Consider the following 227,413-nt stretch of genomic DNA (forward strand, 5'->3'; position numbering starts at 1 on the left):
TAAATCACCTCTCCACTGACACAGGCTATAGGAGCACACCTTGTCTCTTTCAGGGAAAGCCAACAGGCTCGTGTAATGCCTCTCACCCAGAGCATACAGTTCACAGGCCACTTAAAAGCTGTTCCTTTCTGTTTCTCAGCTGCAGGTTAACACCTTCCAGCTGAGACCCAGTAACTGACTGTGTAAGCACTTCTAGTCTGTTCTAGGGCAAAGTCAAACAAGTTGGTTCAAACCACTGCCAGATGGTGATGGCTCAGCTAACTTGTTTGATTTTGTCCTGGAAGAGTCAAAAGTGCTCACAGGTCAGGAAGAGTTGAGAGAGCTCCAGACTCCTGGATTAATGGATCTAAGTGACACTGTAGGCATTAGCCCCTTTCAAGGCAGAACTAAGGCTAGGTTAGGCACCACTGACTTTCCCTTGACACAATCAGTTATCAGGGAGAGTATCAAAAAGATAAGAGGCAGCAGTCTGCTGCATCGTGTCTCAGTGGGAAGTGTTTGGACTAGCAGCCCTGAGGTTTCCTCTGGCAGTTGACATACGCCCTGCAAGAAGGCAGCTGCCCTGCGTGCAAGCCCACAACACACTGACACACACCCTCACAGACACAGCTCGCTCTCTCAGTGGCATACTATATCAAATTGTGCTTTGTAGATATACCCAGAAGGATTATTATCTTTTTTTAAGACTACGTTAACCCAAACCCACGTCAATGACACTTTTACTTCAATAGTTAGTTTAATTTTAATACTCCCACAGTAATTTTAATTTCAAGCTTAGAGGCCAGACTTTGAGAAACGACTACTTAAAATCATCAGCACGGGTACACTTGTGATCACTTTGGCCTTAAAATACTGAGTTACAGGACCAGAGTGCCATCTACCGGGCTTCTCAGAGGATGACAGGCGTGCACAGACTCGAGTCACGGTTTTCGTGTCCGATGAGGATGGAATTTGTGTTAGTGAGCAAAGGGAAGGGTGGACACGAACTACCTACCTTTAGAAAGTAGAGCCTTCAACTCTGCCCAAAGTGTTATGTTCATAAGCAAGATAATAAGAGATAAGAGCCAAGTGATAATTGTAAGTTACATGTGAAACTAGTTTAAAAAAAAAAAAAAAGCCCTCTCAGTTTTTATGCACAATGTACTGACAAACAGCAAAGAAATTTCGAGGTAAGTCCCCTAGAATCTATCCAGGGACAAATATTATTTATTTTGAGTGACCAGAGATCAATAATTTTTGGGTGCACCAAGCAGAGAGCAACTGAACTGAAAGAAGAAACATGGAATGTAATTCTGGATAGTCTCAACTAATATGGAGATATCATAGGACAATTATATTCAACTGATGGACTGGTCCAAGAAGAACCAAAGGATCTAGCACACAGATGCAGTATAGGGAGGGACAGGGTAAGTAGCAACATAGAGGGAAAAGAACATGGTGGGACTTTTCCTTCTGAAAAGGAAGCGAAACACGTCATGGTTAACCTCAAACCAAAAACCTGAGTCAACAGCACAACACTTGAAGTGTCACTTGGAAGAAATGCAGGTGACTATACCAACCCAGTTAGCCGTTGCAATGCATTAGCTTCAATCCTATGTCCAGTTTAAGCCACCATCTTCAGAAATTGAAGCCAGTCCAGATGAAAGCAGTAAGAACAGGGTTTCTAAATTTTTCTAAGAAAAAAAAAAAAAAAGATAAACTAAAGCATGCTGCTACAGAAAATGAGTCAATTTCCCACTGATCACCAAGGAAGAAAAAATAGAATTATGTTAATTACAAAGAAAAAATAAATTGATGATTGAGAAAAGCTTTTTAGTCATTACAGTCAAAATACTACCGTGCTGTTAGAGATCTTTTTAAAAAAATCAGAAAACAAATGTTTGGTCCGAAATTGATCATCCTCTCAAGTCCCCTACACGACTGCACCCCCATGCACTCCAGCGCATGCCAACTGTATGAGCGCTCAACTGAAAGCAGGTTCTTTCAATAACCCTGGCTCTGGAAACCTAATTCATCAACAACCTACAAACAACTCTTTACATAATCTCCTTACACTCATCTACTTACGAGCCATCATGAAATGTCTTTCAAGCAGTGATATAATTTAACATACAATGGCCCATTTTATACAGCTGGAAATTTAGAAATACAAAGTTTTGACACAGATAGCTAGGTGTCCGGCAGTTCGCTCTTGATGAATAATTTACCTAAACGACAACAAACATTCCAGTTACCAGAATCTAAGGGTGAAAGCCTGCTGCTCAAAGTGAGCTGATTTTTCGGTACATTACTGTCTTTTGCAGAGTCTTTGGGGGGAGTTATTAATGCTAGGTAAACCTCCACTGAGTACAGTCACATCCCTCCTATAGGAGCTCAAAACACAGTGATACGGCCTGAAGAATCTCCTGAACTTTCTAAATCACTGGATTCAAGTTCCCAGATATTGCAGAGGACCACAAAAGAATGAAACCAGTCAGCACAGTCAGCCTTACCAACTAAGCTGTTCCCAACACCCAAATGATGCAACACCTTGCAGAATTCAGAAGAGAGCTTCACAGAAGACCCATTTCTCAGCTTACTTTTCTGATCATCTCATCCAGACCTCCATTCAGCAAGCCTGGAACACACTCTTAAGGTTCAACCCACTCAAAAGCCCCTGTTGTAAGCCTGAAGACCATGTACTCGCTAACTCCAGCTCTTGGTGACAATCCTGGCCCTTACTGAAGGGTATGTGACTAGTCTCAGAAACTTCAGACGAGAGGAGACAATCAAATGCTTGATTACATGCAGAGACCTCCCACTGCCTGCATGCCAGAAGACCTTTTTGGCTAACTATGGTTGCTAGATTCCCATGTATAGCTCTGTGTTCTCAGTACCCACACTAACCCTTATGGAGCAGAGAACTCCACTTCTTGGCACACCACATTTGAACTGTTCTGAAGCCCAAGGGCAGGGCAGTGTCTGGCGTGAAGAATCTTCATACTTCTTGGTAAAGAATGCTCCCCACATCCTGGTTACTCAGCCCTCACTTAATCATTTAGGAAGTTACAAAAGTAAAAGGATGTTTCTTTTTTATAAATAAAATTTGTAATGATACGAAATTTGCAACAATCAAGCAAACACGGCAAACCTTACTTTCAAGTTTATTAGCAATTAAGATTCACTTTACAATCCCATTGCTCCCCAAATTGCCTTTTGCTAAACCAGTCAGCCTACTGCTTTGTTTAAAGATGCACTACAAGATACTTTATCCTTCCAGGTAACTATTTCACAGCTACTGTTTATGGTGACCCCATTAAATTGGAAATTGAACAACAATTTTCAGCAACAGTCGCAGTATGTTTCAATTTTGGACAGCTGGATATCTTTTAAGAAAAAAGAAATTTGTTTAGAAGGATACACCAAAAAAAAAAAAAAGAAGTCAGATTGGGAAGAGTATAATCTCATAGACAATCTGTGCACTTCTTTAACCTAGCTCTCTTCTAATATGCTTCACGTACATTAAAGACTATATTCATTTGAAAACTCAGAGCATCCCTTCTTCGCTGTCATATTAAATTCCCTTATTATTTCTTCCCAAAATACAAACACCAAAATGGCAATGTTTGCCCCTGCTTTTTCTTTTTTTTCTTTTTTTTCTTTTTTTTTTTAAGAGTATAAGTAGCAATGAATGAAGTGACTGGTTCCAACAACTTTAATAATTTCTGTACATTTCAGAACATTGAGAAAAGGAGGACCAAAATAGCAACAAAAGAACGCATGCAAGCTTCATTGCATCCTCTCTGTGCAGTTGCTATGCAGCAATTGCCTTCCTACAAAGAACTTTGGCTTTTTTGCTTACTAACATTTCGTCATTCAAGTAGATACAGTACGTTCAGATCCAAAACAATTTAAAAGAAGTTTTTGCACTGAAAGCTGTCTCAGGTAACTACTAATTAGAACATACATGCCCTCTGACTTGCTTATTTTGGAACAATATTAGCCATAGGACAGAATGCACAACTTAAATAAGCAGCCAATACTACCACAAAAAGTGACGAGCAAAATCCTCTCTTCACCCTCAAGCAGAAAACACAGTGAAATAGGCAAGCACTCAGCCTAAATAAATAAATAAATAACTCTTTTTTGGTGGCTAATGAGGGCAACCTTTGTCATTGCTGTCTTTTCCAACAGGTTTCTGGCCCACTGCTGTTTTACACTCCTGTGTTTTGCTATGGATATTGGCTTATCGAATGCTCATGTCGTAAACTGCCACCTGCTTTCTCCTTCAGCAACAGCAAAACACTTAAACTTTAAAAAGGGAAGTCATTTCTTATGCAGACACTGGGAAAAGAAACAGTAAATCGAAGTTCTTTATATGGATTTAGGTAAAGAATTTATCCTCTTTCCAAAGAGGGAGGAGAAAATGAAGTAGTATACAAGGATCCAAGGCTACACTCCTAAATTAAATTACCCAGATGGGTTTCCTGGCTGTATCCCCTTTTCTATAACCACTTTCCCATACACCATGTACTCAGCCTCAAATGGCGTAGAGAGACTGCGCCGCTATCAGCCTCCATCACTGGCACAGCTGCATCCAACCTTGTTTGCCTACCCTGTTCATTACCCCCACGACCGGGTAATTAGGCTAAGCTTCTTACAAGATTATTGTCTGCAGTAGGAAGTACATTCTGGCAGACATCACAAATAAGCACTTACCAAAAAATCCTGTGCATATTGAGAAAAGGACTATCGTATACCGTTATCTGTGCAGGTCTCTTCAAATGGATGTTCGTAAGATCCTTCCTTGGGCGGGCAGCTGAGGGTTTAGGTCTTTCCCATAGGAGGCTCAGAGAGAGCAGCTGCCCCAGGAGCCCACACTGCCCAGCAGCCAAAGGCTTCCTGGTCCTTTTGGGAAGAGCCCCACACAAATGCAGGGGAGGGATGCTGCCCTCAAGCCTGGAACTCCCAAAACAGGATCTGGTGCTGAACCTGCAAGGTATAGTCCATGACTTCCTTGCCTTGCTGAGCCACTATCAGATGTGCCCGTTCATCAGTGTTTCTGCTGCAAAGTCTTCCTGGCATGGAGATGAGATTCCACCCTGTGGTTCTCCTGTGCCAACACTGTTCTTTTAGCCTCGTTCAAAATGCACCCAATGTGAAATTGAATGGGAAGAAAGAATGTTCTGAAGGCTCCTCCTCTGCTTTTTTGAGTTTTAATGTTTTGTTGCATGCCTCTCCTAAGGAGACTCTCCCAGTGCTTTTCTGTTAGGTTTTTCCATATTTAATACTAGTAAAATACTTAAAAACATATGAATCAAATCACAGAGATGTGTCTCGTGTCTTTCAACAAGGAGGAACAGTTATGGAACAAGATATTCTTATCAATAAGCAGAGCGTACACGTGTATGATTGTTTAATATTTTTATTTTCCTTGGCGGAGTCCCCTAAATTGGTCAGAATATTAAAGGGTAAGGGTGAGGGGAGTCATAAAAAAATACACAAAGAACTAAGAACTGCAGCTACTGCACAGTAGAGTTGGAGAAGATTATTAGAGTTAATTGAATTCTAGTATTTGTTTTCATCATCTCACAGCCAGCGCACACTGTTTCTTGCAAATCAGCGTAAGAGGGCTGACTGGGATTTTTATCTTCCGCACAAAACCACAAAGATTATGCACGTATTTCAGAGCAAACCAACATTTCTACCACAGCAAAAGAAACTGAGTGCAGTGTTATCCTTCTAAGTGGTCATTCACTTAACAGATTTTGTGGTTGATCTGTAAAGGTTAAATGGTCTTAAACTTCATCATCAGGCTCTTAGAACTCAGTAATACAGTTAGTAACAGTTAACAACAGATTCATTCTTTATTTCTTGATTTTTGTACTTTGATGAAGTTCTATCCATTTCTCTTTAGCTTGAACAAACAATAGACTGTCACAGATAAATTTGCACTGAGTTAATTATAATACCTATATAAGATTAGCAAGTAGAGACTTTCAGAGGTACTAGAAATAACTTCAGTTGCTACCAGTGAAAAGCATAGCTCTGAAATGATCGTTTAAACCACTTAGGAGAAATACGTAAAAGATCAGGTTGCTTTTGAGCATCTGAACTTTCATTTGTAGCCTTCACATTTCCCCGTCTTTAAAATGAGAACAGTAGTACCATTTATGTAGTTCAGAAAGCAAATCTTCCTGTAAAATGCTTCCTTACAAAAAGTACATAGTAATTCAATAAAAGAGCATTTTAGAAGTAGTTAGTGAGGCAATTCGTTTAGAAACAACAATTCTATGGAGTGATAGATCAATTTACGAAACAAGTCTCAGCCTCTGAAAAATCAATAACTCTTTCTATAAGAGCGGCAGCATAAAGCAGCCTTATGAAGTAAAATCACTTACGATTATCAGCTTTGTGAGAACAGTCCACTGATTCCCTCAAACGACTCACCAGCTTCCAGGCCATACTTTTCATTCTAAAGTCAAACAAAATCAGACCGATATCAGCACAGAAACTTCCCACCTTTCTTTGCCAATGTCTTACAATCCCAGACCTTCCTCCTCCCGTTTACACCAGTGCCCCATGACCAATTTCCATCTCTGTCTTGGCCACTCCACTGGCCCATGCCTACCTTCTTCCTACATCTCCTGGACACCAGATTTTCTTGTGAGGAAATTTTTCTGCCTCTGCACTTCCAGAATAGGTCATCCACAGGGGGATCCTCTCTCAGGTGAGGAGGGCCCATACGATGAATGCAAAAGTGCTCTCAGGGTGGCATTTACCTTGGCTTATATGCAAGGAGCAGGAATTTCCCTCAGTAAACCCTGGGCTATCACAGCTTGAACAAGAAGAGCTCTCAACCTAGGGTTTAACTTTCTGACTTCATCTGAGAGCACAGAAAACATGAGCCGCTGTCACTCTGTGAAGCAGCTTGTTCAGGGAGTGATGTGAGTTACTAGGGGACGTTATCTCCCCTACATTTACCTCAGCATTAATTGCTGTCTGAGGGCAGGGCAGCCGCAGGTGAGCCCCCAGGACCGAGGCGGTATGGACAGCGGCACACACGGAGCTGCTGTACGGGGCTTTTTGTGCGCTTTTTCCCCTCAGCCCAGAGACTGGGAGGGCAAATAAAGGCAGAAACACTTCGCACCTCCTGCCACCGCCTCAGTGATGTTACCGATGTCTGCCTGCCCACAGCGCACCGGTGCGGGTCGGGGCGGCTTTTTCCTTTAAATCATAGCACTGTGCGACCGAAGGAAGGCGGCGGGATAGCGGCCTAGCCGGGGGTGCCCCCTACCTCCCGCTGCCTGCCGCTAACGCCTCGCCCCGCACCAGCCCCAGCGCCCTGCCCTCAGCCCCCCTCAGCGTCCCCTCGGCGCCCCCTCAGCGGGGGCGGCGCATGCGCGGCGCGGGGCCGAGCGGGGCAGCGCAGCGCGGCGCGGCGCGGGGCAGCGATGGCGGGCGGGGAGCAGCGCGGGGAGCGGCCCGGCGGCCCGGCGCGGGTGGCGCTGCAGAAGGAGATCGGGCTGGGCAGCGCCTGTGCCATCATCATCGGTAAGGGCGGGGCTGCCTGCTCGGTGAGCCCCCGGAGCCCCGCCGCTGGGTGCCCGGAGCGGCGGGACGGCTCGCCCCCCGGCACCGGTGGCTGCACCCGGCGGGGTCGCCGCTGAGCGGAGCGGGAGGGAAGGGGAGGCTGGCTTAGGGGTCTTGAGGTATAAGGCTGACTTAGGCGGCTCGCAGGTTTTCTGCACGGTAAAGGTAGCTCGGGGAGGGCTGCACAGCGGGCTCGGGCACGGCGGCAGCCCCGGGTTCCCAGCCAGCCCCTGTCCCCGCGTCTGGGGCAAAACCCTTTTCCCTTCTAGGGTTTAATTATCGAAGCCCGGCGTGTCCCATGGCAAAGGCAGATTGCTTGGAAAACCTTGGAAAAAGCCGCCTTTGGGCAAAACCGCTTCTTGCTCTGCGTGGAGTTAATGCTGTCTCTTTTTCGTTAAATATGCTGGCAGGTTTTCTTTATGCCAACAGTGTATAGAGGTGCTGTGGATACAAAAATGTAAGAGGATGGTTTTGCATTGTGAAATAAAGTTAGTTTGACGCAGTGATCCGTAAGCTCTGCACCAACCGTCCTGTTGTAGTTGACTGCTGCAGTTCCAGCCAGCCACAGGTTGGACGTAGGGAATGAAAATCTTTGCTAATTAGTAACAGGAAGGGAAAACATAAGGGGGTGTTTGGAAAATACTGTGAATATCAGACTATAAACGTGATTAATAAGCTTGTGATTGCCATCTATACGCTAATTCTGCTAGTTTAAAATAAAGCATTATATGACTTGCAATCGGAGGAACAAATCAGATTGATTTCTGAGTGCTCCCTAGCACAATGCTGTGAGGTGAAAGAGAAGGTGCTGAGGTGTGAACCCACTGCATTTGGGAGTGCCCCAGTAACATCAGAGTCTCCCAGTACTTCGTAGCCCATTACAACCCCAGGAAGGTTCACAGTTGCACCCACAGAAATAAGAAGTGTCTCAAGGTACAGGTGCACCGCTTCATCCAGCTCAAACGTTGCAGGCTTCCAGTTGCTAGAACCAGCGGCAGCACTCTGACTGCCTTACGCCGCGGGATGCATCCTGGCTCGGGGAGCAGGGCCTCTGGGTCTGGGCAGGGGCAGACCCAGCCTGTGCTGACTCCCCACGAAGAAACTGTTCCTCTTCCATCGTCCTTCTGTATGCTTAACTGTAGGACAATTTTCTTACTACTTTTACAGCTGAGGTATTTGTCAATATAATGAAAATTGCTACGCCATCTTAGTAGACTCACAAAACAAAATTTTATCCTCTCTTTATAGAGTTTTGAAAAACTTTTCCCTAAGAAATACCAGTCACATAATGGAAAATATTCCCTCAAAAATGGCAGAACAAAGTACATCAAGTTAGGAATATAAATATGCCTGTTCTATAGCCATCTCATGGCCCCTGGCTTCTCCCAGTAGCCTAGCTTTCTCACATCACTTAAGACTCTGTTACTTTAACGTCTTTAAGATTTGCGTGCAGACAAGCCTAGTCAAAGAAGAAGGCTGTTTCCAAAGGTGGTTTCACATTAAGGCAAAAAACACCTCTTTGAGGTGTACTTGTATAAATGCAGGTACTAAATATAAAAACTTGTTGTTTTAATGCTAAAAAGAAACTGATACTTAATGACTGTAAAGCTGAGCACTGTGTTTAGTTTAGTAACAAATCTTTCTGGCAATTCATCTCTGCTACAGAATTTTGGAAAGTGCCTGAGACTCGCTGTAGGAGCACCCAAACTGCTTCATCTTAAGTATGGTTACAGACAGTGAAAACAAATCTCTCATGCTATTAATAACCTCCTAACGTACTCAATTACACTGCAAATTAACCTTGCCAATACTCCGATGAAGTGGTGCAGCTTAAAAAGTAGTAACGTGCTTTATTGTCTACTAAGTAACAACTTGTAGATACTATCTAATTGCTTGAAAACCCAGTTACTATTTATTTAGGAGACACACAAATCAATGTCATATTTAATTCAACAGTTATTTTATGCATGTTCTACATAGCTGGTTATACATTATTTGTAGAGCTCTATGTGTGATTAAGATTATTGCATGCCTTTTCTATGAGCATGGGCACAAGAGCTATACAGAGAAATTCTTATCCAGTGCCTTCAATAAGAGTTATGCCAATGCAGATGAAAACAGGGTAAGAAGCTCCATGACTTGGCTCTGTGTGGTTCCTGCCACATTCCACTGTTCTTTAGAAAAGTACAAGAATTAGAAACAGCAGCCTGATTAAGGTCTGATACCAGCCTGATACTTTTGGTCTGAGTAACAAAATTACCATTCTTACGTTAGAAATGTACATGCAACTGTACACACAAGTTGCATACATGAGATGTTTAACTGTTTAATAAGAGATGTCTGACTGCTTGTTTTATACAGATTAAATAGTTTTATACATACATATATATATGTATATCAGTTAAACGTCTCAAAGCATTTGTTTATTGAGCTTGTAAAGCTGCATGCAATTCGCCATACGGTCACACTCACATTTTGGTGAAGTCTGTTGTATAAATCCATATATCCATCTTATATAGTATAAACCAGACTATATAAGACCCATTAGAAGAGCTTCAAATTGAGCCACAATGCAATATGCCAGCTAAAACTAAATACGTCTCCTTATATTGCTGAGCATAGGTGGAATTTAGCTGCATCAGCTGACTTAAGTTGGTTGCTTGAACATGTTTGAAGTACTTACTCTGTTCACACCTAAGCTTGGCATAAGAACCCTTATAAACAGGTTCCCAATTCAAGCCCATCCCACAGTGATAATATCAAAACTGTTATCAGATGGCCCGTGAGCAATACGTTCAGTTATTGCTGCTTCTGGAAATAGCTTTCTGGAATTGGTCTGTCAACATCACCCAAAAACCAACACTCGCTTTGTTCCATAGGTGATATTAGTCAGACACCTTATTGATGGTCTCAGCAGAATATATATGAACTGAAAAGCCTCCTTACTTCGGAAGTGCTTCCTCCTGTCAGGACTGTCATAACATGTAATGGAAAATATTATCTTCATGATGCTAATGCATCAAGGAAACGACCAAATAAATTTCCTTCGTTGCCACTACACCTGCCTGGCACTGTTCTCATTAACTAATGATGACACATGCATCTACAGGAAGTTTACACTTGCATAAATACCACTTCCAAGGACAGCACTCTGAGACACCAAGTTCAGAGCTATAATTGCACTGGATGTGATTTTTCCTCCTTGCCCTTCACAGAAAACTCTATTTACCAGCCTTCCTGTGTGCTTCCTCTCATTTTAACATGCCCTAAGCCCCACAGGCTTTTATACAGACATCTACTACAGGATCCAGCAAGCTGCTAGCTTAACACTAAGGAAGGAGAACACGAAGAGCTAGGAATCGTCTTTATACTTATGTTTTTTTAAAAATACAAGAACTTAAGTGGTAATGTATAGGTATTAATGCCAGCTACTTGGTCATATTTCATGTGCCATTGTTGCTTGAGGAAACTGCTTGTTGGTCATTGAATCAACCAGCACTGGTCAGATCCACTTCTTTATCAAGTAGTGTACGGAATAATTAGGAGATCATTCCTAGACAGGCCAGGTGGACTCTCCTGGAGTAGTATCCAAGTCACAGGACCGTAGCAGAAAGAAACATTATGAGAGAAAGATGACAAACACCCACATCTCTAGGTGATTTCTTTCTACTTCTGTGATCCTACCTGGGATTACAGAAAACAACGGTGCTGCAGCAAGGAGCTTCTCCCTCTCTGAGTCTGTGTGTGAGTGGTGCACTTTCATAGCTAGCTGAAGTTTCAGGACACGCTTTTGTTTGCTGGCTTGTGAGAGCAATACAGATTACCTCAGTGGTTCTGTCTCTCTCGCTCGCTCTCTCTCACACACACACACACACACAAAGATGTTTCTAAAAAGAAAGAGTCTTCCTTATCTCTGTTACACTTGTTGCTAACTAATATTTTGAGCATTCAGTTCCACATGGTGCTTGCTGGCATAGCAGATGAAGTATTTAAACCTACATGACTAATTTTTTTTCAGGACAATAGGACAGACCTAGACTGCAGAGAAATGCAATTCAATATCTTGTCCTCTTATAAATGCAAATTATGGTTAAATAAAGGCAGGAGTCAACTTTTGTTCAAGATAAATGGTACGTCTTCCCTGGTAACAAGAAACCACAAAGGTACTTTTGAAGCACTTGCGAAGGTATTTTTCTATGCAGTCCAGAGTCCTAGGCTGAGCTTCGTAACTATTGAAAATTCAATGTCCAGGTTCCATATGTAAAGAAAAGCTGATAGGTGTCCTGAGTTGGGTGATACCCAGTATGAAAAAAGGTGTATGCTACTGAGAAAGATCATATGTTACATTTTGAGAGAAAGAAACCTAGAAACGTCCATCCAGAGTGCTTGTACAAGTTACACTTGTTGGATGATACATTTTAAGGGACCACAGTGTGTTCTCATGTTTTTCGAGGTGGTGCCAACATAGTTCTCCATCAGGATCCTTTGGAGTAGGCCTTCGCCTGCGTTTAGGGAGCTGAAAAAACACACTGCAGTTTTTACTTGCAAGTAAACCCATGGCAAAGTGTAAATTCAGTTTGGTAAAATTCCAGGGAGATCCTGCAGCTTCTCAGGGCTAGCCGGCTACCTCACAGGCTGATTTTACAGAGGGAGGCAAAAAAGAGCTCTAACTAGAAATTCCTGGCATAAGCATAAATTAATTAATTAATACAAACAACTTTGTATTTTTCTTAATTGAGTCATGCCAGAAATAGGAAACGGTTTTGTTTGTCCGCAGATGTGCCTTTCTGCCGCAGTCTGTATCCAGGACTCAGCACATGAAGTCCCCCATGTACAACACAGAGAGCAAGAGAGCAAGAGCAGCAATAAAAAAAAAAAAGTAAAAAAAAAAAAAAAAAAAAAAACAGCATGAACAAATCCTTCCATATGATCTTCAGAAACAGCAGTAGTAGACAATGAAAATCTTTTCAAAAAGAAAACAAAACAAAAAAACAAGATTTGTACTTTAGGAAGTTGTCAATACTTAAGCAAAACTTGCAACATTTGTAACAGTTCTGCTTCCTAGTTAGAAATTGACAGATGTTCATTGACTGGTGGTTTGGGTTTGAGTGTTGTTTTTTCTTTCCTTCTGTTTTTCAAAAAATCGGAAAGTCCTGATTAGGCAGACCACAGCTGCTCTGATCAGAAGGCTGAATTGATGGGCTTTGTTACAGACGTCAGTACTGCAGATACCCTGCAACAGAAACTCTCCTTCTTCCTTGACAGACAGAAAAACAAAGGTAGCATCTTTTGGTAGTGTCTTACTCCTGATCTGGCAGTACAGTGCCTGCTTTCAGTGGTGCCATAAATCTCCACTCGTGTTCCCTTTTCCTGTGCCTTGCAGCTCATTTCCTTCTAGCATAATGTAGCCTTTTCTGTTGAGAAACTCTGTTCTGCTTTGGCAGGCTCACAACAAGCAGAAATGGTTTGGTGGAGGTTTAGCTTTTTTGTGTTTGGAGCTTTTTGTGTGCCAAACTTTTCCTTTCAAGACCCTGCTTTTTTGTTGGGCTGCAGGGGGAGTTTCTACTAGCTGCTGCGCTTTTTTTGTCATCTTGATTGCTGCATGACAAAATGAGAAGGCATTTGTCAGTACCAAAGTGCCCCAAATATTATAAAATATCCAAACAGTGTTGTTTTTTCTCCCGGTCCTGAAAAACCCTGAAGTCTTCCAAAGACTTCTTTAGCAGATGTTCTACAATGAAGAGCCAGCAATCCAGCATGGACTGAGCATCTCGGCAACCTAATTCTGTTTTAAATGCCTGTATCACTCTCTGTATAGTGAGAAAGCATAGAGAATATGCAAACCCTTCTCTCCTGAAGAAGAAAGCCACATATAATGGTAAATACATTTTCTTCGCATGCCAGCCTCAACAAAACCTCTTTATGCAGTAGTAGTTTATTCTCCTGTCGTGTTCTTCTGGCATTGGCCTCTGGTAGTTGGGACTGAAAAGCACGATTAGAGGAATGGTTCTCTACAAATTGTTCCCGTCTTCAGGAACTCATAGGTTCTATTTTTCTGATTTCAGAGTAATGAATGGCCCACTCTAGTGTTAGCATGAGCTGATTGAATTCTTGCTCCTGGACATGCTTCCTCATTTCTTTCAGACAATAGGGACAAATTCCACTGGATTTCAGAGAAAGAAAGGTGGAGAGGCATTTACTGGTGATGTTTAAGTCTGAGGAATGGCTGTATCATTGAGTAATGGAATAACCCCAACAGCTGAATTGCTCCAATTCATTTCCAGCTTTCTTTAGAATAGTACTAAAGCTTATGGAGAAATAAACCATTTCTGCATTTGGCAAGTTGATTTTTTTTACTTGATCCTTAAATACTGTTGTAACTGCACATCAAACATAGGGCTTCAAGATCAATAGTGTAAAATATAGCATTAGAAATCAGGAAGACTTCAGAAAGGTTACTTCTGACTCCAAGAAATAGGTCAGTGATCTGGATGAGCGGCAGTTTTTCTGCTATGAAGAACAATAGTTCTTTCATCAGTTTCACGAAGCTACATAATCTAGATCAGGCCAAACATCTTAATATAATAAACCACAAAAAATACATTTAAACAATAAAAGGACCTTATTTAGAGTCACAAAACCCAGGAAAAAATCAACTTAAGAAAGAATCTCATTCTTTGATTGAATACACTAGGTCAGAGAGCTAAAATCTACAGTGTTATATGATCTACGTCAATTCATGTCATAAGGCTACCTGTTACATTCACCTGTGACACCGGACAAGTCACAGATGCATTAACAATGCTACATTAAATCTGGACCAGATAATCACACAGGGATGGGCAGTATGGCTAGAAAAAGTTGCTTTTCTTTTCTAGATCTCTTTAGTCCCTACAGAGAAGCATTCAGACAGTGGAGAACAGAAGCTGAGCTCCCATATGGAAGTGCCTTCTCTACAAATTAAGCAGTTTTCCAGGAAACTCCTTGCAGTTGAATACTTGTGCATGATATAATAAGCTAGTGGTTTGACAAGGAAAAGCATCAATAGATTTCTAGTCTTTTGTAGTTTCTGAGCATTTTCCATCTTTTTGCTATTACATTGTGCAATTACTGTGAGACACTGAGAACGAACTATTAGCACACGTCATATAAGATGGGTTTTTTGTAGTCCCATATAGTGCTGTGAGATCATGCACTCCTGCTCACACCCTGTGAGGAAGGTTTATGAATTCAGAGGAGCATTCCTTGCCTCCCTGCCAACCCGTGCCTTGGAAAGGATCAGTATGTGCATCTCCATAAAGTTAAAGATAATGATTGTCAAGGAATACAAGGACTTACGGCTTTAAACTGTATGCTTTCATACCATAAAAAATTCATCCTTTAGCACAAAACACCCCTGGGATCAGTTTTTATTAGGGAATAGCAAGGAATGGACTAGAAGGATGAAAACGAGAGGCTGAGTTCCTTCTCTGAATTACTTTCAGAATTCTTTAACAGCTCTCCTGAGAGCTTAATACAAAGGGGTTTGCTTGCTTGTTTTCAGGGAGGTCATCTCAAACTATATTTCATTTTCATTTCCTTCTGACTTATTTCTTCTGCCCAGATTTTGTTCTGTTTTTATAGCAGACTTGTCTCCTGGGTAGCCGGAAACCTGGGGGTTCGAGCCTTGTTTCATCACTAATTTTAAACAATGCAGACAGTTCTGATGTCCATGAATGGGAGACCAAACCATTTCAGAAACAGCATTCTAGGACTTCATAAATGCAGACTGATAAAATGAACAAGAAATCTTGGAAATAAATAGTGCTACTGATAGTGGATCAACTCTTCTAAGTGGTGAAGAGGTGCGGAGTGGTTTGGTTTGGCTTTCCAAAGAAGTAGCGCTGAGCTTGAACTCTGGTAAATGCTTATAAGTTTCATTGTTTCTAATTTTCTTAATTTCAGTCTGAAAACTTGAAAAGCCATGCACTTTGGAAACATACATAATCAGCTCATTTTATTAAGTATCTTGAAAATAGTAATAGCATTAGTTAGCATAAAACAGCAAAAAGTACCCAAGCTTGTTACTTCCAAACACTGTGCTTAGACTCAGCTAAATTAAAAAATAGCTAAATCAATATTTTAAGAAAAGGGAAAGAAGTATTTGTTTCTGGGTGGTGTCTTCACATGCCTAGCCTTCAGCTTTGAAGAGATTTCTATTTTTATGACAGAATTAAAATACTTGGAATTAAAAATAAGCTGACAAACTACTTTTTTTGTACTACTGCTAGTAGATCTTGTTGCATTAAAGCAATCTCTTACAATAAACTCTGCCAGAGACCAGTAGGATACGTCTGTGTGTTCACTGTGGACACAGCTAGTTACCAAGCAACGCATTAAGATTTAAGCAGACTATTACAAAAGGTACCGAAATCCTGTACATATTTTGAGTACATACAAAAGGAATGCCTCCCCTTAGTGCTCGGGCTCCCAACAGAAGATTAAAGACCTTTTTCTTAACTGGTCCCAAGCCACTGTGCAGTAGTTGTGCCCACCCTGGGAAACATACTTGAATACCATTTTTTGCTTTTAAATTCCACATGAGTTCGTTGACTTTAATGAAACTTAAGGATGTCTTTGTATTTGCTAGAACAGAGACAAAGCCATTTAGAGATTTAATGACACTGTGCTGATAGAGGTGACGTTAAGTACAGCAGAATTTTGCTAACACAGATTTACAACCAGAACGTAAAGTTGGGTGCCTGACTGATTTCTGATCACAGAGCTGTGAAACCTACAAGAGCAGCAAACTTTGCGCATGTCCTGTTTATATCTGCATCCAAAATACGGTTTGTGTAAGAGCCCAGGCAATGGCAGTAGAGCTTAAAGGAGGTTCCTGTTCGACCTCTTCCTCTAACCTGAGATATACCACAACAGTTTTTGGGTAGCTTGTTACTACTCTTTTCATATTTTCTTGTTTTAAATATGCATTGCCAGGAGTCACCCCGAGTCCCTTTGCTGCTGCAGAGTCCTGGGGTAAGCACGGCTCACATGCAGGTTCTGGCAGCCACAGTTGGGAGTTGAAAGGGCCTCAATGCATGTAAAGACGTTTTTAATTCACAATATTCACTTTGCTGAATGTATGTGCATTAAAGGAGGAATGTTTTTCCCAGCAAAAAGCTGCAGAATGATCCCAGGCAAGGTGAGCAGGGAGGTGCCGCAGCAAGGTGGGGGTCAGGGAGCCAGTGCCAGCTTCCAGGCTGGTCTCTTCCGCTGGCACCATCTCACAAAGAAGTTCTGTCTGTGCCCTTGGACAAGTGTACTGTGCAACTCCTGAAATTGCATACTATTGCATCTTTCTAATTAGGCAACTGGGCAAATGATGATACCTCCATGAAGACTGACAACTTTCAGGAACTGACAGGAAGAGGTTTTCCTGCTGGGCAGCAATTGCTGCTAAATTTTCCAGACTGTTCAATAAATCTGTTCACCATGCTGATTCACATTCAATAGAGATTAAAAATATATATTTTTTCCATAACACAAGTTATGCTTGGTGCGAGGGTCCCTACCACTGGACCGAGCAGGACTGAAGAGCCTGGGCTGGCAAAAAGCTGTATTCGTCATATTGTCCTCGTCTGACCCACAGCATTCCCCGACACAGCTGAACTCTTTGGCTGGTATTAAAGCTAGGCTAGTGAGCTGTAGAGCAGCGTTTTGTAATTGCTTTTCTTCTTGATAAATACTGAAGATTATTGCAGGTGCAGAGGGCACAGGAGAGCTGTCCCAGAGGCGCAGCTGTCTCTAGTAAGATTTCTCAGCCAAGAAACAAACATTAAACCAGTTGCATGGTCTGGCATCTGCCTCTTGAGCCATGACAGGGACGCCTTGCTCTACTATCAGTTGCTTTTCAGAAAATCAGGAGTTATCTGGTGGTGATGAGGCACACGGTGTGCTAGAGAAGACCCCCACCCTACCCCCAGCACGCCTGCGGGGCAGGGCGTTAGGACCTACATCAGGAGATTTAACAACACCTCTCTGCTGCTTTCCGGTAAACTTCCAGGTCTGGATACTGAGGCCCAAAGAGCACAGAAAACAGACGTAAGACAGTCAGATAACAAGGGCTAATACAGCATAAAGCTGCACTATTTGTAGTGTGCAGTGCTGCACTTTCTTTCCACGACAACCCAGGCATTTTAGGAATGAGAGGGGTTTCCTCTCCATCCCTCTCAGAGCACCAAGGCAGGTTTGGTGTTCAGTTTCTCTTTGGAAATTAGCAGAAGTGACAAAGCCTTCTCTAACACCACATTAGTGTTCTGTTTCAAGGGTCCTTTACGTACTAAATGCCCACAGGCAAGGGGTCCCCTCGTCTCATCTGGCAGCACTGCCCTACCGTGAATGCCTCTAGGTGCCCGGGACAAGAGCAGAAAGGGAAGGTGGAATATGAAGCTCCAAGGTGGCTGGTTGTAATCCCCGCATGGACCCAGCCCTACCACCACCACACACACTGCTGTCAGCATGGCAGTGTGCTGGAGCTCACACAGTGTTACTCCTGTGACAAACTCCCCAGGAAAATGCCTCCTACTCCCTAGCAGGTTTTTCCCAGTATTTCTGCCTTATCTGTGGTATTCATGGCAGCACATAGAGGGGGCATGGCAGGCTGAGGTTTGCTCTCCAGGGTAATGAAATGCAGCCCACATATCCCCACACTGGCAAGAGAAGAGGAGAACAAGTCAGAAGTTAAGGAAGTAGAGAAATCAGACCAAGTACAAGAGTCAGAACAGAGAAGCAGGAAATAAAGCAGTGGACTGTGAGCTTGAAAAGAGCAGACAGAGCCTGCAGCCGGTGAAAGGATTAGCAGAATAAAAGGAGTTCTCAATTCAGAACAACAAAAATCCTATCATACAGGCTTTAACTTCTCCTTTGATATAAACACATTGCAGCAGCGCTACTCGAATAAAATGGAGCAGACGCAAGCACCAGCAGCACGCCCGTCTTCTTTGTTATTTCACATGAGGCCGCCTCCCGGCCTCCCCTCACCACGTAAGGACCGTAGTGCAGGTCTGCCCTCCACACAGGTCAGTACAGGAAGGCACTGTGTGGGTGGGCACAACCAGCTCTCCTTCCAGTTTCTAAACAGGGCTCTGCAATTTTGAACAATTTGTAATTTTGAGCAATTTGTAAATTAATTGATCATATCCAGTGTGTGCCCACGTGCATACTCAGGACAGTTCCCAATGATGCTTGCCAGTTACAGAATGGGATCAGGGTGTTTGCAGGGCTGTTTTTGGTTAAGGTAGCATTTGCATTTGCCTGTAAGTACTATACTGATCATAGCCCACATCACATCTTTTGCAGCGAGGTCATTTACAGTCCTGGTGCGCCCTTCCTGCAAGTACAGTCAGTACCTGTCAGTGTCGCCTCCTTTGAATGTTATTCAAGTGACAGATTATTTTGTGAAGACTGTTAGCAAAATGGTTTTAAAAGCTTGAAGTTTTTCTTGTTTAACCCTCTTCTGTATAAGAAAACCAATTGTCACATTATGACTAATTTTACAAGAAGATAAAAGTGCATCATTTTTCAGAAAGGGATAATTTTAAACTGCCACATTTTCTGTTTTTAAGCTATTGGGCAGACGTTGGACTACTAATGGTTTGAGCATGGTCAGCCTCGTATGGCAAGCAGCAGCATGCAGGTAAACAGCAAAACCTGCAGCCCCATAAATGCACCTTGCAGGTTTCGCAAACACTCCTCATCTATGAGGCTACTAGTGGAGAGTAATTCCAAACTAATCATCTTTATTAAACAGTCTGCACAGTGTAAGCTAGAGCCAAATGTGCAGCTTGTAACTTTTGAAGAACTTTTCCAGTGGCCCCAGAGCAACGAGAGGCCCGGGATGCTCCACGCTGTGGGTTGTGCCTCCTCCACAAGGCCGAGGGGCTGAGTGCTCCCCGCACCACCAGGCTGCAAAAGTGCTCAGCTCAGCGAGAGATTTTAAAGACTGAGATCAGAGGCTTTCACAAGTTTGCTCTGACTGCTCCCCTCTAGACCGCGGATTTTCTAACTGCCCACCAAAATCAGCCCCGCGCAGCGCAGGCAGCACCCGAGAAGAGCTCCCTGTGCTCCTCGCTTCCCTCTCGACCCAAGCAGAAGGCCTCGCCCTCGCCCAACCCCGAGGCGAGCGGAGCGGGGCTGCTCTCTCTCAGGAAAAGCTCCGCGTCGCCGCTTTGCGGACGGGGCGAACCCCAGGGGGAAGAACCGGATCACCCGGCCCGGGGCCGCAGGGGCACGGCCGGGCCGCTCCGGCCGCCAGGGGGCACGGGAGGGCCGAGAGCGGGGCCGGGAGCGGGGCCGGCCGGGAGTGGGGCCCGGTCAAGCCCGGCCAGGCCCGGCCGCGGTGCCTGTCAGGCGGCGGCGCCCTCAGGGCCCGGCTGCTGCTCCGGGAGACCCGGGACCCTCGAGTTCCGCAGAGCGGAGCTGTATTTTGGTTACTCGGGAGGCGAACAGCTCCCTTACAAGCCTGCGATAGGCTGAGGGGAACGCTTTTGTCGGTGTTTTTGAGCAGCCTGGTTTTAAGGAGTTTTAAAGTTGGGCGTAGTGTAAGCAGATTACAAATTGGTAACCCAGCCAAATCCACCTGGAATGCTGGACTCAGCTTGTGATCGCTGGTCCTGTTCTTACTTGCTAGGAATTTGAACATAAGCATTTGAACCAGTCAGGTTTTAAGATCATTTAATTTTGTTAAATACCACTCCCCGTAGATATTAAATTACCACTGTTATTTTATAGCCATTTTTCATTTTTTTTCCTTTAAAAGTGTATTAGCAGAGGAGCCATAACTCATTTTCCACTAGTACAACAGTTATATCTTTTCCTCACATATGAAATTAAACAGTTATTAGTTTAATGCCAAGCTCTGTATATTCTTTTATTCTTCATCCATTCTTCATTAAGAGTTTTCTGAATGCTATTTAAAAGCAAAGAAGTTCAAGGCCATTGCATGAAATCCGTAAAACACTGCCACATCACCTAAATTCATGCTTGACAAGAAGTCAAGAAAAGGCGTGCTGTGCTGTGTTTAATCCAGCAGTGTCCCTACATTTTAGTAAATTCTTGAGCCTGGATGCTCCGTCAATTCAGAACTTCACCTACCCTTTGTATTTCAATAGCGGTAGCACTTATGTGTTAAAGGCTGCACTGCTGCCAACGTGCTAGAGAGGAGCAGGGGAGATGCTGAGCAGCCCGCTGTGCACATCCATACCATTACATGTCCTGAGGCCAGCCTCAGGGACCCGTCCACGTTGTGCCCAGGGCAGAGAGTGGCACGGTTATTCCCTGGAACCACAGGAGCCCACAGGACTGCCCGTACCACAACATTTCTAGTTAGCACCACAACTGTGAGCTATGCGTGTCACTTCTTGGCTGGTTGTGTAGGTGTGTCATGTCCTGAGCTCACAGACAGGCAGCGACGATGCAAACCAGTCACTAATGTCCTCAATTATGAGTGCTTAACTCCTCAGAGCCAATTAGTAGCTAACAATTATCTGGACTGGAGGCTGCTTAGTGTAGTGGTTTTCTGCTAAATAAATAAATAAACCCACAGTGGGTTACACCATCACCATTACTGATGTAATCCACCTCATATTTAGATTCAATGTAAATTTGTAAACCACAATTCCTCTCATCTAAGCCTTTTTTTTTTCTTTTAAACAGTAATCTCAAATCTTTACAATATTCCATATTCAGGTAAAACAGGTTTATTAACTCAAAGGAGAAGGCAAAGCTTCAGCACTTCTTCCTAAGAGCTCTCTCAAGCAATGGCAGACTGTCGTCCTGTTGGGCTGAGCAATGTCTGCTTCGACCCAGGAGTCCTGAAAGGATGGGCAGACTTTCAATTATTCTTCTATTCACAGCTGTCAATGAACGCTGTCTTTGTCTACTATTGAGGATATAGTATACCAATATATCTAAAGAAAGCTATAACTGAAACCAGATTGGTTTCAAACATTTTATTTAAAGTCTTTAAAATGTCATTTTCCATGATTCCATAAAAAAAGAAACTGATAATTCATGGCTTACATTCCCCACCTCAGCACTGGGAAAGGATGCTGGGTTTGCCCTTCATAGGCGAGACATCCAGACCATCTGTTACAACTGTGGCCATGAAGCACCCAATCTACAGTTGGGAAATATAATCCTCAATGACTGCAGCATTTGAGAAGAAATTGCCTCTTCCTAATTCCTACTCTGATTCAATACCCATGGGACATGCCTCCACAACAACGCTGATGGAAGAAGGATGCCTGGCTGATGCCAATTTCCCTCTGTCTGCTACCTGCCAGAGGCTGCCTTTGAACACTGCATCCTCGCCACTTCATCACCTGCATCACGCTGCCGAGCGCTGCACTACCCGCGCTGAGCTTGGATTATGCTCTCCTGACAACAATAAGCAGCACTCGATGAAAGCCTGAGTCTGGCACGATTTATGCTTGTGAACCATACACGATTTTTCAGAAACACTGCCTGCTGTAATCCTTCACTGAAAAACTAGTCACATAGTGATTTACCTGACTGCAGCAAAAAAGAGCTGAAGTTTTTCCCTTTTTTTTGATAATATTTCACTTTTTAGAGGAAAGAACTGCTTATACAAATTTCTAGTTGACTTTACAGACCCATTCAGAATTTCAGATATATAATATAGATCCGTAATGAAAAGCACAAGCAGTAAAAATACATGAGGGATATTTTCTTTGCTAACCACACAGGAAATTGCTTAGTTTTATCAGAAATATGGTCTCTAAATACAATCAGTAAGCTCTTTCCTAAAGAACTGCTGAATACTTTCAACAGGCTGCAAGATCCATTATTTTTACAGCCTGCATGGATTGTGTGCTGCAGATAAATAAAAGATGCCCTAAGGACTTTGCACTCCAAGTGACTGCACAAAGTATCCCAGATCCCTTTATTTCTCACAAGAGCTGTCACATTTAGGGTTTTATTTCAACATGCAGTTCCTGAAGTGTTTTAATGAGAATTCAGCTTTTGTCTAAAAGTTGAGTTTCAGCCCCCATAGTTACATGGGAAAACATCAAAACCTGATCACAAATTGACTCTAGTAGTTCAAAAGCCAGAGGCACAAAAAAGAAAAAAAAACACTTGGATTTTCCAGTAGAGTCCCTTGCCTTAATGTCCAACCAGTACCATGGTTCTAGAGCAGTGCACATCTGACACTTTAGTTCCTTCTGTGTGGCACTGCAGCAGCAGCACATAACGCATTGCCCAGAAGTCAGTGTTAAACACAGGAAAGATCCCCTCCATGCACTTGGACTAATACTACCTAAAATCACAGACCACCACTGAAACCATTAACACACCAGTTTAAAATCCAGTTTTAAAGGGAAAGGGGATTGCCTTTCCTAGACCACTAGCAATATCCACCAAGGAGCGATTCCCTTCAGCTGTTTGGAGACCCATAGTGTTAACCCATCCCAATGATTCCCCAAAATGCCAAGCCACAACGCGCACAGCTCACAGCTGTGCCACAATAGTTGTTTTGTTTTCAGCAGTACTCCACCGGGCTCGGTGTCACCAGCAGGCGCCCTCGGTCACTGTGGCTCTGCCCGCCTGGGCTGTGAATGCCCTCACAAAGGACAGTCTGAGTTCTGCCATCTCAGACAGAACTCCCCAGCAGCAGCTTACAGCACTGCATTCGAAGTGCAGCTGGGAAAAGACTTGCTCAATATTTAAAAAAAAAAAAAAAAAAGCGCATAAATTCCTATATTATAGGACTTTTTTTCCCTTCTGTCTGCATCCTATTACATCACTATAGTCAGCTGCAGCAGTATGCATTCTTTCCCATATACAGCATGTCATTTTGTCATCTCTTATATCTAGGTTGTTGCCTTTTTTTTTCCTTTCACAATAATTCTTGAAGTAATGTTATTCCATGAGAACCACAGCTTTTGTTTAAGAAGTATGTTCCTAACCCTCATGGGTGTTTTAGAAAATTTTCTTAATCTGAACCATGAAGCCTTTAAAAAAAAAAAAAAATACAAAACCCAGAAGGCAAGTAAAATAGCCTGAAATATACCATCTTTAAGAGCTTATGATTCAATCCAGTATCACGATGTTTTGTGTTGTGTTTTTTTTTTTTAAACAATATTGAGAGTGGTTTCCATATCCTAGAAAAATGGGAAAGAAAAAAAAGAAAAGTGGGAAGAAACGGCTGTCTTTCTTTACCTCTCCAGTCAAGTTAACGCATCTCGGCAGCGCTGCGCAGGCACGTGGAAGCAGCCCCGGGGCTGAGGGGACGCGTGCGACCAGCAGCACTGCAGCAGATCACCCAAGGTCTCACTGACTTTGGCAGTGCTGCAGGGGTCATTTTTTCACATGAGCGAGCAGCTCCCAGCCAATTTTATGGGCCAATTTCTCTAAGTTAAGAACAAAAAGGCTTTTCTTTAATGTCAAGCAGGCATAGCTGTGAGGTCTACCTTTCTTCTCTCCCCCATCACAGAACATTGTTATTATGAATAAACAAAAAATAAATTCATGGAATTTGTCAAGTTCAGAGCTCACAAATATCTCTTTTACAAATTCGCAACTGACTCCAGAAAGAGGATTTTGTTCCAAGGGTTGGTATTTTTGCAGGATGTCCTTTCAAGGCTCACAGGTGCTACAGAACACAACACTGGGCTGAAGGCAGTTTCTGTTCTGCTGAAAACTGATGCTTCTTTAAGGTTAGGAATTTGAGAGAGCTGAGCAAGTGACTATCACTTTTTTTTCCTTCATTATTAGCAGAAATATTTTCACAAATTAGTGTTCTTTTTCTCCTTTTTGTTCTTTGTGCCACTTACTCTACTTGAGGTTGTAATCATTTTTGGTACACCACCTTGTGTCATGCTTGAGAAGTTGATAATTTCAGTCAAGACTAAAGAACAAGATCTTATGGAACTTCAGTAAATATTTTTTTTTCCCCTCATAAAATAATACAGCAGGAGGAAGCGTTTTATTATACGGAAGAGGCCAGAATTGTTCCACTTGGTCCCAGCAAGACAAGAGGAAGAAGAGCAAAGTGCTCAGCCCAGCTGACCCAGATTCATCTCCGTCATCCACTACAAGAGTGGATGTCAAGATAAAAATCCTGGGAAAGTCAAAGCAATTGCCACACACAGTAACAGGTCTGAGAAGAGACTTCACTTGGTCTGCTGGTTCATACACGAATTATGAACTCTGTTAGCCTCAGTCAGGATTTTAACTTGAGCGAGTTTAAGAGCGTGCTTTTGGTTTGTGGCCAAGACCAAAAACTTCTGTACTCTTTTCCGCCTTAAGCCCCTAGTGCCACCCACAGGGACAGCGGAAGCTCAGAGGCCACAAACAACAAAGGCACCCAGGTGTGGTGGCAGGTACCCAAGTCAGACATGCTGGATGTTATTTATATACTTCTCTGAAGGAGTTTCTACACTTAATGTAAGAACTACAAAAGCAATACAGAATCAGAGCGTTTAGTGCAAGGCAATCTTTCACTGGTTTGGGTGACAGCGGAAGCATTCCCATTGCACATGTTGGAAGTGTCCTGTATATGCACTTTCACACTGCAAAATATGAAAAAAGGCTAAAAATATTTCTTCTGCCATTGCCACTGCAGTAACATACATGCCTTACCCTGAACAAAGCAATTAAACAGAAGCGTTACATTGTGATTGTCTTCTGGTATGTTCTTTATCATCGTTTGTCCCTTCTCAATAGGCTGCCCCTGCTTCTTCTCACGGCATAGCTCAGCAAGTGCAGAAAAGCCATCGTCTCTTGCACTTTTCACTCAAATTTCAGCTCCTAGAAAATCATACCTGCTCAGTCACGTCCTACACTCCTGGACACATTCAGGGGTAAAGTCTTCCTTTCAGACATGTTTGCTGTAAGTCCCAGCCCTTGATTTCCATCACACTTCACTTACCCCGCTTCAGATGGCTCAGCCTCATTCTATCCTCTGCTTTTGTGGCTGGTGAAATGCACTGAGCACCTGGAGCAAGCGAGGGGTGCACAGCAACACAAGTGTGTATTCACAGGCTTTGCCTAAGTTGTTGTGCTGTGTGAATGCATCAGCCCCTCTGTTGGCTTGATCTGAAGGTGGGGGGAACATTGCCCACATGGGAAGCTCGTGATTCAGCCTTGGTAGTTGAGGTGGTTTTTGTTGTAGTTGCTTAGTGCTGGTTTGTTGGAATTGGTCACACAGCTTCCCAGTACCTGGCTGATATCTCCCAGTCAAGGTTAAGGCTGTATTATTTCCAAAAGGAATTTATATATATAAACATACATATGCATGGATCTAAAGATCTTATTCTGTATTATAAGACATGAATACATGTGATTTAAGCATTAGTTTCCTTTAGGTTTGAATATGTAGTTTTGCTGCAAGAAGCTCTAGCAAAGGCCACAAAGGAGTGGAAAGAGTGACTGTTTTACAAGAAGGAATTCCTTTTTTCCACCTATTCACTTCTCAGAAGAAAAAAATAAATGTAGTGAGTACCAGGAGTACCAGCAGTAGTAAAGCTGGAACAAATTATCCCTGACACAGTGAGCTCAGTAATGCGACTCTCCCTGCACCGCACAGCCAGTTTTGTTATCGCTGTGGAATTGCTCTCCAAATTCCCTTCAGTTCTTGCTGACCAGGGTTTGCTTAGAAATACCTATTTGTGGGTAAAGCATTTGCCTTACTGCTAAATCTACTGGCCTAAGAACAAGGTACCTCCTTAAAATTCTGCTTCTCATCAGGCAGTTTCTGGCATCTCCTCTTCTTGAAGCATTTCAGTATCTCCACCATATCTATTTTTAAACACGTCTACACTGAGTGAAGCGAAGGTACTTCCCAGACACATTGCCATATCCATGGCACGTTTCCATAAGAACATTTTGTTGTCAGAAGGGGCGTAGCACTTCCACTCTGGCTGATATGACTTTTGCACATGTTGCGTGAGCAAAATAATAGGAAATCCTAATGAGTTTGGAACAGAGTTTTGCCTTATACTCATTGATGAAGGACATTAGATTTTTAAATATAACTACTTAATTTAACCAAAAAATTCAGTGAATGCATGAAATGAGCCTCCAGAAGGCTGCCAGTTCCTCCTGTCCTGCTCCTACAGACGGCTATACCTCAAATTAACCTTGACTAAATGACATACTGGCTATTCCTGGTGTAACACAGCCTCATGCACAAGGAGAGCTGTGTTGGAGGTCTTGCTGTAGCAGGAGGGTGTTACTCCAAGATGTGCTGTGCCACAGATCTCTCCTCTCCTCAGCTCTTTGGGTCCAAGCCACAGTTTTTTGCTGTCAGCAGGCTCTCTGCCACCCCGTGCTCAGGCTCTCGGTGCTGAGCAATGCCCTCTCCTTGGGATGGAAACCCAAAGCACGGAGCGAGTCAGGGCATTGTCAAGGCCAAATGCGCACATCTAAAAGCACAGCAAGCTGCCAACTTTCTGTCTGTGCATTTAGACTGCACTTTATCACTGCTGCCACCTTGTCACTGTGGTCGCACCTCACCAGCACTCAACTCTCTCTCCCCTGGGTTCAATGTCATGGCCTGATGACACTGCTTCCAGCCGCTGATCTCTCCATTTCCCCCCTCTTTCCAGCCCACCACAGATCTTCCCATTACAGCCAAAGTAGCTGAGCAGGTAGAGAAAACCCAGGCATGAAGACAGCCTGAAAGCACCCCAGTGCTCAGGGACCTCCAGAGATACTGCACTGCACGTGAGCTTGAAGATTTTCTCAATTTCTTGTCTGTTACCACTTGGGATATCATGCTGTGGTGGGATTTTCTCCTTTCTACATGTAATGACATAATGATAAGGTGACAAAAATCGTGTGGAGGTGGAAACACTTGCACACAGCTTACTGAAGGATGGGCATTTGCATTCACTGCTTGCTACCAAAAGTAGCAGGAGCTACTTGAACACGAGAGCGCTGGTCAGGGGCAGGCACGGGGTAGGTCAGCTCAGCTGGGGGGGCTCAGCTGTGCAGTGTTCAGACAGTTCAGCACTGGGGTTGCCAGAGCAGGAATGCTGTCCCATCCCAAGCAGGAAGTTAAAACCTACAGGTCTATTGAGGCGAGCAGCAGAATGTCCCAAATTCTGTATATTCCCCAAAATACCACTGGCTCCTTCCAAAACTGCATTGTTTCCAGGTGCATTGATCTGTGAAAAATAGAGATATACTGGCGTTGTGCTGGCAGGTAGGGGATCATCTTTAAGTGTCCTTGTAACTTAAGGTCTTCATACGTACAAGTAGTACGCAGCACTACGAGGGATTTCGTCAGGACAGTTTTTAAGCTCCTAGGCAGTTATTTCTTTTTCAGCTTCAATTCAGAGGTTGCTGCAGTTCTTGAACAGGGCATAACAAGTGTCTTCCAGAAATGCTTATTTGTTTTTAGAGGGTTGTGACACTTCAGTCACCAGTAGAAACTATGACCAAAAAAACCCCATAAATTTCATCACTATGTAATATTATGTATGCTTTAGCAATACGTTAACTCTTCATTCATCTTCTTGAAAGGTTTGCCCACTCCATTCCAGCCACATAGCTTCCCAGTACGGAAGGCCCAGAACAAATCTGTTAACTCTAAAAATCATTGTGCAACTCAATCGCATCAGGACATTCCTTCAGCACAAGCTGCCATGATTCCTCATCTGATTTTTTTTTTTTTAGTGCATAAAAAGCACTTCTGGTCCCAAAAGCAACACCCAAGCACCCATCAAGGGAGGCTGTTTCCTCATACAGAATCAGGGAAGGAACAGAATTATACAAACCAAGAAAAATGTCAGTTCTAAAACTTGTAGGTCTCAGAGGGAAAGGGAAGGGAAGGGCAGAGGTGCCCATACCAGCCCTGGCACTGCTCCTGCCTGCATCCCATCTGAGTGACCTCCAGTTTGTGATTACTCCCTTCCCCCTGTTATTTACACAAGAGTTAAATTTGGACATCCTCCTGCTCAGCCGCCGGAGCAGCTCACTGCAGGAGGAAGCAGCCGGCCTGGCCCCCCACCTTTCTTTCCGCTCCGTTACTGGCTGGGGACATCCTCCTGCCTTCCTCCCGCCGCAGTCCTTCCTCTCCAGAGGGGAAGGAAGGAAGAGCGCGGGCAGGAAGAGGTGGGTGTTGTATTTCCCTCATGTAGCTCCCTGCATCTTCCCAGCTTGTCTTATTCATTCCCATCTCTCCAAACACAATACATGGTGCCAGAGGGGTGTCCCTGCACCCCTCCCTGGGGCAGGCTGAGGGGGTTCACACAGCTGCACTTAGTTACCCCAATAAATGCTCTGCACCAAGGGGAGCTACCATCGGCCACAGTCCTTTCCTTGCACAGGAGAGGGTGTGAATTTTAGCAGAGCACCTTCCATTTGGTAGTCAGGTGGCAGCTGCACAAGGCTGTGTAGCACAAGGAAGATTTTAAACAGCCTCAAGTTGGTCTTTCATTGCTTCTCTTGTACATGCGGCTCCCCCCTGGACACAAGCATGCCCCTACCTTGCATTTTGCCACTTTATACGGAGACACGACAATGACCTCAGCCACCACACAGCATCCCACCCTGTCTGCAGAGGAGGGGGTCACTGTCACAGGAAGGCCCCATGCATCACTAGGACAGCGGTACCCCAAAAAGTGACATCAGGCAGGAGGGCGCTGGCCAACAGATTGAGTATCATTAGCAGGCAGGCGAGCCAGCTACAGACGTCGCTTGCTGAGCCCTTTAACAGTACATCAGCAAATCTTTTCTTCTTTTTACGTGGCTTTCAGGTACCACGTAACATTTAATAACATCACTTCAAAGGTGTTATCAACATTTTGGTGATATTTAGTGTTTTTCTTCAAAAGGCAGCTGTGACTCTCAACTTTCATCTAAAGAGAAAGTGATTGTGGCCTTCCTCTGGCAGCAGGAGGACTCTTTAAAAGGTGAACAGGGGTATCCTTAAAGCTTACTGATTAAAATGGAAACTTGAAAAGAAGTCTGGTCACTGTCATGACTTTTTAAACTGATTTTACAACTTGTGGGGTGTCTGCATCAGTTTCTTTAATCTGCACCAGTACTTCCTTTCTGCTGTGCAGGGACAACACTACTTTCAGCTGCTGCACCACAGATGAAGCAGCCTGGGGGCACTTTGTAGCTGGGTTCAGTTGTAATGTTGAAAAGACTGCTTTTATTCCTGACATAGCACCAGTAAGGAGCTGTGCCCTTCCACAAACTGACACATCAGTGAATAGAAAAGGCACAGCAAGTGTCCAGCCACATCATCCCAAGACTGTATCTTTGTTGAATTATATATTATTGCATTTAGTTTGATTCTGTGGTTTGTCATTACAGTGCTACACTAACACTTTAATACTCAGGGAATAGTTTCACCCGTGGTGAAACCCTCATGCAACAAGCAACCTATTGCTTCACAAAGCCTGAAACCCTCTGGGTCCTCCAGCAGGGATCTGCAAGCTGCAGAGCTCCCCCGTGGCCGCTCACCCTCCCACTTTTTCCAGGAAGCAGCCACCTGCTTATCAGTTGCAGGAGATGTCTATTTTCTACCCTAATTTCATTTTAAACCACAGATAGATTATCTGCCTCAACACACGTGCTGCAAACCCATAGCTACATACAAGCACAACCAGCTGGGTTCTCTGCACTCACAGAAGCTGCTTTCAGAAATGCAAGAACAGAATTGAAGCAAAATGCAGCAAAATTTGGAATGCCTGGATTCATTTATGGAACGTGCTATCTGCTGCAAGCTGAAAAACACTTATAAGGCAGAGGGGAGGAAGCAAACTTAGATTTGCTGACACACAGGTTCAAAGACTGCAGAGAAACTCATTTAGATGCCAATAACTCATTAACAACTGGTATCCAGTTCTTGGTTTGGGTTTATTATTTTTTTTTGGTAACTGTACTGATAAGAAATGCAGGTCAACAGCATAGGCTGAAAGTCAGTTTTGCAAGTGAGGCTTTTAACACCAACTCATAAAGGAAGAAAAGCCTCAGCTGAGTTCTATGGCATAAGGTCTTCACACCCTTTTGGGAAAGAGTGCTATTTAAATATTGCTCAAATAGTTCCCAGTCTGACCAACACCAAAAAGTCCCTCTCCAGAATCTGCGCAGTTACAAGGCCTCGTCTCATGCAGGGCAGCTCCCACTGCTCCTGGAGGACGACCATGCCCTGGCCCCCACACACAAAGAGCGTCTGCGACACCCAGCACTCCCTTGGTTCATGTGCTGACCGAACGAAATTAGAGGGACAAAGTCCACATTGTCCCACATTGCAGTCACACCACAATATCCCCCTAAGATCTATGGGCAATGACTAAGCAGCACATGTATTGCAAACATTAAATGTTAATAGATTTCTAATATTTCCAGACTTTGAAGTGACTTTTCCAAGCACAACCTTTAATTTGCCCTTGTGATGAGAGCCCCCCTTGGCCCCTACATTATAAATAACCCTACTTATAGAAAAAAAAAAATTGAACTCCCATCCTCAGAAGGAGATGAAAAATCTTTTGGATAAAGACATTTTTAACTCCTTTCAATAAAATATTTGGGCATGGCAGGTGGCAGCAGGCAGTTTTTCAAGCTGCCTGAATTCATGCCACAAAACCTCTAAACACAGATGTTCGCCATATCTCTGAAGTGCTTCAGCAGATCTGAGTACACTCTTACCCTGCCTGATTTCTGATAAATGGTAGCGTTTTCCCCAGGGCTTAATCAGATAAAATAAGCAAGTGAAACCTAGTAAAGAGGTGTTGGGGCGGGAGATGGGGTGCGGTGTTTGGGTTTGTTTGCCTTTACAAAAAATAAAATGAGTTTCTCACTCACTTATCTCACTGCAAACCTTTGTTCCTTCCAGGTAACATCATTGGTTCTGGGATCTTTATTTCACCCAAAGGGGTTTTGGAGCACACCGGCTCGGTGGGACTCGCTCTCATTATTTGGGTGCTCGGCGGTGGGGTCGCTGCCCTTGGATCACTATGTTACGCTGAGCTAGGAGTTACAATCCCCAAGTCAGGAGGGGACTATTCCTACGTCACTGAGATTTTTGGTGGGTTAGCTGGGTAAGTACCATATCTCCTCAAAGTCACTTGAAAACACATTTGCATTAAGTATTTAGTGAGGAAAAGACATCTGAGTTGGAAGAAACAGAACATTTGTCGATAACGCTTTTGTAAAGTCATCCTTCCTGTTCTCACTCGAAATATCCCATCGCCCTTATGCAGGGCTCCTGATTCTGCCTTCAGACTGGAGGCAATGGATGCTTCCACTTTCCTCTCCAACTCAATCAAATCAATGACAGGAAAGAACAACGCTATAAATGATGCTGTGTCCACATGACATTCCTGTGTGCAAGCCACGAGTGCAAGCACATTGTATTTGAGGAGCTTCGCACACCAGGGTTACCAGGCTGGAGCTGCTTCCCATAAACCAAAGCCCTCAATTAGCTAGTGGTGAGAAGGCAGCAAATAATGCTATGGCATTACACTGCAAGATCTTCCTGCAGCAGAATAGAGAAAGTTTCTCAAGGAGGAATTTGGCCCACAGAAGTGGCTCGGGCACAGATGCTAGCTTGTAGCTCCGCTTCCTCAGCTGCAGCTGCACAAAGCACCAAGCCTTGTAAACGCAAACGGGGGGATGTTAACTCAGGGAATGGCTTCTCTTTGAAAATACAGCTAAGAGTAGTGTGGCTAAAGGAGGAAGAGACAAGTAAAACAAGAGGTCATCTTTTATATTTTACTGTATATTTTATTGTGTATTTAACAAGGAAACTTAAATTGTCCCCCTGTACTCACAGCTCAGTAGAGGAACACCAAAATGTTGTGGCCAGTTCATTAATTCACAAGTAATGAGGCCGTGCAATGTGTTGGTGTTTCATTTGCAAAAAAAATAAACACAATAACTGCAAACTAGAGAAAGCAAACCAGACAGAAAACAAGCTCACCACAGTTTGTCTAGCTGCTGAAGATCAGGACAGGCAAAATACAAGCAGGCAGTCACCCTGTCCCACCAGCTGTACCCTTGCTCATGCCTGCCACGGTGCAGCACCACCCGAACACCCTGCACAGCCAGCACCTGAAGACCCGCTGGATGGCAAGGTGGTTTTCTGATGCTTGTCACTCTTGAGCCACTGCCTTATACTGGTTCAGCAGCACTATCACAAGCACTCTGTTTTCTACTCCAGAAGCACACGTGCCCCCAGCACTCATTGGCGGGTCTGAGCTGAAAGCAGGGCTTTGGGAACCTGCACAACATCACCCCCCAGAAAAAGAAATGCTCCGTTCTCCAAAGTTCATTTTTGTCTTCTGATCCAATCCTTCTACAGCAGAGTAACCGATTTAGCACACACAACTTTAGTCCATCTGCCAAAGGAATTTCTGAGACCCCCCCCCCAATGACAGGTCTGTCTGGTTTGGTCTATTCACACAGAAGACATTTATCGCAGGAGCGTGAGACGTACCCACCCAGACCCCAACATCTCCTCTCACTTTTCTTGTCTTGTCCCTAACCTTCCTGCACACAAAATCCACAGCACCATCCCCAATCCTGTTTTCCCTCCTTAGGTATAAGGAACAAGGAAGAACTGTTTGATCATAGCAGCCTTCAGAGTACTCAGTGCCGCATGTCCTGTGCCTGTCAGTACTGGTGTTTGGCTGAGGAGGTGGGGCAGGGGATTAGGATGGAAATTGTAATGCTGCTAAGTGGGATGTAAAAAGATGAAGGGAATAAAAGAGAAATAGCGGGAGAGAGGCACTCTCAAAGTGCAGAAGCTCTGTCTGCATGGCTGGGCTCCACATCAACGCACGGCGCATGAAATGCTGTGCAGCAGCAGGGAAACGCGTGCGCAGGTTGTTCTGCAGGAGGGACGCAGCACCTACCCCAAACGCAGAACGACAGGAGGCAACACAATGAGAAGGTCTGGGAGCACATTTGGAAGAACAGGTTAAAGACCCAGAGGTCTTTAAAAAGGGTTGGAACACACACCAGGGCTGCACCCATGGCTTACTGCTGCTACCCCAGCGGCACATGGGGGCCGGGGGCCTTTGGCTGCTCTCACCTCTGCACAAGCTCAGCCTTCCCAGCAGCATGTCCAGGGAGAATGACAAGACAAGGGAGGGCTCTTCTTGCTCCAGGCTCTGGGCTGGTACCAGAGAACAGACTTTCCAATTTTAGCTTCATTTGGAAGCATCTTGGTTTTAAATAGCATTTGTACATGGGCAAACTAAGCACAGGGAACTTGTCACATCCCATGCTGCTGAGCAATGTAACTGAGCCCAGTTAATTTGCTTGCATAGGTACTTGCATGTTTATGCAGGTCAGAAAACTACCTTTACCCAAAATAGTAAGCAAGCTTAATAGGTATATTTGCAGAAGAAAACAACTAAGTTCAGCTTCATGAAAAACCCATTAGTATATTTCTGATAAATACAACTTCCTTTTGGATGCTCAGCAATGGCATTGCAACTAATGTAGCTTTCACCAGCACTGATTGATGACTGAACATACAACCCTACTATAAAATCATTAAGTGTTGAAGTCAGCAGAGAACTCTAACCCAAAGCTTTGATAAATGTTACTTCAAACCACAAGTAAAACACGCTTCAAATGTACTTCTGTATTTCCTTTTTGTTGTTGTTGCACAATCTAAAGTTTCCAAAGGCAATAATTCTTTCAGCAACACAGGATAATATGAATAATGTTCAAACTAGCTCAAACGTCCTTGAACTTATTCAGCTTCTCCTGTGATAGGATGATCTGAGCAACGGTTTCTGTCACAAATTGTATTCCTTTGTTAATGACACCCAAGCACTGTACACTCTGCCTTTCTGGTTTTATAGGCTGCTCTGACTCTATGATACATCTAATGTGACATCATTTTGGGAGCACAGGCACATCCCAAATATGTATTTCAGAACTGGTTTCACTAACTCCACTGGACTCTATTAGAGATGCAGATCAATCTGTGCTGTTCACTGCTTTCCATGGGTGAGCAAATTAGCATGCAGAGGTGTCTGCATAAAACACACGTTTGGTCCAGGAAGGATTGGCACTTCCAGAGGAATACCACTGCTTCCTAAAAGCAGGAAGCCCCACAACAGATTGTCACTTATTGCAGAGTGTTTCTAAAATGAGGGGGGAAAAAATAACTAATTAGAGACATTGTCTAGAACACATCCAAATTGATGGGAGGATAGCCATTAACTTCAATGGACTTTGGACCAGATTCAACACCAAAGAGCACAGCGGAGGCCGTCCAACTAGCATTTACACTCATTACGCGAGCAGGGCTTGCTCAGAAGCGCGCAGGCAGGAGGCTGCTTTACCAGCCCTTTGGCCATCAGCACACGCAGCAGCTCAGATTTCCCACGCAAACTGCAACACTCAGACTTCCCAAGCATGAGCAGAAGAATCACAAGAACAGCTACATCTTCCTTCTTCTGTACATTCAGCTGTCTTGAGCCTTTTTCTAAAGGTCTAGCAGCCTCTTAGTCAGCGACGAGAGAAAACAACTTCTCAGGTTCTGGTAGTACTGTAAATTACTGAGTAATTGGGAAAGCTTATCAGAAAGGGCTCAGCCCCAACACCCTCAGCCGCAAGTCAGGGGAGTAATTACACCCTTTCCCTTTGAAAAGCCAGGCCGAGTTACCCTGCAGGTGCCAGGACATTTCCCTGCTTCAAACTGGGCTTTGGGCTTCCAGCACCAGACACGCTGCCTCTGCACACCCATCCAGGACTGCCACGGACAGAAAGCACACCCTGAGCCATGGGGCTTGCAACTCCATTTGTGAGCTTGTGCACACTCTGATAGCGAGGACATCTGAAACTCAGGGCTGAGATTTCCTGCAGACATAACTGTGTTACATTATTTAATTACAGATCTGAAACAGTTGTTCTTCTCTAGGGAAATCCTGTTCTTAAGTCTTCCAACACAACGTAGGAATAAAAGGTGGTACTTTAAAAGCAACAATATCCTAGTAGGCTCCAAGGGTTGGGTAATCACATCCATACTGATTTCTACCTGCCAGCCATAGCACGTTCTGTGTCATGCCACCAGAGTAACACCAGGACAGATATCCCCAGACAAGACGGACCAGCCATGGCAGCATGCACCTGGGGCAAACTACAGGAACAAGGCAAGGGCACAGCAGAGTTGCCCAGCTCCAATATCATCTGAGAGACCAGCATTGGTAGCTTTTTATCAGAACTAGGCTTTGCTTAAGACTTACCTGACAAAATAAGATAGCATTGGGCTTATATCTTAGACCAGCTTCCTTCTTATTTTAATGCCATCTCTCATCTGAGCTTCCTGTTTGACAGTGCAACTTTGTGACCCTCTGCTAAAATTCTGCATTTACTTTAATTGGTGTTATCAGTCCTGCATGTATTTCAATTCAGCATGAAACAAATTGACTGTCAGAAATCTACTGAATTATTCACATTCTCATTAAACCGTATTCTACCAGATACCAACTTTAATGCACTTTATATTACAACATAGAAGCAAGTGCCAATTTTGGCTGAAATACTGTTTTCAGAATAATTCTTCACACTGAACATTTTTAACTGAATTCAGCTCTCTGTTCTACACAGACTGTATGGGAAGAAGACAAAAGCCATAGGGAGGAACGAGGGGGTTCTACCCAAAAAAGCCATCACCTGTGTGGCTCTGACATCCCAATCAGCTGCAGGTGATGCCTCAGGGGCACACACAGCTGGGGCTCATTCAAGGGCAATAAGGTCTGAGCTTAAATTCACCCAGCACCACTAGAACGCTATCACAATTATTTCAGTCTTTAAGACAACATATTTAGTCCTCAGTGAGGTAACCAAGCAGGTCCCTGTGCTGTCCCCAGCACCCAGGCTCCTGCTGGGTGAGCAGAGTCTGCAGAGCTGCCCCAGCCCAAGTACGTCACCCTTAGCACTGCACAACCAAACCAATTACCAGAGGAAACCACTCTGAACCACAATAAAAAGCATTAAGAATTGAAAAAAGGAGTCTCACATACATGCATTGGGTTTTAAAAACCAACAGCACCATTCGGGAAGTACTTGCATCATGGCAATTTACCAAATTAACTCTCTGAAGTCAATAAGAAAAGGGAAGTGTCAGGTTGCCCCATACTTCTCAAAAACAACAAGGCAAGGCAAAGGAGAAGTTTGAGAAACACTCACCACCTTGGCCACAAGCACCACGCACAGCCTTCCCACCAGGTCAGCTGCACCAGCAGAAACCTCCCCAGCTGTGCTGGATTGAAGGGGCCGGCAGCAGGCAGGCATGCTGGGAGCGAACAGCCCTTAAAAGAGCAACACAGCATAATCTAGAGATTATGCTATTTTACCTGGAAATGTCATTTCTGATCCTCATTTGTGCTGGGCACCCCTGCACACTGTACTGGTGCATGAATAGAATGAATTGATGTGCATGTATATCTGTACTTACATTTATTTATGTGTATATGGAAAGAAAGAGTTCACTTTCTTGCAATGACCACTTTTCTCTACAGAAATTGTAACACCTCAAACATTTTAAAACACAAACTGGATCCACTGCTGCTTTTATAAAATAAGTATTTTTTTCCCTTTCCCGGAGTGAGAACAACTTCACATTTGCCAGGATTCCTGGTTTGGTGCAATCGCCTTCAGCCACAGCTGAGGCCAGACACCAGCCCGGGCAAACGCAGAGCACTTTGGCACCGAGCTGCCCTTGCTCACGGTGCAGGGCCAGCCTGGACGATGCCAAGAAAGCAGCCAGTACCTGGCAGGGAGCCGGCAGCAGCCCAGGCCCCTTGGAGATGCCTGAAACGTGGTGACTCATCAACCCAGGAGCAACAGAGCCACCTTCAACACACGAAGCTAAATCAAAGGGTGCCCAATGATCGTAGTGCTCACTCTCAACACACTTCTAAACTGTGCTTTGCATAGAAATGTTTCACTTAAAATCTAGATTGCTCTGAGAGCACGGGAAAAGCGATGAGGAAATGCGCAAGCAGGTGACTGTTGGGTGTAGGATGAGGACACAGCGCAATGCCTCAGGCACCATCCCAAAGTGCTGTACAGCTGGTTTTGTGTTACCCTCCTTCAGCACACCCTAGCCCTTTTTTCTTGTGCTTTTTCTTGTTTTCAGGTTTCTGCTGCTCTGGAGCGCTGTGCTTATCATGTACCCTACCAGTCTGGCTGTCATTGCGCTGACCTTCTCAAACTATGTCCTGCAGCCTGTGTTCCCTAACTGTATTCCCCCATATAATGCCTCCAGGATCCTCTCCATGGTGTGTTTACGTGAGTATTTTCTTCTCGCGTACACAAAGCTTGCCTCAGTTTTGCATGAGACCACTCAAGTGGCCGCTCAAGCAGGGCTGGGCATACAGTCCCACTGTATGGGGGCACAGCTGCAACCCAAAAAGCAGGCAGGAAGGTCCTAGGACAGACACTGTGCCCCATGTGGGATGATCAGTCCCTCCTCACCTGCCTGCAAGGAGCAGGTCCTGGAGAGCTCATCCAGTGCAGGTTTCCCACCACCTAAGCCTTTCCTAGTCCTTTTTTACATTCACAAATACAAGTATGTAGGAAGTGCAGACCGCCACCGGCTCTGCATTAATTACTTACAGAGCTGGCAGGAGTGAGGTGGAGCTTCAGGGAAAGAAAATGTTCATTGTCTCCCGTGAGGAGGCAGAAATCCTGGCTCACTTGGCACGTTGGGCTCTGACCAGGCACAGTTCATCGAGCTGGGAGAGCCCCAGCAGCAGAGACCCAGAGGGGAAAGCTGCAACAGCTGCTTGTCTGCAGCTGGGCGCCCCTTAGGGCAAGACCCTTCCCCTCCTCACCCCTGCTCACAGCCACGCTGAGCTCCCTGTGGGAACACATGCAACAGTCCATGTTTTGCAGTGCTTTGACTGTGTGTTTTTAAATAAACGTAATTTCGTTTCACTGAATTCAGTCTTTTGCTCTCCAGTACTCCTGACCTGGGTGAACAGCTCCAGCGTTCGATGGGCAACACGCATTCAGGATATATTTACAGCAGGAAAACTCTTAGCCTTGGCCCTTATCATTACTGTGGGCTTCATACAGATCTTTAAAGGTACTCTGTGAGACACGGGTATGGTACTGTTGCTAGACTTGATTTCTTCCACCCTCCTTACAGAGCAACCCGAAGGGGCAACAGGTTTTAGCTGAGCAGCAGGGCCAGGTTGCACCCCTCGGAACAGCCCCTGTGCTGCAAAGGGCTGTGGTGGCTGTGGGTGCTCTCTGGGCTCAATGGAGCTATTTTCAGGTCGGGGTGCCTAGATAAAGACACCCCCATACAGCAGATGTATGTGACCGAGTGGAAAATCATTCATCTCAGGTGCTGCTGAGGGATTTCTTCCAACCACAGGCACACTGGAGGTGTATCCTCTGTATGACAATAGTGTACAGAGTCATGAAAAGATGGTGCAACAATCAGCTGCATCCTCCTTAACCACATTTCTTTCTGCCCCGCGTTGTTGGTTTTGACAGAATAAAGGAGTGCATCTGAAGATGTTTTAGAGGAGTTACAGAAAATTTATGATCTGTTGTATGCTCCTTAAAATTTTAAGGTCATAGACTGAATAAGCAATGCTGGGCCCAGCTCAGGAAGACACCTGATTCATTTGGGGCACTAGTCTGATTTCCTACAAAAAGTCTCTTGTAACATTAAAAACTGTCAAAAATGTCTTGCTGAATCGCCAACTTAATGGAAAACAGAGAACACAAAAGGCTCATGATATTTTCATCATGTGTATGATGAGTCATGTAAGGAAAGATGAAACAAGGCACTTACAGAGAGCAGAAATTTTGTTTTCTCAGTGAAAACAGTCTGACAGTCTTGACAAAACTTCCAGCCCCATAGATATTTTATTTTTCCAGTATTTCTACTAAGCAACATCAAACTCGTACAAAAGAAAACTGCATTAAAAATGGACAGGAGTCAACCCCATCAAGGAACCATCCTCGAACAGTGCAAGTTGACAAAGGGTGCTGTATGTTGCAGAAGTGATGCCGGTGCTGTGGCGGAGAGCCAGAGAGCGATGCCTGTGTGTATAGCCCGAGCTGCCTCCCCAGGATGCCAACCCCTAGAAAGCACGGCAAGTGCAGTGCCAGCCTGTGGTGACTTGTAGAACATGATGAGCATGAAGTCTCAAATCTACTCGAGCAATAAAAAAAGAATAAAATAAAAGTTCACCTACTTCCTGGTATCTCTGGTGGGTAGCACTTCTCTCAGGGGAAGGCTTAACCTCTTGCTTGTGCTTTCTGTGCAGGAAACTATGAAGAGCTGACACCCAGCAAAGCATTCAATTTTTGGATGACTCCATCTGTGGGGCATTTAGCATTAGCCTTCCTTCAAGGGTCATTTGCATTCAGTGGCTGGAACTTCTTGAACTATGTAACAGAAGAGTTGGTTGATCCCCGCAGGCAAGTATCCATTTCTGTGTCATCCAAATTTTTTTTAAAGTGCTGAGACATTGGGGCCATCTGATAATATCATTCATTTAATAAGCTGCAGCAATGTCATTACATGTCCACAGGACTGGCATTTCTAAAGGAGAGATTTTTTGTTTAGAAAGGATAACAGGCAAGTTAAAGAAACACCATGCTGAAATTAGAAACAGATTGCACAAAGCATCAACTCAGTCAAAACAGCCGATGGACAAAGTATTATCATTGTGGTACTGTCAAATCATACAGTAAATCTATAGCAGAAAATTAACCACTCATGAGACGTCACACATACCTACAGGGAGAATCACTGTCTGCTTTTAGAAAAGCGTTGAATTATTCTGCAAGTTGCTTTGCTTGTTCACCCAAAGGGATCTTACGCAAACACCTGAAAGAGAAGATTGGAAAGTTATTTGACAGTGCAGGTAGCACTCTCTGCTGTGCACCTGTACCTGCAGCGCAGCTGCGGGCACCCACCCTCCAGGGTGCCACATGTCATGTCCCTGGGGATCATGCGTGTGGGAAGGGGCTTTGAAATGATTTATCACCAGCAGGCTGGGAAAGCCAGAGGGAAAGAGATTTTTAGTTTAGTAAAGCAAAGCTCAAAAGTTTCAAAATTTCTGAGATGATAACGTGGAACGATGAATGCCAAAAGCAGCTCTCGGAGCATCAGTAATTTCTGGGCATTCAATGCACACAGCAATTAAACTAGGAGAAGTTTAAGCTCTCACACAGCCTGGATGAAAATGAATTAAAGCTGCAGTCTCACAAGCAGCCCTGCATGTCTTCACACAACTGAGTGTTAAAGTGCACACCCAGAGATCTTGGCAGGAATAAAGAAAGATCAGTAATGTGTTCCCTCATTAAAATACCAGCATTTTAATGGGCCACCACAATTTCAAAGCTGAACAATGAAAAGTTATGTTTTAAATAAGGCAAATATGGTCTCAGTTGAGAAATAAAAAGGGAGTGGATGGAGTTTTTTTATTATTATTTTTGCAGCCTCTGAAGGGAAAATAAAATATAAAAGGTTGTTCAGTAACCAAAAATATCTTCCAATTTTTACTAAATCCAATCAAAATCACAAAGGTTAAAGCATTTTAAAAAATGCCTTTTTTCCAAATCTGACGGACAGAAAAAAAAATGCATTATTGCATTAGATACAGAACTGTTTAGCTGTACACCTCTAAAGAGGTCTCTGGATTAACAATTAAGCAAATCTTCACTCCGGTAGGTTACCATGGCATTGTATGACCAAATGAGCTTTATGGGATGGGATGGGCCAAGGTAGCTACCTGAACGACAGGATCCAGTTCAGTTCCAGAGCAGATGAAGCTAAAGCAAACCAAGGCATTTTATTTTTTAACATGCTGCCTTAATCCAAATAGCCTTATGGAAGCATGGGGCATTTTTTGTCACATGAAGCATGACAAAGCTTCATAGAGTTTCAACCTTCTTAAAATCACGATGGGTCGAACAGGAAATAGAGGTGGTGCTCTTTCAGTTGCGGCCTGAGAAACAGCAGAAAAACCCACGCAGCTGGCTGAACACCCTGGGCTGTACAAGGCTGTTGTGGTCTCACTGTGTATGATTCAATTCTTATCTACCTTCCTAATTCTTTTATCAGGAACCTACCTCGTGCCATATTCATATCCATCCCATTGGTGACATTTGTGTACACGTTCACCAACATTGCATATTTCACTGCCATGTCACCCCAAGAGCTCTTGTCCTCCAACGCTGTGGCGGTAGTAAGTAAACCATTCCCTGGATGTCTAAAATACACTTTGATTTCAGTTCTGTGCTTTGCAGTGTATTTCAGTTTCTCTGCCTTCTGTTGCTTTAGACATTTGGTGAAAAGTTACTGGGCTATTTTTCCTGGGTTATGCCAGTCTCAGTGGCCCTATCTACATTTGGAGGAATAAATGGATACCTTTTTACCTCATCAAGGTTAGATGGAGTACAATTTTATGAACATTATCTAATTTGGGGAGGGGCTGTTTTAATTTAATTTGCTAAAGAAATGCTAGCTAGACATTTTGGATGTTATAGCACATGAGATCATTGTTGGACATGTTGGATACATTCAGTTACGAATTGCTCTGTTTCAATCAGCAAATGTAATATTGAATCACAGAATCTCTTGCAAAATAATCCTTAAGAGCTACTAAAAGTGTCTGCAGATGTGGAACAACTCACAGTAAGAGCCAAACACAGCTTCAGTACGGAAACAAAGTAGTTTTACATCAATAAAGCTCTAGTAGCTACAAGCTAAATTATGCTTCGCTGAAAAAGGAGTTTCAGGGCCTGGTTCTGTTCCCAGTTACAGACATGTCGTTCTCATGATGAAGAAACTCCTTCCAGGCAAGATGCTTTGCATGTACACTGCTGATAGCAGGACCAGAATCTGTAAAATCTATTTGTATTAATTGACCTGTCTGAACTCAATTTAAAAGTTAAAAAAAAATTTGAGGAAACAATCCAACTCTTAAGTACCTCAGGAAAGTTATTTATCTTAGCACTTCCGCGAGCATAATAAGATACAAATCTGAGTACATATGTTAAGCATTTAGAAGTGAAATCTTAAGGCACATGAAACTATATCCAAAACTCTTCTGACACTAGAAACACTATCTGTGAGATTTTTTGTGGTTTAGAGACATATGGCTGCTCACCTCACAACCTGCACTGTATTAACCCTACCCTGGATAAAGAAGCAATGCCACTGGCAGATAGGGACTGAACAGATTTCAGTCCTCATCCTCAGAGGTAATTAGGCATCTCAGACCAATTGGTTTCACAGACGACATTTAGCCATTAAAGGCCTCATGTACCAAATGGTCTAGTTTAAACAACTTATGCCAGGTTACGCATAAGTCTCTCGTGGAAGTAAGAAACAAGCTCTGGTCTTCCCAGCCTCAAACCAGCACCCAGCAAGAACAGGTTCCTTCCACTCCAAGACCCATGAGGGCAGTTGAGATTAGAGACCCTGTACAGCTAGATATAGAAAAAGCTGTTGTACATGCAGTGGATTAGTGTTCCTATTCTTGTTTTCAGGTTATGTTTCTCTGGTGCCCGAGAAGGCCATTTACCAAGTTTGCTTGCCATGATCCACGTGAAGCACTGCACGCCCATCCCCGCCCTGCTCGTCTGTGTAAGTTTTGCCGTCCCTGCCCTGTAGTCCTGTAACCTGCTCGGACCGGGGCAAGCTCTTAGAAATATTGAATCATGGAAAGGAGAGCTGGAAAAATTCTGGAGAGGTCATTTATATTCCTGAGGAAAAACAAGCTGTCCAGGAGGACTCCTGGTGGGTGCTGCCTGAGAAGCTCTGACAGCTCCAGGAGGAAGAAGCCTTCAGCCTCCTAAGTAATCCCACTCCCAACTACCCTTGCAGTTTGGAGTGATTCCCTAACATCTAACTTGAGCTGCAATTTAAGCCCATTATCACTTCTCCTACCCAAAAGGGAGTGTGTCTTTGTCTGGAAATGGAGATACCTCATTTAAGGAAAGATTAGCTTTTTTCCCTCCCCCCCTCCGAATTCCAATTTTGCCTGCTTTCTGCAAACATTTAACACAGAGGAAATCCCCGTGGTCACTGCTAACTCCACTCTGGCAGGACTAGTTTAGATCCTGTTGCCAAAGCCATAGACATGGCAGGTCCCAGGGAGAGGACAAAGTGCTCCAAATGTTACACAAAATGAGCAAAATGTCTTGTGAGGGATGAGACCGCAGTGCTCTGAGGACCTGCAATATTTATCTTCTGTAGAAACAAGTAAGTACAGTCAAGCATTACAGCAGCACTGAATAAAGTATCTGCTGAATGAATACATCAGGCAAACAAGAGGGTAATCCACAAAGAGTAGAAAACACCAGTCAGAATGTTGGGAGGCTTTGGGCTTGTTGGGTTGCTGTTTCCCTGAAGGAAGATCTCTCTCTTTTGCTTAGACGTTGAAAATTTCCATGATACTAATGACTTATGGAAGTTGTTATTTGAAACAAAGATCTTTATACACTTTTACAAAGAGCTGAGTTAGAATGTGATGTTTTTTAGTGTGGCAAAGAAGACATTAAAGAGGAAGAATAACCCTGGTACTGCACTCCCTGACTTTATGGCCCAAGCAAGGGTATTCTCCCAAGGGCATCTGCTTGAAATCTCAGTGGCATCAAAGTCAACTGCAGATTTGCCACTGATTTCAAAACAATGAGGATTTGACGCAAGATGCACTAAGAAGGCGCACATTCACGTGACTCTCCTGGGTCTAACAGCAATTCTGGCACAATACACTGACATAATTTCATCAGATAAGCCTCCCGCACATTCCACTTTTATGACAAAATACCTGTGTAGCTGAGGCTTTATGGCATTCCCAGGGCTTAGTGCTCGACAACAAACATCTCATGCATTGCCTGTACAGGGTTTTGGAGTAAACCATATAGCCCATCTGTCCTGTCTCAAGCAAACAGAAAGCACTGGCTCCATCCTGGACCCATGCCAGGCAGCTGAACTTGGCTGATGCCAATGAAGCAGAACTTCTTTGCCCTTAGAAATACATCAGCTCAAATAACATGCTGAGTTTCAGAGGCTGTTTCACTGGGAAATAGCCACAACACGAGCAGGCTGCCTGCACTGAGCAGGGCTGATAAATCAGGCGTATGCCAGCCTCCCAGTCTGCTCCAAACATTTCCCTTAAATTACAGTGCAAATTACAGAACCAACACTGCATATCAATTCATCATTTGAGGGTACCTTAATGCAGACAGGGTATATCAAATGCTGCTATGAAATATTAATTTCTTAACAAATAAATATAAAAATAATATACTGTAGGCAGCTACAATAGCAAATTAGGTCAGACTTCAGGCAAATCTAATTAATACAGTAGGTTCTCTTTTCTTTTTCAGTGCATAACACCTAGCTTCTTGCATGGAGAAAGGTTTCTTTGTACATAGAGAAAAGCCTTTTTACCATCACCAGTGAGACCTGTATTTTTACTAATTCTTTCAAAAATGAACGATCCAAGCTAAATGCAAAATAAACAGACTGGTTTTTTTTTTTTTTTTTTTTTTTGCAAGACAGCAGAGAGTGACAGGCTCTCACGCCTGCTGCGCGAGGCTGTCGTCAGGCATGGTAATCAGGGGAGGAAACAGCACACTCCTCTGCAGCCCAGTACCTCTCAGGAATTACGCCCACGCAGCAAAAGCAGCTCTGACACATTCATGTCACCTACGCAAGAAACCTCATCGCCCCAAGTGTCTTCAATGCAAAACCTGCTAGGGGCAGGAAAGGGTCAGATGCATGTCTGACACTGTCCACCTTTCAGAGGAAAGCAGGAAGCATGTTATGTGACACCAGTGTACAACACTGCCCTATTTTAAATGAATTTTGTGGTGAGACTGCTCAAGATGTTGAAATCCCCTCCATCCCTGCATAGCCTGTGAGGCTTTTAATAGGGGAATGGAGAGACCAACGGGTCATTTGATTATGGTGGTGCGTAATTACTGGTGCCAGTAGTACAGAAATCCTCCCTCCCTAGAGGCCTTTGCTATTAAAACAGCCAATTAAGAAAAAAGGACATAAGCAAAAAGAGAGCCTGGAGTGACATAGAGCCAAGTCCTGAAAGCTCTCTGGAGGGATTTGGACACTCAGTTTCCCTTAGGTTTTGGCCACCAGCAGACAACATTTACAGGATGGGTCCATGGCATGAGGGGTCTTCATACCGTGTGGTACCACTGGGCAAGGGGGACAGGATCTGAGGAACAACCCTGTGAACCCTGAGTCAGTTCTCCTGACTTTGCAGAGTTATTCAGAAATAAAGTACAAACAAGAGTTTGCATGGAAATTTCCACCATCCATCTGCCAGTTTCCTAACACGAGTAATGTGCAGGAGATTAATGATGGTGGTCATCTGCAGCATGAGCCACAGGACAGTAGGGAGAAAGGGCAAAGCTTTTGTTCTTTATAACATACAGGGCACCTGCAACAAAGTCGTGCACTGACAACAACATATTAGTCTACCAGAAATCCTTTTTTTCCTCATAATAGACAACCTGACCTTTGCCAGAAGTCCTTATTATAGGGTCCAATAGCTTTTAAAATCAGAAATTGGTGGAGTGCAGTCATTGAAAGCAGGTACAGAAATGTCCTGTTCAGGCAACACAGCAGGACCATAAACACAGGAGTTTAACTGCTTTTTTTTTTTCTTGCTTTTATTGCTTTTAAGCTACCTTATTAGTTATGACTCACGTAAGACTATCTTTCTCTCTACAGTGTTTGGCCACTCTTATCATCATGCTTGTTGGAGACACATACACACTAATCAACTATGTGTCATTTATTAACTACCTCTGCTATGGAGTGACAATTATAGGCCTGATTGTGTTACGCTGGAAGAAACCCAAAATCTTCAGACCTATCAAGGTGAAAATGTTAAAGCTAAATCCCTTGGCTGCAGTAGCAATGCAAAGGGCAGGACAGGCAAATCAAACCCTTTGTCCTCGAGCTTTGAAGATCAGTTCATTTGGGGATGTAATGGTAACGTTTCAGGGTCCCAAATCATGCCGCACAGTGCCATTAGTATAAAAATAGGATACAAAGACTTCCAGAAGTAAACTTGATGGGATGGGCAGGGAGGATGACAGTGGCAGAAGGAAGGGGGACGAAACCCAGGGGACTCCTGATGCCTTGGCTCCCACTGCCAGACAGCCACCACTGTCACCCTGCACGGTCATGCTCTGCTTTATTCTCTCCCCACAGGTGAACCTCCTCATCCCTGTCACTTACCTGGCATTTTGGGCATTTCTGCTGATCTTCAGCATATACTCTGAGCCAGTTGTCTGTGGAGTCGGACTCATTATCATTTTAACTGGAGTGCCAGTGTTTTTTCTTGGAGTCTACTGGAGAAACAAACCAAAGTGTGTAAATAGGTTAACAGGTAAGCAACACCACAATGACTTGGTGCACTCCTCACGGCCAACACTCACAGTGGGGTCTGCAGTGCTCTGCACAGCCTCCATGCAGCCAGCGCCAACTCCTCCAGCAAGCCCAACCACCACTGCCAGTCATGCACAGCCCTTAGACTCCTATACAAAGCAGGCCATGTGCTGCTTGCAGATAGAAATACTTTGTTTTTAAATCAGAAGTAATGACAAGCTGTCGGGCAGTCAGACATGATGTGGGTGACTCCCCGGACACGAGGAAGCAGTTGTATTTTTGTGGCTGTGCAGCACGCTCATGTGGGCAACTGCTTTCCTCACTCCTTGGCATACATGCCTCCTTTTGTGTCCCTGGGCATCTCCCCATCCACCCAGCTTGTTCACTGTGGCCTCAGCCACAAAGCAGATGCACAAGAATATGACTTTAAGCACGTAAAGCCCAACTGAACTATCACAAAAAGAATGATAAAAAGCCTTGCCTGTCCCTCACTCTGCTTTCCTCCCACCAGCACTACACAATGCCTGTACAGCATGATGAATTATTTCATGCTCAAAAGATAGGAAAGCCTTACTTTATCACTCGCATAAAACTGCGCAAGTCATTTGGGATTTGGTTGTGCTTGGCTTGAAACTGCTTTGCTCTGAGGCAAAGACTTCCCATGAGGAGAGAAGGGAAAAGGAGCCCTCACCTCAAGTGAGACGGTGCCTGCTGCCTGCAGCCAGGCTCTCCTCAGGCTCATGGTGACCGGTAGGCCCCGGCGCTGTCTCAGGGACAGTGCAGCGCCAGGCCTGGCCCAGCTCCCCTGCCTCATGCACTGGCTCCACAAGCCTCTGGGCAGAGTGAAGGACCCCTCACAGCAAAGAGTCATTTCTAAAACTGCCCAATTTTAATCCACCTGTGCTTTGCCAACACTATTTTGTCACTTCACTAGAGATAAAAGCTGTTGGAGGGGTGGGGGGCAGCACAGGAGGATCAAGGGCCTCAGCTGGGAAAATGGCCGCCACGTCAGGCGTTACATCCCTCAGGCGCCACAGCAATGTTGAGAAGCACTCGAGCTGCCACGCTAACCGCTGCGCACTTGCTCTCTGCAGAGTCGGTGACATGCTGGGGACAGAAGCTGTGTTTCGTGGTCTACCCCCAGGATGGGGTGGCCGAAGAGGACGAGGTGCCCGCTGCCCGCTCCCACCTGCCGGCCAGCGAGACCTCCCTGAGGAAATAACGGAGCAGCCTCTGGGGCTGAAGGGGCTTCTTGTTTACATGCTGATTTTTGCAAAAAGTTTTTCTGGAATTTAAAAAAAAAATGTATTAGAGACCCAATAGTGAGCTACACCCTTTATGGCATCTGTAGCTTTTAGTTTTTCCCTGAGGAAAAAAAAATGAAAAAAGGAAAAAAAAATAAAATATAAAATAAGGCAGCAGTTGTTTTTATTTCTGGTAGCACGCTTGCTCAGCAGAGGAATGCAGCACAGCTACAGCTCTGAAATACTTATTTTAGCAGACGTAAGGGTCTATCACAGACAGATTTGGGCATTTCAGAAGCAGGTCAGTTTCCTGTTGCAAAATCAAAATGGAAAAAATCAAGAGGAGGAGACGCTGGGACAACTATGCCAACATAAAAATCCTGTTGCTGCCCCTGAGTCGGGTGAATCCCCACACAGCACGAGGTCTTGAAGTTACAGTCCAAAGATCACACTTGCATATACCTGAAAGCAAAAGAACAGCTTGGTGGAGCATCCGTGTGACCAGGACTGGAAAGGGCAAGGGAATCACGATGGACAGGAGCTAGCCTGGGTGGACATTGGAGTAAATTGTACAAAATCAACAGTCAGATTGAGTCCAGACTACATTTGGTGACAGAAAAAAAATGCAGTAGTGATAAAAATCTCAAATATCTTAATTTTTGAAGCATTTTTGCAAAGAGGTGTCTTATACCCCAGGCCTGAGGAGGAGCTCAGTGCCCAGCCCCGGGGGGAAGATGTGCAGGGGTTTGCACAGCAGTGGGAGCTCAAGGGAGACCCAGGAACAAAGCCTGGTGTTCTTCTTTGTTACGAACGAGGCGGGTGATGCTCTACATTGATTTGGAGACAAACTCTCCATTTTAACTGTGCTCAGTGAAAGAATGAGCCTAAATCATTCTCACATCAGATGCTCTTTAGAAGGTGTTTTGCATATTTTATTTGTGGCAAACACTTTTAAAAAATGTAGTTCATGTATTTAATTAATTTATAGAGATTTGCTGCTGTAGCAATATGGCCCCTTTCACACCAAAGAATCTTTTGAAAATGAATAATGCAAGAATAGCTCTAAGCAACATTTTGAATAGCTACTGTTCTTTTGCAACTTTTGAAAATAAATAGTATCGTATTCAGTAGCCTTGGTAACAGCCATAAGATTTTAATTTTAAAAGTATTAATTTTAAAAGTATCTTTCTGTGTGTCACAAGCCTTTTTTCTACGGAAAAATTAGGGGTTCATTCATCCCCCAGTTTGCCAAGTACCATATGCTATACAAAGATATAGGAATAGACTCAAAATATTGGACGAGTTCAAGGAAAGTGTCTTTCCACTACAATTCATGATTTAGTATTTTTGTTTTTAAATATCTATCCATCTCTCTCCAAACTTTTGGATGGTAGACACTAGAAAGAAACTCAGTTTATACTTTTCTTCTTGTATAAGGCTATTAAATTATAAGAGATTAAAATATGTATTGAGCTAAAGAGAAGTGTGGTTTTGTGTGTACATTTACACACACAGATATCACATCTTAAATAACAGTAAGAGTATATGAAGTCTGCTAATAAAAATCATATATATTTAGCTTTTTTTTTCTTTACCATTCAGTGTACACCTACCACATTTACACTGGCTAAACAGCATGCAAACAGCCTGTTGTCTGAGGCCCTTGTGGCTAAGTCTTATTTTCCATAGTTCAAAATCCACTGTGACAATTTCTAATGGATTACTTTCTGCTTTATTATCTAGTGGGCAAATTAAACATAGTACAGCACCAGCAACAGTGATTGTTTTCAGAATTGCCAAATTTTGGTGTGGTTTTATTTTTGTTTGTTTAAACAATTAAGCCATGGAAGTCAGCCATCACAGAAACTTTGCAGTTCTTGAGACAAGTCTGTACAGTAAATGAGAAAGGTAATAACAATAATATTCTGTAACCGCTACCCAGGCATTCTTTGAGTTTTGTTTAAGGAAATCAAAGAAGATTAAAGGACCAATTGCCTCATAGGTGTTAACTAGTTCTGGCTCATGTTTTCCCTGATTGTATTTTAATGCTTTAAAACAATCAACATTTGGCCTGAAAACGGAAGGCTGAATTTAGAACAGGATGGTTTAGTAGAACTCATCTTTGAATTACATACCAATTCCCAAAAGCTGTTCCAAGATGTCTTATTTCATTTTTAGAAACAGCTTCATCTGTGCTCCCAACATCACGCATATTTTTTAAAGGCTTTGCAAAATCCAGTTCATAGTGCATACAATTTCTAATCACAGAAATCAACGTAGAGAACTAGTAAGACAAATTCATATGCTGAATGAAATTTAGAGGCATGCTCAACTGTGTATGATTTTTCCAAAAGATGAAGCAAAAGGCCCAAAGGAGACATAACTGCTATTATTTTAAAGCCTGCTGAACAAAAGAAAAACCCCAAGACAGCTGACACTACAAGTATGTCAAGAATATTGTGCTACTTGATGCAGAAAAGCAAGTCCCTTCCAAAGGGAAGATTCTGTTTTTTGAGATCCTTGTAATTTTGACATATTTGCTGTAGCAATTACAACTCATGCTGATTTTTGTTTCCTGCAGCATTTCAACTTTACTTTTACTGACAGGCAGATCACGATAACCTGTGCATTAGCTTTTCTGCTCTGAAGGAGAAACTCCTAAAGCAAACAGAACAATGCATGTCTCTACCTCAGCTGCAATATGTGCACCTTCTCTCAGTCCAGGTCATTCTCTGAAATGAAGTCACACAATTTTACAGTTATCTTCATACAAAACAGACCAGTGCTACTTTAACTGAATTACACTGGTACGAACAGTGGTGATAAAATGAGTTTAAACAAAGCTTTAAAATCAATGCATTGCTATACAAAACTATATATTATAAACTATTATATTTATGTATCTGTATATATACATATGAAATAGTAGAGGCTATAATGCAGAAAAATACTCTGGGCTGTTTATTCTTCTATTGCTGACAATAATACATCATTCAGAGAACTTCAAAGTGGAAACAGAGATAATGCAAGTACTTTAAAAAGTATTACCTGAAATTAGCTTTGGACTGAAGTCCGTAGAAGTTGTATTGGCTTGTTCTTATCCACATTATCACCATACGATTATCACAGACCACGTCATCATTGTGCTACCCACTACTGAACAACAGGAAGACAGTCCCTCTCCCAGATAAGACTGCATTCAACAGGCAATAGGAGCTGTGTGGGCACAGATGAGAAAACACAAGGGTAATGAGCCAAAACTGCCCAGCACAACCTCTGCTGACCTAGCCACTCAGAAGTGTTTTGTTAAACTTGGTGCAGGAATTGGTTGTTTTCAGTTTGTATTAGTACATAAAGCAGACCACCTTGACCTCAGCAAGGTCAAGGTAAGAGACTCTTATCAGTTCAAAGCTTTCACCCAACTCAGAAAGGATTAATGAGTCACTGTGTATTTAACATTGTATGTGCAAGCATATTAGTTGGAAGTATCTTTACTAAAATGTATCAAAAGATAAGCAAACAAGATTTTACCAGCCAAGCTCAATCACATGCTGTCCCAAGGAATTTTCAGATGTCTTCAGCAAGGTAATTCTCATTTTTCTCTCCCTCATTTGTGAATTCTTGAAACTTTGAAAATAAAACACATTTGGTTTCTGACTCATTTGCACCAACCACTACATGACAAAAAGCTGGCAATTACTGAGCTGCTGAGGAGTTTTAGAAATATTGAGCTCTATGTCATAAATGAAAACTTCATTACAAAAAAAAATCAGGGTAAACCTTGCTTGGAGCTTTTTTCTTTAATCTTCAGAATTCTGACTGCTGTCACCTTGCTTGGGAGCAGTTACCAGCATGGAGCAGTTACAGTCTCCTATTAATAAAAGGAAAGCCTTGTTGTTTGTTTTTTGATTTTTTTTTTAAACTTTTCATTCCTCAATGCTTCTCACCAGTACTCTAGCTTCAACCATACGAGAACCTTCTGCACTTGGACAAATGAAAAAGGAAAATACGAGGAAAAGGATCAGAAAGTAGTCAAGGGATGTTGTTTGTATTAGAGACCAAAAAGAAAAGTCTTAAAGTCCTGTGGTAAGAGATAGTAATAGAAGGGAGGGAAACTTGGAAGGCATAACAAGGCAGGAAACATAGAATAAAGAGGGGAAAAAAAAGTAAACTTCCACCACTCACACCAGCCCTCATGACCATTTAATCCCTGGAGCCAAAAACACAAGAGACAGCATCTGAAAAGAGAAGGATGGCTTATTTAACAATTTGCTATGTTAACAGACTGACAAGAGACATGAGATTAGGCTTGCTACCTGCAAGATTCAGGTCACAGATGGAGAGTTTGCTTCTAAATCCTACCTCCTGCTTGGGAGATTAAAGCTGCTTCCTGTGAAGACCAAAAATCTTAAATAAGCAAAAGCAGCGCACTCTCTCGAAAGTCAGATTAAAAAAATACATAAATCCCTTAAGGCTTTTCAAGTTAACTCCTTGGTTTGTCAGAAGACACATATGTTGTGCTACACAGGCTGTCAACAAACACTGCTGCAAGTGCACGGGTGTCATTTATTACTTTATTTCCATTTTATGGGCTATATTCATTTCAGCCTTGCTTACCTCAGTTATTAGGTTTGTATTACTGCTTGTGCCACTGTCATTGCAGCTGAATCAGCACTTCATGATGAAGCAAAGCAAACACTTCCTACCAGGTGAGGTGGTACTGTCCCTCCAAATCAAGCTGTGTCCTCCCATGCCTCATGACTACGGATAAATCTGGAGGACCACAAAGTCTGTCCAATTCTCTCCTATACAGGTAAAGATTTCCAAGCCTGTAAATTTCGATCAACACAAAACAACTCAGTCCCCAACCTTATACCAAAAAAAGCAGCAGGATATAACCAGTGGTTCCCTCCAAAGATGTAAGCAAAAGCTGGGGAGGAGAAAGCATCAGCAAAACAAGCACAGCCCCCAGCTATAGGAAATGAAGTGCTACATTTTAGGAATGGTTTGAGGTTTTTTGTTTGTTTTTTAACCCCTGTAATAACACCTAACCAGTTGTACGCTTCAGGGCTGTGTTTTGTTACTTGGGGCACACGTATATGTCTTTTAAAGACAGTTGTATACAACAGGGAATTGCTAGTGGTAAGGTTTCACACATACTAGCTAGAAAAAGCGATGCAGGTCCACAGCTTCAACTACCAGCAAAAAGTACACAGCCAAGAAAAAAAAAAAAGACCTTTAGATCTCACACTGAAGGTTCATAACCTACTCAACATACAAGTCTTTGGCAGCGTTTACAGTTTAAGCACCCTCAAGTGACAGTCAGAAACCCACAGTATCTGGACGCATGGAGTTTTATTAAAAATTAAGAGATCAAAAGCAAGAGCAAAGTATGATGATGCCCAGCATCTTACTCAGATAGTATCATTGTCCAGGAACCAGCAAACACTGGTAACCATGATGCCATACCTGAACCATACACCTGTACATACATTACAGTAAAATGTCGTATTTCAGTGAATGTATACAACAACAAAACAAAAAAGCAGAGAATAGAAAAAAAAACAAGTACATTTAAGGGATGTCACAGAGTCATACACAAGCTGGTGCCAAAATTTCAGACAGAAATACACCCCATGTTTTAATGTCAGAGAGCATATTTTCCTTTCATGCTGCCTATCAGCTTTTGTTCTTAGATCAAGGAAAAGTTTAGGTATTCCTGTCTAAATAGAAGGTTTTCTTAGGAAGTTTTCTTGAGGGAATTCGGACAGGGCAGTTTTGTATGTTTTTTGTTTAAAAAAATCTTAAATATTTTGTTTCCCTTCTATGAAAATCTTTAAAGAATGCAGAAAAGCATTCTTAAAATTTAGAAAAGAAAAATAAATGTATTAGCTAATTAGGTTGTATAGTCATTAAAGTGTGATGATATTTTCCACTGAGCAAAGAAATAGAACAATGAGATTTTCCTGTTTACATTTCTGGCATAGTAGCAGTTTTCCACTTTTTTTTTTTTTTTTTAAGTAAGTTCTGAACATAAGGAGGAAGCTTACATGAAACAGAAACCGGGTGATCTTTGACGATGGTCAATTCTCTGCTTAATGCTTACAAGCGCTGGAGAAAAGGCAGACTTTGTGGTTTCCTTCAGGTATCTACATTTCAGGAGACTGTGATGCACTTGTTCGTGCTCACAGCACACATGTGCAGGTTTCTTCTGCATATTTGCAGCTCTTGACTCCAAGGAATGAGCTAGAGAAGCCAGGAGAGAATACTGTATTGCAGAATACAAAAGTTAGGTGCTCACAAAAGCACCAGGTTTGTACGTCTCATCTAAGCAAGGCTGTAAGTTCCAATAGTGATGGCTGTGAACATTTCTATACACTTCAAGCATCAAATTTTCATTAACCTGGATTTTCGTAAGTTTCTAAAAATAAAACCTTCTCACTGAAATTTCCACTGAGTTACCAAATGGATCAGTATGCAAAATATCCACAATATAGGTAAGAAATTATGTTAAGTTACACATCTTAAAATAAAAAACAGTAGTAGCTGTTCAGGGTTGTTCCCAGAATATAGCAGTATTTTGAAGCATATATTTCAGCTCTGAGATTTCAATGTTTTTCAATTTTAAGAGCCTTACAGTGGTGATCATTTAAGGCATAGTATGATCAAAATGATTTTATTATAGAAATACATTTCTGTAACACAATTAAATATATACTTAATTGAAGGTCCTTCATATCATCACAACCTTGAAATATAATCTTCCTCCCCATTATAATTAAGTTTACTACTTTACAAATACAACTTTGCGTGTTTTAAATTACCAAAAAAAAAGACACTGAAGTCTCTACCCTTTGATGCAAACAACTCTGGCAGTGTGATGACTACAGTACATGGCCTCGCAAAGGTGTAACGCACCTAAAACGTTTACAAATGCTATGTTATTAAAATCTCTTTCAAAGCTTCATTTCCCTTGATGAAATGAATTCTGATCACAAAAGCACTTGGAAAAAAATGAGTTAGCAGTACTTATTTAGTGTAACTACAGCTCTTACTCATTATGCATTTTGCCACAATCCCTTTTATGCTCTTACAGACTTTGAATCTTCTGCCTCTGGACACACACACCAGAAACCAATTTGCAACTGAAGAAAAAAAAAAATCAATTTAATTCTCCCACATTACATTTTGATGAAGCCAAAGTCCTATTCCTTGTTTTAAGGCACTCCCAAGGGGAGTTCTTAGCAAAAGATTCAGGGCAAAATATAGCCCATTTAAAAGAGAAACATCTTTGACATTTCAGTGTAAACTGAACTGTTCACAGCAAAAGCCTGTGTGTCGCTGCAGCCAGGAGGATCTGTGGACAGCAGAGCCCACTTATTCAGATGCCAAAGTCTACCTCAGCTTTACAAGTTTAGTTATTAATTTTGGGCAACTTGAATTCCTACAGCAATAAACAGGCATCAGAGCACTCAGATATTTACAGAGGAGCAGCAGCAATAACTTCCTTGTTAATTGCTATATATAGCATTTTAGTTTGTCACTACCTCACCAGGGATTGAAGCAGAGCTTCTGTAAAGGCATGGGGAAGTGTGGCCAACACCAATTCATGGCTGCATCCTATCCATCGCTGAGAGGCCAAACTATCACACCATAACCAGCTCTCATTCTGCACCAGGTCACTCCTGATTAAGCAATGTCACCCTTCTTCCAAGTAAATAACTTGTTTGCTTCTAATTGCACTCTAAAAAAGAAAAAGGCACCAGTTTAAAGAAGCATGCAATCCACACAGTGTCAGCTTTGAAACCGGCACTGACCTATTTCAGTTCTTAAAAGAAAAAAAAAAAGCAAACCTCTAAAATCCTCTTTAAAAAAAAATATACAGTTGCACCTAGGTAACAGATTTATAAGTAAACTTGTGAAGCAGAGTTTATTACAAAATAAAGAGTCTGATGCTGACAGTTACCAAGTGCTCAGTGCTTCCTATTGTGGCCAACAGGAGCTGTGAAGCCTCATTAACCTTCAGGGTACAACCAAAGTGATATAAATCATAAAAGTCCCTGAAAACAGAAGGACAGAAGAGAGGAGGGGAAAAAGAGGGCAAGGAGAAAGCAAACAATTCTTCAACCTTCACAACATCACTATGAACATATGACTACATAAAAAAAGAAATATTGCTGCAAATGGGGTTCAAAGAACTCCACTTGTACTGAACACTGCTGATCTCTTACTACAGTTGTAGCAGATAGGAAACCTGATATTCTGCATACTCTACATAGAAACTTTGGTTTTAGTGGATACTTCAAGGTACATATGGCCATCAAAACATTTTGGAAGGGGGCAAAGGAAACAAACTTCTATAAAGAGGGAGCTACAAAGGATTTTATTACCTTCTAAATATTTTAAATTAAAACTATTAAACTTTAGTTAAATTATGATGTCTAAAAAGACGATGTTATTTCTTGTATAGTACTCATAGTCACATCTGGTGCCTGCCCCAGGTTCCAACAGAGCGCTGATTTCAGTAAGACCACTTGAAAAGCAAAGAAACACAAATTCCCTGAATGCAAAGTGAATAAACGCACAGAAGAAATAACAGAGGATGGAGATGCCTCCAACCTGCAATGGCACATTCTCGCTCTCCTAGCCCCTGACATCACATACTGGCCTACTTCTGCCCCACTGGAGTTTCAGGAATAGCAACAAAGACAGAAACCTGTCCCATTTAGTCTTGCATTGTACTCCCTGGGGATTAAAGCACACTGGTTTTGACAGGCAAAGTTGAGAGCACTGATGACCTAAAATCAAAGTGCACTGTCATATAAACAATGAAGTTACAAAATTTACAGGGCCAAAACAAAAGACTTTATTAGCAAACAAGTAAAGATTCATCATCACTTGTATTGATTTCAGAGAGGGGGGTTGAGGACTCTAACATTGGCACTTCCACAGAATGGCAACAAGCCGCATGAATACCCAAAGGCCCCTCCCGATGAGAATTAGGGCAACACCGGTTTTGTCCATCGACCTGGATATGAACATTCACAGGGCTGTCTGAATAAGCAGACTCCCACTTTTTTAAGGGTAACCTACATGGCTCTTCACTCAACGGATGACTTCTACTTAAATTACTGCCCTCTGGGACAGTCCTTCTGGATGCTGACCCACCATGGATCGTTTCTGTAACACTTTCAGACAAAGGATCTCTGAAAGCCTTTCCTGAATCCACTTTACTGGGCTGCTTAAGCTCACTGCCAGAGGTCTCAGCACCTAAAGATTTATCAGCATGTCCAGTCTCAGGCTCTTCGTATACAGCTGTGCAAGTACTCGGTAAGACATTCGAAGGTGATGGCTCTGTGATTTCAGTCTCTGACTGCAAGCTGCTACATCCAGCTTCTTGTAGGCCCCTGGCGTGGCCATGGGCATCTGCCTGTAAATTAGGTCCCTCGGGTGAAGGTGGAGGACTCCTAGTAGTCCCTTCAGCATGGTTAATGATTCCATCACCCAGTGTAGTCTGTGAAGTGCGGGCAGGTGTCAGGAGTGGGATCTGTCCTCTCACCCGAGGCCTGTGGAAGAGTCTGTTCCAGAGTCGGCCAAGGCGCCGCCGAGATGAGCTTCGTCTTGACGAGTGACGTCTCATCTGTCTCCTCATGGCTGTTCGGATGTTCTGCAGCACAGAGGCCTGTAACAGACAGAAACTGATTTTACACACACTCAAAAGACTTCTCCTAAGGCTTGTTCACTAATATCTCCCTCTTACCAGAACTCTCAGGCTTGAACCACGTGCCTCCATGTTAAATTTATATTTTTAATGAACCATTAACAGTGCTCTGCCTCTACCAAAACACTCATCCTTAAAGAGTGTCCATAATGAGCTTAATCTTTACTTGTTTGCCTAGTAAGATGCTCCACACCTGCTATCAGGTCACCACCAAAGAACCAGACTACAGCCACCGAGCCCTCTGTCATCAGCAATAAGCAGAGGATTCTCAAAACCTGATGACAACAACAGAGAAGAAAGACTAACTCAAATACTTCTACAACTGATTAACAAACTACAGGTGCTTTATCACACTGGGAACTGTATCACAGTGGGTTATTTTTGATGGGGCAAGGAAGATTTTTGAGAACTCAGCAGTGAAATATAACTTAATGTTTTCCCAGTTTAATGTATTTCTAAGTGAAAAATAACTGCAGAATTTTCTTATCACTTCAGACAGTTTTACAGTTTCAGCTTGGAAAGCCTTTTCTTCTGTTGACTTTCTGACCTCCATCTCTGGTTCATTCTCGATATACAGCAAAACAGCATGTCCTTATCTCACTGCTATTCCCTAGCAAACGCGTTTTAATGTGTTCAAAACTATCCACAGCACCAAGATATGCAACCATGGTTCTTTACCTCAAAGTAAAACATGCATTTTTGTAAGAGCACTTCCATATAATTAGCATAGCTTCATTCCTATTCAAAGAAAACACTTCCAGATCAATTCTATCTAATTTATAGTAGTTTGGCTACTGCTAAGTTCTTTGGTACTCCTGTCTCCGTACTTGTGATGCGTTGTACACAGGGAAGTCTTCAACTGGGGGGATGAGCCCTTGTGCTATCAGCTGCCCATAGGAAGGTGGAGCTTCTCGCCGCACAAACTCTGCTTCGAGTCGTGTCATCTGTGTCTCAAATGCTCTGGAAATGAAAACACAGTGGGGAAAAAAAAAACAGAAGGGCAGTCAGTTTGTCCTGCCTCCCCTCACATTAATGCACAGAAACAGCACAGAGGGCTTTGCACTAGCAGCTAAAAGGCAAACCTTTATCTGGGCTCCACGACAATCGTATCAGGATGCTAAAATAAACAAAAGGAATAACAGTAACAGCAAATCAAATCAGCAAGTACTTTGGTGCAGTCCCGGTTTGGAGTCTGTGGCAACTGAAGGTTTTCCATATTGGAAAACGTACACCGATAAAAGAGTTAACTTGTTCACTTACTCCAATAAAAGAGTTAACTTGTTCAGCAAGGACCCAAAGGTTATTTTTGGAAAATACAACGTTTAGGACTGGAACAAGCACACAGAATGGTCAGGCCTGCAGCTGCAGACCTGTGGCTGTCCTGCCAGAACTGAGGTCCAGAGGTTCCTAACATAGCACGGTGGCTTTTTCCAGCTCCTTCATCAGGCACATTTGATCAGGAGAGAACAAAAAGCACACTGTGCTGAAAACACTATGTTGTCAGCAGCATGGCACAAAGCTAGTGCATGTGATGAGAGACAGGCATCAGAAAGCCCCTTATGACTTTCTCCCAAAGGGCAAAACCACAGTTGCACAAACATACAAAACACAGGCACAGGCAGGGAAGGAAATTTCTCAGAACGGTTTGATTTGTTTTAGATTCAGGTTCTGCCAGGCTGCACAATAAATACGTATTTCCCATAGATGACAAAAGAGCTAATATTCCCCTACTTCTGAAAATCTTGACTACTCTTCTCTAAGCCCAATGTGGTGACTACTACTTAATTGTCATCAATTTCTCTGATTGATTTCACAGTTTTTTCCAAATTCCCCAGTTAACAATTGACTTTCTTTTCTTTGAAAGAAAAAAAAATCCCAGATATTAAAGCATCATAAAAACAAGATGCTTACCTGTATTCCCTGGTCCTCAGAGAGTATAATTTAAATGCACAACCCAGTGCTATCACCAGCAGCAGGCCACACACAAGACTCCCGATCAGAGCAGCTGTGATGACCTTCCTGGGAACGATCACCAGGCAGTTATGTTCGTCACTTCCATCCTGGCAGTCTTCTTGGCCGTCACAGCGCCAAGTCTCAAAGATGCACAGATTTGTACCACAATGGAAGTTTCCTGGCTGGCATGTAAAGCAGTTTTTTTCATCTGAGCCATCTGGGCAGTTCTTTTGGTTATTACAGCGGTCAAGTATTGAGTAGCAAAGCCCACTGTTTCCTTCACACGGGTACTCATTCTTCTGGCAAGCTGGACAGTTCTCCTCATCTTTGCCATTTGGACAGTGCCACCAGCCATCACAATGCTGCTTGTCCGTGAAACACTCCTCATCACTTCCACAGGGGTGTTCCCAAGGGAGGCAATAGCCTTTCACCTGATAGGTTGCATTGAACCCGTGGCCAGTGCTCTTGGAGCGGGCATGATACAAGACAGTGAGCTGGCCCTTTGATGACTCCACGCTCACCGAATGCCTATTATTGTGATACGAAAATGTTTGCAATAATTTATCACCTTTCTCTCCAATGCCATCATACACCTTTACATAGTCGTTGTAGCCTAACTGTAAATCAAACTGCAACAAAACATGCCGATTATCTTGTGTGTCCACGTACCATGTGCAACGAAGGTCTGATCTGCTGTGATCAGCACGGAATAAGTCTGGGGAAGCAAAAGATCCATAAAAATTACCCAGCCTTTTGCCACAGGAAAGATCGGGACAATTGTCTTCATCTGAACCGTCACTGCAGTCCTTAATGGAATTACACCTCAGCTCATTCATCAAGCACTTAGTGGAGTGGGCTACGCTGCACTGGAATGTTCCTGAGGGACAGATGCTGGACGGAGGCTCTGTCGGAGGGACAGTGCAGTTCCTCTCATCCGAGTTATCCCCGCACTCATCCATGGAATTACATTTCCAAGTACTGGGAATACACTTTCCGTTTGCACAGTGGAATTCATCTGACTGGCACACAGCCTGACCGATCTTTCCTGTGAAAGAGGACAAGGAGAAAAAAAGTCAGTATTGAAACTTTTGGTACCATCTGATGTCACTTTTTAACGCCTACACCCCTGTGTGTCACAAATCAGTCGGTCAGGCCAGCAGACTTCAGGAACGCTGTTAAAAGCTAAGTGGAAAAAATATTGTTAACATGCTAACTAACACAGTCATCAAGATTGGCACATGAATCTTGTCAACAAAAAACCACTACTGTCTTCAAATTTTACCAAAAAGAGTATAAGTGAAGCCAACAAAACTGTAAGGTTTTACCTCTAATATAAGAAAGGCGAAATCCCTGAGCCTGTCCTGAGCTTGATGCGTCTGAGTGAAAAAATATCCAAACATGATCCCTTGCAGAGATGAAAGATGGAGGGATGGAAGATCCACACACTTTGTACTCCTCTCTCCTGGAAGATGGGCCGATCATCAACCAGTCTACTGCACATTTCTGAGAGTCTTCCAAATCAAAATTCTTAAAACTGTTAGGAACAAAAGAAAACAAGTAACAAAAGACATGTATCTGGAACAAACTAAACAGAGAAGAAAAAAAAAAAACAGACTGTACCAGTTGAGTTTCTGCACCAAGCAATGCTGACATAAAGAAATCAAATTCAAAGATAATGAAACACCTACAACATCTTGAGTACATATAAACATAGCACTCAAATTCCCCCAGTTTGGAAAAGCACCCATCTCAATGGCATAAACAGCATGCCACATGGCTCCAAAAGCTGAAAGGATGAATCCTCTTTCACCCAGAGCCTTTAAACAAAACTGCTTCCTAAAACGCCAATCCAAGTAAAAGCACAAGTCCAAAATCCATTATATGGAAGACAGACTAAATCATTTCAGGTTTTTCTGAGCTTAAAATCTATTAAACAATGGGATGAAATGGAAAACTACTGTCTTGGAAAAAGAGCAATAGGGAGCAGTACAAAGAACCCTAAGGGGACAAAGAAGTGAGACAAAAATCAAATTTCCAAGCTGTGGATAAGCAGGGAGAAGACAAGAAGAGATGTGAACAGCAAGCAGTGCAAATGGAACGAAGTCTCTCTAACTCTACCATTATTTACGATTACTTTAGACTAAAATATTCCCTTTCTGGGAATGCAAATGCAGAGCAAATGAGCCTATAACCTTTCGGAGTCAAGCATCCAGCTCTTCTGCTGACCCAAGCCCAATGGCTAATCAATAGCAGCTTACCTAGGGCAACGAGGTGCCCGACTGTTTGCAGAACACCGAACACAAACAAATAATGCTCCCTAACCTGTAGCTCAGGAACCACACGGGGTATTTGTTCAGTCTGATGGAACAGATTACATTTGCATTCAGTAATCCACAGTGACAATAGCTTTGCACAGAGAAGCACAGCTCATTATGAAAGGGCACACTGTTCAGGACACTTAGAAATGTGTTTTGTTCCTCTTTCACATAACTCAGCTACACACAATTAACTTGGTAGAAGTCTGTGCATACTTGATGCAAAGACCTGGAAAGAAAAGTAGAAAGACTGAAAAGCTGCTATAAAATAGGGATCTTCTTCCACAAAGGATTTCTCACCAACATAGAAGAGGAATTATTTGAAAAAGATAAACAGAAGATAATTTTCTGTTATCGCGGGGTATTTACAAAAGGCTGTAAATGCCTCCCAGATCTTGCTCTTTGATGGTGAAAGGGAAAGAACAGCAACTGTGTGATCTAGGCAATTCATTAATTCATTTAAGCAGGAGTCCCAGCCTACACACACCTGAAGGTTCTGCCAAAATATACCAACTTGGAAACTCTGCACACAAAAAAGCTATCAGGAACGTATTGAAAAGTAAGAGAGCCCTGAAAGCGTTAAATTAAAAGATGTCCAACAACTTGTCAGACACAAATTTGTCCTTCCTCTTTTCTAACTCTTTTTCTTCTATAATGCTCTATGTATGTTCCCAACTTGGGAGAAATATTCCCACAGTACCTAATTCTTTGCTATAAGCAATCTCATCAAGCTTTTGAAATCAGCAGATTTTGCAAGGAAGCTTTAGATGACTCCAGTCAGAATAAAAAGATTGAAGTATTCAACCACGTAAAGGTAAACTAAAGAACACCTCTGTCCCAGGCATTCTGCAAAAACTTCTTAATGACCAAGTGTACAAACTGGCACCACAGCATGAAAAGGAATTACACAAAGCAGCTGTGAAACTACTGCTTCCCACTTCAAGTCTTTTGCAAGAGATTTGAGACAGCTTTAATGAGCTACCACAGTGGTTTCACTTTCTTTAACTTATTTCAGTATTAAAAAGGGTTTCTATCATTCACTTGGAGAATTATTTGTAGGGTTTTCTTGTCATGAAGACTTTTTTGGCAAGTATTAGAAACATCTATCTTCCCAACAAAATTTGTAAGTAAAGGGAACAGTCACCAAATCAAGTAATGGAAACTCACAACTGGGTGGGTGGGGGGATAACCAGAAAAACTCACGCTTGTGCAAGACAAATAAGATCATTTACTACATCTTTTGATCTTCTATAGAGATTTCAGATGTACCAGGAACAACCTTACAGAGCTAAACAATTTGTTCGCCTACCCTGCCCAGCTCCCAGCACTCCCACCAGGTCTCACGGCTCACTCATTTTCACCACTCTGCTGAAAAGAGCTACTTTTACTTTTTGCAGGTAAGTATCCATCAAACCCAGAGGAGAATTTGCCTATATAAGAAGTTGTCTGCATCTTAAAATGTGGACCTTTTTCCTAGAACAAAAAGAAAAAGATTAACACTTCTAAGATTCACAATAAGGAAGAAAAAAAAGTCAGCTACACTGGCATGCCTTGTTCACAATCTCTTTTGCAAATGAGCAATATATCCAGAGAGCTTGTATTTGTAAATAATCAACAATACATCTGTTTGCACCTTGAGAACATCGTATTGTACACTGCTAATAAAGGAGAACGACAGTTTATTATGAAGGATGAGGAAGAGGTGAGGATGAAGAATAAACTTTAGTCTCATTTTCTGAAGTAAAGGCACAGGCATACAGAGGATAACTGATTTTCCCAAGCATCAGCTGTGGATCTGAGATTCAGAACAGAATCCCAAACTTCTCCACTCAGAAATCCAAGCTTTAGCCACAAAACCATCTGAGTACATGGGTGATGAGGCAGAATATACTTGCAAGAAGGTATCACCTTTAACAGCCTCTCTGAAAAGACCAACACAGAACGATGCATGAGTTACTGAAACAAATGCCTTGGTATTTAAAAAGCAGTGATACAGAATATTCACAAGAATGACCTCTTCTCTAAAAGTAGTAAGCTCCTTAAACACACAATGGTGCCTAAAAGTTTGAAACACCATTGAATAAATGCAATTTCTCTGAAATATAAGTGTTCTAGTTTTGATGTAAAGTTTTATATACAACAGGTGCCGTAGCAGTTATAAAATTTCTGACAGCAAAAGCAAAGTCAAAACAATTGTTCTACTTCACACAGACTATAATCAACAGACTTATTTGAACAAATTATTCTTTGATTAAGGCATTGTCACTCTATAACAATTTTCCACCAGCATCCTTTTAAGTTATATTGTTGTCAGTGGAAGCCAATTTTGCCCCGTACAAATTGACGGTGATTTCAAGCAAGTCCAAAAACATAATATATTTGACTGAGCCATCAACCAACCTCCCAAGAAAAACCACTCCTTTATGACAAAATACGAAACAACATGTATACAAATGAGTGCATATAGAAATACAGCAAATTGGTTTTCACTTTATAACCCATTTGTAACAAGGTTTTGTGTCAGAAGTTTCTCCCATATTAATCTGACATTAAATAGCTCACTGATTTATTTTACCTAAGAGTTCTGAATCATGCATTCAACCTCTGCTACTCCACTTCTTTCATCATCTGTAATTAGATCTAGTGCTGCTGTTACAGTCTTCTGAAGAATAATTTAATCCTGCTACCCACAAAATAGAGCACGGGAACATTTACTTATTCAGTTGAACTTTCTCAAACTGTAATGCAAATTTTTCTGCCAAAAGGATCAGCCCAGCAGTTGGCCATCTACACCATGATTGATGGTGTAGAGTAGAAGTAAGGGAGAAAATCTCTTCTGCACCTAATTCCTTTAAAAAAATAATTGTATACAGAAGTACAAGAATAGTCCATTAAACATTGGGATTATTCAAACCCTGAGTATCAGAACAACTTAATGTGAACTGACAAATAGCACTATCTGCTTTTACAGAGTAGCAGAAATAGGTAAAATCATCTAATTTCTCTTTCAGTGGTATGTTACTGAAAAAAGTTACCTCCCACACTGAGCAGGACTCCAGGAACTTACAGTGAATTACAGGACTGGTTGCATATCAGATCCAGCCTACAAATTTACTCAAATGAAGCAACAGTAGCCTACAATTATATTTTCCTATTAACTGTCAAGTATTTGTACATTTCTGGAAAGAATTGCACTAAACCAACTTATCATAAATAGTCATTTATGCTCTGTAAGGAAGAAAAAAAACACATCACCTGCAAAACTAATGCTAAACAGAGCTAAGCTCTTTTTGCCATCTGCACTGAAAGGAGCAATAGCAGCTAGAAAAAGAAAAGTACTTCTATAAATAATGCAAGAAATTCCCTACCACTCTTAGTAATTTAAGCATGAGCAACTACAAATTAAAGCTGGGGAAAAAAAAGTACTCTTAATTGTAAAAAGACACACATGGGATGATCATAAATACGAACAAAAAACTGTAAACTGCTGAAGGCTCAGCAGATGTAAAATCTGAATGAAAGTAGGAACAAAAAAAAGTCCGATTTGGCCCCCTAAACTCATTAAAAAATTGGAGAATAAATATTATGGGTAGATCAGTAGAGTGCAGTCCCAAAATAAAACAGACTGGCCAATTAAGCAAGAAAAGTTACTTCTATTTGCCAACCTCTCACAGCAAGTGCAGACTGTGAACAACTGATGACTTAATTGGCTCATTAAAAACTTCTGCTTAACCACTGAAGCACAAGGCCCTGGAAGTCAGGAAAGCTCTATTCTGCTCCCCACTCCCAAGCACCAATCGTGTAACCTCGGGCAGGAGACACAGGCTGTTTTTCTTCAAAAATCTGAGCCCATGCAACTTAATTAGATGCATGGCTGTCACGAGTGTTTCCCGTTAATGTCAAATTCTGAAACACTGTAAGTTCAGTAAGTAAAATACAAAGCAGTCCCTTGAATTTGTCGTATAAATACAGACCATCAAGCCTTTACAAGTACAGGCCTTGGTTTTACTCAGAACCTGAAGCTCAGATGGTATTTTTTCCAAAGCCAATGATGCAAATCACTGAATTGAAAGCCAGCAAAGGTGATCTCCCCCCTCAATTACTAAGAAACAGCTTGAGTGGGTCACTAAGTAGATCACTTCTCATTACTCTTATCCTGAATTCTGAACACGGAGCACATTTTACTCTCAGTCCCATAAATTTCTATAATAAAAAGTAATTCATTTATACTGTGCCCACATCTGTGTTAACTGCAAGAATCGGATGCTAAACAAAAACAATCCTTTTCTCAGATGTGAGGAAACATACACATAATAAAGCCTGTAAAGGACAGTCCAAAAAGGTAGTTACTGCATATGACATCTTTGTCTCATCTTCCACGATTTTATGTAGTCCCCTGTGAAAATAAGACCTAAAACTAGAGAAAAGGAGATAAAAATTGAGTAGTTTCCAAAACAATAACTAGTAGACTGCTTATCTGAATATAAAGTGACACAATATAGTTCTAGAAAATAGTAGCTACATGCTAATTCTCTGATCTCTACAGCATGATTCTATCAAACACACGCACTTGGAAGAAAGTAGGGAAACGTGCAGAATTAACAAAGATAAAAACAAGAGAAAACATAATTCCTGTTCCTGTGAAGACTCTCCCAAGGATTCAAAAAAAGTAAACTATAAAGCAAAACAGTAAGCATGGAAATGTGAGGATATGAAGAAAATCAATACAAACATGAAAGGCAGATATTAACAAAGCTTCTAAAGGACACATGTCCACAGATGACAGCATCTTACGTCCACATCTAGATCTGGGTACCGTTCTATTAAAAGCTGCTGAATAACAGGTTTATAAAAAATGACCACTGACTGCAAATGTTTTAGAAATCACAACTACTTTCAGCTGCAATTTTATCTCTTAGTGACTCCTGCTGTATCCCAAATATGCTGCTTATATAACATTGCTGTCTTACTGTCAATGAGAATTCAAGATCAAGGGAAATGCATTCAGTAAACATAACACAAAGGCAGTAGCTTGCTTTTTTTTGCTTTTTTATTATTTTTAAACAACCTGTCAAAATCCAGATCTTATCACAAGAAATGTGTTTGATTTTCCTAGGAAAATTAGAAAAGCTACTCTTTTATGCTCCTATCAGCACAGTGCTAGGACAAGAAGCGTAGCATTCCCCAAGAGGAAAAAAACGTTTGCATTTGAACCCTGTTTGCCAGTTCACCTATATCATGCTAGCCTAGGGAAGTCAGCTCCTGCTTTTACGTCCTTGGCGTTATGAGGGCTACATCCTTCTAAAGAAATCCTCAGATGCTGTAATGTTTTGCATTTCATATACTGGAGTGAGTCATTCCAAGTACATTTATAGTCAGAAACCTAGCACTACAACACGTCTGTTACCCACAAGGCAAACTACTCCCTAGGATGTAAACACATAGCCCCCATTGTTTGCATGTGCATATGAGGGCAGGATATGGCTGTGTATCCACTGACAGAAAACAAACCCATTAAAAAGAAATCTTTCAAAACTATATTGCTGCTGCACACATTCAAACTGTGTACGCTTTATTACCAGTTTCCTCATCTTGCTTTCCTTCAATTTTTTTAGCCTCTATCACATCCACACTTGCAGAAGAGAATCCTAATTCTGACTGGGAGCTATGAGACGTTTTCATAGCATAAACTGCAGTACTATTCTCCAGAGCCAAGTCCTGTGTCTCATTTGTATGCTTCCTCAGAGCTTCCAACAATCTCTGCTTTGAAACAAATTCCCCAAGTCCAATACAATTCAATGGGGTTTAAAAGCGTGTTTCTATTTATGGATCTCAAATGCTGGCAGGTAGCTACTTCCTTACTTTTGATGAGTAGTTCCTATTTTGAACTACGGATGGTGGAGCCCTCCTATTATTCCATCTGTGGCAGATTTGTTTTTAATTGCTGAGCATCTGCAGTTGAAGAGGTTTGCAGTCCTTTTAAGCAGCTGAGCAAAGAATGAGCAGATGGTGTCAAATACAACAGTACTAAAAAAAAAAAAATCAAAAAACCTTTCCTAGGTTTTCTTTTTTTTTTTTTTTTAAATAAGCCATTCTTGGTTTGAGAAGGATACTACAATTAGCCCAATGAAACTAAACGAATTCACACTATGCTTATATTATAGCCTAAAAATTCTTAACAAACCATTTGTAATACATTCTCATCTTTTCTGAACAGCATTTTTATATAAAGGGCTGAAATTGTGCCACAAATTCTAACTATTATTTAATTCTGTTGGAAATTAATATTAGGCAAAAAAGCATGTGTCTTTTGGTTAACAAGTAACAGTAAGTAATGATTATCTTCATCTGACAATTAAATACAGCGGCATTTCAAGACATTACAGAAAAAGCCATTTTTTGCTGTAAGAATCTTAAACATCCCACTGAACTAAGAATCTTAACACCACACCCCGCTGAGGCTGCTCCAGATTTCATAGCTTTCACCTATTCCTATTTATAGGCAATGAAGAGAAAGGTGAGTACTTAATGTGAGTAAATATATCACTGTTTCCCACCTCCTCATCTATCAGAGGTGGATGAAATCTCACACAGGTATTGTGCAGATCAATAAATTAGAAGACTACAAATGACTTGCATATATAATAACGGATGTCAGGAGTAACCCACAAAAACAAGATAGGGGAACATTTCTAAAATGCAGGTGGGCAACCTGCAACCATGCTCCAGTGTGATCAAGTACAGCTTCCATCCTCCAACCATTCAGCAGCCCTGACAAACACTCTGATATTGGTATATCAGATAAGAACTCATGCTGTTTCATTTCAGCAAAGCAATGTTATCCATACAGAATATCACAAAACATACCTGATTGTTATCATGTCTCCTCGATCTCCTTGAATGTACCAGCTGCAGTTTACACCTGGAGGATAGTTTAGTGGCCAAGAAGGACTATAGATGACTCCCCGTCTCTCTGTGTGCTGTTCAAGTTCTCCACTGCAAGCAGCTGTTAATAAGGGGGAAAAAATATTATTAATGCTTCACCTAATCAACAACACCCATTAGCTACAAGAGCTTTCATCAATTTCTGGGGATTGCAGACAAATGAGAGTCAATAGTTTCATCCTTTTACTACTTTCTTCCCTGCCCCAGTTTTTAATTAAAACATCCACTTGAAGCACAGGTAAGCATAACCTGCATTTCAATGCAAGATCAATCAATAACCTTGTATGAATGTACCAAAGGCTACAATCAATATTACTGCATGGATCTGCCAAGAGGATGTAACACAGAAATCCTTCTAACCAGCTCCCAAAAGCCTGGGTATGATGCTCACCGACTGGAGAAGATCCACAGTCAGTGTAAATACCTAGAATCTCCTTTTCCTATAGCCTGTTCCTGGCCGCATCATTCATTCTCCTAACAGACAGACCCAAAGACTTTGTAATGGTTAAAAAAATCCCCAGCAAAAGAAGAGAAAGTGTAAACTCGACTCTGACGTCAAATGTTTTCATTGAGAATTCCTCAGTACTCTAAATTCTTTCTGAACTCCCACGGATAGCAGAAGTTTTCCAGACAGGGAAAGCAGCAAACAGGGCTAAATAGAGCTCTATAGTTTCAAAGTCCTTTCAGATCTTCCTATGGAAAAGAGCAGACCAATTAAAGCTACATCAAATACTAATAATTCGTAATTAAGCAATTCAGAAATGAAAGTGAAATGTTCCAAGGACAAGAGGGAAGGCTCTTCTGCTGGGAAGATGTACTCTCAGTAGACTACAAGTGGGGAAATTCTGTGTAATGCAATAGCTATTCTGAACCTTCTCCAAATATATTTTTAAAACTATTTTTAAATCAAATGACTATCTAGAGCATGACTTGTGGATTGCAGCATAATGTTCCAATTTTTGAAAAGTTCCATTTCTCACAGACATAAAAGGTGCCGATGAAGAAAAGGATGCCTACACCTGAGGTTTCCTCATGCACACACATGACATGTGTATGAGGACACAACACAGAGAACACACCACGCCACAAATCACAGACTTGCAGCGTTGCTAAAAATTCAGCCACAAACACATTATTTTTGATCCACAGCCAGGACCAGGATCAGCTGCCCTGGAGGGAAGGGGTGAAGCTCTGCTGGCAGAGCCGCTCAGCTGCAGTGGAGGCAGGTGCAGGGCTGCCTGCAGAGCACCCGACTGGGGATGGAGCCAGGGCCCGGCTGCAGCATTCCCCCTGGTAAACCCGTGCCTGGCACTACTCTGTTTGTTCACAGTAAGCACTTTTGAAGTGAGAGCCACAGGAATATAAAAAGCATGAGGTGAGTAACCTACCTGAGGCAAAACATATAAAAAGCCATTATTTTCACCCTCCAAGCAGGGCATTCCACTGAAACACATGTACATAATTCCTCCTAGTTTCAAAGACCACAGAAACTTACAGAATACATAGACACAAGTAAACAGCTATTTTCCAAACAAATATTTTGCTGTAAAGCAGTTATAAAAAAAATACAAGAAAATCTTTGTTAGCACATTTCTAAAACCAGAGAGGCTCCACACTAGACACTGACAAAATACAAAGATGCAATTACAGAATTATAAAAGCAAATATAAGATCCACAGGATTTTTCAACTGCATTCTTGATCTGTTTCATTACACACACCATATCAGCCTACTCAGGCCTTCAAATGTGCTCCTCCACACAGTTGTCACTGCATAAACATATAGTAGCAGCATGCGAGGACCTAGAGCTAGCAACCACATAAAGGAGCTGGAAGACTGCATTTCATAACTGCCAGCTTACCAGAACTTCTCAATGGGAAGGAAACACTATGCACAATGCCAACAGAACAAACACACCACGCAGCACTATATCCAGAGGCTTCCAGCACAGCTTTGCAAATATTTCTGTTCCCCTTGTACCAACCACTGCTCTGGATTAATAGCCTCTGCTGACAGTGTATGCATCAGAGCAGAGAACAAAACCAAGAGCTACACAAAGCTCATTTTAGCTTCTATCTGAGGAGGTGCCATCGACACACTGGCGACTCCACACGAGCACCTTCACTCACATTCATCACTGAAGTTTAGCAGAGCCTTTATTTCCTAAATACTTGCTCCTGAGCTCTAGAATGCATTTACAAAGACCAACAGTTATTTGACATATCCCAGATTTTCTTAAGGAATGTCACTAGCAGCTTTTTCTTTTGCAGCAATGTACAGTTCCCTAATTCCTAGGTGGTGGATCTGAGGCAACATGACAGTTTCTCAGTGAGAGACACTTTTTCTTACTAACACTGCACATCCGCTACAAACATGGGACACGAAAAGAAAAACAGATAAAACAAAAAGATTTTCTATTTTAACAGCAGCATTGTAGCTGTGAAAATCTGCAGCCATGAGCATGGTGAGGGCTGCACTCACACCACATACCACTTTGGGCGGTTCATCCCGCAGTGGTTGTTGTTGCTCAGTATCTTCTCATGGTTTTACCCTTCCGACACACAAGTATTTCAGACTCACCCTACACAAAATTAAAAGGACAACTGCTTTGCTCCCATGAAGACTCCTCATTTGAATGGACCACTACATTTAATTCATACTGCCGAAGCATACTTACACTATTTTAAGGATGTGTGCGTAGTCCCCTGAACCTACTGGGGCAAACTGGGGAGGGAACACACACAGAGAACTACTATTCTGTCTACCCAAACCTCACTTCATTTGCCATATGCCTTTGATGCCTCTCATTTCCCATCAATGCACATCATTATGGCATTTGCAGTAGATCAATAGATCTCCTTCCTAACGAGTTGTCTCTGCCTCTTTCCTCCTTGTGCATGGACTGCTGTGTGGTAGACAAGGTGAAGCATTCGCACGCTGCTTTAGAGCGACTGTTCTTTCACCTACATAAATGACAGGTTTATTTTGAAAGAAAAACCTGCAATAAACAAAGCCTTCGGTGCTGGCACGAAAATAGAAAAAACACAAGGGCACATTTTGATGCTGTTGGGGTTTCAGTGTCCATGTAGGAGCCTCAATTCCCTTCTCAGTTCCTGGCCATGAAGCACAGAGAACCACATACCTGCATGAACTATTGTGTTAGTACGCTGGGCTTCAGCATGACAGTGGGATACCTTAAGGGAACTGAACAAAAGTCTTTTCAAACTGCCAAAACATCTAAAGGAAAAGGGAAGTCTCTAAATAGAAAGGCACTCTCCTGGATTCGGAAGGTCTTATCTGTGACAATGCACAAGAACAGTGACAACTTTTTTACAACAAATGTTTGTGCCTTTATGCACAAACCTAGAAACAAACTGAAAACCCAGATTACAGAAAGCCCAAAACAGCTCATGTTTTCCACGTTCTGGAGTATTGAAAAAGCATGACGTAAGAAAATACCAATCCCTGGACACACAAACCAACTCACCAAAATCCTACTGAGATGGTTTTTAAAAATATACATATTCTGAAGACAAACAATAATGAATCTTTTATAGATTTAAAAAAAAAAAAAAAAACTTTCAATGCCAGAAGAGGTTTGAGTTCAGAGTTTCCGTCAAGCAGACATAAATCTTAATGAGGCTCTTTCTGTAATGATTAAATGGATTTCTTATACTGTAAACAGCAGTAAATTCCCCCCGCTAGTTAAATATGCCACTATTTCTTGCTATTAAAAACTTCCAAGAAAGTTTCCATAACATTGCATGAATAACATCGCTCTTATTTTTTGCAAAAGTAACTATAACAGAACAGACGTTGAACTCCACCAGAGGACAGCACAGTTTGTGCTGGGGTTACTAAACTGAGCAGGAATAAATTTTCAGATGACCCCAGCAGAAAATAAATCCTGCCGTTTTGCACCCTTCTGTGATGGCCCAGGGTCTGCCCCAGTCACAGATGACACAGCCCAACCATCTGCTCCAGGATAAGGGATGGTTTGCACCTGCCACAAGGAACTTTCTCTGAAAAATTAACATTTGGCAACAAACGCCTCCCTCCCTAGTAGCTGCCTCAAGGCTGGCAGAAAGCTCTCCCTAAGTTCTCTAAGTGCTCCCTCAAGGAGTGCTTGCACACGTTGGTAACACGGCCCCCTTACAACTGTAAGGACAGAAAGGCCTGAAGACTCCCCTTTGTTTCTTCCAGTCTCACAGCTGGCTGCTGCTGCCCCTGAGCCCAGAACCGGTGAAGGCACAGCCCGAGGGTTCAACTCGCTGGTCTGACAAAACCTGAGTTGGCGCTCCGCTGGTCCTACAGGCTCAACTGGCTCACCTTGAGCTTGGGGAAGGGGACACAGTGGGAGGGCTGCTCCCTTCCAGCAGCAGCAGCTTTAATGGCTTGAAGTCATCGTACAATGCAGCTGAGATGGTGGCTCTGCCCATGCTCTGCAGAACTCATTACTGCTGCTATTACTAGCTTTCGGAAGAGAAACGCCGCTATGCCTTACTGTAGAGATCAAATCTGTAATAGCTGCTTTGTCAGGGCACGCTTAGGACAGCGAATATCCCTCCCCACTTTTATCAGGGCTCCTGAGGAACACCCCCTGCAAGAGGATTCCCAACAGGGTTATCTACCTTACAGCTGCACCATACTAACCTGTTATCCTCCACCGCACAGGTAAGAGAAGCTGGACATGAATCACACTGTTGCAATGACCTTTTATGATCATTTTTCACCCTGCTCCAGTTACACTGCCAAGAGACAGAATAACTCAAAGCTGTATCAGGACAAGAAAACATGAAGGCTACAGTACTCTAAGGTTTTCCTATACTTAAAAGAATAAAAGTGAAACATTACAACTCTGTTTCTAGCAAAAGATCAGCATTAGAAAGCAGAAGTGCCCACTGGATGAAGCGTTACGTATTTCAGGCTGAGGTAGTACCACCAGCCTAGGTCAGCCACTGTATAATTACTCAAGTTACACTTCATAAACCCATATACCACACAGCCAAGGGATGCCAGACTCCATCCAAAGCAAAGAACAATTCAGGCAGAACAGACTGGGACATAGGTCACATTCTGGACTTTTTCCAATGAAGGAATGGAAATACAGTGTTGCAAACAACAAATGTCCTATGTGGTGCATCAAGCTCCCCTCAAGCTAAGCCTAAGGAAGTCACCTACTCACAAAATTACAACCCTTTCCCGATTTAAATCTTCTCTCAAACCCCCGTGTTGACTGGCATGCTCCAATTCCCACATTAATCAAACCACTGCCTTACAATTATTTTTGTTTTCCCATTTCCTTTCCTCCTATTTCCCATATTTGGTTATTCTGTTTTAATTTAAGTCACAACCTCTTCGGGCATAAAGCATGTCTAACAACGTGACTGTGGATTGACAGGCACAAGAGGACCGTTATCACTAAGAGGACCCTGATTATAACGCTCCAGTAATGTTAGTAAGCTACAGTACTGCTATAGAGAAGAAAATTACACTCAGTGCCATGATTCTGGTTGAATTTCCACTCTGAGATTCATGAGACATTTTTAACATTCTGGTTTTAGCTCCTCAGGGAATGGGCCACTGTCCCCAGCTTGATATTCCCAGGCATGTTTCCTAAACACAGATTTTTCCCCAAACAAATCAGCACATACTGTGACCTTAGCCTCAAGCTTAAGAGTTTTTTCTAGCACAGTGACACCGATGGAGTCCAATAACCAGTCCAGCAAGACTTCAAAGTTCTGAGCTTCCTGAAATGTCACCGTTACTCTCTCTCAAGCAAAGGTCATACTGTTTTGTTTAAAGACCTCTTCACATGGCAAAGAAACAGTAACAACTTCAAAAGAACAATAAACACAAATAAGAAAAGTATGTCTTACCTAATGAGGTAACAGCACTCTCTATTTTCCCAGTCAAGAAGAGATTCACTGTGTAAAGACAGAAAAATAATGTTTATACAAGTTCCAGTGGCACAGGGTGGCAGTTAGTAGTCAACCATTTCTAAGTGTTTGCTGCAGCGTTAATACAAATATATCACAGTCTTCCAACAAGAACTTAGCTTATCTACACTGAAAATTCACATAAATCAGCTCCTATCCTTCACTGTGGCTATAAGAAGGCAACATACAATGTTAGTTTAGTATCTGTCAAATATGCTACCAACAGAAATAACTGCCAATCCTCTCTCTTGTCTTTTGTGGGGTTGTTATTTTTTTTTAATCGCGGAAGACAGAAGAACAATTACACTAAAACATTCATAATCACAGCTAGTTACTTTACCTGCTTAAATGCTGGAAAATAATTAAATACATCCCCTCTGAATAAAGCAAAGTTTGTTCCTCTTAGGTAAATGTTACCTTGAAAATAAGCTGCAAAAGCTAATATGATCAACTTGACTAAACAACAGCAATGAAGTTTTCAAAAAGGTCCACTGGCAAAATCAAAATAGGATAAGGTGGTGCTTACAATGCACATCTGATTTACAAATTAGTCTCTAAATACTCTTTTCTTGGATGTCTCCCCTCACAATATATGTATCATTAGAGTGATCTGATAAGATTGCCAAAATTTTTTTTTCCGTATTAAGATGTACTTCCATAGAGTTTCCCCATATATTCTTCAAGGCACTTCTCTAATGATTACAGTGCACTTCACTAACTGCTCTCATCTCAGCGGCGTTCCATAATCTACACAGACAGCTTATTAATAACATGACAAATGTTAAAGCAAATTAGAAAGGTTTAAAAGGTTACCAAAACTTAATTCACAACATCCCAGCCAGACACACCCTTTGGCTTTATTTTGCATGTGTTAAGTCCTAAATCCTTCTATAGCTGATCTGTCAGCAAGCACTTAGTTAAAAAAAAAAAAAAAAAATCATTAAAAAATGAACGATAGGAGAAAATAGAAACAGAAACTGGCCCTGTTTCCAACAGTCACTGGGAAGCTACTGGCAATTAATACTATTTATGTACCAGAGCAGCATGCCTGAATACAGGCCCCCATTGTCTTAGACACTGCCCAAACATCACAAGACAACGTCCCTTGCTCCGACCACCTTCTGGTAGGACTTAAACCAGCACGGGAGAAAGACAGTACCTAGCATTCAAGGGCTGAAAGTGGAAAAGCTAAAGCCAACCCTCGGCTTGCCACTGCGAGTAGTCCACGCGCGGCTTTCACTCACTTGTGGACTCGCTCTGTTAGCGAATTCCTGCAGCTGAGATGCTTGCAGCACCTGTGCCATGGCTTACACCTGGATGTCCACAATTTTTCCTTCCCAAAGCCAGAGCTCCAAGCGCTCCACGCAGGCAGGCACGCAGACTGCTGCGCACCTCAGCCAAGGCCAGGCCCTACAAAGCAGAAAACAACTGCTCCCAGTGCCACCGTTCACAGAGGAACGATGTTACTGGCAAGGGGGCATCACCACAAACACAAGGGGAGCTCCTTCTAAACAGCTGCAGGATGGAGGAGCTTTTTAGCAGCACACAAGGGAAGGACAGCAGCTGAATAACAGCATACGTACGCTGTGGCTTGAGAAGAACCAGGCTCGAGCTGCAGGTTTGTGTTAATATGCATTAACACTATGTTCAAAGGACCTTAATAGCACTGATTTTATTACATAATTAATGACCAGCAACATTTGTTACACGATCATGACAACGTGCTATGTAATTATTTCCTTTGTTTCGCAGCGCCAGCTCGCTCCGGCAGGTCAGCAAGCGCACCTAGGAGCGATCCCCCGGTCCTGTCCCAGGTTCCTGCTCTGCTTCCCAAGTCAGCTCTGTGACAAAGCTGCGAGTCCACACGTGACAGACCTGGGATCGCAGCAGTAACGGCAACACATTGTTTCCTCACACGGTATTAAAGCACCGCTACTCCTGTAACCATAGTAATTTAGTCATAAAGGCTGAGAATAAATTAACCAGTGGTTAAGTCGCTAATTTGATTTTACGAAAATTAAAATATTTTGCTCCAAAGAAAGTAGAGGAATATACTCCGCAACACTGTTAACAGCCAGGACTGAAGGGACTGTTTGAGAGGCATGGAAATGCCAGGGTCTGTTAGTGGCATCCTGCAGCCTTTCCACATTTCCTACCCGAACCTCCCAAAGGTAACAGAACACGAGCTCCCAAGCGGAGGCTCCCTCACAAGCCTGACCAAGGGCACCCATGCCCTTTAAACAGAAATAAGCAGCATGAAGACAAGGGCCTGACAGCACGGAACCAGATGACTCAGAGCCACGGTACTTTCTTCTGAGCACCGCTAAACAAGCAGCCCTAGCTCACCACCAGCAAGACAGTTATAAGCAGCACTGCACGCCAGGCCTGGCATGCAACGAAAAAAAGACACCCCCCAGAAATGCTCTTTCACCTATGCAAATACAAAACATCTACTGGCTGTCACTGCAAGTTTCCTTTCATTTTCAAGTTCCTTTACACTAAGAAGCCAGCAGTCAAGAATAGTTCTTCAGAATAAAGGTCTTTCACATCGGGTACTTTCCCCAACATCTGCTTTCCTCGTTCTTGGTCTCACTCAAAACCATCATCTACTCAAACTGCACGAGTGCTGTAACCAGCATGTTCTGAAGCTCTCAGAGGCCCAAAAGAAAGAACAGCCATTCCCTGCTGGTTTTCTCACCTCTTGTCAAATTAAAATTCCATCAAAACAAAACCAGTGAGAGACCAGGGGTATGCCAGAAAGTTTTCTAGGTGCTCTTTTTCATAACAGTTGGGTAGAATTACAGGAAAGCAAGAAAAGAACAGAAGCAGTTCAGCTGGCTTGAACTCCATGTAGGAAACTTACTGTGCCATTCATTTGGATTGCTAAGTAATTGCCAGGGTGAAGTTTTCAGCTGGGAAAGCAGTTATTTGTATCAGAAGAGAAATTTGCATCTTGGCGCCTCTGAACCAAATGACAGCTACCTGTCTTTTCCCACAAGCAGGACAGACATTGACTTTGCTGTTTTGATCATTTCCCTGTTAGGTAACTTTCTATGCCCTCCAGAATTTCTCAAGAATGAGAAATGAAATGGTCTTACGGAAGAACAGTTGCAACAAACCCAGTTCCAGTCTCTGGAGCAGCAGTGTACAGCTGAGGTCACACACAGCAATGGTCAGTGGCAGCGCGTTTATACAGACACCAAACAGCACATAAAGCCTCCGAGAGAACAAAAAGTAAAAGTAAAGCAGGGCTGGAGAAGCAAGAGGGCAGGAACTAAAAGTAAAGTGAAAAAAAAAAAAGTAAAAAAGTAAAGACAACTGGAAGGGACAGACAAGCAGGAAGTAAAACACAACATAGTTAAAGCGGCAGCATTATTATATTCTTAGGGTTGGCTGAAGCAGAATACCTGACAAGCTTCCCACCTCTCATGTTTCTCAACTTCCACTACTGTCAGTTGTGCAAGGAATAGGAATAAAGCATTCCAGCTGAAAAGAAGAGCCAGACAGTGAAATTCTAGAAGTCATAGAAAGCAGAAATCTAGCAAACTTTCAACTGCACATTACCCACTGCTAAGTACAAGAAGCACTCTTTCACTTAAACTCTGGAATTCACATGATCTTCAATAATCATATATTATTCATTTTTAGAACAATTGTGCTATTCCTGTTAAATAACAAAAGCTTTAACAAAGGTCCGACCAGGCCACAGGAAAAAAACAACACCTAAGAAATTCAGAGAAATGGCTGAAACTTTTATCTTTCCCTTAACTTTGAATAAACAGTACAGCAGGCATTACCCTCATGCTGCACACACTTCTGACATCCCTTTAAGCCTCTGCAGAAAAGTAACAGCAGCTACAGCCCCTGTTCAAACTTAGTAGTTCAGACAGCTTTTTAGGTTGTACTTCCGTTAGTCAAAATAGATATATTTGTAGTAACCAGAGCAGCTTTTAACTTTCTACCTTTTCTGAGGCAAGCACTGATGTCAAAAGAACTTGTACAAGACCAGAGCAAGCAGCCCAGCCACAGGCACCCGTTTCCGATGGTTTACATAAGGGACACCACCTATCTCAGGGATTATTAAAAATGCACTCTAATCCGCTTTCTTAGCGAACAGCAGTGGGTTTTGCACATCTTTCTCCCGCGAGCCATAGCAGTTTGTCGGAGCCAGCTGTCGGCAGAGCCGCAGGCAGCCCCAGCCCCGCTGCGCTTCAGGTTCACCGGAACTTGGGGCAGGAGCGGAGCGGTCCAACAGCTCCCGCTTTGTGCCCGGCCCTGGTGCCTCCGGACGGCCTCTCTTCGGCTCGTTCAACGCTTCCAGCCCGATGAACGAACCCCCTGGGTGCGGGCAGGGGCTGCCAGCCCGGCAGCCGGGAGCCGTCTCATCGCGCCGCCGCCGCTCGACACCTGCTCGGCGGGGAGCGCTGGCTCCGAGCGGCCGGGAGGGGAGCGGAGCACGGCAGGGGACGAGGGAAATAACGCCTTTCCGCCCTGCTTCGCGGGCAGGAGCCGCTGCCCGCCCCCGAGTTCCAGCCTGCCGGAGGCACCGGCGGCGCCTAAACTTTTTGGGTTTATTTTTGAAGCGCCGTGCGGGGCTACCGCACGGGCTCCGCGGCCGAGGGCACGGGGCAGGCTCCCTCCGGCGGGAGGGACCCGAGTCCCTGCGGGAAGCGGGGACGGGGACACGGGGGGGGGAACGCCCAGACACGACCCCCTGTGCTCCCCACACCCCGGGGCCCGCAGGTGCCGGCGCCCCCAGCGCCCCGCTGCCGGCCCTGCCCCGGCGCTCACTCGCTCGCTCTCTCACTCACCCAGGCAGATGGCGGTGAGCGGCGCCAGCGCGCCCTGCCGGAGCTCCGCGGCCGCTGCCTTCTCCATGGCGGGTCGCCGCCTGCCTGCCTGCCCTTCAGCGCGACGGGGAGCGGGGAGGGGGGAACCGCGGCAGCTCCGCTCCCTCCTCTCCTCTACGCCGAGCCGCCGGCGGGGCCGGCCCGCCGCGCCGCCCGGGGAGCCGGCAGTGGGGCGGGCGCCTCCCGCCGCAGCCCCATGGCCGCGGCCGGCGCTGCGGGGCAGGTGGAGGAGGACGGACCGCAGCTGCAGCGCCGCCGCCCCACGTGACGGGCCCGGGAGGCGGCGGCGGTAGCGGCCGGGCCGGAGGGCGAGGGGAGCGCTGCGCCGCCCCGCTCTGCCCCGCTCCGCTCCGCGCCGCGCACACCTGAGGGACCGCCGGCAGGCGGAGCGTGGCCCGCGGCGGAAGGGAAGGCGAGGGCCCAGCCCGCCCGCGCAGCGCCGGGTTTCCTGTCAGGCACCCGCGGCCCCCGCCTCAGCCCGCTCCGCGCCGCCGAGGCGCCCGGAGGCATGGCGAGCCCTCCCCGCCGGGGGGGGGCTGTGAGGAGCCCCCGGCCCCGCGGCGGTAGGCAGCGCCCCGCCGGCCCCCCCTGCCGGGGGAGCGGCCCCGAGCCGCGCTGAGGCGGCGAGGCCCGGCCTTTCCTCGCCGAGCTGCCCCCGGGGCGGCAGTCCCCTTGTTCCCCTTGTAGAGAGCTGGCCCCGGCCTGCCGTGCCCTTCCCTCGGAGCTCCCCGCTCCCGGCCCCGCTCTCTCCGCGGGTCGTGCCCCCGGGGGACGGGACGCAGACGCCTCCCGGCCTGCCGGGGGCGAAACTGAAGTGAGCTGGTCGTATAGGGAACGGAGCGAGGCTCCACAGCACACCGGGGTCAAGGGGAGCATTGTAAGGCCGTAGTGCTCCCCTGAAAACGGACAAAGGCACGGGGGAAAGTCTCACAAGTTCACGAGGAGCAGCAGGACCACAAAGTTAACTGGGAGCTTCATGAGCTGAATAGCAAAATAAGGGATGATGAAAGAATCTTGTCCAGGCAAACAATTACAGAAATGAACCAACTCTACCTCAGACATTCCCTGAACTTTCCCCTGTTTTCCAAGTGGCAGGTGCTCACCACCCTCCCCAGAGCCCCGGCAACAGCTCACATCTTCCCGCAGAGCTGCTCCCTTCGAAGGTGCAAAGCCCCAAGAGCCCTGCCCTGCCACGAGCTGTGCAGCCTGCTGAGCATCGCCTTACCTCAGCCCACAGCTACCAACAACACAGAGCTCTGTGACAGCACCATTCCTTAACCTGCACAAATGAGGGCTCTGCCACCTGGCATGGTGTAATCTTCCAGGGCAAAGGTGAGGTCTTGCAGTATTTCACTACAAACACAGGAAGTTTTCCCTACCTGCTTGAAAAAAATTGCATCTTTGCATCCTATGGCTGTACCACATGAGAGACAGAAGGCATACAGTCTGTGGGGATACTATTTACAACAGAAACTCTCCCATTGTATTAAAAATTGATTAATATAATCAGCAACACAAAACAATAACATCTATTTTTACCCAGCTTCCCCCTAAAATAATGCAATAAATAAAATTCATATTTAAGGGTTGTCCACTCGACGTTAGGCTCTGACTGCACTAATGAGAGATGTATGAAGTCACTAGCACCGGCTATAGCTCCCTACCATTCAAGCAGCATCAGGCACTGTGCAGTCACAGAAACCCACTCAGTTATTCAGCTGTCTTGGGGCCTGGGTCCAGCTCTTCGCTCTGATGAGACGTGGCAGAGTTAGCCTGTCAAAAGTGCCATGGTCTGAGGAAGAATGTGAAAAGCAACAAACATTTGTAACAGGAAACAGGATGCCGGGACAAAGCCCAGGCATTTGCTACCAGCAAACATCACCGTTTAGTAGCACCCACACCGCGAACAAGATTCTCACAAAAAAAGATGCAACAAAATAAGTTATAGGTGCTACCACACATTGAAAGCTTTGTGCCATTTCCATTGTCATCTGAGTCAGGTCAGGTACTGCCCAAATCAGGTTAAAGATAAGGCCATGTGCAAGAGTGCTAATGATCCTGCGGAATAACAGCACTGAGCGTGGCAAGGGAAGTGAGTGGCTGTGTGGAGGGCCGGGTTTCCCAAGCCCTGTCCCAGGTACTCCCTCAGGCATGTAAAAGATGACACTTCTCACACACAATGTACAATGTCTGATGTACACCCAGGTACCCATTCAGATATTTCAGGTATTTGTTAATTATGCACACCTCACCTAGGAAAACAGCTGTACAACTCTAAATGTTTATATGATTAAAAGAGGAGAGAAAAGCATATTTAAGTTGCCTGGGGTGCTGTACAGTTTTAAAATATTAATTAGAACTATGATCTTCATTTGCCCATAAGCTCATGAGTGCAGTTTTAAACACATATCTCAGTTAAACAAATTCTTTTAAACGTGTCTACAATAAAACCACTCCACAGAGCTACTCTCATGGCACTGTATCTTGTTTAAAATTAATCCACTCAACAGAAAGCTTTGGCCAGGGAAAGAAGGAAAAAGATCAAATTAAAAATCGGGAAAGGAAACACCAGATAAGAAAGAAAAGGCAGCAATGGATGAGAAAACAGCAGGCCGGGCTGAAACTATTTCAGGGCTGGTGGTGACAGCTACTTTCTGGAGAGTCTATGGGAAGCAGATCGTGTTGGCTGCAGAAAGCACATTAAAGTCAAAGCACAGGCTCCAGTTCCCTCTTGCTGATTCTTATTTGATAGTGAAAAACTCTGGCAGAGTGGTGAAATGGAGGGCTAAGGGCTTTAATGCCTGAACGCACCAGGGTTCACCAAAGGACATCTCTCAGCACACTGAGATATTGCCTTAGACCTTTTTATTTCAACAATATAAAGTGTGGCTACAGTAATATCTCAAGGGTTCAGGTGATCCTTATCCTCGCTGAGCTGTAGACTTGGGCCTTATCTCAGCAACCCTTTGATGGAATTATAATAATTGTAATTCACATTTGTCTATCACTCTGGATCTTAATGGATGCCTAATGGATGATTGGCCTGAGGATCAATAATATCACGTCTTGTCTACTTGGGATGAGAGAACTGAATGTTAAAATAAATACGTCCACTATGCTAAAGATGCAGAAATAATAAGCGGATCGATGCAAACAAAGTTTATCAGGAGGTGAGAAGGTCCTGCACGCAGCACAGAGAGGACCTGGCTGTTCTGCCCATTTAGCCTGGTTTACAAGCACATGTGTTGTGCACTTTTTAAGTAGCATAATAAATCACACAGCGTTTTCTACAACTAAATTCTTCCTAATCTAACCAGACAATTCTTAAACCTTTAATGGGCCTATGATTGTAAAATCATTTCTGTCTGGGTTTTTGAGTAGTAATCTTCAAATTATGGGTTTGAAACAGCAATAATGGAATGTGTCATAAAAGAGTTTTTCCTCAGTAAGTCTATTATTGTAATAAAATAATGTATCTAGTCACTTCTACATTCCACATTAACCCTTTTTATGATAATTATGAGTAAAGTGCATCTCTCATTTCCATTAAATAGTATCCTTGCATATCACTGAAACAAAGACATATAGGGCTGAAAGCAAAGCAATGTGCACATTCTTTTTTTATCCATGCCAATAGCTTAAGATAAAATCCAGTCAGTTTAAGAATTATCCTTATACTTGGCCTTCATGTAAGACTAACTTAAAATTCTGAGTCCTAATTTTCAGTCACGTCATTTTGTCTTCACATAAATGTATTAGAGAAGTATATATGAAATTACATATCCATATGTTCCTGTATCTATTGGTTACAGTGAAATTCATGATCTCACTATATTTTAAAGATGTTTGTGTGGATGTTGTAATCAGTAAAACACATTCTAGGTGTTCCACTGCAGGATGACTTGCAGATTATTTTAAAATCATTTTAAAAGAGTTGTACAAAGTTAAACCATAGCTGGAGCTGTTTCAAGACTTCATATCCAGTGTCAGAACATGTGGCTGTAGGAAACTCATTAGTAGAAGTTACACATTACACATGCTACTGCATTTGACAGAATTGGATCACACAAAGTCATGTTTATAACACCACCAAAATAGTTCTGATAAAATTTTACTGAGTGTATTCAACAAATATTACAAATTATTTTTAAAAATATGCAATAAAGATGAAGACATCATAAAATGATTAGCAATGTTGACTAAGATTATGGATTTCATTGGTATTAGTACTAAAAATGTTAAAATAATCTGGGACCTTAACTTGTCCATGTGAGTGATCTCTGTCTCAGTCTGCCAACATCCACTTTTATTACATTTTCCATGTCAGTTCCCTCTGCATCTGATTTTTGTAGCTCATGTTTGTGCTTGTTTCTTTGCATTAATTTGGTTGAGATTTCTTTAAAGTAAAACCTCAATCTTACCTGTTCCAGAAGTTCTTTCTATGCGTTTCTCTCTCTTCCTCCATAAATCAGTTTCAAATAAAAGGTAGCATGTATAGAGACGTGTAGATAAACAAGCCTGAAATCCCATCTATTTTCATCACCTCTGTTCTCTTTTGAAATCTGGCATTAAAGAAAAGTTGGTTAGAAAACATTAGGTGTGGTAACATGCATTATTTGTCTCAAGCTCGCTTAGTTTACAGTTAGCTTTATTTTTTACAGGAGTTCATATTGCACCACCACACAACACTATGTGGCTGGATTTAACAGGGTTTACATTTAGTGACAAACGCACTTTCCCTGAAAGGGAAGAAAATCCTCAAGGGTACTTTGCTGCACTGACCTTAACACTGTTCCTGTCTTGATCTATCATAGATCGTTACTAAACTTGAGAGCGAGCTATTTTCCTTACTCTTCCTTAGAAATTTGTTATGCATGTATTCTATGAAGAGCTGAAGAAATCCATTGTAATTCACATTCATTTTATTAAACGTGACAGGAACAAATATAGGCAACTTGGTATTACAGTAAAGCGAATCCAGGTATTTTTTTGATGGAGAAATACTATAGTATGATCACCAATGTATAGGCATTTTTCCAGAGAAAGCGCAAAGCTGTGATATTCCTCCGTGATACTCTGAATGTTCAATAAAAGTTTGTATTTGTATCAAGCAGACCGGATTATGAGTAGCAATTACATTAGGGTAATTGCTTGAAAAATAAAATCATTCTCTCTTGAAAGGGTCATCTTTGTAACTATTATCAAGGCAGCATTAACTGCATTTTTTTTTAATAGTTATAACTTAACTCTCTTAACAATACTGAGCGGTCTACATAACCTGCTCCATTAAGTAAATTAGGTCTCATTTTTATTTAACGGTGTTATTGACATCAGAGTTTTTAATCAGACAGGATAATTACAGAAGAGAATCAGAATATCTTCATTTTTCAATCCTTACAGAAATAATTTGAGGAAGTTAATCAGGGTTTCTTATCAAATTTATAAAGTGCAGCTTAACAATTAAGTTCCATTGGACAGCAAGTCATTCTGAACAATTAAAATAGGAAAAAACAAACAGGCCAAGAGCAGAACTGTTTCATTTCTCTCTCCTTCTTGCCTTTAAATATTTTCAGCATGATTCAGTTTTAAAAGTGTAATCTCATAGCACTGTTTTATGCCAGCAATTCTATTAATTGTTTCGCGAGGTTCTTGGCTGTCACCTGCCAACAGACGTGACTGTGCCTGCAGCGCGCTCCCATGTCCCAGCTCCTGGTGTCCTTCGAGTCACTTCCCAGTCCCACAACACTGCACAGCCATTCTGCAGCTTACACAGGCAGGATCAGTTCCTCCAATTTTATTTCACTCGTGACTCCACAGTGAAAGGCTATTTTGACACCACACCACACCTCCTACCTCTCCTGGCAGCTTTATCATTTACTGACTATGTATGGACTGATTTAAGCAGTGGTGATGCTAGTTTTCAGTATCCATGTACTGGAAAAACACTGCATGCCACTGGTAAGTCCCCTGATCCACTAAGATGCTAAACTGATTCCTTTTTTTGCCTGTTACTTCATATCTATTGATGAGCAGAGTTTGGACAATTTAATTTAGGTTATGATAAATCCTTTTATGCTTTCCTTGTGTTAGGGGCTTACTCTCTCTACCAGAGCTGGAGTCATTAAAGGATTTACTATTCTTCTTGACATTAATATATATATATATATATACACACATATATATATACACATATATATATGTATATATTTGGTAAACGAAGGATGAAATAACTCAGAAGTGTTTCTTCTATTTGTAAATGATAAAAGAGCAATGCCAAAATATGTCTGAATCACATTTCAGATGTATGAATGTTTTCAGATTCCCCTTCGCATACAGAAATTCAGGGAAATTATGGTCTCAGTAGGACGTGAAGTTGTGTTTATTTACTTATTTCCTACCAAAGAAAATGTCACTGTCACAAACTATCAATACATTCCTAGCCAAACATGCAGTAGCTGCATCAGTTACTACAAACTTATTTTAGCATTTAAGTGGGAGATCAAACAGCTTGGAATTAGAAACATGAAAACTCCTCTAAGTCACGGGATGAACACAGTGAACGTGCACTAAAATCATCTCCTTGGGAAAGAACAAATATTTTCCTTGCTCTGTATGCATATTGTTATCAGGGCAGATGAAAGTAGCCGCATGAAGTTGCTCAGCAGTGCTTCCAGCCGCCAATATAATTTAATTTTTAAAAAATAATAATAGAAATTTTTAAAAGGTGTTGCATGCAGTCAGGCATCTATAAAATACATAATGAGGACTGAACAGACACCTTCAAATGAGTTCAGTGACTGACATTTGTACTGGGTGGGGAAGGGTTGAACACAACTGCAATACGGATGGAGAGGCTGCAGAGTAGCTTCCCCGTACTGTTCCCACTGCTGGCCTTGAAAATGCTCTCTGGTGTAATATTACCCATTGGCTGGGAATACTAATAATTTTTAGAGCTGTTTTCCATCCCTTCTTATGACTGGGAAACTTATGCAAAGATCCTAGACTGATATAAGTCAGCCGGAGCATGCGCTTCAGCAAGCTGACAGCTGAGGAGCGGTGCAGCAAGGAGCTCGGGACTGGTGCTCTGCCAGTGCCACCCACAAGCACCAGGGTAAGTCACAGCAACATCCATGAGTGCGACTCTGGCCTGGACTCTGAGCACTGCATCAACTTCACTGTAAAGTGAATAAAATGGTAGTCTGTACTATCAAGTATGCTTACTACAGATTGTAATTTTACTTGCATCCAACTACTGGTTCAGCAGGAAAAGTACAAAGGCTAAGGATAACCACGCTCCTCATGCCTTATTGACTACTAAATTAATTTTGCACATTTTTTTTTACTCCTCACTGTGTTGCTAATACCTTAAAATTAACTGCTGTGGCTACTCTTTTTCATTAAAATTTGTCCCAAACCCTTCCTCAGATGCTAAACTCGGTCCCAGGGAACACAGCTTGTGTTCCAGCTTTCCTGGGGATTGTCCCTAACACTGGTTTATGTCTTCTTTGCCTTGATTTGTCTACTACAGTTACATTTTCCAGTTCCAAGTGTCACGTTTCTGAGTGTTAAGTTCTGTTAGGCCCATGCTGCACGAAGTGTTGCATTTATCATTCATTGCAATACCCTACTGTTTTAAGAGTCTTAATGATTTTACACTACAAGCACGTCCTTGGAATCAGCTAAAATCACTACTAGCAAATTTCTTCTGCAATTTTTGTATAACTTCTCAATACATATTCATAACACAGTGATTTGGGGTTCATAAAAGAGCAAATTACAGCTTATTTCCCAAATGATTGCAAAGCTCTTCTTAACATGCACAGATAGATAACACAGCAAAAATTTGGAACCGTGCATGAATGAGGCTGTTCCACAGAAAGAAAGAGAAAGGATGTAAAGGTATGAATGAACTCGCCTAGAAAATTCTCTCTATTTTTCACAGGTATAATACAGCCAGATTCATAGTACATGTAATGTATTAACAAGGACATAAGGATCACAATGTACTGGCTCATCAAGACAATAGTCTGTCAGCTAATTTCACTAAAAGTAAAAGCAATTTTAAAGCACCAAGAGAGAAATACCAACACATGCTTAGATGTGAATGTGCGATCATTATGAAGACTGTGTGCCAGTACTTACAATGGAAGGGATACAGGACACATTGAGTCCGCAGCTACTAAGTCATGAGGTATGTTTCCATGATAGAAAAAGCTCTGGCATCTTTGCTGTGTCACACCGAATGAACGAACACTTCTCTCTGGCACATTAGTGATTCAACCAACTGTTAACAGCAGCAGTGATAAGTATTTATAGTGTAAGCACTCAGTGTCCCAAACAAAAACTGGAAGCATGTTGTCAGGTATGGTGGGCTAGTAGCTACAGATAGGAAATCATGCCTGCCCTGAAGGTGCAATGATTTCATCTCTGTTCCTTGTTGCATAGGCTAGTTTTTAATATTAGACAGTGTACAAAATCTCAAAAATATAAAAGCTGAAGTGTGCAAGTGAACTCTATAATGATTAATATAGAGATGGGTAACATTATGACAAATCGACATGCTAATTCAGACCACAGTCCTGAAAGAGCTGAACAAAAAAAAAAAAAAAAAGGATAAGGATAAACCATGGAACAAAACTAAATGTCAGAGATTTGCAGAAGAATCAAAGCTGCTTCACCCTTCAGTGAAGCTTATAACCATGAAAAGTCAGATTTTCTTTTGCATAAAGGGAACCAAGTAATCCAATATAGCCTTTAACTATGACTCATTACACACTGCAGAGCTACAGATGCCAGTTGTACATTCTGACCAAAGCATGTAAATGTGGTAAATGAGCTGAAGAACGTGAAGGAAAAAATCATTGCAACAATTGTGTAATAACCACACTATATGAAAGCAGCTCAATGAACAAGATAGCAGCCCTGCAAATTCATATGCGCAGTCTATAAATGTGCTTGTAGAGAAAAAAAAAAGTACCTAGTGATACAGAGATCAAAACTCTTTTAAGAGAGCACAGGTACTTGTTTTCACAAAACTTTCAAGAGACATTTGAGAAATCCTTCATATGACTCAAGACCTGGCCTATATATCTGCATACATTGCCATAATACAACATCATATGTAAATATGATGCCAAACAGAGAAAGTAAAATATCTGTCAAAACATGAAAAACAAAGTCAAGACAAATGCAAGAAAAATTCTTGCCCTCATACTTCCCTTTTTCTGAAGGTAGAGTCAACTGAGATCCTCTTTCATATGCATCAACTCCATACACAGGATCAATGGTACTCCTCTGAGCTGACATTTGTTTATTTATCCTTGAGGGCAGCAGTAGCATGGCTGCGCGCACTGCTGCCCAGAGATGTCATCCCATCCCAGAATATTTATGCGGCTGTCAAAACATCCCAGTTATTCCCTTAATTGAGTGGGAGATGAAGGTGCCAGATAGAGAAGCCAACCAAATGAAGGAAAAGTAGAACAACAAAAAAAGGAAAAAAAAAGAAAAATTTACAGTAGATCAATTCACGAAAATATCCACCAGTACCTAGAGTAGTAAGCAGATGAATGAGAATCTTACAAAATGGTGCCTACTTAAAATCAGAATTATGCACAGGTAATTTTGCCTTTCCTAAATATATAATTTCTGTATAGAGTTCTCAGTCTGGGAAATCTCAAAAGTAAACAGATGTTCCTAAGGCAAAGAGAAGGAAAAAAAATAAAAGGAAATGCTGCAAAAAGCAACAATAATACTGAAACAATTTATATATAGGTTTCTCTATATTTATAGTTTACATGCTTATGAATTCTCTTAAACAGAAAGCAGTCAAGCTGGTAGATGGAACCAGAAGAGTCACAAATGCTAAATTAAAAGTAGCTAACAGAAACATACTTTGATCTTAGTACAGATTTCAGAGTTCAGGGTAATGTAATACACATACCACAGAAATTCCCATGATACCCAGCTTGGCATATGCATTTATAGCTATCAGTGTTCAAATATCCTTTGTTATAGCCCTTTTTTCCCATGGCAACACATTCTTTGGTTTGCCATTGTCTGGGGTGGTGCTGTGAAGATTAAACCAGTTTTAAAACTTATTTGACTAAAAGAATAAATACGTATTTATACTTACATTTGTATTTACTTTGTTGGAATCATTTGTAGACAGGTTGCAGGGATTTTTCAGTTACTAACTCAACCAACCAGTTGCTTTGGGTGTTCACTGTAACTAGCTTTTATGAATTTATCATCATCCACAGACCATCTTGGAACAAATGAACAATAGTATTTTATGCTTCCATGCCTATGTTGTTGAGTTCTTAAAATATAGCAGCTTATATATAATTTTCATCCAAGTTAGGAAAACCTATGCATTTTAAAATATTATTCTGTTACAGTAACTTGACAATTTTCAAAAGTGAAAGTAACTACAATAATTGTTAATTTATCTTACTTATTCAATACTCTTCTGCTCTAGATATTAAAAAAATAGTATTAGTTATGTCCATAAAAATGGCATTGTACTAGGCTTAAAGAAACAGTGATCCAAAGAGAAAATATTTAATACCATTGTTTCATTAGGCAACATGACCTGGATCCACTTCCACAGCCAAAGGTGTAACAATCGCAAATTCAATTCTTCTCGTCCCACCTATTGCAGAGAACTTTGATACTCTATGATTAGCTCATTTGTTCTCAATCCTGCAGTCACTGAACATCGTAGCAGAGCAGTGCCCATTGACTGTAATGATACGGAGGTATGAATCACAGAGGTTTCCTATTTCTCAAAAGTGAGGCACACTAGCAAAAATATTTAACTGTCAAGCAATTTTAAATATTTCATCCCATGTCTATAGATTTGCTGAAAGTACAGTAATCCCAGCTGGACACAATTACAATTACTCACTGCAGCCACATTTAGTTCAGCACATTTCTAGCTGTATTTGTGGGCAATTTACTTGATGCATTCCAGTACAGAAGGGCTCCTTAGGCTTTCTGCAAAGCTCTGTAATGTCCAGAGCTCAGGTGACAAAAAGGTAATGCAAAAAACATTAGCAAGACACAAATCCTGATGTGCAAGCATTCACAATTTTAATGCTGCTGCAAAGTAATTTAATTTCAGAAATATTTGTATTTACTGAATAAAGTATGCTCTTTTCCTACAGAGGATTTTCACTCCAGTGATCATTACCGAACGTTCTTGCTGAAGTTCTTCACAGGGAAGAACAGATACAGAGCAAAGACCCAGATGAATTTCAGATTGTACAGTACCATCCAGGGGCTCTGCAGCCAAATTAGCTCTGATCAGTGTCAGGCAGGCCTAAAGCCAGTAGTGCCAAGACAGCCCCAAATCTATTTTTAAGCTCTCCTGAGGGTCCCATGTTCAGAGTTGCTGAAATACAGAAACCAGCAGCAGCTGCATAATCAATTTATGTGAAATCATTTGGAAATTATTAAGTCAGATATACAACAAGCTGGTTTCAAAAGAATTTAGTAATTTCTTCTCTTATTTGCCATCATATTAAACTAAATTTGGACCACTGCATCTAGCCACATTGTGAGTCTCACTAGCACCTTTATAAGAGATGCGCTAACTCAGAGCAGCTCTTGGCTCTAATCATTCTAAATTTGTCTTTACAGTTACTAATTCATTAATTCTCCCCTAATCTACCAGGTTATATTTCCACAGACCACAGTCAGACAGACTGCCAGAAGAAATGGCAATTGACCTCATGGGAAACAGTATTAAAGAAGCACATGAAGGTCACTCTATCCTTGCCATCTTAGAAAACAGGCAGATTTTGGCCACGGCAACCAAGAGAACATACTCATTTTGACCTTGTGCTCTGAGTTAACTATTCCCCAAATGGTTTTCCTGGGTAGTCAAAAAATTGCATGACAGAGACCTATATATCTTTTCAGCTGCTTAGAGCACTTAGACTTCCCGAATTTCTATCAGTTTATACCTCAAGATTTTTACTTCTTGAGTATTTTTGAAGTATTATCAAGAAGTTTTTACTTCTTGAGTATTTTTCTTCCGTTCAATATGCAAACATTGCACACTCTAGTTTCACCTAATGCATTTGCTAGAAATACCTTGGCTAAATTTTCTCAGCCTAAAGAAAAGGATGTCGTGTGATAATGGTAGCTGTACAGTCTGCACAATCCCAGCCTTCACACATGCGTGCAGTTGTTGTGATTAAGGACACACAATTCATATACTTTAAAGGACATTCTATTAAGAAAATAAAAAGAAAACTTCAGAATGCAGCTAATATAGATAACACTATACAAAAACTGAGTCTTGGTTGCTTTAAAGTTAAGGAAATAATAGAATATTGGTATGCTGCTCGACTAAGATAACGTGCATCTGTTATATAAAGATAACCCAAATGACCATGAGAAGCACCAAATAAAAGAGCATAACACATATAAGAGGAAAAAAAGAGATCATTTGGGTGATTAACTCTGTTCTGCATGAAAATGACATGCAAATTTAAATGTTAATTAAGGAAAAAAGCACAACAAAAAGTGTAGTACTGAAAATAACAGCCACTCAGGGCTGGCCAAACAGAACTGACTTACCATGTTATTTGACAATTTCTATGTTACTGACAATAAATATTTATTCTAACAGAAAAGCACTATATAGAGTCATATAATTCGTCAAAACTAAGCACCAAAAGTTAACTGAATAGCTTCTATCAGACTTTATTTCCCAAATATTAATCAATAATTAGAGAAACTATTATAAATTATGTCTGGATTATGACAGTTTAGTATATTCATTTAGTATATTCATTACGTTTTGCTATTACAGGAGAAAGATAGAGAACGATATTTTTATGTATATAGAATAGATATTAAAAGGAACATTTGTTTAAAAACTCATCCAGAAACAATACCTAATTGACATTTATGTCCTTAAAAAAAATGTATTCCAGCTGAAGATCTTAAAAACACTTGTGTTCAAATATTATCAAGAGATTTTCAGAAAAGCTCGGTACTCAATAGTTTCCATTGACTACAATGAGAGCTCAGCACACACTTTGGCAGGAATCCTGTGAGGGCTAATTGTGTTTAGTCATATGTAAGTAAAGAATAATCACAAATACTACAGCAAATAAATACAGACCTCGTTGTTTTGATGCCACTGCACAGTTAATAACAGGAAAAACTCTACCCACACAGCCTGGGTTGATTCATATTTTCCTCCCTTCATTATGAATCAGATTCTTCATTATTTTTTTATTGAATGAAAACCTGACTACAGCAGTCAGTGGGAGTTTTGCCATTGACGTCAGTGAGGTCAATTCTTGATTACCTCACCAACTAATATTAAAAATATCTTTTTATATTTAAACCTTAATCACAGCTCAAGTACAGTTGCTTGAAGCAAAGACCTGTTGCAACAAGGAAACAAAGACGCTTCCCTGTTTCATTTGCCTCAGGCATTAGCTTTCAAATGACTTAAAACAGGGATAAGATGTTGGCTCTTCTGTTGTTGCTGAGTGCATTATGACTTCCACACCACCCCCTCCAATGCTGTGAAACAGAAGTTCCCACAACCACATTAGTAATACATGCGAGGCCATACAATCTTATATCTCCAGGATAAGAAAGGCAACATCTTAGAACACGGCTCACGCAGATGAACCACTGCAAAGCCAGAGCAAAGCACTCACCTGCAGTGATTGCGCTGCAGGTTGCACTGGTCTGTCCACAACATTTGCAACCTCATCTTCTTAATCATAATGATGCACAGAGACTGAGGAAAAACACAGGCATTAGCAAATACCCTCAAAATATACTAAACTTCAACTTATTTAACTGAAAGACTCTGTGCCCTAAAAGGAGTGTTACATACAGGAGGTGTTAGCACTGTGGATTTTAGTTCATAGTTGTTAACAATACTTGCCCTTTGCTCCAGGTAATTCTTTTTGAACTACTTCTCAAAGTGAACAACAAGGCTATATACATGTAATAGATTGAGACACGTTTTTACAGGCACGTAAAAAGTGTTCATCTTCGAAGTCCATATTCTGAATCACACTTTGGACATGGGTATCCTGTAAGGTCAGGCTGCATAGGTTTCAAACCAGTACTACTCCTACACAAAACAAGATATAAAAACTACCTTTTTTTATCCACGTTAGTTTATATCCCATTGGAGCAGAAATAGAAGATTAAACTGAAAATAAACTGAATTGCAATGGTTTCACAATCTAATAAAACAAACGTAAATTGCCAAAATAGGCAATGCGTATTTAAAACATGAGAAGGAAGAGGCCAGGTTCCATGACAAAGAAACCTTTCCATCATGGGCCAAGTATAACTAATGAAATACCATTTTTCAGAACAGTCACATATGGCCAAAACTGCCTTATCCATCTCCTCGGTCATACAGATCCCCAAGTTTTATTACTATAGATTGCAGCCTTTTGAATGAAAAAAAAAAAAAAAATCCATTTTGCAGCAGTCAAGCACACAATTTAGATTTTTCTAGCTAACCCATCTCCCTGCTTGGAGAATCTTGATTTTCACTCTGAAGTACAATCAAGCTTTCAAAAATTTAAATATATTTTCTATCCACGTATACATAATTACAAGCTGAGTTATTGGAGAATGGAGCAACAGCACAGGTCCTCAATGGCAAGAATATAAATTGCTCAGTGCCTGCCTCTTACTTTCTCTGCTACTGCCCTCTGTTGTGTTTTCTGACATTTAAGCAATACTCTGTGGGATACCTACCTGTAAAGTTCCAGACCAGTTTTACCTACACAAAGGCCCAAACTGTGAATATCACTGGCAGAACGAATACATGTGAGGAGCTGATCTGCAAGGTGGTGGGGGCAAGTCACTCTCTTCTCAGTAAGACACTTCAGTGTCATTACTTACTTTGTAAGAATAGACAATGAAAATCTTAGAGCAATCCTACAAGTAACACATATCATTTCTGTAAATTACTTACAAACTAAGAAAACATCCATCCCAACATTTCTACAAAGAAGCAAAGCAGTAGCTGGAGAATGTCTTTGTTTTCTAATACACAGACTACAGTATCCCAAACGGTTTCCCCCAACCCTAAAGTTCAGAGCTGATGTATTACACTCTGGCAAATCCTTTCATGACACAAGCATCACATCACATTATAGAGGCATGACACAGCAACAGGACATGCCTGTCAAAGCACGACACATTGCAAAACAGCATGTCAGGGAATAGGAAAGGGCAGTCTTGCAAACTGAGGTTACCAGGCGATGTGGCTTCACTCAATGTTTTCATCAAACATTTTCATCCAAATCTTTGTGAATAATGTGCAGGCAGCAATGCCAGCCCTTGCCAACGAATTGGAAAATATCTTCCCCTACGCCTATAGTCACTGCTACAATAAACAGCCACTAAACATTTGACTGCCTCTAATATTTCCCTTCTTTAGGCAACTGTCCCTATGATAAAGATGTCTCCAATATGCACATCTGCCTGCAGGAGTCCCTTCACTTCTTCCTTCCCACAGATACCGAGAAATGAAAAATTAAATTTGATCACATCTGTATGTGAGAGTTCAAGACCCCAAGCTGGAAATCACCAGAGGCTGGTAGAATATTCTGGCAAAATATCACGGCATGTTTGCCCTGCACATATGTTCTACCTTAGACACGTGCTGCTGGCCACAGCTATGGAGAGACAATAGACTAGATGCACCTTTGGTCTGATTCAATCAGGGTATATTTATTTTCTTGTGCTAAGTGATACTTAATATACTCAACTTCATTGAGTCAGTAGCACAGAATCACCATGACTGTGATAAACTCTGTATACAATTTCACAGAAACTGCTATGAAAGTCTTGGGAAAATTATTGTTCACAACAGGACAGGAGCTAAAGATTTTCTGGAGCGATTCCTGCCACTTTAAGAATTCTTTAAAATATCAGACACTGGCATTATTTCATCATTTCACTTTCTTTTTTTAAACATAAGGGATAAGCTGTTGAGTTCCTCCAGGTGCGTATTCTCTTATAGTAAGTACCTTGACAAAATTTCAGTAGTTTATTCTGATCTACTCCTAGAAAACATGAAGAAACACTTTATTTTAGAATATACAAGCAGTCAGATTCCTTGTTTCTCTCTTCTTCGTATGAGTGAATTATCCACTACAGGAGTAAAACATGAAATTTTTTTTGGACATAACATTCTCTCCCAAACATATAGTTAAAAAGATACTACATTTATTCATGCACTGCTATTTTTTAAGGCTTTTATAAAAAAGCTCTGTATTATGGTAATTTCTACTCCAGATGGAAAGTATTTTATTAGACTAGATGAAGGGAAGGCTCTACTGTCACCTCAGAACACATGAGAATGTCACATGAAAACTAGGCCAGAGCAGCCAGAGCTCTGGTGTCATCTGTGCTGGAGTCACCTCGCCACATTCTTTTGGTACGTATTTTGCATGCTTTGCATTTAAACTATCCAAGAGTAAGGTGTCTCAAACACCCATAGAATATATGAAAGTTTTGAAAATATCTGCCTTATTAAAGTGAAAATCTTTTTGCCAAGATTTAGACTGTGCTGTGCTACTTCCATAGGCCGTGGTTACAGGCTGCCAGAGCCTACATCCAGAGCCTTCTGACGGTCCCTGTATTTGGGACTCATGGCTCATGGATTTTGTCCTTCGTTACCAAGCTAGAAGATCAAGGTGAATCTGAGCAACAAGTAAAGACACACAGTTCTTTTTAGGGACTCTTAGAGAAAATCATGGTTAAACCGCTTATGTACAATGTCCACAGAGAGAACACAGTTACTGCTCTAAAACTTACACCATTTACCCCATCCCAAATTTTCAAAGGCAGGTGGCATTGCTCCTCCAGCTTAAAAAATAAAACAATATACTTGGTATTGGTAATTAAATTGTTCTTTGGTTCCACCTTAATATGATTAGAGAGATTCATTACAGCTCTAAAAATAAACATTGTGTGCTCTGTAATAGATGTCTTGCCCAGACACAATCTCTTTTCTGGTTTTTATTTGGCCTTTTTCTTACCCTAATGTACACTTAAAAGGACTATAGCACAAGACACAAATCCCTAGCATTGTTAATATCACATTAATTGTTCAGAGTCATATATGAGCTTCTATAATATCCTTTTACAGAGTTTATAATTTATCACAATTAATTTGCAAAGATCCCCCATCTTTACCAAGTGTTAATTTGCATACTGTGACCTTAAACGCATTTGTTTTGGGCTTTCCATCAAAAAATAGTAATTTTTTACAAATACTAAAATTTTGACTTTTTTTTTTTAAATACTTATCATAAACTACCTATTACACTTACCTCTTCTCAGGCAATATCAGGTACATACTGATATAATTACATACCTTCAAGTCAAATGCAGCTGTGAACCCTGCCAGCACTGTTGAAAAGTCTCACCACCAGCACGACCAAACTGAGAGAGCTCACTGAGAAGAAAAACAAAAACATAGATTGAATAATATTGATTTTATCCAAAAGCTCAAAGTGTTTCATACAACATTAATTAACTCTCACAGCATCTTTGTGAGGTCAGTAATACTGTTATAATTTTGCAGATGGCAAAAGAGATCGAAAGTTAAAATCACTGTGTCCAGAGCCAAATAGCAGCTGAGGAGCCAACAACAGGTCTTCGATTTACAAGGCCAGGCTGACTGTGCTCTCTCTTGCTGGTTGGAAATTATGCAGATCATACTTGAGTATGTGTGTATTTTCAAACATAAAATTGCAAATACCAGTAGAGTAAGGGTGAGGGGGGTCTATGAGCACCACTTGCTGTAATTTAGAGCAGTTGATGATGATTATATACAGCTGCTTTACTTCACTGGTTATTGACAGGATGGTGTGACATTTGGGTGGGGAGAAAGAAGCTTATTCAGATCATGCTATGAATAAAAATGCAAATATTTATGTGAAAACAGCTGCTACTACCTGCTACCTGGCAGAGCATGTAGAAACTTCAATGCAATGTTAACACAGCTGAAGAATCTGTAATTACAGTTTTGCTTTAGATTTTAGTGGCCTTTATCTGGCCTATTCCAAGACATGTATGTAGAAAAAAAAGACACACTCAACATGCACATTTAGCTTAAATGTTAGTGATTTCAAACTACCTCAGAAACATATCTTGTGGAACTTTACATAATAAATAATATAGAACCTTTTAACACTACTAGTATTCTGACATTTTAACAGAGTTTTTTAATCACATGCATTAAAACACTTTTTGCAATCGCAGTCATGAGTATTGTTGGGTTTTGTGCTCCAGCTCTCAAGACATTATCTACATATAACCCATAACAGAACAGCTAAGGCCCTTAATCCCACAAAAATGTTTGTATGGGAATAGTTTCACCGAGGTCAGTGGGCCTAATGGAATAGTCCAGCTGGCTATTCCTGCTAGGAAAACGAGTGAGATGGTTTACTGATCAGCCAAAATTGAAGCCAGTTTTAACAGGCCAAATACCACTTCTGTTTACCACAATGTCTCTGTGCTTCCTCTTTGAGGACGATCAAAAATGCAGCCTTTTTGGAGACGGGGGACTTTTGCATGCTCTACAGACAGCACTCCTGATTCTTCCCTGCAATCTTACACGACAGACAAAAGGTAGCACACAGCACAGGAAGAAGTGAAGGCAGAAGTCAGATGGATTTGGACTTTTCCAGGCTGGGGTATTAGACTGAAGGTGTTCAAGGCCCTTGTGCAATGAAAGAGACTGGTGGCGAATCCTGGGAGCAAACTGAACCCTGAGATACTGCTACTGTAACAAAAGGAAGCACATCCAAATCACTTTCACATTGTTTCTTGAAATTTTTATGAATGTTATAACATAAATAAGAAATATAACAAGCTGTCCAGCACAACAGGCCATTCACAGATACCTCCTGGGCAGCCAGTGAAAGCCCAGTGCTCAGATGAAGGGATTTACTGAATACATATTTAAAATGTGAGTATGAACCAAAACAAGCAACCTGTATGACGTATTTATATATCATTACATCTGTGTAAAAAATATACCATAGTTCACTCAATTTGCTTAAATATTGGTTCCCTGTAAGTATGCAAATCATCCTCATAATACAAAAATGCAGAGTCCCTCTTACAGCAGCCAGAAGAAACAGTTACATGCTTGGAGGAACAAAAATATCCACACGAGATTTTTATTTTCAAAATTGTTTCCTGCAGAATCCAAACAGATGATGCTTGAGGAACAGCAGATGACCTGGCTGACACTCAATGTGGCTTGCTCTTGCCCATTCTTCTTTGTAATACAAATCAATGGGTTACTGAAGAATGTGATGAAATCAGCCTTAATCTGCATACTCCTAATTGTTACGAAACATTTTGAAATTTGCACTTATTATTTGCTTATACTTACCATGTATCAAATACCTATGTTGCATTTTTACAGTAAACACTGCTCAAAGAAAGATTCCTGCAGATAGATGCTGTAACTAGATGCTGATCCTGGACATTAGGCTCAGGTATTGCATTAAGGGCTATGGAAAGCTCTTTTCCAGCCCCCGTGATTTGGCTGCAGATCTGCACCCTGACAACTTGACCCTCCAAACATGCCAGACTCCATTGATTCCCATCAGCTGCTGTGTGGGCCAAAAAAATGCCTGAGCACACAGCTGCAAGGCTGGGACTTGCTGTATTAATGGGTTTAAAGCCTTTTGACTTCAGATCTGAGGATGGATTCTCCTTTGTTTACAGTCACATTTGGAATAATTTCAGTAAACCCAGTTCACAAGCCTAATGGGGGAGGATTTGGCCTTTGACTTCTAAAGATGTCCCGGAAAGCTCCGTCCCCCTCCTGCATCACTAATGGCAGGGAAATGAACACAGCGCTCATCACAACTGTCACTTGGAGAAGCCAGACTACGCAAACAAACGAGTAAGGAGAGGCAAAGGCCGAGCCTCGGCACTGAGGGGTGACAAATGCCTCAGTGCGGGACATCTAGCCAACGTTCACGCAAACTAGAGGAAAAAGAGAAAAAAGGGAAGAGTACCTAACTGAGAGACTTCTGAAGATTTACAGACAGGAAGCAAAGACGTTTGAGAGAGAGGAATTTTCTTGGCTCTGCATGATTAAAAATCTCGGGGAAAAAACAAACCCTCTGCTTTAAAACTGGAACTTTTCGTTCCTTGTTTGCGTTCCCCAGGCATTTCGGCAGCCGACCAACAAACACATGCAGCTTCTGCTGGGCCTGCCGGGAGCGCGGCCACCACAGGCCCTCAGCCCGCACAGCAGGGGAACGGATATGGTACACCCATACACCTGTATATATGTACATAACACATACAGGACTTCACATACGTATATCGTTTTCCGGCCATCAGCAGCCCGCCTCCCGCCCCCGCCCCGCCCCGCCCCGAGCGGCGTTAAAACAGCGGCCGCGGGCAAAAGGCGAGGACCAACCCGCGCAGGCACCGCTGGGATTCGAACCCAGGATCTCCTGTTTACTAGACAGGCGCTTTAACCAACTAAGCCACGGCGCCAGGCGGTAGGCTGTTGCGCCGCGCGGCCCCAATACAGCGGCCTGGCGGCTCCCGGACTGCGCCCCAGCTGCTACTGAGGGTGCCCCGCCGGGCCCCCGCCGCCCCCGGCCCAGCGAGGCGGCCAGCACGGCCCGCAGCCCCCGGAGCTGCCCTCACAGGCCGGCAGGCTCGGGCAGGGGCTAGCCCCCCTGTCAGCCCCCGCAGCAGTCCTGCCTCACAGCACGGCTCAAGGGGGCCGGGCAGTTCTGCTGTGGCAGCCGTGATCAGTGCAGAGACTGCCAGACTTGGCTCTCTCACGCATCTGCATTTGTTTTTGGCACTAGACATGTAGCGACTGTGAAGGAAGATAACTTAGGCAAGGTTTAGGCTCATGTTTAGGCTCCAGTTCTGTCTCGTCTCAAACCCACTGTCTCAAGCACCCAGGGTTCACAACCGAGGATAGTGAGGGAAAAGTGGTCCTCACACTGCCATCACCTCTATAACACAGAAATTAAACCATGACGTGCATGGGCACACACTGCTTATCTGCTGAATGATTTGTGCATGTAATAACAGAGTTCCTGACCAAACGCATGCGCGCACACACCTTCGTGCAAGCTAAATAATTAGAGACAGTGATTTAGGCTGCAGTTTTCTACAAAACAAATCTGAGTTCTTCACACAGAATTGACGCTGCCACCAGTAAAACGTCCTGCAGAGCCTCAGCCCCTTGGCCTGTTACCTCCACAAGGCAGCAAGCGAGGATGTGCCACGACAGGAAGATTGATGGTATAAGCACATCGCAATGAGCCACAAATGAACACGCAGCCTGGCCTACAACCAAAGGTTATCAGAGAGAAAGAAACCTCATGAATAGATCTGATTACAGGCCTGGAGTATAATCAGAATCTGCAAAATGGAGAGATTGCCTTGGCAATTTAACAGTCACCTAAGGCATACTTAGAGCCAAATTATAGATGCTATTTTTCAAGTAATCACTACAGAATGACAGCCACGCTTAGTTGGTCTAAAACAGCTTTCTCTCTTAACTCTGTCAACAGGTAAAAATCAGCCTGAATGGATTAGTCAAAATTGCAGGGTACAAAACCCACAATAAATGCAGACAAAAAGTCACCCTGTGAATTGTCGATAGTTATCACATTCTCCACAAAACCTACTCTGCATACAAACACAAGCCTACTGCTGCAGGTGAGATCAGTTCAGGGCTGAAGGCAAGCTGACTCACATGGCACCCAAGCAGGACACAAGTGATGGCAGTGGACAGATAACAGCAACAACTAATAAAACTTACATTCTGGTTTCATTAAATTCAGTAAGAATTCATTTTTCCTTGTTTTTCTAAAGTTGGGAATTAAAAAGAGGAATCATTTAAATTCCAACCTATTCACATTACTAATGCAAAATAAACCAAACCTCTATAGAGCAATTGTTTTTTTTCCTGTTTCAGTGGAAAAAAAAAGAGCACTGATTTTTTCCAGCTGAAAAGGGTAAAAAAAGAAACAAAGAACACTTTCAATTTTAATATAACAACATCAATGACTAATTTTTTCTAACCTACAGAAATTAGTTCAGTATTACTAACTACATTCAAGCCAAATTACTTCAGCTATAATACATGCATATTTTCTGTAATCTGTTCAAAAAAATAACATCAGGGGCACGGACACAGCATTTTCTTTTAGCTGCTCTATCAACAAAAAGTATTATTTAATTTAGAAGTAAAGTACAGAAAAGAATGTTAGAAAATAATGCATTTTATCACCTCATGTTTATTCAAAGCCATAAAGCTATACAAAATGTATCCCAGAATTATTTTTCTTTTAAGCTTGGATTCTGTGATTGTTGCTACACATTTCATATAATTTAAAAGAAGAAAAAATAATCTACCTACTCAAATGTGTTTTTATTCCACAGCTTAACTGTGTTCCAGGCTGCCACATGCCCAGTTCTAACTATTCTCATTTCTGTTCCTTTGGGAAAGAAATGCTGAAAAGTTTGAAAATGCTATTCTCAGGAACAAGGCTTCCAAACATTCTGAAACACTAAAACTTTTAGCAATTGACATTCTCACGCTCCTAATAGTAGTAAAAATACCATGCTCCTTGGCGGATGGCACAGAACTAGCTTGCGCTGCATCAAGTCAGCTATGATGCAGCCTAGAACTTACTCTCATGGCTGAAAGTTCATTTGCAAAGTTTTTCTAAGTATGGCAACAGGTTAAAAAAGCATGTATGGTCTTCTTCATGGTTTTACTCACAAAACTCTTTCTGATGTCCACTGAAAGCAACTGTGTGTGCCATAGTAAAGAAGAACAGTTTATCTAAAGAATGGAAGGAAACCTGTCATGATTTATACATTCACATGTATTCTTTACTAAGCTGAGATTGGAGTTATAGTATTAATTTACAATTGTTTAAAATTTACCAAAGGACAAGTAAGTAATTTTGTTTTCTACTACCACGCAACATAAATAGATTTCAACTCCTGGGCAGTTGCATTCTTTACATGACAAGTCACGGCTATTAAATGGATTAGTACAGCAGTTTATTGTTCTCCATACAGAATACCACAGTAGCGCAAGGTTAGAGGAAGCCCTTACCTTTGTATGTGCAGTACATAAAGATGTACAGACATTCCATTTATACTTAGATATGTTAACACCCAAAGACTGCTAGATGAATTTAAAAATCAGGAGAGATAGAAGGTGGCAATGGCAAAATATGTGTCACTGGAGAAGACAGATGACAGAATACACACTTAGATATCATTTCAAAGTCACCACACTGCAGGCTTAAGAAGGGTTTTTCGCATTCTTCACACTGGTATAAATATTTTTAAAAATGGTATTTTAGTAAATTTTGCAATAGATGTGCATTATTTCACTCATAAAAGTATGTCTCCATATACACACATATCTAGGCCTGATTTTTTAGATGCACTAGGTGTGTATAGCTGTCATAACTTTACACAGATAGTGCTGCTGAAAAAAACTTTGCTGACCATACACAGAAACGGAGTAAACTTCACGAGTATTAGAGTGCATACAGCATTAATTCAAAATTCAATGCTTATGAAATTATTTATAAAAAAGTTAATATTAAATTTTTCTAATTGTTTGATATACTTTAAATATTGCTAAAAATGCACCAAAAGTCCTTTCTAGTACCAACTTTAACTGTATTCTCAAATTTCTATCAATGTATACTTTTTAGGAGTGCACACATTTTCACTGCTGGTGCATTTTCACTGCTGGTAAAAGCTTAAAAAGCTGTGCATTGCTTTTGAACAAATGTTGTTCAACAGGAAAGCCTGATTAAAAATAAATATATAAATAACAATTTTCTTTTTTCCATGCAATTTCACTTAGTATTTATTGATAAGAAGAAAAACATACAAGAGATCTTGCAAATATACCATCAAAAACAACTGAGGAACTATAAAGAAAAGCACATCTCAACAGCATTAAGCTTGTTAATGTTCCACTTTCCTAACATCTATCTGCTTATAATTCATGTTTCAGAGGTCAGAACACATATAGTCTCGGTTTTAAAAAGCAACTAATTAGAATGACTATAAGCTGATTTATGTTCAGAAGAACATTTTTATTACCTGCCCTGTCTTTTTAAGTTTGCAACTCTTATATAAGCAGGCAGTTAGTCAGCAGAAGCATCAAGCATAGAAAAACAAAATATATTTATTTTTAGAGTTACACATAAATGTCTTACTGTGTTTTCTAAAAACGAGAATGCACCTGTACATGCAAATTGGTGTCCTTCCCGCAATCAATTAAAAAAAAACTACATTCCACTCCCCAAAAATGATTTGAAAATCTTCACACAGAGAAAAGAATCACAATCAATTTGTGTTTTCAGTCAGCAAGTCTTACAGCTTTCCTCTAAAACCCAAATTTTTTGTTTTTGCATAAATTATGAGGTGGGGTTAGAAAATAAAATCATAGAACCTGAGTGATTTTTGAGCCTTTTTCTTTTCTGCTTTCTATCACTGAAGGTATATGATCCATCTTCTCAATATTCCACAATCTCAAAGTAGAATCCTGAGAAACAGAAGCAATTGTTTTGATGTGTTTGTATATTACCAAAACAGTGACCTACATCATTTTCAAGAAGATGAAATCTCGTTTTATCAGATGAGCTCTCACCCTGAGAGTGCTAAACTATTTCACATTTAAGTATCACATCTTTGGAAACCTTAGCAATCTTAAAACTGCATGCACATTTTAAAATAATAACACGTATCAATGTGTTATAAAAAATAAAAACATGTATCAAATTCTTAAGATTTCCTCTAATTACTTGAGGTAAATGCTGCTTAGAACTTAGAATTTTTATAAGCAACTTTACCAGTGTTAATTTTCATCAAACCAAAGCTGAAAACAAGGGATGAAATCTTCACATCCATTTATAAGTTGGCTCCTGAAACCACATCAGGAAATTAGCGATTACCTTTGAGGCTGAAAGAATCCATTTCTTGTTTTCACTAATTGCAACATCTGTCACCCAGTCACAATGACCCTACAGTACAGCAAAATTTAAGACAAGTAAAAAAATACTTTTCTAATAATAAAAACAACAATCTGTACCATGCATTCATTTTGAAATGCAGAGAGAAAGTTTATGTCTAAACTTCTCACGTCAAGTCAGGAAAAAACATTGCTGTGAAGCTCTTGTTTTCCTACCTATACCTGAAAACAATGGCTGATATAATATCTGGAAAGCAGACCACCGGTTGTAGCAATCAGGAGCACTGCATCTACACAGTTAGCATGGGTTTAAGCTCTATTTAAGGACTTTTATCTTCCTACTTTTTTAAACAGATTACTAAAGAACTGTAAAGAGAGAGAGTTGATTCCTCATACTCATTACCTAAAAAAAGGGGAAGGGAGGAGGACTTGAGGCTGTTTTGCATGTGAAAAGGGGGGGAAGAGGTCTGGGAACAGGCAGCAGCTCTCCCCATTTCAAGGGAAGGAAACCAGTGCTGGAAACAGGCCAAGTCAAGCAGCTGTATCGGATATCCTCGTTTTGACAACAGCAGCACTGCTGATTTGAGGTTAACGGCATTGAGTTGGCATAAGAATAGAGACAGGTTAAAATCTAAAACGATGTGTTTACTCCAGTGAAGGACGTTATTCAGACATGAATGGAATTAACAGATAAAATTCGTAGAGTTTAGGAAGGCACCATGTCATTTTGATAGACTAATGCCACACCTAAGAATTAAATTATAATAGAGGAACAAGTGTATATTTTTCAAGCACAAAGTCAAACATGCATACATAAAATGTAAGCGCTATTTTATAGCAGAATCTTTAAAACATGTTTTTAAATTTAGTTATGAGCACAGAATATATTTATACCAAGGCACAGATACTAAACTGGAATTCTCCATAGTTACAAAGACATTAGCATTTAAACAGATGCCTTCTCATTTTATGGGAAACTGAGTTACTTACAGAGATTGCTGTGAACTGGGAAATTTGCAGTAGTTGTACTACGTAAAGCACCTATGCTGTGGAGAATGTGTGCTGTTACTGTTCAAAAGGTTTAATCACTACAGTTCCAACTCAGGAGGGTATGTAAGCTTATATTTAAGGTATCAGGTGAGGCACAAGCTTTTAAGATCTCCCATACAAAGATGTTATCTTGAATGCAAACAGCAGTTGAAATTTACTTTTAAGCTCAAAAGACTTTGAAGGAAAGCAGTCTTTTCTGAGATATGCCAGGTGGGTTTGTTCATGAGTGTTAACTCATTTAACTCATGTTAACGTGAGACTTAACTAAGCCTCGAACAGTGTATGTAGTAAGTCCAAAAAACAAAAAACTGTTGAAATCAGATTTTCACAAGACAGGAAAGAGGCAAGGCTGCAAATCTGAACTCTGACGTTATTGTATGACTTCTATGAAATTAACATTTGCAAAATGCATATGTAAGGTTAGGAACACTGTTAATCCTTTTCTTCAACTCACATCTGATAATTAGTTGGAGTCTTGTGGATTGTTTCCACTAAAATAAGAAATGAATGAAAGGTAATATAATACGATATTATATGTTTGCAAAAAATAAACTCATGATGGCACACAAAAAAAATGAAGGTAGGGTGCCCTTTTTTTTTTCATGCAGATATTACTTATCTCCTCAAATTTTGGGTAGTATTACCATGGATCTGAAAGAAAAGAGTAGTCCTAGCTCTAAGCAGGTATAGCTAAATACTGAATAGCTACCTCACTTACAGAATTTATCATCCTATAAAGGACCGTAAAATGGCAGACCATGTCCCAGTCAATACAGGTAGTAATATAAAGTGCGTAACCTAGGGACTGAACTAAGCCTGACAACCTCTACATTAGTATTTACAGTTTTTGGAATGCTTTCCTTGTAGTGTACTATTTTGTGCGGACATACGCAAGCATGTAAACATAAAGCCATACACAGTATGGCATTTTACAATTAATATATGCACTATCCAGACTCTTGTCACTTGCTGGAATAATCTCCTAAAACATAAGCACAACTCCATTCATATAATTATTAAATAAATTTGTTCTTAAAAAAAAAAAGTAATAGCATATCAATAACTGACTTGACAAAGGTAGTGTCTTTGTAGGTAATTGTGTAAAAATACATTGTTCTGGCAAATTAAATCACAGAAATCCACAATATATTCCTGCCTATATCTGGAAAGGATGGGCAAGGGTATCTGGTATCAAAATACACAATGCTTTTAAAAGAGCGACACATTTTAAACCTTCTCATTAAAATACTGATCAAATAAGACCTCAGTACCTTTAAGCTTAGCTTTTTATAGCCTGCATCTGTTTCCCATATAGCTATAGTTTTGTCATATCCGCCAGACACAACAAGTGATGCTGAAATATAAAATCAGAATACTGTATTATATCTTTGCTTTGTCATACAGACTAATAAAAGAGACTCCTTCTAGCAGTGAGTCAGACTTTGTTAATAAAATTTAAATAATGAGCTATTAGTCATGCTTTAACAAGATATTAAAAGTTCCTTTTGGCTATTTGTTGCTAATGTTCTTGGTTTTGTAAATAGTAAAACATAAATTTAGTAAACACACAAATGAGTGGAAATAGCACATGAAATTTTTCTTGTCCTAGAAAATCAACAAGATACTTTGTTTAAAAGTTTAAATATAGAGAATATTTTCAGAATTGTTCAGTCAACTCTGAGTAAAAACAAAATACTAAGGAGTTTAGCATGGAAAGCACGTTTTTAAATTCCACCGTTCATAGGCCTATTTGTATTTACATGTCCTCAAAACACACGTAATTTTTCCCCCTATAGGGTTGCTATTTATTTATATGAGCAGTCTAGCTGAGAAGCCACTGTTTGGTTATGCCTGCAGATTGATCAGGTGTCAGCAGTTCAGGAGTCATCTTTACTAAGTATTCAGATGTGAAGTTGCAAAAGGGAACAGCCAATTAGATCACAATGTACAGAAGCTGGTATTAGTCCATTGCAGTGAAGAGAAGAAAATCTGGAAATAGCAGTTTGCAATAACACAAATTTAATGTTTGTGTAGGGACTAGCAATGGACTGTGATCTAGTGAAAGTAAGGGAACAAGGGCAGTAGGAAATAGCTCTCCACTACCTCCATTCAGATACAGGTAAACTGGGGAATCTGCTTCTCCCTCCTTTTCTCCTCCATTTTGCCCAAGCATCAAGGAGACATCAAGTGCCATGTACCAAATTGTCTTGTATATCTCATAAATATTTCTACTTTGAAAATAGTAGTTTATGTGCTCCATCAATGTAGCCATGAAGTTTTTCAGAAATACATTACTGGCATATATTCTTTGCACTATGAAGTAACTTCAGGGGGTACTTCATTACAGATCAGTACAGTATGCACTGAAAATGGTGTTTACTAGCTAATATTAGGAGAATATCTGCAAGTGCTAAATTAATCTTGTAGTAGTATTGTGCTTTTATTCCTTTATGGTCTTTTATTGTATCTCTTGATGGGTACATCAACTAAGCAGTGTTCTAGTGCCTGAAGTAGTGGTTAAGACAGAAAATAGACCATCAACTTCAATTTACTCATTTACATGGACATAGTTTTCTCATAATTAAACATGTTATCTTGGAAATCACAAATGACTTCCATGATTAGACTGGTCACTTGTGGTTCATCTGATATGTGACATACATATATATTGAGATACACCACGTACTGGTATGAAGATAACTCACCATCTTGGCTAAAAACACAGGAACTAACAGAACCCTCATGTCCTTGGTTCAAGGAAATAGGTTCATGACATCGAAATTCTCCTGTCTTTATATCCCATATTTTTAAGCTTTTGTCCCAGGATGCTGTGCACAAATAATGACCATCAGAGGTAAAGCAGCAATCTGAGATAGCATTGCTGTGTCCCCTGAGACACAGATAAAAATACCAGAACAGTGAGGTTTTGTAACCATTATAAACCATTATAAAGTGAATTTTAACTATATGAATAGCTTTGTAAAGTTTCCAGAGCTGCTTACAATCCCACAGCCAGCATGGGTTTAAATCCCTTATTTGATTAAGTCATTTTTCAGGTGTGAACCCTGTTTGTTCAGCAGCAAGTGATCAGTTTCATTGTTGTTGTTGAACACAGATTAACAAAAAAACTGTTTAGCAATTACAACACAAATACACTTTATTAAAAGCAAGTTACCAAAAAAGCCACTCATTAAAAAAAAAAAAAAAAAAAAGCATGCATCAACCTCTACATGTAAATTTACACTCAAATACTCAGAGGAAAAGGATGAATCAATTCTATATTGAAATCTAATTTTGGAAGCAGTGATACTCATAGGAAAAGAAAACTGGAAGTTCCAGAACTGGATGAGAATTCTAGGGCTTTCTGAAATCTACAGTGGGGAAAGGATTATAAGCATCTTTTACAGGAAACAGTGCTGTTGTCATTGTGATTTAAAATAAATATTATTACAAAGTTCCATATTGAATTTCCCATCCAAAGTAATTCCTAATCTCTCAAAAGACAATTTTATTACTGTTTAATGGCAGTCTTTGTTTATCTTTTTTATAATTCAAAGCTAAATTAGTTGAGTTTATTTAAAGACACTGATAATTTTAACAGCTGATTTGATATCTGTTGTTGCACGCTTTCTTCTTAAAATGATAATAATACCCTATATTGACATCATTTTTTGATATAATACTAATTTCAGTGAGAGATATAAGGGTTTAGCATGGGAAGGCTCAGGAGCTCATATTAAGCATAGCTGCTGGTACTGGGCATGACATTCTCCGAAAGTAAATAGGGACAAATAATCTGGAAAAGCAGTATCTAAACTCAGAGAATGGCTATAATTGGTTCACTGTGAAAATGTAAGTATCTATTGATAGGGTCCACAGCATCTGTTTTGAATTCAGTCCTATTTCATACTTCCATTAACAATGTAGATAATGAGATAAAGAGATATGGAAAGAAGCCAAAGAGGGTCTGCAATTACAGGAGTAAATATTAAAATTCAAAGTGACCTTCACAAATTGAAGAAATAATGAGGAAAATAAAGGATTATAATAGTCTATACAGGAAACAATGCTGTAGTCACTGCAGTTTGTGAGAGTGTTACAGTATTTTAATCCATTATCTAGTCTAAGGGCTTGTCTGACCACGTCAGTTTGGTCAAGTCTGACATTCAAGAGTAACATACAAATAATGAACTGCACAGATAAAGGGTGGGAACAATAGTCTATCACAGTTCTGCAAAAAGGATGTGGCAAACACTGACTCATCTTCATCATCATGTTTTCAAAAAGCAAGAATAAATCACATCCAATATGTATGATGAACAGAGGTATACTCTATGAATAGCAAGTAATAATACTTTTTTTTTCTAGTTAGAGGGAATACTGTTTGCATTATGGGGCCATATAATTCAAAAAAATGTGGACCCATTGTAAAGATATCTGAGATGAACAGCAAAAACAATCAGAAAACTAGGAAAGAATAATTAAATATTAAATGAATAAGGATGGTTCTGTCTTCTGAAAACATGAGTCAGTAGATATAACAAAAGTTCTTGCACATGTATTCAGAAAACAAGAAAATAATCTGTTTTCCATGTCTGAAATGGTTCTAAAAAGAAGCATGGGAGTTTAAGCTGCAACCAAAATAATCCAATTTAGGAAAATTCTCTGTATTAGTTTTGCTTCACTCCATCATGTTTTTTAAAGACTTCATTAGTCAACAATTATACATTTTTCCTAATTAGTAGAAATCACAACCAGAAGTTTATACTTCGTATTATATTGCATATGCTTCTTCCACTATATGTACTTGAGAACCTAGAAGCACTAAAAAATAGCACTAGAAATGCTTACAGACATCAGAATACCTTTTTTGTTCAACTATTTGCATCAGGAAGCTTGAATGGTAATTTTAATCATGCTTTTCCATAATTGTCAAAGACGCAAATAATACCATGCATAATTAACAATAGTATTGTTTCTTACTCATTAATGGTGACTGAGGTGGATCGAGTTGTCATATCCCATAGCTTTATGGTCTTATCTTATGATACTGAAGTCACTTTTTGGTTATCTGGATCAAAACAGCATCTTGTGATCGTACTTCTGTGATGACCTATGCAAAGACACCCAGTGGGATGATTACTTCTAAGGACTGCACGTAGCGCTAGGAGCTGATTCAGGAGTGGTAAAGTGCCTGACCTGCAGTCCTGAGTGGAAGCCTCATGGGACTGAGCTCTCACTAGTTAAATTACCTCCAAAGGGAAATTATGCTTCAAAAAAAGAATCGCTGTTGGTCTAATTTTGGCCCTATTATCTCATTTTATAAACCTACTGTGAAGAATAGTGGGCTTACTGTCTTGCAGATAAGTTTATTTTGCCTTTCTCACATAAGGGTATTTGAACTGAGCTGAGATAATTATTTTTTCTTGTAAGAAATAGAAAAAATTCATGCATAAACAAGATATAAAAGCATTAAGTCTTACCTTGGACATGTGCTACCACTGTTGCACTTACTGCATCAAAAACAAATATGGCATTACCTTTGTCTGAGCCTGATACCACATATTTACCATCACATGAGATATTGCATGAAGTTACAATGCCTTCATGTTCTATTGTCCACTGAAGAGAAAAAAGGTTTTAGAATTATGCTGGAGGATTAGAGATAAAACTGTATAACAGCAGACTTTCTATAATCTGTAAGTAGGCTTGGAAGGAAGGGCTTTGATATTACTTTATTTTGGTGAAAAGTGATAGAAGTATTTATAACCAATTTTTCTATTTTTACGTTAGCAATTAATTTAAAATTAGACATGGACACCCTGTTCAAATCCTAAAAGTTAATCAATCTTAAACATATCTTCTGAGACAGGTTATTATTATTATACCCATTTGTATCTGAAATAACTGAGACATTCAATGAATTAATCAGTATCAAAACTAGGACTAAAAATTAAGCCTACCTAGCCTACCTTAGCCGTACTGTATTGTGCTAACAAATAATGTTTATTTTTTAATTTTATTTACAGAAAAAAAAAAAAAGGGAATTATAGCTGAATTCTACAGTTATACCTTCTGCAGGATGTATTCAAAAGGATACCTACAAGCATTTTTCCTGTTTCCATATCCCAAGCCTTGACAGTGTTATCATAGGATGATGTTACCACTCTAAAAATGACAATGAAAACAGCACTCAATGTTTTCATTTTAAAGGAAGTTATTTAGAAATAAATGACAACATTTAATTCTGACAATGATTTAACATCCTCATATCCACTAATTTAAAATAGATTTTTAAACACAGCAGCAAAAATTATTGCCTACCTTAGTGTTCGCTTTTTAAAAGGATTATTTATATTTCAGATAGAAACTGATAATAAAAATATTATCTATGCAATTTTCAGTGCAAGTAGTCAACTCAATTTCATTTAATGCATTACAAGATATTTAATTATTTCTACCTTTAGAAAAAAATAAAGCCATTATGATGTCTTTCTTTAATGAATGTGAGGTGCTCATGTCCCTAGATAGTTGGGGCTTTTTTTGGATTTTCAGTAGTTATGTTGCTGGGTAACCCTCTACCAAAGACACTGCTCTGCACAAACACAAAGCCACATTATACAACAAAGCTATTCAATGAAGTTTACTAAAAGAGACAGATTTCCATGAAACGGGAGGTCAACAATTTTTCCCTCACAGTTTTATTAGAAAGATGTCCAAATATCTGAAATAACATTTATAATTAATGTCACTGGACAGGACAAATTTTTTGAGTACCATTGTGGCATTTTAAGTTAATGTCACTTCTATACATTTCACCCAAGAAACTTTACATTCTCACAACTAAAAACACAATTATGTTAGTAAACCTATTTTTATCCAACATGTGCATTTTTCCTGCAATCAGCACAAACTCTGCTCCTAAATGGAAACACTTAACACAAAAGACCACATGAAGGTTACAAATGGGTAGCATTTTCAGTTGGAAGGTGGTTTCCAGAGCCAATGGTATTTTACTTGCTGTTTAGCAGTATTCAAAGATGTAGACAATGGCAACAGGCAGTGTAGCACTTACACTATTCAGTGATCAAAAAGGTGATTAGTCAAATCTCTAATCTGATAAAGATTGATTTAAAGTACAACTTAATGATAAAATACGCCAGAAATAGTATCCCTGGAGGCAATGCATAACCTATTTAACCAAGTATTAATATATATTGCAGTTGTCTTAACTATTATGCCCATAGATTGACACTGGATATGATGCATTTCTTCTGGAATTGACTTGACAGGCTTAATGGAAAGTTTATAGAATATTAATAAACAATACACATAGAAAAGACCTTTTATGACCATATAAAACTCACCAACAGGTGAACCCCTGAACCGTGGCTAATTCAATGCTGTTCTTTTATACAAATAATACATGCTTACATACCCCTTTCAGAACACAGGGCATAGACTTCCAGCTCCATATAACTCAAAACCAGTATTAGATAAGTTTTTTGCCCTAAAAGAAGTCACGATCTATCGGACTTTTCCACCATACATTTAAGACAATGAAAGATTCACATTTACTCCAATGGACACCAAAGGAAAAACAAAAGATTTCAGAGCTCCTGTACAAATTGTAGGTGAGATCAAGATGAGATTTACGGCAGTTTGAGTGGATGAAGGAGTCTGGCAGTAAACAGACTGCTACTAGAGTCTGGGCAACATAAGGGAAAGTGCAAGGATAGAGAGAATTAGGAGGAACACATGAAGGAAGAGAGATGTAAGACAAAGTGATAATGGAGCAGAAAATTAAGCAAAAAAAGTTTGATTCTGATGTAATAAAAGTTAGGAAACCATAGGGAGGATTGAAAAAATAACTGATTTGTTCTACATCTTGTACGAAGTGTTTCCATGTGCAGTGAAATTTAATCTTGAAAACCACACAAATTGTCACGCTATATTTGTATAAATTGTGATAGCAAATAGTCACCTTCTGTCATCAGGACTCAAGTTGCACTGAGAAATTGGGGCTGTGTGTTCTTCAAAAACTCGAACAGGAAAACCTTTCGCAACATCCTTGAATAAATCCAAAGTAGTTTGATTAGGAAGTGCTTTGCTAAGATTGTGAAAATATACAAAGCAACAAAAAAAAGAAAGAAAAAAAACACAAAATAAAGCTTGTGAAATAAGCAAGGTTAGTCTTACGTGTATTATCTAATCTGAAAATACGAATGATAATTTATTCTTGCAATATGTTTCCCAAAAGTCAGTCATGAGTATCGAGTTCAGCCACTGACAGTCATTCTCATCAGTACTGGCACACCAAGCATTTTCTTGCATTTCACCACTCTGCCTATATTTATCTGCTTCTACATCAGCCTTGTCCAGGTGTTGGTGTCAGGACTGTCTTTTTGTTCTGTTTGTACTGAACCAACCAGAAATCCCTTGCTGAACTACCACAATACAGATAAACAATTAGACTGCAAAGATTATAGAAACAATGAAAAGTTAGCTGAAGTAATGATGAATATTGTCTCACACCCTAACAGTGGTTTCCTCTGCTCCTACTGATACTCCAGCTCCAGTTAAACTCCTGTGATCAGCCTGGCTTCCTCCACCTCAAATCATTCCCCTCTCCTTCACATATGGCATCTTCCTGGGTCAATTATATTTCTGTAGAAAAATCTGTCTCTCTCACACCAACAGTCAGAATTACCTACTTACCATCTTTGATTTATTCTTTGCTTTTTCTTTTTTTTTTTTTTTTTTTTACCTCCCTTGTTCACAAGAAAGTTGATGGGTGATTTTATTTTATTTTTTTGTTGTAATGAAGACCCACTTCATTGCCTTCCATCTTAAAAACAAATAAACAAACATAAAACCTTGTCTTCAGTCTTCCAGCTGAATATACTGGAAAAATATTCAAAAATCATTCATTTTGAACACTTCCTTATACAGTGGCAGTGATGTTCAAACACCTAAAATCTGTTTTTATTTCCTTTAACTCTTTCTTAACTCTTTTCCTACATGCCTAACTGCCATTTAAGAACGTCCTTAAGGCATTCTCTAAATTTCTGTGCTTAATTCCTTTCATACACAAACATACATTTATCTACTATAACCATTGACACCTCAGAGATCTACCTTTCTACTTACAGCTCAGTTCCTTCTGTCCCAGACTCAGACCACAGGCAAATAATAAACTCCCTTCATTGCATATGTGTTTTTACATTCATCTTTGATACGTGAATTAAATTTGGCAATTCTGACTATCCCTCCCTTTTTTTAAATATGAACTGTCAAGTCTAAGAGCTAGAGCTGCTTCCTTACAGGGACTTTCACTCGAAGGAGCTATTTCGCCTATCAGTAGTAATACCATTTTACGGAATTACCAAAACCGAACATGTGTTCTTTTTTTTTGTCATTGTTGCATTCATAACATACCCAGAGCTTCACTGTTCTGTCGTAAGAGCATGAAAGTATTTTTGTGTCTTCAGAGCAAAAATGGCAAGAGCTCACATTATCGCTGTGTCCTGTTAGAATTTTGTATTGTATCTGTAAACGAATAGAGCAAAGTTTAGGAATATTTTTCTTTGAAATCATTTTTGACAGCTTCCTCCACAAGAGGGAGCATTAAAACAACGACCGGAGCAGAATTTTTAGGCTCCACTTTTGTGAGGAGTTCACATCCTTGCCCTGGCGATGGGTTACACCTGCTTTCACAACCACCTGGTCGAAAAGAAAAGTTGCTGGATTTGATTGTTCTGGAGGGAAAGAAGCTGTTTTTGGTGGTGGTGGTTTATTTTCCCCAATTCCTCTCTCATGCAAAGCAAGTTTTATTTTTAAAATTTAAGTCTCTCTCAAGTCTTTCAAAACCCCTGAAATGTTTCATTGATCTTGGCCCATCAAACTGCAGGACTAAATGTCTCAGGCTGCACTGTTTAGCCAAAACCACTAAAAATGTTATGAAAGACATATTTTGAAAAGGCTTTTCTTCAGTCATTTGGGACTGTGACTGTCTAGCACGCGTTTTCGTGCACTAAACCATCCCCAAACCACCTGCCCTAAGGGTTAACCACTCGTGAAGCACCGCAGAGCTCTCTAGCCCTCAGCTTGCAGGAGCCCCGACTATGCTGCTACGCAGAGCCTGCCGGCCCCGACCCACCTGCGCCGTGGGCTCCTGGTCGCCCCAGCGCCCCGCGGCTGGGATAGGCTCAGGCTCGGGCCCGGGTCCCAGGGCTAGGGGGTCCCCGCGACTGCTCCCCGCCGCCATGAGGCCCCGCGCGCCGCCTCAGCAGCCCAGAGGCGGGAGCCCGCCCCCAGGCCCGGCCCCGCGGCCGCCTCCGCGCGTCTGTCAACGAGCTTATTCTCACGTTTTCGTTCCATCCTGAGGTGTTCGACTTTACCTTTACAACCCCACGGGTTGAGCCTACAGAAGACTATTAACCACCTTGCTCTCATCAAGAGCTGCCACAAAGCTGTGGACAATGAATAATTCTTATTAAGTCAGTCACCAAAGAACTACTATCTCCAACTGTGAAAGTCAGTCATGAAGAACTACCATCTCCAACCATGAATTTCAGTTTTTATTCATACTTTTCAGCAGGAATGTTAGTTTGGTTTCCTGTACACGTGGAAGGAGAGGTTCTGTGTGTCTCTTAACAGTCTCTTTTAACAGCCTCCTTTTTCATGGGTTGTATTAAAATAACTCTGTGAGATGACAAGCATTTTTTAAATGTACTGTATGAAACAAAAAAAAGTGATGTTTTAATTGTAATTACATAACATTGCCAAATAATGCAGATTATAATTAGAGTACTAATCTGGTACTAAGGTACTAAGGCTAATGGAACCTTAATTTTTGTCAATGTGACAACTTATTAGTTTAGATCTGCTTCAGCAAATGCAATACATAATTAGGAGACAAAAATAACTTCAAATACAGCCAGATACTGGAAAACTGCGATCTGAATTTCTACATTAGACTCAAAAAACAGAAAAAAGAAAAAAAATAGGCATTCCCAATGCAAATTTTACATTTAATTAAGTTAGGAAATTAAAAACTAAAGCAAACAAAAAATTACCCTCCAGCATTAGAATAAAATAGAACAGTTCAGGTGGGGGACATTCAAAGATCAAGTCCAGCTGCCTGCCCACATCAGGGCCACCCAAAAGTTAAAACATATTACTGAGCACATTGTCCAAATTACTCTTGAACACTGACAGGCATAGGGCATCAACCACCTCTCTAGGAAACCTGTTCCAGCATTTGACCACCCTCACAATAAAGAAATTTTTCCTCATGCCCCCTCTGAACCTCCCCTGGCCCAGCTTCGTGCCATTCCCACACATCTGGAAAGATCTAATTTAGAGGTCTTAGGCAATGACTTACTGTACAAAAATGATTTGTAATACTTACTTTATTAAAATATCGTGTTTTGTGTTAATTAAAACAGAGCCTGCAATATTTCAGACTATGCTTTACAGAAGGAGTCTTTTTCAACATTCCATAATCCTTGCATTTCAATCCTATGAAGCATCACAAAATAAACATATACGTGTTTACTCTCAGACAAATTCAATATGAATACAGTATCTACAATGCTTCGAGTATACAATACGTAACTGATCTACCATCATGGAGGAGATCAAAAATTTGAGATTAAAAGTCACGCAGCACTGAAGAAAACAAGCTACTTCTTCAATACTGAAGTTGTTTCAATCTAAAAGAGAGAAAGAAAACAGACTGAATAATTACATGCAACATTCAGAATATGTAATTACTTGAGCCATTTCTTAAACCTTACGAAAGAAATATATGAGATAAAAACATTTTGCCTCAGTGTTGAAGAAAACAAAGCAAAGGCTATGAAATATCAGCTTGTACAACAAAGTCAAACTGTTCTGTGCAAAATGCACACAAACATACTTTGGCTATTTAGAAATCAAAAGGAAAAGTACCTTGGCTTTTTAATACAAAAATACAAATACACAACTGAATTTCAGTTACAAAGAAATGGAAGGCACAGACCTTTGCAATGCTGCCTTTTCCCCTTTGTACATGCCCATTCCACTTAATAGCTAGACCACAATAATTTGCCAGGATATCTAGATGCGATACTTCAACAAATCTGTAGAGACCTGTCTTTCAGCTAATAGGAGAAGTTCAAGAGAATCCAACGTGGTGACTGTTCCACATGGGATGCTTTTTAACTTGACTATGATCTGAACCAGATGCAGTTACTTTTGTTTGTAGTTTACTTCAGTGTTGAGCAAAATTAAGTTACAAACTGTTCTTTTCCTATTTTCACATCTCTGCTGGCAATATGTTTAAGTCTCTAGTTTATAAAAATCTAACACCACAGTTTAGATTTAGAAGACATGTACACGAGTCAAGCATCATTCTGCTTTCTTCACTGCTCCTTGCTGAAGCACAGAATTATATTAAGTATCAATGCCACACAGTAGATCTATTTGAATTGGTTCTTTTGCTGATTATCAACAAGACTCAAAACATTCTGAAGCAGATATTGGTTCTAATGTTTCCAAGTAAAGACAGTAGACAAAGTAATGGAATATGACTCACCATCTGTACTTGTTCGATTTTTAATTCATTCAAAATTAATTCCACAATATCAGTTATATGTAACTGTAAATTCCATTAACTCGCACAGAACTGTTTCTTTAGTGCCCTTTATCTCAAGAGGCTTCCATCCTAAAATTGATTATCCTCTATCTTAAGATACCTAGTATTTGTTTAATAAAGCGAGGAAACATTACAAACTAGCAGGCTTTAAAACAGAGAGAGACTGGCTGATCCATATTTGCTACAAACAGCTTTACTAAAATGACATTGCATAAATTGAGGTTTTAGTTATCCACTGGAAAGTTTGTAAATGTTTCAGTCAGCTTTCTGTTTACCTTTTTAGAAGTTCTTTGGGTGACAAGCCTGTGGTATCTATATCACTAAGGCTATCACTGCTGTCTGTAGTATCTGAGCTGCTGTCTTTTTCTGATTTTTTATTTTTGTGTTTTCCTTTGGTTTTGTGTTTCCTATGTTTCTTCTTCTGTAAAAAGGAAAAACAAACCCATATTACACAGTTTCATTTTGAAAGAGTTGGTTTATTCCAACAACAGGCAACAACAACAACAAAAAAGCAAACATCTCTAAAAGTTGATTTCAGCGTAGGCTCCAAGCTTAATTGAAACAGGACATTTACACAACATTAAACTACCCATAGTATTATCTGCAGTCACTTTGTATATATGGGAAAAGCATCACCCTAGTTAGACAATTTACTATTCTAAAGTTCCAGTCTCAAAACATCTGAGAAAACACTTAAGTTGCTCCAGTCCCAGTATGTTTATTTTCTAGAATGTAGAAGAAATCACGAGAAAATTCAAGAGGCAGATCAAAGAATCAGTAAACTGTTTAGTTAAATTAAATACCTTTTCCTTTTTATGTTTGCGTTCTCTCTTAGCCTTCTGTTTCTCTCTGTTCTTTTTATGTTTTTCTTTTCTACTAGGCCCTGGAAAACTTGCTGGCATCGCTGTTTCTTGTTGCCGAGTAGGACCTAAAGCACAAAGCACATGCAGAAACAGAAAGCATGAACAAAAAAGGTAACTTCATTATTACTTTCTATATTAATCTAATAAGCTGCTTTAAAAGAAAAATTTAAGCTTTCAAATGGATGTGAAATGTCTAAAAATTCTAACTGTAACCTTCTTATTGTAATTAAAGGACTTTGCAATCTATCAATAAATGAATTACAATTCTCACCCTGTATCTTCATTACATTTTTTTTTAACACTGCCTCTATGGAATTACAACAAGTTGGTACAGGCAAAAAAGTTCCTGCTAGTCTGTCACAGCACGACAACAAAGTGTTTGTCGATGCCAGTTTGACATAGTGCAGGCATTTAAGAGGTAAAGTAGCTATTCACAAACATTTATTAAAGAGAAATATCATACATCAAATATCTTACATCTTCAACATGCAGAATTCATATACAAGAAATCTATAGAACCTACCAAAAGGAAAAGCTGGGGGCAACTTTGGTCCAAATTCCTCTGCTGCATCCAGTTCCTGCTTTGGAGCAGGCAACAAAGAAACACCAGGCTCAGCTTTAGCAGACACATTGTCTATGAAAATAAAACAAAACAAAACAAAGACTTCTTTATTCGAAATAAAAAAACATTTTTGTCAAGAAATGCTGAAAAAAGTTAAAGCAGACTTTCTAAAAACCTCTAAGAAAGCAAACTGATTGGCATCTTAAATCTCTGTGAATTGTCTTGGCTAACTGCATAGCTGACATCCTGAAAGACTGCAACATATAAACATATATTTTTAATTCAAAAATCAACCTATTATACAATTACAATTTACTTACTATCCAGTACATTTACTTTTATTTAATAAGGTAGTATTACTTTTACACTACTTGGCACAAAAAAAGTCTCTAGATCTATAAAGTTAAAGTTAGAAGTTAACAAAACCAACTGTGAAAGAATGTAAAAGTTTTTTCACTGAAAGCTAAGTATATTGTACATTTTGTTAATTTAATGACATTCTGAAAATATAGAAACATTTTACAGTCCACTTATTGAATTTTAGTAAGGTAAAAGATCGGTCTTCTCCCTCTCTCATAGAACTATTGTGACAACTTCTATAACTAGAATACAAATAAAATGCAACCTTCTAATGTCCTAGTAAAATTATTTTTAACATTACATTTTACAGGAGTGTCAGTATTTAGAAAGTGACTTTATTAAATAAATGCATACTATTTATTTCTGAACTTGTCAAATATCCACCATAAGATAGGAATAATTTATTAGGTTATCTTATGACTTATTACAGGTGTAAGTTTCCCTGGATGTCCGCCCTTACCTTAGATGTTTTTCCCCCCTCACTGATTAACAAGAATGTTCTATAGGGCAGTTTGCTTGTAAAATCTACGCAAGACACATGGCAACATGAATAACACTAACATGCAAGGTCTTATTCAGGGCTGTACTATTCACATTTTCTTCATGCCTAGATAGACCAATGCCAGATGAGCTGCACGAGAGTATAGCACTGTCCTAGCAGTCCCAGAGTACTTGATTCACAAAGGAATTTTTTTACAAGTTGTTTATAAAAATAAAGATGCATTAAGTACTACCTTGTACATTAGATGAGGAACTATCTGGTAGATTAACTTGCTTAGTGGTTTCTGAATCTGTTACCGAAGTAGTTGGTTGCTGTTCTTCTTCACTCTCTTCATCAGAGGAAGATTTTTCATCAGAGGAACTCACAAAGATGGCCTTAAATAAGTCCATGGATGGTCTGCTTTCTTCTTCTTGATCTTTATCTTCATCAGCTACCTGCAAAACAGCATAACAAACCATATTTAAACACTAAAGAAACTAAAAATCTGGTAAGTTGAGCAATACAGCAAGTTCAAACATTCTGAGATGTATTTACAAAATTACCACATATCACGATAGGCCAAAACCTTGAAGCACTGCTAAACTCACATCCTCTAAAGCGTACTGCAATTTGTGCTCTACTCAGTTGAAAATAGATCCCAAGATATTAGAAATTCTTATTCATTAGTTCAAACTTCTCTTATATGCTACTCAAAGTAAATTTATTCACAGGGAAAACATCACTTTTCTCCACAAAGTAGGCACCCACCTCTACTCAAAGCAGAAAAAAATACATATACTCTGTGTCTGTGAGCAAAGTGGGTGTAAGGGACTGAATTTAACCCCCCCCAATCGGGAGCTAAATTTTATCTTTTCTTGAGCTGCTACTTAAAGTACAGATAGTCATACTTGCTGTCCTTGTATGTTGTGAAAGTTTTATCTCAGAGTTATAAACTCAAAATTCTTCCAAAGGCTATCTCGCTTTCTCTTTGCTTATCCTGAGTTGGCCCTTCAGCAAATGGGTCTGTGTTAAACCAATTCATATACTACCCAACATTATTTCAGGGTTTCCTTTACGTTCCAAACACCACTGTGAACCCACCTCACTGCGAAGAGTTTCACTTGCCCTAGTTCCACATTCTTCTGTTGTTGGCACTGGTGGCTTCTGCTGAAGATCAGCTTTTGATTTAGATTCTTCTGTTGTTGGCACTGGTGGCTTCTGCTGAAGATCAGCTTTTGATCTAGCAAGACTAATGAATTCACTGATAGAATCTTTTTTCTCCTTTTCTTTATCTGATACATCCCATCTAGAAGGTTTCTTTGGTTCTAAAAAAGTCCCAAACATTCAAATCAGTTGCATGCTAAATTATAGTGCACTTTATGACCTACTTGATTTTAAAATACTCTGCTTCTTCAGTATGGTTTGGTGCTTTTAAAATCTTTTTAATGAATATCTAACCTATAAAGGTCTTCTAGGTGGAAAAAATTATCATAATCGTTCTGACTTTTGTTTTTATGTCTGAATTGAATTTATTGCATTTATTTTCAAATTTCATGTCTTTTTTCTTTAATTAAAAATAAAATATTGAATTGAATTTATGGATAAATTAATTCTCCATAACAAAGATAGGCATTTCCATACCATTACCTCATAACTACATGAATAAAATAACAACTAACTTACTGCTGAAACTGCTATTCTGTTGGTTTTTTTCATTTGTTTCTTGAGTTATAGATGTGGTAGGCTCAGGCAGAGTTAAAAAGTTAAATACAGAATACTTGTCTCTCTTCACTTTTGGTAAACCAACGATGGAAGAACTATAGAGAAATAAAAAAAAATTGATTATTATTTTCATCATAGAAAAATAAGGCCTCAAATTATCTACAACAAGCTACAGTAGTCCTTAAAATGCATACTATTTTCTCAGAAGCGATTTCACCATGTTTAATGAGGCTAATTAAAACACTGTAAGGTTTTAAAACATCAAGCCAGATTTTTCAAAAGCATATGACAGGCTGTCAGAATTTTAAAAAGTGTTAAAAATAAGTATCTTTTATCAGTCATCTTACTTGGGATATGGATCAGGAACATTAAATCTTTTGCACAACAGCTTTTCAGGGTGCCATTCAAACTTGTCTCTGGTGAGTTTGCCAAACATCTTCATCTTCACAGCAGTTTCCTTATCATCAATATCATTCTGAAAAAGTCAAAACATTATCTGCTAGACAAGTAACAACTTACTGAATTAATTTTTGAATTAACTTACTGAATGAACTGAATGAACAGGACAACTGTCCTGTTGTCACACTAACAAATATTTCAATGCAGATTAACCAATCACTGCTTTGTTTGCAGCAAATGTTTTCAAAGGTTTACCTAACAGAAGAGCAAAAAAACATTATTGATGAGGTATCTACAAAAGTTTTAAAGAAAAAGAATTTTGAAAGTCGGGGTAAAGGCAACAAACATAATTTCAGTATACTAAAAAGACCGTAACAACATATACCTCCTGGTCCCGAGGAACTTCGACTTTGTCAACATCATCTTCATATTTGGCCCGGGTAAACCTGGATGACAGGGTTGAGTTTGAGGACTTGTAGAACATTGCTGCACGGAAGAATTCCTCTTGTTCTCTTCCTCGTTCCCATTCTGTCATAGTTGGGTCTAAATGACGTTCTAATGTATCTACTATAAATTAAGGAGAGAAGTAATTAGCAGAAATTAAAGCTTACTTAAATTTGCTGCTTTTCAAGCAAAAAAATAAGATAATAAGCAAGATAAAAATAAGATAATAAGCAAGCATCCCCGCAGGTATTTAATGTGCATTTGGTTTAAAGACAGTATTAATCTCAACTGTATTATTAAAAATTACTGTATGCTGTCATTTTACAGCCATAAATTCTTCTAGGAAGAAAAATTCCAAATCTAATTGACAGTAGTGTCTGTTGGAATATACAAAGAACATGCAAAACAAGCTCTGACAAGTGTAAACTACTTCACTCACTTTACAATTCCTATTTCCTCCAGAAGCGTAGTGTGTGGCTTTTCTTTTGATTTTCCCTCTCTTATTTGGGAAAAAGGTGAAAGAGAGAGCCAAAAATTGCTATTCTGCTGTGACAATTGCTTTCTTTCTGCCTTTATAGGATCTGTCAGTTTTACTCCTCACAAAGAAGCAAACTAAATGAAACTGCTTATTCCATGCATCATTTACAGCACTGGCAAAAGCTGAAGTCTACTTTGCCAAATTAAAAAAAAAAATAACCTGTTTCCTAAGCAGAACATGCTTTACAATTTCACTTCTGCTACAGCAAAGTATGAAATGCAATGCCTAAAATCAAGTCTTGCTAACACTTATACCACTGAGCAGTTTCACTAAAGTCAATACAATTAAATGTCATAAAAAATTTCTTAAACATTGCAATAGGTTGGTTTTTTTTTTTTTTTTGGCCAGAGAAAACTAAAAATGACAGGATTTCTTTCCTTAGTTACCTTTTTCTCCTTGTTTAAGACTTTTCACAAAACTTTCATATCTTTTTTGCTTTTCTGGATCTTTTGCAAATGGCTTGAAGTCACTAGAACCAGCATTTGCTATCTGCCCCCCCAACAACATTTGCCATTTTTGAAAAGCATCATCTGGGGAGGCTGGCTGGAACCTGCTATTCCGTGACTGCTGAGGCAACGTTTTGGCTTTCATTTGTTTTTCAGATGCTTGCTTCACTTCTTTGAGCCTCTCTCTATCTTTCTCAGACAGATACTCCAAAACAGAACGAGCTGGACCTAAAACCCAAAGAAGTAGTAACAAATAAGTAGAAACAAAAAATTATTACAATTATTTCTGACCCTCCAGTGGAGAAGAAAGCCTACACATATACACATTCAGAGAAAATAGTCTTAAGCTACAACACAGTATAATGGTAGAAATGGCAAATGAAAACCAGTGGTCGCTATTGCATCTTTTATGCTATTTGCCACATATTTACATATTACTTTGTAAAATTTACTATTGTAGATATAAATGCCATATTTACAAGATAATTTTTAGTGAATTTCCACATATTTCAATGACACCTCATTTTTACAGAGAAAAATGTCAAAACTCACAACTTACTACATTATGAATTCATAAGGCCACTAAAAAGAAACATCTAATCCTATGCATGCTTTTCTTCTTTAAGACTTAAGTGCATGAAAATGCAGGCAGATACGTCAATAGTTCATCTGTAGAAATGGAAATGGACAATGACAATGACAAGGTATTTTGGCTGATCAACTAGATTTACTATTTTTACATTACAAAATAGTGATCAAGACTAAATCAAATTTTTATTGTTATATAAACAATTTGGGGACCTAAAAAACAAGCAAAGGTGTGATATCTATCAGTACCTTTCAGAACGGTCTCTCCTAGTTGTTCCCTCCTCTGAGACGCATTCAGTGCATGCCTGCTTTGCTGTGTCATGTCACTGCCAAGTTTTCCAGTTGATTCCTCTAATACCTTCTGTAAATGGTAGTTTTCATTCCCAGCAGCTATTACAGGTCGAAAGTAATGGACTGGTCTGTAATTTCGTGGCAGATCAGGTGGTAGATAAATCTTTACAGAGAAGTGGAAAAAAAAAACAACACAACAACCAAAAGCAAGATACAACTTTGTATTCAACCCTTAGAAATGTGTTTCAGAAAGGTCACCTCAATCTAAAAATTCCTCAATTTACAACTAACAGTAGAAAGAGACATTACAAGCTACTGATTATTTTAGACCGAGTCGGTAAGTGGCACTGTAATAAAAACTTTTGGAACAAATTGTTCTATTGTTAATAGATAACAGTTATTCTATATAGGAAAACACACACATCAAGAAGCAGCAAATATAAACCAGTCTTAATACACATTGCTTTAATTTGAGTAAATGCTCTTGATAATGCTCATAAATTACTCCTTTAAAAACAGAATTCACATATAATTTAGTCAGTTAATTGAATAATTGAGTACTTCTGTGCTTAATTTATTTTCATGTATTTCAAATTCCTTTTCCCCTACATTCTGCATGTAAGTTTCAAAAGGTTACCCCTCTGCCTCTTATACAATTCAATTTTATATACCATGCAAACTTTCTTCCTTTCTTCATTCACAAAAGGACCTCGTCACAAAACTCCATTCATCATTCCAATTTATCCAAACATACATGGAATAAAAGATACAAAGCTAAGAATAAAGCTAACTTGTTGCCAAAATAGTGAAGTGGACGAAGTTTGGGGACTGATTTTTACAGAAAAATGGATGTTATATTTGAAAGATCTAAAAGCAGATGTGCATTATTTATTGAAAAGTTAAATCAAATCACTCCTCCAACTTTATTCAAAATAACAGTAAGTAGTGTAGAAAGTATTTGCTCAAGGCCTGTACACAGGCAAAGTTTAAATTAATCCATTAGTTTGACAACTTCTGCATAGCCAGCTGTCTTTATTGCTTACCAGAACTTCTATTTCCAAGAAAATAAAAAACATTGAGCAACACTAAAATACATATAGCACAGGTCAATTTTGCTTTGGATGTTATTATTGCAAAAATGTCAGTATCTGCTTACCTTGTTTGGAGCTGATGACTTTGATGCCAAGGAAAAGCCCTCCAAGATTTTTCCTATATATTTAACTTCTGTGTCAGACCCTACAAATGACCATAGAGTTGGTCAATATTTAAAACATGTATGTTTGACAAAAAGCATTTTTTCCTGAATATTTTACATTTTTCAGTACATTTGATAGAACATGACTGGAGTTGTTTGTTTTCTCTGCCTTTCATTTAAATTCAAGGATTCTGAATCTGTCTTAGCATTATACAGCTAAAATACTACAACCAGAAAGAATCCTATAAAATAAACACGGCTACTGGTACAGCATCAGTACCACTATATGCATATCTAACATCGTAAGTTCATTAACTGTGTACTACTTAGTATCAAGAAGTGCTCTAGAAATTGCTGAAGTATTCCATGCACTTAGAAGTTGCACTAAAAATACAGTAGTACCAAGACAAAATTTACAAATGTTATTATTTGAAAATAAGCAAGTCTACCTAAAAAAAAAAATCTTTGCAAGTATTAGGTCATATTTTGCAACTATAATTCTTAATCTTCTTTACTTTGGTGGAATTGAATGCCATATTTCACAAAGCAGCACATACTGTCCTTTTAAAATGTAATTTGGGTTTTTAGTCTAAATTAGTAGTGTAGGACTTTAAAATTATTTCCAGAATTGGAACACATGAATATTGCAATAAGACTAGACAAAGCTTCAGATATCACAGCTAGAAGATACCAATCCATTTGAAATATTTGGAAGAGAGAGACTACCCTTACGTGATGCTTTGAATACAAATCACACTAACTCTTTTGTCAGAACTACAGTTCTTACTTTTTTTGGATTTATACTGCTTCGGTGCTGTCCAGCCATACAAGCCATCTCCAGGTTCTTCATCTTTTAGAACCGTATCATATTTTGACAACGTTTCGGTTGCATAAATATCATCATCTTCCTCCTCTAAAGCTCCTACACCAAAAGCCTGTAACATATTTTAAATAAAAGTAATGGGAATTCAAAAATGTGAAAATTATATTTTTGGTTTAAGTCACGTGATTACATCTGTATCTATCCATCTACAGTATGCAAGGTGCCCTACATATATATATATATATATATATATATATATATATATGCATACTAGGAAAAAATGTACTACTACATAAAAAAAAAGTGGTGAAAAGTGGAGGGGTGACAGGAGACAGGGAAGAAGCAACTATATTCCACTTACTCCACTCCCTTAGCAGGAAGGGATATTAAGTTTGGTCTGTACAGGGTGAGGACAGCAGCCTAATTCCAGAGCTAAGACTTACAGTTTAAGTGAAGGTTAAGCACTCAAAACAAAACAAACAAAAACAACAACAACAAAACATAAAACAGCACAAAAAAAAAAGTATATAATTGACAGCACTCCTTCTACATAAGGACTACAAATACAATGGAAGGAAGCAAAACCCCTCTAACTGGCAGATTCAACACTATTGAAAGAATTCAGTAAAACTCACAAAAAAATAAACTAAAAACATACTAAACATCAACTTTCTCTAATCAAAGTAACACAAGCATTTTCTCAATCCAATCATTCATTGAGTTCTTTTTATATTTCTCTTTAACACTATCAATAAATGAAACCAGTTAAGAGTTACAAGGATTTGCTCACATCTTCACATTAAAGAGGTTAACAAACAGAAACAAGGTACTCCTAATCCTATTTTCAAGCCATACTTAAGGTTTCTTACAATACAGTGTCTACAGTGACTAGGTGCCTTCCACAAAGAAAAAAAATCAAAAGTTATTTAGATTTTATTACATTACTAATAAAATGCATTAAGCAACATCTTACTTGGCCTGTGATACCTAGTTTTCTTCCTCTATTGTGTTGCAGATCACCAAGTAAATTACTTGGGTCTTCAGAACCCGCAAAAAGATTAACATGTTCTCTTCCAGATACACCAAACAAAGCTTGCGTGGGGTCCAAACCCTTATAGCCAAGTCCATGGACATTCTCCTTTGGAGTCAAATCTACAGGCATTACATCTTTCGGTGCAAACGTCACATTCTCTGGCTGGTATTCATCTTCTTCATCCTTGTACAATAAAAGTATGTAAGAACAACTATGAATAAAAGAGTTTTGTACCTTTAGTTTTTACAATATTTAGTTAACATAAAACTAGGCAAGCTTGATTTTCCTTAACTATATATGAAACTATTTTTGAACTACACCTGCTTAGCTAGCAAAAGAATAAATTTTGTTAAATTCAATCTTTTTCATAATAAGTGTAATAAATATTTACGAACAACAAAATTTGAAATTGCACACTAAAGTGCTGGTTAAAAAGCATCTTTTTTTTAATGCGTGTTAACACACAAGTTATTTTTATGTAAGTCAAGAAAAAACTTTTGCCCGCACAATACCTCAGAACCTTCCGACAGTCCAGGTGGTAATGCACAACCATATATTTTCACTTCAGGGTCTGTAAGAGACATAATAGCATCCTTACTAAATTTCTCTAAGATTAAAGAAACGTATTAAATAAAATGAAATCTTAAAATGAGCTTCTTAATGGGTCTAACTATCTAGTTAGACTAATATTGGTCTAACTTGAATGCTAACTTTCTATTACTGAGTTCAGGAACTTCACTGAACTTACCAGGTTTCTGCCTACATGGCTTTCTTTTGACTCGCGGTCCTATTCCTTGTCCGTCTTTCCAACCCATTTTTCGCAACAGTTCAACACCAATTGTTATTCTAAGAAGAAAATAAAAGAAAACAAAAATAAATAAAAAAACTCAGACCACAATTTTAATATTCCTTGAAATATAATATATAACAACACCATTTGAAAATATGTTTTTGCACCATACTTTCAAATCAAATCTGAACGCATCAACACTTAAGTATATGCTGTATCCGTTTGTAAGTGCTCACCTAGCACAAGTCTGCACATACAAAACAAAAATCCAGATGGAGGCCACTTTGAAAATGTAAAACTGCAGAGCTTTCATTCTCTTTCATGAATTATTTTAATCAAACATTACTTGCCTTAGCAATAAAACACTTGTAAGTGAATGAAATTGCTTGATTAACTTTTATTTAAATTTACTTACTTTGACGGTCCTATTAAATCATCAAACGCAGTAGTTCCTGGAATGGCAGCAACTACTCCTGCAATCTGTCTAGCTTTTTCTTTTATTCTGTCTTTAGCTTTGGATGCAAAATCATCTGTGGTTGTAATATCTTTTGGTGCTATCCCAAATTCACTAAGATCCTAGAAAATATAGACAAAACAGAAAAAAATTACATTAAAAAATCTTTTTTCCTGTTTTTTCTTAAAGGTTAACTTACTGTAATAGTAAAGGAAAGAAAACAGGATGTGGCCCCTATATTGGCAACATTTTTCAAGCCATTTATATGTTTGATTTTTGAGTAACCCAAATGGTCATATTTAAACAGTTTCAAAAGCATTTATATTTTCTCATAAAGTGAAAGGTTTGAAGGTTTTTTTTTTGTTTTGTTTTGCTTTGAATATTGAGATTATGGGAGCTTCCTAGGTGTAACAGTGAAACATCCTAAAAATCTAGGAGTATAACACTGTATACATGAAGTAATTTTAAAGTTACTTTAGTTTTGCTATTTAAGTTCTTTTTTCATGGCCTGAAAAACTTGCAGTCATGGCAACTACTTCCAAAAGAGATGTATTTATCTCTAAATGTACCTCTTCATCCATGAAGTCTTCTGGTCCAAGAATGGTTCTGTCTGCTCTCTTCTGCCGTGATGATATAAAAGCTGAAGGAGTCCATCCTTTTAAGAAAGTAAGCCATTTAAAGTAAGGTACTGTAAACTACAATGTAGTATTTAAAAATAATTCAAATATTTCAACCTTACACCTTAAGGATACATCACAAGAACATCTATAAAACTGCAGTGCTAGAACTGAAGGGGAAATACCTTCAAAAATACTGTTCCGACTACTTACAGAATAACAAACAGTAGGAAAAAAATGCTTCATGACAGTTAATTTATTTTCTCTAATGTTATATTACAATAATCATATAACCCTTCCCAGATGACAGAAAGATATCTGACCTTCCTTTGTGCCAACAGTGTTAAAGTAACCAGCAGAGAAACCACCAGTAAATGCTCCATGAAAACGTTGATATCGTCCCTTTGCGTCTTTAACAGTCTGTTCTTGAAGAGGAACTGGCTTTTTGAGTCGTTCACCTACAATCAGATAAACCACAAAACTAAGTCACAACACTGCATAAAGAATGGAATCTCTACTTAGTCCGGAAGCCATTTCTTCCCTTGCAATTAAGAACTAGGCTGAACAGCAGCCACCCTGAAGTAAAAAGCATCAGCAGTTTACACTTATTCCCACCCTACTTTAAATATTTGTATACATTGTTAATGCACACTGCCAGAACAAAAGCATGAAGTGTTCAAGTAGAAATTCTTACTAGTTCTGAAAACACTTATTTTCCTGCGGTCAGACTAATAAATTACTTGTCCGCTTAATAACCTCTCTAGTCTGTAAATATTTCCCCTATATATCATAGGCACTTAGAACTACTCACAAAGCACTAGAAAGGTTTGAAATGCTAAATACTTACCACTCAGATTCTCCTTAGTATTGGTTGGTATGGTTAACATACGCAACTTTTTCATATAACATTTTATATACTGAGAGTAAAAATCCTACCATTATAAACTTTCAACAGAATCTTTTATTTGACTCACGAAAGATAATACGCAAAATAAATAACATCCATAAAGAGAAGCTAATGAAGCTTCTTACGTACACAATGTTAGTCCACACTGAACCTTCTGAAAGAACAAGGGATTCAAATGTATTTTATGGTGATAAGGAACTCGCAGGTTCACAAGACCTAACCGATTTCCCTTTTATACAAACTCATTCATGCACATAATACCATTATTACTATTTACTGAGAACAGAAAAGTTCCAGACTTGGCAGAAAATAATATGCAATATTACTGTTTCTCCAAGGATTAATCCACTTAAACTATTAGACCACTATTTGTCAGAGATTTCTTAAAGAAGCACTTTTGTTGACTTAAACCAAGCTACCCCCAATATTACACATTAATATTAAAAATGGGTGATTTGGGCTTGATCTCTTCAGGCACAACTCCTGGCAAAATATTCTACAGAAGCTACATAAAAATATGCACCTATGAACACCACCATACCCTGTGAAGCTTCAGTTTCTAAAAACTCAACATTTATTTGCAGCTACCTATTGTGACACTGACAGGAAGAATATTAACTTTAACAGGAAATAAATTATTATTAAAAATTGGTAGTGTCATATTTAACCCTTATTATTTAACCTTAGGGCAATCTTTAAAGACATGGAGAATTTTTATGAAGTGAGTCTTTAACGTCAACAGAATGGCTATGATACTTCAAGTCTAATCTGGTTTGCAAATCACAAGATATTTTACTGTTTTCATTTTTTTTGCTATCATTAATGATAACAACAAAAACAAAGGATGGTGGTTCCTGAGAAACAACAGCGATCTTCTACCTTCACACAGCATTCTGGTGCTTTCAAACCTCCACCAGGCAACAAAACTTCCATCTTTATTATCAGGCGGCCAGCCCCAAGAATAACAATCACTGACCGCTGGTTTTAAAATTTTACAACGCCAGATGGGACGTTACAGAAACACCAGAACCACGAAACTCAGCTAAAGGGTTTTAAAAATACACGGAAGGCCAGCTCTGCTCGTTAAGTGTGTTACGACAGCCGGGGCCGGCAGCCTCCGGGGGCCGTGTGGGGCGCCCCATGGGCGGCGGGCAGGGGGAGGCAGCTCTGCCCTGTGCCCACAGACCCCAGCGCTCCCGGCTTTGAGGGGACGGGAGCCGAGGCCGAGCCGGGCCGGGCCGCTCCTCCTGGGCCCCTCGGCCGCAAGGGCCGCAGTACTTGTCTCCGGGACTCCTCCCGGCTCGCAGCCCCCGCAGCACGGGGAGAGGCGCGGGACGCCCCGCCGGGTCCCTTACCCTCCTGCAGGGGCTGCAGCGCGGTGCCGTAGCTCACCAGATCCTCCTCCTCGCTGTCGCTCGAATCCGCTGCCGCCATCTTGGCACTACGGCGGCCCGCGAGGGCCAAGGCGGCGCCACGGAAGGCGGCGGGGCCGGGGCCGGGCCCGGGCCCGCCTCCCCTCGCCCCGCACCTCCCCTCAGGCGGGTCCCGGGTGTCGGCGCCGGCCCCAGCCGCTCGAGGTCCCCCCAGAGCCACCCGGGTGTTTCAGCGAGGTTGTTTTCAGACAAGGCTGCCGGCTTGGGGAAGGCTATGGGGAAAGGGAGAAAAGGCTGCAGTGTCTTGTGTCCGAATCGATGGGCTGAAATGCCGCTTGGTGTCTTTGGCAACTAATAAAGCTAAAAAAGAGTCAAGCGCTTGACATAATAGCCATTCAGCTACATCCTCCAAACATCTGATGCACCAGATAAGACCTGTTATCAAAATACCTCTGGCCTAAGGGCTAGGAAAAGGACAGCAAAAACTCCATGAAACGGTACCGTCTAAAATGAAGGTGCAAAGCAACCTCCCTGAATCCATATGAACAAAGGAGATGGAGATTTTGTCAAATCGCAGTTTGGAGCCGATAAACAGCCAAATCTGTTTGACCACATTGCTTTTAAGAGTACTGGAATAGGCTCCCCAGGGATGTAGTCAAGGCACCAAGCCTGTCGAAGTTTAGGAAGCATTTGGACTATGCTCTCAGTCATACATTCTGTGTGGAGCAAGGAGTTGGACTCAATGATCCTCGTGGGTCCCTTCCAGCTTAGGATATTCTATGATTCTATTAAAAAGAACGTGCAACAGGAATCAGTGCAGTAGTCTTCGGGCTCAAACTCCCAGAGCAGAGCACTATCCCTTCGCATTTACAGGCATCTGCATCTCTTTGGGGAGGCTTGTATCAAGAGAAAAGCTTTTACGAAACGTATTTTATATAAAAACCATATAAGAACAAATAAGTATCCATTGATGACAAACTAAGTACTGAAAATACGATTTTTTAAGTTTGTCTTTTCCCAGTGTTACCCGTCAGAAACCCGTATGTCAGTTTTGATTCATTTGATTTCTCAACCTTGCAGTTTTCCTTAAGACTGAGATTTGCTAGAGTGAAAAAAGTGTTGCGTTCCATTTATCTGGAACTTTTGCAAACAAGGATCACCAGTTTCTTGAAATCCTTGAACATAAATCACAATGCAGGCTTGGGAGACTCCTGCACTTAACAGATAAGACATCTGCAAGTTTACTGGTGTACTCTCTAATCCAGCCTTTGTGTTTGTATACACAGAACTGGTTTCTTTCAAAGTCAAACTACCTGAGTTTCATGTGGTTTCAGGTTTCCATAGGAAATATTTACACAATTCTATGCAAATAGGGATTATTCTGTTTTATTTGGGTCTCTAATTCACTTAAAAACAATACAGTAGAAGTCACAGACATTTGTCTGCATGCGTTATCTTTTCTCATCATGACTAATTAGTAAGCAGTTATCTAGAACATATAGTAGCAAAATAAGTTGTTAGCGCAGTTGTTGTTTCTCTTTGTTTAGGAAATAATTGTTCCTGAATAGTCAAGTCTCTGTGACTGATTCAACACACATGCTTAAATAAACCCTTTTTGAACAATGTTAACAGAAAATCTTTTGATTGTCTTGTCTGTTATGTTCAAAGTGATGGGGTAATCAAATCTTGAAGTGCTTTTTTCCCCGTTAAGTCTCTTATCAGATTAGAATTACTTTTGTATCACAGTGATATTGCCTTGTCCATAGTAAACTCTATCTCCTATTTACCGTTGTTACACCTAGTGAAAATTGCTTTCTGCAGCTGTTAAACAAGACAATGATTCCAACGTCTTTTGATAATGGTAATAAAACTAAAACACTTGGAAGTCCAGATAGTTTGTGTTTGAATACATTTTTTACGGTGTGAAATAAAGAAAAAAACAACACAGCATTTTAAAATGAAAGCTCAAATACTTGCCAGTACATATGAAGCTGAAATAGGGCCCCAAAACCATACATGGACTTCAGGCATTAGTTTTCCATACATTTTCAACATCTGGTTTTGAATTAGTGCATCAAGATGGTAGACCATAAACATTTCTTTCCACATCCTTTATAATATTCTGTATTCTTTAAGATCAGTTCCTCAAACAGATAACTTATTTTTGATTAGTTTTAAGTTACTTGAATAACTCACACTAGAAACTAAAAGCAGCATAATTTATATACAAAAGAAGGAAACAAAAATTTGATTCATCCACAAGTTTTAAAAGCATCTTAAAGAAAAAAAAAAGATATATAAGAACAAAAAGTATAAAATACAATAATACACCAACATTTTATTATCAAAAAACACAACAAAGGAGACAAACATGACTTCACCCCTGACTTATCTTGGGTTCAATGGGAATTTTCATCTTAATATTCTTCCTAACAACACGTGGTTACAGTATCAGTTGAGGAAACACAAGTGGAGTACAGACCCTGAGGCATTGTTTAAGCCAAAGTGCTAATTTTCATTTTCTGAACAATGAACAAAGAAAGAGATAATGCCTGTGGTCCTTAAGTACACAGATTTTTATCTATGGGTTTCAGTCAAAGGCAAAGCATTACTGGAACAAGTGGTGATGATTTTGCCCATGTCTGGCCTTACATTCTTAATTCCCACTGAAACTGCATCGCCCTGAAACTGCAATGTCTTGTTTCAAATATAGTCTTGCAGTAGAATAGGCAAAGCATGCTTGTTATTCGATAGTAAATGGGAGATTTTTTTCAGTAATCATAAAGCTCCAGTTAACTGTGCAACACAGTTAACTTGAAGAAACGGTGGAATGCTGCATCTGTAGCCAAACATATTATTACTATAGTCATCCAAAGACTTTCTACTGAGTTTGTGTAGCACTTTTTATACCATTTGGTATTACTCAGTAAATTCCTTGTTTAGGAAACCTTCTGGCACTACTTGCTTGCAATTCCTGTCTGGTCACTTTTCAATTCATCTGTCATAAAATGCAGAAGGACTTCTTTTGTTTACGAGAAGACCTTCCATTCTTTAGTCTCAACGCTTTCCAATTTGAAAAACTCCTACATCTTGAAAACTTTTAAGTCTTAAAGGAGATTCACACTATTGCTATTGTGCCCCCATGACCCATTTTGGCCTTTTTTTTTTTTTTTTTGTCCAATATATATTTGTAGACAGGAGAGAAAAGGAGAGAAAAAGAAACCTATGAACCCTTTTCCTCTCTCCTCACCTAAAACTTCTCTATGGTAACCAGACATTTCCTCATTAAAGAACTGCAATCTTCAGAAATAAAGGATGACAACTAGCTGGCAGCTGAACTCACCAACTGTAAAGTTACAGCCTGTCAGGGATGCTGACAAAATTTTCTCTTTTCTCTCAGAATCAAAGTTTAATAATCAAAGCCAACAACAACTGGAGGAGAAATAAGTAACTATGTGTCTTGTCAAGAATTCAAGAATGTACCTTGAAAAACAGCATTCATTTGATGCATACGTCTCTCTTCATACAGTTCTGATGTGCTTTTGCTGGTAAGCCTCTGTGCCTGTCTGGAATAAAACATGTCTTTGAAGCACCTGTTACCATCCTGTAGCCGCAATGTCTGAAGTCAAAAAAATAAACATTCGCTTCTCACAGAGGAGCACCTGTCCTTACTTAGTCAAACCAGATTTATATCTTCCAAGTCCCAGCAGGAAATGAATTTCCCAAAGCAAGACCATTTTATACTGGCCAAAGAGAAGAATGAAGACTGGAATTTCCTATATTCACATATTTTTTTCAGGATGGGGGAGGGCAAGAAGGACAGGACTGACTGAGAAAGTAGTTATGCATACAAAATAGAAACATGTCACATAATGTGTATGCGTACACATGTATCATATATACTATCATGTGTCTGTGATAAGGCTACCCAAATTCTAGTCCCTCTTACCTTGACTTTTGTGGGACAACATTTGGGACAACTCAAGCTCTGCTATTCTGTGCCTATTTTCAGAGGGGTCATTATATGCATCACCTGGCAGGTTTATCTGTGAAAATGCACAAGTCTGATAGCACAGAGTTCTGTAAAACAAAGAAGAGAGATTTGATGCGGAGATAAGATTCCTTGCTTTCAATTTCAGTATTTTAGGCACAACATACTGATTTTCATTGGATGCAAATCCTTAAACATCTGATAAGAGATGTTTTCCCAGATATAGTGCAATGTCCTGTGCACCTGGTCACGGAATTTACTGTCTCCTAAAGTTAAAGATGTCAGCTAAACATCTGCATCTGTACACTCCTTTTTCTGAGTGCATGAGCTCCCAATTCCTAGCCTGTTATTACTCAATCTTTACAATGCAGGAAACCAAACCCTGATTAATACAATTGTGAGAAACTGAGAAAGTCTGTGGTATAAACCCACCTCAATATAGGAATTCTAACAGCAACCAAAAAGCTACTGGAGACAAGATGTTTAACCGACTGGTTAGAAGAACAAGGGCATGTCTTCTGAGGGTAAATCAGTTTTTGGAATGTTCTAAGCTGCAATTTACATTCCAGGGTCATGGAGCGCTCCTACCCCGTCATTACATAGCTCAGTCCTAGCTACCGAGACCATGCAATCAACATGTCTTCTCCAAAAAAGCATATTCACTAAGAAGGAGCACTCTATAGGCAGACAAAACTTATTGCAACTTACTTAAGAAATAGGAGATTGACCCTAGCACAGTTGAGATGAAGTACCCTTTATCAAAGCAAGGGAAAGGCACGGTCTAATCTGGCAGTTCTGAGTGTTGGAAGATATTCTCAGGACACTCAGCATGGGGGAGGAAGCCTGTTAGAGCTATCCCGGACTCCTGAATTTGCTGGAGAAGTTTGCTGTGTGTAACACAGCTGACTTTGTTTCAATCAAAGTAGCCATCAGCCACTGAGAAAGGCTGCAGTTTATAAGCAAGATATGCTAAATGATATTTGGTATTGTTCTCTGCAGAAACTTAAGCAAATTTGTGCTCTGCACACACCATAATAATAGTCACTTGTCCTGTTGTTAACTGCCTGACCCTTTTGCCAGGCTAACAAGCCCTTATGACTTTTTTTTTTTGGAGTAATAGCTGTACCCTTTCAATTAGGTCCAGTTTCAATAAATGCAGTGAAAGCAGTGCAAACTTCTGAGATGGTCACATTAATACTGCTTTGACTGCCAGATTGTACCGGCATAGCCTGTGCTGACAAATTACTAATTTATCTCTTATTGATACTAACTTAAACTATGTATTGTATGGGAGATTTACAGTGATTTTGCAAAGTTTAATTTTTCAAATACTTTTTGAAGGTCAGCATATTTTCTAATAGTAGAAAAAATAATTTAAAACACTTTATAACCTCTAAAGAGAAACTGAAGGAAGTTAAACTGCTTCTCCATTTTTACCTATTTCTACTTGTTTATAATTATTATTTCTTATATATATTATTTCTCCTTATATTCTTTGATGTGTTCATGCAGTATCTTTTCCATTACTGAAAAAAAGGAAAAGGTACTGGGGTGAGAGTGAACAAAATCTGAAAGAACAAAATTTAACTGACTTCAAGAGACAACATCAGATCCTTGGGTCCCAGTTTCTGAGTTGCTGACTCCAGTGTTCTTCCTTAAAACCGTGCAGTAGACACAGCTTAACCAGACTGCTCTGCATAACTCTCTGGAGACACCCTGATTTTCAAAGAAAGTTTCAGTTAAGGATGTAATTCCAAAGACATTTTTCTTTGACAAAGTTATCTTTGCAGATTTTTTCCTGACTCCTGAAGATTACCACTACACTGTGCTGCTAAGAAAGATGAAAAACTGAGAAGGAAGGGGGATAAGATATGTTCAGTAATAAGCTTTAAGTATTTTGCCTTTAAGTGCTAAAAGCCCACATAATTCCACAGGTTAGGCCTGGGTAGTATCGGTAACCAATATTGGCCATTTCCTTACTTGAGCGTCCAGTACAAACATTTGCAGAACCAGTTGCTCAGCGGAAGATTTTGGAGACACGCAGTTTTCCCTGCGAACACCGCACATTTTTGCAGTTCTGAGGTTGACTCCACAGCGGTTTCCCAGCTTCGAGGCCAGCCCTGCCTCTCCCCCAAGTCACTGCTGCCCTTACCAGGGCCGGGTCCCAGGGCCATTCCACCTCTCCCTGGGGTCTGGGGTCTCTCCCGACCAAGGAGAGCTCTGGCCTCCCCGGGGCCAGCTCCGCTGCTGTGGGGATGACCCGCGCTGAGGCGCCAGCTCGCTGAGGCGACCCCCGCGCCCGGGAAAGCTCCGTGTGCGTGTGGACACGGCACATGGCGGATCCCCCAGGGGCTGCCGCCTGGCCCGGCGGTGCGGGGAGGCCGGGGGGAGGCGGCGTGAGGCGAGCGGTGCCTTCGAGGCTCCCGGCCAGGCTCCGCCACGCTCCAGAGGAGCGCGGAGAACAGCCGGAGGGGCCGGGGAGGAGCGCGGCGGAGGCGGCGCAGCGGGGCGCGGAGCACCCGTTCCCCCTCAGTCACCGTCCGGCCCCGGACGAGGGGCGCCTCATCCTGCCGGGACAGGGGCTGCCAGGTCCCCACAAGCTGTGAGGGCGGAACGTGAACAGAACGACCGTGCCATACCAGGGGTCGCCGTGCCGGGGCCACCCGCTCAGGGAACGGTGAGGGGCACCGCCGTGAGGCGGGGCAGCTCCTCCCCGCTGCCGGAGGTGGAGCCGGGCGGCGCCGTGGGGCAGCGCCGACATTTCCCGCAGGGTCGCGGATCTCACACAGCAGCGATTGCCTCCTTAGCAGCAGCAGCAGCAGCAGCAGAGGGACTCGCCTGGAGATGACGGACGCCCTGCCGCCCCGCGGCTGCCAGGCGGCGGAGCCAGCGGAGGACAGCTACTTTCGGAAGGTGAGAGGCAGGCTGTGCCCCAGGGGGCCGGGGCGGCCGCCCCCCTGCGCACCCTTTAACACCGTCAGCACCCTCAGGGCTCAGGCGGGCCGGGGTCCCGGAGGACGCCCACGGGGTCCCTGCTGCCCGCTACAAGATCTGAGGTGCTCTCGCGCCTTCACAAAACGAGCCAAATTCCACCTGACTTTTTTTTTTTCCTCTCTCTCTCCTTTACTACATGTTTTTCTGTTCGTTTCTCACTATGTCTCCTCGATAGCTCTCTTGTGTACCTGTAGGAAAGCTCACTGGAGTGAAGCAGTAAAGTTAACAGGCTCGTTAGGAAGTTTTTAAGAAACATCTGCCCTAATTACTCTCCAGACTGACTGGGTGGCTTGTGCCCCGGTTCATTCGGCCCAGCAGCAGCCCCAGTACGTGAGGCCTCGGGGCAGGGGGGGCGTGGGGTCGTTTTTGGTGGCACTTGTGTATTGGAGACCATAAACTGCTTATTCTGTGGGGAAAACAAAACGTAAATGCCGCTCTCCTCTACACACAGACGTCCAACCCTGCGCTATGCTGCAGCTGCCGTCTGGATTACACCCTAGGGAGGCACATTTGCTTTGTTCTGCTGCCTCCTTCACAAAACGTTTGGGTTTTGCTCCCAGTAGTCCCTGTATTCATAAGCCTACAAAGCTTAAGCAAACAGTATTGCCCTTTAGCAGAGGAACTGCTTGCAGATGAAAAGGGCGAAGTTTTACTTGTGCCTGCCATGCTGTGAGGAATCGGCGCTGCCACATAAACAGCTAGGCAGACTGAAGCGAAACTTTGACCAAATCTTGTCTGGTTTCTTCACTTGAGTAATCCTACTATAATATATGGTGAGTAATCACTTAGTAGTCCACAGCAGGAAATCATGAAGTGTGGCAAAGTTTTAATTATTTAGAGTTTTCACAGCTATACTTTCTAGAGTACTGGATGCTTGCGGGCTGCCTTGGTAGTAGGCATGTGAGTAGAACCTGACAAGTTTTTGTTGAAGTTAGTCAAGTTTTTGTTAAGTTAGATACAAATTGTCTTTTCCACTTGCTCTTACTGGTGAGGACAGGCTGCAGTTTAACAGTCACGCTGTGCTTTGTAAGTCATAAGAGGAATATACCTGCTGCACTCAGACTGGCTGGAGGGCTGGGTCCTTCTTGATGACGTTATTGTACACTAGGGATAAGTTCACCGAAACAGCATTAGGGCAGTGTAAACTCCATATGCTGAAAAGGTATGAGGTTTTTCTAATATAAAAATACTGCATCCAAGATCAATTTTATATCTGTTTATGAACATCTTTCCCGCTTCTAGATCACTTGTCTTAAACCACTATAAAATGGGTATGAAACTGATGTTAAACAAATCTGGCTGAGACAGAGTTGCGGTAGCACACTTCACTGTTCACTCAGGAGATCTTTGAAAGGCTCGTCTAGCTCCTACGTACCTTTAATACAGTTGCAAACTTGAGATCAAGCTAGATGCTCAAAGCCTTCTATCCCTAAAAGTTAAATGTAAACGGAAAACCAGTATTCCTTGTTATACATTAGTTGAATGGTCTCAAAGATCAGAGCTTTCATTCCAATTAAGTAGTTCCAGAAGAAAACAAACAAACTTTTAAAGAGAAAAAAGCCTTCTGGAATCTCGTACAAATTTAAGTTGTTATCCAAGGAGTTACTTTGATAGAATTGCTCTTTAGACCTTACGTGTTCATTTGAATGGTATGCTAGATGATTTCATGTAACAAACTGATTGAACTGGTCATGTGTGTCCATGGGTTTCTCCCCCACCTCTCAAGAGCTCCTTCACATTGTTTTCCCTTCCCTTTTTAAAATCACACTATTTAGTTTCCCTGAAAGAACACCAGATTCATTTGTGCAGAATCACAATGGTTTCCAAGGCTATTGGTTGTGTTTTGAGACTGAAAGATGGTTATTTAATTGATCTTTGTTCTATAAACTGTGGAGCAAGGTGAAAACGCTTGCTATTGTATCAGTACTGCTCACAGAAGGGCTTCCAAATATTCTTTATGCAGTGTGGTTGTCTTCTGTACTCTGCAAGATTACATGCAATGCAATTTTAACATTGAGAAATCTGAGTGGGTAGTTCGTATAATATCAATTTTTTCTAGACTCCGATATTTTCTTGTGATAAATGAATTGATGTAGGAAGTATGCTCAAAGTTTATATGGTACCCTTTTGTAGTCTTGAATACAACATACCAGAAAATGACGTTCAGTATACCCAAGATGCAATATGTAAAAGAACTATTTCCTTAATTCTTGTTTAGCTTTTTTCTATAGGGAGGAGGCCATGTAAAACTATGAATGGCTCTGTGTAAAGGGCAATGAGCAGAAATGGGGCAACAGAAATACAATCCTCCTTCCTGCTTTCGTTCCTGTTGCCACACTAGAAGGTTAGTCTTGCTGTGACTCTGCCAGGTTCGTCTCAGATATGACGGTGGCAGCTTCTCCTGGCCACTCCCTGCGCCATCCCTCAGGCTTCCTTTTACTGTTCTCCTGCAGTGACCTTTCTCCTCCTCTTACCCCATATTTGTGTCCCTTCTCTCCTTTCTCTCCATGGCAAAGGCCCCTCATCTTTCTATATGCAAATTGCAGTTTCCTCTTCTTCCTGAAGACTTCCCCACTCTTTTTTAATAGATCCCCTGTATGGTTGCACACCTAGTTCTGTTAAAACTAGGTATAACAGAACTGACAATATTGCCCCTATTCCCTTCCTCTTATAACTCTTCTCAGAAAAAGATGTTTCTTCAACTGTTTGATTAGTTGATTAGTGAGGGATTTTAGGTTTAAACAACAAAAAAAAAAAACAATCCTTGCTGATATCCTGGAGAGGATATGGCAAGGTGGTAGAGGAACCCTACTAAGGCTTTCCATCAAAGAGGAACTGGAGCTTCTTGCTTTCTGGGAAGATAATGCCCCAGGAAGCTGGTCCTGCTACTGTCTTGTTTATCTCCGCCATCACATGTTGGGAGTGTAATTCAGTTTACTCCATGGTACAATACCAGGGCAAACTGTACTCATAGTTCTGGGTGGTGAAAGTGCTCCTAGATGGCCAGCTTTGTGCCTCGATCTCCTCCGTGCAGAGTTCCACATTCTTTCAGTGGTTTTGTCGGTGGCCCTGTGAATCGAGCATGGTTATGCCAGTCCTCCATCCAAGTCCACTCCCAGTCTTTCTTCCCATGAAAGAATCTCTGTGGCCAGTAGAAAAGAGTGACAAAACTAATGATAAGAACAAAGAACAGCTTGCTTTAAAAGTAGAACAAGGCATTCACATGGGAAGGATTTTTCAACAGACCAATAGTAATTAAAGCAGGTCTATCCTCGTGTGCTGTTTTGCTTACCTGAGATGCTTCTTCTACCTCTGGGAAGTCAGTCTTTAAGCTTTTTGTAGCTCTGTGAATTGGTTGGCCACTCAGACCTCTTCCTATTTTTTTTTTAGTTACTCTTGAGTTCTCATGGGAAAGACAACTCTGTTTTCTAAGCTGGTGTCCACTCCCCTCCCATCATTACAGCACCCCGCTAAACCAGTATGTTATCACAAAGTAATCCAAAGAACAGGTCAATATACAGAACACAGGATGGTTGTGAAGCTGTGTTCACCCAGCCAGAGGATCCAACACTTGCATGGTGATCTTAGTAGGGTTTTACCAGCTCTGGGACTTTTCCTGTTGGTTCGGAGCAGAGGAAGGAAGAGATTTCTAGCAAGTTCTTTCTAATACATCTTTGCCACCTTGGTTTATTGCTTTATAACTCCTTATGCAGATTGTAACTTTTCAAGTTTCCTAATCAGGAAGCTGCAATAGATAAGAAAAAGCCTTAGTTCATTTTTCAAGCTTATGCTTTCTGTAGGTCTCCAGATATCTGCTGGTACAGCACAAAGCATCCCTTCTTCAGTATGGTTGTCTTGGATAGCAGTACGTTGTGTTGCACACAGGCAGAGCAGCTGGACAGCTAGCTTAATAAGTCTTTAGATGCTGGTCAGGTGAGCGAAGATGCTTGTTTTCTTCAACCTTTCTGAAGGCTTTGGCTTGGTCTGTGAGACTAGAAAATTGCCATCTAGACCAAACTGGTGATTCAGAAAGAAAGACAGTACATATTAGTCCTGCCTGCCAGGGGAAAGGTCTAAAAACAGAACACAGGCAGTTCTGTAAATAAAGCACCAGGCTGAAAATGATGATAGGTATGGTAACCTGCTCGTGAGTCAGCACTTCCCTGATTAATCCTCTCTCCTTCCACTCCTTAGCTTTTGGGCTTTCTTCTGTAGGGTTTCCCCCTGCCCCGCTGTGCTTAATGGATCAGTTTACCAACCTGCTGCACCTGTGCTTCCACTGGGCTGGAAGTCTTTAGTCATTAGTAGCCAGGCAACCATTAACATTAGCATTGACACAGGAATATTTATTTGCCTGTTTGTTCTCTTTCTACGTGTCTAGCAGGGACAGAAACAATGTTGTGATGATTCATGCTCCACTTCATGCCATGCCCTGTCCGCTCCTTATATACAAATTCAAAAAACCTAAAACTGAAAGTAGACCTGCATGTGAGATAAGGAATCCTCTGAAACTTGGTTCATCAGGGGACAGACTTCTCTGACACGATACTGATTTTTTCCTGTCGATTAGTTGAGTGGTGCAACAAGATACTATTGTATCGAAAATATGTATTTGGAACTTAATACAAAGATTAATTCTGGAAGTTTACATTAATACTTTGGCCAGGTACTTAGATCTGTAAAATAATTGCTTATGGTACAGGCTCTGGAAGACCAGATCTTCCTCACCCCTCTCCCCCTTATTTTAACCACAGATAAAAACACCTATTATTGAAAGATTTGCAGTATATGGCTAAAACTTCAACAACGAACCAACAGAAATATGCAAAGAGCAACTTTAATTGTAGAACATAGGATCACTTCTAAATTATTATATTTCCTGAAGTCCCACTAGAAATACTAGTGTGAATTTATTTACCATAAATTCTATTGCAGCCGAGGAATTTACCTCCGTAAGTTAAGTCACATACACATTTAAATATCTGGAGGCTATGGCCATTTGCATACTCTACAGGGCTTTACAAGCAGCACAGGTTGCACTGGCTGGAAAGGAATGTTTTATTTTAAGGAAGAAGGCACACCCAGTTTCAACTCTGTGTCACCTTCAGACAGTATGCGGCTCATCTTAAAAGTTCAAACCACTGCTTCACAAGTCATACTTATGCTAACTTCAGATGCTTCCTGTGATTGCTCATTGTTAGGCAAACAGTCATGATTTTCGTTTGCATCACAACTGGATTTCTGACCTTATGCTTCTATTTTGGAGAAATAACTCCTAGGCATTCAAGTTTAATACAGATATTTCTTTATTTGGGACCTGTGTTTTTGACAGCTGGTTTCCTTCCGTCACTCCTAACCTCAGATAAACACAAAGATACTGCTTGTACCCCATAGACTGGTGGTCTGAAGGCTCTGTCGGGTGGGAGGTGAGCACTGGTTCATTGCACAGAGGCAAGATGTTGTCCATTGACAGCTAACCGGGAGTACTTGACTGCAGGTTTGCCAGGCTACCCTTTATGCTCCTGTGTAATCTGTAGAATAAAATCTCCCCCAAATCCCATGTGAGCCCTGAACAGTCCATCAGCTGCTTTCTAGCTCTGCATGAACTCCTGCTGTTAAGCAGGCTGTGCCTGGTCTGAGAGACAGCAAGTCGCACCGAGATCCCACAGGCATTCATAATGCAGCTGTTTGCCAAATAAGCACGTGTGGGACAATGTTTACAGGATTAAAAATAAAAACCAGTGGGATATCCAACCACCTAAGCTCAGGCATTAATTCTAACAACAGATGAGCAGGAATCCTATTAGAATCTGTCATCACACTCCATTAATTAGTCAGATGATTGCTATGAAACGTGGGCCCTGAATAGGCCAGCCTTCATCAGGAGATGCATGCATGTTTGTTTGTTTAATATCAGTGTCTGTTTCTTCTGAGAATTTATCTAACTAGGTACATAAATAACAAATGTTAAGGATCTGTAACTGTTAGTGTATAGGTCTTGCTTCTGAAAAGGAGGTGTTAAAAACTTACCAGATTCCTGATTCTGCAGTTCAACCAAACAGGAAGAAATAAAAGTAGCTAGCAAATTGAACTTCAGGTTTTTAAGAGCCTTCTAGTTTTTCAGGAGCTAAGAACAATAATATTTAGACACTTCAAATACTTTGTGACATGTAGCTATACTTCAAGGGTGGGGGAAGGCTTTAAAGCTGATAGCTTAGTTCATGATTTGAAATGTCTTTACGGGAAAGCTATTTAACTTTTTTTTTTTTCAAAAACATACAATGAAAGCTTAAATCATACTCTATTATTGGTAACTTTCGCATCTTCATTAGTAATAAAAATTCTTTGTTGTTATTGAATGAATCACTTACAGATGGTATATAATAAGGGTAAAATCCAGTTCACTCTCCATGTTGTCTCAACTCTGCAAATAAACAGTAATTAAATGAACCATCTAGCATCCTGTTGACAAGATGTGAAACAGTAGGTGTGGAAAATGCAGGGAAGGTTGGCTGTCAGTTGTTCTAATGTACATCAGCATTCTTGGGGTTGTGCAAACGTAAGCCAGCTGCAAAGGCTGGCTGGGAAAGGGACCTTGTACATGGAGGAAAACAAAAATCTGTCTCCAAAACAACACCTAAGTGCATAGAGTTTGTGCTTCACACAAGGGGAAATCTTCTCCAGATTATCTTATTTGCCATAATGTTTCTTGCAGATGTTGGTTATTTTCACTGTTCTCTATGCAGGCTTCTACCCGTCAGTTTTTTGGCAGCCTGATAACAATAGAGTTTAAGCCTGCACGTGAACACAAACTAGCAGTGTCCCCATACTGTGTGCAGGAGAACTAAAAAGCACAGTTTTCTAAAAGGTAAAATAGGAGTTCCTTATTGGCCTTGAGGTAGATGGGAGGTATATGCTTGCAGCAGGTGAGCCTATCCTGAAAACAGACTCCTCTGTCCCTGTGAAGCCTTTCATCGGGGAGACAAAAGTGCAGCGCTTACAAGCCCACTGGGGTTGATATGGATACCTCAGTTTGTTAGTGCCTTCTCCTCTTAGTCCCCAGGGGATGTTTTTTGCATTAAGGCTTCACACGGAGATTAGTAGCTGGCCCCAAAACGAAGGGAAACATCCCTGCTACTTTTGTTCTTTGCACAGAGTTTCAGGTCATTGCAGTTTTGCACTCATTGTTCAACTGGAGTCTGTTTAACTTCTGGGCTGGACCTTGATCAAATGTCCATGGAAATAAACAAAACACTTCTGCTGAGCTTTGTGGGCTTGCGAATCAGGCAGTTAATCTTCCTGAAAAAGTTTCCAGAAATAGAGTTGTGAAGGAGTATTTGAATGACATCAGGAAACTTGTTTGGCATACAGAAAGGTAGGGAAGTGTGGATAGAAGCTGTGGCTCTATAGAGAAAATGAAGACAAGGGTAGCGTGATGACACATTTAGGAAGGATGCTTGGACTAAGCAGTTCGGGCAAGAAGCTGAAAGAAAACATCACAGACCTACGTAGGTGTTTAAAGATGAGAGGCCCAAGAATCAAGTATTAAAGCTGAATACAGGAAGCAAGATGAAATCATTGGCAAGGTTGAAATGAAAAATGGCGTGGATAGAATGGAAGGGGAGAAGGCTTTGGACACCAGTACTGGAGAAACTTCGTACAATACAGAGTGAAGAAAAAGCAAAGCAGGAAGAACAGCAGCAGCCCAGAAGAAGTTACAGGCTAAAAGCAGAAAGCAATTTGTAGATACAAGACCATATTGTACCTTTAAGTATGCCTTGCTTTCGTCTCTGAGTATAAACGTGTATGAGAGAGCATAAAGTATTTTGTAGTTAAGACTCCTCCTAATCATAAATGAACATGTTTGCTACACCTGCATGTACACTCCAGTAAAAAGTTCATCTTCTTTGTATTCTGTTTGCCACCAATGCATTCTCCACAAAGAGAGGATAGAGAGCACATCCAAGTTTTGGGCCTCTGCTGTAGTTGGTCCTTCATTGTAGAAACACTTCTGCGATGAGAGTAATTTAATGTGACATATTTTTTCAAGTTATCTGGCAAACGTTGCTTCGGAAGATGCTTACATGAGCTTCCTGTCATTTTACCTATTTATTAACAAACTTGTAAAACTAGGGGTTTAAAATTAACAATATTAGGCTATGGGCTTTCTCAGATAAATGTGTAATCTGGATTGATCAGCTCATTGCTCAATTGCCAGGTCAATTTGTCTTCACTTGCCAACCCAAATAAAGACTTGTTGATTAGAACTTCATGTTCTGTTTAAATACTTGCTTTTGATGTACTGGTATGTCATTGCCTGACCACTCATAATTAAAGCTTGTTGAGAAACTTTTAAATACTGTTAGGTCACAACCACATTCTTCTAGTCAAAACCTGAGAGGGAGGTCCAAAACTGTGCTTAATCTATTGGCTGGGGTACTTGTGGGAAAACTTGAGTTGGACAGAGCTGAGCCTATTCTGTCCGTAGTGCGGGTTCCAGCAGGACCCAGCTAAACTTCTTGACACCCAGCAAGGCCACACAAAAGGGCATACTTTATTTAAGGGTAAACCTCAAGAAGGAGTGATCTTACTTGCTTCAGAATTGGTAGTTAAGGCTGTAGGGATGTGCTGGTTGGCTGTGATGAGTATTAACGTTCAAAGACAGAAGCATTTTTAAAAGAAGGGGGGAAGCAGAGGCAAAGAGGAAAAACAAAAAAACGACAACAGTGGAACTGAAACTTCTGTTTTAAAAAAAAGGCGTTAAGATTGCATTCCTCTCAAACAAAGTCAGACAAACATGCAATCCTATTCATCTGTAATAGTTTTATCTTATCACTGCTCGCTGGAATATGAAGGTTTGAGTATCAGAAGGAACAAGAGCAGAGATTCTTAGAAAAGTTCTTAAATCTGTGTTGCTACATATCCTGCTTCCTGATAGAATTGTATTTCAAGGCTTCATCTCCTGGTACAAAACTCAGATACTTCACAAAGGTTAAGAGGAGCATTACTAAGATATATTGCCTCGTCAGATACTGTTTTTTTTTTTTTAATTTAATAGCACTTTCTCAAATTCAGTTGTAATTGGACAATAGCTTCAGAAGATTTTTAGGGAAGAACAGACTGGCTCAAAGATGTGCATAAGCCTTAAACCAGGTATTTTCAGCATGTATTTTAGTGTCAAATGCTTTGGTCATGATGTCTCTTTTGGTTTTTAATAAGATTGAGAAAAGAAATACTGTCAAAACAATCATTTGTTACTGATGTTAACGTAGGTAACTGGTATTCATGCAGAACCCATGCCATTAAAGTTCTTTCAAATACAGTGTTACTTCTTTTTCAGAATCCTGTAACAACAACAAAACTTGTTTCCTTAATTCCAGGGATGTAATCCTCTTGCTGAGACTGGTCGAAGCAAACTACAAAATCAAAGAGCTGTCTTAAACCAACAGATCTTGAGAGCAGTAAGAATGAGAGCTGGTGCTGAAAATCTTTTACGGTATGTGTCATCGCTTCCTAGTTCTCTGGCCTAAGCAGCAAAATGATTTTTTTTTTAATTTCTTTTTTTTTTTTTTTTGGTGAGGACAGAGGGGAGATGAATGGCTGCTGGATGCATTGTGAATATTCCTGCGCTAACTCTGTTGAGTTACTGCCTGCTATAAAGTGTGCTTTCAAAGCTGCTGTGTTGCAGCAGACGGGCTGAATGTTAGACTTACTGTAACTATCTATCTTGCTCTGTTTGGTCAACTTTATTGCTAGTAATAATGGCAAGTGAACCTTGTTGAGAGCAATATAGCCATATTAGAGATGTTTACCTGGACAGAATATTGGGGTTTCTGGGAAAGATACTAGAATCCCTTCCGTGGATGATGGTAAGCTAGCCCAAACATTGAGCCTCAGTAACATCATAATTAAATTGCAGCTATCATCAAAGCTTGACCATTTATCTATGCAGTGCTCAAGATTCAGTCAATTCTGTACTTACATCCAGCGTGTGTTACACAGGCAGCAGATTTTAACACTGCTTAATCTAAGCAATCTCAGGAATCCAGTAAAGTTCACTCACAGATAATGTATATTTAAAATATGAAGTACAAGCTTAGAATTTTAGCCTTGGGATACACAGTTCTTCACCCAGATGCTCAGCAAAACTGGAGGATGTGCCCAGTAGAGCCAGATGTATGAGAAGGTTGTTCATAAATATTTATGGAGGTTAATTTTAACTTAAAGGTAAACACAAAACGCTGCAAATTAGACAACAAAAAACTTGCTTTTTATCTCAAACTCACATCTGTGTTTATTGGTAATAGTTTAAGTCTCTTGTAAACAGTAATACTGTATGGAGAATCAGGTTAGAAATAGGCGTATAATGTCCTGAAATATGCAAATAGCAAATCACGCAGAAATGCTCTGGGGCCTGTATTAATATCTGCAGTGCTAGCGGTTCAAGAAGTTATAATGTAAATATATAGATGGTAGAGGAAACAAACAAAAAAAATCCAATTTGCTTCAGAAAAAAAAAATTTGAATTATAGAGAAAATCATATTTTATTACAAAGAAATCTTCCTACCTGTATACTTGGTTGTAAAACATTCTGTAATAACTGTTTTATGGGAAACTTGTTTTCTTTTATTGTTAAGATCAGAAGTCTCAGCAGATCATTACTTAGCTAAACAAAGTGGGAAAGTCTCTTTTGAAAAAATATTTCCGGATTCTCCTCCCCACCCTAATATCTTCTAGGAAGAGACTGCATAATCCTGAAATGGGATAGTGATTCTGTTTAAGATGCTTTATTGTTGCTGATTAATGTATCTGAAAATGAAATTGAGCCTTAATCTCACAAAAAAATAGCATATGACAAACCTTCTAGGTGTCTGCATGCTGTTATCTGGAAACTATCATTCTCTCTTGACAGTAAAGCTAATAAATTTTGAAACATGAGGTCTTGTATCATCTCTTAAGGGGATAAAAAAAATCTTAAAAATGCTGAGAATGCTAGCAAGGGGGTCAGCAAAGCTTTCGTACAAAATCTGTTTCTCAGCAATAAAAAAAATTACTTCTTTCTGCAGGGCTACCACCAACAACAAAGTAAGAGAACAGGTACTACTGGAACTAAGTTTTGTAAACTCGGACCTGCAGATCTTAAAGGAGGAATTAGAAGGACTTAACATCTCAGTAGAAGTTTATCAAAATACAGAGTAAGTTTAAAGCTAAGTTACTCAATTATTAACAGTTCTTCTGTTTGCCAGTGGAAATAAAACTGTTTCTAGATTGTCCAGCATTCACAACAATAATTACCTGAAAGAACAGAGAACTTGATAGGAAGAGAACATACTTGATGGTAGATTTGTTGACTAAGGGCTAGTCTGCATATTTATCTTTCACTTGGGAAAGGTATGTGCCACTAATCCTTAGATACGGAGTTCCTTCATGGAGGAGAATATTGTAAGAATTGAAAGGTCTTGGGGCATTATGGGTAAACGCACGATGCCTAGTAGAATTTGCAGTACTAGGATGGCCAACTGGTTCACAGCGTTCTGGGGTGAGCAAACCTAGTGCACCTATCTGTTCTCAAAGGCATGCAACAGTCCTCTCTTTAGCTAGTAGAGGATAAAGGAACAACACTGCTTTGGAGCTCAAAGCAGACTTGAGGTAATCCTTAAAGTGTGCATTTCAGTGATAGAAAGATATAAAGTAGAGAACTAAAACAGAAATGTGTAATAGATGAAGTTGGAATTGCTCCAAGATGTTATTTCAACTTTAAAAAGCATGCTAAACTTCAAATTGCATTGGGCTTCCCAAATATAAAACTTTGAAGTTAAGGTTTATTCATTGTCTGAATACTGCAAAGATTTCTCTATCAGTTAGATGTCTTATTGCTTCGAAAACTGAACTTCTCATATTTGATTAACATTAGCAGCTCAAGATGCAAACTAAAGTGCTTTGTGGGAGGGGGTATAATTTTGGATCCTTCTTAGCACTGTTTTTGGTAAGGTTTTAACTTCTGGCTACAAGGAAGCCTGAATGTACAGGGACTAAACACGTTTACAGTGGGGTATGTTTCCAATATATGCTGTCCCAATGCAAAATATCTACGTTTTATTTTTTTTCTTGGAAGAAACTTGTGCCAAAGTTCCTTCCACGACAATTCTCTATACGATGAGATAATTTTTTTGTTGTTGTTGTTCAAAATCTTACCAGTCTTCATAGATGGATGTGAGCACAGAGAGTAGCAATGAAAGATATGGCTATGCTAATAAGAGTGAGACTCCAGCAATACCAGTCCTACTTCTAGTCAAAGAATATTTGAAGTATCTGGATTCTCAGTGAAGGATGAGCAGTAGGTCAGGCCCCAAGGCAGGCAGAAGCCTTGTGGCTGGGCAGTAGTATGCTTTTTCGTCTCTCCTGATCCCTTCCTATTCTGAGTTTTGCGTTTCTGCCACTGTGATGCTGTTCATTCAAAGCTCTAGATGCCATCCACTAAAATAACCCACTCCCTCTGTAACTGCCCTCCAGCCTTTAATAGCAAATAGCCATTAATAGCTACCATCTGAGTCCATTGTGTGTACAGTCCTCAACATGAGGTCACACCCACATCACTAGGTTACGGTGTATTGTATTGCGCTGATCTGAAGGGTTGGTCTTCCCGTTTATTGCACACAGCTTGGCTGCATTGAGCAGCATGACACCGCTTCTGCTCAGACCTGGAAATGTAGGACCGCCTCCCTAACTGTCCAATACCTCCATGATGTAATCTGTGCTGACTCCATGGGTGTGGGGCCCCTAGGAAACTTGAAAAATAGAAATGCCTCTGTGTAACAAATGCCGGTGTCTACAGGAACTGTGGGCAGCATTAGAATTCATTAAATCAGTAAGGCAGGATTTCGCTTGCATGTGTCTCACTTCCGAGGGAAAAAATCTGGATACAAAGTGATGTAAAAGGGTTGTGGTTTCTTCCAAAAGCCTCATCAGGAATAAAATAATTCTCACTGCCTGCGGTGGTGTTTTTGCTCTGTACCCTGGAAGCCCCTTCCAAGCTAGCAGAGCCGCTTTCTGGATCATGCAAACTAGTTTTAGCACTCTTCCACTGCTAAGGAAGCTGCATTGCTACTCCTACCTTCCCCAGATAGAATTTTCTCCACTGAGAAAGTGATTTTGCTGGTTTTGCTGATAAGACCATAGATGAATCACACCCGTGCCATTTTGTAGCTGGTAGCGATATACTCTGAATAATGACTATGCAGTGAATCAGCTTGCAGGAAAATGGAAAATATCAGATAAAACTCATAATTGCCAGACACTAATCCATTAAACCTACTAAGCAAACTAGGCACCTGGAAGCAATCCTGATCTCACTCTGATCTCACTTTTTTATAATTGGGTAATACAGAGGAAGAGCAATATAAGTAGCTTTCATACTGAAGGATAAATAGTAGTAGTTTTTTGCTTTTAAATTCAATGATAAGAGTCCCATTACCTAGTGTTGTTTACTAGTGTGATGTGGGTTTAAGTCCATAATACAGACGCGTATTCTTTTGAGGATTAGATTATTTTTTATATCACAGTTCTCATCATATTGCCCTTTGATGTTTTATGGTTTGAGTTGTATACAAGGTTAGCACCTCGTGTTGTCTCAGTAGTTCTCAGACTTCCTAGTCTTAGACCTTTCACTGTTCAAGTTGTTACACTTTGGCCCGACTTTTCCCTGTTAGACACACATCACTTCTACATACAAAAACATTGTTAGCATGTAAAATACTGATTATAATTATTGATAATTACCATAACTCCTACTGTGGCAGATGTCCTAGCAGTTGTGGAGCTGTTTCTTGTGCATATAACTTGTGCAGGTGTTTAAAGGTAGAGCTAAGCTTCAGTAAGCCAGCTTTTGAAAGTCTCGTTTTCTTTTCTTAGGGGGAAAAATAGTCTCAAATAAAAAAGGCACAGACAAATAGCTTTCCTCACTCTCATCTCTAGGGCTCCCAGGCTACTAAGCAGACTTTCTTGGAAAGGAAAGACCTGTTCTAAACTATGTATGTTTTACCTGAGCACCCATCAGCGTACTAGTTTTCTGTCATCAAGTGAAACAGAAGTAATTATTGACAGACAAACATAAAACTAAGATTTCTGAATCTTTTCATCTTTTTCACAGAGAGACTTTCAGCATTCCCTTGGTACCTCTTGGCCTGAAGGAAACCAAAGAAGTAGACTTTACACTCCCCCTCAAGGTAAATTTCAGAGATACATTTCAGAATAAATACTTAACAGAATTTGCATTTCAAATTTGTTTGAAGAAGTAGAAGTAATTTATGTACAAAATATTTTTTGTTATATTTGTCCTAGAACTGTGATCACAGTGTGTTTAAAAATTACCCAGTCATTACTTGGGTTGTTGCCCTGCTCTGTGCCTTAATTTACATTCCAGTGAAAAGAGAACTGGGCCTGCTTTCTCCTGGTGTGCTTAGCGGAGATGAAGATTTTAGTGTTTGTGCCGTGCTTCACGTTTACTAAACACTACATACTTGAAGTGAAGCAGATCTTCCTCGTTAAGAAGCTGTTATAGTTTAAACAATATGACAAATAATTTAGTATTATTTTATTCTCGGCCTGCAGTGGAACTGTAGGATGGTTTGGTCCCTCTAGGGATATTTGGCTTATCTGTCCTCAGTTTTAGATTTGTTTTAGATTCTCCAAGGGACAAGCAATAGGTAAAATATGCTGTACAGGAGCACTTGAACTGCATGTGATTCTGAGTAGGTTATGATTGTAGGAATAAAACTAAGAACAATTCCAAGGGTGCTTTGTGGAACCACTGGCTGGAGGCAAGGCATAGCCTAGTCCCTATGTATATGTGTATCTCCTGGTGCAGTTAGAAGAAATGGTGTCTCGTGTGTTTGAGAATGTTGTTTGACATAGTAAAAACCCGCCTTTTTCAAGGTTAATAGGCTTGGAAGGCTTTAGCACTTTTTATAGCTATCATCTCTACAAATAAGATAGTCTTATTTGTAATTATAAGAGTTTGTAATAAGGCATAAGAATGGCTAAGCCATTCTATGAAAGCTGTGTATAAATAATACATGTCAAAGGAAGATTCTGCTTTTCACGGACATTTTTTCAGGTTGCCACTCTTCCACCAATTTCAGGTCCTCTGTAAAGGAACAGCTGACCACAGCTGAGTCCCTCTATGGCAGGGCAGGAGAGGTAGTTGACAGCACCACTCTATAGTTAAGAGCAATACCATTACGAATCTAAGGTATAGTTAGATTCAGAGCTTCACAAAGCCACATTAGGCTGTACTTACTATCACTAGGTGTTTTATCTTCGGTGGAGTGGGAGGGGGAAGAGGGGTTTAAACTGAGAATAATCTTTGGGCTTTCAGGGGAAGCTACAAGTAACATTTGGAATTAGTTATGTAAAATGTTACTCAAATTGCAAAACAAACATAAAACTTCACTTTTCTTTCTGGATTTGGCAAGTTGGAAGATTGAATGTGATACCATTCCATTCAATATTAATTACTGAAATCGGTGTTCAGTATTTATTTATGACTGTTACATTTAATATTTATTTCTGCCCCCCATGTTACAGCTTCCTTGGCCTTCATGTCCATATTTTCCTCCTTATAATAGAGCCTGAAATAATGTATCAAAAAAGGACAAGGAGACAGAAGATGTTATAAGAAATTCCACTTTGAAGACAGTATAGTTAAATGAATTAAAATGAGCATAAATAAGAAAAGAATCAAAATTCCTTCTATAGTTTTTGGTTCCATTAATACTACTACTGAGTACTACTCTTAAGTGTGAAAGGAAGTAGTAATAAAGATTTTACTAAGCACAACGGAGCGATACTCCAGTTTGTGCTAGCCAAGCTAGCTCAGTTGAAAAGCAGAGTTGCAGCATTATCACCACTTGTTTGTGGGCTAATATACCTCGCCACCTTCTCTACTTTGGGACTTTCTGTGTATTGTGCAATGTATTATTGAACCTCATGGCAAACTGTCGTTTATTATCATCATAGAAGTTGTCTCTGCTTTTACTTCTGTAGGTTAATCTTGATGGCCAGATTATGCTAGCACTTATGCCATTGTGACTGTGTTAATTTCAGTGGAATTGCACTACTATAGCTGACAAGAATTTGGCAGCCTCTTTCTGTTAACAAGTTTTTATGGTCACTTGATTCCCTTGTTATTTTAGATAACAGGGTTCATTTGTCCCTTTCAAAACCATTAAGTGTTGTTGTTTTAAAACTCAATGGAGTTAATATAATAGGTGTTTGGTACCTTTACACCAGGCTGAAATTTGGGTTTTGGTCTCAATTATCAGATGAAATTATTAGTTCTCCTGTCTTTTTGAAGTCTCATCACTATATGTAGCCATACTATTGACTGGAGGAGACTAGATAATGTGCAAATCAGGACCGAACCAATTTCCTACTGTTGGCAACTGCAAGAAAAAATAATGAATAGTTTAAATTAATTTTACCTATTCAAATATTTTATTTTTTAGGATTTTATTCTGGAACATTATAGTGAAGACAGTTCCGAGTATGAAGATGAAATAGCAGATCTCATGGATCTGAGACAAGTAAGTTGAAGTATGGCATAATGAGATTTTTTTCATGAGGTCTTTTAATCTAAAGTTACAAATATTAACATTTGTATAGAATCGGCATATGTCACTGTTATTTATAACTCACTATATTCTTACTGACTTCATTTCTGAGATATAGAATATGAATCTCCATTTTCCAAGAGCTTTGCAATCTGAGTAAAGAACAACTGAGAAAAGGATGAATTTATGCAAAGTGGTTGAGCTATTGACACAGCTTTGTAAATCCCAGTTTATCTATTCTTTTCACTTAAAGTATTGTAAATTTAGCAGGAAGAGTGTTCAAATGAGTGCATCTCACAAAAGACTGTAGTTGAATGGTGATTATTTCTAACTACTGTTTCCAGTATTATATTAGAAACACTAAAATTCTTTGTAGCTTTCATAAAATGCCTGCAATCTTTGTTTAATTAAGTCTGAGACTCACAAACCAGGACCCTTTTTCTTCCATAAAAGTTATGTTCTACTTCTGTGTAGCTAAAAAACTCTTAAGCTTACTGTTCTCGCATTACATACATTTCTATGAAATGCAGAAGTGCAGAGGAAGTAGAACTTTATCCTGGGTGTTGCAGTATTCATCGTGTAACTCAACAGAATAGACTTTATTTTAACCTGTTGTATTTTAAGGCTTGCCGCACTCCTAGCCGAGATGAAGCTGGCATTGAGATGTTGATAAGCTATTTCCTTCAACTTGGTTATGTAGAAAACAGATTCTTCCCACCTACCAGGCACATGGGAGTTTTATTTACATGGTAAGTGTGGAGTTTGTTTCTTTTTTTTTTTTTTTTTTTAGAACACTGTTAATCTTTAACTTGTCTCCTGTTTAATTTGAAACATGTCTGTGCTTCTTCCCCCCCCCCCCCCATCCCAGTGTGCATCGTCAATGGTGGTTGGTGGTTTTGTGCTGTTGTGTGGTTTTTTATTTTTTTATTTTTTTTAGTATTAAGTGTAAACCTGAATACAATACTTTAGCCCTTTTCATACTTAGGATGAAGTCCTTGTCTGAGTTATGATTTGGGCTACAGGTTTCCACAAGGGAAAAAGTGGGGAAAAAATAATTTTGGACAACTGCAGATGTTTCCTGGACTCTGAACTTTGTTGCTTGAAGCAGATGGGGAATGGGTCGGACACTCCTTCGGTTTCTTGAGTATCTGGGCCTGGAAAGAAAAATGACATAATTTATTATAGTGCAGTGTTTACTACACTTATGAGCAAGGATGATGGACTTTGAATTCAGAATTTTGATTTTTGTGATTGAAAAAAATGAGAACTGTGATACAGCCAAGAAGATCTGTTAAATTCCTAGTCATAACTGCAAAAAGGAACTATAAAATACAAGTTATATAGGGTCAGACTGTAAGGGCCAATAGTTAATCTGTGGCAACATCTAATAGTGCGTGCCTGATTTAAAAAGTACAAGAACATAGCAAGCACGTAGGAATACTTCCCCAGGATGCTCTCAGCTTCAGTAGTGTCTTATAGGCACTTACTAATACGCTTCTGGAGGCACTGCTTTAAAACCTGAAAACTAAGTCTCAAATAAAACCATTTTCTAGTTTGCGGCACCTAAATTGTCATTGCAATACATAATGGTGTTTCTAATCACCTTTATTTTTACTGTAGCAGTACAATTATTAAGAATTACACTGTTCTTTTGGAAAAACAGAATGAAAATATCTGTAGTTTCAATGGGTTCTGCACATCTTAACACTTAGTCTAATGTTTGTTTCCAAAGGTATGATTCTTTCACAGGTGTTCCAGTGTGTCAGCAAAATCTGTTGCTTGAAAAAGCTAGCATTTTGTTCAATATTGGAGCCCTCTACACCCAGATTGGAACAAGATGCAATCGTCAGACCCAGAATGGGCTTGAAAATGCTGTTGATGCTTTCCAGAGAGCTGCAGGTACAAATATAAAATACAAAACATAAAAACACATTTATGTGAATGTTCCTTATCTCAGCCTGACTTCCTGCAAATTTGTGCATTTTCCACATTCCTTAAGCAAATAAGATGCAGTAGGGAAATTCAAAAAGTCTAGAGAAGATATGAGATGAAGCTTTAATTCAAAACCTGGAACTGCAGTTTGAATGTGCTGATAAAGACAGTTAATACTGTGGTTAATGATTAATGAATTGTAGTTCAAAGGTCTTAGTGATAGTCCTAATGCTAACTGTTTCATTTTGTTCATTCTTTGTTTCATGGGCATAGCTGCTTTGACCTCTGTGATTTTACATTGGTGTAAAATCTGTACAATAAACAATTTGAAGGGTTAACAAGGGGCTTAGAACCCATTTTTGTATGGTCTTTTCAAAATTAATCTTACTGTGTTCTGTGGTGAAATTTGCAGTTCATTTGAAGTTGGCTACATAGATTTTCCGTAGATTCCAAAGGCAAACATTCAAAGTACTAAATTTCCATCCCAAGCGAAGAAAAATGCAAATTCTAACAAAGGGAATTGGATCCCTTAAAATAACATGTTGTAGAAGCTGTTGTTTTTTCTTCAAGTAGTTTTTCTAATTTTTTGTAAATGTCATCTGCTACAAATAGTGCTTAAAGACACTACCTATGTAATTAATATGTACTCTAAGATTTGTTTTTGCAGTAACAATCTGTGGCTGTGGGTTTGCTCTGTATGCTGCAAACTGTGAACCACATAATGGGATTGTCATAAAGCCCCTCTTTCGAGTACACAGAACAGCTATCCAGAAAATCTGATGGCATTTCTTCATGTATTTATTAAGTAGATTTTGGTTTTCAACCTTTGTATCTTACAGATACAATTTTCTACAAGAAATTTTAGTATTTGAGAGATTTCTCCATTTTGCAGCTGCTCCTTCCATTTTGCAAATGAAGTCACTACTTTTCACTTCAGTATATTTGCAGAACAGAATTAATTCACAAATATAAATGTATCATCTGCTACCACAATACCTTTCCAGGGCCCCAAAGCAATGTGCTCAAGAGGCATTTCATTGTACCTGTGCATGGCTCCGTAACACTGTTCATTATGTTGCTGGAGACATGATATAGAGCATGTATTAACCACTTCTCAGTGCTGAATGGAAAATGTTGGACAGAGTTTATTCTCAACAAAGCTCTCAGTGTGTGTATGCTTACTACGTAAGCAGAACTATGTTGAGAACCAAAAAGAGATTTTTTTTCTGTATTTTCAGTTCCTTTTGGTAGGGTGTTCTGTCAGTACTTGGATGTGTCTGGCAAGTGACTTTTGGTGGTGGTGGGAAAAATGCAGAGATGGCCATAATTCAAATTTGTGTAAGGATGTATTAATAAGTTAAAAGATACAAATACAACACAGAAAATGAAAGATATCAGAAACTGGTAGTAAGAAAACATAGCACAGCATGACAGAAATAAAAGAAGTGACAAGAAGTAAGATTACAGAAGGTGGGACACTCAGAAAGCAGAGGTCTTATCTTTGCACTTGTTTAGTATTATCAGTAATTAGCAGGCCAGTAGAGCTCACTAAACCAGTTGGATGACATGCATGCTGAAGGTTACGCTTTCATATGTGAAACTGTTCCTTAATATTTGCACTACAGTTAGTGTTTGCTTTTAATGTGATAAATGAATGATAGGAATGACTAGTATGTTGGTGAAACCAAACGTCTAGAGCAGAATGTAATTTTATCCAATTAAACATACTGTCCTAGTTTATTTACATGAAACTGAGCTTCCATTTAGCAACATCTACGAAGGAGACTCATAATTAGTAAGTTTATACATTTTTCTCATTCCATTGAAGGGTTCTACTACTTAGAATTGCATAGTGTTTTTTTTTTTTTTTCTTTCTTGTCCTATGTAAAAGCCCTAGCCTACCACCCCCATATAGAAGTCCCATTCAGTTCAGCATAGCTTTATGGTCAGTCACCAGAACGGTTATAAACAAATCTGAAGGTATTGCCCTTAAAACCTGTATCTTCTGTTGCTCCTTTGAATTATGATTTTGAGATCTGTACGTTTTATGGGAATGCAAAGCAAAACCAGTAGGTCAGTTTAATTTTTATGCATACCAGGAATCCCTTCAGATTGCTGTAGTTCAGTACTAGAAACCTTTCAATCTTATTATCATACATGCTAGAATTGAGTTCACCCGTTTCTCTTTCTGTAATGCTGACCAAAAAAAAATTTGTTCTTTCAGGAGTCTTAAACTACTTAAAGGAGACCTTTACTCACACACCGAGTTATGATATGAGCCCAGCGATGCTGAACGTACTGGTAAAAATGATGCTTGCTCAAGCTCAAGAGTGTGCTTTTGAGCAGATCAGCCTTCCTGGAATACGCAATGAGTTTTTCACACTAGTGAAGATGACACAGGAAGTTGCCAAGGTAAAATAAGAGACTTAATACTGAGTCTTTAAAATAACTGTTTCCAGTGAGGCGTTACTAGTTAAAACCTCTAGTAATATTAAGAGTTTATTAAACCTAAATCTTAACAACCGTTAATGAAAACCCAAATTAGCGAGGGACAGCTCACAAGCTGTATTGAAAGTTGCAATCTTTTGGAATATTGAAAATGTGAATATCTGTAATTCAAATATCATTATATTAGAATTATGAATTCTTTAAGTTTAATAAAAACATGCTGGAACACTTGGGCACTGAACTTGCCAAAGTTGTTTTTTGTTGTTTTTTTTAACAAGCTATTTACTGTATTGCTCTTCCAAAAAGTACAGATCTCATCCACAGATCAGCATACAAAAGGGCAGAGTCCTTTGTGTGGTTCTCTGTTACGTGCTGAACACTCAACCTGTCTGTAATTTCCCGGTGGCTTGAGGTTGAGCAAACCTAAGAAGTCCAAAAGAATAACTAAATTGTAACTGGGGGAAGGGCACAGAATCAGATTGGTAGCTGCAGAGCTGCCTCGGGACTTGCATGAAAAATGGAGAGGCAGGCTGTGCCCCAGAAGGTAGCGTTTGTACTTGAGGTTGTCAACATCAAAAACTGGGTATGCAAACAGATCTGGATATGCTTTCTGAGCCATTTTGGAATAGAAGATACATAACTGGCTCCTTACTAGCTAAAGTGGTCCCTCTTGTGATGGGTTGCACACAAAATTATCTTAAGGCTGACTATGATATCCCTTACTTGAGTAACTGAGCTCCTAATAACTAATGTTAAGCTCTCACATTTCAATTCTGTGCTTTATTTTAGGTGGGAGAGGTTTACATGATGGTTAACACTGCAATGACTCAGGAACCAGTCAAAGAGAATATCCCTTATTCCTGGTCTAAACTGGTACAAATAAAATCAGACCACTACAAGGCTCTGGCACATTACTTCATTGCCACCATTTTGTGTGACCATGAATGTAAGAATTATACATTTGATATATGTCCATGTAAACAACAGTAACAAACGTAAATAATTATAATTTAGTCTGTGAATACGACAAAGAGCCCAGAACATTGGGGTTTCAGTGTATGTTGTTTTGTGGCCACTTTCCTGTTCAGATACAAGGCCGGGCTTCTTTGTCCTTCACAGAAGAATGGAAAAGTTCAATAAGCTAACTCTTGCAGAAACAGAAGAAATGTTATATCCATTAACCTATTATATGCTACTAAGTTGTTCAATTCTTGTGACTATGTTCAGGCTTTAAGCATTTCTTGCATACTGATAAAAGTCCTAAAAATGTGAAATTTATGTCAGTGTGTATAGATGTAAAAATATCTGTGTTTGGAGAGAAAGTAGGAACTACTGCACAGTAGTCTGAGAGAACAGGGTGCCAAGAGATGTGCGATGGCTAATGTTCTATATCTGTTGCTATAGTGCAGTCCAGTGATGATGAAGATCAACAAGAAAAAGCCCTGTCCCAGTTGTATGACTACATGCCGGAAGGACTGATGGCTCTCACTGTTTTAAAGGACAAAGTTCAGAGAAAACAATTAGGTAACTGACAGTTTCCTGCTTGGCAGGGGGTGGATGGACCAAATGATCTCCAGAGGTCCCTTCCAACCTCAACCATTCTGTGAAAAGATGAAAATAATCCTTTATCTATTCTGTGGAAGACAACCAACAGTTTCTATTTTTTTTCAGGGAAAGCACATTTACGCAAAGCTGTTGTTTACCATGAAGAAGCTCTAAGAGTCTGTGGTTTGTGCAAAAAGCTTCGGAACATTGATGTTCTTCAGGAGGTTCTGACAGCTGCACATAAGCGCTCACTTCTCAAATATGCTCAGCAGGAGAAGGAAGATGACTTTCTCAGTCTAATCCAGACTCCAGATATCATTCGTAAGTATCCACAGCTAGCAAAAAGGGTATCTAAACAATAATCTAGTGCCCAAACTAAGGCAATTAAGAGTATTATTTTCAGGTATTGCTGGGCTACCCTTTTTCCTCTTCGCATCTGAAAAATGCAGCCTTTTTAACTGTGTTTTCAGTTAGGCAACCCAGCCTTCCTGACTGATTAAAGATGACTTTTCTGTCCTTTTAAATCTGATCCTATTTTTTTCTCCATTAATCAGTATTAATATTTTTTCTAAAATAATGTATATATAACTTGAAAGTGTCTTATGATGACTCCTTTTAAGGGACTAATAGAACAGTCTTTGGATCATGCTAATGAGTCAACTTAATGAGAGGTACAGAGATCTAGAGAGGACTTTAAAGAGAACGGGAGGGTAGATAATGGATGTGCCTGAAGGAGATGAAAAAAGACCGTGTTAGAAGATCAGTTAAGAGCTACCAGCAACAGTAGCAATAGTGTGCTTTTATTATCTGTGGCATTGTAAAATATTTGCATGTAGGATCACAGAAGTACTTATAAAATGACATCTGCATATATGTATATGCTTTCATTCAGATATGACTATTAAACAATTTCTCTAACTTATATAAATCAGACATTTGTAAGTACTTCTCTGATCTTATACAGATATATGTATACATATATAGAAAGAGGGGAATGTCATAGTGTTGTTGGGATGGATTAAGCTTTCTGCATTGATACCATGATTTCTGAAGATATTCTTAATGCGATTCAGAAACTTGTCTTTCTATAGAGATGTGAATCTCCATAGAAATGAGTTTTTCTACAGGCTCATAAGAATGTAGGATAAATTTCTATCTAACCTGGAATGCAAGAAAAATACGTTCATATCTTTTAACTAATACTTGAGAGAAAATTAATTTGTTTTTCTTTTTGTTTTAGCTAAAACAGAGCATAAAGTAGAAACAATCGCTCCTCAATTTTCCAAGGTGAAAGTGAAAGACTTCTTTCACAGACTGGTATGTAACATGCCTACCGACCTCCATCATTTATAAATTCATTCTAAAATGAGGGAAGTGACACAAGTATTTTAGCCTGAAAAAAAAAAAGATCCTGTAGTAACTGTTTTTTCAGAATTTATTAGAGAGATCAATCCTAGCTTCAGAGGCTTGAGACCAGCAAAGAATAAGAGTGCTGGTTTTTATATGGCATTGCACAACATTCATTCTTGATAAGCTTCATAAAAGTCTCGTGAAGTTTCAATAGATAGTTTCATACAACTCAAAGGTGAGGAGAAACAAGTGGTATCGGGAAATGGGCAGGCAGAATGCATAATGTTGCGTGCTACCAAGCCAGTCTTTCAGGTGTCTGTGTCTGTCAGTGGGCAAAGGGACTGGAGAGTTCTGGTTAGGATTAGAATACGTGATTTTTCATGAATTAGTTTATCTCCTCCAAAATGGAGTAATATAGGACCTTAGAGCCTGCTGCAGCTGGGAGTCTGCAGACTCTAATAGAGATCTCAGAACAGCTTGGCAGTTGCTCTCATCCTGCTCTGTTTGAAGTGTCATCTGAACAGCCATGAAGCAGAGCTGAGTACTTCTTGAATAAATCTCAGTTCCGTTTCCATGGAATTAGATGGAAGTTAACCTGAGTTTAAAAAAACAACAACAAAAAAAAGCATGCTTACAAATGACAGTAAACCATAATGCGCTACGTTACTTCCAGGGCCCACTGTCAGTGTTCTCAGCCAAGCAGAGATGGACGGCTCCACGTACCATTCGCTTCCACTGTGAAGCAGGAGAGCTGGGATTCAGCCTTAAAGGAGGCTCACCTGTACAGATTTATTGTCTTGATCCAGCTTGCTCTGCAGCAGTAAGTAGATTGGTGCAATATTCATGATTTATCTTCAGACTTTAGCAGTACAGTATTTTAATTGTAATTTTAGCTTGTTGATATTGGTGTATGGAATACTTACTGAGTTCTCGTGTATGTCAGCACAGTTAATTCATATAATCTGAACACGTTTTTAGTGCTACATACACACCTTAGATGTTAGAGTATTCATATTGCTGACATCACTTTAAAGTACAGTAGATTTCTTCCTCTGTTCACACTTAATAGGTAGAAAATCCAAAATATAAAAGCAAGTGTGTTATTCCCCCATCTCATTCAGGAAGTCGGAAGGAATAAAGAATCTGGAAATAGTTACAACAAGGATGAGGATCAGGAAGGGAGGTTAGCGTGTGCCCAAGAAAAATGAGGGGAAAGAACGTTTAAATGGCTACTAATACGCTGCTGTTCTTTTGGGAAGAAGGGGATAAAAAAACATACATAGATGAGCACAGTCTAGCTATAGCATAGGCAGAAGCAAGCACATAAGTACAAATAAAAATATTGAAGAAATAGAAGTGAAAACTGGAGAAAATACCTCATGGGGGGGAGGTATTTTCAGGGCAGCAAAACCAGGTTTCACTTCAGAGAAAAGTTAAAAGGACATAAAACAAGCTATGAGCATGACAGAATCACGTTTATCAACAGTAATTCCACAAAGGAGGTAACTTGTATAATTGAGATATTTGCATGTTTTTATGCTAGTTATATGCTTTTGTTCCACATGTCTGGCTAGACAGTGGTTTCATGGCTCCTAAGAGGGAAATGCCTTCGGGGTAGATACTGCATGATGACAAAAACACTTCACACAGCTTTATAATTCCAGATTGTAACCTGTTCAAACTCTTTTGACAGTCAATGGGCCTAAAAGAAGGTGATTACATTGTTTCAGTTGGTGGTGTGGATTGCAAATGGCTTGGAGTGAATGAGGTGCTGGAAAAATTCAAAAGCGTGGGAGAGCAGCCCATTGAGTTTGAGGTTATCAGTTGCCAAGATACAACAGCATCTATGGTAGGTAACAAGGCAAATACACTTACAGATTTGATATGATTGTTTTTTTCTTAAATTTTCCTGGCTTCAACCCTTGAGTATGTTTACTTTCACACAATTAGATATCCCACTTCACCACTGAATATATATAAAGCATTTAGGGATGTGTTCTGTTTTAAGCAGTGCATTTAAAATCAGTAGAATGTGCATCACGACTTAGCACGCTAAAATGCAGTCTGTGTGCATAAGAATGGCTTGGGGTTGTGGTTTTTGTTGTTGGCAGGTTGTTGTTAGTGGAACATCTTTAATTGCAGTAAAAATTCCATGGCATATTTAATTTTCCCCTGACTTGTCACAGAGGATTAAAAAAGGCTATCATCCTGTTCAGCAGAAGAAAAACCCCAAAGAAACAATAATGGAATGCAGTAGGGCATCCAAGACATGCTCATTTTCTATTCACTGTTAACATAAATGATCTATAGTTGTAGAAGAATTCACAGATTAATGTAATGTATGTGTTTGGTTTTATTTTGATGGGCTTTGTATAGTCAGTTACTAAACTGCTGTAGAAGCTTTAGACTAGGGAAAAATGATCACAAGATTCAAAAATGTTAAGCTGTAAAAAAACTTATTTGTAGTGTGAGAGAACATGTAGTTCAGCTAAATCCATCCAGTGCTTCATGCTTCTAGCATTCCCTGGCAAGCTTAGGCACTGAAATATTGTTGCCTTAGAAGTGATCAAGGTGCCCTTATAGCCACTGGGTTTTCTTGTTTTAAGTTAATTTTCCTTATTGAATATAAGGATTTGCAAACTTGCCATTCCAAGCTGCTGCAGGACACGAAAGGCTAGAATATAATCAGACACAGCTAAGATAAGGCGGAGAGGGCTGTGCCTTCCAGATAACCCAAAAGAACATTCTACAGTAGCTTTTGTTGTAATAGCTGCAATCAACACGAAGCTTGTTCATGGGTGTTTAACAAAACAAAGTCTTAAGACTTTCTGGACTCCAAGGACACCAAAAACTCACCTTGAGAGATTTGTGCAAGAACAACATATTTAAGCTGTGTGGAAAGGTTACCATAAACGTCATACAGCACTTACTAGCTTCTAATTTAACTTACACAGGCCGTGTTGTTACAGATTCACAAGTCCCTTTACACTTGCGTAGTATACCCCTGAAGTCTACATGGGCAAAATACCAGAATCCTGCACTCTGAAGGACTTTGTATTCAATTAGTACATAATTAGCACAGAAAACTTGCCGTAGTCTGCCTTGAAAACTATTTGCACCATAATCTTATCTTCAAATTTTTGACCCATTTTCGGTGACTGATTCTTATAATTCTTCTCTTCTTATAGCATAGTAAGAGTGCAACATATTCTGTGGGAATGCAGAAGACATACTCCCTAATCTGTTTAGCCATGGAAGAAGATAAGATTGATCAGACCAAGAAAACCCCGCTGAAACTGCCTTTTCTAAGTTGGGGAACTAAAAATAGACAGAAAGCTGCAAGCACCCTCTGCCTTCCTTCTGCTGTGGCTGGAAGTTCTCAAACTAAGAAAAAGCTTTCTCCTTTCGCGCTTCTGAATACAGAAAGTTCATTGTACTGAAGTTTTCAGAAGGATCTGTTAACATGAAGGTTTTTCCTTTAAAAATGTATATAAAATATGTTGATCGATGTTATCTTTATATGTACACGTGTATAAACTTAGACAAATGCCCTTGACTTCACTTGCTGTGTATTGAGCCACTATGAAGATCAGAGGCTAGCAAAAACTGTAAAACTTGAGTAAGATTTGAACGTTAGAACAAAATGGTTTGGGAGGTGTAGAATAACAATTTGTAGATGAGAGAATTGCTTATATGGAGATTGGATTCCTTTGGAATTTCAAAATACATTATCGTAACTAATTTTTTATAACTATTATAGACTTATTTATTACAAACAATGCTGCATGCAAAACAGTAGGGGGCACACCGATGATTTTGCTGTAAAAGTTTAGAGTCGACACTAAGTTGCTTCACACTACTTTACAGAATTATCTTAAACAGCAAAGGAGAGAGAATAATGTTATTCAGAAAAAAAATAGCCTTTGCCAAAAGGTAGTGTAACATACTTGTGGTTTTTATGCATAGACAATTCTCTTTCTGAGAGTACTAGGTGTATTCTGTGGAATAGTTAACTCAGGAGAAGAATTAGAAGGCTTAGAAGTCAAATGATCTTTTAGACTACAAAAGAGTTTGACTATGCTCTTTTCCTGATTTAGCTTGCATTTTAAGAGCTACTTTATTGGATTATTGAAAAAAGGCTTTATTCCAAACTTGAAGTTATTTAACCTAGTTACATTAAGATTGGTATTTTATTAGTCCTAATAAAATTGATACCTGTGGAACAAATCTTAAAAATGACATTCTCCAGTATATTGACCATCAAGAGTATGTAAATTGTGGTGATACCTTCAAAATAAAAGAAAGTGCGTATAAAGTCTTAAGTGGAAGAACTAACACTGTAGTGTTAGTTAATGTTGCTGTCTACAGAGTAGATATGTGCTGTTTGATACTCAAAACTTGAAATAATGGGAAAGTTTGTGTCTGGGTATAAGCTTCAAAGTTGTCATTTTTAGTTTCTTACATAATAGGTGTAAATACGTTAATGACTTATTTTAAAAATAAAAATCAAATGCTGCAATTTAGTAGTGGCTTTTTGATTCTGCTATACCTTGTACAGTAAAACGTAACTTAAAAGTTTTCAGTATTTACTTCTAACATACCTCTTTGCATACTTCTGTAATGCTCCTTAAAAAGGCATACGAATTTATCTTACTTGCAAGTTTATATTGTAAGGTAGAGGAACTTATAAATGACAGTGTTACACTTGCTTCCTTACAAGGAATATTAATGTATTTCTAGAGTTTCCCTATAAGAGTTGCATAAACAATGATGTGACTTGTGACTAGTCTGTCCTCAGTAGTTAATACTCTTCATGTATATTTGTAGAAACACTTTTTTAAACACCAGCAGCAGTCATATACTGATACAATGCAAGAGCCTGTTACCTAGTATTCCCAAGAGAAGATAATTACTTTGCAAAACTGGGGAAAGTTACAATCCAGCTAGGGAAATCTCTAGCACAGAGACACGAAACTTCCTTCTAGCTTGTTGTTCCTCTCCTCTTAGCTCCCTATGATAGTCTTTCTGCAAGTATCTTTCCCTCTCATGTTTCTCAGCTGCATGGTTAACTGCCTTTCCCTTCCCATCATCTTCTGCAATGCTGCACAAATATATACTTACTATTTTCTGACAGCTAATTCAAGATTCGTTCTACAGTGACTGGTAGCCAATTGCTAACTTAAATGATAATTTCAAAGCAAGTTATGCTGTTAAAGATTCTTATTTTGATTTAAGCATATTTGTAATACATTTCTAAGCAGATGGAATATACAGGGGTACTATAAAAGCCTAAAAAGTAAAGGTTTACAATGGATCAGTACTTCAGCCTATAACTCTTTTAGTATTACTTCTTACTACTTTAATTAAAAAAGTATTTAATGTAATGAACAGGTGGGCATATGAAATAGTATGAAGGCACTCTGGTGTTTACCTTGCAATAGTGATAGCCATATACCTTGATTTGTGATGAAACTTAAGTATTCCCTAATTGTAAGAAAACAGTATCCTGTTTTGTAGTTCTAGAAATTCCAATGCTTACCATTCAGTAAATAATTAATGGCCAAATTGCAAGTATATTTAGATCCCAAGTAAGGAATCAGCATAAGAAGCAGATCTAGCTGCTGTTCACTGGTGGATTAGGATTAGCTTGGTTACAGAGGTGCCAAGGCTCTATTATTTACTTCTTTTTAGTTTACAAACGAGAACTGAAAATCCTGCTCAACTACCTTCCTGCTGTGATCTGAAACCCAAGTAGTGAGAACTTTTAACACCACCTTAATGAGCGAATAAGGCAAAAATTTTTATCCTTTTTATTTTAAATGATACCTAATTTAGTATGTCAGGAAAACCAATCCAATACACAATTCTTGAAAAGATTAATAGTGGAAGTATTATGCAATGGAGTAAGTTTGTTAACAACTTGTGGACTGAAAAAGGACCCAGAGAAACAAGTTAGTGTAGTCAAAGATGTTTTCCAGTAGCACTTTCCAAAGAAACTCCCAAGTTATACATCACAGATTTTACTGTGAAGCACCATAGTGGGAGGTTACACCAAGTGAAGTTTGAAAAGATCCCTCTTAAAAAGACATTTAGAAACAAACAGCTTAAGCAAGCTGCAATAACTTTGCTAGCAAGTGCTGCATCTCTCTCCAGTTGTGACATGAAGTAATTATGATACTCCGTTGTGCTTGTCAGAAGTTGTACGGTGCAATAAATCTGTTGAATTTTAATAAGCCTTAAAAAAATTAGTCATTAATTGCATGAACTTATTTAATAACTAATGTAACTGCATCACCATCACACTAGTACTATCATCTGGACTTACGATTCATCTCTATCTCAAACTTCTACAAAATAAGGCACAGTTCTAGGGAGGATGCACGTGATCACTTTTGCTGTACGCTATAACTGTTTTTATACATGTACTAACACATAAACTCACGCTCCCATTAAAGAATGAGGGGTATACAAAGCATAATCAACTTCATATATGTTTATTACATACCCCTGACTATAAATAAGTGCTATATTTGGAGGAAAAAAGGTAATCTCAAACTGTAATTAGGAAGCATTTCTTTTGAGTATTCCATGTTTTCTGGATTTTAGAAACAATTTCACCTTAGAATTCAACTATAAAACAATTAAAGTCTTACCTAAACTGCAGTGTTAAGTGTTAGCATGATGTAATTTAAGGAAAAAAATAATCAAAGTTAGCATAGTACTAGCTACTGTAAAAAATGTTTTAATTACTAGAGTCATGTTATGATAGACTAATATCTCTGTCCCCCAACTCGCTATAAATACTCCCTGGAGGGAGGAAAAAAAGTTAGTAAAAGATGTGCGCTTTTTTTTAAAGCATTGTAACTCTCAGGTTTCTGGCTACTGAGAAGACAGCATACTCTCCTGAAAGATAGGTGAATGCTAGATTCTAGCGTATACTCTAAAGAAATAAACACTTTGTTAACATGTGGGTGATATTTCTGGAAGATGTATATAGACAGATTACCTTGTTTTCAATACTCACAGGAGGAAAAAACATATTTTTCTCTCTTTTTTTGTTCAAGATAGATGTAAGACACCTTCCAGCCCCTTTTCCAAGGTATTTTCCACAGCTCAATCTACACAACCAGAGCAGCAGTAAAGAGGAAGTAAACTCTAGAGATTACTCAACACCCTCTGGTTGTTACCAGGATTATAGAAGTTACCATTGTATGTGATCATTAAAAACAATTTCAGAGTTCACAATAACAGAAGCAGTCTTGTCTTCCAAAACAGTGCTACATACGTCAGGAACATAAGAATGTGTGAATTTGTTGTGCTGCCGTTTGTCCAACTACTAGCTCAAGCTCTTCGACAGACGCATTACAAAGCCGGTGGATGCTTCCAAATTGTTGCAGCAGAAGCAGAGCTTTTGTTTTCCCAACTCCTGGAATTTGTTGCACAGTCCGAAATACTGATGCCTCTAGCAGCTGAGAGCATTGTTTACGAAGAAAGGGGTTACTGTTGTGATCCTTACTTTGTTCACGGACCTGAAACAAAACCAAACCATAAGCGATACCGAGCGCCCTCTGCTGGAGTTCTGCTTTTGGTTTTTAAAGTAGGTTTTACAATTTCAATACAATCACGAGGAAGTTCTAGAAACAAACATCCTTGCTCCTCACCTGTGTGCCCTTAAGGGTTTAGATGCAAATCCACAAAGCCTCACTAGGAAATCCAAGAGTTTCTTAAGATAAACCATGAACTAAAACAGTTATTTTGTTACCTGTTTGATGTAATCACTGTAAGAAGTTTCCTCAGCCTGAGACAAAGCAACAATCGCAAGTTGGTTTTGACAGATGACTTAAAGGAGAATTGCTTAGTGCTGTCCAGTGGCATCTCAGTGCTTTGTCACATACAAAAAATGTATATAATCCAGTACCTAGTTCTTCATTTTTTTCTTCTGTTCCCTCCTCCCACTGAACTGTTCTACCTTACTATTGTCACAGGATATTTTTTTTCTTTAGATTCAAACAACAAAATTCTGTGTTCCTTTAAGATCACACCCATTCCTTCTGAACACAGGTGATGATTGTGGGGAAAAATAGGTAATTCTCCTCCCATATTTTAGTAAGTGTTTCTCCACTAACATAGGAACTTACCAGCTGAGTAATAAGTTGAGAAGCTTCTCCTTGATTTGCCACAGGAAGCAGCACCATTCCAAGTTCTAGCACAACAAGCTTTTGCACTGCTATGAAGTACTGGTCGCTTATTTGAGTTCTCTCGACAATTACAATTCCACCAAGACTGTTGGCCTGTATTGGAAGGGGAAGGCAGGGGAAAAAAAAAGTCCTTGTTAATGACAAGCTGATGCAATGCAGCACAGAGCAAACTTCTGTCGTGTATAAGTTAATTTACCTAAAAGCAAATCAGAGGAAGAACAGAAGCTGCAGCAACAGTACTGGAGTTCAGTGAAGTGTTATTACATAGATTTGTAATTTTTCAGTTTCCACACAGAAATTATTACACAACTTTAGCTCCTCTAGAACTTAAAAAAGAGCACATGAAGAATGTTTTCAGAAGCATGGAATAAGCAAGTTCCAATTGGAAACTTTTCTTTTTCTCTTTATGTGTTACTTACATTCCTAAACCGAACCAATCTTCGTTTGAAGTCATCTCCTGCAACCAAATCTGCTTCAGAAATGTATAAAATGCAAATTCTGTTTGAAAGATGAAAATCCACAAGTCCCAAGCCATCTTCAAAAATGAGCTTAATTTTCCCTTAACGTGAGAACATTAAAAGAAAAAGATGTAATTACATTTTTTTAACTACTGTACTTCAACAGCACAACCTTCCTAATGTGTCAAACTTCCTGTTGGCTTTTAAAGAAAGTGAAATTGATTGTCAAGTTTTTCTTCTTTAAGCAAAGCCAGCACAAGCAACCTAAAGTACTGCGTGATGCCTTTGGAAATGCCAACTAACAGCACTTTGACAGTGCAGATTCCAGATAGTTTCTTGATAAACTCTGGACTTGAACAAAAACCTCCCACGCTTTTCTGACAGCATCACCTTCAGTTTGCCAGCCAGTGAAAGCACTACCCCAGTATCTGCACAAATTCGAGGGATTTCAGTGGAGGTGCACATTCACAGTGGTGAATTCACACTCACTGCTTGTGGCTCCCAAGCAGCAGTTAGTTCTTGCTCTCTACACAACTCAGCAGCTACACAGCTATGACAGGATTAATCACAGGTACAGAATTTTCAGCTTGCTAACAGAGATTATTTCACAAATACGGCCCCAGTTTGAGAGTAAAGCATGTCCCAGCCAATCCAACAGCACTCGACAACAGAGGGACTGCTTTGCCTTAGTTTTTTGTTTTTTCTCCCGAGTTGTTTGTGCTTACCTTGAAGCCTCTGGGCTATCTCTGACCCTCTCCACTTCTCGTTCCCAACCACGTGCCCATAGGGGACCACCACGGACCCTGCTGCCGCAGGAAAGTTCGCTTTTGTTGTCATTAGACCGCCTTCAGCTCTTCAGCAGCAGTTACACCTTTTTTTTAAAAAAAAAAAGTTTTTAAAAAGTTTTTTTTTAAAAAAAAGGAAGGTTGCAAGCCTGTTCCAATCTTTTTTTTAAATTGAAATTCATGAGAAGACACGACGCTCTGTGAGAGGACGCACCCCCCGAGCTGCTCCCCAGGCCGCACTGAGGGGCAGGGGCGGCAGGGGGCGGCAGGCCCGCCGCCGGTCGGTCGCTCCGGCCGAGCAAGGAGCGCGGCGATTGGAGAGCGCGAACCGGCAGCGAATCCGCGGGGCTGTTGGTAGCCAGGCTGCCAGCGACGGGAGGAGCGGCCGGAGCTGTCCCGGTGCCGGTACCCCGATGCCGCTGCGCCTCGGGAGGGGGCGGCGGGGCCCCTTCGTGAGTGCCCGGGGCGGGGGGCGCGGGGCCGGAGGGAGTCTCTCGGGGCCTCCTGGCCGGGGGGAGCCGCCCGGGGCCGCGCCGCGCTACCGAGGGCGGCCCGGTACCGGGTGTGGGGCCTGCGGGCAGCGCCCCGCTGAGGCGGAGCCCTTCCGGCCCGGCCGGGGCCGTCCTGCGGCGGGAGGCGCCCGGGGAGCCCGAGCGGCACGGGGGCTCTGAGGAGAAATGGCGGGAGCTCGGCGCCCGCCTCGCCCCTCGCAGAGCCGCCCTGCCCGAAGGCGGTTTACTGCTAGGGCGTAGCGTGTTCTGATGCCTGCGGAGGGGATGAGAGGCGATGGGCACAGATTAAAACATAAAATCCATCTCATTTGTAAAAAAAAAAAAAAATAAAATAAAAATTCTTGTGAGGGTGGTGCAGCACTGGAACTGCCCAGGGTGTTCGCGGAGCCCCCATCTCCAGAGCTCCCCTCAGCCTGCGCTGCTCTGTGGCCCCTCTCAAAGCACTCGCCATAGGGAACGCTGGCACCGTTTTTTTTCTGCTGGCACTTACCATCATCCTTTTTTTTTTTTTTAATTAGGTTTACTGATTTAAAAACTCGGTGGATTTTTTAACCCCTTTTCAGGCTGAATGCTTACGACCCTTAAGAGTTGTAATAGTTTTTTTCTTCATCTCATACCGGTGTGACTGAGGATCACTTCTGACTTACAAACCCTTTGTACAGGAGAGGGAATAATAATGTTACCATGAAACTAGATTCAAATATTCTGAAAAAAGTTGATTTCTAGTACGCCTTTTTTCTTGTGTGTGTACACAAAAACAGACGAGTACTTAAGAAACTGAATTTTGCAGATAGTGACGTAACGGGTAGAGAACCTACAGTCATGGGTCTTGCGTAAATTACATTTCTAACCTTCACTAGCAACTATTCATACATGTTCTGAAGTTATACTTAGAATCATTCCAAATATTCTGTTTACATTAATTGCATGTAAATGTTCTTCCCTTTTATATTATTTTGTATAGTTAGTTTTTGTGCATGTTTGGTTCTGTACTTCTTTCATTGTGATCCTTAAAGTCATTATCAACTAATTTTATTTTAAATTGTTTAGAAACATATAGCTCATGGCCTGGTCCCTGCTGCTACCATAGCTCCTAAACCTGCAGTTCCCCGCACCCCTCCCCCTCGTAGTCCAAACCCTTCTCCAGAAAGGCCCAGGTAGGTTTTGAGTTGTTTTTTGTTTCATCAATTGCAATAGCATACTAGAAAAACATGATGAGAAGAATTGCATGTCCTTGCTGTAGTACATAGGCCGTTTACATAAACCGTTTCATAAACAGAATGTATTTTTAAATTAGGGCAGTTCCCTTCTTTGAATTGTAAAGATGCCTATTTTTCTCCCATACATAAGCAAGCCAAGCAATTAGAACAGTTACCTTTATGAATATGTAACTTATTAGAAAGCTGAGTCAATTAAAGACAAATGGACTTTTTAAGGCTAGGGCTGTTTTTAATTTGGATGCTAGAGGGTAGCAGAGCTAGTACCATGAGTTCAGAAATGTTTGCTTGTTAGAAGAGCAGAAGTTTAACGTTACCAATCTGCCATTTTATTGCATATAAAATAAAAAAGACTTAAAAACTTGTATGGAAAACCATGTTGGATTAGATTTGAATTAGCTATACAGCCAAGTTACACAAAGTAAAAATACAAATGTATTTTCCTTTTCATTTGTAGTTTCTTGGAGTTTTTCTTTTATGTTTTCTCTATATTTAGTTAAATTCTGGTTGTTTTCTATGGTCTTTCTAGTATCTGACATTCTTAGTTAATTCTAGTTAATTTCTTCTTCCTTTTTTTGACCTCCACTTGTTGTCATTCCTGTTACAGTCCCCACCATTTCTTTCCTTTAATCTTTGTTCCCATTTGTCTTTCCCTCCTCATCTTACACTTCTCTCTGCTCTGCATCATCCCACTAATAGGCACTTCTGTCTACTTACGCTTGTCCTAGTTTGCAGTGCTCCAGCATTTATGAACAGCTTCAGTCATCAGTAAAAGGTTCAGAGTAGGGGATAACAGAAACTAAGAAACAAGATAGGAGAATATGAAACACTTTTTCAGTGTGTCATCAGGTACTATTGTTATGACTGAAACTAATGCTAAGTACTATAAATTACTGATGTTGATTTTGGAAATACAACTCAGTATATTCATTTATTATATTTATTTATTTTCATGTATATTTATTTATTTTCATGCATTTGATTTGGACACTTATACTTGTATTCTTTGATATCTGCCTTGAGAGCACACCTGATTTTGTGCTTTACTTTGGGAGTTAATAGTTTAAAACTAGTCCCTTAGCACTTTCAGTGTTGCTTACGCATGTTAACTTTGAACTTTTTGCTTTGCTTAAATAGTGAAGACATTCTGCAGTGGAAGAGGATATGAAATGTGAAGAAGACATCAATATTGTTTCATTGTTTTTTTCTTTTTTCTTCCAGATCTGCTTTAGCAGCAGCTATCCTCGCAACAACACTAACAGGGCGCACTGTTGCTATTCCTCAGCCTCGGCAGCGATCACTTTCGGAAAGTGATTCCACCTACGTGGAACAAGAGTGCTTTGAGCCATATGCAACAGTCACAGAGCTCAGAATGGGGTAACGTATACTTTCTGTTTGGATATCTTAAATTAGAGATAAAATCTGCCAATGAAATAATTTTACCCAAGAATTACAGAAAACTGATTAAACACAGGGTGTTATAACCATTTTTCTTACCACATCATAAATAGTCTAAAATGTCTACAGTTCTTATTCCATTTCTCATAAAGTGATGTCATGCACACAGTCCTCAGAGGGAGACTTGGTTTGCACAGCAAGTAAAAACATGCATTATTTCTGCCAAATGCCTATCAGTTATACAGGAAGTTCGCTGGGGAATCATCTGAATTGTCAGGTAATTCCTTGGTGCAAAATTTAGTCTATTTTTGCTGTAGAATTGGCAACCTTCGATCTCTAGTGTGGCGCTTTCTGTAAGCCAAAGAAGTAAATGTAGTGCTAATTGTCTATTTTGAAATGTATGCATAGGTTAGGTACCTTGTTTGCAGCCAAAGACGCTTACATGTCTGTTTGCTTCTGCTGTTGGACTTGCGTATATTCTCAGATTGATGGTTCTGCTTTACAAGCACTTATTTTTTTAGGAAGAGTAAGCGACACTGAAGCAGTCTTTAAACTGCTTTCTACTTGCAGGCCGAACTGGAAACTTGATGGTAGTGACAGATCTCCTCTACAGTCCCTAGAAATATCAGGCAATTGCTGTGAGGATGAGGACATGGATACCTATCCTTCAGATCCTGATAAAGAGGAAGAGTCCAGCTGTCAGAGTAATGAGAAAAGGGAGGAAAGCTTTAGCAACAACGCTATTTATGCTGTTCCTTGCAAAAATAAAAAGGTAGGATTTTCAAATCAGTTAATTCCTTTATTGCATTTTAATATATTAAATATTTCTAAATATTCTCAATGTTTATGCATTTATTCAATTTTTATATATTTTTATGATTCAGTTACCTTTAAACTAAGATAGGTTTGTTTGTCGATCCTTACAGATTCTTTATCTCTGATTATTAGGAACTTTTTCTTAATAGGAAATCACTGATAGTAAGAGCCACACTATAAACTTAATGAAAGTATGTGTTTTAATCTTTTGAAATGTCCAATATTTTCGTCTTGAGCATGATACTTACGTATTTTGTTAAATGCACTTGGAACTTTTATGTATGGTGAAAGCTTAGTTCTTGATTCAGTATTGTGCTAAGGAGCAGTGACCCACATAGGGATAGGAACATTCAGAATCAAAGGAAATGACCTTGTGTCTTGAAGACCAGTGGATTTTTCCACGTTACAGCATGGAAGCAGCTTAAGACAGTTAAGGCACATCTAAAGTTCAGTTTGCATCCCTGTCCAACGTGTTCCAACAAACAGGAATAAGTAACTGAGTAGTGGAGAAGCAATAAAATGCTATGTATGTGAATGGAATTGGAAAACACACCTAGGTGAAGGGACAGTAATCAGTGAGAGGAGAGGAGGGGGGAAAAAAGGGAGTGTGTTAAATACATGGGATACTGGTATGCAATCAACAGGGAAAAACAGCTAAGACAAGGCTAAAAATTATTCATGAATTCCTCATGTACTGTGATACGGTAGACAAATGGCCAGTCTTTCTTAAAAAGTAAGTTTAGACATGACGCAACAAGCAAAGATAACTTCATCGACTCTTTAACTAAATAAGGTGATAAGGAATATTGCCCTGGGATAGATTAGATGATTATCATAGTTCTTTACCTCCCGCTGATCATGGTAAGGGTTAGATTTTAACTATGTATAGTCCTAAAGCCAAAAAAGTATATCTTTTATTATCTTAAAATTTTGGAGTACAATTCTGAATGTGACCAAGACATTATCTGCATGAAAACTTCAATATCAAGACGCTTGGGCGTAGGCTATTTCAACAGTGTTATGATTTAGGTAGACTTGTCTGTCTTTTACACAGGAAGAGTGTCCACTACCTCCTAGTAATAACGTTGAGAAGAAAGAAACATCTTCTCGTGAAACTGAGTTTCACATGCAGGTGGATGAGTCAAATGTGCAAAGAGAAGGTAAATAAGCTTACTTAAGACAAAATGCCTTACCTGTTAATATCATGGGGAAAAATAATTTTTGAACAAACTAAATTTATTAGTACCATATGATAAATGATATATCCCTTTTAAAAATGGCAGTCAAAGAAATGCTATTAAAGTGCCACTTTTAGTAGTTACAGAAAATTGAAAATCTGCAATCTAACTGAAATTCCTAAACATCCACTAACAATCAAGTGTACAAAGACAACAAAAATTAATGAGCTCAGTTTTGTCTAGTACAGCTATTATGTTTCTGTTGATCTATGTACCAGAATCAATCCAGTTTATACTCTGGAAACTATCGGAGTTAACTGTGCTCAAAAAATGGAAGAAAGTACCCAAGAAGTACCAGAAACTATCACTGTTAAGAGTTAAGGAGGTAAAAAACATTCTTAGTCATTTTTCTTGGATGAAGATATTTTTGTGTCTGAAAATCAGCTGGAAGAACTTTTTTTTTTTGATAATACAACTTAATTTCTTCCTTAATTGTATCTATACAGTGTAAGAGGTAAAGTAAGGTATCACATCAGTATTCTAATATACCATGAAAGGGGCTGGGGCCTCAAGGACTTTCTCACATTTATTTACAGTATGTAATGTGTACTAAAATATCCGTATGTACCCTTGTAATTTACAGACTTATCAATGCTTTCATTCTTAATTGACCCAAAAATCTGTTTTTATTTAACAGAAAACCAATATCTTGGCTTGAATTTGAAGGTAAGACTTATATGAAGGTTTATTTGTGATGCGTTCTGGAAAAATACTGCATTCTGGTGTTATAAGTAGCGGACAGTCTACAATCCACTTAAAAGAAGACTAACTTATTGCCACTGGGGAATCTTTCTTTTGACATACAAGAATGCCTAATCATTCCTTTTGAAAGTTCCCAATCATATAGGTATGTATACCACACAAAAGTTGGGTGTGGGTTTTATTAAAAATAACAAAAAATGCTGCTGTTCCTCATGTGAAAGAAAAACTAAATGAGAGTGGGAGACATTTTCTACAGAAAGAGAGAGCTGTCAGTGATAATTCTCCTGAGCCTGGCTTCACCAGATTTTTATGTAGTTTATGAGTTGGGCCCATCTGACTGCTTTTCTGAGCTCAAAAAAGAATACCCAAAAGTTTAGTTTCTCAGATCAACGTGATGGAATACTACTTAGAAAAACGGTCAGTTCTTCCATTGCTAACATTGTTATTTATTTTCTTTTTCAAATTCTTGACGACATATATTTTCTTTTGAAATTGTTCTTGAAGTTTGACTTATTTGGGCATCAGCATTTCAGTATGTTGAATCATATGGCATCATATCCTTACAGAATTTCTCCGTGGTTTCATAAAAATGTATGTCAATCATGTTCACCGTGAGTAAACGCATTAGCATAAATTCAGTCTCTTTTTACAAATTATTTACTGTTGAAAGAACTTTCTGAAACTGTAAAAGTATGTGCTTTAACTAACACGGGGAGAACAAAATTATTGTATAGGGTTTTACACTTGAATATACTTGAATCCCAGTTATGGACTGACAGCTCATATAAGTGTTCTATTCTAGAGTCTTCTATGCAGACTAACAAGGGAGCAGTATCCATCCTGTTAGGTCAAGGAAATTTGTTTATTTTTTCTGTTACGAAATTTTTTGAGAACTGTATGTCTTTGACAACTAATGAAAATACCGTTTCAAGCATCCAAAAGTGACTGACAGTGGTAAGTGACAAAAAGATGTTAAGATAGCCAAATGACAAGTGATGTATATTGTTAGTAGTGAATCAAACCTTAAAAAAAGAAACTGTTTCAAAAGTTCTGTTTCTTAAGTTCTCCAGCATTGATGCTGTTCGGTGTATTTCAGAGAGGATAAATGCTAGAGCAAACTGCTTCATTTTTTATAATTTCTTTGCTAGGAAGAAAAATCATTAGCTGAAAATCTTATATGGGAGAAACCTCCACCATCCCCAGGTATTTCTGATTTTTCTGTGCCATTACTACAAATCTTCATTTTAAAGAATACATGTGTTTATAAAAATACATTTTCTTGCTTCTACTCACTAAGCCTAATTCATGGGGGGAGGAGAAAAAGTATTTCTCCTGTACAGGAGATAAAAGAATGCTGAGTGCTCTGTGATACATACTGAAAACAGTAGTTCCAGGCTTTTTATGCTGGATGTTTGATTTGTTTTTACTTTCTAATCTGAGTGACTTTTGAAGTAAGTGATTGTCAAACAATGTACCAATTAAAATATTGAAAATACTGAAATGTGGCATCCACAGATATATCCATTCGGGCAAGGCAAGCACGGGAAAACATGGCTAAAGAAAAGTTCAGAGAGCTAAAACAAGAAAACTGGTCTTTGAACAAGGTATACCACGCTATGGCCCAGCAATTTGAGGAGACAAAACAGCAAATGGAAGAACAGCAATTAAAACTGAAGAGACTAGAAGATGAAAACAGAAAACTTAAAGAAGCTGCAAAGAAGATACACAGAGAAGGTGGGAGAAACATTCTTTCAATACAAACTATTCTTAGTTATCTTGCTTGATTTTTTTTCTAATTTTTTTTACAACCTCTTCCTCTGGTAGGAGGTTTCTACTTCATTGATACGAGGAAGTATCTATGCAGAAATAGTTTCTGAACAGTATTTTCCACATTTGTAGAAATTTTGTCAAGGAATACTTACAGGATCATGAGAAAAAAATACCCAGTTGTTTCATAATGTTTTTTGTGCTAATAACTTCTCATGGCTTTATTCTATACGAGTATTTTGGGAAGTTCTCTTATGATACTGATTTATTGAGATTTTTTTCCCCTTACAATTAACAAATTGTTAAGGTTTCTTGAATTTTGACTGAAATGAGTCAAATATTTGTTTTAATAGAGGAGGCTACAGAATTACTTTCTCTGAGACAACAAGCACAAGAACTTGTAGATGAAAATGATGCTTTGAAAATGACAGTCCATCGTTTGAACGTAGAATTAAGTCGCTATCAAACTAAATTCAGGCCGTTGTTGCAAGAAGAGGTGAGAATGTTGGTTATAAAGGCAATTTGCATTGATATGTCCCATTGCCCTTTCAGTCACCTTTAAGTTTTGGGAGGCAAATCCAGATAAAATAATCTTGAAGTCTACAAATGGCATAGGCTTCCTCTGAAATTGAAAATAACCATTTATCATTAAGTCTAACTATAAGAAGTTAGCTATTCTCCTGTATCATAAGATGTTGACATTTCAGTTTTGTTGATTGTCTGTGATACATATGCACCGTGTAATTAGAGGCATAAGCTTGTTTGGGGTAATAGTTGTGACTTGTCCGCTTTTGCCGCAGTCAATGGTTGCTGCTTCAAAAAGCAGGAAATAATTTAAGTTTCTCCTCAAATATCTTCTTTAGCATCTAAAAATAAGAAGTTTACCCATGAAAGGACCACCACCCCCATGGCTGGTAAGTAGCATCATATTTTCATCTACCTGTTCGTTCCTTCCTTTACAGGAACCAAAATATTCAGATTTGCAGGGTTTTATTTAGTTATGTTGTTGAAATATCACAGGTAGAACATGATAAACATTTATAAACATAAAAAGGAATAGGGCAGAATTTTGCAATGAATATGTGAAACTCTGGCTAAATTTATGGTAAGCTACAGACTGCTTACAGTTACCAAATTTGCACTATTGAATGTAAATTAAGTACTGTTGCCCTGAGAATCATAAATACCATCTTCATTTAGTACTGTCCAGCATACACATTGCATCAAGGTCTATTGCTTCATTATTAATCTTAATTGTTCATCTTCTGCTGTGATTATTTAAGGTAAAACTAAAAGGAAATAGCGTATTTCAGTGATTCTGATGGTAGGAATGTTTGTGGGTCCACTAGTAGCCTATGAACTTCCGGCAAGTAGAAGGCAAGTAATCTGTGAAATGGAATGCATCTATAACATGTAAAACAATTTCTTCGTATGCTAACCGAATCTTAAATTTTCCTTCCCCATTGTTATTCAGAGCTATACAGAAACAGGAAGGTCCTCCCTCTTCACTTATACATAAAACTAATAGCAATTGAAAGCCCTTAATAGCTTTTAAAACTGACAATGTGTATCAGGAGAAGAAATAATAAATATTGATGTGATTGTGGTTTGCAATTGATTTATATTGACTTGTTTTTTAAAGCTGGATATGAAATATTTGTCACCTCTTCTGTTGGCATATGAAGATAGAATAAGAGAAAAGGAAGATTTAAGTCTTGCATATGAGGTAAGTTGCCATTTAAAGAAAATGTACTTCTAAAATAAAGCAGAAAGAGCTACTGATTTTTTGGAAGGGATTTGTCAAAGCCAGGTTCTGCCTAAAATTAAAAGTGACTGTTTTACTTCGGTATATGTTGTTATTATGCTGTCTTAAAAGCACTTGGTTTGGTTTTGTCAGGCTGTTCAGCTGTAGAAGCAGGCACAACACTGAGTGTATGGGAATAGAGTAAACCATAAACAGTCAGTCCATGTTAGAAAGGACTTACTGTTACCATTCATAACTGGGAATCCAGTGCCCTGTATCTACTAGTTACAGGCCTGTGGATTTTGTGGCTGAAAAAAATTTATTTCAAGTTTTTTAAGAAATGGGTACTGACTCTTTTTGCTCTTTAGAAACATCTTCTGTCACTGAATCTTCAAAAAATGGTTCTTAGTTTCTTGAGAATCTTTGTTTACTTTTGTTCACAGTATGAACAAAGATTACCAAGACACTCATCTGGTCTCATTTACACCCATGTATGACCAAATCTGAGGAACTACATGAGCTTCAGAGCAGAACTATTACAGTTTTTGAGAATATTCCCTTCAAAAAATTAAGCCATAAAATAAGCAGTATTTCATTCTGAAAATGTATGCTATCATCTGGTTATTTCCAGAATTAATTTTCTTGAATGCGTATGTTAAGGATCTACAATTTGCTTAGTTCAAATCACACTTGGAAAAAAAAATCAAGTATGCACATCTGAGTTAAAGATGAGGGACTAGTGAGTTAACGTGCTGTTAACATGAGAATTAGAAAGGTACCCAGCTATGTGTATTTTGATGTCAAAGTTATATTTCCCTCCAGCTATTATGATTTGGATTCCTTTCTCTTCCAGGAGGATATGAAGAACTTTAAAGTACAAGTTGAAGAGTTGGTGAAGGAGAATGAAGACCTGCATGAGCAATTAAATAAAAATAACTTTATTACCACTACAGAATGGCAAGTTATATTACCAGAAACTAGTGTTTTGCTTGTTCCATGCAAATGTTTAAGATTACAGATCTTAAGGAAAAACTATGTCTGGCTCTTGTGCAGGGGGGGTTGAACCAGATGGCCTCCAGAGGTCCCTTCCAGCCTCAACCACTCTGATTCTGTGATTTTAATTCACACGTACATATCTTTCCTTCTTTCCACAGTGAATTTTTGCTTTAATTAGTCAAAAATTTTAAATATTTTAAAAAATAACTTATGTGTTGAGGGTTGAGAGTTCATGTCTCTAATAAGCTTACTTTGGATTCTGAGATAGCTTTCAATTAGGGTTTTTCACTCCCTTTTTGAAAGGGGTTCAAATATGATAAAGTTTAAACTGTTGGAAGTCAGTGCTGTTCAATTGTTTTTATTTTTTTTCTTTGGACATAAATTAAAATTAGAATTACTTTATTTATAAACTGTTACTGCAGGCATCAGCTACAAACTCAGGCCACGCTAGTCTTGGAAGAAAACAGGTTGTTGATGGAGCAACTTGAAATTCAACACGCTAAAGCAAAAGATAGTCACAGACAACATGTTCAGGAAGGTACGTGCCTGAATTGCTAGATATGGCAACTACACATTTTACACAATACGTAGTTCTGCAGGTTTTCTGTGGTGGTGGTGTTTTGCTTTTTTACAACAACTTGATACATGCCTACAATGCATAGCTGAATGCAGGTAAGACTACTACGAAGTCAAGCTCTGATTGTCAGCTGATCATGAAAAGGAATGTCAGTATCACTTGTAACTGTATAACTTGTGAACTGTTAAACAGAAGTGCCTTCGGCTCTTTTCCTAATTTGAGAGCACCTTAACTTTTTACAGGTTGATATTTGTGAGGTATTTGTTTATTTAAATGTTCAATTTAGGCTGTCTGTTTCTTCTTGCTTTGTAACCCATGTTTATTGCTAATAAAATGTAGTTGATTATATCGTAAGTAGCATGATACTGTTTAAATTTACATCCATCTGTTAAGTAATGGATCAGTTTGGTTATCTATTGCTGTTTATTAGATGTTGAATTGAATTCAGAACACTGAATGCTTACAAGCAAGACAAGGAATATAATTTCTTAAAAGATTAATTTTTCTACTAATGGTTATGTTTTGTATGAGGAAATTCTTCTGGGTAATTCTTGTTAATAGACTTCGGACTGTGTATCAGGAAGAGGACAGACATGTTACAGTTTAAAATCCTAACACTGAAAGTAAGATTTTTTCAGTAAAGGTTAACTGTTTAAAAAGCAAGATTGAAGGTACGAATTCTGTGAATCTTAATTCACAGATTAGAATGTCCTTGAAAAACATTTAATTATGTATCACTAATATAAAGCTTTTGGAGAGAATACAGTGCCCCCAATCAAGTGTTCTGTTTTCCATGTCTCAAAATAGCTTATCTGGTGCAAATTGGCAGAAAATTCCTACTAGACTGACAGATTTTGTTATTTATTGCTGTAGTTCTCACAAGGAAACAAGAGCCTGACCTTAACTGTTTTGGCAGTGCATTAAGCGATTGAAATACATGCTATAGGAAGAACCTGTGGATTGGTGATCAGAAACTAGAGAGTCTGTAGATGTGTCCTATCTGCTAGACTACAAAACTCATGTTTGATTTCAGGTTCTTTTCCTGAATTAATCAAAATGAGTTAAAGGACTTTTCAGCACAAAATGATGCTTCAATGAGCAAACAGCTCATAGCCCTGAAAAGAGGTAGTCTTGAGTTTGAAGCCTCATGAATAGAAAACTGCCTTTAATCTGATCTCTCGCTTTCCAAGCACTTCCAAAGAATAAAAAGATTATTCTGTCTGAAAAAAAAAAAAGATCACTACCAGTATTAGAAATACACTGAGCTGTGTTCTTTCTTCTGTAAGAAAGAATGTGTTACTAAAGAAAGGAAAATGTTCTGAAACAGACATGTGGCCTTGTTTGAGTTACCTGAAGTCAAAAGAGATATTAGCTGTAGGTAGCTCTGCATCTGTGACTTTTGGTTGGCTCTTTGCTCAACATAGTTTTGTGGGTAGCAGTGTCCTCTCTTGAATTTCTTGGTCAATGTTTTATAGGATTGAGTTATGTTGATAACACCACTAGAATGCGCTAGAGATCAGAAGGGATTCTTTGAATATCCTCTAAGAATCTCTTTTAACCTACCATAAGCCATTCTGAAAAGAATTCTGTCTAGATACTATCTGAAATTTCAGGCTTACTGATTTGAATTGGGGAAAGGCAGATTTCAGTGAAAATCAGACTCATAATAGAACTCTTTGCCTAACTGTGGAAAACTGTGGTACTTCTCCAAAACAAATTGAGACAAAATCCAAACTGTTAGGATTTGGAATCCAAACTGATCAGGATTTTAAAAAAATGAAAAATCCACTGTCACATAATGCTTTGAACAACTATGAATTAATATAGTATTGGTTTAGTTGGAGTTCTAATTATTAGTTTTTTGAATTAGTTGTTATTATTATTATGCTGTAACCATTTTTTCCTTCCCCTCCCAAAAGCTTCAAAATTGACCAAGCAGATAATAATTTTAGAAGATAAGAAACGAAGTCAAGAAGAACAGATAGCAGAGTACCAGAAGCAGTTGGAAGCTTTACGTACTACTTGTGAAGAGCTGAAAGCAAAACTGGATAGCAGAATAGCAGCAGAGGAGCACTTTGCTTTGGTGAATGATTTAAAAAGGTATGAGTTTGTATATGGTGCATAGAGAAACAATTCTGCAAAATATTCACATAAGCAGATCCTTACATGCATACATCACTTTGTAGGTAGGAATATGCCCGTAATTTTTAATCTATAAAAGGTAACTACCAAAGTAAAAAGAAAAGTCAGTATTTCAAAAACATTGTAATTCTAGAAGTAAATCCCAACACTAGAGGCATGAAAATGACATGAAACAGAAGTGCTTTGCATACTTTGAAAAGTATAATTTTTCTGAAGGCTTCCTGTAAATTTGTTTGATTCCAGGCCTACGATAGTTGAAGTTATTGTTTCTTCGTACGACACCTTCCTGAAAAGTTCTCATAATTGCTAGTAATTTCTTTGAGGGGAAAAATATAAGAGGAATGCATTTGGACTAGAAGGTGTATTTTATAATTAAATTTTATAATTAAAAATTATTTTAAATGCAGATAGGATGAATTACTATTACTTTTTCTACATTATGCTTCATTCATGATTTGATGCGTCATCAGATTGTAATACCACTTTTTGACACCACTAAACATTATCAGTGTACCTTTTCCATATCTTTAACATGACTGTCTTACCATAATTTGGTTTTAAAATGAAGCACGTATATATATGACGTGTACTATGTGGTTGGTTTTGCAGCCATTTACAACAGGAGCAGGAGAAAAAGCGCTCTGAGGTGGAAGACCTAATAGGAAAGATAGCATCAGTGCAAGCTCAAAACAAGAAACTGCTTTTAGAGAAAAATAACTTGATGGCGGACAAGAAGATCCTGGAAGCTGATATGGAAATGACACAAAAGACAAACAGGTTTATCTTTTTTTTTCCACTTCATATTACGTTCTCATTTTCTCAATACTTAAATTTCTTAAAAATACCATGGCAGTAATATCTGTAAAAATATATTTTTTTCACATCCCAGTGTCATTTCTACCTGCTGCAGAGCAACCATGTTTCCTCAAATACATCTTTGTCACGCCTATTTGGCCTGCTTGTTGAATAATTTTGCTAAATTTTTTATGTTTTCGTAGACATTTCTGTCTTTACATGCAAATTAAGAATATATCTTCAATGATAGTAGTTAGCTATAATGATTAATCATTTGTGTATTCAGCTGAAGAACAGGATATTCCAGTATTTGCAGACCTTCTCATGCACGTGAGTGGTTCAGAGGTAGAACAAACCTTTCAAAAGTAAAAATAATACTGTTATTTTTCTTAAGAAATATGAGCTTGTAGCCACTGCAGGAATTGTTCTTTTGATTATCTGCTATAATTGCTATTCACACAGCATATTATTAAAAAAAGTTATGGGCAATGATACTTTCAGCACTTTAAATACTTTGAGCCAGTACGTCTTTAACACTATACTTGATTTTTTTTGATACTTGTGCAAGCTGATTTGTACCTACAATGCAAGTTCTCTTAATGCCATTATTAGTTTCCAGTCTGGAGGGTCTCATGTTAATTTTATAGGCAATTAAAGAAGAAAATACGTCTTTTGAAACAGCAGTTGGAGGAAGCAACAGAAAAAGAAGTTGCAGCCCATCACTATCTAACAAACCTTATTGGTTTGGTGGAGAAGATAGCTCAGGAACGTGATCACCTTATTTTTTTGGTAATTACCTTTAATTAATATGGCTTAATTGATGTTTCAGTTTTCCTCCTACTAGAAAAAACTTTTTTAATAATTAAAATTAACAGTAAAAAAAAGCTATAATTCCAGTTGATTGAGCTGTTTAAATGTTTGCAAATAGGGTAGAAGCAACAAAAGATTATTTTATGTAGAGTGGTTGAAAATATGTACTCTAGTTTCTGAAGCCTTTCACTTATTTTTATTTAAATTAATTCTGAGTTAATAGCAGAAATACTCTGAGAGCCTATTCTATTGAAATAGTCTCATTTTAGTAAAACTTTAAAATATCCAGTTTCCTTTGCTACCTGCTAGAATTGGATCTGAACAACCTGTCCCTAATTTAAATCACTGAACTTGAAACCTACCTTGGCAGAAAGTTAGATTGCAGGTATCCTGTACTTAGATAAGCTGGTAAGGTTTCGAATGAGGAGACCTAGAAAACATTAAAAGGGGGGAAGGGGAGAATTTAGAACCAGGCACTAATTATTAGTGAGAGACAATACTGAGCATGATGTCTAAGTAAAAGTCTATTTATTATCATTCTCCCTACTTCAAAATTCACTACTTACAAAGTGATGGAAGCAGGGATAAGCCAAAAGCATTTTGTAAGCCACATGCCGAATTTCTGCCATGAACCCCTGACAATTTCAAGGGTTCTGAGAGACGACTGCTTCTGACCTGGAGGGTCAGCCGTATAAATGGAATCCGTAAACATACGTACATACACCTGTAGATAAATATGCAGAATTGATTTGGTTTGCAATATTAATAGCTACGATCCTTTCAAAATAGAACTGTTTCAAGGTATTATTTTGTTAGTGATCATATTCACAGTCAGTTAATAAATTATTAACTAGACATTATTAGCATAATTTTCAAGATTCTTTCTCCATCTTGGTTCTTAAGACTCAAAACAGAGTAGATTTGTTTTCTTCAATGTATGTAATTTGATATATATGTTTGCAGGCCAGGTGTTTGGAAAATGAAAATCATGGTGTTCTCAACAAAATAGTAGAAGGCAGTCTACACTTAGGAAGGCTGCAAGAAAAAGTTAAGGTAAGCAGTATTTCTAACCTGCTATTACCTGGTATTTTGTAAAACTTTATTTTTTTAAACGAGAGAAGTCAGTAGTAAATCTATGTCAGTGTTTTTATGAAAAGCACTGATTTTATGATTTTTATAAAAATGAAATGGATCATCAGTTTTTGTAAAAGACATTTTCCATTTTGTTTTCGTATTGTGTGTCTGCTAGGTCACTGCATTAACACCATTACTCAGAAAATTATGACAAGTTGTAAAAATGATGAAATACAAATAAAATAGCACTTCTAATTTTTGCTCAGTAATGTAGTCCAATTATTCTTTTTTTTTTGTCCACTCTCTGCTAATGCTTCAACTTGAAATCCTTTGCAATTAGATTTAGAAGTGAAAAACAGATCTTGAGTATACAGTACTTTTATGTGACCAAAGGGTAGGCAATTTAGAAACTCAGAGTATGTTCAATCATCTAGCCTAATACATCACAGGTTATCTTTAGGATTATCTAAGCAAATACAAACCGTAGCATGTAATTGCATTATAACAATGTTTAGTGTGAAATACATTTGAAACTCTTATGTTTTAATATCTTTAGTGCTACAGTTATTTAAGGTAAACACTTAAGCAATAGTGTTTGAGGTATAACCTCACAGTTTTCTAAGCATATGTATATTTTCAGTATTGTGTATCACGTAAGGCAAGAGGTATAGTACTTCAAAGAAATCTCATTTTTCCTTTCATATAAACAAAAATCCTTTAAAAAAAAACAACCACCATCAACTGTTAATGGAAACTAGAAACAGCAATACTTAAAAACATTATTTACAGTCTGCTTAGAAAAAGTGAGAATAAACTACTGGCAAAACTTTGTTGTTCTTAACTTGTGTCAGTATAGGATAGGACTTAAACGGTCAAAACCACCTAATAGAAACTTAAAATATCATGTACTTCTTGTCTATCGTACTAATTGTAACTTTTAGCAAAGTTCAATCACCTTTTTGCTGAGAACACCTTAATTCCTTAAACACCTCCAGTCAAGTAATCCACTTTTCTAAATAGAAGCTTTATTACTTTGTTGTCTCTAGTGATTTCTGAGTTCTGGGTATTCCTTTGTTTTACTTTTTTTTTTTTTAAATCCTAAGTTTAAATACAAACACTGTCAAGTTTTTAGTTTGGTTCTTTTTAATCAGAAGACTTTTCTAATCCTAATATGTCATGCATATCACCCCCCCTGCTTTAAAGTGCTGCCAATAAAAATTCAGGGGAACGTGGAAAGGCAATAAATTCTTTACTTGGAAGATTTGTTTGCCTCCACAGTTCATGCACAATTCTAGCAACCATGAAACTTGAACAACAACATTCTTCAAGATTACACACTTGAATAAAATAGGTTAAAGATCTCATTAGTTTGATTGATCAGCCAGAGGAATACCACTATCAGCTGCTTCAGGGAACTGCAGCTGGAGTAACTGCCCTGTGCACCAAGTTGCAGGGTAAACCTGTTACACGGTATTAAGGCAAAATCTGTCTTCATTGGTAATAGTACTTAAAATGTACTAATTTTTGTAAGAAGGTGATATAACTTCATAGTGTGTGTTACATTAATTGTTATCTTAGAAAGGAATGTTCATTGACTTTTAGCTATTATAATGAGATACAAGATAAGAAGTGTAAAATTTATCATATGAACTAGAGCATACAGTCCTCAGATTAGGATGAGAAAAAAGCTTCTAGCCTACATACAGGTCTGAGTTCCTTAAAAGTGCCGAAAATATAAGGCATCGTAGCTCACCGTTTGGTGAATTCATTGCCTCATATCTCAGTGTCCACAAGCTACTCCAAAACCACGGTGCAGGTCAGATGCGTGGCAGAAAGAGTATGTGTCAAAAGATTTTGTGGGGCTTCTTTCACATCACTGCAAATGTTACTGCAGGAGAAGAGAAAAGGAAGGCTAGGTGGGACAGCCATTCTTCACTGCAAATGTATGGCACATACCTCTGTAGACAGACAGTTGTCATTCAAAAAGCTGGCAGTTCTATTCCCTTTAGATCACTTACCTCTGAAGTCACGTATGCTTTGCAGACAAAGTGGATCTGATTTTTCTGGTCCAGAGTTGTTACTGTTTTGCAAATTCTTTTGGGTAAAGTAAATGAACAAAAATCCCATGTTTTTTGTTGTTTTTCACTGAGAAGCCTCAAAATAAATCAAGATCAAGCAGACCTGTTATTAAACACAAAAATTGTGAAAGCCTTTTAGCAATAACCCTTTATTGAGCTTTAAATTAAACCTAAAACAATGTGTATGTTTAATATGCACAGCTTTATTATCAATTTTAAACTGTGTATGCTTGAGTTAGGTAGCAAATTAAGTAATTCTCTTTATAAGTACCCATTTTTAGTTTGGGACTTAGCAATTACTGAAAACCTTATCAAGTCATTCACTGTACAACATGTTTTGTAGGTTATCAGTACAACCATATAAAACAGTGGAACAGTATCAAATAGGCTGAACACAAATATTCAGAAAAATAATTTTTGCTCAGGAACTATGTTAAGGAAACAAAACATCTTTTGGTATTCTAATTTTGAAAACAGGTTCATTTTTACTGACTTGTTAGATATTTTTTCAGATATACTAAATCATGAAAATATTAAAGCTTACTTGAAGAAATTGTTCTTTACTTGGCTCTTTAAGATTCAACTACCTGATTCTTTGTCATAATTGTTGCAACTCAGAACTCACCTGAAAAAAACTCCTGATTATGGAGCAGAATATTTAATGTAACTTTATCTCCCTTCATCATCAGAAAAGATTCAACTCAAATGTACAAGTTTTTCATTGGTATTCTTTCTGTCTATCTAATTAATCATATATAACATGAACTATCGTGCAATGGGACTTTTTTAAGCATATTACACGCAGCATTTCTGATCTTTTTTGTTTTTTAAACAGTGAGCATGCATTTGATAAAAATGGTTTTGTTTAACGGTTGTTTTAACCTTCAAATATCTCTTCACAGTTGGTTTTCATTCACGTGACAGTGGTCTAAAACTGTTACTTTGGGAACAGGCAATAGTAGCCACCATCTTTTTAGTAAAAAAAAAAAGTTAAAAAAAACAACTCACCATGCTGTTATTTCTCTAGTAGTCACACAATTATTGCGCTTTAACAAAAATACATTTATGCTAAAAGAAAGCTCAAAGAGATCATCAGAAAGCTTTTTGAAGTTAAAGACTGTTAAAAATGCTTATAGCATAAGGGTTAAAGTCTGATTAAGTTATTTTATGGTTCAGTTAAATATTTACCAACTGATTAAAAAAATTCTGCATATCAACTTTATGAAAAGTAGTCACAAATTTCCTGGAAGAGGCACTGGCAGAAGCCGTACATGAGACAAACAGTAAGACTTCAGGGAACAAGACACACCTACAACACCTAGGGTCACTTTTTCAATCACTAGTAAATAGATTGCAACAGGGAGGGAACCGAAGTAAAAAAAAAATATATATCCTATCAGCCATACCAGTATCATAGGTACAGATGATTGCATAGCTTGGAAAAGAGATCTTGATCCAGCTGACTCTGCAAACTCACAGATGCTGACTCAATGCTATGGTCAGCATAGTAATCTAAGGCAGCAGTTTGACTGGAAGTCCTTGTGGAGTCTCTTTGTACTTCCATAATCATAATTACTAAGCAGTTTGATGATTCACAGGAAGAGCTTGGGGAAGTCAAGTTTTTTGGTGTTAAAACTACTTCATCGCAGTTAGAATTCCATGCTGCTCTTTTAATAGGAGTTTAGACATAATGTTTGTATCATTAGGGAGTCCTTCATCTTTGTGCAACTCAATCTCATGGCGACAAAAGGGACAGATAATGCAGGGAGATCCGCCTCCTATAAGTAATATGTTATTCAAACATCTAGCACAAATTCTGTGAAGACAGTTCAAGACTTTGGGTTTACGACTGCAAACATTGTAACATAATAGATTTTGCACTCCAGTTCATCATTTGGGCATCTTTTCTTCTCCTTCAGTGTGAGAGTAAAATCCTTAAATTAGACACACTGTCAAAAAGAAATCATATCAAGTTGTTTCATGGATTCTGAATCTATTTGTAATACTTTTTATCAATGATAAAGTTTTTATAAATATAGGTAGAAGCAACATTTATACTGAAGATATCTGGCCTCTCCCATTGGAATTACATTTTCAGGTAACTTTACCCAGCAGACTGGCTATTTTCTTTTTCCTTCCACTTTGCTACATATCGCAGTTGGAGCACAAAGTTACTGCTAAGAGAAAATGCTAATAGTTTGCTCCAAGCAATTCCTCAACACTAAGGAATTGTTTGTTTCAGAACTGCCTGTAACCATTGCCTAGATTACTTTCTGCATCCTGTCAACTAGTTGCGCACACCAAGGCATATGAATGAACCAAGGGTGCTTCTTCACAGCATTCCTATCAACATTAATCTGCGCTTAGGGAAAGATGCTTTGGATCTAACTTCATGAGACCATAGATTTATTTAAGTCTCTGTACACAGGGCTCTTTTATCTAGAGTGTATTCCTGCTTTTTTTTTTTTTTTGAAAATACAAGGAACACTTCTGACTCATAGCAACTTCAGAAACCCTAAACTATAAAGGAAAAAAAAAGTTTTTATATAACCAAAAAATTAGTTCACACCTAATTATTTAGTTTTACTTTAGATGAAAATCATTTAGCTTAACAGCTCTATTTAAAGCAAGAGTTATACTGGAAAAATGTTCATGTGAACAACATAAATAGCTGCCAAGTAATTCAGTACACATAGTATAAAAGAAATATGGTGCTCAAAACATACCTTTTTGAAATTACTTTATAGGAGTGTAAATTATGTCCTCTTCAGTCCCAGCTGCTATATCCATCATCACTGCTCATCTTGGCTGCTTCCTATATTCCTACAGTGCCATGACCTTGGGCAGACTACCCATTTCAGCTATAGAGGAAAAATAGTACCACTTCCAGCTGTGTTATCCCCTTCTTCCTGCAAATGGTAATCTCCATCAGTCTACTCGCTGTTGCACTTCAGAAAAAAATAATACAAGACTGTCTTGAACAATTCAAATATAGCAGCTGCTGCAAAGGTTCTGTCAGTGCCTGTAGCTGCGTGCCCAGAACCACCCCAACCTGGCTCAGCTCCCCAAAATGAGCAGGGAGCAGTCTAGGGTCAGCCATCCTGCTGAAGTTTTGCTGCTTATGCATTTTACATCAACTTAGTTATAAACGTTCCTAGGAACAAGATAAGAACTATGTATCCCTCACATCTAGTCTCATGTTTTAATCCTTAGGCTAGGAAATGGTGCACTATTGCCCTTTGCACTGATTTTGCAACCATTCTGCACGTATGGCTCAGCTTCAGTTGGCAGAGGAAGAACGAGCATGTCAAGCCAACAATATTACTATTACCTTCAGAAAATGCAATTCCAAAGTGACACATTTGTGAAAAGGATCACAAACTATTTTGCAGTTCTATTGAGTGCTTCCATCCCAAAAAATTCTTATAGCCAATGTCAGACATCACATTCTGCACGTATAACAACAGTTTAAGCACTATGTTTGTAATCACAGGAAAAAAGCTGTTATTGGATAATGTCTGTTTCTGTCAAGAGAAAAGCAGCACATAGAAATGTGTAAGAACACCTGACAAGCCCTATTTTTTCAGTTCCTCATATGGTTATGTAATTGAATGGAGAAGTTATTTCAGAAAGCACTAGACCTGTATATTTGGTTATTACTGCCAATAAGCATAAATGACTTGTGCCATCAGTAAACAGAATGAACTATTACGTGAAACAGTAATATGTTTTAAAACATGAAGCTACTCTGTTCTACCTCTTAGTATTAAGATTAAAGAACAGAACACACTTTTTTATAGCATGCATGGATAAATATCACTGTTGGACAACTGGTAAGCACCATGTGGCTTTCAGCAAACTGATATAGTAGAAGGTGTCCCTGCCCAAGGCAGGTTGCAAAATACAAGTGTAATGCCTTCAAATTAACAAATAGGTTAAAAAAAAAAAACATACACATAAGCAACCTACCTGATGTATTTAAGCAAGGCATCACTGATCAAACTGCTAACTCTCTCTCAGCTTCTTTTGTTGGTAGTAAGTTGTTCTTATTTCTGCTGTCATCACATTTTTCCTATTAATTTTTACAGCTCTATAAAAAGAAAGCAGCTGGGAAGCTTGGAGATATCAGTCTCAAAATGACTGAGCAAGAGAAAGAATTTGCCGGGAAGACTGCTCAGTACCAGCAAGAACTGAAGCACCTGCAGCGTTTGCTGGAAGACAAACAGGAAACCCTTAATGAAGTGCTGCAGCAAAAAAGGTATGTCAGTCATAGGCAGAAGTAATCCAATTAGATATAACAGGGAAAAACGGGGTCGGGGCAGTCAACTCTGCACAGCAGAAAGCTCTTGTTTTCCAACAGAGCCTCAAACAGTATATTATTTTCTCATTCCTGTTATAGCTATACTGAAAATGCTGAAATACTCTTAATTCCATCCATCTCAACTCCAAAAAACACCCTTTGAAGGAGAAATTTATTCTTACAACTTTTTTAATATCAAGAAAATACGTATGAAAAATACCAATCTGAGCCTAGTCTCTGATGATTTAGGAGACTAAAAATAATCAAGACATATGTTAGTTATTTAATAGCATCTTCTACTGAAGGCTGAACACTTTCCTGTCCTCCCGCCTCAACAGATTTTAGACTACTAGTAAAGTAATGAATCTAATGAGTACACATTTGATGGATTTCCTTTTGAATCTACCTTACCATTTTGTTAACAAGTTACAGATTTGTCACTTTCAGAATGAAAAAAAACAACATTTAACTGATTTTTATAAGACTATGAACAGCAGTCAAGCTGTACTATAAGCTACTTCATCCCAGGCATGCCATTTGTGCTATAGAGCTCAAAAACCTATTGATTTGTATTGGCATTCCTAATGTTGAACAACAGTATCTCAAATAATTACATTTATGGCCTAATATATTAAAAGTTGCATTATGATTGTTCTCTAACTGTTGGTAGTACTTATATGTGCCAGTACGGCTTGCAAGTGAAACATGAACACATTTTAAATTATATTCAAGAAAAAATATACTTAAGGTTATCCTTTAAACCTTTAGCTTTTTCTCAAAGTATAAGAAAGGCAATCTAAGACAGTGACAGATTCACTGCTGCTCTAATCTGCTGACTAACAAAGTAGGATTGCTCTTGTGAAGCTCTACAAGGTTTGTAAGTAGAATGATGCTGAAACACTGGAAAACTTCAAAAAAACCAGTATGTAGTACTGGAAGTCTTCTAAATAACACACAATACAAGTTAAATGAAAATGTACATTTAGCAGATGGAGAAAATTAAGCATATAGTTGCAGAAATACTAAAAACATATACAAACTCATTTTTGTGGGAAGGACAAAAAGACTACCCCTCCCCAACACAAGCAGAACGTATTTTTAGCTTTTGATTGGGTCAGAATGTTAAAACAAAAACCTGCAGAGACAAAACCCCACACCTTTCTAACTACAATTAGACTGTGACTGCTGTTCCTCAGATGCTCACCAGAAAAAAAAAGAACTATAAAAGCTGTCTATTATGCCACACTGAAGACTTTCTTCTGACTGTAGTATATTGTGTGCAAAGCAAGGATTATCTGCAATATGCTTCCTTGACAACAACATGATTTGACTGCTCAGTCCAAAGGAAAGTCAGCAAACACTTTCAGATTCTGCACGTCAGCTTTGTTTAAAAATTAATCCTCCAAGAAGCATTCAGATACACCATTTCTTCTATATGCATGCTTTCTTGATACTGATGTCATTCTAACCACATTGGTGCTTTTAAAACCTCTCTTTGAACTTTTTTTTTTTCAAAAATTGATGCGGTTGCTATTGAACTGTATTTGTAGAGTGATAATGAGTATAGCTTGGATGGTCTCATACCTGTCCCATTTGTCAGCCTTGCTGACAACATTGAACTACAACTCAGAATTCAGTGATCTTTGGTTTTATCTTTTTACTTCTGACTTTCCCTCAGGATCATATGAGCATTAACAATTCAACAAGTTTTTTTTAAAAAAGAGAGTGTTGACCTTATAAAGTAGATAAGCAAACTCAGGGTAAATCTCAGGATGGCTTGCAGGGGAAGTTCAATCATACAACTTTTACTCTTTGTGCCTTACATCCCCCAAAATATAAGCTGAGAATAGCTGCCTTTGTAAAGTATTTTGAAGCATATACTGAGTAATTGGTAGTATTATCAGACACCCTTATCATTGTGTCAACAGGAAGTACAATTCTTGAAAACCAAGTCAGCTACAGTTTTGATGTTTGAAAAATGAGAGAGTGCTTCTCAATTAGCTTTTTAGAGACCTGGCAGAAATGGAAAGCTCCAAATCATTAATGTAGCTTCAAGTGTTCCTGGGCAGAGTCTCGGGGATACTCTTAGCAACTGTACTGCCTTCACCTACCTTATTTTGCTTTAATTCAATTCTTAAGATCACCACTACCACCTGAAGTTCATTCCAAGCAATATGATGAAGATAATCCTAATGCCTTTTCAGTAAGGTATTTTTCTGATTTCTGTCTTTATATCCACTCATAAGGTGAGACACAGAATGAGCTACTACTATTTCAAGGCCACTTTTTACCACTTCTTTCTCAATGGGAAGTGTAATTGATCTTGAAGGATCCTATAAGAAGTGCTGATTATACAGTTGCTAGTACACATCTTTTGCCAAAAATGTAATTTGACAGCACTGAATCTTACGTTTATGTTTTACAGAGGTTTCTTTCTCATTTTTAGAAAGTGGTATTCACTTTCACTATTCAGGAGAATTTGTGTAAAGGGCTAGCAGAATTCTACAGTGTTAAGATGTGTGCTCATTTTCCATGCAATGCTTTTGTTTTTCACTTCAAGCGATCTCAATTTTCTGATTAAATTGTATTTTGACGTATACTAGAAGTGAGTCAGAGGAAACCCAAATGCTTAACCATGACCAGATATAACTCACTAAAAAGTCTGTGGCTAGAATATACTGCATTATTAAACAGCGTTAGCTGCCATGCTCACAAATAACCTTTTTCTTGAGAAGAACAATAAAGAATTCATTTATGCTTAGGCGGTCAGAGAAATTAGCATACAAAGAATGACATAATGCCTTCAGGACTGTCCTTCATATCCCCACTCACCACCACTAACTAAAACAACCCAAAAGTTGACATCGCTTCTGTTTGGCCTCCACAAAGAGGCATGTAGCTGAGCACAATCTGAACTGACCGTCTGTTTGAGCAGACTTTTTTTTAGCCTCTGAGTGAACAAGATACAGAACTCCTGGCATCTGGCAGAAGAAAAGCGCATGTGTTACAGAAACATACCTATTACAGGAAGCAGAATTGCAGTCACAACAGAGCCTGATTCGAAGACAGTCATAATATTTGAATCTCACAAGCACTGCTCTTTTGGGTAGACTTAATCCAACTCATTATGTGGGTCAGAATCTTCTTTTTCCTGATCACGTCCTCTCTTAACATTATATTTACCGGCCTTTAAAAAAAAAAAACACACTAATTTCAATCAGAACATTTCAAGCATCTAAATACATACATCGTATAATTTGCTTATGCATGTACTGTAATTACATACTGCAGACAAGTGGTTTTAAAATTAAGAATGCTGTTCATTTTTTTTCCTAGAAAAGTGGAAGGTGAACTTGAAGTCATTTGGGAATCCACATCCAAAGAAAACAGGAGAATGAGAGAACTCTTACATAAATCTCTGGGAAAAAACGACATGTGGAATACTGTCACAGTTCACGAGTCATACTTGGATGAAGTCTCTCAGAAGGACCTGGTTTATAGACATGATTTTAGCTATTGTGATGTGAAACCATCACCTACTAAGAATGAAATTCACCAAGAATCTTAGTGATAAGAATAAAGATGCCTAAAGCATATCACCAAAGATAGGATTATCACAGAAGAACAGAGAACTATGTGCCTGAATTTGACTTTTTCAACAACACAATGCAGTAGCCTCTTCACACATTTACCCTCTTCATTTTTTTTTTTTAAGAGTCCTCAAAATGACAGCAAGATATTCTCCAGCTACAGCAATATTAGCGTAATTCCAGGCTAAAATTTAACTTCATTTTTTAAAGAAAAGGCTGTTCCTTATTCAGGCAAGATGTGGTACAGCTCTAAATTAACATAAGTCCACAAGTACATAGTTAACAAATTAAAAAATAATAATGATTTAGCTTGAAGTTCTAACACAGAAACAGCACATAGAATGTGCTATAAATAAACTGAACAGGAAAAGAGAAAACCTCCATGAGATAATGTCTCATATATATTATATATTTTAATTAAAAGGCCAAATTTCAGTCGTTTCTCCACAAACTGTCAAATAAAATATAGATCATGACCAAAGTTGAAAAAAAAAACGGTGTTGTCTGTTCTCTTTGCTGGTGATGAAGCATCCTGACATTCTGTGTTTCAAGGATGTTCTTAGATTGAATTGCCAGCCAAAAATCTTGTTTTCTCATGGACGGAAATATTTGTGAAGCAAAGAGGACAGAAACATCCTCATGACAACTTGTGGTGCCTGAATGCACAGTTGTCCACGAAGTAGATTTAAAAGAGCCCAGGCCTCAACAAGTTTCCTATCGTAGTTTTGCCAAAGGGATAAGAACCTGGCAGAGGATGCAGTCCTCCCTCCAAATTGAGTGGTCTTTCTCACTTCCAATTCAGTAGCTTTGCAGGAAGCCAGAATTATTTTTTCCAGAGCATTCTCTGCAGCAATGCTAGTCCTTAGATTAGTATGATAACACATTTGCCTTTATTTTCATAATAAATGTTTTTCAACAATACTGCACATCAATACTGAAGCAATATGGAGTATGACTTTCATTTTGGAATTCACATGCAATTTTGTGGACTAGCTTTTTGTTTGTTGCTTCATTTCTGTAACAAAAACCTAAATGGAACCAGAAAAATTTAACAACACAATCTATGACCAGCAGTTCTGTAACATTAGAAATATGAAGCATCTCATCAACTTTGATCAAAGTTAATGAAAAGAGTTGAAAAAGTGAAATACTAAAAGGAATACATACTGTGACTGTCAGGGACTAGAAAGTTTTTAGCTTTCCTGAGGCATTTTCATTCACAGTAAGGTAGACCCACGACGAATCAATATTGGAGATTTATCAGTATTTTGAAAAAAAAAAATACTTAAAAATTAGACGCATTTTTAAGTTGTAAAACATGCTCCCCCAAACATACATCAACAGCATTGAAGTGAAGTGCCTGTAAAAGTCACCCAAGGTAGATGCTAAACTCTGGATGTGAACAACAAACACGGTTAAGAAGCTTTAAGCACTTTTACAACTTGCCATTACAAATCAAATGAGATGCAATTACATGCTATTTGAAAATTGGTGTTATAAAAGTGAAAGGTTATCTAGTGTAAAAAGTTGATTGACACTGGATTGTCAGACTTTCCAAATACGGTACAAAATGCAGCGTCTCCTCCCTGTCACTGCTTAATCTATTTATCATGCAATATAATATTTATCACGAAGGCACTAACTGCTATCTGGAGGTACCACCTAGGCAGACTTCTGTCCAACTGGTCTGAGAGAAGTTTTGGTAGTATTTCAGAATGATGATTGAAGTTGCACAGAATCGTGACAACTAGCCAGAGAACACCTAATTTTTCTACTTACCAGAACTGTGTACACTTTTATTTAATATGAATTCAATAAAACTGTTTTTTTTTTTTCTACTACTGGGAAGAGAGTTCCTTCACTCTGTCCTTAGGTTAATATACCTATAAACACAGTTGCTAAGTTACGTTTTATTGCAACTTGGATTAGGTAAATAAATTCAGCCTGAACCAAAGGAAAATGCAATGTAACCAACACAGACACTGAATGAAAGATAGATGGGCTGAACTTAACTTCCAATACAAGGACCTTTTATTTCACATACTGAATATAAGTGGAGCACACTTTTTTCATATATTGCCTTAGAACACGGCATTTATCCAGCAGAAGCCTTGATATAAGCCAACTCACAAAAAAAAGTTACAGAAAACTTTGGTTTCATTTGAAATCAGAAAAAAAGGGTTTTAAATGGGCTAGGTTAGAATTAAATTACCATGTGGAAGACTGAGAACTTGTTTGTTTATCAATACCAAATATATGCTGTCACAGAAACACAAGATCCATCTTTTTGTAATTAATAGACATTCCTTATCTTCTTAATTTCTCATTACAAATTAATTCCATAAAGATGATCAATGAAACAATGTTTTTACACCATGATAAAACAATCATTGAATCAGATGCTAGTGCTGGAAAGTGTAAACGGTAACATATATTCCTGTCAAGGAAGCGATTGATACCAACAGTGCTTCTGAAACTTATTTTTATTTTGTAAAGGAGCAGGAAAAACAGACAGATTATAAGTAAAGGGATAATAGACAAGAACAGAGAAATAAATGTTTCTCACAAGGGTGTGGAGTATCAGCTTAAGAATGCAGAATCAGCAGATCTCAGGTATGGCAACCAGGAACTTCACGTGAAGTGACCGTGCAAGACAGTATTACACAGTTTTATTTTAACTGTTAAGTATGACTACCATCTGTTCCTTTTTCCTCTTAAAGTCATATTAAAACTAAACAAAACAAAAACATTGTGTGGTGGAAGATTAACGTTTGGGAGGTCTGACTAAGAAGTTCATGCTAACAAAAGGGACATTCCCTTTGGCCAAAAACTAGCAGTCTCTCATTTCTATCTCCCGTCTGAGCTATAATACTGGGTGTGCCACTCCTAGAGGCCCCACCACAGCGTCAACTGCGACAGTTAACAAGATATTTAAGAAGTCCATCCCTCCCAGGAATGCTACTTGGCCTTATTAACATAGAAATGATTATCTGAAGTCCATTCTTCCTAAAGAATGCACACCTGACTTTGTTAAGGTTAGAATGATTTTCCTTACCTCCTTTTCTCTGAAACAGTATGGAAGTCGAGTCTCTGCAGCCACTGGGAAGAAGGGGAGATATCGTACTTGCATTATTATGCACTTGGAGTACTGATATTCCCCGACACTGGCTACCTCGTGCTTCAAATGATTGATTCTTCTCCATGGTCATTAGCTTCACGTTGCAGTAGTCAACAAGAAGATAGGAAGGCGAGGAGCTATACAAGTCAGAAGCAAACAAGTCAAGTTAGGGTAAGATTTGAACGTGAACCAATGAGAAATAACTGCTGGTATGTGTTCTTCCCTTTAAAACAGTATCAGATTCTTTTAACTGAGGATTAATTGTGGTCTGAAAATCAAAGGTAAAAGGAAGCGTACCACTTTCACAACAAGTGTGGGTCTATCTACATTTTGTCATCTTCACTGTTGTAATCATTTTGCATACATATATGTACAAGTATTCTGAACACTTTAATGCTTATTGATTCTCCTCCCCAGCAGTCATATGATTTTGATCATCTTGTAATTCCTACCAGAAGCACACTTTGAACTGCTTTGATAAAATACCTTGCCACATAAACCCAACCCAACCAGGAGAAAGTATCTTTAAGGGCTTTGATGTAGTTGTACAGTGCATAAAACAACAGGACTCTGCTCCTACTTAGGGGTTGCTGCCACGCTGCTACTATACAAATGGATTGGAGCCACAAAAGTTTTTAGTAGTAGGAACTCTGTTGTTCTTTTTCGGACTTTGTATATAAAATTGTAGTTTTCAGAGTTGCTCCTACTAAGCCTGTGATCCTTATGAATGGAGATAATGACAATGGCCATAGATCATTTAATATTTGAATGCTCTTCAAATCCAAAGCTGCCACATTCCACTACACTGAGCTCTTTACAACAGGATAAGCTAAGAAAAAATGAACATCTACTAAACTGAGTACTGGTATAAAAAACAAGAGCATGAAAAAGTATGCAAAATGGGCAAGGGTTATAATATAAAAGCAGTACTTGATTTCAATATGGTATCAATGTCTACCAATTTCTGTTTTGGTAGCAAGAGATGTTATACTTTTACATAAAGAAAAAGTACTCACTGTGTAACAAAGTACCTTACACCTGCTGGCTGCTTCTTTTGCATTTATGTTTATCACATACCACCTCACAACTGGTAAAAATTCTTTGGCTAGCACCTGTAAAAGAACACACAACTAACCTGTACCAACAAAGCAGGAGGGCCACGTTCACCCTGATTCAGCGGAGTAGGTAGTTAAATGGAAAAAAAAAAAGGGCAAAAAACACAAAAGAAAAACTCAACAGCTTAATAATCTGTGCAAAATGTAAAGATATTACTTCTTACACTGTTAGACATGACTGCAGTTTGACCTCCAATTAACTACTAGGATCTCATTATTTTACCTTTTCTCCACAGAGTGAAAGAGAACTCCCACTCCAACTTGTTTTTAATTCCCTAATAGTATGTAATACTAGCCATTGACCAGTTTGTTTCCACTCCTGCTACTATGCACAAAAATGTAATGGTGCTAAACCAAAAGAAAACTAAAAATCTGACATCTACCGTTCGTCCTCTTTGGAGGGAGCTTCGTGGAAATACAAAGTTCCAGATTTCTTCTCTAACTAACACGTGAAAACTACGGAAGTAACAAAACTTGTAATCATTCTTCACTTTTCTGTTAACATCCAAGGATGGAAATAAATTACTTCAGTAACCTTTGAGCCAAGGCAAACTAAGTAATGGGATGAAGTTCATGACAGAAAACAGCACTGGGAAAAAGTATTGAAGGCAAAATCAAAAAACTGTAAAACAACTGCCTTTAAGTCAAAATCCCGAAGATGACAGAAGCCTTCTATCACACATTTATGTTGTACTTGTTTTCTAAATTTCAACTACTACCATGTACTTCATAGACACTATATGGATATTGTAAACCTTTGAAAACTGTACCTCCCACAGCAATCAAATAGACAAACAAAGGTCTACTTTTACCTCTCCAGCTTGCATGATTTGCATAGAAATCACTTTGTACATACCAAAGCGTATGCTGTGAATCCTGCTCAATATTCACAGACATGAATTAACAAAAAAAAAAAAAAAAAAACACAAAAAAGCACACCATTCAAGATGCTTTCTATCAGCAACAACAAAGCAACCACGAAAGCTTTTCATGATTCAAACTGTTATGTCTTATTAAGCTTTTTCAGTAGAATCCATTTGTTCCAAATTCCCTCCTTTGCTAGGTATTGTTTTCAACACAACAGAAAATCTAGAATCACTGAAAAATTCCCTTAGAAAGAAAATTTAAGGTAAATCTTTCTTGCTTCAGTTTAAGTGCAAGACCTCTAGTCCTATCCACCATGGACATGGAGAAAGGATTATTCCCTTCCTCTCTCTAAGATTCTATTAACCATCCATCCAAAGCAAAATAATTTCATATGTGCTTTGCAGCTTGCATTCCTGTTCTGATCACACGTACCACACAGATGTCTTTGTCACAACAGCACAATGATGACCATTTCTGGTGAAATATGGAAGTTTTTTTCTCCAGTCACTGCACTGAATTCCCTCAAGAACTGCTGCTAACCTGCTGTTCCCATCCCTGACCTGTGCAGTTGACTACTCTTGTCTACACGCTGCACCTTGTCACAGTCCTCCTTGTCTTATTTACTTTTAAAGATCATTTTCCAAGCTTTCAAGATGATTTTGAATTCTTACTTTGCATTACAACATCCTCCCTATTTTGTACTGTTCACTAATCTGTATATTCATAGTATTTTCTGTCAGCTGCAACATAAACATGACCAGTGAACAGAACAGACCCAGGAAAAACTCCTGCAAGGAGAAAACTTTTCCAAGCCTGACAGCAAGTCACTAATTCTTTCTTCCTCACTTTTTCCAATTAATTTTCATCTACTCCATTACAGACTTTTAAAATGTATTTTTTAGTCCTTGCCACCCCAGTTTGTTGGTGAAAATACGAAGGCAGTCTCACCAATAAAAGCCCTTCTAAAATTGATATTCTTCCCTATCCATTTGGCTTATTATTTTGAGAAATAAAACCAGATTTAGTCTGACTAGTAAATTCATACTCACTGCAACAAATTCCTTCATAGTCCAGTGCCATAGCTGTTACTGCCCGACACTACAGTAATAGAAAGAAACAAACAGAATAATCTTTCTTATTTGCATAAGCACCACAGCTTTATGCATCCTTAAAGTGCTGAAATGAAGAATTAGCTATCCTGATCTAGGTAAATCATCACCTTGTAATCAGAAACAAGTTCCAAACACACTCAAGTGTGAATGTGTTGGAACTTTGCATAATCGAGTAAATGAGTTTGGTTAGTACATGAGTATTAAAGCAAACTGTGCCTAAAAAAAAAACAAACAAAAAAACCACAGGACTTTGTGATGTTTTAAAATCATGTTTCTCGGCCTTGTTTCGTAGTTACTCAAATAAACACATACTCTTCTAAATAAATTATTTGACCATTTTATTCCCATGCCAATTTATCCTTTCACAAAACAAAGTATAAAAAGGGAAAGTGCTTCAATTCTTATCAAGAAACTGAGAAAATTCCAGAATTTGTAAAAATGCCGTCACATTAAAGTTTAATTTCTCCATTTATAGACCGCATTCTGTTTGTAACAAGGCGTTATTTTCCCTAGGAAGTATTTGGATCAAATAACCTGATCATAAATTGAAATGCAAACACTACTACCACCTTTCCAAAAACAAACAAACAAAAACACTGGAGAGGCTGAGGTAAACCAAAGCAATTCAGATGCATTTTCCAAATATTGTTAAAATATACTGGCATTACTACTCTGTTTTCAGAGCAGAGTATCATATACTCGGAGCCTCAGTTATTGTACAGATATCAGAGAGATTCTGCTGCTCATACACATTAAGATAAGCATGCCCTATAGTGTCCTGGGGACCACGGGTCATTCATTTTCTAATATATAGCTTATGAGGAAGCTTCAGGTAAGAAAAGTATTATCTATAGATGTTGATGTCAGGTACTCTGAAATGCTTATCATTAACTCAAGGTAAAACAGAAGACATGCAGATATTTCAGTGTGGTTTTTTGCAATGATTACCAGAAAGTGTGCTATAAATTGTATACAATATCAAGTAATTCCTTCCTGAAATAACTGGACATATGCTGATTCAGAAGTCATTTAGACCCAGCTGCTTATCTTTTCCCTTCCTATGTTCTTAAGCAATGAAGATGTTGCATCTTTCTAGCTAGAACATTACTCTTCAATAGCTCAGAAGAGAGAACCTCCTAAAATTCTTCACCATGAAAAACTCATGCCACTATATGGACAAACTGAATCAAGTGTTCTACGAGTTTTTCCTCTGGAATTACAAATCCCTGGCTGGATAGGCACAGATGTGCCACTTAGAATACCTCAGCACTCATCCCACTCTGCAAACCTAATGGAAACAAATGTGATAAAAAATTCTACAGTATCCATCAGCTTGAGTACAAAAGAGCAGACGCACTTTGAGGACTTCTTTACCTTTAAAAATGTGGTTTCTCAGTAAGTGACATCTCCCGATTTTTTTAGCTCAGATTTTTTTCCTGTGCTAAATTAATTTCAACATATTTATACACAATCTGAAGATCTCATATCATAGTACTTAAAAGTTTCTTTACACATCAAATATTTGGTTTTGATAAATTTAAAATTAAACTCAGATTTATATATCAGAAACGTCAGAAATCAAACCTGTCCCTAAACACAACATACAGCATTACTTACTTATTGGTAGTGGTTGTTGGATATATCCTGAATTTCAGGATATATCCTGATATATCAGGATATTCCTTCGAGCAGGTGCCTGCTCTAAGGAACTTGCTTTGGCAGGGGGGTTGGACCCGATGATCTTTCGAGGTCCCTTCCAACCCCTTCAATTCTGTGATTCTGTGATTCACCACAAAGACGTGAAATGATTATTATTTGAAAGAACAGTAAACACTTATTTTGAAATTAATAATTATGATGCCAAGAAAAAACATCTACATACTGAGATTATTAAAACCCTTCAAATTTATCTAAATAGTTATACTTGTTATGTAAGCTTACTGAATCAGCAAAAACTTCAGTTATGTCTTTACTTTATTGTAATACCTTTTGAGCAGCCCGTCTGCTCTAAAAGATGTTGTTAACATCCTAACATGATCTGTATTTGCATTTCACAACACAGCTGAAAATCTTTAACAAACGTATTGCCTAACTCTCTAGTATATTAGAAGAGTGAAGTCTCCACGTGCCTGGTGACAGGATGAGGGGGAATGGGCTCAAGTTGTGCCAGGGGAGGTTTAGGTTGGATATTAGGAAGAACTTCTTTACTGAAAGGGTTGTTAGGCATTGGAATAGGCTGCCCAGGGAAGTGGTTGAGTCACCATCCCTGGAGGTCTTTAAAAGATTTAGATTTAGAGCTTAGTGATATGGTTTAGTGGAGGGCTTGTTAGTGTTAGGTCAGAGGTTGGACTAGGTGATCTTGGAGGTCTCTTCCAACCTAGATGATTCTGTGATTCTGATTCTAGTCCCATAATTCACTGTGATATAAGATACCAGGAGAAAAATGTAAGTAAACAAGATAGGATCTTGGAAACAAAATAATGTGTCTTTTGCATGGTTTTAAGATGTAGCTTTGAGAGACTTGTATTTGTTCTGTGCCAAGCATCTCACACCATCACAATGACAGCAGAAAAATGGTGTTTACCTACCAAGGACAAAGTATCAGAAAGAGCCTTCCCTACAGCAGTAGGAACACATGGCTGAGCATACTCAGAGTAAGATCCATTAAAAACCATGGTTTATAGGTACTCAGACCTATAGGGTGAAATTCAAGAACATAAGCAATAAACTGCCTGACAAAATACACCATCTCTTAATGCGTATTTACCCCTCAGTGCAGAACTGCACATCAGGAACACACAAGCAGACTGAAGAACTCAAACAGCTCTAAAAATGCTATGTCACATAGAAACAGTCTAAAATTAATCCATAATCCAACTAAACAATAATTTAGAAGACAAACATTGGAAAGGCTTAGAGTGTCTAAAAAGCATCGTTTCACATATAAAAGTCGATGTGGGTAACTATCTCTAGAAGGAAGTGCCTCCTTACCAAATGCTTACTGCGCATAAACTATTAGTCTTTCATTTTCATTCTTAATTATTCCTTAACAGTCAACAAGAAACTGAATGAACATTTTTTTTCCTCTATGGTACTATTGGCTGACATCTGATCAGCATTTAAATCCTGACATATAAAAGTTTACTTGTACCTCCATTATTTAAAATTACTCAGAAGTTTGGAAACGCTCCAGAATTGAGTTAGCTCACTTGCCTCCATGTACTTTTCAGGCTCAAAACTTGTACGGCACTCCATATAATCATACGCAACAGTATGCATCACACAATAATTAGTGCTAACAACTAAATTTTTAGATTGCCCTAATTAAAACAAAAAGCAGGTATTTGTGAATGAGCTGCTCTGTAGATCACAGTTAACATTATCTCTGCTTAGTACAGGCATACTTCATCACTTCCATAAATACTGAACATTCTGTGTGTTTTACTTAATTCTCTTCGAATTAACTTTAATTAATTTATTAGAATAGGAATTACATGCATATAGAAGAATATTTAGAGCAAATGATGCATACTGCACCTCTTCGCATACTGACCACAAGTATGGCTACAACAGCCTTCACACTAAGGAGAGGAAGAATTCACTGAGGAATAAGTTTAATTTACAGCTTCTTGGAACACAGGAAGAAGATTAACTTGCTTGTTTTAAAATGTGTTAGCTTATTTTTAAATCTCTTGGAAGAACTATTAGCTTGATCTAGATGACGGGTTTCATACAGTCTTCTAGCAAGAGTAAACAATCACTAAGGTCACTGAGAACATAAGCCTCCTTGCACAGGATTGCAAGTAAATTCTTTACTCTTACAAGCCACTCTTTTAGCGTGAAGAGATCACCTACTTATCATTTTATGGTCATCAGTCTAACTTCATTTTCTCAGAAAAAAAAAAGGCAATTCTCCAGATGTTTCTGTACTAAACAGACTGATACATGGTATCTCAAGAGTCCTGTGATTTTTCATTGTCACAGGAAACAAAACAAGCCAAAAAAAACCAACAATATAATAGGTTTATACAGATACAACACAGCTTTTTCTTCTTTCCTTTACCACACAGAATCAAGGTCAGTCTGCAGGGAGGAACCAAACAACTGAAAAAGCCTTGCAGAACTCTGTCCTTGTTTCAGCTAGGATAGAGTTAATTTTCCTCCTAGTAGCTGGTATGGTGCTGTGTCTTGGATTTGGGATGAAAATAACAGTGATAACACGCTGATGTTTCAATTGCTGCAGAGCAGTGCTTACACTAAGTCAAAGACAATTAAGCTTCTCACACCACCCTCCTCATGGGGAGGCTGGGGGTGCATAAGGAGCTGGGACGGGACAGAACCAGGACAGCTGACTCAAAGTGACCAAAGGGATGCTCCATAATGCATGATGTCCAGCTGAACAATTACATGGGGTGGTGGTTGGGGTGGGGAGGACTGCTGCTCGGGGACAGCCTGGGCATCAGTCAGTGGGTGGTGAGCAATTGCACTGTGCATCACTTGCTTTGTACGTATTACTATTATTACTATTACCATTATTATTTCTCTTCCTTTCCTATCCTATTAGACTGTCTTTATCAGAACCCACAAGCTTTTACTTTTTTATCTGATTCTCTCCCCCGTCCTGCTGGGACAGGGAAGAAAATGGCTGTGTGGTGCTGAGCTGCCTGCCAGGTTAAATCACAACAACTTCTTTCCATTCAGTTAATTCCAACCCCTAAGGAGATATTTTAAATACAGTTAACTGCTCAAAGACACCCTGTTAACAAAAATTGGTATGGGGCAGTTAAATTTTGATCTAGCACATTCATAAAGTGCCTTGCAATGTTTTCTGCAAGAACTTAAGATGCCAGAAAACAGTGTCACACCCTACTGTAATAATTTCTCATTTCATCCAAAGCTAAGTGGCATTTAGTAACCTCTCCCTTCCTGAAAGAACACCAGTGGAATCCAGCCTGAATTTTAGACCTGAAAAGCAGACCAAGATGAGGTTTTATTTTCCTCAAACAGAAAAAGAAGAGGAGGCATCTTCGTATTAGGGAACTCGCTAATTCTGAACTGGTTCTGAAACACAGATAAAAGTTTGAATGCTCTGAAAAACCTAGTTAGATCCTGTCAGGCTCAGTTTTCTTCAGAGGATGTCAAAACACCTTTAGAATATCCTTGAAAAAAGACTCCTTGGTTTCTCATGTTCTTCTGGACAGAATGACACACCCAGCATTTACAAGTTTATGGAATCTCTTGTACTTACTGTGCTTATGTCCATAATAAAAAAAGCTTTATATTAATCAAAAACATGTTGAGGCAGATCTATCATTAGCAAACCTAAAGACCTTTCCAACAAGCCTTATTTTTTCTCTACTTTTTTGTCATTGGGGCCAAACCAAATATACTGCTAAAAGAACTAGAAAAGGGAAAGGGAAAAAGACGCTGGTATTTCAAAATATATATATACACTATGGGCATTAGGAGCTATGTACTCATCTAATCTTTCCCTTGATGTGGGGGTTTAAGAACCAATGGGCAGCTAAGCTCCACCACGCTGCTCTCACTCCCCCTCCTCAACAGAACAAGGAAGGACAAAATATGATGAAAAAGAAAGCTCGTGGGTTGAGATAAGGAACAGGTCAATGAAAGGGGGAAAAAAAGCAAAGGCTGCACAGAAGCAAAAGGAGGAATAAAAATTATTCTCCAGTTCCATCAGCAAGCTATGTTCAGCTACTTCTTAGGAAGCAGGGCTTCAATGCACATAGCAATTTCTTGGGAAGGCAGATGCTTTCCTAACAACCTAACAGGAGTTCACCTCCCACCCCCCAGTCCCCCACCGCTTTTATTGCTCAGCAGAACCTCATACACTATGGAATATTCCTTTGGTTAGCTTAGGTCAGCTGTCTCGGCTGTGTCCTCTCCCCATCTCTTGCCCATGCCCAGCCTAATGGCCTTCGCAGAGGCAGGAATTGGAGGGACAGCCTTGATGCCGTGCCAGCGCTGCTCAGCAGCAGCAGCCAGAACACGGGTGTGATATCAGAGGTGTTCTAGCTGCAAGTGCAAAGCACAGAGCTCTATGGACAGCCATTGCAGCTGACTGCCACAAGATGCAAAGATCTTGCCAATGTTAGCACAACCCAGTTGACACAGCTATTCAGAAAGACTGTTTTCTTACATTCCACTCGCAGCATGCCTGCAGGATGGCAGGAGTGAAATACCTTCTTAAAGCACATCTGTTAACGGTAGGATTCAAAGAAGAGCAAGTGCAAGTAAACACGCCATTCCTCTGATAAAAATGAAGTAACCTGTTAGGTAGCAAGGTTAGAATGGAAAGTATCCATTTTGAGATACTGCTAAGCTCCAAGTAAAACCTGCAAGTCAGAACAGTTGTCACCATTTGCATAAGTATTGTCAGTCCAAAGCAGAATCAGTGCATTACTGCAAGCAATAAATACCAACCCTAACAAACATTAACCTTTATTATTAGTGACTGATGATAATAAAAGCTACATTTATACACCATGTTCTTGTTATTTCCTGAATTAAAGTTGAAAATTACTTTTTATGATATAATTGGTAAACACTATTTGAAAAGGTTCAAACTACACTATTTAGACAGGACCAGCCTACAGAGTGTTTGCTTCTGCATCCCCTTGGAATTTGAACTCCTTGATCTCTTCATCTACATATGTATTTGAGAGGGAAGGAATCTTCTCCCATGGCTGTAAAACATAATTTCTCTTGTCCATGAAGAAAAAAAAAAACCACCAGGAGAATCCTTGAACTCAATGTCAGTTTGTTTTTTTTTTTTTCCCTTGAGTGGCTCAGGAAAAGAAGGATTGCTGGTAAAATTCCAAGTCCTTAAACAAGCCTATAGCATCCCAGAATTAATCTCTCAAACAAAAATCTTGATTTTTATAAGGAAACAAAAGCTAATTAAGGTCAAGCTACTGGCAGAAATTTAAGACCTCCATTCAACAAATGAAAACTTTACAAATACAAATTCTAGGCTGACTCAAGGAATTGGCTGCTTAGTTAAAAACTCTAAAAGAAAAAATAATCTTAAGTAAAACCTTGCTTAACATGGAATTAAAGATGACATATTCCATTATCTTTCCACCAAAACTACCTAAGGATTTGTACATTTCCTTTTTTGCTTGTCTGGAAATTCTAGGCTGCAGTTAATGTGAAAGGTATATACTTCACTTTGAGTGGAAAAATTAGCAACATATATGATATTGCTCCCCAACCCCAAAAAAGTGTTTTTTCTTTTTACATTAGCTATTTCAATAGTCTGCATGACGCTTCTGGAAAAACAGGAGTGGCAAAATTATGTATCTTAATTTCAAAATAATCAAGCCTAGAGAACACAGAATTACATTACATAATATTTGATACCAAATTAGGCATCTGCAATCGATAGATATAGAAACATCAATTTACTTAGTCCTATACCACAATTACCATGAAAAATACTTTTGAAGTCCTTGTAAGAGATGCAGGAGAAGGTGAAAATTCCTGCTATCTGGCTTTTAATATGCTTGAATTCAGACTATTTTAATAATATCTTTTTCTGTTGGGAAAAAAAAAAAAAAAACATTTTTATCTGACCGTCATTCAGATGATAGTTTCTGAACAATTTTGTTGAAATGGACAAGCTTCTCTTGAAGCTTAATCCTAATTTCTGCAAGAATTAAAGAAGAAAAATGGAGGAAAAAAATAAGACAGTGAGAGCTGTAAAAATGCAGCTTTGGTTTTAGTTTCAGTACTGACATCACTTTGCAATCTCAGCCTTGCAGAAAGACTGATACAGCAGTTTGGCTTAACCAGAAAAAAATATGGCAAATAAGACGACGTGAAACAATCTTACACTGGTTGAAGAGTTCATTTTTAGTCACAGATTTACATTAACATATGAAATCAACAGGAGTTCCTACTGATCAAGCCTGCATGCTTAAACAGAAGATTAGAAAGAAGAAAAAAGACATCACAACATGTCAGGATATAAACAGGACAGACTGTTAGCTTGCTTTTTGCATTCCATATGTTATTATTGGTCTCTGTGTTAAATGAAAGAGTAATATATAGACAATGTCAATGAAGGAGTAATATATAGACAAGATCAAGTCTTCATCTGTTTTGTTGACACACAAGTTCAACAACATGGGCTTATTTCCAATCCCGTACTATCATACTTAACAAGATAAAAATCTTAACACATCTTAACCTGACTAATACCAGCACACTTTTCAGTTTTTAACAGCAGATGTTTACTTTTTTTTTTTTTTTTAAAGTCAGCTGAAGCTTGATTTCATCAGGTTGATTAAGACTTATCGCTTGCATTACCAAAAATAATGAAGTGAAACATAATTAAGATTTTTTTTGCAAATATTTTAGGGATGGCTAGCAGGAATTAAAGCATTCAGCACTGAAGATGACAGCAGCTTTTTCCTGGATATACAACTGTATAGAAGTAAAGAATGTCATTTTTCCAGTAATGCAAGATTTTTAAACATTTACAAAAATGAAAAAATAATTGGAACTGCATGTGAAGGGAACACAAGCTGCCCACTCAACTGCTTTCAGGTTAATGAAAAACAAAGTGAAGATTTCTGCTCACGCTTCTCTACCTCCTCAAGATAAAAAACATCAACTACTTTTATAGGATGCAGTTAACATCTGGACAGATGTCTTTAATGCACCTTATTTCAAGGTTATCTTTCCACAGTGTTTCTAAATTAGAAATAGGTTGACATAAAATCAAAATATGCTCCAATTATGGTTCACTCTCACTACATAATAAAATACTTAGGTACTGGACAAACTTTCTTACAAATGGAACAAAGACTTTTTGTTTTTAAAGATAAACTAATTGGACTATTGGTTTACCTGTGGTTCCCATCTCAAAGCTTCTTGGCTGAGAATGGGTTTAATGATTACCTTTTATAACCTCTGTACTTAAGCTGCTGTTGCTTCTGCGTATTCTGGTTTCAGACATGGACATGTCTTGCTCTCTAACTGGCTGGTAAATCTAATGGAAGAAATAAAGAAACACGCGATACAGAGATCCCTGAAGCCTGAATTACACTAAACAAATATAAATAAGTAAGGTAAGTGAAAGTATGAATTACTCTCAGATGGTGATTAAAACATATTCTAGATAAAAGACTTTAAAGAGAGAAGTTGGGCTCAAAGCTGTAATAGAATTCAGTGACCCAAGCCCTGCATTCCTTACACGGACAATTTTCTATTGTAGCTTGAATCGTAAGTTGGGTTCACGATGATTTTCTTTTTTTGAATCTTTAACTCAAAATGTAAAACAGATCTGTTTATAGCAGAAATGTTTCTTAAGACCATCAGTACTAAAGATAGATGTTCTGTTAATTCAAAATACTACAAAAAAGCCAAGGATTATTAGACACTAAGTTGCCTACACATGAAGCATTCCTGAATTGCTGTTTGTATAACTACAAAACAATTTTCAACATTCAGATTTTAACAACTGCAGATGGAAGATCTGAGGAGGAAGACTGAACAAACTTTCGAGAATCAGGACTTAACCTATTACAAATTGTTTCCATCACAATCTCAGGTTGTATTTAATTTAAATACTGTGGCAAATGAGCAAAATTCTCAAGAAAAAATAATTCACAAATATAAATTTGAATTTCTAAATCCAAACTGTTTCCATTCTAAATCTAAACAGAATATAACATTCAGTAAAAGACATTCACCCTGAGTCAACAAGAAGAACAGTAACCCTTCTGAGGAAAAGAGCTGCTAATTAGACAATTACAGGAGATGACACTTGGTCTAACATACTTGCATCTCCAAGGAACTGGGACAAGGCCTAATTTAACAAAGATCAGAAAGAATGTCTCCTAGATAAGAAGACAGGCTAGTTTCTGGGTGGAAGATCTAATCTGTCTGGACCCCTTGGGGAATTCAAAGGAGAGACTAGCTATAAAACCTAGCTTGTTCCAGTAATGAGATTCTCTCAAATGTAACCTGAGGCATAAGGTGTAAGGACATCCACTGCCAGGTGAGTCAGGAAATCTACAGGAATTCTGATGGATGAGGTAAAGTACACCTACCAACTCTTTCATTTAATCTCCAAGGAGGTAGTTAGATGGAAGACCTTTGCCTGTGTATTGCATGTGCGCACTTTGTATCTTCTGACAGTATTTAAGTATGCTATTTTAGAGCATATATACCAGCAAAACTCAAGCACACATCAGTAAATTTTTTTTTTTTTTTTAATAATTTCTTTAGATATTTCAAAAAATAAGCCAAATGGGTGAAGAAAGCTTGAGGAAAAGAAAAGGACAGGACAGCAGAAAAGAGGATGGACAATCCATTCAGAGTCAAGAACCCCAAACTATGAACCTACAAAAGCAGGTAAAAACCAACACCCACCCTCCTCCAATACACATATGACGGGCTGTCAGAGGGAGGCAGTTGGGACATATCTGTGTAGAGGCATCATCACAAAAAAGTTGAAGTTGTATCCAAATTTGCATTGATTTATCTTCATAGTGTGGCTGATTTACATTTTAGGAAATGGCTGGGACGCAAACACAATTAAGAAGTGAGAACAGATAATATTGAAATCTTATGTTTGATAATTTCAAAATTGCTCAAGAGAGCATAACTTCATAAACTTCACAGACTCCACATAAACTACTCAGTCTAAACAGAGTTGTTAGCTCACTGCTTCTGAAAACGTATTTATTTCTATAAAACAGCTAGTGGTACAGAAAGAAAACTGGTAATTTTTCTCCTCCAGAAAATTACAGATGTTTTTACAACAACAACAACAAGCCACTTCTTTTGTCCCTGACAAGCCTGTTAGAGAGAATTGTAATTTCTCTTTCAGTTTAGGTAACCTGGAAAAAGACACTGACTGTAGTTTCAGTCTGGTGCCAAGAACACAGACTGTCAAAATACTGATGTTATCAGACTAGCCATGACTTAACAGGAAAATTTAAGCAGCCCATGCTGGTGTTTTTTAGCAGGAGATGCCTAAGTTTTAGTAGATTCACGTAACATGTAAGTCACTACAAAGTCAGAAGAACATGATCTTTTAACCACTTATCAATATCGAACTAATTTCTGTAGACAAATACCTGAAGCAAGGAGAAACAACTGCTTAAAGAAAATGGATAGTCCAAAGGATAGTATAGTAAAGCGAATACGCAAGCAGGCAAAATACAAGTAATGGCTTCTGGAAACAGCAGGAGTATGGCGCAGTATTTGTATGCATTTTAGAAACAAAATTTCATCATTTATTAGTTAGTAGAAACTTTATGTTGAAAGCTAATTAGTGATAAATTAAGATATTAGAAGTTACTTTACCAAAATGTCTCCTTTTATTTCAAGGTGGGCCTGATCAGTGGAATCTGTATGATTGTTGGTACAATTATTGGCTCAGGTATCTTTGTTTCTCCAAAATCAGTACTTGCCAATGCTGGAGCTGTGGGTCCTTGTTTAATCATCTGGACAGCCTGTGGAGTTCTTGCAACACTAGGTAAACAAAGAATCAACAAAGTGTGGATCTTTGTTTAAATATTTTTATTTACTGCATACCATTCATTTCACAAATTAGGTAATGACACCTAGACCAAAACTAGTCATACCCTGATGAGCGTACTAAGTATGTGCTGTTCATAAACAATAGACTAAGCTTTTAAAACTGTAATGATCATTTTCAGTTCATTTTTAAAGCAAGTGGATAAAGTAAGCAAAACTAAAACTAACTGTAATAAAGAGAGTACTTTTCTACTTAAATCACAGGCAAAATAGCACATGAAAGTTTGCTGGCACAGGGCTGGTATTTCTAACATTTTTCTACAGCTGCACTAATCACAGAATCACAGAATGTTAGGGATTGGAAGGGACCTTGAAAGATCATCTAGTCCAATCCCCCAAATCTGATTTTATCACCCAAAAAATTAACACTAAGCACTTCCCAAGTATTTCAAATAGTAAAACACAAAAAGGAATTTTGTGCATTGTGTCAGCTACAAATCATACAAAAAGTATTTTTTGAGCAGCTACAGCAATAAAACTAGAAGTGTCTACTAAGATCAGCTTTGAATTACAGTGGCATTTTAATTCAAAATTGTGCAGCAAGCTTAGTTTTTCCAAGTTAAGTTTCTAAAAGGTAGGTCAGCCAGTGCAGTTCTCATTTGGACCTTTGCTGGAAGTGTTGGTTTCTTAAGAAATCAGGACGTTCATACTTCAACGGCTGAAGTCTTAAACAAAGGTAATAGTAAATTCTGGATTGTAACTTAACAGTTTCAGTATATTTTTTCCCCACATTTACACAACTACTTGCAAGTAATTAAAATTTAGCATGTACAGTACTCAAACATGGAAAAATTAACGATATATTTACATATCCAGTTCTATAATTTTGCTACCTATAAAAAAGCACTATTTTGTTCTAATCATAGTTTGAAAAGTGCATAAACCAAACAGCCAGTAACAGGCACATTTCTTGTTTTCAGGGGCACTTTGTTTTGCTGAGCTTGGTACAATGATCACAAAATCAGGAGGAGAATATCCTTACCTCATGGAAGCATTTGGCCCAATTCCAGCATTTTTGTTTTCTTGGACAAGCTTACTCGTCACAAAGCCCAGCTCTTTTGCAATCATTTGTCTCAGCTTTGCAGAATATGCATCAGCTCCTTTTTATCCAGGTTGTGATCCACCCCCAGTTGTCATCAAATGTCTTGCAGCAGCTGCCATTGGTAAGACTTCTTTGTTCTTGTAAAGTGACAAGTTCCATAACTGCATAGCAATTTCTGTTCAGCCCTATCAGTGAACACATAGCATAGTAGGACTTCAGCACATTAATCTTTACGAGGACATCAGAAAGCAACCCTACACTGAAAGGAACAGAACTTTGGGAAACAGTGAGTCTCTCCCACAATAACTAACACCATACAGAAAAGGACAGAATGATGGTTTGCTCCTAGCCTGGGTTTCCTTTCTTTACAGAGAAAAATACAGCTGCATAGAATGCTTATGTGCAGCAGAAAAGGAAGAAGTTCAGAGATATTTCTGTATTCATCAGAATGCTGTACAATTACTATTTTTTTGTTGTTGTTAATGGTACACATCTAATTCAGAAACACTTTTTCCTCACAATTTTAAGTCATCCAAACATACTATGTTAAAAAAAAACAACTATGTATATATGAACAGCCTGGAAGGAAAAAGCAGTACAGTGAATAAGGAAAAAATGTTTTAGAAGTCAACTTTTCTTTCAGTTCTGACAAATTTAACAAGAGAAATATGAATTTCTTTCTTCTAGTGGTAATTACAATAGTGAATTCACTGAGCGTGAAGCTGGGAAGTTATCTCCAGAATCTTCTCACGGCTGCTAAAATGATCATTGTCACAATCATTATTGTAAGTGGAATTGTTCTCCTTGCGCAAGGTAATTAAATATACATTAACGTGCAATTATTTTAGTTTCTGTTGACCATTTAAAAATTTCCCCAACAAAAACAGCACAACAATAAGGCTCTCTTTATTCAGTGTTGAGTTCCACATCTCATTGGAACTCCTTACGGTACTACTTATTTTAGAGGAAGGGGGGTAGGAAATTCAACACTACTTATCGGTTCATAAAAATTGGTATAAACTGATCTTCAACAGCTGAATGTTTCAAAATATTAAACAGACATTGGAGTATTTCTTCATTTAGTGGCAATTAAAGGGATTAATTTCAACATTTGACAGTAATCTATGTTTTATTTGCAGGAAAAACTGAAAACTTTAAAGATTCTTTCAAGGACAGTAAAATTTCTGTTAGCTCTATTGGTCTGGCATTCTATAATGGACTCTGGGCGTACGATGGATGGTAAGGTATCTTTACTAGTGTTAACGGTTATAGTTTAACAGCCTTTAACTGGTTTACTCTCTCCCTGTAGAACTCAAAGATGTGATCTAAGAAAGTTAACATCTGACTTGTTATAAAGAATCTCTTAATGAATTCTGGAAAAAGAACACTAGCTTGGTAAAAGAACAAAACCTCAGGTTACTGTTTATTAGGAAAGATTCTATAGTGGATCCTGAAAGGACTGCTGAAGGTGCTTAGATACTGCGACAATGAGGAAGATATAAAAAGTAATTCCATTAGGCAAAAAAAAATATCATTCCTAGACTCTGCACAGGTTACCCCCATCAAAGCCCATGTTTTGTGAAATACGTAGTGTCGTTTGACTAGTACAAAAGAACACTGAATTCTCCCTCTCTGGGAAGCTTCCCACTGTAAACCTTCTCATCTGTTTATCCATTGTGTTAGACCAAAGAAAATACATTTGAAAATACTCACAAATATGGAAGGTTGGAGGTTTACTTTTATGATCTACATACAACATTTATATTCAGTACTCCGAAGGCTCCTTTCCACTATTACTTTCTTAAAATAAACTTACTGGAGGAATATCAATGTCTCTGCTACAGTCCTGAAAATATTTTACATACGTCAGTTCCTGAAACTAACAGGAATGTGAACTGGTCTGGGTCTCTGTTGGGACAAATCCAAGATCAAGCTCTGATCCATTAATGCTATTCTTAAATGTTCATACTGTCAAGTTTTGCAAATAGATCCATATTTTTAAAGGAATTAAGAATATAAATCTTTACTTACAGCAAAGCAAGTCCTATTACGATGCGTAAGACAAACGGATTATTCTTCCAGGTTTTATTCCAAGCTTGAGTCTCTCAACTTAGACATGAACATCTGCTGTTTCAGACATTTTTGACTCCTTGCAATGGACACAGTCAACTAGTGCCTTTATTTGAAAACTATTAGATATTGCAAAGCTCGAAGCTCAAAAGCAATCTTGTAAATTTGAAACAAATGTCCACCAGGTTTTTGCTTATTCAGGGGTATTTTATCCAAGAGCTAAGAATCTTAATTCAAAAAACACAGAGGTACTTCTAAAAATGTAAGATGCATCAAAACTTTAACGAAGAAAAATTAGTTACTTCAGGCTTACATTCAGAAGAAGCAGCTCACAGTTTCACAGTTTTCTGTTCGGCAGTATTACCTTTTTTTTTTTTAAACTACAAAGGCACACAGAAAAAAGAAATAACACCTAACCTTATAACACATTACATATGACTGTTACAAACATTGTTTTAATGCTTTTCCTTCCAGGAATCAACTCAATTACATCACAGAAGAACTTAAAAATCCTTACAGGTAAAACTACATAGAAAAGTAGTATTACTAATGACAAAAAAAGAAATTGTAAAAGCAAGCATGTATTTTGGCTTATCTTTAAAAGGAATGCTTACTGAAAGCTTAAGCACTAACAGAAAGAGAGCTATTAGTATGTATTCTGGGTTTCATAAATTTGTGATTATTATTTTTTTTAAATCCTGATTTCTGTTTCTCTACAGTAAAGAAATATACATATACCTCTAGAGTATATGGGGGATAGTAAGAGTCCACAGTTTATTAGGGTAATATTGCCAGTGATACAGCAATGCTGATGGAGTCTTACTTTTGCATTCCTTAGAAATCTACCACTATCTATAATTATTGGAATCCCCTTGGTTACAATTTGTTACGTTCTGATAACATTGCATATTTCACCGTAATGACTTCAACAGAACTCCTACAGTCCCAGGCAGTTGCTGTGGTAAGCCACTTTATTTGTAATAAACCATCTAAAGAAAACCATGGGTATTAAAGCATCCTGAGCAGTAAAAAAAAAAAAAAAAAAAAAAAAAAAAAAAAGTAAAAAGCAATCTCTAAGTTTTAAGATACAATTTATTTCTAAACTGCCAGTCTCACCTTGATTTTTCCCCATTATCTGTCATTTCTGAATCCAAAATTCATTTCAGTAGTGTCTAATTTAAACTGCTCCATCAGACCCCAAGGAAAAAAAAAGCAAGCAGAAGTAATGCAATCTTCAGGTAACATTTCGTAAACACCACAGCTCAGTGGTTGACTGTTTTCCATAGGCATTGAAAGAATGGAAGGAAAAATAGTATCTGACTACTGCTTTGCCCTTTTCAGTGATTCCAGTATTTCTGAGAAATAAACACATGCAAAATAACAGATCAAGTTTTGCCATTCTGGAGATAACAGCAAGTGGTCTGTAATTCACCTCCTCATTTTTGCTTTTATCTTAACTAAACTGAGAACTATCCTCTTTACTTCATTGGAAGACATACTATTATGGAAAAAAATCATTAAAGATTATTCTTAACATTTGAGAAATTTATATAAACTCATCTGTCCCTTCAGTTCCACTCAGTACATTTTCCAGGGGACATCTGTCTCCCAAACCATTGTTCAGAGAGCTTGTAGCAATTTCTCCTCATGAAAGTTCTAGGGGAAAACAAACAGCATGTGACATGCACACATGCATACATGAATGCACTGTAACACAGTAAAGAGGTACATTATATGTAGAAATACTTAATCTCAAAATAAAAAAAGATTTTAAAATGTAGAATTTTGATGTATTTCAGCCTCTTTCTTTGCACCAAGAGGTGCAAAATTGTATACTAAGTTGTACGTTGATAAAGAACTGCTTCTCTTCGTTGTACCACTAAGCTTAACATCTCTGAACAGCACACATCAGCTATCTCTAAAGCGATCAGACTAAATTAAAAGAAAATCCAACTGCTACTGGGCAGCACAAAAGGTGCACAGCAAATAGCAAAATAAGCAGAGTGCTCCATATAAAGAGGTCTATACATCTGTAAGGAGCTTTCCTGCTTGGTGCTGATGAGTGTGCTGCTACCAGGTAAAGCAACTACGCTGATGTTAAGTTTGTGCAAAAGTAGAACTCAATATGCTTGACTTACTCAACTGAAAATCCAAAATCTACCTGTCAGTTTTAATTAAAATTCAGTTACAGCAGATCAACGTACCTACATTAGTTCCAATTCACCTTGCAGTAACAATTAACATACCACGGCACAGGTGAAAATCAAAGTGTAGTGAAAGAACTTGGCAAATGTGTCCCTCACGTGCTCACCCATGACAAGGCCTAGGTTGCCGTGTCTTCATTACTACTGTTATTCTTTCTACTTACACTGGAATCACCTTGTGTATGCACCATGCTCTGTGGTAATCATATCTATTCTTTGGCAGACATCCACAAACCAGGTGTCTTAAGCAATTTAAGTGGTTTTGTTTCATTCAAGACAATATTCCACTCTTCTTTATAGTGTGTTTCATGAATTAATTCAGGTCTTCATTTGGCTAAGTATCCTTGAATAGCAAAATATACAAGAAATATTTTACTGATAAAATACATTAGATACGTACTTTATTGTATTTTTAAAGAGGTGCCAACATTTCCGAATATACCAAATAGCAGTTAAAATGACAAAAACCATTCATTTTAATCCCATATCCCAGACATTTGGAGACAGAATTCTTTATCCAGCCTCTTGGATAGTACCTCTCTTTGTGGCCTTTTCTACAATTGGATCTGCCAATGGGACATGTTTTACTGCAGGCAGGTAAGCTCTCATTCTAAGTAACTTAAAATTAAATTTTTTAAGGGTGAAAAACGTGTATGTATATTTTTGTATTTAGACACAAAGATATCGACATACTTATGATCTAAATGTACAAAGTAATTAACAAGTACTTACAAATCTAGCTATAGTTTATTTGCAAAAAAGAAGCAGAGGTTATACAGGTTTGAAAAAGCAGAAAATAAGATATTCTCATTTCAAAGTAGATATCGGATGAAAGTGTTTTTTTCCTTTTTTTTTTTTGCTGGCCAATTTTAAAGCTCGTCATTAAACAAAAAATAAGACTGAGAACACAACTACACCACTAACAGTCAAGATAAGAACTGGAAGGAAAAGCCATTCCTTTCTATCAATTGTTCAACACTTCTATTTACTATTAAAGTAAGATCTATCTGAATATGATAGGGCTGTACAGACTTTTTTGACAGAAGGTTGTACAGGTAGCTATTTAACAAGGAAAAAATTAAAAAGGATTTTTTAAAATTAAAAGATAGCATCTTCTTCCAAAACAATTTTAGTTAAATGTACAAACTAATGATTCTGAAAACAGAATTAGTTTCAATTTCTGTGCATTAACATTGGTTATTTCCACAATTTCAGTTTAGTGCAATATTCTTTAAATCCCATCGTACACTAAAGGAAATACCGGTGTACTCTAAAGAAAACTCTAGTCAGATGTAGACACATAAAACAAATTTGAAAACTTTTTTTTTGGGGGGGGGGGGAGGAGGGTGGGCGGTGTTAAAATATAACACCACTTGAACTTTAGGTGCCACACTAACTAGTTTGCCTTGTTTTTGTTTTGTCAGACTTGTTTATGTAGCAGGTCGTGAAGGGCACATGCTAAAGGTGCTGTCTTACATTAGTGTTAAGCGTTTAACACCAGCACCCGCTATCATATTTTATGTAAGTATACATTCTAAGTACAGAGAAATTACCTACAAAAAGATCTTAATACATGCTTTCAAAATTTCTTACCAGCAGCTTTGACATGTCTTTGCATCTTTGTGAGATTACTATCTGTATATAAACATACATCCTGAACACGTATTAGGAGCAAAGACTATACAATGAAAACAACTTCTTAATTTGAAGAGTTTCATTCCAGAACTGAATTTTCAAATCAGAATTTTAAGAATCCATAGCATGAAAACCAAAAAATAAAAAAAATAAATTATTAGTGTTAGGCAAATCCTTTATTTCACAAGATGCCTATGAAATATTTCCTACTCTATTTCCTCCCTGTAAGGATGCATTTACATATTTTCATTTTAAAAAAATTTTACACATTTAATAAATATATTTTAAAATAAAACTAGACCATATTTTTATTTTTTGTGTTTTACCTTTTTATGTCAACATAAAACCAGGTAGAGTCAAAATTCTTGCTCTGTCCACTCTCAGAGTCAACAACCAAAAAAATTAAAATATATTATCATAATTAAATAACATTAAATATATTAAATATATTAATAATAATTAATATTATTATAAATAAATATATTATCTCTTCCTTCTAGATAGTCAGTCAACAACAAAATGTATTAACATATACAAGATAAAGTGTTTTAACTTAAAATAGAATTCGTACTGCACAGAAAAGCAAACACACATTGACAGGCTATAGATACTATCTTTAAATGTACTGCAATTCACTTGCGCCCAGATGTTTAAGCAAAAGCATGCACAAATTATGTTCTGAATACCCTAAACATACACTCATACCTACACATAAGCGCTTATAAAGTAAGGTTAAACTTCACTGATACTAATTTTTGTTTTCGTTTTTAGGGTGCCATTGCTATTATTTATATCATCCCTGGTGACATTGACACACTTATAAACTATTTCAGTTTTGCAGTCTGGATATTTTATGGTTTGACTGTGTTTGCACTCATTGTTATGAGGTTTACAAGAAAGGAAGTCAACAGACCAATTCGGGTAAGTTCAGCATTCAGTGTGACTTTTCCTCCACTTCCATAAATACTAAAACATGAACTCATCCTGAAACTCTGAATATTTGAACATCCTGAGGTAGAGGTTCCTCACCACCCCCCTTACCTGAAATCTAGCCATTATTTATGTTTTTTTTTGTTCCAAGTTTTGCACTATGACAAAGCTCAAAGACTGGGAAAAGCCCAGGCAATGTTTATTTTCACTCACACAGATGATGGGCAGAAACTGTGGCAGATTTTCAGGGATGGGGAACTACAGTCAGCAGACTACCTCTGAAAGAGTACCTGGAGATAGACCCAAACTTCACTGTACTGGAGTCAGGTCTCAAATTCATTAAACTGTATATGAATTACTACATTGCTATTTGCAATAAAGACAGAGACCTTTATTAAAAATTCAACAGAAAACTTTTTCCCATCTATTTCTTCCTACTTTCGCAATTGTCCCATCTAATTCCAGAAATTTTAAAAGGAAAAACATCCTAAGACAATGAAACTACGTTTCACATATGCAACTTCTGTAAGAACAGTAAAACAATTAGCTAAATAATTGTGCTTTTACTTATTTTTTTTATCTTTATCTTGCAGATACCATTGTCATTCCAGTCATAGTGACATTAATCTCCATTTTACTGGTACTGATACCAATCATCAGTGCACCTGAACTGGCATATTTGTACTGTGTTTTATTTATACTTAGTGGACTCATATTTTATGTACTTTTTGTTCATTTTAAATTCAGCTGGCCCCAGAAAATATCAGGTAAGTATACTACAGACCGTTTCCAAATTCAATAGAACATCACTAAACTTTAAAGCAACTATCCCAACAAAGCTCATTATATGGTCCATTGCAATTTAAATTATATGCTGGGAGAAACAGGGAGGGGAGGCAGTTTTCCAGACAGACAACATTAGCAAAGCTCACTGTGTGCATAAAGTGGTCTTGCATAGTCTCAGAAGGAACTCTTCATCTCTCAAGGAAAAACTGATATGCAAGTATTTCCAAAGTGAAAAGTAGAACCAGCTGCAGAGGACAGAATTAATAGTTCTACAGACATTAAGAAAATCCATTATGTCTGCCTTCCCCCCTCCCAATTATTATGTATAATTCAACCATGCAATTAGAAGCAGTATACTCTATGAAGAGCAAGATTAGAAATCTCAAAATATACTGGCCTGGATCTTAAGATTGTTTTTATTTCCCACCTCTTATATATTTGTTTTTGAGATGCAAATACAGAAAAGAAACAACTGCTTAGAAGGACATTTCTCTAACTCAGAAAAATAGCATTAATCTGAATACTGTTCTCAAAACAAGGTTCTAACAATGTATTTTCTTCTCAGAGCCCATCACTATGCACCTTCAGATGCTTTTGGAAGTTGTTCCAGCAGAGGAAACTACTGAATAAAATATTTTATATGTACTAGAGTGTTTTTACTTGCTATATCGTTTGAAGGAAATTCCATTTAGTTGGTGCACATTTATACTTTCTGAATTGCTATGTTCATGCTGGCATGTGTTATTTTTGCAATACTACTTAGTAATTGACGTTTGTTAAATATGAGAATAAAAGATTTCTGAGCCAGATTATAGGGTACAGCAGAGCCTTTTTCATTGCTTGCTAATACGTTAAGGTTATCTTATTTCTTCATTAATGTTACTTAAACAAGAGGAGCACTTCAATTATGAAACGGTACTCACCTGCAGCACTGCCAGAATGCCTCTTTTGTAGTGCTGAAAGAACAGAATAGCTATCATTTACAGCATCACCTACAAGTCACACAAAACAGAAGACACATTACTTAAAAACATACTAACTCTAATCCTCAGTTTCTCAGACCAAACACTAGCTATCAAAGAACTGGAAGACTAAGGAAATGGGAATCAAGTGAAAATGGACAGCACACCTGCCTGAAGAGAAGAGTGATTCTTTTTTTAAAGCAAGTTCATCAGTTAAGGCTTAATTTCTCAGGTATGTGTGTTTTCTCCACTGCCATCCAAGGTACAGAACACCAAGCAAATGCAACAGAAGTTATCCTCAGCATGAATGTGACTTTACAGAAATAACATCGTCCTAGAAATGTTCCATTGGTAGCTAATGAAAATAAAATTAAAAAAAAAAAAAGATCCCAAATTCACATACAGATTTAAGCAGCTTTTAATTTCCCTGGCCAAGAAACTGGTTCTGAGTAACTTCCAATACTTACTATGTTCCCTCACAGCAATGGATAAAGAAAATTTTCTCAAGTCATTTGTCAATATTTTAAAGTGATTAATTGAGAAAGACTGGAATACTGAAAGCACAAGTCCTCTCAATAACTTTTAATACATCCATTCTAAATACATAACAGGAATATTACACAACTGGCTTAAGAACACAAGTTCATACTAACTATAGCCTAGCCAATTCAACTAAAGAAGCTTTTTTTACCATACTGCAGCTACAAAGAATAAAACTTAAGTTCCCATATATTTCACTTTGCATTGGATGAGCAATCCCCAAGCAACGGGTTCTGAGTCATTTGAATGAGATTTTTTGGTGATAGTCAGATTCATGAAAATATATCTCCATGTCAGGGCAAACAAAAAACTTCTGAATGACAAAGGAAATGAATGGACAGCAAAACAAAATTGTAATTCTCATTACATACGAAGTATCTACTTGGCAAATACTGTGTTTTGTCCCACTCACACTAATACTAGTGCTACTCCTCCCTCCCCCAGTTTACAAGAACCACTTCAACAAGTTACTTATAAACTCAGCGAAGGACCAAAGGAATAAATACTTTTATACCATGATTGACTCCACCTACTACTATTTTGAAGGTTGAAAAACATACCTGATTGGGGGGTAGGGATGAAAATGGTGGACTGAGTCTTAAGTGTTAATAAACTGGGAAAAGCAAACTACATCTCTGTGCACGACATCAAGCAGACAGAGCATGGATAGTTTCAAAACACAGAACAAACTTTCTTCACAAAAGATGTTATACCATTGAGTTCCTTAGCACAGGAGTTAAAAGTTGACAGAGGTTCATAAAGCAACAAATCAAAGCAAAAAGTCCACAGAGAACCTCTTCCTCATGAAGACCCTAGTCAAAAATAGCTAGAGGCCAAGAGAACATTCTTGGAGTTTATTGCTACATTTTTTATAGTGTTCT

At 39.1% G+C, this 227,413-nt stretch overlaps 8 protein-coding genes, 6 long non-coding RNA genes and 1 other non-coding gene across 27 annotated transcripts; 4 read left to right on the forward strand and 11 right to left on the reverse strand.

The window, feature by feature from the left end:
- Positions 1-5,338: 5,338 nt before the first annotated feature.
- On the reverse strand, positions 5,339-47,764 carry LOC121076850. Its single transcript, XR_005823757.1, has 7 exons — positions 47,640-47,764; positions 46,799-46,908; positions 40,313-40,405; positions 39,768-40,117; positions 38,170-38,413; positions 6,381-6,454; positions 5,339-5,758 (listed from the first exon to the last, which is right to left on the reverse strand). It is a non-coding gene; the product is annotated as an uncharacterized LOC121076850 (long non-coding RNA).
- Positions 7,406-48,366, forward strand: SLC7A10 (solute carrier family 7 member 10). 6 transcript variants are annotated; one of them, XM_040571474.1, is made up of 11 exons: positions 7,406-7,533; positions 31,424-31,628; positions 37,691-37,842; positions 38,516-38,641; positions 39,840-39,993; positions 41,645-41,768; positions 41,864-41,967; positions 43,075-43,171; positions 46,286-46,435; positions 46,772-46,949; positions 48,043-48,366. In XM_040571474.1, the coding sequence occupies exons 1-11, from the start codon at positions 7,434-7,436 to the stop codon at positions 48,168-48,170; spliced, it is 1,518 nt and encodes a 505-aa protein (XP_040427408.1). In that variant the 5' UTR covers positions 7,406-7,433; the 3' UTR covers positions 48,171-48,366. The 6 variants fall into 6 exon arrangements, with proteins under 6 accessions (XP_040427408.1, XP_040427411.1, XP_040427409.1 ...); XM_040571477.1 differs by lacking the exon at positions 46,286-46,435; XM_040571475.1 differs by lacking the exon at positions 38,516-38,641.
- Positions 48,367-53,530: 5,164 nt separating this feature from the next.
- Positions 53,531-80,307, reverse strand: LRP3 (LDL receptor related protein 3). Of its 3 annotated transcripts, XM_040571470.1 has the most exons (7): positions 79,877-80,307; positions 75,006-75,053; positions 69,049-69,187; positions 61,192-61,400; positions 59,825-60,911; positions 58,741-58,873; positions 53,531-57,874 (listed from the first exon to the last, which is right to left on the reverse strand). In XM_040571470.1, exons 1-7 carry the CDS (start codon positions 79,941-79,943, stop codon positions 57,062-57,064), a joined length of 2,496 nt encoding a protein of 831 aa, XP_040427404.1. In that variant the 5' UTR covers positions 79,944-80,307; the 3' UTR covers positions 53,531-57,061. The 3 variants fall into 3 exon arrangements, with proteins under 3 accessions (XP_040427404.1, XP_040427405.1, XP_040427406.1); XM_040571471.1 differs by lacking the exon at positions 75,006-75,053 and having other exon boundaries at positions 57,040-57,874; positions 79,877-80,016; XM_040571472.1 differs by lacking the exons at positions 75,006-75,053; positions 79,877-80,307 and adding an exon at positions 69,518-69,643 and having other exon boundaries at positions 57,040-57,874.
- Positions 80,308-100,379: 20,072 nt separating this feature from the next.
- Positions 100,380-100,453, reverse strand: TRNAT-AGU. The gene has a single exon. It is a non-coding gene; the product is annotated as a tRNA-Thr (tRNA).
- A 1,758-nt stretch (positions 100,454-102,211) lies between these two features.
- Positions 102,212-116,258, reverse strand: WDR88 (WD repeat domain 88). The gene is given in 11 exon segments (XM_040571486.1): positions 102,212-103,272; positions 104,415-104,507; positions 104,917-104,985; positions 107,255-107,337; positions 108,689-108,873; positions 110,967-111,096; positions 111,467-111,605; positions 112,088-112,151; positions 113,968-114,053; positions 115,422-115,532; positions 116,143-116,258. Coding segments are annotated over 11 exon segments (1,206 nt in total). The 5' UTR covers positions 116,251-116,258; the 3' UTR covers positions 102,212-103,134.
- A 1,121-nt stretch (positions 116,259-117,379) lies between these two features.
- Positions 117,380-132,648, reverse strand: GPATCH1 (G-patch domain containing 1). Its single transcript, XM_040571480.1, has 20 exons — positions 132,492-132,648; positions 130,553-130,687; positions 130,182-130,267; positions 129,574-129,734; positions 129,117-129,214; positions 128,881-128,939; positions 128,309-128,551; positions 127,300-127,447; positions 126,474-126,553; positions 125,276-125,480; positions 124,379-124,666; positions 123,396-123,577; positions 122,959-123,086; positions 122,573-122,706; positions 121,991-122,214; positions 121,143-121,344; positions 120,010-120,120; positions 119,427-119,551; positions 118,899-119,044; positions 117,380-117,700 (listed from the first exon to the last, which is right to left on the reverse strand). Exons 1-20 carry the CDS (start codon positions 132,568-132,570, stop codon positions 117,679-117,681), a joined length of 2,856 nt encoding a protein of 951 aa, XP_040427414.1. The 5' UTR covers positions 132,571-132,648; the 3' UTR covers positions 117,380-117,678.
- Positions 132,649-133,434: 786 nt separating this feature from the next.
- LOC121076856 lies at positions 133,435-139,252 on the reverse strand. The gene is made up of 4 exons (XR_005823758.1): positions 139,140-139,252; positions 138,093-138,216; positions 136,459-136,589; positions 133,435-136,075 (listed from the first exon to the last, which is right to left on the reverse strand). It is a non-coding gene; the product is annotated as an uncharacterized LOC121076856 (long non-coding RNA).
- RHPN2 (rhophilin Rho GTPase binding protein 2) lies at positions 138,945-168,661 on the forward strand. Its single transcript, XM_040571485.1, has 15 exons — positions 138,945-139,413; positions 148,875-148,990; positions 150,562-150,690; positions 153,645-153,720; positions 156,001-156,078; positions 156,730-156,854; positions 157,838-158,004; positions 160,262-160,449; positions 161,275-161,431; positions 161,890-162,009; positions 162,157-162,351; positions 163,271-163,347; positions 164,054-164,200; positions 165,074-165,229; positions 166,569-168,661. The coding sequence occupies exons 1-15, from the start codon at positions 139,345-139,347 to the stop codon at positions 166,818-166,820; spliced, it is 2,052 nt and encodes a 683-aa protein (XP_040427419.1). The 5' UTR covers positions 138,945-139,344; the 3' UTR covers positions 166,821-168,661.
- A 525-nt stretch (positions 168,662-169,186) lies between these two features.
- Positions 169,187-173,498, reverse strand: FAAP24 (FA core complex associated protein 24). 3 transcript variants are annotated; one of them, XM_040571487.1, is made up of 5 exons: positions 173,381-173,498; positions 172,762-172,907; positions 171,998-172,137; positions 171,519-171,671; positions 169,187-170,909 (listed from the first exon to the last, which is right to left on the reverse strand). In XM_040571487.1, exons 2-5 carry the CDS (start codon positions 172,871-172,873, stop codon positions 170,667-170,669), a joined length of 648 nt encoding a protein of 215 aa, XP_040427421.1. In that variant the 5' UTR covers positions 172,874-172,907; positions 173,381-173,498; the 3' UTR covers positions 169,187-170,666. The 3 variants fall into 3 exon arrangements, with proteins under 3 accessions (XP_040427421.1, XP_040427422.1, XP_040427423.1); XM_040571488.1 differs by lacking the exon at positions 173,381-173,498 and adding an exon at positions 173,151-173,260; XM_040571489.1 differs by lacking the exon at positions 173,381-173,498 and adding an exon at positions 173,036-173,054.
- Positions 173,162-200,412, forward strand: CEP89 (centrosomal protein 89). Of its 3 annotated transcripts, XM_040571481.1 has the most exons (19): positions 173,162-173,273; positions 174,384-174,490; positions 175,772-175,927; positions 176,519-176,720; positions 177,819-177,924; positions 178,640-178,668; positions 179,853-179,907; positions 180,220-180,438; positions 180,825-180,967; positions 181,335-181,385; positions 182,114-182,197; positions 183,069-183,172; positions 183,634-183,749; positions 185,708-185,888; positions 186,540-186,707; positions 187,373-187,514; positions 188,499-188,588; positions 194,776-194,945; positions 198,324-200,412. In XM_040571481.1, the coding sequence occupies exons 1-19, from the start codon at positions 173,235-173,237 to the stop codon at positions 198,553-198,555; spliced, it is 2,394 nt and encodes a 797-aa protein (XP_040427415.1). In that variant the 5' UTR covers positions 173,162-173,234; the 3' UTR covers positions 198,556-200,412. The 3 variants fall into 3 exon arrangements, with proteins under 3 accessions (XP_040427415.1, XP_040427416.1, XP_040427417.1); XM_040571482.1 differs by lacking the exons at positions 194,776-194,945; positions 198,324-200,412 and adding an exon at positions 192,727-192,931; XM_040571483.1 differs by lacking the exons at positions 194,776-194,945; positions 198,324-200,412 and adding an exon at positions 192,712-192,735.
- On the reverse strand, positions 186,722-192,786 carry LOC121076857. 2 transcript variants are annotated; one of them, XR_005823760.1, is made up of 4 exons: positions 190,628-192,786; positions 190,363-190,497; positions 187,898-187,965; positions 186,722-187,081 (listed from the first exon to the last, which is right to left on the reverse strand). It is a non-coding gene; the product is annotated as an uncharacterized LOC121076857 (long non-coding RNA). The 2 variants fall into 2 exon arrangements; XR_005823759.1 differs by having other exon boundaries at positions 190,363-192,786.
- LOC121076858 lies at positions 196,721-203,730 on the reverse strand. The gene is made up of 3 exons (XR_005823761.1): positions 202,712-203,730; positions 201,633-201,832; positions 196,721-198,174 (listed from the first exon to the last, which is right to left on the reverse strand). It is a non-coding gene; the product is annotated as an uncharacterized LOC121076858 (long non-coding RNA).
- A 9,917-nt stretch (positions 203,731-213,647) lies between these two features.
- Positions 213,648-217,584, reverse strand: LOC121076763. Its single transcript, XR_005823696.1, has 3 exons — positions 217,346-217,584; positions 216,130-216,297; positions 213,648-213,805 (listed from the first exon to the last, which is right to left on the reverse strand). It is a non-coding gene; the product is annotated as an uncharacterized LOC121076763 (long non-coding RNA).
- SLC7A9 (solute carrier family 7 member 9) lies at positions 214,947-225,839 on the forward strand. The gene is given in 13 exon segments (XM_040571366.1): positions 214,947-215,172; positions 216,154-216,301; positions 217,284-217,526; positions 218,093-218,218; positions 218,545-218,644; positions 219,950-219,994; positions 220,314-220,369; positions 220,372-220,436; positions 222,173-222,276; positions 223,104-223,200; positions 224,086-224,239; positions 224,838-225,011; positions 225,596-225,839. Coding segments are annotated over 13 exon segments (1,482 nt in total). The 5' UTR covers positions 214,947-215,067; the 3' UTR covers positions 225,661-225,839.
- On the reverse strand, positions 224,392-226,556 carry LOC121076764. Its single transcript, XR_005823697.1, has 2 exons — positions 225,954-226,556; positions 224,392-225,275 (listed from the first exon to the last, which is right to left on the reverse strand). It is a non-coding gene; the product is annotated as an uncharacterized LOC121076764 (long non-coding RNA).
- Positions 226,557-227,413: the final 857 nt, after the last annotated feature.

The sequence above is a fragment of the Cygnus olor genome, chromosome 12 (assembly GCF_009769625.2).
Source record: "Cygnus olor isolate bCygOlo1 chromosome 12, bCygOlo1.pri.v2, whole genome shotgun sequence".
In the NCBI taxonomy this organism is placed as follows: domain Eukaryota; kingdom Metazoa; phylum Chordata; class Aves; order Anseriformes; family Anatidae; genus Cygnus; species Cygnus olor.

What these genes read in the sequence shown, in the direction of transcription:
- LRP3 (XM_040571470.1), bottom strand. Translation starts at nt 79,943, where the DNA reads ATGGAGAAGGCAGCGGCCGCGGAGCTCCGGCAGGGCGCGCTGGCGCCG. An exon ending in TCGCCTTTCTTATATTAGAG is followed by an intron (nt 60,912 to 61,191) that starts GTAAAACCTTAC and finishes CCTCTTTCACAG; the next exon opens with GAAAGATCGGTCAGGCTGTG. An exon ending in CTGTGTACAACGCATCACAA is followed by an intron (nt 57,875 to 58,740) that starts GTACGGAGACAG and finishes TGTCTGTTACAG; the next exon opens with GCCTCTGTGCTGCAGAACAT.
- SLC7A10 (XM_040571473.1), top strand. Translation starts at nt 7,434, where the DNA reads ATGGCGGGCGGGGAGCAGCGCGGGGAGCGGCCCGGCGGCCCGGCGCGG. An exon ending in TCCCCGCCCTGCTCGTCTGT is followed by an intron (nt 43,172 to 46,285) that starts GTAAGTTTTGCC and finishes TTCTCTCTACAG; the next exon opens with TGTTTGGCCACTCTTATCAT. An exon ending in AAATCTTCAGACCTATCAAG is followed by an intron (nt 46,436 to 46,771) that starts GTGAAAATGTTA and finishes CTCTCCCCACAG; the next exon opens with GTGAACCTCCTCATCCCTGT.
- FAAP24 (XM_040571487.1), bottom strand. Translation starts at nt 172,873, where the DNA reads ATGACAACAAAAGCGAACTTTCCTGCGGCAGCAGGGTCCGTGGTGGTC. An exon ending in GATAGCCCAGAGGCTTCAAG is followed by an intron (nt 172,138 to 172,761) that starts GTAAGCACAAAC and finishes TCTCACGTTAAG; the next exon opens with GGAAAATTAAGCTCATTTTT. An exon ending in CTCAACTTATTACTCAGCTG is followed by an intron (nt 170,910 to 171,518) that starts GTAAGTTCCTAT and finishes GTTTTGTTTCAG; the next exon opens with GTCCGTGAACAAAGTAAGGA.
- GPATCH1 (XM_040571480.1), bottom strand. Translation starts at nt 132,570, where the DNA reads ATGGCGGCAGCGGATTCGAGCGACAGCGAGGAGGAGGATCTGGTGAGC. An exon ending in AAGACTTCATGGATGAAGAG is followed by an intron (nt 129,735 to 130,181) that starts GTACATTTAGAG and finishes TATATTTTCTAG; the next exon opens with GATCTTAGTGAATTTGGGAT. An exon ending in GACTGTCGGAAGGTTCTGAG is followed by an intron (nt 128,552 to 128,880) that starts GTATTGTGCGGG and finishes TTATTGTACAAG; the next exon opens with GATGAAGAAGATGAATACCA.
- RHPN2 (XM_040571485.1), top strand. Translation starts at nt 139,345, where the DNA reads ATGACGGACGCCCTGCCGCCCCGCGGCTGCCAGGCGGCGGAGCCAGCG. An exon ending in TGACACAGGAAGTTGCCAAG is followed by an intron (nt 160,450 to 161,274) that starts GTAAAATAAGAG and finishes GCTTTATTTTAG; the next exon opens with GTGGGAGAGGTTTACATGAT. An exon ending in AAGACTTCTTTCACAGACTG is followed by an intron (nt 163,348 to 164,053) that starts GTATGTAACATG and finishes CGTTACTTCCAG; the next exon opens with GGCCCACTGTCAGTGTTCTC.
- CEP89 (XM_040571481.1), top strand. Translation starts at nt 173,235, where the DNA reads ATGCCGCTGCGCCTCGGGAGGGGGCGGCGGGGCCCCTTC. An exon ending in GTCACAGAGCTCAGAATGGG is followed by an intron (nt 175,928 to 176,518) that starts GTAACGTATACT and finishes TTCTACTTGCAG; the next exon opens with GCCGAACTGGAAACTTGATG. An exon ending in TTTATTACCACTACAGAATG is followed by an intron (nt 183,173 to 183,633) that starts GCAAGTTATATT and finishes CTGTTACTGCAG; the next exon opens with GCATCAGCTACAAACTCAGG.